The 282913-nt window shown below is 37.2% G+C and overlaps 5 protein-coding genes and 1 long non-coding RNA gene across 15 annotated transcripts; 1 reads left to right on the top strand and 5 right to left on the bottom strand.

The window, feature by feature from the left end:
• Window positions 1-7640: 7640 nt before the first annotated feature.
• Window positions 7641-16419, bottom strand: urm1 (ubiquitin related modifier 1). Its single transcript, XM_005799665.3, has 5 exons — window positions 16365-16419; window positions 14595-14665; window positions 10496-10577; window positions 8778-8826; window positions 7641-8238 (listed from the first exon to the last, which is right to left on the bottom strand). Exons 1-5 carry the CDS (start codon window positions 16397-16399, stop codon window positions 8170-8172), a joined length of 306 nt encoding a protein of 101 aa, XP_005799722.1. The 5' UTR covers window positions 16400-16419; the 3' UTR covers window positions 7641-8169.
• A 5087-nt stretch (window positions 16420-21506) lies between these two features.
• On the bottom strand, window positions 21507-78852 carry LOC102219480 (SH2 domain-containing protein 3C-like). 4 transcript variants are annotated; one of them, XM_014468991.2, is made up of 16 exons: window positions 78696-78852; window positions 76678-76941; window positions 76114-76585; window positions 72757-72796; window positions 34504-34632; window positions 31255-31404; window positions 30024-30301; window positions 29847-29924; window positions 28373-28500; window positions 27917-28280; window positions 26420-26549; window positions 26112-26227; window positions 25814-25985; window positions 25600-25711; window positions 25297-25503; window positions 21507-23445 (listed from the first exon to the last, which is right to left on the bottom strand). In XM_014468991.2, the coding sequence occupies exons 1-16, from the start codon at window positions 78712-78714 to the stop codon at window positions 23270-23272; spliced, it is 2835 nt and encodes a 944-aa protein (XP_014324477.1). In that variant the 5' UTR covers window positions 78715-78852; the 3' UTR covers window positions 21507-23269. The 4 variants fall into 4 exon arrangements, with proteins under 4 accessions (XP_014324477.1, XP_023194509.1, XP_023194510.1 ...); XM_023338741.1 differs by having other exon boundaries at window positions 76114-76582; XM_023338742.1 differs by lacking the exon at window positions 29847-29924.
• A 39230-nt stretch (window positions 78853-118082) lies between these two features.
• strbp (spermatid perinuclear RNA binding protein) lies at window positions 118083-202627 on the top strand. 6 transcript variants are annotated; one of them, XM_023337722.1, is made up of 19 exons: window positions 118083-118185; window positions 143451-143550; window positions 159594-159766; window positions 169410-169675; window positions 170371-170542; window positions 172398-172665; window positions 177697-177806; window positions 178484-178579; window positions 179390-179501; window positions 180964-181061; window positions 182497-182602; window positions 184180-184263; window positions 184750-184958; window positions 186651-186803; window positions 187079-187213; window positions 187717-187857; window positions 188432-188561; window positions 189958-190011; window positions 196337-202627. In XM_023337722.1, exons 3-19 carry the CDS (start codon window positions 159764-159766, stop codon window positions 196429-196431), a joined length of 2232 nt encoding a protein of 743 aa, XP_023193490.1. In that variant the 5' UTR covers window positions 118083-118185; window positions 143451-143550; window positions 159594-159763; the 3' UTR covers window positions 196432-202627. The 6 variants fall into 6 exon arrangements, with proteins under 6 accessions (XP_023193490.1, XP_023193492.1, XP_023193493.1 ...); XM_023337725.1 differs by lacking the exon at window positions 118083-118185 and adding an exon at window positions 120959-121100 and having other exon boundaries at window positions 170374-170542; XM_023337721.1 differs by lacking the exon at window positions 118083-118185 and adding an exon at window positions 120959-121100.
• Window positions 119066-122008, bottom strand: LOC111609408. The gene is made up of 3 exons (XR_002753113.1): window positions 121788-122008; window positions 121576-121708; window positions 119066-119229 (listed from the first exon to the last, which is right to left on the bottom strand). It is a non-coding gene; the product is annotated as an uncharacterized LOC111609408 (long non-coding RNA).
• A 7075-nt stretch (window positions 202628-209702) lies between the features above and the next one.
• rabgap1 (RAB GTPase activating protein 1) lies at window positions 209703-280805 on the bottom strand. 2 transcript variants are annotated; one of them, XM_005799667.2, is made up of 27 exons: window positions 280684-280805; window positions 272744-272979; window positions 270538-270567; window positions 269553-269808; window positions 268012-268225; window positions 267723-267897; window positions 261538-261698; window positions 260120-260230; window positions 258728-258794; window positions 258513-258615; window positions 258151-258320; window positions 256859-257027; window positions 256023-256116; window positions 254225-254375; window positions 236077-236190; window positions 233942-234016; window positions 232817-232942; window positions 232494-232637; window positions 231321-231362; window positions 230934-231062; window positions 227188-227280; window positions 226472-226582; window positions 226111-226215; window positions 224232-224315; window positions 218646-218717; window positions 215562-215762; window positions 209703-213081 (listed from the first exon to the last, which is right to left on the bottom strand). In XM_005799667.2, the coding sequence occupies exons 2-27, from the start codon at window positions 272894-272896 to the stop codon at window positions 212959-212961; spliced, it is 3273 nt and encodes a 1090-aa protein (XP_005799724.1). In that variant the 5' UTR covers window positions 272897-272979; window positions 280684-280805; the 3' UTR covers window positions 209703-212958. The 2 variants fall into 2 exon arrangements, with proteins under 2 accessions (XP_005799724.1, XP_005799725.1); XM_005799668.2 differs by lacking the exon at window positions 270538-270567.
• LOC102237166 (probable G-protein coupled receptor 21) lies at window positions 241904-247990 on the bottom strand. The gene has a single exon (XM_023338036.1). It carries the CDS (start codon window positions 247192-247194, stop codon window positions 245965-245967), a length of 1230 nt encoding a protein of 409 aa, XP_023193804.1. The 5' UTR covers window positions 247195-247990; the 3' UTR covers window positions 241904-245964.
• Window positions 280806-282913: the final 2108 nt, after the last annotated feature.

Here is a 282913-nt window from a genome sequence, read left to right as displayed (position 1 = left end):
AAACGTGTAAGCGTTTGTGCGCTCAGAGGTGAGAGTGAAAGCTCACCCTCTTGACTCCTTCCCGCCTCTGAAGAAGTCAAGAAAAAAGCAGAAGAGGGGGGGATTGGAGATGGAGGAGTTTGCTTTTCAGGGCTCAAAAAGGGGGTAAAAAAAGAGCAATGAATGAGTGACTGGCTGGATGAATGAGAGGCGGGCTGGAGCTGAGAGGAGCCCTGGCTGCGCGGAGCTTCAGAGGTTAACTCGGCGTCTTCAAGAGGGGATGAAAAGAGAAAGGGGGGGAAACGGATTGAGCTTTTTAAAGAGGAGGACCCCCTGCGCCTGCGGGGCGGGATCAGTCAGGATGATTTATTAGACAGAAGGGAGAGAAGGAGAGAGAGAGGAGAGATGCAGGAGGGGAAGGTGCCGTTTGCAAGCATCAAAAACCTGCAGCGCAGACGCAGCACTCAAAAAGTGCTGATATGCACGACATGCGGATGGGTCTGCTGGTTCAAATTTCAGCTTCCCGTGAAGTGGACACACTTAAGTTTACCGTTAAAAAACAATTTAGACGAGCTTATTGTATTTTACGTTGAAGACGTGGTGAGAAGAACTATTCTTTTTCTAGATTTTGCTTTATAATTATCTCATTTTCACTCTTTTAAAAATATTAAATATTTAGTTTTTCTTTGTATTTGAATTTAAGTTTGGTGCAAAGTATGACTTTCTTTTGTATTTACCAGACCAACTAAGAAAATGCAAAATAACAGGAGTTAAGTATTAAAAATATGGAGTGATTATAGTAATCAAGAAAGAATTTCATTATGAATCACATCAATGTCAACCAATCACTTAAATAAGTAAAGAAAAACACACAAATAAAAGCACTAGTGTTAATTCTAAAGATCTGAATAATTAGCTGAGTGCTTAAACAAATCAAAAATCAAACTAGTGCCATAAGTTTTCTCTTTGAGATTTAAAGAAGATTCTGAAAGCAGAGAGGGTAAAATAAAAAAAGAAGAGCGGCACTAAGTTTGATCTTCCATCTTGTGGTATGGAAAGAACCAGAAAAATGCTTTACTCTGGTCAATTAGTGTATTTAGGTTCTCAAAACTGTCATGTGTTTTCAGAACCACGAGGTCATTCAAATGTACTGACTGTCTGACATAAAAATTTGATGAACAAAAAAAAAAAAGAAAAACAATAGAAATAAATCATGAACAAATCCAAACAGGGTGATCCATGCTCCCTTCAGCCATGTTGATGAAGGTTTTTTGCTTTCTCCTTCTTCATTTAAGTCAGAACTCAGCAGCTCAGGTGGAGACAGATTTTCCGGGTTTGGAGTCATCATGACGTGTTAATCAACCAATAAAATGTGTAGTTTGGATAATGGTGGGAAATACGTAACTTACGTAAGTCAGTAATAAAAATAGATTTTTTAAATATTGTTTATATAAAAGATAATTTCACATATGAGAAACATTCAGCCAAACTTATTTTGAGCATAATATGCTTCTGTTGAGGTGGTAAAAACATTAATATTTTGATCCTTAATGGACGGGATAAGAGAAGGCGATTAGATCTAAAAGATTATCAAGGAAGTTTTTAGGTGACATGTTGACAACAGTTAAATTGAGGTCAAAGTCATATTTGTGTGCATCAGTAGCAGCAAAATAATTTTAATAATGAGAATAAATACAAACTACTTCTAGCTTGCCAACTGTACTTTTAAAAGTACACTGTTTTGAAAGTGTTCTTTCTCACGTTTATTATTTTAGTTAGGTGTTTTGTGCATCTTAAATATATTTATGTGGTATTTTCTTGCAAGATACTAAAGGAAAATGAATACATTTTATATACATTTGATTGATAATAAAGTAAAAATATATCATCTTATCTTTACAGTCTGTTGTGTGGATAAAAACAAGGTCCAAACAAAAATTTGTCTTTGTTACATTATGCAAAACTGTGGTAAATCCCACTTTCAGCCAGCTGACCAGCATAGGCAGGGCAGAGGCAGCACAACATTACTTTATGCTCCAATGTGGTCATTCCAGCACTAACTCTGACATCTTATTAAAATAACCTCAAACAGTGGGAATGGACCCAAAGTCCTCATATCATAACTTTTAAAAACATCTGCACACCTTGATATCAGTAACCAGCAGATAATTACATTTTAAGAAATCGTAGGGATTTTGCTAATTTATTTAAGTATTTTGTAGCTGTTAAAACTACATCCTTTCAACTTAAAAATGTAGATTAAAATCTACCCAAATATGACGGATTTTTTTTTTTTTTTTTTACATTAATCCTAATTATCAGTTGATATGGGATTTGTTTGATTTGTCTGTCAAACATTGATTCTTAGATTTAAATAATCAGACAAAGATATTTCTAAAACATTTAACTTAAGGCATGACTTTCGGAACCGTGAGGCAAACAGCAAGCCTCTTGTGTTCAAGCAGTTAGTTTCCTCAGACACATCCAAAAGCATGTCATCAACACAAATCTGAGAAGTTAAATGAAGAAACAAAAATGGCAAGTTTTTTTTATAACAAAAGGAGACTTAAAGCTAAGCCTTGGGGTGCAACTACATTAACTTTATTAAAATTCCTTCTCACTTATATATATATATGGTTAATCAGTGAATAAGTATCCTCAATGTGGCCCTATCACTCGTTTGTCACATGAGTATGTAATAATCCCCTCGTTTTGTGTCACTTTCCTCAGAGGCCTGCAGTAAACTGCCCTTTGAGGAGCAGAATGGTTGCGCATGGCGCTGAAGGCACCGCTTTATCTCCAAGTGCCTGGTTACGGCGTTGCACTAGTTTGGTCACACAAGTGAGCGGGGGCCAAAAGAGAAACATTCAACACGTCATGCAGCGCGGCCAGAGAGTAAACAGTGTCCGGATTGTAATCTCTTTTTAGGGAAGGAAAATGGGGCTGTTGTGTCTTTAAGAGGGGTTGCTGGTCCCTCATCGCAGCTGCCGGCGTGTGTGCGTGCGTCTGTGCGTGCGCGTTTGTGTGTGTGACACAGAGGACAGCGGAGATTCATTACTTAAGCAGTACAATGGACATTTATCACCCCGTGGTGTTATTCAAATTCAGTACCAAGCGAAGACCTTCTCCAGTCCTCTCTCCGCCTTCGCGTCGCAGCCGCAGCATTTAATGTTGGAGCAGGAGGTGCAGAGGGACGCGCATCCGCACAGTGTGTCTGTCAGCCAGAGCCCGTAAAGGATGGGTGGAGAGGAGGCAGGAGCGTCTGTCCGGAGAGTATGAAGCCTGCTGGCTCCGCAGCTTCTGACGAGAGGGGGGCGAGCGTTTGGACGGAGCACAGACATCCGAGGGGGAACGCACGACGTGGGAACAGAACCAAGGACGTGCCAGCAGGAACTAGAGCGCTTTCCATCTCTATTTTTTCCCCCTTTTGGTTTCAACAGTGGAGGAAAGGACCACAGCCGCCCGACGTCCCTCTATTCAAACAGGAGGGGGATTTTTTTTCAGTAATTTAACAGCCGTGGAAAACCATTGTGTTGCACCTTGAGGCACCAGAATTGAGGAGTTTTCCTCTTTTCTGCACACACGGATGCAGGAATTGCGTTTACTCTCTCCCTGCCGCTCTCTTGTTGGACAGATATTTTTTACTCTTTTTTTTAAGCAATTTCTCACGAGACTATAAAAAAACCCATAAAAAATATGTCATTTTGGTTAAAACTGCAGTGTCCATTCACCCATTTTAAAGGACTGCTAAGATAACTTTAAAACTAAACCGAAGCAGATATGACGCTTAGAAACACAGTTAAAAGCCTGAAATGACTCTTTACGGTGTTTTAAAAGTGATTTATTTCTTTTTGGGGGTTTTCAATGTTTGATGTGTTCAGAAAGAGAGTGGAAGTTGTACTACAGGTTGCCTCAGTGCTGTCACTGCAAATGCATCCTGCTGCAACAGCTCGGAGACGGAAATGTATGACAAAATGCTGAGCTTTTCTGGAGAAATTGCTCGTCTAAGAGGCAAAGCTGAGCAGAATTATAATAACAGCAATAATTTAGAAATAGAAAACAGCTTTCTGCGTCACACTGTTAGGGGGCATGAGGGCAGCGGCAGCAGGTGCACCCAGGGGCCCCAAAACGGCCCCACACGCATGCACTGTTGGTGTGAGTTATTATTATTATTATTATTATTGTTATTATTATTTTATTTTCTCCCACACCTTTTATCCTGTGGATAGAGAATATGCATAAAGAGTCTTTCGCGACTGATTGTCCAAACGCAATTCTTGAGTAAAAATCCCATTCAGCCCCAAGAATTGTGTATGGACATCTGTTGCTGCAGGCTCACATTCATCAACCGCTGCCTTCCAGGCCTCCACCATCACCGAGACAGCCAGCAGAAAGGCCTCTGAGCCTCTGTTTGTTTTGTAACTGTAGCTCTTGCAGGTAAGACACATATCTAAATCTGCATGTTATTCACTCAGAGGATATGAACGCGAGTCTGGGCCAATAAAGTGACGGAAAACCCTTTTCTGCCTCAGACTGTGTTTTCGGCGTGTTTGCCCGATTAGTATTTACACTTTGTCGAATATCTAATCAAGACTGTTTGTTTTAAAAGGTAAATATCGACTGGATGCATTGATGTATCGACTGGATTTGGCAAATATGGTTGCAGGCTCACGGTGAGGCCTGCATATTGCACGGAGGCGCACGCTGTTGGTGACATGAGCCAATCATCGGACACGAGCACAGAATGAGGGAAACAGTGGCAAACCATCTGATAAAAATTAAACTTAGTTATTGAAAAGTGTCATTTTACTTTAAAAAAATGCACCTTTGGGTATTTTCAAAAAAACGTGGATGTACCAACAGAATTTTATGACACGAATAAACGCTATGGGTCTTTAAATCGCATTTAGCAGCAGGGACCCTAAAGCTATTTTCTATGAAATGTGACGCATCTTATTAAATGTAAAGGTGCAATACTTTCTGTAAAAAAATAAAATAAAATAAGGAAAACATATAAACAATCCTGAACTGTTGTCTTATGATATTAAATATAACTAATAATTCACGTGGGACTTTTTTATGTCAATTTTTGACAGATGCTTCATTCTGAGGAGAAAAAGCAACTGAAAAACGTAATAACTGCAAATAGTCAAAAATAATGCTAAAATTTCCAGAACTTATTATTATTGTTGTTGAAAATGAAACATTTGCTAATTCTTTCAGAATTACTATAAGGAATTATAAAATGTCCTTTTTCAATATATGTTAATTTTTTGCTGTTACTTATAGACTAATTAATATACACAGACACACCAACTGTCGACTCTCTCTCTCTCTCTTACAGACACACACACACACACACACACACACACGCACACACACGCACACACACACACACACACACACACACACACACACACGGACAAATGCTTAGGCAATGTGTGTATTGTAGTAGGACATTAAACGCTAACCTCTTTTAATACCAGAGGATTAATGCACAATGTTTGATCTTATAGCAGTGCGCAAAATGCAGCGCAAGTTTGACAGTATATCTGAAGGACTTAAGTCTCGTTTATCAAAAATGAAGATGCTTTCGAAGATATAAGACTCGAAGACTTTCACTTCGTTTTTTAAAAGTAAATTAATGACTTCGTTTAAACCACAATTCAGTAGATCTGTATTTTTCAATTCGCAATTCGTTTTTAAATGCCTGTGCACCAAACCCAGTTTTCAAAAGTATTTGCACCTGGACATGAGAAATTCTCGCGATAGTTTGCTTAAGGGGAAATATTTTGGTTAGGATAAAAAAAAAAAAAAAAAACCCAACATAAGCAGGTGAAAAAGTGGACAGGTGATATTCTCTTAAACAGTACTACTCAAAGTCTCTCCAGCAGGAATGAAAAATTAAAATTTTTTAATTTCTAACAATTTTGATTTCAATGTTACTATAGAAAAGGTTTCACGGCTTTTCTTATGCCTGCAAAGATTTCTTTTCGCAGAAAAGGTTTTCATCATCTTTCCAGCCTAATCTTTAAATATGAAGCCTCACTCTTATTCGTCCTTGTTGTTTACTGTCTGTCTATTTACCTCAGACTGAGCTGTTTATTCTGCTGGTGTGAACTGGGCATGTCTTTATGATGCTGAGGGCAGGAAGGTCGACCATCATGTCTCCCGCTGAGCAGCCGGTGCGCAAGCTGTGACCTTAAATAATAATCCACTACTTCTGAATTTGCAAAACAACAATTTTTTTAAAAAAGGATAAAAAGTTGACGGAATAATCTGAATTAACCACAGAAAATGCAAGTATGTTAAATTCCTAAATATATATGTATTTTTTTTTCATAAACTAAACATCTATTTTAAACATCCTTTAAAATCTAGATTAAGAGCCAACAGACTCAGCGCACAGCTGCAGATACATGTGTGGGATCATTTCCCTCCACTTTGTAAGCGTGTCCCTCGCAGACAGCCTCGGTATATCCTGCAGCAGCTGACACAGTGCAACACTTTCTCCTCTCTAACCCCCTCACAGCCTCATTAGCATTTCCTTTCTGCTGCCCATTATAGGCCGGTTTCCCGTTGCAAATCGGACTCCACCACCGAGAAAAGGATTTTTAGGTCGCCTCGGGCGCTCAAGAGAGGGCAGCCCGGAGGCTAGACCTCGACCTCCCGCAGTGGTCCTGTAGTTCACACCACCTCACACACACCCTGTACGTCCATCCTCCACCTCCTCGCATGAATGGTCCATCCGAGTGTGGCTTTTAGCTAGGTAACAATCAGCCCCAAGTTGAGTCTAATCATCATAAAAGTGCGGCGGGATCACAGAGCTGCGCTTTAATCGATTTTATAAGCTATCAAATATGGAAAGGTGCGGTTGGATCTTAATTAGGAAAAACGTTTGGAGAGGCCTCTGTGAGCGGTGTGTTAATGAATTTAGAAAATAATGGGATATGTCTAGAAAAAAATTGCGTCAATTGAAATAATAGCAACTAGCAGTTAATATTTTAAAACAACTTTTACAAAAGATATTTTGTTAATGCAGAGAATCGAGACAAAATTACCTTTTGTGAACCTAATTGTTTGAAATGCATTACATAATAATCTATTGCAATTTATGTACGGAAATACCATTAATAGCAATAATGGTATAATAAACTAATATCAAAAATTAGAAATATTTATGCAAAAATTTGATTAAAATATTTGTTTCATTTTGTAATTTATCATAGGTTGAAAAAATTCTATTTGGAAATATACAATAAAATAAATTATTTAGCTGCAAACTGTATAAATGGATCACTACTAATTGCTTTTTCAATCTTATTAATTTTTTTGTTGTATTGTCAGATATTCCTGCTTTGAAATAAAAACTATTATTATTATTATTATTATTATTAATAATAATAATAATAATAATAATAATAATAATAATACAGTCAGTGTATGTGGGTGTGAATCTAGTCTCCTGCCACCTGTCAATGTGCCCTGGGCAAGGCACTACCCTCAACTTGCCTAGAGCAATCTGTGTATCAGTTTATGAAGGTGTGTATATTTGTGGTTCTGGTGTGAAGTGTTTTGAGAAGTCAGTGTGACTGAAAAAATGCCACATAAATTCAGTCTATCAACCATTTATTTTCAGTTTATTGGAAAACAATACATACATTTAAATGAAAAAAAATACATACATTTCAATGAAAGTAAGAAAAGAAAATTAAGAAAATGTGGGTACTTGCATGATGAATAACATACTGTAAGGCATAGCTGTAAAGAGGAAAACAGTTAACTAACATATCAACCAAATCTGTAATTATCTTAATTTTTTCTTCTCATGAGTTAAAAAATAATTAGATTATGTTTCCACATACTTAGGAGTTTCAGTGTCCAAGAGTTTAGTGATATATCTTTTTCAATTCTGGTCTTTATTGAAAACTCTGGGCTGGCTTTTTACCTGCCTTGTTTGATCAAAGACTTCCACACAATTCCAGGTTTTCAGAAGCCAACTCTGAAATTCCCCTCATTCCTGCTGCACAGTATCAGCTGTGCACTTCATGATGGCGTTGACGCGTCATCAGCGTCCAATAGGGAGAGTTGTTCTTTGCATGTGAGAACAGAAAGGGGAGTGAAGGGTGTAGAGGTCTGGAACTGTTATATATGTAGTATACACATCGTGATGTCTGTCCTTTTAGTTATTTATCCTCCGTGAAGCGTAGAAATAAATACAATGTTGTCTTGGTCTAAGAGTTGATAGTCCAGCTCCCCCTGATGTTTAAACACACAAAATATTCAATACTTATTGCAGGCAGAAAATGAGGGAGAAATAACTGTGCTTATTAATATGAATATATCTATTCCACCAGTGCTCCCAGTGGGGTTCAATCAATGACAAACTTCTCAATTTATTTACACCCTGAGCCGAGTGTTGTAATCAGATCAATTCATTTAAAACTGAGCCGTTCAGGCCACATGTGCATCTAAATATGTGTTCAGCTATGAGACCCCAAGGACAAGCTGCTTCCACATTTTATGAAGCCATAACTGACTGGGAGAAAACGAGCAAACTCAATTCTCTGCATCAGCAAATATGCAGGTTATCCCTCCCCCTCAAATTAAAAAGTCATAATTTTCCTCTGTTTTGAACGTACAGTTTAAGTTACACGATCTGAGATCATTTGATGATCAACAGACAATATGTTACACATGTCAGGCATCCTCCCGTAACTCCCCTCCCTCATACACAAAAGTACACACCTAAATCCACCCCACATCATTTGACAGTGAACGTGACTCCAAGGACTCACCATTAGCTCCCAGTCTGCATCATTGATAAGCACCAGGATCCCAGGCCTCCTGTGGGAAAACGCACCGCTTCAAGTCAAACGCTTGTCCCAAAAGTAACACACAGAAACGCAAAAAATACCTATAGTTACCCAAAACAACCGCCTCCAACCCCTGAGCAGGACCTCACATCAAAAATAGCTCACTGGAAATTGCTTCTGAAATTCACTCCAAGAATCTACTAAAAAAATATTAAACTAGATTGATTTCTGTGTCGGAAATATTTACCATTGAGTCCTTTCAATTTAAGCATCGCCAGTTCCACTTAGAAATAAAATATAACCAATGGATATCCCTGAAACAATATCATGTCTAAAATATTTTCTGCCTTTTTTTTAATTGCAGTGCAATATATAATAAGTGCAGGACAAGTCTTTGCTCTTTCAAGGTCACATTAGAGCTGTGTGAATTAAGAAACATGAACTCTTTTGTTTGTTTTTCTGATATTAATTCAATGAATATTTAAGAAGTCTCCTGTTTTTCTTAATCATTTTGTTGATTTCCATACAGCTAAATGCAAAACAAAGTGCTTTCCAGAGGTTCAAAACAACAAAACAGGCAGGCAGAATGTTATTACAACAGAAAATACTAAGCTAAATAATAAATAGACAACTATTTTAATATCATATGAAATGTAGAACAGTGGAATCAAAATAGCAATAAAGAGTGCAACAAAAAAAAAAATAGTGTAATTTACATAGAAAATGCATGCAAATCACTAAATAATAGACACAGAAATGTATGATGTATACAGAGAGTTTTCTGGAAATCATCGTTTATATTTATCTGGATTCTTTGTTATTTAATTAAACTGTAAATAGATATAATTAATTTTTCATACAGCATAACTTTGACCCAGCAGGCTGACGTAAAACGCTGGTTGATTCTGACATCGAAGAGGAGCAAATCATACAAATACGCTTTTTAAGAATTTTGTAAAAAAAAAATAAATAAAAGTGTGACTGGAAATCTGTAGTTTCATATAAATAAGTTGTAGAGGATTATATCTTATGACAGAGCTAAAAGCAAGCTCTTCCAAACAGATGTTTTTAAAAGAGTTAAAGTCATGTGCATGCTGAGATAATGCCGGAGGCATATACTGATGATGGCTCTCATAGTGTTCCTACCCACCACACAGATCGTCTCTGACGTCAGCAAGAAAGGGCAATGCAAGAGGAAAACAAACACACACACACTCACGCATATAAAAAACAAAACATGCAAAACAATCAAGGACAAAGCAAGAATTGCCAGTGTCCAACAAGACTTAAAATAGATCTAAATGATAGGGTTTTGGGTAAAAAAAAAAAGGAAAATGTATGCGGCCAACATGTCCAGCTTTAATCTAATCGGTGAGGTTTGTAGGTAGGCCAGCTTTTTCTCCATTCATTGGTTAGACGGTGCTATAAATAGTAGCGAACAAAGGCAGCTGTAAAAGTCAGCCAGTCCTATAGGACTGCAGAGAGCCCCACACACACCAGCACAACATGAGTGTGGCGTTATCACGCCACACACTGAGGCCTCCAACTTGAAACCAAATCACGCAGGAAAAAATGGTCTTAAACACAAACTCCTGCAACAAAATGTGTGTTTTTAACATAAGATTCCAGAAATTATGTTTTAGTGGAGAGTATTTAGGCTTCCAATGTCCGCAGATCAAGTGTATGTCAAGTGCACTCACACTGTGTCTCCCTGAACAAAGAGCTCAGGCCGTTCCTTCAGCAGGTTCCGTTGGATCCAAACCAGCAGCTGCTTCATGTCCCCTGAAAACCAGACACATATTTCCATCACACTCCCTCCAAAACATTTACCTTTAGCTGGTGTCTTCTAAAACTTCAACATTTCCTTTATCCCTAAGAACAAAAGCAAGATCCCAGCAGTGTGGCTGCAGAGAACAGATTTATGTCACACACACACAAACGCAACCCAAACACATGCAGACAACGCAGGTCGCAGGTCAGGGGTTGGAGGTCAAGGTGCATGGTTCCAGCCTCCCGGTCGATGTGACGCGACGGAGGCACCAGGTGGGGCAGGGGGTGCACGAATATCTGCGCCCATGTATGTATATTTATGAGTATAAGTAGAGGAGGGGGGGGATGCTAGTTGCAAGGGGGAAGGTTGTCTAGAATAAACTGTCAACAGCAGCACAAATATCATTTATTTTAAATGCAGAAGTCAAACCAATGATGAATGTAAATACTTAGAGGCTTAATGTTGAATTTAATGGGTTAAAATTCATAAAAAATTGTACATTAAAAAAAGCTGGAATTAATTTTTTAATTGACTATTTTTAAATAATTTCATGTTTCTTTCCTTGGAATTAAAAAAGAAATCAAATTTTCTCTTTGCTGAATTTTTGCTACATATTAAATGCAAGGCTTCTCCATTTAGCTTAATTATAAGCCACGCCTGCATTTTCTATTAGTCTGACCTCGTCAACAATCAGACTGACCTTGTCTCAACAATAGGCTGAACCTCACTCAGACTGAGCAATGGAAGCAGGGCTTAAAGGACAAATCCCCACTAAAAGAGCAACTGTGAATCCATGATGGTTACAGCAACCATTCCCTTTAACATTTAATGTGGTGTAGGAGTATTCAGATGTATTTTATAAGAGGAGGACAGATACTCAGACAAGCAAAGAAAACAACAACAATTTCCACAATCCTCAGATGGGTTTTGCCTGATAACTGTGTATTACTCTGCGACTCAAGTATCGCTCGTCCGCAGGTCTACAGTTGCAGGTAGCCGCACACACACACAGATTAAACTCAATTCAATCGCTGAACTTGACCGCTTCACGCAAAAGAACAGAGGAGACGAGGGGTTCAAACATGGAGAGAGGGAGCATAAATGAGGAGGAGTGGAATACAGCAGTAGGAGGAGGAGGACAGGGATTCAGGTGTGAGGAGCAGGTTGAAGCTGCAGCAGGAAGCTGTTAGTGAGGAGATGGAGAACAAGCAGAGATTACTTCATATTTAGACATTTTTTCATTAAATCATTTTAGGAAAATGCAAAAAAAATCTCGTTATTATATATATATATATACATATATATATATATATATATATATTTTTTTTTTTTTGTGTGAAACAAGGTTGAATCTACAAACAATCCTATGTTTAAAGATTTGTGTTATTCTAATGCAGATTTTACCCCAGACTCAGTGGGATTTGGGTTTTGTGTTTCTATATTTTTGTTGATTCAAAATAAAATATTGAACATATCAAATAAATCTTTGCTCTAAAAACCTACCTCTGTCTGTTCTCTGCAGCTTTAAGGACGACACACACGGCAGATTATTTGGGTTTCTAACCTCAGACTCAGATTAACTAAAGTGCCGTCTGACCAGTCAGAACTGCATGATAGTTTATAATGACTTCCATATAAATAAAAGAGACAATGTTTTGCAACCAATGCACACTCACACTTTCTCTCACACACATACACACACTCTCAGTAACGGGTGGTTACTGACCTGCAGTTCTACGGGGCTAAAAACAGAAGCAATCACTGTACCCATCATAACTCCTTCTTTGTGCCCTCTGCCTTTGACTATTAGGATTTCTCTCCACCATTACCTCTTATTCACTCTCTTCCATTTACCTTTTCATTTCATCTCTTACACACACACTACCCCTCCAGACATGAAAGTTCCCCTCTTATCTCGTTATCATTTGCCCTCTTTTTTTGCATTCTCTTTAAGGAAACACAGACAAACATATTATACTTGCACAATAAAAACAAAGTGTCTACAATCCGGTTAGCTTTTTTGTAAAATAAATATAAATTCCTCTAAAATGTCACATAGGTTTAATAACAGGCAGCTAAATGAAATAAAATAACAGCAAAAGTCTCAGCTTTGAACAATTTCAAATACACTTTGCAGTGCAGGTAGAGGAGAAGAGACGCAGATGATAGAGGAGAACATGCGTCACAAGATCCCAGTGCACCCTGGGATACAGCTGTGTAGAAGGGGAGGGGAGCGAAAAGGCGCCATTTTGATGTTTATTTAATACTAAAGCCTTTTCTTCTGCGAACGCGCTTTATTCAACTCCATTTTTCGCTTTTCCGTTTTAATGCGATTACGACCGTCATGTGAAGTGTGTGCAAGGGGGAAGGAGAGGAGAGGGGTTCCATCTATCTGCTGATGTAATGGGCAAAACTTTAAAAAAATTGGGGGGATCCTCTGGCTATAGGGGTTTTGTTGTGTGTGTGTGCAAACAAGAGGGGGGACGGGTCTTTCAGTTGAGGGTCATCAATCATTGGTCGGGGTCAAAAAAGAAATACGAAGGATTCAGAACCAATTATATCAACCTTCACTGCATCCCCCCTCTGTGCTCATATACACACACACACATACACACCCTCATATATATAGGTTACGGATATTTTCAGAGATCAGCGAGCCAACTCAGCCAGGTTGGATGTCTGCTCAAAACCACCAAGCTCAGGCAAAAAAAAAGTCAAAATGTTTACAATGCCTGCCTGAAAATGTAGGATTTGAGATACTATTATTGAAAAGAAACAAAGCTCCTGACAAACACACACAGAGACCTACAGGTCATCTGGTGGAGCAAGGTCAGACATTCCCTGTTCTGGTCAACTTTTGTCTCTGTGCTGTCGTGGTAACATCAGCACCCTGCATGAACAGCCATTGTTTAGCCAAAAAGCAGAGGCGTGTATTCCTCCTATTTGTCCTGAACACAGACAAAAATCGCTCAGTAGAAATTTTTATTATTGTTTTTTTGCCCCTTCTATGTCTTGTGAAAATTACAACATATATGTGTGAACTTGAGAGTTCATATGAAAATAAAATCTTATTTTAATGTTTCAAACACAAAGGTTTTTGCTTAACTGAGAACTAAATGATATTATTTGGTCTTTTGACAACATACACTGACTCTCAGTACTTGTATCATATGAATGTGTTTACATTTTTTCATGATATAAGAACAATCTTCAATGGGTTTTAATGGGATTTTATGGGATTAAATATTCTATGATAGTAAAATGGATTGAAAAAGATGCATTATTTTTCAATTTGCTTATTTTCTTTTCTTTTTTTGCAACTAAAATATGAAAATTGTGGTATGCAACGTAAAGGATCAGTCCCTTTACATCTGAAATACCCAGTAACCATGTATGTTCAATAGCTTTTTTATAAACAAGAGTACAAATTTTTTTATTTTTTAAGTTTCTCTGTGGTCAAGTTAGATTGACCCTTTTAGCTCTAATGCAAAACACTAGGTTTGGTGGAAAACATAACACTGCAAATCACCCTGAATGCACCACTCCCATAGTGAAACACATCATGCTGTGGAGATATCAAAGCTGGTTAGAGCTGATGGGAAGATGGATGGAGCTCATATATACTAGCTAAAAATCCTGTAAAAGACAGCTTTGAGACTGAGATGAAGGCTCTCCTTCAAGCAGGAAAATGAATCTAAACATACAGATACTATCGAATGATTCAACTCAAAGCTCACTATTTGAGCTTTGAGTTGTAGTATAAAGCTATTTAGGAAAACAGTGTAGCAATTACAACCCTGAAAAGTATCAACGGGCAACAAATCTCTAGCAGATGTGGAAGCAATATAGCTGCTTATTGCGACATAGAAAACAATTAATCACCACTGATTTGTTCTGATACACATGAAGTTGCATCGTAACACTAAGCAGGTGCACAGGAGGCCAGGTCAAAGCTAGGTTTATATATGAACTGGATGACTTATTTTTAGTTTTAACTGCTGTATTTTAAGGTGACAAGTGGTACTCACATGGTTCAGACTGGCTCGGTAGAGTCACATGATGTTCCTTGACACCATCAAAAAGTAGCTCTGCTCCTCCTCTAAATAAAAGAACCAGGAGTTAAATATTAAAAATAAAACTGAAATACACCAAAAACCTAATGACAAATTTCTCTGGAAGCTTAAATAACAAATAAGGACTAAACCAGGATTTTAATTACAGAAATGTTGCATAATGACAGACGATTATGGGGATTTCTGACTAGACAGTTATTCAGCAGAAAGTCACGCTCTATAAGTCGGGTAAGCCACAAAAGTTACTTGCAAAAGAAGCTCCTGGTTTACAGACTATTGGAAAGTTGAGTGGAAGAAAAATGTGTGATAAATAGGTGTACAAGGAGCAAGGATGGCTACAGCCTTGAGAAAAAGCCCATTCAAGTATTTTGGATTGGATTGCCAGTTACATAATCTTTTTTGGTTGTTGTTTCATTAATTGCAATCCGTAAAAGAAGTTTGTTGCTCTGTTCCTGGCTGCCATGTATAATCAGACAAAACTTAATTCTTGGCATGTTAAGCATCCAGTCAAAGTGAAACAGTGTTTTTCCAGTAATCAGTTGATAATCTTTGTTAGCTCCTGTCACTGTTCCAACAGACCCTTAATTCTTACCTTGCTCCAATGGAGACCCAGTGAATGATTGAAAAGTTTAAAAGCACTTGTAAGAGGAGACATCTCTGCATAATTTTATACAGAATGTTACCCTCTATAAGGAGGACATTGATGTGATTCATGAAACTGAGTCCTTTCTAAAAAGTGCTAACATTCATTACAAGGGTAAGTGGCTCAATGAAAACTTTTGTAATCATTGCTAGATGACCAACATACTAAAGTGAGCAACTATTGTACCATCCGCTGCCATTTATTCATATATTTTGTAATTTGATTCTGATGTTATAGATCAGCAAGCAATACAGCTTCATAAGAGATATTCCATACATTTTTAAATAAACTATTAATACAACGTTTAAAATATTTAATAAGGTTTCTATACCATTATGAATTTATATTGTCAACAAAACTCACATCTGCAGTTTAAAAGAAATAAAGTATCAAAATGTGTCAAAAGTCACAATTTTAAATCTTTTAAAACATATCCAAACAGTTTTCAAAGAAGAAAATGTTGCAACTTTATTATTTTCATATGACCGCATATTAAGTTGAGACTGTTATTTTCTTTAACTAATTCAGTCGTAATTCGTCGTAAAATTCCAGACTGAGTCAATTTTCTTCGAATTAAACAGACTTTTGACAGGTTGGCACTAACGTATGTTTTGTATTAAGGTTCTTTCCAGAATATAAATTCAACAACCTGAATGAATGGAGTTAAAACAGAGTTAAATCTCACAACTTTCGTTTAAATGAGGGTTTGTTTTGAGGTCTTTGTGGTGCTTTTTAGCAGCCTCTCAGTGCTGATGCTTCTCGGCAGGGCTCATTAAGCACAGTTATCAGCTCTGTTAACAGCTGACAGGCCGTATGTGCAGACTGGTCGGATTCGACTGAAATGCGGAGATCAGCTGACTTGCAAAATGTCCATGTAGGCAATAAAGTACATGTTCTGTTATGTTGTTGCTCTGAGAAAATGTATCTGCAAGGTGTCCGAACTGTTTTCTGCTCCGTTGACGCAATAAACAGCCAAAGGCAGTCAAGGTTTACGAGAATAATATATTCCGAGTGAACATATAAGTTTGTCAGTTTCAGAAAACTAAACACATACAATCGAGGAAAGTTTAAAATGTACCTACCCAAACTCCAGATGAACAGCAACGGGGGCTGCCATGTTGTCCGCACATGCAGGAAGTGACGGAAGGCGAAGGCGGAAGTAACGTATTCAGTCGCCGTTCTGTAACCATGGCTACTCTCAATTCGAAGGACATTTCATTTTCATTTTCTTTTCGAGTGAAATAAGGTATGGCTTTTTATTTTACCTGTTGAATATTAGATTCATGATATTCATTGTTATTCATCAAACATTTTATTCCCCTTTTCATTTAATCGTTTTTTTAAAAAAAGCGTTATGTATTTATGAAGATAATATAGAGCACAATCATTCCAATAATCTGTTCAGAATGTAGATAGGAGCTTCCGTTTTGTGTTTGTTTGCTTGTTTTTGTCTTTATTGCATTGAGATAAAGCTAAACAATAATCCTTACTGAAAATTACACAGGTGGCAGCATCATGTTGTGTGGCGTTAAAAGGACTGATGATCTTACAAAATAGATGCCATCATGACAAAAAGAACATTACTTTGAAATACTGAGTACACAGCTAAATAAATTGCAAAGTGACTCAAGTACAACAAAGTCAATGTTTCTTAATGGCTATCAGAAAATCCCAATTTCAAGCCCATAAAACATTTATGGACAGGACAGAGCTATAACGTGTCTAAGCAAAACTGCCTCTAAACTTGATTCAGTAACACCAGGTCTGTCGGGACAAATGGGCCAAAATTAAAAGCAAAAGCTTGTGGAGTAAACAGTAGGTGTTGCATTATAAAATGTGAAATTCTCCAGAGGATTGCTGATATATCATCACTTGTTATTATTTCATCAGTGGTTTGAAACCTGTGTTCCACTATGGAAGTGATTTGCATGGTTAGGAAATTTGGATGATTTCATGTCTAGTCCAGATTTTACTCACAAAAGTTTTTTTCTTTTTCAGCTTTGAGTTATCACCTTGGCAGAGCTTTCTAATTCCTGTCATGTCACACCCAAATGTCACAGCTCATGAGGTTCTTGTAGACTAATTTTAATGGGTCCATTTTCTTTTCTTTAATATGAAAAAAATATTAATAATTACAACAACTTAAGTCCATTGCTCCAGTGACAAAATCTTCTGATTTTGTAAAGTGAGCAGAAGTATGACGTAAAACAGTGAAACCACATCTGTCCGCTCAGTTCGTCTTGCCCTTCTTACGCACATTATCAATCATCCTGCAGACAGTTTGAACCTCCGAGTATCCCAGGGATGAAGCGGGAGTTGAGACGGGTGGGGGTGTTGATGGTCAGCAGTTTGAATTGCAAATCTGCTGCCTTCTGTTGGCGTCCACGCCATAGCAGGCCCCTTCCTCGTCTGTATTCATGTGTTAATGAGGAGCAAGCGCAGACAGATCAAGCTAGGCCTGGGGGGGTGAGAGAAGGGTGAGGAAGGCCCACTGACAGATGAGGCTGCAACGAAAGTTTTGGAAAATAATAATGACATAACCATTTTATTTTTGTTTCTGCTTGAACTGAGCTGAAATGAAAGTAAAGGGATACAACGCAGGATATTTATGGCTATAGGTTTCATAGATGTGGAGTGAATTGCCCCTGAATGAGCACACCATTGCTGCATGTCATGTCGCATTGGCTAAGCTGCTCTGAGGCTCATGCACAGCTGTAACGGAAGATGCTTTACATTTACATTTACTTTCTTTCATTGAAGTGATTCTTAAACCAAATTAGGAGACAGAACTTTAGTCTGTTGTTCCAAATTTATTTACCAGTTTTATTTCATGAAGTAGTTCAACCTTAAACTAAAAACAAGATGCTGTCATTTCACCAATTAAATCTCATCTTATTATCGGACAACACTTTTGGTAAAACCTGATAACCACAAAAACTAAAACTTAACAGCCTGGTAATGTACGTTTGCTGCTACGCTGCCTGCACCAGCTAAGGAGCAGCCAAGGTCACACATGATCAGATGACAATGACCAACATGGCAGATTAGCTATAGAAGGAGGTTTGAGGGGGGGATTGTGGGTGAATTGATTATAATTGGCTGGCATGCTCGGGAGATCTCTGGTCTGTTTCCATATGAAAAATAAAGAGCTGAAATTAACATGTACCATGATACCAAGCAGAGAGAATCCTCTTAGAGATTACATCCATAACATGTTACGCCTATGGAACTGTATAAAAAAGGGGAACAAAAGAAAAGGACAATATCTTATTGTCTGAGGAGTCCCATCATGCTTGATACTCTATTGTTGGTGAAACTTCTTTTCATCTTTCTTCTGGTATTGGTTAAATCCCTTAGTGCCGTTTTACAATGAGTTACACTGAATAAAATGTTGTCATGTTGCAGCCACAAACATTATTGGAATTTTACATGATAGAGCAACACAAAGTATTACAATGCTTTGTAAAATGAAGGAAATGATGCCTTTAAATTTCCTTTAGTAGAAATAGAGGAGAACTTCCAATCCAGTCTGCAGCTCCTTTGTAAGTATTATTGTCATGGTTTTAGCTTCATCCATTTTTCCATCAACTGATCAACTTTCTTCTCCCTAATGGCAGTGGTATTATGCTGCCACTGCCATGTTTCACTTTGGGTATGGTGTTTTCAAAATGAGTAAAAGTTTTAGGTTTCTTCCTTTGATGAAAATGTATTGAAACCTCAGAGATTACAAATAGAGACCAAGACTATTTAATTAAGCGTGCATTGAACAAATAGTCAATGCACTAAGTCCTTAAGTCTGAAGGACTCAAGGACTTAAGACTTAGGAACACAGGAAAGAAACAAAATGATTACACCTATGGCTTTGTGCATACAGGCCAAAATGTTGTGTTTTGATCTGATCAAACAAAAGCAACTTCTTATTTGGTGTGTCCTCGACATGCCTTTCTCTCTAAACCATGGCAATATTCTTGTCACTGTTGCATAGATGTCAGATTTGTGGAAGTTGTAAGTAATAACTGAGTTTTCCACAGCTATCCCAGCCTGAGCTTTGGATCTCTTGGCGGCTTCTCTGACTTCTGCTCCCTTTGCCAAACCTGCAGTTGAACCATACGCTTTTCATTTGGGATGATGAATTACAGAGTACGGTGTCAGATGTTTAAATTATAGGACATTGGTTTAGAAGTTACCCCTGTTTTAACTTCTCCACAACCTTGTCCCTGACCTATCCGCTCCGTGCCTTGATCTTCACAATTCTGATTGATTGTTATCTAATAAAACTGTGACAACCACATAACACAGCTGTGCTTATCCTGAAAACAACTTATATAAAACGTGAGAAATTTAAAAGGTATAAACAGTTTTGCTCTGCACCCTAGCAGATGGTGTAACGAAATTCAGCAGAAATTCTGCAATGACCATGATATAACACACCTCTGAACTCAAGTTAACAAATGCACACATTTATGCACAAATGCACAAGAGTACTCAGGGGCACACATGCATCTATATGCACTCAACACACACACACACTCCATCTGTCTATTCTCCCTCCCACTGCGTTGGCCATGGCTCTATCTGCAAAGCAATGTGAGGCTTCACAGAGCATGCATGCGCTCAATGCATTATTGCTTTCTTTGATACGTTTGTTTCATACACTTTGACCTTTCAAAACATGGACAGAGGATTAAGTCAAGTCCACATTTGGGCATAAACCAACTACAAAGCTAAAAGTCTGATTAGCAGCAAATAGTGCATCTACATCCACCTTAGAGGTGGATGTAGCTCCTGAGAGGAGACATCAACAAAGACTATTGCTGGTTACATGAAGGCTGTGAGGCTCGCTTTGAAAAGGGAATGTCGCCATCTTCTGGCCTGTATTGTGCATTGCACAAGACCGGGGCAAAAATAATTTCATTAACTTTTTGTCACAAAACATATAGAAATGTGTGCTAGAAAATATGTAGGAATGGATGACAAAAATAATAAGAAAAAGTTTTTGGCAACCCAATTGAACAGGAACCTAATATGTTTTTTTTTTTCTTTCAACAAAACATTCTGTTGTATCCTGAGGCAACCACGTTTTATTGTTTAAATAGTTGATTTTATTTGTTTTCTTTTCATTTTTATTATTTTACACCAACAAGACTGAATGTTTCATTTGTACACAAAACAATGAAAATAAATATTTATTGTATTTTCTGAGTTGAAGTAACCAGTGATAGAAACACAAAGCTCACCCAACATTGCACTGAATAATTACGTCCATTGCCTTAGCTGTGTAAAATCCAGCACCTATGCATGTATACTGCTTCACGCAGTTAATACATGTGTATGAAGACAGATGAGTGAATACTAGTGCAATCTAAAATTTTTGGTAGTTCATGGTTCACCCTCATCATGAAAAACACAATTTGAATCCATTTAAATCAGATGTATCTTCTGAATTTCATTATACCTGCCCATAGATTTAATTTCTTTAGAGATAAATGTCTCAGATGCAATTTTAAAAAAAGAAAAGATTTTGTTAAATAAAACACAGGGACCACTATGGTTGACCACATTAGTTAAACAATCCAGCAGCTCCCAACTGTTTTTTTTATAAATAATTTGTAAAATTACATAATCTGAAGAAATTATGATATTGCAACTATTTATGGTACTGCTCAAATAAACTGAGGAGTTGTTGTATTTGTCTTCTGTCTCTAGTCTTTAATCTCAAATATAGCTGTAAAAACACCCCTTTTATCAGCTATTAGCATTAGGTTTTAACTCTCATAATGGTCATGAAATAAGTGATTTCAGTAAAATAATTGGCGCCACAATTATCAGCCAGTATATCAAAATGGAAGACTGGCTGTTTCTAAAATTATGAGTGCTTATATATGCAAAGCATGCATTTATCTGACAGATGTTTTATACACCTTTACCATGTTAAGTAATGAGGACATAGACAGCAATGGACTACCTCAAAAATGTTTTCACCAAGATACTGTAAGATTTGTGACAACAAAATAACAGACACCAGTCAGACATCAGATTAGAATATGAAGGAAATGATTAGAATAACTGACTGTATTGATGTTTGCATTTTATTGTTTTTCTTAAAAGAATCAAACGCATCCACACAAGCATTTGTTTTATTTGAAAAAAAGTGAATTATTATGTACAGTACAAAAAAGAAAAAAAAAAAAAAACATGAGATCAGGCCTGAATCATTTCTTGACTTTTTTTTTTTTTTTTTGCTTACTTCATACAAATAAAAGCACTTCACATCAACATCATGTCAGTGAAACCTAAACCAGTAGGTATCATCTTGGTCACAAAACAAGCAAGATCTGTGTAATTTCTTCCTGCCTCTGTGTAATGTCTTTATTCATTTTTTCTTTTTTTTTGCTGACTAAAGTGCGCCCTCTCCTGTTGGAAGTGGCACATGGCACCAACTCTCCAGAATAGATCATGGATCCAACATCCACAGAAAAGTTCAAATGCACAACTGTGGGGGTAGACGGAACATTTTCAGGAAAAAGTTGATTTGATATCTCACATGATATCTCCAATTACCTATTTGAAAAGTAAAATCCCTTAAGTATCTTGAGAGTTCCCAGCTGAAACGATTGCATAGCTCTGAGAGACGCCGACAGCCTTCTCAGACCAGTTTACAGCAAAAATACTTGAAAATAAAACAGATGTTGTTCCAATTACTTTAGCTCTATTGTTGAAACATAAATTGAAAAACATACAGCCATCATTCAAGCTAAACATAAATTAAACATGACATACAGTTGCGTCTCTGTAAAATACAATATTATCTTAAGATTAATTTATTTTTGTAATTTTACTCAACAAGTGACATTGTATCATAATCCAGTGTTTGAGGGAAAGGTTAATCAGCAAAATCTGATTACCACCATAACATGTTGAGGATGAACTGTTATAACTGCGCATGTATCTAAAGCACTAAATGCATTTGGACCGCACAACTGCAGGAAAATTGCATCACCAAGTTCAAGGCAGCGTAAAAGTTTCCCCTAGGAGAAAATACCACATCTTACACAGATGAATGCTGCAGTTCGTGGGCCACATTGTTTTGTTCAGCAACCTTCTCAAGACACACTTTGCCCATCATTGTGTGCTTATTGAGAAACTATGATCTGAAAAGAAAGACTCACTCCAGTCACAGATTACATCCAACTCCAAAATCCCTGCAGCTTGTCTTCTTTTTTCTTATACATTTTCCTCCCACTAAACCTTTTCTTGCCATGTTTGGATCCAAAGTCTGTCACTTTTTGAACTGGATTACAAAAACAAATTAATTTATTTGCTGAGACGGACTTGCACTTTCTCTGCATTTATAATGCATGCCTGATACATTTTTAATAGGACTAGATGGGATTGCGTGATCCATATAAAATAAGGTCTTGTTAGCAGGGTTCCTTCGTAATTAGCACTGAGAGATTCATGAGTTTCACTTAGCAGTGGCCACAGTGTTTTGATATTATTTTAAAAAAACAAATAAATAAAACAGCAGAAACAAAAATGGAGGAGTAGGCTTATCGATGCACGCATACTCACAAAGACTAAACATCTCGAGAGCTATGTAAAACGTTACAGTTATCTTGGCTATAGTTTGTGACAGCAGTCGTAGGTTTGAGTTTTACTGGAGTGAAGCCAAATTTTGCAGCTTCACTTGGCCCTCAGAGCCCACCGTACACATGTTCCCATCGAACAGCTTTTCCCTCAGATTTAAATATTTTAGCAGGTTAGTCCACAGGGAGGTAGGTACACATGATTTTTTTTTTTCATTTCCACAGTGAGTGCCACACTTGTTCTAAGTAAAGAAATCTCCTCGTGCACTTTTAGCTGCCTCCTCATTCATTTCTGCTTCTTTCACATCATCATCCCCACTTCCGGCACAAAATAAAACCATACCACTGGGAGTGGTAAGTGCAACAAGTTGTTTTGGCGATCTGGAGTTTCTGGGCTGATGCTATAGCTCGCTGTGACGCACAGGAGGCTCCAGTTTGTGCGACAAAGCTGTGAGAACTTTGTCGAACTTCTCGTAGCGCTCCGACTGGTTGCCCTCAGACCCGCGGCTGCCCCACAGCAGACGCATCTGAAACTCAGTCTGGAAGACCTCGTGTATCTCGGCTCGCTCCTGGAGTCCTGAAAAGGAGAAGTGATAAGGGTATTCAATGAAGATTTCATTGTAACTATGGTATTTAAAGAGAAACAGAGCTAAACAGAAAGATACTCTTGATTGTTTTGTACAAAAATCAAAGTTCTGCATCAAAAGAAGCAGGGAAATAACAACCATAGGGAGAACAAACAAGGGAATTGATGCAGCTTTTTTAGTGAAAGCGCTCTGGGGAAGGACACCATTAAAATCTCCTTGTTGAGATGGTCACATAGGTTAATAATCTTTATAAATACAGAGGAAACATCTCAATTCTAATTTGTTTAAGGCCTAATTTAATAAGTAAAATTGCAAAAATTTGAAAAGGAAGCCTTGATAATTTGACATGCTTGATTAGGACAGAGGAAGTAATAAATTTTCCTGTGATCTTACAGATTTCTTCTGTTTATGCTTTTTTGTCACATCTAAATATTTTAGTTCAAACAAAATTTAACACCAAATATATTCAGAGTAAATACAAAAAGGCAGTTTTCCAACGGAGATTTCGTTTATTAAATTGAAAAAACACCCAAAGCCAGCCTTGTCGAATCACAATATCTCCATCACATTTAAGTCTAGACTTTGATAAAACCACTTCAAAATCTCCACTTTGCGTTCATGAGCAATTCAAAAACTTGCTCTGTATTATTGTTCTGTTGTGACCTAAAACATCTAGAGCCTAAAGCCATGAACTAGCGGTCAGACTTTCTTGGTTTTAGAGATAAATCAGATACAGTCTGACAAATATAAGTTGGCTCATTGGGTTCTTTTTGCTCAGCTGTGGTTTTCCCCTTTAAACACATGGAAGCGATTTTTGCCCAGTTTCTCTCTTGTTGTTGAATCACAAACACTGATTGATACCAGTGAGACCTGCTGTGTTTTAGATGTTATTCTGCGCTCTTGTATGACCTCGGAAATGAGTCATTTATAGGCTCAATGAGTTTGATAAACAAAATCAACATTTTAAAATGGTATTTTATGTATTTTTTCATTAATTCTGTCTGATATAAAACTGATGATCTGAACAAAGTGTGACAGTAAAAAGATAAGTGTGCATTTGATGCAAGAATGAGATGATACTCCAATAAAAGATTAATATACTTTAAGTAATTTTTCACATTTTTACAAGAGATGCCACTAATTACAAAAAATGCTGTCACTGAATTTGGATGAAACCTGTTTTTTGTGTCAAGCTTCTGAAAGAACATTTAGATGTATTTAGATGCAACTGACAGTATTTAAATCAACTGAATTCACTTAAAGTCTAATTTGCAAAAGGTTATATAGAGCTTGTGATGTCACAGTAATAACTTATATGCTAGTAATCTCCCACTTGTTAGATATATTTCACCAAAATGTGGCCAGTAAGGATAATTAACAACATGAATACTGACAATGATAAAAATAACAATAAACTTTTAAAGTCATAACCACCTACAAAAGAAAAATATTTCCAAACATAGCAAGGGTTTAAAGTTAAACATGTTAATGATTGGATTCACCCTCAATGATAAAAGGGTCACGGTGATCGATTGGTGGTTATAATACAAACTGTAGGTGTTGGCTAAAAGCTATTGACAGGCTGTTCAATAAGGCAGTAATGGCATCAAACACGAATCCAAAAGCACATTATTTGGATCAATGAACCAAACACAGTAACCATATGCATGGGGTCGATACACCAGATCATTGGTGCTGTGACCCAGCTTATTTACCTAAAGTGTTCAGAAAAATAAGCATCTAATTCACATAAAACCACAAGGCGGTTTCTTAGTTTTGACCACACAGTGATCATCACAGAGCTGCAATCAGTCTTCCTGAGGTTAACGTGGAAGTCTCACCCTGCAGCCTGGTCTCAGCAGTTGTTTTGTAGATGTCCCCGTGATGTGCAATGGTACGTGCAGCCTCTAGGTGGTGCATGACCACGTCCACGCCCGCCTCGGAGCTTTCCCAGGGTTCGAGCACCTCCCCGACGGCAGCGCCTCTCTCCAGTAGAGACAGGACTGGGAGGATGTGGGGGAAGGAGGTGCTGGACATGACACTGGACTCTGGACGAAAAAGACAGGGTTGGAGTTCAGTTGAGAAAATAAACATGAGATGATACTCATGTTAACTAACCAAACAGCTACTGGCTAGCAGCTCACCTTTGCCATCATTCATGTTTTTCAAGAATGGTTTGAGTTTCTTCTCGTACAGAATAGCGCCCTCTGTATGTCTCTGGCGTAAAGTCACCCATGTCTGTTCCAGGCGGGAAATCTGAAGCAAACGAATGACAAAAAGAAATCAAGACCATGCTGGACTTTCTGCCAAAATGAAATTCCTTGGTATCCTCACTAGTGATGGTGATAGATGACTGACCTGTGGCATCTCCAGGGCTCTCATCACAGCCGCAAAACCAAACATGTTTCCCAGGTTACTTTTCAATTCTGCTGCTAACTGGATGGTCTTATGGAGCAGGGCCGCTCTCTCCTCTGTACTTCCTGTACAGCCAAGGAGGTCCACGGCCATCATGATAGACATGGTGTAGAACCTGAAAAAATAAAAATAAGGTTCTAATGTAAAAAACAGAAGATTATGCCATGTTTCAAATACTTACACAACATTTCAAAACTGTTTCCGTTTAACTTTCTCCACATGTAAAGAAATGTATTTGTACCTCTCCAGCAGGTCAAGTCTCAGCTGATGCCCATGTGGTAAAGTCAATAACTCCAACCCTGAGGACACTCCCATCATCCTTTGCATCTCTGTTGTTACACCTAATATTCTAGCAACCTGAACCAGAGAAATAAATATACATATATTATAATATTTATGTTTTTTGTCATGCCAGCTGCAGTGAGCTTGTTTCTCTTTGCACCTATAATTACGCATGCAAGCTTGGGTCAGTATGTGTGTGTGTGTGTGTGTGTGTGCGTGTGTGCGTGTGTGTGTGTGTGTGCAAACTGCTTGTATGTGTACACATACCTTACAGTCGACGAGTGTGATGTGTTTAGCTGCGGTACTGGCATCGACTTCACCCAGCAGCTCTTTGACTCTCTTCAGGACTGACATCTCCAGAGGCTTATTTTCAGCAGGAAGTAGATTAGACTCATACCTGCAGAGGGAGTGTTTCAGAGATATAGGAAATAATGGACCATGACAGAACTCGGAGCAGTAAATGCTGCTGCAAAAATGTGGAGAAACGTAGGTTACACAATTTTCTGACCCATAAAGCTGTTCAGCTTTGAATGGATCCAGATTTTTACAGAGTTAATCTGTTCCAAATATATAAAAAAAATAGATCACTGAAAGATAAATTTTGAGTATTTTTTTTGGAAAATAGCTTTTGTCCGTACGGTATGCACTGAACCATTAAACTACAAGCTAAGACATGGTTTAGCAACAGAACCATCAATATTAAATGTCGCAAGTCTATTTGTCAAAACTTATTTTTAATATACAAATGCAGCCTTTTGAACATGTGTTCATACACATCTTTAAATGTCTTCCATGATAGTGTTTCAGGACATTTTTAGCATGACTGTAGTGACCACTAGATAAATGGAAATCTCAAAAATCTTGTCTGTTATAATCATTAAATGCACAAACACATACTCATGAGTATTGAAGCTGTCACTGAGTGAAGAAGAGGTTATATTACCAGTTCTACATATCGATCAAAGGTCACCTGAAATTTTTAAAAACACAACACTGCATGTTTGCATTGATTTCAGGAACAAGCTATGAACAATGATTCTCTCTTTTTATAAGCATTATAAAAAGAAAACACAAGCTTTGTCTTCTTAAGTATCTAGTAAGAATGTGTCATATAATTATATTAAGTAATGTGGAGAGAGGTTAGTTAGTCTTGGACTTTACTTCTTTATTCTAATGAAAATCAGTATTTATATGTAATAATCACCCATATACCCAGAGTGTTGCTCAGATTTTAGGGTAATTTAGCAGAGTTACAGACATGGAGGGTTGCTGCCTGCTCAATTGCTTTCATGTTTAGTTTTAAATGTATATAAAAATCTCTAAAAAAAAAAAATCTATAAAAAAGAGAAAAAAATCTTTTTCTCTTTTTTCTCTAAAAAAAAAAAATCTATAAAAAAGAGAAAAAAATTTAAGATAAATAACTGATAGTCTGACAAAAAAGATGTCAGCTGAAGAAACTATGTGACTAATTCACTTGTGCAAATATATGAGCTATTTTGTTCTTTGGCCATTATTTAAAACACAATCAGCACATATATATATATATATATATATATATATATATATATTTTTTTTTTTTTTTTTTTTTTAATTTAATTTAATTTTTTTTTGAAGAGATCTATTTTTGTACTATTTTTACAACAGAAAACACACATATTTGGTTGTTTTTCAAAGCCCACATTTGTTCATACTGAGTTCATCTTTTTAAGAAAGACAACATCTATAGATTTTGCCTGTTAACCCTAAACTTCCTCCTGGATGTACCTGGATGGTCTGAACAAGGAGGTCGACTCCACCAACGGGGCAACAGATGTCCCGTCTCCTTCTCTGCCTTCACCTTTCCTCAACTCTTCTACTCGCAGTCGCTCTACGTAGCTCTTAGTTGGGGGTTTGGGTGGCCCGCAGGGTCTGAGGTCACAGTAACTTCCAGCCGTCTCCAACGACTGCGATCGATAGGCGGAATGATGGGCAGGCGAGGAGTGTACCGACTGAGAAGTTTGCGTGGGATATTCAGTGGGAGCGCTGCCGTCCAAGGGGCTGAGCTGAGGGTCGCTGGAACGGCGCATCACGGGGGAGGGAGGAACGACAGCCAGGGCCCGTCCGCCTGAGTGGGCTCTCTGCCTGGTGACTGGATAAAAAGAGAGACGAGCCTTCAACTCTCTGCAGAAGGTGCCTGTGTAATGGCAATGTATTATTTATGTGTCGGAGTCTGTCACTTACCAGCACTATACGCAGGAGACAGCGGGGTTTCCCCGACAGGCGACAAGGGGCAGCGGTACTCCTGAATCTGGTCCATACTCATCGCACAATTGCGCATTGCGTCTTTGTGATGGTGAATGGTTGATGGGCTGCAAACGGCATTTTAAAGCTTGCGTTATATAATAGGAGCCATCTTGTTACGGATGTAAATATTCTTTCTTACAGGGTGAGGGAAGAAGGAATGATTTAGTTTGTGAAACGGTCACAATAAAACTGCATTTCTGTTATTTATGAACTACAACAAGGCAGAAGCAGACATGAATTTGATTTTAAAACAGGAGAAAATAATCAATATCTGGGATTCACCACCATTATAAGCAATACAATTTTTCTTTTTTACAAAAAATTTAAAAGTCTGGTTTGCATTTATTTTCAACCTCTTTTACTCTGATAGACCAAAATAAAATCAAGTGTAAACAAATGTCTTCTGAAGTGCCCAAGATCTCCTAAAAGCCATCCACCCTGAGAAGATGGAGCCAAGAGGCCAATTTTAACTCTGGAGGAGCTGCAGAGTTACACAGCTTAGACAAGAGCATCTGACAAAATGATAATTAGCACAAATGAACTCCACAAATCTAAAGTTCATGGAAGACTAGCAAGAATAAACCCATAATTACTCCTGCTTGTAGTTTCCCTCAGGCGATGTGTGGGACTCTGCAAACATGCAGAAGATGACATGACAGTCAGATGAGATCAAGGTCAAATCTTTTGGCTCACATGCCTTAGATCACCAAAACTGGACGTCATCCTAAGCATATCACCCGTAAAGCAAAACAATTGCTGCATCACACTGTGGTGATGCTTTACTGATCAGGATTGGTAGTAAGATGCTTGAAGAAAAATCGAGGATTAACATTTGAGACTCGGGAGAACCAAAGCAAACTCATGTGTTGGACCAGCATAGTCAAAGTCCAAAATTAATTTAGTCAATTTGTGTGGACCAAATGATGGTCCAGACAAGCTCTCCATCCAATCTGATTGAGTCAAAGTTCTTTTGAAAAGAAAATTGGGCAAAGATTTTAGTTTCTAGGTCATACAAAGCGTGCAGACATTTGCAGGTAAGGTGGTTTCAGAGTATTGTCTCATAGAGGCTTAAACCAAATGCACACTACACTTGTCACATAAGTTAGTAATAAATTTTAACCATGTTTTGTTTTTACTCCATTTCATAATTGGGCATTAAATATATTCTAAATAAAGTATTTTGAAGTTAAGGTTACAATGTCACAAAACTTTGGTATCTTGTCTGCTCCTCATTGGTAGATTCATCAAGTTTTAAACGGCTCCATGCCGTTTAAAACTTGCTTCACTGGGTGCAGAAGTGAACAGTTCTCATCACAAAGGGAAGTACTACAGGTGTCTGTGAAGTGAAGGGGCTCTAGGAGTGTGGAGGGAACCAGAGCAACACCATTGTTGTCACACACATAAACACAACCTGCATTCGGACACAGGCTCCGGCTCTGGCTCAGGTGGGGCCAACGGCGTCTCAACTGGACTGGGGCTGTCTGAATCACTGATTATGTATGCAACATAAAAAAATCAATAACATTTTTCACAAAGCTGCAAAAGAGAGAGGACTGTCAGAGAACATCGGCGTCCGCGCTCTCCTCACCTGTGAGGCATCATCTTTTCTGTCGTCAGCCCGTCCGTCATGGTGACACTTCGTCGCTTGATGTACGCCCCCCTCTGGCTGGACGGCGAGTAGGCAGAGCTGTGCTTGCTGTTGGACAGGGCGAAGGTCGCCTCCAAGTAGCGCAGAGGTAGAGTCCTGCTGACGGGACAGTAGATGTGGGCGCCGCTGGACTGCGAGACGGCTTTGCGTTGGCCCACGTAAAAGCGCACAAGCTCCTGAACAGAGTCGAAGCTGTCTGATTCCAACATGTACTGCACCTGAGGAAGACGAGGAAGGAAGGTTATGTTTTGAACGCTTGCTTAGAACATTTATTCTATTCTGTTCTATTATTTATGAAGTGAGTAAAATATCTGCAGTTTCTCTTGATCCCCCAATAAAAGCACTGGAATGATCTCATAGCTGGTAAAAACACATAAAAGAAAGAGTAAGCAGGATCGCAGCTGGTCAGCTTTGTACACCTGCACCATGTTAGCAGAGACAACAAGACAACGAACACAAAAATATCAAATGAAAAGTGAAATATTTATCGTCTTGGCAAAGAAAAACTTTCCAATTCAGCTTAAAATGCAGAACTCTTGTGTCGTTGCTAAAATAAGCAGTTAAACACGGTGAAGTTTGATAATTTAGGACAGACCTAACATGTGGCAGCCTGTTGCTAATGAAATAGTCACATAATATCAAAGTTGAACACAATGACTCACTGGGCAAACTCCCAACAGATGAGAACAAATGCATCATTAATGCTATTAGTTACAAGTGTAGTTTTCCTGATGAGCAACTTAAACCCAGGAGGTGGCAGACGTCTTTGATCTGGAGCTTCTGCTGAGTCTGACTGTGTCGAGTGTGCTGTGACCATAAAATAAGTGTTTGTTTTTCTTTTCTCTGGGTTCTGCACGGAACCACAAAGGCAGGTCCCTAAACTTCCTTCATTTTCAAACATTTCCATTCAAGTTGATTATATTGTCTGTATGCAGGAATAGAAATTCACTACAACTGGTTGCCATATACACCAGATCAGATTTTTACATCCTCATTGTCTCTTTAAACATTTTTCCCACTGATCTTTGCTTTTCAAAATGTAATAAAATTAAGAAAGATATCAAAGAAATTCTTATCATATTTTACGTAACAAAAAGTATCTCAGATTTTCACATTGACTGCTTTATATTTTCTTGCTCAAAGATAACTGCTCTAAGAGAAGTTGACGTACCTTGGTCTCATTTGATTTCACCAGAACTTTGCTGATCTTGAAGTGGAGCACCTCATTGTCCCATCGACAGGTCAAAACATAATCACCAATATTGGTCAGGGAGTCTCGCACAAGGAAATCACCGTTTCGCAAAACCAGAGACTCAGACACCTAAACGGGAGAAAAAGCCCAGTTAAGTAAAAAATAAAATAAAAAAAACTACAATGCAAATAGAAAAAGAGAAGCAAACTTGGCTACATTAGTTGTGGCATGTGTATGAACAATTTGTTTCTCACAATTTGAAAGATGAATAATTGAATTAGGAAATGTGTGGTTATTTATAACAGTTCCCAGGACTTAGTGCTGCTGAACAAACATTTGTCCCAGTGTTAAACAGATTTTTCACACTGATTCAGTTTTTATGATCCATTTAATACTCTACAACACCAATGAAGAGCCAATCTAGAAAACTAATGCTCCATTTAAGATCAACGAAACAGTGTCAAGCTGCACATATCATTGCCAACTAAAACAGCACTTGTGGAGAAAAAGAAATCCCAAATATCCGTTAATTAGATGTGTGGAAAAACAGGCACTAAAATCAGCCTGAGGAGTATGTCTTTTAAAGCAACCTGTAAGAAGGCTGCTTGTGAAGCAGATGGTAAAAAGCGTTAAATTCTTTAAACAAACCATGAAATATGCAGTGCAACAAAGCCAAAAGGAAAACAGTGTCACAGGCCAGCAGGAGGCAGCAAATACACAGATCAAAGGCCTCAAATTCATGCAAAGCTTTTATCTCCCCCAGTGCCAAATGTTATTCTGTAAAAAGGAGTAGGATTGTGTTATTAGAAATTCAAAAAATATGAAGGGAAAGCTATATGATTTCCTTAAAAGTGAGATATTTTAACTTTAAAACAATGGTTAGAGAATGAGGAACCTAATCAGGAGGGGTGGATGGGATTAAACTGATTAAAATAAACTCACTAAGTGCTATCTTGGTAACCTGGCCTGGGGTTTTCCCCAAAGTTTAAACTGGGGGAAATCCTTGAATATATGAATACTTTACGTAAATTAAAGGAGCAAAAACATGCAGATGGCACAAATTGATGTTTGTGTTTGAAAGAGAAGCAGGTTGATCAAGAGCCAGAGAGACGAAGAAGATGAAGATGAAGATGTACCCTCCACATGTGCACCCAAACTGTGTGTTTATGTGTATTTGTGTCTTTGTCACCAGCTGTGAAGCTCAACTGCGTACATCAGCAACATACGCAGCTGTCTGTTTGGCAGAGTCTCCCTCCTTCCAAACGCTAAAGCAATTGCTGCCGAGCTGCGACAGATGATGGGCTTCATTAATCAGTGTCGTTCTGTGAGTAAACCGCCTAAACTGCGCTTTCAAAGCCAGAGATGATGTCGGAGTAATCACTCTGCTAATACCATGTGATTACAGGCACAAGTGTATTCTGTGTAATATTTGTTCAATGTAAAAGAATTTCTATTCTTACACAAAAGTTGCTTATTTCTTTGGCTTGGATTTATGTGTGTGTAACCAGGACGAATTAATCTGGAGGTAGAGTTGCATCTGCTTTCATTTGTGTCTAACTACTATTCCTGTATTTGTTTTCTAGAAAATTGACCAACATTCAAAACTGTTGTAATTAAGATGACATTTTTAACAAAAAACATAATTAAGCCTTAAAATTTCCATATGACATGTTGGCTTTTATGCCTGTGAGCCTGTTAAAACTCTTAAAACATGACCTACACCCAGCTGGGAAGCCCATGGCAACGCCACTAAAATCAGTTAGTGTCTACTTATTTTCGTAATAAGATATTTTCAGCAACAGCAAGGTGTTTAAAATGAAATCAGAAGAATCAAAACTGTTCCTCCTATTTAGAAGGAAACAAAATAATTTTGAGCCATGGGTGTGATTAAGATGATAATATGCACTTTCAACCTTTTTTTATTCTCTTGACGGTTTTGCCAAAAATACAAAATGTAAAAGAAACTGAAAGCTGAAAAGCAGTAATTTCCAAACTCTTTGACCTCCAAAATATTTCAGAAATGGTTTTGTTAGGTGTGTGTTGTTTACAGTCACACCAATACAATTTTTTTCTCTGCCAAATTTCACACATAGTTTCACATATTTTCAGCTTCTGAACTCAGACGGTGTGAACAGATTTGTAAACAACCTTTTTTATTTTGACCTTCTTAATCTTCTGACACACTCTCAGATTTATCTGTGTACTTTGTGTAAAGTTCTGGATATGGACATATTGTTAAGAACATGTGGTCCTTGAACTGTAAAATTCAGCTTTAACACTCATTCATTAAATACATAATGTCTTTATATCATTCATTCATTTTCATTTGTGCTTTTTGCCCCCAATTTGCATCTAAATTCTGATTTGCTGTCTGCAAGGTCTTTCAGGTCCCTCCACAGTGACCTAGTGCTGCTAAGAAATTTTCATGCATACATAATCATAAAACCTCAGAGAAATAGGTGGCACACAGTCACAAAAAAGACAACCGGGAAAAGTAGAAAAATAAACTCTGAAGCTTTGGAAGTTTTTCTAAATCTGGAGGATGAAGGACATAGATGTCTGAAGTGCTTCTGCAGCAGTATAAATAATATTCAGTCCCACTCATAATAAATCCAACCAGGCAAATCCCAGATTTCAATCAGACAGTTGGCAAAGAAGAGTTGTCCACCACATTAATGATAGTTTAATATTTTTGGGTTTGGGGTTTTTGTGCATTGTACATCTATCTAAAGGTCTCAAATATGATTGCAATTATGTATTTTAGCATAAAAAAAACTTACAGTTTTAGGTGGTAAACAGGGTATTTTTATCTTTACAACAATTTAACACTAAAAAGCATTCTTTCTCCAAACTAAAAATGCATTTTGAGATTAGCCATATCTCCCCATTTATTGTACACAAAAAACACAGTCAGCTTTACTTGAGACTGTAATGCTCGTAGTTACCACCAAATTACTTAATTCATTCTTTTTTTAAACATCACAAGAGGAAAACTGATATTTAAAAAAAGCATATATGATGAATTATTTATGACTGAGCAAACCAAAAGCAAACCAAAAACTTTAGGTTTTAAGCTGCTAACTAAACCCACCCGTGAATTTTGTGAACCATTCTTTGGTAATGGAAGTTATGATTGTACTTGTGATTGAAAATTTTTATATTGCTGTTTTACTGTCTTTACTCTGTGCAGTCTGACCAACAATTAAAGAAACCCGACAGCACTAATACCTCTCTGGGTATGTGACCATGGTACCAGCCATGGCTCCGGATGTCAGCAGGGCTCAGCTTCAACTCCTCTTCCAGTTCTTTACGAAGTTTCTCCGGAGGAGACTCCAGCAGGTATTTCTCCTTTGAAAACTGTAACAAATGAGAGATAAAAAAAAATATGGCATCAGTCCAGGTGTAACTGGGCAGACAATACTTATATGGATGTAAATTTAAAAAGGCGATAAAATTTGTCAACAACTTTTTCCAAATGATAAAGACTGCAAAACAAGTATGCATAAAAATATAAATGAACTTTAAAAATGTAACAAAAAATAAGATTCACATGCAAACAGTTATAACAACAGTGATAACTGTTGTTTACAGCCACACCAACACATTTTTTATGTGGCATAGGTCTATGCAATACAAGTCATCACAAAACACAAACACCTGTGCCACAGAAGGCAGCACTGCAGGGAAGCATCACAATGTACAAAAGGATGCACACACCCACTTCTTCAAATCCACACAAAAAACAAAAATACCACAAACAATAAACTAAGAGAGAATCTGTTGAGGAACAATTTAATTGTTTGTTGTTCATACACACTGCAGGGACAGAATTTCACTCGTTAAGTCTTGGCCACTGAGAATGGCTTGGTGAAATTACCGGTCCAGTCATAAAAGCATAATACAGATACATAAAATTTTATTCCAGTGTAAGACGCACTGAGTAATTGGCACTTGACTGCAATTGGATGACTTTTAGCTTGATTCAGAAACTCAACAACACTGCCTTTTTCAATCAGTAAAAGGACCACATGTAAACCACTACCAAGCTGCTCTCACAAAAACTGTCTTCAACACAGAGTAAAAAAAGTTATCAGTATCAAGGATGTGTTTAAAATGAGACCAGACGAAGCACAGAGATGTAAGACATTAATCTCTATGACATGTCAGTCTGCCAGTCTAATTGCAAGAGAAGAGCAAGACATTGAACAGAAATAATACACTGAAAAAATACAGCAATGTTGATCTATTTAATCCTCTGGATCCTTCAATGTTCTAAAATTGACATTATTTTTGCAAATCTCATAGTTAAAGTAATACATGGCCACTTCAGCACTGCAAACTGTGCTAACTGCTCATATAAGATGCTATAAACAGTTTGCAACACATTTTTAGGATATTAGTAAAACCCTGCTTTACAGCAAATGCCCTCAGTGACATCACTTCTCAGTGATGTGGTCATATAAACACTTATTGCTCACAGTAAGAAAGCTGGACAGAAAATATTTTGAATGCTGTTTTTGTAGTATCAGTTCTTCAAGAGAAATCGTAATTTCCTGAAGCCTGCAGGTCAAAGCTTTACTAAAGCCAGACCTCAGAAATTGGCCAGAAAATTGTGACTGTTGCATCTCTTAATATGGCTCACAAATGATCACCAAAAGGAAAAACTGCTGCAAACACACACACAAAGGCCCCTCAGCTGTGTGAGTGTGAATCAGTAAAAGCTGCAAACGTTCAGCTCATTACACAATGTTTTTTTTTTTTTTTTTTTTGCAACCAACGCGCTTAAAGGCTCAGGAGGTAGAGCAGGTCATCCACTAATTGAAGGGTCGGCGGTTTGATCAGTAGCTTCTTCAGTCGACATGTCAAAGTGTTCTTAGGAAGAGCCTCAATTATACACAGCCAACTAGAGTGTGTACATGGCAGAAGGGGATTTCTATGGGCAGAACAGAGGCTTTGTATGTTAATGCTTTGCTAATCAATCAGAAAGGAAATGTCTGAATGCAGCTTATTTATAAAAACATTTTTCAGAATAACTGAAAACAGTTTACTTGGGTTAGAATTACATTTATATCCATGTTATTCATAATTCATTACCTTGCCTTCAATTTGCAATAAATCCCTTTTAATTCCTTCAAGTTCACCTAATCTGCTCTAGTGCTATTTGCATGAAGAAAAATGGGAACTCCCTAAATGGGACCCTGAAGCCACTGTAACGACTGATGGCTGTGGAAAGATTGAGTTCAGACGAGCAACCTAACATAATTAATGCACAAGGCAGGCACACACAAATATCTGTGTGCACACACACAAACTTTGACAGAAATCTGAGCCAGGATAAAAATCCACAAAGGAATAAAAAGTGAAAACAAAATCTTCATGACTGCCAGGATGAGGAGGAATGAGACTGGCGACCAGAATAAACAGTAAACAACCTTGTCGCTAGGGCTAATCTGTTCTTTTTTCCTAATATTTGCCCCAGTTATGTTCCTCTTTTTTCCCCCCAGACCTGGTGTTGTTCACTGACTCACTATCAAATACACACAGTTCACACAAACAGCTCCTCTACCAAATCCTGATAAAGTTACAGCAAGATTGTTGTCAGACTTTTCAGGGACAACACAAACATTATGAGTAAGGATGGGAAGCTGTAATGACCCTTTTATGTACAGCGTGTTTTTTGCACTGCTGCACAAGTGTCCGCGTGTGATACGAGACACAAACACACAATCTTATCACCTTCAGGTTGCTGAGAGGCAAAATTATTAACTTCCTCCTCTCCTCTCGCCCCTCTTCTCTCCCATAATCCTCTGGAGAGGATGGAGGAATATCACCACAGAGGCGAGGTCTCCCAGATTAGATTCAAGGTGTGTGTGAGTGGGTCTGTGTGAAGGTGAGAACAGGCCAATAAAAAACAGACGGGTCAAGTGTGCCGTTATTGCTTTTTCCCCATCTCTGTGGAAACCCAAGAGGTACCTGGAATGGAACTGATGCTCAACAGTGGAGTCAATGTGTGTGTGAGTGTGTGGGGGTGCACATATATGTCTATATGAAGGGTTATGAGGTAAATTGAACTGTCAACATGGCTCTATTTATGACAGGTTTCATGAAATAGGCTAACATTAAAGGGGAAACAGTGATGGAGACCAGCAAACAATAGACAATAAAAGGTGACACAACAGGCATCTGTATTCTAATATGTGAAGGCAACAAAACACTCACTAAATCCTTTAGAAAAAATACTGTAGTGCAGTTCAACATCTATGAGGTGTTGTTTCTACAACGGCACGGCTGGTACCCAAGTATTTGAAATGCTCGAGTGTTTTTCTTCACAACCTTTGACTTTACAGAATAAGGTTTTGGGTCAAGCAGGCTTAAAAGTTATTGACCTTTGAAAAGGTCCAGATTCAAAGGTTGGCTCGTGATATACCACATTTTTCTCTGCATCTGTACATTTAAATCTTCAAAGTTACATCTTCAGCTTGTGAATTTGATCTTTACCTGCAAATGTATCAATTTAGGTGCAAATTTATTCATTTTCTGGCAGATTTAGGTGTAAAGTAATCATGTTTTTGCTGTATAGAAGTAACATTTTCAAGTGGTCCGGCCAAAGCCCCAGATTGAATAACAGTGAAAATGTTCAGCAAATCCAAGAAGAGTTTGGAAATGCTGTCTTACTATCACTTGCTAAACATGTTCTTTAAACATGTTTAAAGAAAATGTAAATAAAATTTAAAAAGTGATCACCAGTTTGCAATATTTTAGTAAGTCATTTAATAAATGCCTGTATCATTACATTTTTTATGAAAAAGAAACATTTTAACTCAGTGAAAATGATTTTTAATCTAGATCTGGTAAGATCTGGAATAATTTTGAGCTAAACTTTAATATCAAAAGAAATATACAAGTTAGTATTGCTAATATTAGCTATTCTGGATCCTAGAAAGAACAGTAAGATACTTTCATCTGTTTTCCAATTTGCCATTTGATTGCACTCAATTTAGGTGTGTTATCACTCCCAGATCAGTTACTTTGAGACAAATTGGATCTGAAGTTGTAGGGAGAAGCAGAAGAAGATGATGATCAAGGACAGTTCTTAAATGCTGTGAAAGAGAGCAAAACATATCTTTTAGAAGAATATATTACCTCCTCGCAAAAGTGGAACAACGGGAATAAGTAGAGTGGGAGTCAGTGACAATGACTAATGTGATGTTTTTATTGCAGTTACAAAGATGGAGAGGATACCCTTTACTATCCTGACTGCTTAGTCTCAATTCTCAAGGTGCATGTACTTCCCTTTTTACTTTTAAGAGTAGATCTTCCTCTGCCACATTTATTAGATTGTTTTTACCATGTCCAAAGATTTACTTTTCAATAATTGTGTGTGGCAAGCTTTTGCCACACACAATTATTTTCAGTGTGTGGCAAAAGCTATTTTTAACTTTACCAAATGGTGGAAAAGAGCAACTGGTCATTATGGTTAAAAGTTGTGAAAACAAAACAGTGGGGTGGAAGATTTTTCACCCCTTCACTATTTCATTTATTTCAATTCTGGTCATTTCTGATTTGACAATTATGAACAAAAAAGAAGAACCATTAAAGACACATTTCACACCATAGCAACAGCTAAGGAAATTTTCTATAATTTATTAATAGTCTACTGTAATGAAATATTTCTTAAATAAACATGATTGTCAGAAGGTAATTTGATTTAATCAGGGACAATCTGTCATAAAAATAACCAAAACCAACAGGATCAGAGTAAATACAAAGTTTTTAGAAAATATTACACTTAAATTAGAATATTTGACATGCAAATACTGTTATGATTACTTGTCTCCACAATACATCAGTATATATATAAAAGCTCAAGGAACACCACAGACTTTTATGTACACTCTTATGGCTGTTATGTATATTTTGAACATGACCAGAAAAGCTTCAAAGTTGAATATTATGTCACTTTCAAACATAAATATTAAAGTTTTTATTGTCATTGCATGCAAGAGTTCACTCATTCACTGGCCTTTTCTTGTTGATGAGTTGCACCAGACAAGGGAATGAGCACAATTCATTAAGAGAATATGTAAGAGTTGCAAGAATAGATTCAGTAACACAATATCCCTAAAGCGCAGTTAGAAGTATCATGGTGAGACACAGAAAACGGTTAAATTAGGAGCAGACATGAAAACAGGCAAGAGGAAAACAGGCGTATGAGCACAGCAGGAACTCTCCTCTACAGAGACATGAATAAAGTCAACATAAAGACAAGACATCAAACATTCAGGAGGACACAGAGGCAGACAGACAGACAGACAACAGAAACTCATTAATGTAGACAGAGAGGCAGACATGGAGGAAGACAGGTAGCCCATTAGCAGATGAGAGGGAGTTTAGGCAATTTAGCAGCTGATGCAGGACTTTTTTTCCCTAGGGAGGGTGAATGGAGTGAAAGGGATTGGTGTGTGTGTGTGTGCGCACAATAATGTGTTTTGGTGTGCATCTTTTGATGCATCTCTATGTGTATGTGCATATCTGTGAGATCTACAAAGATAAATCTGGTATTTCTAGGGCACATGAGAGAAAACACCAACAGGTAACAACAAGCGACAACAGAGAGAGTCAGAAACTATGACAGGAGGTTTAGCAGGTCAGCACACGTGTGAAAATGAGTTAAAGATAACATAGTGTGATCCATCACCTAATTTACACCAACATTCACTTTAGACTACTGTTCTCACTGCAGGCCAATTACGCGGTTTCGTCTCAGGGCTTTTACACTTCCTCCAAGTGAAAATTGACATCACTATCACTCAAAATCATGAAGTAAAAAAAAAAAAAAAAAAACGGAACCACCTAAACAGAAAATAAATGAAAGGGATGATAATGGGGAGAAATTCAAAATATATGCACATATTTATGCATATATTACACAGCCTTCTTGATATGGTGTATGTGTGTCTTACTCTGGTTCTTTGAATTTGTTTTGTGTGTCTCTCTCAGAACTGATTATAAGCTCTGTCCAGTTTGCATACTCTCTGCCGGCACAAAATGAAATATTATAATTAGGAATGTCCAAATCCAGTTTGAAATATCAGGATCAAACTCGATCAAAGCATTTTTAAAGGTTAGTTCCAGGGTCTTTGAGAAGATCGCCACTGTCAATCAGCTGTTTACGTCAGCCAAAACGCATTTCTGCTTATAGAGAAATGAAAATATCAATAATAAGTACAAAATACAGAAGCTACTTACAAACCATTAAAGCTATTATTTCTGTCATAGATAATATACACTTCCACATATTAGCCTGACATGAATAACACTACATTTTTTTTAACTGAATAACTCTGGCCTACTGAGTAAGAACAGCAGCATGTGTTCCTGAGAGAACAGGGAACAAAGATTGGCTCTGCATTGTTATAGAAGAAAACCATTTCTGTATTAACAAAAATTATTTAAAAAATTGTTTATTTTCAAGTACTCTTTTAGGTTGTTGCATATGTAGTTTTAGGTTTTTTCTATTCTTGCAACAACAAGAAAAAAAAATTGACCTGATTTTACCTATCAACTCAGAGTATAAGTATCAGATATCTGTTATTTAATGTCTTTGATTATGTTTGTCAGCCCCCCAGTGAGACATGTTCATTATGTCTTAACACACCTACATAATGTAAGCAGTTATGTAGGTTGTTGTTGTTTTTTTTTAAGTTTTTTTACTTAAAAAAAAAACACAAGTACTTTTGTGTGCCTCTCTCAGAACTGCACTGTGGGAAGTACACATTATTCTGTCTAATTAGGGTTCTTCTCTAATAGAAATATTTTATTTTCTATGTCTCTCACACCAAAGGTTATCAATAAGTCATATCACAGCAGTGAGAAAACATGCTAACATTACCCTAGAATATTAAGAAACTATGACACAAGAAAACAATGCTAGCAAGAATGTCTCTTGAAAACTAACTACATGTGTCAAAGAAGGTATGTTAGCAGAAACAAATGAAAACGGTGTGTAACGTAGGTGACAACGTCAGAACATTACAAGAGTATTTTTAAAACTAGCTAACATTGCAGATCATGACTCCTTGCACAGAAACTCCGCTTGGGGCTAAACGTCTGTAGATGTGAAGAATTTGATGAACGTGATGTTAATTTTTTTGTTGTTTGAAAATATGAAAGATACATTTTACAAATTGCATAAACTAACTTTTTTGAGTTGAGTTGTTCAGATTTCTTTTAAAATAAAAAACCATAAAAACTTATGTTGCATTAAATGAAAATGCAACATAAGTTGCATTTCCATTTATTTATTTCTTCCCCTTGTATAGAAATGTAAGCAACAAAAAAATTATCCGTACTGCAGTGAGGAACTGTTTAAAGGCAAAGGATATAAGTAGGAATTATTGTTATTACCTTAAGTCACCTAAAGCATTTTGTGAGACTGTCTACTGTGCGGTGTGGAAATGAATGAAAGTATTGGACAGAGAAGCACTACAAAGTAATAGTTCAACAATATAATGACAGAAATGGTTTATTTCAAAACCATTTCGAAAGGTTTGCTCTGTTTGGTGACATTAATTTGAAAAATAAGTCTTGCATATGTACCCTGCGAAACAGTGCAGCAATTTATAAAATAAAGTAGTTTATTTCAAAATCTCAATGCAAGAGCAAAATAGCAAGAGAATAACAAAAGCCAGGCAAATCTTGGGTGTGAAGGCATGAGTAATAAATGAAATGGAAAGTGTTTGATGACAAATCTAAAAACCTGCAGTAAAGAAGGAAAGCACCTGGCATTTACAAGCGAGTATGGAAAGTAAAAAATAAGGAATGCATTCCAACAGGAACAGCACCAAACAAAGGAGAAGAATGCACTCCAAACAGACGGCTGCGCTCGGTTTTAAGCTCGCGTCAAAATGTTGGGTCTTTCTTCTTTGGCTGGCGTCAGAAGGCTGGGTCTTTCTTCTTTGGCTGGGGGGACAGCCTCTAACCCCGTTGTCAGGGTAACACTCTGAACCATGGTGGTGTTAGTGGTGGTGGGCTGTTCCCACCTCCTGCACACACACACACACACAAAATCTCAAACGGGCTTTAAGGCAAATGGTTCAGATTTCAGAGAACCTTCCTTCACGTTTATCTTTCTCCTTCTCATCACTTCACCCCTCTTCATCCAGATGTCTCCTTTTTTCTTCTGATGATAGGGTCACGGATTACTGGTAGAAAAAAACCGTGAATCCTCATATTTTTACATTGCAGCCACAAACACAGTGGCTGTACACCTTTATGAAGGTTTATGTTTACATCTATGTTAAAAATCACTCCTTTCCAGATAGTTGTAATCTCTGTGTTGTGGCCTCCAGTCTAATTTCTACTCTTAAATTCACGGCCATTGTCATAGCTGCACATCAAGTTACATGGTCAGTGTTTTATCCATTGAAGGGGATTGCCTGTAACATTAGATCTCTTTATTGTTCTTGGCAAGATGACATGCAGTGGGATGCAAAACAAATTCAGCTTTTATTGATGCAATTAAAGCAGCTTCTATCACACATTTAAGTGTAAATATGATAGAGTATGAGTTGAACCAGGTAACCTCAAAAGTGAGCCAAATAGCTAAACTACGACCTCTTTTGATAACAGAAGAGTGCGTAAAAATAAATGTAAGTGCGGCAAGCTCTCACTAGTCTTACCCCTTAAAACTCTTTCGTACGCGACATATTTCTTCTAAAAAAAAGAGGTATTGAATGCCACAGTCATCTTTAAGTCTTTACTGAACTTAAAAGAAAATAAAAATAACAAACAGATTCAAAACAAATAAAAAGTGACGGTCAAAAGACTGTGTTACTCTCAAGGTGCCAGACTTCTACAATGAGCAAGTACTTTCATCTTTCATAAACTAATTAGTCAATAACCAATCAAAAGGCACCATGTAATGAGCTTAAGCACAAAACAATTACAGATGCTTATCTTTTTCAAATAGCAGAGTAAAACATTAAACTCATGTAAACACAAAATGACATTTTGTATTAAGTTCTAAAAATGTATATATGGCTCCTACAATAAAGTTATGATAAAATGAAAATCTTTTTTTTTTTTTATCTATGCAGAGTTGTTGTTTTTTTCAAAACTAGCTGAATCATCTTTAAGTTTTTCTTAAAGTATTTCGTGCAAATATCTTTACGCAGTAAAATTCTGACATAAGGTTTTTATACTGTGAGAAGATCATGGTCTGATATCACATGAGCCGAGTTGCTAACACGGTCGCAGAGCATTTAAAAACCTCTGCACTTCCACCGGACCGATTTGGCAGTATTACCTGACCTACTGTCTCCCTACATCCACTGAGATGTGGAAGGACAGTCGGTCTTCTTCAGCCAGATACATAAAAGAACCAACATCACAACCGAGCAAATATTGGTGTTAAAATAATAATGAATAATATTGCTAAATAACAAAGTAAAACTATAATCTGACAATGTTAAGTGGTTCCTTTTTTTCTTTGTTTATGTAAAATGAGTTGGAGGGGTTTTCACAGAGCGTCCCCCACATTTTGAAGTAGTCTGTCAGCTGAGCAGATGCAGATTATAAAAAATTCATTGCTTCCCATGATCTCATGTGAAAACACTTCAGGAAAATGAAAATGTAACCAAACAAGAAAAGAGTGAAGTGATAATATAATCCGAACTGTTCAAAAACCCGGTAGATGCACACCAACCTTCATAGCCTTGTCACTAAACCTGGGATATGAAAAACTTAACATATGAGAAATAAAAAGGTACTCCACCCTGTTTGTCCATGTGAAGAAACTCTCATTATGATTGAGATATTCCTGGCACTGGAAAAGACAGATAAAAGTGACAGCTCATGAGTCATTTGATCACTGCATATCAGGAAGCAAACTGGTTTATTTGCGGGGAAGGAGTGAGGACTACTGGTACACACTCAAGAGTATGAGAGTGATAACAGTGACCTTCTGCTGTCATTAAGAATGAGCGTCTCCTTCATGTACGTTCACGCAGAGCATCCACCCCTGGAGGCAGCTGGATGCTGATGTATTATATCACTATATGCACACAAACACGCATATACAAAGCACTGCTGTAAGCTGTCAATCAGCCTGGTATCACTGAGACCCCCTGTACTGACTGACAGCTGGTGGACAGGATATGACATACACCCACACCCCCACTGAGACTGCAGGAAGCCCCTGTTTCAAAATTACATTAATCTCTTATAGTTCACCTTCGTTTGCCCCAGTCTGTCTAGTCAATGTATTCTAGAAGCCCTTAAAGGTAGAAAGCAACAGCAACAATGCAAGTCAACAAGGTGGTGGTGTAGGTGAGAGAAGGAGAAAAACTCTAGTAACAATAAACCTCCAACAATCAGAGGAAAGGGCACAAGCTACTGTGTAGTCTGACAGAAACAACCCCGGGGAAAAGAGTCTTCAATTCACAATCTTCTCTTTCTAAAGTTTAATTGCTGTGATATTTGCAAGTGAGCCTGAGCAATCAATATTCCTGTCAACTCCCTGTCTTTTCTCTAATCTAAACTCTAGTTTGAAACTATTATCCTCGAGATACTGACTGAAAATGGCTTTTCAGGATCTCTCTAGGTAGCAATAGCTTTAAAGTTCCAATATGAAAGTAGCAGATTTAGGTTTTCTTCAAACACAGAAGGAAAAGAAGTTGTTGCCTCTGGAGAGCTACTCTGGCTGGTCAATTTCAGTCCCTCCTTCTTTGTGTCCACCTCCTTCCTTATCACTACATATAAAGCCCGGGTTTGTCTCTTTGAATTTGACATGGAGCCTGAAGAACTTAAATATTTCATTGTTCTCCCAGGACCCAGCAGAGTGTTCTTGAGGAAGACACGACCAAGTGGACAGGCTTCATTCAAATTGCCTGATCAAATCATGCAAGTGCACATGCATCATGGGTAATCTGTCATTGCTGCTTCCAAGATCCTCAGTACCCAAAACCCATGCATGCTGCTACTACAGTCTCACCAAGGAAGGTTTGTGCTTATCATGTTCCATCACCAATAATAGGAATTGCACTGCATTGTTGAGATACTTCCGTAAACATCTCTAAGACTCTTTAGAGACTATTCTCCTTCTGACTGATTTTCAATGCCTTATGCCTTAGCAGAATAAAATGAAAATGTATCCTTTGTGTACCTGTTAACGTCACAGTACTTATGAAGTACTTATGTACTTATGAAGTTTGCTTAAAATAATGGTGAAATAATCATGATATTTTAGTAATTTATGTAATTTTTCAAGCAGGTTAAGTAATGATATATTTATTTACTCTAGCAATAAGTAAAAATTGTTAAGTAAGCAACAGCTTTGAAAGACAATATTGATGATAAAATCCAGGATTTCTGAAACTGATAAGTGAATGTTGGAATATTAAAGTTGAGAACCTTGGTCAGTCCTATAATTTATGTGTTTTATTTGCTTGAACCAGTGTATAATCACAATAGCGTAAAAAGTTCAGGAAAGAATAAATTCTATTCTATTCTTAAACTGTAAGGGTGTTGGGACAGGATTTTTTGCAGCTTTGAAAACCGAACCTCCTGAAAGCCTAAACAGATTTTCTCCTTTAAGAATGTTAACAGGGTCACATATTTTCTCTTCACTGAGTCAGATGCATTATAGGCTTAGTAACATAACTTAGACTCTGACCTGAATGGTGTTTTTATGGGGCCTTTCGTCAACACGGTCATCGTAAATATTTCCACTTTTAACAATGCCAAAACTCTTACATCTTAATTACATAGCAAAAAAAAAAGGAAACACAAGAAAACTGCATTTGACCAAGAGAACACATGAGCCTCTCTCCATATTCATCATTCAGGCTTTAATGTCTGATTTTGTTCAATGATTTACTTGTTCACCTGCTTTTGTTTTTTTCAGTTTTAAATCTTACTAAAGGTTTACTTCTCTTCCTTTTCTCTTCCTCCATCAGAAATCCACCAGCTGAGGAACATCTATCTACACTTTGATGAGAAAACCATTACTGAGAGTGAAACATAAGTGTGTGCATTATGGGTGTAGCTGTCATCATGGTAGAAGATGTATGATGACGATCCACTGCCTGAAGGGCTAAATGCCCTCTGTGTGCCTGCTTTGTATTAGTCTTATTTGTTTACAATCAGCATCATGCAGGCATCCACAATGCCTGACACTGTGGTGATTGAACTCTTTTCCTTTTGGGCTCATTTATTTTGGTGACTTTAAATCTGTTCAGTTTGCTCATGAGAGCAGATTCAGGCTCAGTGAGAAGGAAAATGGGAAGTTTTGGGGGCAGGGGGAGTTACAAAAACAGGAAAAAAAAAAAAATTGGTTCATAGAAACTTTTCATCAGACTCAGACACACAAAAAAAACATAGAAACATCGAAAGCTTTAATGAGGTTGGGCTTGTAATTATGACTGCTCTTATTTCCCTGGGCTCTGAGCCCATGGTCTATGTGCTAAGCAGGTCTATAGGCGCCACATCTCCTCTCTGTCGAACACACAAACACAACGTTGACGGAAGTAAACATAAATTTCCCCAAAGCCTCCGCACAGACACAGCTTCCTGTTTTAAACCAACACTACACAACAAGCAAATACACAAAGAGAAAGCCTGTGTGCAAACAAGATGGAGCACACACAAATACCTGCCAACAAGCAAGATGACGGTGTTTTTATTTTGCTGCACGCATATAGTTATTAAAAAAAAAAAGCATCAAGCATGCCCCGCATAAGATGCAGTGGATGATCAGAGGTTACACACATTTAATTAAATGTTACTCTGGATGAGATTAGACGATATCGTAAATCAGATTAGTCTAATACATCTGCTAATAACACATGGAGCCACACACATTGAGTTGTTATGATTGGAGAACGTGTTTGCAAATTAATAGGATTAACATGGTGGTCTTCACAAGTACTGGGACTTGTGGTAAAGATGTGTAAAAAGCTTTAAAAAAATAGTTAATTAATTACTTAATTGCACACTAAAAATACAAAATAAAAAAATCAAACCTTTACATTATATCACTTAAAGGAATTGCTCTTATTGTTTAGCATTTAGGCAAACAACAAAAGCTTGCAGCGATGGGGTACAGCTTTTTGGATGCAAAAATGGTCAAAGTGGTAAAACTGGTATAAAAGTTTGGGCATAATGAAAAGAATTCCTATAAATGTGAAAATGGACAAAATCTTTATTTTCTTTTATTTCCTTAAAATCATCATGAAAATAATCTGTACAAACTGCTTGTATTGAAAAAGAACAAGCATGTTATCAGACCTATTGGAAGAGCAGAAACATATCCAGATCATCACATAGATAAGGTTCAAAACACTCAAATTATCACACATCAACCGAGACAAGAGGGAGTATTTGCAAACAGCTTTAAAGACTGCTTATTGACGCCACACCTATTGATGCTGTTGCCATGGTTAGTCAATATTCTACATGCCCCAGCTGGTGTCTCCCTGAGGAAGAAAAATGTTTGGGTGTGTGCACGAGTGTGAGAAAGAGAGAGAGGTTAATGCGCCCTATGTGTGCATTGCTCCATCATGTGCAGTGAAGTGTACCGAAGAGGAAAACATAGCTGGTTGGAGGCAGTTATCATGGACTCCTATTGTATGATCTGTACATATAGTATTTTTCCTTGAGTCGTCAGTTTTTCTCATGGAGAAGTGGTTGGCCAAGTAAATCCCTGACTCTGAAACAATGCTCATTTAAGCAGCTACATTTAGAAAAGCAATGGACCAATAAGCAACATCATGCTGCCTAAAGATGGGAGAATTTTATGTTCAGATGAGATCAAAATTAAATATTCCCACCTAAATGCAAATCCCAATGGTGGTGGAAAACTAGCACTGCACATTAGCCTGAACACACCACCACTACTTTGAGAGATAGGGGTGGCAGCATCACGGTTTGGGAAAGCTTTTTCTTCCACAAGAACAAGGAAGACGGTTGAGGAATATGGTAATGTGGAAAGAGCTAAATACAGAGACAATCCTGGAATAAACAATGTTACATGGTGGAAAAACATTATGAAATGATTTCAATTAAAGCATGTTCAAGTCTCAGAATGCCCTAGTCAAAGTCTAAACCGAAATCTAATTGGTAATCTGTAGAATGACTTAAAAATTGATATTGAAAGATGCTCTTTGTCCAATTTGGTAAAGCTTGAGGTATTTTGGAGAAAAGAATGGGGAAGACTTATTTTTACATCTGCCACATTGGTAGAAACTAATGAAAAATATAATATTTAATATAAAAGGTGGTTGTATAAGTTTTGACTGGAAGAGGCCAAATCCAAATGGAAGTCACACTTTTCCAATTTTAATATGTAAAAAGGGATTTATATCCTGTTTTATTTTGCTATCACTTCATAATTATGCACTTTGTTGCGCTGGTCTATTATATACAAACCTAACAGAACAGGTACTATTTATTACACATTTGTTCTGTTACAAGTACAGCAATTACCGGTCATGTTCTCAGTTCTGGATACTTTCACCTCAAACCTTCGCCCTTTAATTTTCTTCAAACCCAGATTAAATATCTGGTTCCTTCGAATAGTGACGCATTTTCTTTAAATGCTGCCATTAAACTCTACGCTCAGCAAACGATGGAGCTTAGTGTACAACAACTGAAGAAACCAGGCGTGAAAAGGTACAATGCAATCTGCAAGGAGATTTGTCAACCTCATTCAAGTCAACCCCTTAGAATTGTGGGAGGTTTACTTATTACCTTAATTTGTAGTTATGGTAAAAAGACAGCACTCTACTAGTATGGTTGTGTGTATTTGCAGCACATGTGCCAATAAAACAAGATGGTAAACTTCTGTGTGGTAAAGTATAATTCACCGGTAGCAGGAACAACAGCAAAAACTTCAAACTGACTTTAAATTTTCTTAAACTCATATTCAGACCCAACTCATAGTTCTTAACCCCAGCCGACTCCCTCATCCATCTTTTCCAACTTGGCCAGAACTCTGAGTAATCAGAGAGAGATATCGAGAATGAAGGATTTGCTGTTCAATATATTTCTTCCTACTTCACTGTGCAGCTCATACTTCACCTCACCATCTCGTTGTGCTGCAATTTATAGACGGCTCAAAGTGTACACACAAGTCTGACTCATCCGCTGGCTTTCTTTGACATCACTGCTTTATTTTCCACCTCTCCTCTAGTCAGGTTCCTCCATCTACCATCCTTTAGGCAAACACTGCTGCCTTCTCCTGCCTCCTGAGAGGCTCGGCTTTGATCCTTTCCCTGAACCTGTCGGTTTTGTTTTTCCTACACATCTCTTTCTATGACACATACGGGAGAGAAAACAAGCTGAGGTAGGTCAGTGGTCCCATTTCCTCTCTCCGAAAAACATCTGGACCAGCATGTCTAAAATTTTCGTACCTCTCTTCAACTAATTCCTTAACTTTTTATCTAACTGTTATCTCCTTTCTCCCCCTATGTTCCATCCTTTCTATTTCCTGTCTCCTCACACTAACTCTGCATCCCTTCCCTCCCTCCAGCCCATCATCTCTCCACAGCACATCATATCATCCTTCTCTCTGGGTATCTTCCTTTTCCGATCCACTCAGCCAGGATGTTGGTGTGTAAACATCAGCGTGTGAATTTGTTTTGATATCATGCAACAGAAAGAAGCATCTTACTGTTCCATCAGCAAATAAGAAACGGGATGCAGAAGAGAATAAGTCAGAAAAGACAGAGCTGGTGTTCTCTGAAAATATCTCTACTCCTTCCATCTAACCTTTTACACAGCATGCATCTTAAATCTATTGCAGCTTACTTATAAAAAATGAAATGGTACAATTTTCTCCCTTTTTAAGTAGAGTGAAACTGATTTATAATGCAACATTCTTTTCAGACAAGCATGGTTGCCCATTTATCCGACGGTAACTGAATGTGTCTGCAGGGCTGTATCTGAGTTTGGCTTATGAGCTACTTTTCATTAGCATTTATGAATTACATCATTAGTGCTCTTTTGTTTTCCTTATCATTGTTATGAAAAATATCTAAACCAGAAGCATGACTGAAGTTGAACTAACCTGAGGCAGGTGAAGTAATATATCTGATGGTGTTCTCTTTTTTTGAAATGTTGTCATTTTATGCCAGATTTAACATATTCTAAACATTTCAGATTTTGTCTCACCAGTCTGCAGAATATTTTCCCAAAAGTCTTGTGGAATATAGTTGTTATTTTTTTTCTTCTTTGCAAATTAGAGCTGAGTCCTTGTGCTTTTTTTGGAACTCTCTGCTTTGAATGTGGCTCTTGTTTTTTTGTGATTGCAGGATGAGTTACTGATGCGCTCTTGTAGTTATTTTGGCAGGCCTGCTAATTCTGAGAAGGTTCACCAGGGATTCAAGGTTCCTTTATTTGTTGATAATGGGTCTATGTTTTGTTTTCTGGATTCCCAAAGAACCAGAATGACAGACATGTTTAAGAATTCCTAGAGATTGAGGCATATGTAGTTTCTGAGATCTTTAATGCTACTCTGTGTTAACAGACATGCTCTGTTTAAATTATTTCTTGACTCTGTGGCAGTAAACAAGCCAAGGAGATATTAATTTAGAAAAAACAACAAAAAAAACAGTAAAAGCCCTTCAGTAAAATCAACTAATTTGTTGCATTTGTCGCAAAGATATTCATTTCTAGGTGTACATGAAAATTTTAGTATTCTTCTATGAAACTGACAGTTTTAAGTGACCTTAAGTTTTAGATCTCCTCCACTCCATGTACAGAGTACTTTCTTGTTATCTTTAATTGAGAAAGAGTCTGGTAGTGTCTATGACAACTGGAACCAGCTGGTGTAACTCAAAGATGCTCTGGGGTAATTTATTCGCTCAGCTGGAAATTTACATCTAACCTTTAATTATTGCTTCAGATAAAAACTTGTGAAAGGTGAGGAAGAGGTTCTGTTTTCACCTTTAAAATAGAATCAATATAAAATATGACTACAGTATGTATAGTAAAAATTAAGTCTGGTCACATAAAATGTATTTTTCCTTAATTTTTTTTCTCCAGATTCTCCCCTGAAGCAGGTGCCACCCCATCTGCCTCTCTGGTTCAGGCCATTAATAGCCAATTTTCTGCCTATTGGGGGTAAAAGGTCATCACCTTGATGGATTGAAGGTCTCAGGACTTATCAATGTAACCCCACCACACACAAACACACATTTCTACGCTGAGGTTTGGACATGCAGTGAGGCATTAAAATGTGACATGTGCACACATATTGCATATACACACACACACATACATTTGTCATTTCCCATTTAACCAGAGCCATTACTGTCCACACCAGGGTCATCTATCTCAACAGTGACAGGTGTGAAGGGAAAACCACAAATTCGAAATGGCTTTCTCCAATGCAGTTAAAGAGGATGGGGACAAAAAGGGGAGGAAGCAGCAGCTGAGGGGCCCAGCAGTAGAAAACAAAATTAGGAAAGATGAGGGCTGGTGATGGGGGACAGTCGGTCATTATTTATTTACCAAATCTAACAACACTGATGATGTACTGCTGGGCTATTAATCATAAATATTTCTCTTTTGCATTTTATGATCCATCATCTTGTTAGATAAGAGCAGCTTCCAAGAAGAGGGGTAAAAAAATTGCTCAGCAAAAGTCAAAAGAGGAAATTCTTAGAGGCATCTACAATTCAGCTTCAATTTTCACTCTCTTCAGCACTTTTACTTTTTTTGTTTCACCGGTGGCCTTGGCCAAGAGCTGCATCCTTGTTACCAAGGATAGAGACACATATGGTGACACAGCATCTAATTAATCATTAATTAATCAATGAGTGACAGCAAAGGATTAATCATCTTTGTAAGTTGAAACTCTGCCAACATGCAAACAAACACTGCTGCAGCTTTTAATGATTAAGTCACCTTTTTATACTGTCTTTTTCCTTTGGTCACAATGTTTATGATGAAAAGCGCCTTCAGTTGGGAACTAAAGGATTAAGATTAACTTGAAACCTGAAACAAAGACCAAATGGGATCAAATGGTTTTAGAAAAGCAAACTGCTTCCAATTAACAGACACTTCATTTGGCATGTGCTGGACTTGAGAGATTTGTACTGCCATTAAAATGTAATACATATGTGATTTTGAATTCAAGGTGACTAATTTGCAGTTGTTTAAAAGAGGACATGCCTTGTTATCCAAGGTTCAGTCTGATAAGTGAGTAACTGAAAAAATATCTCAGTTTAATTTTTCTATCTGGGGAACTTTTCTTTGAATAAACAAACACAAACAAAGCCGTTAAAATGGCATTTTACATTTTACAGACTGTACATAAAGTACAAAAAGTAAGCCATCAGCTCATTTTGAAACTTAAATCTTAAATCGTCTTAATTAAGAGTAGAAATACTAATAAATATTGAACAACTGAGAGGCTCAAGACATTTAAAACAAAAGGGCAAAAGATTAAGGAAAAGTGAGAAAATAACAGACTTGGAGATTAATACATGCAAGCAAAAGAGGAGAATTATAAACAAGAATTATAAACACATAAAAGAGAGGAAACAGAGTGATGCTGATGGACAGTAAGAAAATCTTTGATCCCTTAGGTAGACGATGGATGCATATCAATCAGTTAAATCTCTCTGTGACAACACACACACACGCACGCAGACTGGCTTCCTCGTTAACCCGGCCAGCAGAAAGAAGCACACCCAACAGCTGAGCTGCTATTGGCCAGAAATGATGTCATCTCTTCCTGGAGGTTGAGCAGTGAGCCGTACAATTGGCTGGCTGAGAGACACAGTAGGAAAGTCCTGCTGAGGTATCAGTTCCATTCATACAGAAGCAGCAATGAAGCATGTTTTGTGTGTATGCAGGCGTGCGTGCGTGTGTGTGCGTGTGCTTGTATGTGCACGTGACCACTCCCCGCTGAGACATACAGAAGGAGCCATTAGGGCTGCGTCCATCATTCGGAGGTCCAGGCATTACCTGCTGGGATATTCCCTAATGGTCTCTCCTTCTGTCTCTCACACACACACACACACACACACGCACCCCCACCCCTCCGCACGCGCCCACACACACACAGGAATTTCACAACAGTGCACCCCTTCAGATGTGCACGCACACAGCTGATGGGGGGTTGGGAGATGGGTGTTGTCTCTTGGTTGTTACCAAGCTGTTGTCATGGCGATGCAGATGGAGCTTTTCCTGCAAGCCGGGACCCTCACTTTGCAACATACACACACATGCACACCCCCGCCAACACACACACTTTGCAACAAACCACAGCCTTTTTCATTAATGCTTGCCTTGGCACACCTTTTAGGAGATGCAGCTGCTTTCTAGGTGGAACAGGAAGTCGACTTTGTGGGGGGTGTCTGCGTGTGTGTGTCAAGGTGGGAGAGTGTAAACAGTCCCAGGAGAGCCACTAGACACATCCGCTAAGAGATGCTCATGAGAAATTAGCCTGTGGTCACCTGTTAGTGTGCTGCATGTTCACCCACATCCATCCATCCCGCATCTGCACGTTGTGTCTTCCACCTGCCTTCATTTTACCGGGGCTGCACCTTTAACCTCAGCTCAATGCTCCATATTTAGAGTATGATGTCAGATGTGACCCAGCTCTGCCTCGCTAACTCCGTCACTTCGATCGGAAATCTAAAATGAGCACCGCAGATACATACAGAACCAGATAATATCCTCTGAAAGCCACTTAACCAATCACAAGGATGTGCTTCTTCAAGTCTTGATATAGAAAATAAAAGTCTTGCAGGAGGAAGCTTTCTGCCTGTGCCTTGTCCATTACTCTCTTCTCTCTGGAAGCTTCTTTATTACACTCAGGAAACATAACGACAGCTATCTACCACTCAATCGACACAGAACCCCCATCTGTTTCTCTATGTTTAAACTAATCACTGTCACTAAAAGGCTGTCGCCATGTGCATGCATGAACTGCAGTGTCCAAGCTGCATGAATTCAGTTTTATTGGCAGAAGCATTAATCTTAGCTAATCTAATTTGAATGTAATTATGCGCAACAAAGCTATCACATTTCAGTCAATATGATCAGCTTAATCTCTAATCTGTGTCTGTATCTGATTCAAATAACGACTTCAGTCTGGTGTATTAAACACCACAAGATCTTATCAGAACCTTCACAAGAATGATAATCTAATTCAGTGTTTACATCTATGTGCTGAACTTATACCTGTATTTGAGCTGAAACCTTTTTAGAAATTGGTTAAAATCCTTTAAAATTAAGTAATAAATGTTCCATACATGCATACATGTAGCATGTTACAGGTCCTGTCCGCATACATGACAAAGTTTCAGTCCCAGGAGTAAAGTGGGTGTGGGAATGGGACAAAATTAAGCAAGCGTGTGCAAGTGTGTTCAATGCCATTTTCAGCTGCTCACTGCAAATCACCCTGAGAGGCTTTAACAGCCTCCGGGTCTTTTCATAAAGCAAAATGGTGCATTAAAAACCCCACAGAGGTCCACGGCCTTCAGTAACTCAAACACACTTACCCCAGTGGGATTTATTAGAATCTCAGGAATGCTGGCATGTTGAGAGGGGAAACATAAAACTGAGAAAAAGTCCCTGAAAAGATGGTCTTTGTCCCAAATTTTAATCCTTAAGAAGTAAGAGATGATTATCTATATATTCTGGGTTCAGAGCATCTGAACTTAACCCATAGTTTCATTAATAGCTTTTTTTCTCCATATCTATAGAAAGTACTCATTGTCCAACGCAGGGGTATCCGAAGTCGGTCCTCGAGGGCCGGCATCCTGCCTGTTTTAGTTCTCTCCCTGGTTTAACGCACCTGGATCAAATGATGGCTTGTTAGAAGGCCTATGAAGATCACTGACATGCTGAAAAGGTTGTTGGTATTACCAGGAAGAGAACTAAAACATGCAGGATGCCGGCCCTCGAGGACCGACTTTGGGCACTCCAACGCATCTATAAGTTTTTGGTTTTTGTTTGACTCCTTTCTCGTTCTCTTGATGCTCTGCCGTTCACAACAGAAGATTTCTTTTATATTAAAAGGGAGTGGTTCTTTCCCACTGTCCCCATATACATGTTTTGGTTTGATTAGAACTGTATTCTGCTGGAGTAATTAAGATTAGGTAAACTTTTGGAAGCGTTATGCAAAGTGCCTTGAGATTTGTTGTAAATTGGTGCTATGCAGATAAGCAGGATCAAAACAGAATTACCCCTTTTACATCTTAATTATATGGCAGGTGGTATTTTTTAGACTTTTGTCTTTTTGTATCATTTCAAGCAGGAGGACTAACATTGTGTTCAAACAATAAGCATCAGAAGCGTGACAGCCCAGCGCCCCATGCTGGAATGCCTATTTGTTTCATTTGGGAGAACTAAGCCTTTAAACTCGCCGGCAGCCTTATGTCCAATATCCTCTGTGTTCTGCGCAGATCTGGAGAGGTCAAAGATGAAGAGAGCAAACAATTGGCAACCTCCTGCTTCAAATCCCCACACCACGCCAAACTGGCTCTCAGCTGCGCCTCGCCCAGCATGTGTGAGCATGCTGCGTGTGTATGTGTGTGTGTAGGCATTCTGAATCCACGGCTGCGTAATTTCTTTAGAGGGAGCCTGGTGGAGAGACTTCAGAGGATTCTTTCTCACACACAGAGTTTGCAGTAGTTTGAGTCAGTTCTGAGAGTCTAGTGGCGAAACAGAGATCAGAGACAAATCCTATCATTCATGAGTCATCGTTAAAAGTTGTGAATGAATGTGGGACATAAAAAACAACCTAAGAGCTTTTTTTTAAACCAATTTTACTATGCTTTTTGTTTATTTGAATTATCTATGTATTTTGCCATAAGCCAAAATCCACACTATAAAACCAAGATTTAAAAATCTAATAGAATAATGTGGAACCCTGACACAGGCCACTGCAATAAACGTTCAAGAAATGTTGCCATCGGTAGATGATCTTGAGTCAAATCTCATCTCAAACTACCATGCATCAATGCTTTCTTGAATGTAATCTCTCCTGCACCAGCTTCCGTTTTAAGAGTCTAACCTGTGATTAAATGCACAGGAGCATTCACCACAGATTTATGTTCTTGTGTTCTTCTTGATAGAGCTTTCGTCTATCATGCAGAAGGGAGAAGATGATTACACGAAGCACTGAGCTGGAAAGCTCTGTGATCCTCGCCTGCAGCTAGAAGCCACAATATGAAGAGACCATTTTTGCATTTTCTCTTGTTTAAGTGGCAAGCGGGTGATGCATTTTGCTGGACTATCTGGTCTACCCTCAGATGACGCACTAAGGGATTTATTTAAACTCCTCATTTAACGCCATCTCCTCGCTGACCTAAAGACTAATCTCATTCAAAGCTGAGATTTCAATCTGTTCAATTCCCTTTGCAAACAAGTCAGAAGTTGCTTGTAAGAGACTCAGTGAGCCATACGTCAACATTATCTGCTAATTCCCATTTTATACATTAACAAATGAAAAACATATATTTGCCTTTTTAGAGTAACCTTTTCTTGTAGTAAATTGAAGCCAAAGACCCAATTACCTTTCAGTGGTTTAACTTCCAAAGTCAATATAAGGGGTTAAAAGGAGACTGAAAGCAAAATCTGAAAGAGACAAACAAGTGCTGCACAATGAATTACCAGTGGACTCGTTAGCATTCTCCTATATGGAACTCGATATTTCCTGTATTGGTTTCCAATAAAAACCTTCCAGCAAAAATGCATTAGATTTTTCCTTTAATATTCCATTGCATCATATTAGCATTTTCATCTTTATTATATCGACTCAGTAGACTGATTTGAGTGTGAAGAGGGCATGCCTGATAAAAGTTTGAAGACTTAGTTTAGTGAAGGAAACATCAAACCCTTTAATGTTTAACTCAGGAAATTATCAGAGAAGCACTTGGAGGTACTGTGTTTGAAACTGAAACCCAGAGGATTCATTTGGGGTTTCTTTATGCTTAACAATTGCTGGCTCTGTAAAAAGTACATCAGCTAGAGCTTTTAAGTGTTCAACCAGCCCATACTTCCAAGTATTGTCTATTGTCTATAGTATTGTCTATAAATGAATGTACTCCTTATGTGTGATTTATGTATTGTTCATCAGGATTTATGCAACTTTCAAGAAGTTTCTCTTAAGGCTTTTCAGCAGGTTTTTAAGACCTTTGTTATCAAATTAAAGCAAGTATTACGTAAAATAAAGTTTACCAAATAACTTAAACAACTGTATAAGCCATAAAATACATATAGCCTTGACAACTTAAGTTGTGTTTAAATGAGTAAAGTGCTCTTGCACAGGTTACATTTCTTCACTTCTGCCAGTATACAGTAAACCTAATCATTGCTACTAATAGCAGATTTTCATTAAATCTCCATTTTTAAGCCCGACCTACTCAAATATATTTTTTGTTCATGACAAAGGAACAAGCTCTGTATAACATAATACAAACATTGTTATTTTAATTACCTAGGCGTGAAATAAAGCAGTTTAAACATGTTTACAGTATAAAAAACATTAACATACTATTAAAAAAATTAAAATAGGGATCAGTTCCTTGTGACTGTCATGTGTTAAAATGGTTAAAATCAACTTATGGTATCTGTTCTTGAACAAAATTTGATACTTTCCAGACCAATACTGTCTAGCATTTGCACCAATCATGACTGATTTCTTTAGGAAGCAAAAACAAAAGTGAAGTTATACTGCTGTAAGCCCAAAACCTCACCAAGGAGAGATCAGTGTGGATGGCAAAGTAGAGCATCTGTTTTGGAAACAGAGAAGAAGTGAATTTTTTTGTCTCCTGCAAAGTGATTCTGTATACCGTATACCACATGAGCTCAGACTTCATTGTCAGAGCTGACTGGCAAGTGACATTGGTGTATACGGTTATTCAGGGGAACTTTGACTCAGTTTTGGAAACAAACTTTTATCACCAATGGAATGTGACAACAATGAAAGTTTTTCAAGTCAAAAGGAGAGTCTCACCAGCTCTGAACATTTTAATACAAAACTGAATGGAAGTGATGTTGGCATGAAAGGAGACTGTTTACAGAAAAGGTTTAAATATGTATGCAGCTTTGGGGAATTTCACTTTGTTCTTGCTTTCACAGAGTCAAAAACTAATAAATTCCTCAGGACAAGCCTTTTCTTTATGCATCACTTCTCATCGTCTGATCTTATATCAAATGGCAGTATTTGCATGAACAGGATCAAAGAAAATACCCATGATCCCAAAGGCATTGGGAAATGTGCGAAATTAAGCAAGTAAACAAAGAGGGGTTGACTCGGGAGGGGCACGTTTTTCCACGTTTTGTTTGACTTGACGCCGACTGGCTCACACTAATTTCAGGAAATCTTTGCTCGAAAGGGATCACAAAAGTTTAAATGTGTCAAAAACGTAACATAAAAAATCTGCTCAATTACAGAGGCTTAAACCAAGCACTCTCTTTAACTAATGCCAAAACAATAATCTCTGAAAATAGCCATTACAAACCAGTAAGTAACATTCTGGAGAATCAGACACAAGTCATTATAAATATATAAAACACACTCGTATACAGTCGACACACACACAAAACCCACAGACTTCTTGCTCCTCATTAGTGCCCAAACTATCACAGCGCTTTAATGAGAATATGGAGTCGGGAACAAGGCAATTTCTAGCATGCACGCGCAGACATACGCCCAGACAAACACACACACACACACACACACACACACACACACACACATGCATACACAGCTGCCCTTCACACTACGAGCCTGCAGGGTATGACAGGCGGGCACGCCAAAAGAGGATTTGCAGTGAAAAGCTTTGGGGAGGAGAGGGAGAGAGAGAGATAGGAGGAGTGGAGAAGAGGGGATTACATGGTGAATATTTCAGTACTAAAACATACCAATCGGTTTGGACTCCCCTTTCTGGCACGGACTGACACACACAAACAGCATTAGGATTGCCGTATCTCATACGGTCAACTACACACAGACGAGACAGTAAGTGGGGTGATGGGTAAAGCTAATTCCAAACACTAACCACCCCACCTCTGAGGGGTTCATCAGTCATTTGACATGACTGATGAACTGATGTACAGCCTACTGGGACAGAACTCAGGACCAAAACCAACTTAAATCTTGCTACTCTTTTAAAGTTTTATTTCAGCAAACATGCAAGCTGTGCGAATTGACGGCAAAGTTTTTTTGACCTCAAAACTAATAAATCTGAGGTAAACACAATGAAATACTTTAGAGATAATAAAAGAAATCCTATAGACAACCTAGAAACAGTGCAGAGTTTAATTTTGTGTTATTAAATTGTGAAGGAGGGATGGAAAAGATATACAGAAGAGATTTCAATGTAATAAAGTTCACCACTTCAATATGTAGGAAAGATTTATTACAGAGCATCTGGGGGGAAAAATAGCTTCATGCAATAAGGAATCCTTTAAGTTCCTATACATTGATCAAATTCAATGTTTATAGTTTTCCTTTTAAAAACCAATTAATTCATCAGTTCTTAGGTAAACTTTTTCAATAACCAAAATTGCTTAATAAATACATTAAGAGATGTCATTGTTTCTCCCAAAACACAACGGAAACCATCTTGTGGTTATGTTTAAGCCAACAAAGTTTCTTTAACTAAACTGCCACATTCAGGCATAAGAGCAACTAAGCTTAGACCTTTAGTAAACCAAAAAGTCACAAAACATACAGAAAACAAGCTAACGTTAGCATTGCCACTTTGGCAAACTGAAAAGTCTTTTACAAACCAAACGACAATTAGCTAAGTTTAGCATTATCACTTTAGCAAACAAAACTTTCACAAACAAAAGTCAAACATCAAACATCAATCAACTCATGCTATGGTGTAAGCTTCTAATAAGTCTCCCTGGAAAAAATCATATCCAAATGAACAATTTAACTGAGCCTTGCTAATCCAAAGCATGCATTTGAATGAAATAAGAATTCAAAATGACAAAAAACAGTTAGACTGTGATATAAAGCACCACACTATTCATCAGTCCTGTAAGCCTTCGCAAGCAGAAACCTGCATTACATTGCAAGGGACTGGATGGCAGAGGAGTGCCATGTTGCAAGGTTGGAGGTCACAGCAACATTCTAGATAAAGTGGGACTGCAGGAACGCCAAAGGACACAAGGACCGGCTGCTGGCTGGAATGACGACAGCCAAAAGCTGGTCAGGTCAGCAGGGAATCAGCCTCAAACACTGAGAGGCACAGAGATGGGAGGGGGAGGTAAAGGAAGGTAGATGCTATAGAGGGGGAAAACAAAAGATTAATTTAAAAAACAATCAAAGCAGAAGAGGCCATCATTCTGTGCGTGCCGATGCATTTTTTTTTTAATGCATTTGTGAATGTGTGTATGTGTCGGTGTCTGGGGGCTTCTTGAGAGGGACCCACTTACATGCTTGAAGCACTGCAGACACATTTGTTAAGCTGCATATTATTCTGCATGTGAACATATACAGGGTTTTGTGTGTTCACAGTCAGCACACTGCAGTCTAGACCAAGGGATCAAGTGTAATCTCTCCACTGATACAGCTGATGAACTTAGGTCATAGACCACTGTCACCATGTCAAAAGCATTTTTTCCAGAAAGCAACAGCAAAACAATGTGGCCTCCTTGTTGAATTCAAAAATTTGTCTTTTTAAAAATGAAGGTATTACAAGTGATTCTTGTGACATTTTAATTAATTTTTGGTCATTTCTTTTCTTTATCAACGTTGATCTGATTGGTACGATTGCCATGAGATGCTACAATGATTTGCCTTGAAAGATTTAAAAAAAAAAAAGAAAAGAAAAAGCTGTACATGGTTCTTTTTCACATCACTAATGGACATTCAAGCAGCAGGACCCAGCGGGGGCAAAAACAGACTGCAGTTGTTAATGATGCAGAGTGATGCTGAGTAATTACTCTCACTGTTACTCACCAGGTCAATATAAACCTTTCAGTTTTCAAAACGGAGATACACCTTTAGCATCTCATCTCAAGCAATTTTAATGGGCATTTTTCATATTTTGTGAATATATAATAGGATATTTCTGTGTGGTAATAATGTGGCATAGCCTAAACTGGTAAAAGTGGAAAAAAACATGAAATGAGTACTGCACTGCTTTAAGTGTTTCAAATTAGCTATACCAGAAATTAGAACAAAAACCTTCAACTTTCTATTTTATCTGCAGTTCACTTTCAAGCTGGAAGGAAACATTAAAGCACTGTGCCCAATAAAAATGCAAATCTAGCTGGATCATTTTGGGTCAATATGGAAAACCTGTCTGTGGTAACATAATACTGCTACAGAAATACACTGCAAACAAAGATGAAGACGTGACGCATACACTTGAAGATGATTGGAGTCAAGGTAATTGTGGTGTTGGACTAACTCTAGCCTCATATATTTAGTCTTTTTTATGGTTTGGGAGCAACACAGCAACATGTTGCCAACTACTCCAACAGATCTGAGTTTTTATCTGAACCAAGCCAGCACATAAACTTGGTGTGGAACTTTATTGACCAAAACATGGTACAGAACTCAAAAAGGAGCAGCCATAAATCAGTGTCAAACTTGTCCTCCACAGTCATACATCCAAATGGATGAAGCACCATTCCTCCTTCTTCCTTAAGATGACTTTACAGATGGCTAAATAAAATCCTTAGGAATCATTTCTTGGACATGCAAATTATAAACTTGTTACAATGGTTATTATGCTTACTGACATCGTGACAAGGCACTGCAAAACAAAAAAAAAGTGACAACACACAGGGGCAAAACTTTAACAATCCTGCAAAATACTGCTAAGCATTTAACTGAAACAAAATAAATGAATTCATTTAAAATCCCAGCAGTCAAGCAAATAAGGCAGTCCTATGTATAAGTTGCCGAACTGAAGTAAAATAAACAAAAACACAGTAAGAAGATTTTATATGAAGTACTCCTGACCAGGTACAGAGTAGTACTGTGATTGACTGTTGTTTCTTCCCTGGACAAAATCACTCAGCAACACATAGCTACAATAAATAATCTTTATCTCTTTTTTTTAGTTCTCACAGAAAGTACTTGTAGCTCCGTGCCCTGGGTTATTGATTGAGCTAATATTCACATTACCTTTCAGTAGTCCTGGTCGAGTGTTCATCAAAAATGCTGCTTGTCAAATCTTTTTCCTGCATAGAGCCATTGATTGCAGTCATTTACGACTGTACATGCGCTCTCTTCTTTCTTACAGAAAGTATTCCTGGCCAGGTGTTCATGTGTCTGGCTGTGTTTCTTTCTTTGAATCATTTAGGGATTTATTGCTGCCATTAGCTATGCATACACTCCGTGATGCACTTTACCATAGAAGTGCTCCTGGATCAGTGCTTATGTGTTTAGTTGTGTCTCTTTCTTGAACAGACTTATTGTCTCAATCTAATTGGCTGGGCCTCCTCACATATCAAAGTTGAATAGTAATAACTTTAACTGCATTGTGTTATAATTTGGACTGAATTGGACATTGATTTGATCTCAGTGCGACTATATGGGTTTGGGTTGTAGTGGAAGAAATCTAACAGAGATACGATTCATCCACTTTGACTGTCAATAAGAAATAAAGACTGTCTACTCCTATTTCACCACTTAAATAGAAGCAACAAAGTTAAAGCTTCTCCGTGTAGAAAGTGTTTGGGTTATATGGTTCCCTGCATTGTGCCCAACAGGCCTATTTAATTAGAATGAAAAGCCGAGTAAATATTAGTCTTTAGACAGCATCACACTATTTGTAAACACAACCAAGTTAGAGTGAATTAAAGCAATTTATTTTCCTATCCCAGAAACGCTCCCACTTAACTCTTAACTATTCAGTGACTTGTAATTAAATCCTGCCTCACACACACATAGCTCTACCGCAAGCACCCCTACAGAGGAACACCATGACAGATTTAATTAAAATAAGTTCAATAGTTTGAGTTTCTAAATAAAAGCAGACGTGTCAAAAAAGAAAAAGGGGAAAAAAAGTTGAAACAAGAGGCAGAAAACCCAGACAAAGACAGTGACAAAATGTTCTTAAACAAGGTGGAACATGTCAAAACCCAACATCAGAATTAATTATTTGCTCTGCAGAGCTTTCTATAATCTTTTTTGTTCAGAAAAGTAAGAAATGATGAGGAAGACAGAGAATATTTTAGATACAAACACAAAAACGCAGACAAAACAAGCCGAGGGTGTCATTTTCTCTTAGAATAAGGTCAGATATTTGGTTTCAAGCTTCAAGCCATATTTAGACCAAAGTAGAAGATGATACCATACACTCTCTACTGTGCCCTTCGGACACATTCTTTAACTCTCCTACAATAAATACTCATTCCTGTACTCCTTTCCCTCCCTCATACAAGCTCAAAACTCCCCCTGAAAAAAAAGCCCTCTCCTCCCTCAGCACCCCTCTCCAACTCTGTCCACACAGAGTTTTCACACAGTCCATCTGACACCCGTGTGCTGTGCAGAGTGTATGATATCATCAGTCTGCCAACTACAAGGCAGGCTGACATTACCGGCTGCCAGGACCGCAAAGGCAGCCAGGAGTAAGCCCAGGAAGACCAACCTAAGCACACACTCATGCATGTTCATGCAAATATGTTAAAAATAAGTCAACTTAAAGTGTGTGTGCAATCAGAGTGTACATATGTCTGATGGTGACATGCGCAAAAAGAAAAAAAAAAAAAAGCACTCACCTGCACCTGCATGAAGGATCCCCTGTAGAAGCAGCATGCTGCAGCTGACAGAGCACTCCACAGACTACACCTCTCCGTCATGTTGGGCTCACACCTTCCCACTCCAATCTCTTTAATTCTGCTTTTTTTTTTTCTTGGTTTACCTCACCTAGCCTTCTCCTTACTCCTGGAGTCCAGACCAACACCAACCTCAGAGCTTAAAAGCCTCTCTCACTCCTCTCCGCCTGCCTAACAGACCCTCAACATTCTGCCACCACTCGCAAACAAGAGCAGGCTGCAAGCTACACATCTAAAAAAGCTCCGGCTGCCAGTTCGCAACATCAGCCTTTCACCCACGAGCAGTGCTGAGGATGAGAGCGAGAGATGGTGCAGCTGCTGACATCCCTCCCTGCACACTCCTGCCCCGCACCGGCTTCTGCTTCAGCTCGCTTCTGCTTGCCTTCCTCTCTCTCTCTCTCTGCACTTGCTTCACGCCGCTGCTAGGGATTACCTCATTGCCTGCCCATGAAAGGGGTGTGGGTGGGGGGAGGGTGGACCAGAGGGAGAGGGATGGTGGGAGGGTGGTGTATGATGAGGGCTGGGTGGGGGGGAAGAATGCTTACAGGCTGAAGCTGAGAGGAGTGATGTTGAATTGCTGGGCAGAAACCCCACCCACCCCTACAATGACCCCCCACCCCACCACACCAACCCCTCTTCCCTTCAGCTCCCAGAGCGGCTGAGACAATGCTGACAAGCGGCAAGGGTATAAAAAGGGTAGGGAGGGAGAGAATGTGAGAAAAAGATTGGAGGAGAGGGAGAAAATTAAAAGATATGATGATGAATGAAGAAGATTGAGGAGAGGAACGGAGGACATGTGCAGCCTGCATTGTGCTACATTCATGGTCACACCTTCACATCGCATAGCCAGAGGTGTAGAGGTGTACTTCCTTTTGAAGAAATATACAAATATACAACAGCCAGAGTGGAGGAGGGTTGGAGGGGACTACAAAAAACTGAATTTTGTTTAAGTGTACCAAAGAAAAGCAAAGTTTTTCTGGATCACTGATGTCTCAGGACGTCCTCAGGTTTGACACTAGAAGTTGAGGATACAAGTAGACAACTGGGGTTGAGTCAATGATGCAAGTTTCAAGGTAATTTCTTGCAGGGGTTCCTATGCAGGTTTGACGCGAAAGTATTTGTGCCTTGTAATTGTGACGTTGAAGTCAGAGAGAAAAATCCTATAGAAGTTTGTGATTGCAATTTTTATTCAGTCTTTCACAGTTACACCTCTTTGCAGTAAAAAGATTTGGATCAGAAAGTTTGTAAAGGTTGGACAGACGCTGAGCATTGATAATCTGGCGTAGGCACACTTTAAAACCCAAATCCAGGCTAGAATCTCAGGAATTTCATTATTGAAATATCTAATGTTGTTAATGTAGTATGCTTAAAAGTTGCAGACTAAAAAAAAATTGTAAATAGTTAAAGCTCTCCATTTTCTGTCTTATTCAATAAAATATTGTGGACACATTACCATTGGCCAGAAAGGGTCAATTAGGGTCAATTAGCTTTAGTCAGTTTCCAAATACAATAAAAACACAGCAGGCTAAAATATATTATACTTCAAATCAGAATTTTATCTACATAGTTTTTAAAGCAGACTAAAAATAAATGTTATTTTAAATCCATGTCACTACTCTGAAAAGTTGACATAAGGAGACAGGAGATGGAGGGAATACAAAACTATGATTAGCACATGTTGTCAGCTTCACTGTGATTTGTTGGTTTTAGTAAACACTATACTGAAAGAACAACTTGATAGATCCTTAAAGTTATTCTAAAGCATTTTAATCAAGTCTGTGGGATATTTTCCTTGAGAAATAAAACTCATATTTTTAAATACATTGGCAATAAGATACAGTGATCATTTACATTGCAAAAGGTTTAGTTTTACACATTTAGGCCAACACTTGATTTTATAAAGGTAAATTTTATCCACTTAAAATGATGAAATAGCGAAACAACTGGAATAAAGTGACACAGACTCTGCTAAACAGCATTAAAGGGACAGTTTAAAGATTTTGAACGAAAGCCAGCTTTATTGTACAGGTGAGATGGAGGTAAAGGCGCCACCAGTGAGGAACATAAAAAGCATCCGTAGCCTTTTTCTACTTCAAAAATCCAGAACTATCTCTTTAGGTTCCCTTCTACATTTTACCAGACACACATATGCAGATAGTTTGGTTGTATCATAAACGCTACCTGTGTGTGCCTGTGCGTAGCTGAATATAATGATGTGTCTCTAAAAGGCCATGCCGGCTGCAGCTAGACAGCTCATTATGAGCTGGAAAGCAGAGGCAGGTGTTTCAAGCATAACAGGGTGTGATTTTTCACTGGCCAATTTCACACAGTAACACACACAGCAGCAGGGAGATGTCAGGTGGGGTGGGGCGCTGTCTCCGGAGGCCTCCTGAGTGACTTTGTTGAGGACGCTTCACCCTGGAAATACCAGCCAGGGAACCCTGACAGCATCCAAAATTCTGACACTGTACTTAATTGGGCCTGCGTCACTGCAGCAATGCAGAATGAAGGAGAGAGATGGAGCTAAGGAGAAAAGAAAGATCCTTTCCCTGGACCAGCACGTATACTCTGACCCCACTCTAAGCTGCTTGTTGAATCTATGCTAGTGGGCCAAAAGGAATAAAAACCAAAGGTCACAAATACAGAGCAACAAAACACAGGATGGATTCATTAACCACATCGTCTCCTCTTAATGTAATCTCAAATCATCCAGCAGTGGATTAGACAGATTACACAGTGGGGGACGCAAATAATCTCTCAGAGCCCTGCGCTCCTCTTGCTCTTGTTCGATAATACCACTACAAAACCTTTTTATGACACAGCCATGAGTATATTATGGTAGCTGTGGTGCGCTACACCCACACATACTGGTTGCACCAAATGTCTAAGAAAGCATTAAAAAGTTGTCTTGTAATCAGAGAGGTTTATTGCTATCTGTAAAAAGCAAAATAAAAGGCAGAAGTCAGTTATCTAGGAAAAAAATATTGCTTTGTAATATGCTATTAAACCCAGTACAAGCGGGCGTGAGAATGATGGGTGGATTGAGGACGGGTTTTAAAAATGGATAGTGAGAATGGGATGGTTGAAAAAAGATAAAATTAGGAGAACAAGAGGGATTAAATGGGAATAAAATGAGGTTGGAACAAAAGAATGAGGAGGATGAGTGAGACAAAGGGATTGTAAAAAAAATTGGTGATTGGATAAAAAGTGGTTAAAAATAAAGTGACAAGTATGAAAAAAAAAACTATGGAAGTATCATAAAGAAGGAATGAGCTGGATGGAGTTTATAAAACGGGCGCAGGGGTTGAGAATGAAAAAAGGTAGGTATGAGGATAGAAAGAGGGAAGAGTGAGGTGGAAAAGCACGGCGCGGGTGGGCCGGCTGAGGATTTGTTTGCTGAGTAATTAGAGATGTAACTGAGGTGTGGTTTGAACCTAAGGGAACACATCAGCTACAGCAAAACCTGAAGATCTGTTGTGGAAATTGTGATGAAATCTCAGACCTGCATTGCATTAAAGTTTATATTGTAACTGTGTTCAGTGCACCTTACTGAATCAACCTTTGCAGATGAAAATACACACATATTGTAGATGATATGAAAGAAAAGCTAATTGGATTCATTATTGTGCAAACCTCCCTAACTCCAAAGAGGGATGGACTTCTGTTCTTTTTCTCATTTGATGTTTTTCTTTATGAGTGACACCAGGCTCTATAATTTTAAAATCTGGTGACTTTGAAAACTGCATTAGATTGTTCACATTATTTAATATCAACAAATCCATTGTGAGTAATTGTAGGCTGTAAAAAAAATGGTATCCTTAACATAATCACTAACAGAGTTAAGAAGAGGAGGGAAAAAGTGATCACCCTACATTGTCTCCCAGTTGTGAACAGAGCCACCACATTCTGGGATTCAGAGGTGTGTGAATACTTTATATTCTGCCAATAACTCCAGCATCCTCAACTTCTTCAGATTTGCACCAGTGAAAGGTTCCTGCTCAGAAAGAGCACAACTTGTCATTGTTTCAAAGTGAAATGGTTTGTCAAGCCTTACACTTGTTTACGTGTCATTTCGCATCCTCAGATGAATCACAATGACACAGTTGCTGTGACGGGGGAGATGCGGCATTAAGCAAAGCAAGACTGAGTAAACTTTTCTTTAGAAAAAATATTTAAAAATGTATAATAATCCAAGAGTGCAATAAGATTTCTGGTGGATATGCTAGTTTTCAGACACAGCTGAGAGGATGTAAATTTTGAGTTCTGCTGGTGTGCAAAATTTATTAAAACCCTCATGTACCTTACTATAATTTACCCAAAATTCATTTTTCTGAGAGTTTATCCTGTCATACATTCATTGAGGTTGTTCTGTCTCTTTTGCACCATGACTTTCTCTCTTTCTCCGTCAAATCCAGTGTTTCTCCAGTCAGTCTTATCACAGCCTTCCTGCTCTCATCTCTCACCTTCTTATCCCTCTGATCAATAGCCTAACCTCCTCCTTCCAGCCTCTTCTCCTCTCTGATCCCTCTCCACACTCTTCTCCTCCGCCCTCCTGCTCTCCTCCGTGGCCATCCCTCCACCTCCCTCTCATTCCAGTCCTCTATCTCTTCATCTCTCCCCCTGCTTGGAGGCGGGCTTCAGTTAAATATTAATTAGTAAGCCTCATCCCGCAGGCTGATAGGGAGGACAATGGAGAATCCCTGCTTGTGCCTGTGAGCGTCTTACTACTGAAAGAGTGTGTCTGGATGTGTGGGAGATTGGCACGTGATAGAAAAGGTGTGAGTGGGAAGAGTGGAAAAATGTGTGTGTGAGAAAAAAAAAAGAGAGCTAGATAGACCGCGGGATAGAGATTATGTGTGCAAACACATCTGTAACTGTGTCAATGTGTGTGTTCATGCCCTAAAAACAAAGGCCATGCAGGCTGTGGGGGGGTTAAAAGGGTGCAGTTAATGATCTGTGTGTATGTGCCTCTCTGTGATTGGTGTATCTGATCATCAGGGTGGACCTTAACCACCTTCTGGTTAATCCGCATTAAACCTCAGATATGTGTGTCAAAGCCTGTTCGTAACACCAGACTGCTGCAACACAGAGGAAACTCAAACACTTTGTCTCCACAGATATTTAAAAAAAAAACATGATTTAGGCATAAAATTGTGCAATTTAAATTCAGCTGTCTTGCTATAATCACATTAAAATGTCTAAACCTTTAACCGATATGTTGCTGTGGCAACGAGGCACATTTTTAGTGTGAATAAAGCAGCATATAAGAGAGATGAATGTGGCATCATTCCTGGCTTTGTGTGCTGATTTGTGGCATGCTGACCTTGAAGAGGTGGACAAAATATGCGAAAGGAGGGGAGTATGAATTTGAGGCCTAGCTGAGACTTTTAAAAGGTAGGACTTTGGCAGTGTGGTAATTTTAGAAGTTGTTCATACATGCCTGACACTGGGTTATGTAGTTAGTTATAAAACCTTATAAGTTAGGTAATAAGGCAAGTTTATTGGTGTAGCACCAAACAGGCACAAAACAGTTCAAAGATATTAAAAGAAAATTAAAGGAAAGACATTGTAATCACAGAATGCAATGCTTAAAATGGGATCTCATTATACCATTGCATAAAAATAAACTTTCCTTTAACAAAGGAAAAAAATCACTCCAAAACTTTCTGGACATTACAGCCTATACTTGCAACAACCACATCACCAAGTTGTGACAGTCAAAATGAATTTTTAAAATTGCTGACCGTGTTTCCTGTCTTTAAATCTTGCTGTTCATGTCACCGAAGTTATACAGTATAGTCGGGTGCCTACGTGGGTCTGGATTTGACATGGAGATAATTGAGGTCAATGAGTCTGTATCTGCTGAGCTTTGCTGGAGAAGAACTGTAAATTTAAAAGAGCTCATCAAATCGCCAGCGGTAATCTGACTCTTAAATGGAGAAGCATTCTCCATAGATGAGGTAGAGCTTAAAAAAGTTGTTCACGTTACAGGAGAGAGTAGCACACACAAGATTTCCTGATTAATAGAGGGCTATTATATTTTTATCACTTTTGCTGATATAAATCTAATAAATAATGAAAATTCACACAGCATAGAGATGTATAGTTAAGATGCCCACCAAAATAACTGTAACTGATATCAAAGATATCCAGACCTTTCTAAAAATGTTCATTTCTTTTAAAGTGGGTGCCGCACTGATTCAGTCTACAGTAGCAGGAGCACACATAATACATGCAATCTCCCCAAAGGGTGCTGCTTTGATTTAATTGAGCACCTCTCAGACGCATACAGATCTTTGAAATTTAAAACCATTCGCATAATCAAACATTCAGCAACACACTGATCCACAGCTGAACCCCCTCACACACACCCCCACACGCACCCGCACACACACGCACACACAACGTGCACACAATATTTTTTCCCGAGCAGCAACGAGAGTCCCAGACATATGTTAATAAACCTCATATAAACCAACCAGTTCCACCTCCCCCCCTTTGGCCCCATCCCGTTGTTGTTAAACTGAACCGCTGAACAAAGCAGGAGACAAAGCAAGGCTGAGTCGCAGGCAAAAATAGACGCACGTTATTGTAAAACAGTTCACATGAACGTCACATAAAGTAATAAGACACTGAGATTGAGCTAATTAGTACCACAGTGTAGGACTACACTTGTGACTTCACAAGTGTTTACTACCCACAAAGCATTTAAAGATGCTTTTTACTTTGCTTAAATTAGTCACAAAACCAGCAGAACCAGTTTCTTTGGCTCATAAAAACCCGGCAAAAATGTTAAGTGATAAAACTGAGAAGTAGGCAGTGAATACTTTTGGGTTTTTTTTTTATTTTACCCAAGAATTAATTTTTTTTTTTTTTATTATCCAATACGTAATATTTGTTCAGTGTTGTCCAATTTTTACTGTTAGTGTTTGTGTGTATATACATGTGTGTGACTGAGCACATGTGGAAAACTGAGTCGCTGGGCTGGTCTCTCCCTTTTTAACAGGGTTCGCTGAGGCCGACTCCTGATTTAAACATCAGCTGTCATAAATGTTTCAGAGAGGTGGAAGTAGAAGGGGACATTGCTGGCAGCTTTTAGGGAGGTGGGCGGGTGGGTGGTGGGCGAGGCTGCTATGGTGACAATCTGGGTGACAAATCATGCAGGATTGGTGTTTATAATGAACATAAAATATTAGGTCTGCGAGAGTTGAAAGAAGCGCAAAGCTCTTTTTTATTTTGTATGCATGCAGTTTATAAAGTTTAAAAGAGCACACATGGTGTAATAATTTGACTGCAGTATTATAGATGTCAGAGTTAATGTGAGAGACATGCACCACCCAACACATCCAGTCACATCGCTGGTGAAAATGTGTCAACATAAATTCATATATTACTGCATACAGAATATTCTGGAAAAACGTGGAAAAATCCAACTCATAATTTGATTCAGTGTAAAATAAAAAAATAAATTAAAATGTTATTATGTAATTGTTCAATTTGAGCTTTTCAAAATGAATCATGTATGTATCAATGTTAATATTTAGTAGTATATGTCTTGCTGTGGCACAGAGGTCCATTATTCTTCTCCAAACTTCAAACTGGGAAAGCCAAGACAGCTTACTATTTAAGTGGATCTTGACATGTCACAGGCTCACAAACAGCAGAGCTGCTCTCTAAAATGTCCATATCTGCAGTCTGAGCAACAATTCAAAAATTTACAACAACTGGAACTGTGACAAAAGAAGGCTGGATAAAGACACTAACAGGAGTGTAAGAGAGTTGCCACAAAAGACATAAAATAAAACAGTAAGGTCCTTGTAAAAGAGCATCAGTATAGCTTAAAACAATATTTGAGGAGTATTTGAGTATATATGCGACATATTTAGAAAATTTTGGCACAACTGTTGAGTCCAAATGTGCAAAAATTTTCTTTTAATTTCTATTTGGTCTTTAACTATAACTGTTGTTTGTCTCAAATAATAAGAGTAACCTGAAGAAGAGAAGAGTTGGGAAGATGTTTATCTACAGTCAATTTGTTGAGTCTGAGACTTTTGTTTTACAAAGACGGAATACAGGTCAGGGTCACAGGAGAAGGCTTTTATCACCTCACCGGTGATGTGTAATCAATACAAAAACTGCTCCTCAAGCACCCACTTCCTCTCTGTCTCTTTCTTCTCCCATCCTTTCTAATTTAGCTTCATCCTTCATCTCTCAGGGTCCACTTTTGATCTTACTCCTGAAGAGTTTGTTTGTGTACGTGGTGCATTAAACCTAACTATGTCCAAGGTCAAAAACAGACTCATAAATATGGAGCTCTCAGCTCGAGAGGATGTCGCCACCTGCTGGAGGAAGCGTGCGCTGCTTATAAATGTAGAGTGCTGACATTGCCATTAAAAATTCAATTAGCTAAATGGCCGCTTAAATTAGGCTAAATCCAGAGTGAGTTTGCTGAAATGAGCAGAACAGAGGACAGATTGAAGGCTGATACCAACATCTCAGCACTTGCATAACATTTTTAATTTAATAATGTCGAGGAGGGGATGTGTTTCCAGCTGTACAGTGCAAAATAAAGCAAATGCAACAAAACACCGATGCCAACACCAAAAAAAGACAGATGAAAGCTAAAACGTGTTTTATGTGACAATTCTAGACGCAACATCCAAAGAAATATTTAGCCTAGGAGGAATAAAAATGGAAAGACATCTAAAGACTGACCTGAACTTGATCTGCCTGGATTTCTGCCGGCTTCATGAGGCTGGAAAAGGAGAATGAAAAGAAGTGAATATGTAGAAGAAAAAGAGAGATGAAAGAAGGGAGATGTTCGGCAATGTAACAAGAGGAAAAAAGGCTATCTAAATTGTGTATACCTGTGCTTTGATACTCACCCTCTTTCTTTTGTGTTTGATGTGCTTGTCTAACAGGTGCACATTACCACAGACATACAAGCTTCTTTTTTTTAAAAAAAAGAAAAAAGAGAGAGTCTGTATTCCCATGGATGTCTACTGCAGGCTTTCAAGTGCTTAAAATGTGGATGCTGCTCAGCCTCATGAAAAAAAACATAACAAACCCTGCTGCGCTTCAAGGGTTTCTGAGTGTGGACTCTCAAGTCTGGTAGCAAGCACATAACACGAGCTTGTGATGGATCCCGATCATGTGTCAAAAAGCATTGGAAGTCCGTCTGTGGTTACTGCAGCGCAGCTTTGCAATGTGGAGCCAGAGCAAGCGCAGGGGGCAATTATACTCTCAGGCAAGTTTTAAGATCAATTGGTGCAAGTCCCAGTTGAGAGATACGTCTCAGAAGGCCAGGAGTTAAGCAGTGTTACACACAACCAGAGGGAGAGGTCAGATCAAAAGGTCCATTTATGGCAGTGGGAGAGGGGATGGTGATAGTTTCCACACCGCCTTACAAAGCTCCCACTGTTATCTTCAGAAATTAGCTTTTTTTTTTCTGTTTTTGTGCAGATAACATCAGCATCTCTCTATAAGGATTGAGCTAAAATAATTATTGTCAGTGAGTACAGATATGTAGACGCATAACTGCGTCCATTTCACATAAAGTAGTTTAAAGAGAATTTCTGGCTTGTTGATTGACCTATAGTGGGAAAGAAATTAGAAAAATTATTGCTAAAGTTGTCACTGCACACTGTGCATACGGCATTTCCAAAAGTTAAAGATTAAATCTAAAAAATTACAACAAGAGCAAACATTTTGATAATTTTAATAATTCAAATTCTGGTACGTTGACTAAAAATGGATGTGTGAAAATATCCATGTGCGGAAGCCAAATGTTTTTAATATAAAAGCAATAAAGTGAACACATAAATAGCGTGACTAGAGACCAGAGAAACTAAAGACTAGCAGAAAACTTTTTTCAAACACGGGGCCTCTAAAGACCCAGTCTTTGAAGCCGCACAGAAAATGAAGTATGGTTCTTATATATACATATATACCTACACTCCATTTTGTTTTGCATATGCATGGATTTCCCTTATACTTGCCTGAGCTGAGAATTTGGGACCATTTTAAATTAGTCAGAAGAACAGCGTACATTTTTGAGCTCTATAAAACAAGTAATGTGAAAAGTTTTTTAACAATTAAATTGTGGTACACATACAGAACAAATAAAAGTTTAGCGTTTTGTTAAAGAAACCGAATGAAACCAGGTACAGGGAGGGACAGCTGAACCATTGTTCAATTTTATCTCATACCACACATGTCAATCTGATATCAGTTTAAAATAGTGAAACACAAAAAAACTTCTTAAGGCTAAAGAATAAACCTCACATTTGTCAGATGAGCTGATTTTCACAGAAACACACTGGCGGCACGCCATTTCTATTTTCTTCTTTTTCCAACTACCAAAAGAAGCAAGAGATACTGTCAGGCAGCTGAGAAGGGAAAAGATGCAAAGAGCTACACAGAGCAAAGGCAGTTGGAGAGACGGACAGACAGAGTGGTGATTTGGGGTTGAGCTGACATACTGTAGGAGGGAGAGCTGTTGAATGAGCCTGATGTACAGAGCTTTATTTCCCACGGTAACTGAGCTGAACTAATGGGCAGCCAGACACTCTCTGCTCACACATGGGAGTCTTTACATGGCAGCACATATACAGCCTGTGCTTTTAAACAAGCACACGCCCTCATGGCACTAATGAAACCTAATATGTGCCCTCTGCGTTTATGCAGGAGATCCTACGGGTTCTGTCTTTCACATGTCCAGGGATGACGGTGCAGGGAATACAAGCTGCCTGGGTGAAGGTGCCCTGGGCACATATAGAGGTTTAATTTCTCCCTTAAACTCCCAAAGATCCAAAGTTATTAATAAATCAGCTGCCCCCGTGAGAAACATACACAATAAGCCCAAAGAACACTAATTTCCCAGGATCTTTTGTGTGTAAGAGCAAATCAATGCTAAATGAGAAATCATCCAACCAGCAGCCGACCGGCAGCCTTCCAGACACATTTGATCAATAAAAGCAATCAATATTGGTTGCTGCCTTAAAAAGCAGAGGAATGAATCCAAGTATCTTCTCACTTTACATGCATCATTTAAAAGAAGACTATGTTTGCAGTGTAACATGTATCGCTTTGTGTATGTGCATAGCAGTCAAACTAAGATGACAGTTCTGCCTACCACAGGGTTGAAGAACCCTGCTTTCTTTACCAGTGCTGGTAAAATCTGACACATGCTCACCAAAACGCTGAATATCATTCACTTTGGGCTTTTCAGGATACCTTTTCAAATGATCTCTCTTTATAGTAGAAGGATAAAAAAACACATGCAGCTGAAATTTGAAAAGAAGATTTGCCGCGCAAGTATAAATTTATTGTAGATTTTATGATCCAAGATGGTTGAAACTTGCGCTTAATTGGTGTTGCAAGCGGACAACTAACAGGCTAACCTGAAATCTAAACTAGTGGATCACTGAAATGAGTTCTGCCGTATAAACATTTTTGTTCCAATGCAACTATTTGAAAGACATTTAGCCAAATACTAGTGGGAGTGTACGTATACAGTATACAGTATGTGACCAAGTATTTATATTTTAATTCTGTGTGCATCATTCCCTCATTGTACCATAGATTATGTAAAAGGGACAGACAGAGTGGTCCATTTATTTGATGGGTTGTGAATAAGACTGTCATGACACCGTCATAAACATGACATAACACCTGTCACGATCATGAGTAAGTCTTTATGAATATTTATGACTGCTGTCATAAAGGGTCATTTGGTAAATCATGACACTTTTAATACAAAGTTGACATTATTCAAAATGTCTTTGTTATGACAATTTGACATTAACCAAGAAATCGTGATCTGGCATAAATTTGTTCTAAAAGTATTACTGATTAAACTGTAGCTTTAATAACACAAACCTACACAATTTTTAAAGTTTAATCAGTAATACTTTAAAAACAAATTTATGTCAGTGTCAATTGTCAATTAAAAAAAACATTGTTCTCATCAAACTAAAAAGATGAATAAAAGGAAACATGATTCAATAATAATCATAATTGTACACAAATGTTTTTTGCACAATCAAAGAAAACTAGAAGACAGAAACTCACCAGTAAATGTCGTTTCCTTCATCCATCTCTGCTTTCTGTTCATCCTCCTTTAGCTCTAATCCATCACTTTCTATAGTTCCTTCTCTTTCTTGACTAACAGGAGTCTCTTCAGGGTTCAACACTTTCTTCTCCTCCAACTGATGTACTACATCTGAACCACCAGGTGGTAGCACTTCCTCACTGGCGGTATTGTTTCCAGAATGGATGATTTGGTTGACTGTGGGATCTTCTACAGGTTCAGACTGCGTCTTGGAATCAGTTGAAGTAACATCTGGGACATTTTCTGCACCCTCAGCTGAAGGGACTTCTTTCAACCCGGTGTCCGCAGCGACTTCTGCTTTCACCTCAGATGTCTTGGACAAGGAAACTATAAGTGTCTGTGAAACCTCTTTCTTGTCTCCTGCTGGTCTCTGACTTTGACTTCTGTTGATGCTGCTCTTCTCTTTAGTCTTTTTACTGCTGCTGGAGACTGCTGTAGCGAGATGGGTTATTAGAAACTCTCTGTTTCAGAAAATAGTAAAAAAAATCATTTGCAATAATTTGTTGGACATCACTCCTGCTCACCTTTGCTGCTTTTGTCCCTCTTTCTCATCAGCAGCCGAGGCAGCGTGCCCATGTGTGTGTAGTCCTCACTGGAGCGGACGTAGCTGGCGGTGCGAGGACGCATTGCCCCCAGATCGTCCAGTGTTGTCTCAACAACTGCGCTCAACTTAGCTGAGGCAGCACATTCACCATCATCTCCAGTCTTTGACTTGGAGGCCTTTGAGTCCGATTTGTCAGTGGAACGACGAAAAGAGATGTTGGTTAGGCTGCCAAACCATTTGAAACCTTAAATGGGAACAGTTTGAGAGCATGCATTGGTGAGATGGGTCTGACAGCTCTGCAACATTTTGAATATTACAGAAATTATATCAATTCAAAATGATACTTTGGAGATTCCCTTTTTTTAACTTTTTTTTTTTTTTTACACATAATTCATTTCATTTATAGGAAACTAATAAGTATTTACATAATTTAACATTGCATATCATCTCCTAAAATAACTGAAAAACAGAAGCGACAATGAAAGAGAAGTGGAACAGACCCACCCAAGATTGCCCACAATGTGGCCATCAAACTTTGCATCTCAATAAACTGTGTAAAAGATTCTGAAAATAATAACCCTGCAAGGGACAAAGCAGTTTGCTGTAATTTATAAACTCAAATTATTAATTTTAAAATGCCAAATTTGCAACAAATGAGCCATCTCTGCATTTAACAATTTACTGTATGTAGATATTGTGAATTCAAATATTATGTTTGTTGTTCATTTACGTAAAGGAAACGGCAAACCTACGAATCCTTCGAGGTGCAGATTTCAAAACCTAAAACCTGTAATATCTATTCTTTTGGGGGTTAAGATCTAAATCTAGGGACAAAACTCATGTAACAAGTTTAATATTGTTTATCTGCATGTCCAGTCCAGATACAATTTTTTTATCTTATTTGACAATTTCCAATTATTTCTAAATTACAAAATTGTTTCATTATTACCACTTTTAACACATAGCTCCCACAAGGCCAGACTGGAAGAAGTTACCCTTGAAATATGCCATGTTGGTCGGCAACAACATTACTTGGGGTTACCGGTGCTTAAATTTGTTTTTTGTTACTTTTCTGCTCTTTGAGAGTTTAGAATCTAGCAGCAGCACATCGTATAAAAATAGTCAACAAGTCATTTGTGTTTACTGAGAGTCATACAGTGAGGAGGATGACAATATGATTGGCACTGACGATGAGAATGGACCACGTATAGTTGCATTTTAAGTCCATAAAGTTAATCCGTGTCAACACCCGCACACACACATGCACAACCCTACACCTAAGAACGCCTTTAGAAAGACCTGTTAGCCCAACAGTAATGCTTTTGGAAGGAAGCCCGAGTACCCAGAGGAAACCCACACAGAAAAAATATGCAAACTCCATGCTGAAGGACCACAAGCCAGAATTCAAACCCAGAACCTTCTCACTGCAAGGCAACAGTGCTACCTACAACTGTGCAGCCCAAAGATCAATATAATGTACACTGTGTTCCAAATTATTATGCAAATTGGATTTAAGTGTCATAAAGATTAAATTTTTTGTTGTGCTATCAAATTTATAAATGGTATTGTGTGTCAGGGCTCGTTGAATCACTATAATTAATTTCAAAGAGCAGGGTTGATTAGTTTGTCTGATGAGCTCAATTAAAGGAAATCTTTCATCTTTAGAATCTTTAAAAACTTTAAAATCCAAAGTTTCTTTCATTCTTCATTTGAAGAATGAAGGAAACGTTGTATTTGCATTATTCTGTGAATACTTGACTCCCTCTGAGTCATAGCAGGTTTCACTAAGGGAATTTTTTTTGTCCGTCTTTTGCCACCATTAGTTTTTTCCACACCAGTATGAGTTTGAAGCTCTACATAGTTGATATGCTTTTTAAAATGAAACACTTTTGGTATGCCTCATAACTAAGACATTGCAAAACTGGATGATGGAGCAACATATGTAAAAATAGCCACAAATATTAACAACAAGTTCACACACGCACGGATGATACTCACTAAATTTCCGTAAGCTCATGGTGGCACCCGGCTGCAGTTGAGTGACAGATGGATCAGCTGCAGCAAAGCAGAGGAGAAGATGAACGGCAGCTTTTTCTCAAACAAGAAGAAGAGCGGAGGCATTTATCAGATAAGGGTGAGCCGCTGCTCACACTCTGCTTGCAAGAAAACAAAACAGAGATGTGCAGCAGGGGCAGGGCAGACCATAACTTCCTGTGAAAAGACTGCAAACACCAAAGTGAAGAGGAAATGAAGAGCCCCAAAATGACAAGGCACGAGGCTGAAAGACACTGATAAAAAAAAGACATTTACAAAGGTTTCCTTGTGGATGTTAATACAAAAGTGCAATGGAATTGAAACAAATCATTTTCCATTTTCCACAGCATCTTTAATTTTTCATCTGTAGTTTACATATAGAGCTAATTGTACTTATTTGTACTTAATTGTGCTTTGTAATTTGTTGAGATTCATCCCTGCTCAAAGTATATGCATATATGCAATTTCACTCGATTCCATTCTCGCTTCACAGCCCAGTCTGTACCATTCACTTGGATTTCTCCGGTACAATTTCTGCTGGCCAATCAGCGAACATAAAGAGAAGTTATCTAGTTTTAGCAATGGCAGCAGAGGAAGTGAACGAAGCCGTTCAGTCTGTGTCGGCCATGCTTCCAAATATTGAATCAACATAACAGTCGCCTCGTTCAGCTCGGCACTTCTCTCTTCGCCGTGGAGGACGCTTGTTTGAAGCACAGGCAATTTCCGATAAACTTCATAGTCCTGAACTGGTGCATTACATATGTCACAGACAAACGTTAGCGACTGGGTATCATTTCAAACTTCAACAGAGTCAACGCCTGCAGAAAGCAATAATTTCTCAATATCTGAGAGCCCAAACCCACAGAATGAAGCAAATGGTGCAGAACCAGGAGCTGGATTTTATCGGGCTAGGTTTTCCAGCAACCTAGTAGTTGTTCATTTCCTTTTTCTTATTCCAGGTATTATCTTTAGAGGGTGGGGTGACTGGGCTGCTGGGTGGATGGAAAGGCAAGAGCAGCTGCTTCATATAGAAAGGTGAGTTCTCACAGGAAGGATCTCTGTTGGAGGGATGTATTCTTGAAGATGAATAAGAGACTTCCACAGCTGCACAGGGGAGAACTTCAGAGCAGTTCAAATGGAATCTAAATACGGATATATGCAAGAGGTTAACAGCAGGTAAAATGGCTCAATGGTTCTTAACACCAAGTTTAGTTTCTCAAGAGGTTTCACTGGGAGGCTTAATAACAGACAACCAAGTACTGAAGTCAAGGAGAACTGCTTCCACAACGCCCCGCCAGGTAAATCCACTAAAGGGCTTCAGCTGTCAGTGGTCACCAGAATGACCTTCATAGAGGAGAGCTGCTGCATTAGAGAAAATAAAAGAAAAACAACAAAAATAGGGGGAAAATCCAAATTCATTGTCATCTGATGATTACTATAAATTCGTCATCATTGCATACCGCAGGGGTAAGTAAAGCTGGGCCAGGTAGATTGCCAAGTTATTTACTGGTGTAGATGTTGCTGTTTATGAATTTGAAAACAACTGAGTTTTAGTTTTTGTTGTTACCCAAAAGGAGCATAGTTATAGCTAGCTGCAAATATAAGTATAAAAAGAGCTTGACATTCTGTGCCAAACAGAAAGTGGCTATGAACCTATCTTGCCACATACTGTATCTCTTACGTAATGAGTCTGGCTGAAGTACTGTAACACCCATTTATTAAGTTAGCACTAAAATGAAGAACCATGAGAGGTGATAAAGCCTCTGCTGCAGATAGATCACAATCAGCATTATTTTTTTTACATTTCTTCTTCAGGAAATTTAGCAAAAATAATGCCTAATTTTTTTGTAAACCATAAAGAGTTACTGTAGATTATTTTTCCAGTGAGATTCTTTAAAACTGTCTCTTTTTTTTTCAGGAAAATATCTATGCTTTCATGTGAAATGACATTGTTTGAGCCTGTCAGTTGTTTTAATTTTCCAGATTAGCTCACAGCCACCAGTCTGCTACTGCACCAAAAACAGGTTAAACTGATTATAACTTCACAGAACCTCACTCCAAAAAAGTTCTAAAATCTTTAATATTTAACAATTACCACAACACCTGGAAGGCTCATATTTATTGTACAGATTTTCTATGTGTCAAATTCAGGTTCAGCACAGGAGTGGTGCTATTCACGGGGACGCTACTGCAGAAGTTAAACACTCAATAGCTCCACATAGGAACAGACTGATAAAACATCCTGCATCAATGCATATAGTACATGTGTGTTTCTTCTAATAATTTCAATTCCACAATTGTTAGCAAAAGTTTTAGAAAGGAGAAAATGTAAGTTTAGGAACCGTTCACATCGTGCATTGACAGTAAATACATGTCACCTGGTTATTGCTCTAGTAGCTGTTTACATGCTACCCAAATGTTGTGTCTTTCAGTGTGAGATAATTATAGCAGTGGAGAATTAATCTCATTTTCAGTTTTGCAGCTAAACACCAACATAGATTAGTAGACCATAAAGGTGTTAATCCCAGATACGTGCATGTCAAATCAAGACCAACATTTGCAACTTACCAGACCTTTCGTCAGGATTTCTGAAGGTATCAATTATGTTGTTTGCATTCTCATCAATTTCTTTTACAGTTCTTGTACAGCACTATGACATCATGTTGTGTAGTGTGCAGTTGGAAAATCAAAGATCAAACTGATCAACCAAAATACCGAAGAAGACATGTTAATACAAAAAAATGTATAGTAAATTAGCAGCATCCACTACGTTTTGGGGGTCAGTGCTAGGAAAAGTATGATCAACTAATATTTCTTTAAGAAGAAATTTAAAATTTTAGTTTTGATTATCTCAGTCATGAAATGGTTAAACAAGCTGGAGAGGTATATATTTTTAGACATGAGTCATTGCTGAGGTGTGAATATTCACTTTGTGTGTGCTGATACACCACAAAGAAAGAAACGTGAGGTGCAACATGTTCACTATTCAATTTGTAATGCATAGGCCTATATATATTTGCATGTTTTATAAGTTTGTATAGTAAATTCAGAAATGTTCTCATAAAATCTAACTAAAGCACTTCTGCTGTTTCATACATATAGGTTATGGCAACCAATTCAGAGTATATTTGTATACGTAGACTTCAGTCTGACTAATATTTTTTCACTTCCTGTTTGCCAGCTGCGCTAGGCTTTAGCAAAAATGCCGCTTTCCTTCCTGTCAGCACTGAACCACAGCAGTGTTGAAGGAGTTTGAACTGTGAAAATGTAGATCAGTGTGATATGCTTCATGCAACAGATCAGAAATATCTAAACAGATTTTTTAGCTAAAAATAGCATGGGAAAATGAAACGTGCATCCTGTATGTGATGTAGGTGCAACTGTAACCAATTGTCACTTTGTCAGCAAAATTAAATGTCAACTTCTGCTTCATAAAATAGTTAAATATTTTCATGTCTAAAATTATAATGCTGAAGTAATCCACAAAAAACAGTCAGTAACTGGGGTTAGTTATTCTGAACAAAACTGCAGACAGGTGGCAAAAAAAAGGGCTTTGGGTGTACTTTGTGTCAAACTGCATTTCAAAAGAAGGATATTAAAAAATGAAAAACTGCAAAGCAGCTTCGATCAATCTCAAAAATACCAACTGTTTTAAAATTCAAGTCTTGCATAATTCTTGTCTAATCCAAACAGACTAATCATGAAAGGGTGGTGAAGCAAATCAGACAAACTTTACAAGACTTTTTACATAATGCAGAGCAACATCAACTGTGTCACAGGCAGTCAAGATGTAGATGAAATATAACTTACAGGGGCTGTATTATATATTTTCCAGACATATTGTGCCATTTTATAATGCAGTGAAGTAACTATATTACCTCCAGTTGTTATGAAAGTGCTGTATATACCAAACATAACTTAAAATAAAAATGACCCTGATATAAAAGGGTAGAGGGTAACATTTTGTACACTCATCAATGCGGTGGCCCAGATTGATTAATGAAAAACAAATGTCATAATATAACAACAAAAGCCGCAGCAGAGATTATTAGTAAAAGCGAGCAAAATATATATTTATAAAATGAAGACAGGACTTTTCACAAAGTCAAACTTGCCTTACTCAACCACCCCATTAAGCCAACAGAATGAAGGCACCATCATTTTGTTTTTTCCTTCAACTCAAGGACGACAATAATCAGGATCAACAAACATACGTCTGCAGAAAAATCTGCTGTTATTCTAAAAAAAAAAAATCTCAGGATCTCATATGTTTGATGATGAAATCTTTTTCTTGACTGTGTGTAGCTAAACCAAAACTTCAAACAGAAACAAGAACATGTGACAACTGACCTCAGCTCTGCAGTGGCTGGAGATGAAGGCAAGAGAAATGGGTTATAGCGACACGCGCACACACACATACAGACCCTAAAGGAGTAACATGTTTCATTTTTCCTTTGTGTCCCTCCCTTGTTTTTCACAGAAGTAATTTGTCAGGCTTGATGGCTGTGTGATGTCTGCGTGTGTGTGTGTGTGTGTGTGTGTGTGTGCGTGTGTGTGTGTGTGTGTGTGTGTGCGTGTGTGCGTGTGTGTGTGTGTGTGTGTGTGTGTGTGTGTGTGTGTGTGTGTGTGTGTGTGTGTGTGTGTGTGTGTGTGTGTGTGTGTGTGTGTGGGTGCACCTGAGCCTGTGTGTGATACCTTAATTTGACCTTGATGAAAAACAAGCCTTCAATAATTCAGGTCTCTGTTTCCCCATACGCTGTCAAAAATCAGTCACACCGACACAAATCGCACTGATACACTACAGAGTTACACACTGAAGCCTTATTAAAACAATATCAAAAGCACTTACTGTAGGTCTCTGCAATTTTATGCTATATCTTGTTCTTTAAATTTATTTTCACAGCGTAGTGGTTCACTTAGTATTTTTCCGATAGTTTCTCCACGACAGGATTTAGAAACTTTTTACACCTTGCCACAGATTTTCATTTGGATTTAGCGCTGGAATTTTTCAGTTGCATTTTAACTCAAACCTATTTTAATCTTTGTTGCTCTAGCAGTATGTTTAAGTTCATTGTCCTACTGGAGGGTGAATGTCTCAGTCTTAAGTCTTTTGCAGCCTGTAACAGTTTTTCTTCCAAGAATGTCTTGAACAAGTTGCCTTCTAGATAATTATTGATGCATTACGATTTTTAGTGAGGATTCTCTTATTCTCAGTTATTTGCTGGGATTATTCAGTCAAGAGTGAAAACTGTAATCATTTCTTCTGCTATTCCATCCAAACTTTCAGTACCGGTAATTACATTTTTTTTTTTTTAAAGTTAGCTGCTGCATAGTTCCTCTACACCACCTTTAATGAATTAGAAATATAATCCAAACTGACTTCAACAATGTATTCTTTATATCCTGTTTAAAGCAGTGGGCGTTTCATTTGTAAAAAGATCTGATCTGATGTGGTGTGATATGATATGATTATTATTTCAAGAGGACTGTCTTTATTAGAAAATGATTGGAGTTTGCCGCTGTCTTCTCTCTTTAGGATAATCAGCCACAACCACCGTCACAATAATGTACAAGCAGACATTCTTGCATTTTAATTTGTTGCTGGTGGAAAAGAATTGTCTCTTTTCATCAAGGAAAACTATTTTTCCCCTATTGATAAAAATACAAAAGTAAAAAAAAAAAAAAAAAAACTTCAGCATTCAGTACAGATAGTTTGTATCCCTGCTGTCCTGTGGCTGAAGGTTCAGCAGCCTCAAATGCAGAACAACCAAATTCCACAAAAGCCTCATCCCTCAAGCATTAAGACTATTAAACTCCCACTAATCTTTTTATTGGACATTTATATTGATGCATTTTATTATTTATTCATCTATATATTTCATTATTTTTCTTGTCATTATTGCAGCCTTGCAACAAAATTTCGCTCAATATGAACATTTTAAAGTTGAATGACAATCAAGTCTGTCTTTGTCTAAAAGTGCAAAAGAGAGTTCTTTTTAACAATATATATGCTTTTATGTAAAAGTTAAATGAAAAGTGGTGACATTATTTAAACTACACATACTTTGTGAAGCTTTTACTTTGTGAGACTGAATGTGAAATGCATTCAGCTGGTATAAAGTCAAAGGTCATGATTACAGTGTTTCAGATTGAGCCATCGTATCGGTGCAGCCTCTATTTGTCCCAACACAACAGGATGTAGGAGCTGAATTATTGAATCCTTGTTTGTCATCAAGGTGAAGTTAAAGTGTAACACACACACACATGCCCCTTTTCCTCATTACACACAAAACCTTTGCATCCTTTGCTCTATTTTAATAGAGCCTTAATAGGGTTGATCTCTAAGAACGTTTTATTTTTTGCATTTTTATAAATCAAATTCTTTTCAGTCCAAAGAACAAGAAAGCTGTGTATCAGAATAGTCTAAATATACCAAAAAAAGATAAACCATGGATACTGTAGTCACTAAATAGTTTGACACTTTACCCAGGAGTGAAGTAGGCCGTTGTTTAAACGTTAAATTGTGCTGGATTATTTTTTCTTATAGATTATCAGAAGATCACAACTCATCTTCCCATCTTTTTTTTAAATTTCGATATCAGAATACTCTCCATATTTCTGACAGTTTGTTGCCAAACTGAACGTGTGTGAGGGCTTTAATTTAATTGAATGTGATCTGTTATGGCAGCCTGCACAGTGATGCAGCTGTTGCCCTGCAGCAAGAAAGTCCTGGGTTTAAATCCCAGCTATAGTCTTTGTGTGAAGTCTTTATAATCTCCCTCTGCATGGTTCTCAGTGGTTTAACCCACAATCCAACATGCATGTTTTGTTATTTGGCCACTCTAAAATTAGGCGAGTTTGTGCACCCCTAGTTTTCTGTCTCCCGAAAATGAACAACCAGTTCCCCTTATACATTGACTGCTGGCAAGAGGTGACAAACCACCTACACTTCTGCAAAGATTGTTAAATATTTTTAGCTTAATAAACCTGAGTTGTAACAATTAATGGTATCATCAATTGTAAGAATCTTTGTTACGCCACATTTTACTAATGTTTGATAAGATTCTAATGAGACGTGAGCCATTTTAAGATGCATGAACAATACATTATTTATTGTTTGAAAAATAAGATCTTGAAATGATGACGAATTGAAGTTTTTAAACTCTAAAACATTTTTACTTGATGTGAGCAGCCAAGTATGAAAAATTTATGTAGATTTGTCTGAGTATGTAATAAGGTTTTCTAGACTGCAGGGGGCGCCAAAGACAGTAGAAAAACCATTCTGCTGTTTTGGAACAATTGACACTAAATGTACTACGGAGTTGTGATGCACTGCGCTGGCCATATGCATAAGATCTGAAACATATATATCTTCAAAATTTTCTGTCCCTCAAATAGTAGATCTAGTCTGAATCTTCTTTATAAAATTTATTGCAGATCTATGGTTTATTTTTTGTTTACTATTGTTAAATTGTTAAGTAAATAGAAATTAAATAATAAAATCCTATGTAGCTTTTCAACTGGAAATAGATCAACATTATAATTAGGTAATAGCTCATCAATTATTTGGCAACTTACAAGTTTAGCTCTTCATATTGAATAAAAAAAAAATTATGCTCATTGTTTGATTCATCAAAAAGAATTACTCTGACTCCATGTCTGGTTTTATTTCATACAAATATGGTTTTTATATATTAAAGTGTATTAAACTGGTGAAAGATGCAGGCTTGAAGCACACTTACTATTTTTGAATATTTTGCATGAAGCCAAGAAGAAACAAGGCATATACTGTATAGCTATAGATTACTGCAACACATACATTATAGAAAAAAACTATTTCAAACATAAAGACCAGAATTCACACAATTTTGGTTTATGCTAAATGTTTTTCCAATCCTTTACCAAAATCTCCCTCCATCCACCACAGTAATAACTGTGGCTTAAAGACGTTCTCATAGAGTGACAGTAGTAATGTAGAGTGTAATTTAGTCACTGTCATCTAAATGAAAAGAGAGCAAGCATTGACACATCTGATATGCTTAATTACCCAACAATCTGCTGTTGGTTTACTGCTGTTATCTTCTACAGAGAAGTCAAGAGGCCATTCCGGCGTGTGGGGGTGTGTGTGGGGGTGTGTGTGTGAGTGTGTCCTGTGTCTCTAACTCCTTAATCAGTCTGGCAGTCCGGCAAGATTAAGAGAATCCATCTGCACCAGGCGCCGCACATGCAGCAACGCTGTCCCAAGGTGTTACAGCTTTTAACACTTTTAGTAGAAAGAGCTTTTATCTTACACTGTCAGGATAACTCAAAGTACATTAATTAAAGGTTCTCTGTGATACATGGGATACATAAACACATAAGATAAACTACATTTTTAAAAAAATCAAATCGTGGTAAAACTTTATCATGGGATAAATCCATAAGGTTCTTAAATGACTAAAGGGGAAAGTCAGAAATGTTGAAACAACACCTTATTTACTTTTGTTGGTTACATGTTAAATTGACTTTGTACATTTACATTAAAACATTTCAGCTCTGTATTTTTTGTCTTGGCTCCTGACCAAGTTTACCAGAGCAGCTGAGGATTAAGCTCTTACTGGCACTTGAGCAGCATGGAGGGTTTCACTTTCCTGATCTTCTTGGCTTTGTGCAGTAGCAGTTCTTTGACATCTGACTGCACCCGTGGTTAAGCTCCTTCTTCTATTCATATTCTATAAGTTCACAAACCAAATAGTTAATTTACCAATCAATGTTTACTAAAATGCAATATCACACAATAAACATGATCTAAGCTTTTTGATTATGCGGTATCACGGATTGATAGCATCTTCTCTAACGGAAGAGCATAAACACTAAAAAACAACCTTCAAGACCACCATGTTAATCATTGTTGGTCGTAACAACGATTAAAGAGCATTAGCTTTAGCCCTTTCCTGTCATCTTCTAATTTAAATTACAGTTTTATATGAAAGTAAAGAACAATTGATTATTTGAATGGAAGACTCCTTAGTGTTTAACTAGATTGATCAAATAAATTCTAATACATACCATGTTTTTATTTATTTTTCCTTTTGAAAAAAATCTAAGTTGGTATTAAGCACTAAGTATCTTTATGTGCTTATTTAATTTCTATTTGGGATCAATGACAAACCTTTGAACTGAATTAAATTGGGATTATTTTGGCAGAAAATGGCTGACTTTAACAGAAACACAAACAGAGAGTTGATACCATACCACTCATATTAATAATGCATAATTTCACGCTAATTTTCTTAGCCTGCAGAAAATGCCCATGTGTCCCATTTAATAATTTCTCAGACAAAGCTGTTTACAGAATCCAAAAAAAGGTCTCAAGCTCTCCGTTCCCCTGCATGCATTTACACTCCCTGAATTACTCTGGAGTAGAGGAGAAATAAGGATGAAGAGCAACAAGAAGGCAGTGAGTTTTTATTGTCTTTGCAAGTATGATTAGAGCTAATCAGAACTGAACACTAAAAACAAGATAAAGTCAGGGGGACACAAGCGAGGCCACAAGTTACAGCTTGACCTGAACAAGAAAGCCTGTCAAGGTCGCTTCCCACTGTATCATGAAATATTGATCATTTATTTGCACAGATGTAAGGTATAACAAGGAACTACAGTAGGCAAACTCTCATAACTCTACACTCCATTTGTGGTTTCATTCAACATATGCGTTTAGGTTGGCAGTACCAGGTAAACAATTTGGGTTTTTTTCCTGGTTTAATGGGGCAGTGACTGGCTAAGCACTGTGAGATTTGAGCCAATCAGAGGAGACCATATTTGTAGCAAGTCAGTAAGAAACTTCAATGTCTTGCTCAGATTCCTTCTCTATCCGGCACATTAGTAATGTAGGCCGTAAGAGAATTTCAGGCATGGATAAGATTTTAAGGCATTGGAAAAAATGTGATAAAAGTTAACAGTGATGTAAATTATGCCATAAAGGTTTTTGTGGTGCATGAATCCCAGCAGATGCGCAGCAGCTACAGGTGGATAACACTCCCACTCTCTGAGAGCCGCTAAAGATCATTAACACCTTTTCTCTTATAGCCACAGGAAGCTTGATTGAGGCTGCTATGGTAATATTAAGTTTTCAATGTTTATGCTTTTCTGATTCAGTAGAGGAGGCTTAATTTTTCTTCCAATTTATTTGCAAACGATTGCATGTGAACGGTCTGCACACATGTTCAAATGTATGCATAGCAGCAGTAAATGATTTTCATTCCATGACGTTTTACTTGAAATTGTCAATGGGTCTTTTACATAGATTAGATTAATAAGACAGACAGACATCCAACATACATACACACACATTGATGTGTGTACTGATTAATTCTCTCTGACTATCATTGATGCCCACACTCCAGTCCGATAGGTGGCGGTAAATGCACCTTAAATTGGTTTGCCATCCGCCAAATAAAACACAAAAGAAGAAGGTGGTGGAACTCAATGCATTACCCCAGACTTTTTTTTTAGGCACTTTTACCGTCTAAACCAACACTGAGGCAAAGACGCCAAGGCAAGAAAATTCTCCAACGAGTCCTACATCGGGTCTTTAGGGTTATTTGCGGTAAACAACAGAGAAATTAACATTAAAGCCCAAGTCTGTATAGCCAGAGGAAGAAGGAACACTCCCATCCAAGTCGTGTTGTGAACGCATTTTGCACGTGCAAAGCAGGTGAGTAATGACTTAAATAAAACTGGCTTGTGAAAATCTGCCTTAGAAATTGGATGTTTACTACCAGTTACCTTCCTGCAGACGAACATGTGTTTGTTTCCCTGGATCACAGTTTCATTCAACTGGACATGAGGTCGGCTGCAGGCCTTGATCCATTTGCTGCATTATTCCAGACTCCGTTTGGGTTTTGGAAATGTAATGAATTGCAAGTTCCCCGCTGACAACGTTGGACCATGATTTCCTATTATTTTCCTCAAAATCTATGACTGCAGCACATTAGCAATGACGAGCCCCGGTAATGTTAGCGGTGTTAATTTCGTCCAGGCAAGGGGCGTGTCCTCCAAATTGCGACCTCTGATTGGTCAGTTGCTGACAAAGAATGATTGACAGGTGGTGTCTTGTCAAAAACATGACACCACTTGCTGTTGTGTTAGTGCCAGGTCACAAAAAGCATCACAGTATCACCAACTTTTTGAATGTTTTTTTTTTCCATTTAATCTTTTCTGTGTGCGTGTTCTTTTTTAATACATATGTTAATTATTTTATTGTCCTTGCTGTGCAGCACTCTGGGGCAACTTGTTTGCCTGTCAGTCCACACAACATCTTCCCAAAGTCTGGGTGCATGCCAAAAGGTGTTTTTGGGAGACATGATGAGACACACCTTTGTATTGTTTTTGGTAATCAATAGTTTTGGCCAACATTATTTAATGAATCATGGACATTTCACTAATGCAAGGAATCCCTGGTGCGTTCTAGATGTGTCTTAATGTTTTCTTCTGACTGCCTGAATGAACAGCTCATGTGCTTTTTCATTTTGGTTTATGTTGTCACGTTAACTACTGATATGATAATTCACGATTGATATAGTACTTTGAACATATCTGTTGTTCCACCCAGCAGAATAGGCATCTTTTATTTTTTAGCTTGAAATATGTCAAACCAGGAAAGTGGGCCACAGTTCTCGACTCATTGCATAGTGAAGAGGTCATAAAAGAATATACAAGAACTTTTATTTATTCCTTCTTCTCTCTGACAGTGGCTAACTTTGACAAGATTCAAATTTTATTCATTTCTTGCACCTTCCGGTGCATCTTTGCATTTTTGAATGCTTTTTCCAATGTCAAATGAACAGTAATCATGCCATGAGGCAGCACTGGGAGAGTTAAATTATGTGCTCTGTCCCTGTTTTGAAATTCATGAAATGTGTCAGAAGGCGGCAATGCACATTTGCATAATTCTCTGTTAATGTTTTTCTATCTGCATATTCGATGATGTGAGCAAATCTACAGTGGGAATCTTGTTACTGTGAAGTCTCTAATTTGAAAGAAAATAAAAGGCCAAGAAACCTGCATATTCCTGTAAAAGTGCACAAGAGGCCAGTTTTTCTGCACCCACTTTTTTTTGCGAATGATAAATAATTGATATGCTATAATATGAAGCTGCAGCATATTTTTTTGTTTTCTACTCCCTATTTTATTGCGCTTCACAGTGCATTTTGTTTTCATGACTTTCTCTGTGCTTTTTTTAATCTTCCATCAGTTTTCTGGCAGACCTGGATGCTCACTGCGCTTTGACCGCAGCACTCTGGGTCACGGTTTATGCCCACACACGCACCGACACACAAACACACTTGCATACATAAAAAATGCACGTGAAATCACATTGTTCCACCTTGAGTGTCCTTCTCCAACGCTGACGGAGAGGGGGGTGACAACAAGAGAGCGGCCGAGGCAGATGGGGGAGGTGCAAAGTCATCAATTATTTATGGTTGAAATCCAATAAGAGGAAGCAGTTTAGATAGGGTCGAGTATACTGACAGATATACAGACTCTCTGTTTGGCGCAGATTAAAAATAACATAGTTAAGACAAAGCCAAAATAATAAGATCCTATTGGGATTGTTTTTAACTTCTCTTTAGTTGGACTTTAAGAAATACTCATTTAATTTTTTGAAGCTGGATTTTAAAAACAAATGACGTCGTCTTGATGTATTTAAATGTAAAGAAGCTTTGCACAAAATTTTGTTGATACAAAATTGGGAATGGATGTCGCATGATTGTCTGAGACACACAGGTCATTTCTGTTTGCTTAATAAGTAGTCTGCTGTTCATATTTGCATACTAATTTGAATTCGAAGCTCCTCATTAGGAAAATGTCCGTGTCTGCTTATTTGTGGATGTTATTAAAGTCTTAAACATCTTGAGTAAATTAATGGAATTTCCATCAGTTCAAGTTGGCGCTTTTAGCAGTATGTTGACAGAAGACAGTCTTAGACATCCTGCAGTCCTTTTTCTCTTAGTTCATCCTCCGTCACAACAGCATAAACTTTTACTGCTCAGTTTAATACAGGAATTTGTGAGTCATTGGAAAATCTATTTTACAGCATATATTAAGTTGTCTTTTCTCTTTTATACAGAGGCAATGGCTCAAAGAGTGATTATGTCTGTAATGTGGTCAATATTACCAGGTAAAATAGAATTTAATATTGTGGTGTAGCTACTATATATTATTGCGATATAAAGTAAACCAGTCACTTTTATTTCTCCATTAATGAAGCAAGCTAACTATTAATCTTATGTGAACTTTTTTTTTTTTTTTTCCGTTGAACAATGAATTGTTATCAAAAACAGAAGACTTGAAACTCTCTTGTCCTGGAGTGGAACGCTGGCAGCTTGTTCCAGTATGTTCTGCGCCATCTCTTGAGTCTGGTAAATATTGGCACGATGTCCTTTTCGTCAGCCCTGGGAATCATTTCACAGAAGAATAGTCACAGTTTTATAGCTTTTTAAGCACAGGCATTGTGGGTGCAGGCAGTGCTTGGGCTAATATGAATAGGAACAGGAATGAAAAAAACATCTATTTTTTTCCAGAATGGCAGGAACAAAGTATAAATAAATAAAAAACAGAGTTTCATCAAGCAATAGGGCAAAAGCAGGTAATCAGGCAGGCCCAACACGGCACATTTTTGTTCGAGCTCAACAGGACTCCAGCTTGTCAGCAAGAAAAAGTGTCCTTCTTCTAGAGTTCAATGTCACGTCAGCAAGAGCCCATCAAATCGGCATGTGTGCTGTAGTGGAAGACAACTCTGGGTTAGCAGTTATTAAAATGGGAGACTTTTAACAAAGAGAATCAGGGAAACAAAACTTCAATCTGGAGAGACTCAGACGGAGATAAGAAAACAATTAGAAGAGTTTATTGACAAACAGAATTTAAAGTCTTTGGCGCTCGGGCCCCGGCTGGGGATAACGGTTATCGCAGCGTTAGCGATAGGCTTCAGATGAGCATCCCCGATGCTGTTAGGAACGTCATCCCCCAGGGCCCGGCACTGGTGGTGGAGGTTGAAGAAGGGTGCGGGCCTCAGGATCCGCACCCGAATGGAGGAGAAGGGGTGGTGGTGGTGGGTTGAGCTCGGCTGGAGAGCGAAGGACACCATGAATGAAGGTCCTTATCAGCTGGGACTTGGTCGATGATTGGACGTGACGTGGCTTGGTCCGGCGTTGATAGGTCGACGATTGTGGGCAGGTCGCTTCAATTAACTGGTCCCGGTGGGGATAAAAGAGTCTTCCAGTTTGAATTTGCGCCTAGGCTTCATTTCAATGTGACAAAATATCACGTTTATACATGAAATATGTCATGGCAATGAAATATTAAGACTCAAAAGATTTAAAAAGTTCAGAATCAGTTCAGAACATCATCATTAAAGCATTGGCATAACTTACCATGTAATTAAAGCTTCAGCCTGTTTTAAAAGGAATGATTGCACATTATAAATGTGTCTGCTAAAAGGAAAATTGTCTTTTCTTACTCTGAGTCTGGAGAAATCAAAGTTATTCTGTTGCAAAACACAATATATAACAGGTAACACAGTGCTTGACTTGAAAATATGATCTTGTCTCCAGATGCAGTTGGTGCTTTTAGTGCAGTGCAGGTCAAAATTGAAGAATGGAGGGGATCAGGCATTATCTGTGCCAGTCCCAAGACTCTGGAGCAACATGGTGACTTGATATTTGTATTGTAGAGTCCCTACAGTCTTTTAATCCTGCCTGAAAACTCACTTTTCTGCTTCAAGTGCAGATTGAGTCCCATTAGGACTTTTATGGAGTAGTGCCTATTTGTTAGCACCATTTTTAGGTGGTATTCAATTTTTTTTTATTATTGAGTTTACTTCATTTTATTTATTTATTTTTTTTTTCAGCCCTTCAGAGGTGGACTTCAAACATCGTCCTGCTTTACAGTACAAGTTCACCTGTACTTAAGATGATTCTCCTTCAAGATCTCCTGGTAAAGAGCAACATTCATGGTAAGATTCTTTATTTATTTTGCTCAAGCAGCAAAGCTGCCACGGATCATCACACTGGTAGTTTTTTGTTTTTTTTAAATGCTATGTTAAATTAACACTGTTCTGTTGTCTCTTCACCTGTGGATCCAAAAAGCATCCACAGATGTTATTCCCCATACTCACAAAACCATAGTAACTAGAGTGGTCACATTGCTTTACTGTTGAAGTATCAACACACTCTACACATTCTAAAACAATGTAAAAATGTATGTTTCAAGTTAGAAGTCTGAAGGTTTGATGAATAAAAATGAAGTTGTTTTCTCAGCACAGGCAAGTGATACAATGGTTAAAATTTTGATGAAGTTAAAATCTTATTAAAAACAAACAAATAAAAAAAAACACTTCATTTCAGACTGGAGCAGAGAGAGGTGATTTTTACAACTGGGTTTACAACCGATATTTGTGGATAAAGATAGGCACATTGACTTCATATAGATCAGCCAAATTAAAAATCATTTAAGTTTTAAATAGTCAAATTTGGTATGATCCCCCCAAACCCTCTCTTGCTATCATGTTGCTGAATAGTATGGAATTGATTAAAGCATCAATAAAACAAACTCAATCTTTCAATTAAGCTTCTAGTTGAAATACAAGCTTCTGTCTTGGGTTATATTTGCACGTCTGACTCCAGAGGACTCGGTGCCTCGCCAGTCATGAACTTCACTGTACATCATTGACTTAGTGGATAGGAACTAATATGAAGTGCAGTTTAAAAATTCGAAATTAAAGGAGCACTTAAACCCATTCAAGTCATTTTAATTTCATATATCTTTAATTATTTAGGTCCATTAAGCTTAAAAGCAAATTCCAATAACGTATACTATCTTATACATTCCCTTTTGACTGCTAGCTGGTAATGACTCACAGGAAGTCATAGTTTATTCTAAAGCAATTTAAAAAAGGATCACAGTGCTGCAATGGTTCTTTGATCCAGATTCAGTGACATTCTCTCCTGGAAACCCCACAAAGACTTCAGAGAGAAAGAAGTTGACGGGGGTGTTTAGCTTTTCGACTCCTTAAGAGCAGCTTACAGGTCCACAGCCAGTCATCATCCGAAACGACTGAAGTTAACATTTTGACCTCTAAGTCTGGTGTTTATAATTTATTTCATATTCATAACAGTGACAATGCTAATCAGTATTTATTTAATAGTAGCTTACCTGGGAAAACTCACTTCTGGCTGTCAACAATTTGTGATGAACAGCTGCAGAATAGTAGATGAAAAACAATCCTGTGTGCTGATGTAGCAAAGAATCTCAGCCACAACAAAATCCCAGAGGTATATAGTTACATTACATTTGTCCTTTTACTTGTCCTTAGTGTTATTATGGACTTATGTTCACTATTTCTTGAGCTACAGGTTCAAACGGACATTTTTCTAACTATGGTAATGCTAACTTAGTTCGTTAGTAGGTGTAGATAATGAATAATAAATTCTTTATTGATATATTTTGTGTCTAAGTTTAGAATAAAAAACAATTCACATTGAAAGTGCTTAACCCAATTGCATCCATTTATATTTTTGACACAAGTGCTGAATATATTGTGTGTTTAAGTGGCAGATCATAGAATCAAATATAACTAATACCACATCAGACTGAAACTGATGTGATTACACAAAATATTAAAGTGACATTTTAAGACATCAACCTTGAAGGTATAGGTTGGTCAAAAATGGGTCTTCCAAATGCACATAACATACAGCCAAATTATACCCCAGAACCAGAACCAAACGAGGAGAAGCAGCTTTCAGCATCTATGAACCACAAATTTGGAACAAACTTCCAGAAAACTGTAAAACAGCTGAAACACTGACTTCTTTTAAATCTCCACTAAAAACCCACCTGTTTAGAATTGTATTTGAAATGTAATCAATTACAAATTTATTGATGGAACTTGACTTAATGATTGATTCTATATTGCATTGTGTTTCTGTGTTTGTAATGATGTAAAGCACTTTGAAATGCCTTGCTGCTGAAATGTGCTATACAAATAAAATTTGATTGATTGATTGATTATGTACAAAGTGGTTTAAGAACAACCAAGGTCAATATTCAACAGTGAGAAAATAGAGGTCCAGTGTTTTGTAAATATTTGTCTGGAACTACATATGTGTACATTATATAGTCGAATATGTAACTCTTGACAAATATAACAAAGATTATTGTAAACTTTTCTTCTTTGCTTTTTGTCCTGGATTTAAAGCCAGAAACACTGTCAAGGACAGCAGGTCGTGGTGCACGGCTGAGCCAGATGACACCCAAACCCATTTTTCATAAGTCACCCAATGTGCAGTAAAACAGTCACAGTGGTTGGACACAGAGCCTGAGAGAAAAACACAGTTTTCTGTGCACTATTACCTGACCTCTAATCTTCTTTCTTGAGAGAGAAAGAGAGAAACAGACAATACAAGAAAATGAATCAATTTCTATGATATTTTGCTCTAATGATGTCCAAGTCCACTGAAACACCCCAAGCAGTTTATTGTATGTATTCAATGTTTATTGTACACACTTGGAAAATCTGAATATTTTAAAACCAATTTCATGCTTTGGAATAAACCTAATGATGAGAAAGCATCCTGGAAGAAGTATCTGAATAATTCACTTGAGTAAAAAGACTTATGCAACACTTGATTTTAAGCAAGTCTTTTCATAAAAAATTTAAATGGATTGGTGAATGTAACATTTTTCACAAGGATTGGATGAAAAAAGAAATAGTGTTATACTGTCATTTCCAGTGTGCTCATTTTGAGACTTCAAAACAAATGTACTACTTTATACCACTTCTATTTGAAGCATATTTTTATTTGTGCTCTGTAGTACAGTCAGATAATATAATGCTGTATTAAAATGAAAGTTAAATCTATTTGCCTTCAATTCATTTTCTGTTTTCAATTTAGTATCTCCCATTAATTTTACCTGCACGTTTTTGAAGTAAAGACACTAAAGTGGATGAATTAAAATTATGTGTTTTACCTGCATTGTCATTTTTTTAATATATTTTCAACATTTGACCCAGGCAGGCAAATATATATTTATCACTGATTGTTGTGGATTGCAGTAAAATTGTACTGCCATTCTGCAGCTCTGTGGGCAGATCTCAAGAAGAAAGAAGGGCCTCAGGTGTTTGTGGATCCTTCATTTCTTCTGCTTTCATCCGTTTCCCCTCAACACTTCCTTCTTCCTTCACTGCTCCCTTTGTTCTCTTAAACCCATATTTTTTCCAGCAGTACAGTTTCGTTTCCGAATGTTGTTTTGTTTTTTGTGTTGTTTTTTTTTTTACCTGCCAGCTTATCCTAACCTCTAGTTTTATAAACATGCACCTAAAATTAGACTGACGGTGACGTTATGTTCTCGAAATGCCTCACAGCAACAAACATCAACAAAATATTCAGACAGGATTTGTGATTAGAATTATTTCCATGCAGATCCATGGGTTTTCATATATAAATACAGTTTTTCTAAGCTGCAGCATAAAGTGAAAGCTATGGCTCCTTTTTCATTTAACATCTCTATTTGCCAATAAGACTGCAGTTCAGATCTTTGTGGGGGAATATACTCCCACTTTCTTTTTTCTCATTGCAACTTGCATCTCATAGTTTTGCAAACTTCTTAGTTCCTTTTCACTCTCTTGAGGAATATTAGTAAGTGTTATCCAACAGCCAAAACAACCCGCAGTCTATAATATTGAGTAATAGAGCACCCGCTCCTTCCTAACCCACTCCTTTATATCTATTACTGTTTATTGCACTGCGACACGACAGTCTTACAAGAGAAATCCCAGTGAGTCTTCACTGACTGATAGGCCAGCCTGCAACAACAAACAATGAAAACAAAATGACAAATAAGAAGAAGAAACATCTAGACCACAAATATAAAACTGAAATTAAATGTTACATGGCTGTACCAGCTATGACAAAAACTGCTTTAATATGATTCTGTCAAGTTAAGTCCAAATTTTTGATTGTAAATAAATCATTTCCACAATTTCTTGCATAAACCCATATTTTTTCCATATTGAAAAAGATATGGTGTGTATATATATATATATATATATATATATATATATATATATACAGTGTATATATATAATGTATGTGTATACACGTGTGTGTGTGTATATATCAAACCAAACGTCATGCAAGTTCATAAAGTGAGCAACAAATAAGATTCACATCACAGTTTAGAAAAATGAGAGCTCAAGGCTGATTTTTAATCATAATAATTATTTGCTTTTATCATTATCCTGACATAAAACTTTTTAACATAGTGATAACTAAAACAAGTGTTTAGGGATTTTTTTTTTTTTACATGCTCATGCTTCTTTTCTCTAAGCACAATAGATTATTAATTTTACTATCTTGACATAGAAAATTACTTTTATATGCAGACTTCAATCAATGAAATGCTTTTAAAAGTTTTCCTGGAATGATCCCCAGATAAAAGAGTTTTCTTCTCCTCTACAGATTAAAGGTATTAGCATGATAACTATGTCATTATGATAACACTAATACTTAAGGAGTAATTAATGACAAATGTCAGCAGTAGTAATGTAACTCTCAGAAGAATATTGCTGAATTAGATACAGATATAGTCACTGACAGAGATTATTCTGCCCTCTCTGAACATTTCTGAACATTATTACATAGCCAGCAGTTGTCCAGAGTCTGAAATGAGCTTGATTGGGATTTGAGCCAGACAACAGTGAGAAGGGAGTGTGAAGCAAGTACCACCAGATCATTCTGAAAGGTGAAACATAAAGAACATTTGACTTGCATGTGATGGGAAGAGCACTGCTTAGCCATTCTTTATTGCAAGACCAAGAATGTATCATCATTTGTCTGCAGATTTAAAAAAAAAAAAAAAAAAACTCTTGGAAATATGAGAGTATTGGATGTTTGATAAAAAAAACTTGGTAAAATAAAAAAAAAAGTCTTATGTTGGTCTTACATCCAACTATACCCTACATTACTGTTTCTGGAAACTTGATTTTTGCAGTTCACTTGAAGCAGAAAAAGCTTTTTAATAGAGTTAAACTGAATTTCTTCACTTCTCTTTTTGTGAGCTTTTACATTTTATTTTATTTCTGACTGAGTTAGATCATTTTAGCAAGCTTAGCATACTTTGAAAGTTGTTCTACTTTATTATCTCAAAATAACAAATATATATTCTATTCATAAAGGGTTATCACAGTAAGTGTTTGACAAAAGCAAAAGTTTTCATTCACAATGACAGAAACCAGAAAGGTTTGACTTTTGAAATTTGGACAATGAACTGATTCAAGCTAAAAATGTTACATCACACAGTGTCTATCATGGATCATCACATTATTGATCTAAATTATCCCCATGAATTGTAGCAGTGACACTGAATGATGAAACTTGGAGTAACACAAGAAATATCTGTTTTCCTATCATCATTATCTCATGATCTCAAGGATTCAAAGATTGCAGGCTGAATAAAGCATGCCTTTATCTCAAGAAACTGATAAGGCAAATATTTAATTTTAAGGAAATCACATCAAACCTAATTATTTTAGGCTATTCTTGTCCTTCATAAGAAATGATAAAATAAGACATGTACAAAAAAGGACTTAACTGTGTAGACAAAAATAACAACATTCAAGGTCACTTCTAAAACTCACTTTTTCCCAAAATTGTAAATGAACGTACAATGTATTTTACTGACACAGACTAATGTTAATGATTATTGATCAGGGTCTTAGCAAAAAAGATAAACAAATAATAAACCTTTTTATTCATCTATCAGCATTTAAAATGACATTTACATCATAATGAATACATCTATAATAAACCAAAAAGTACTTTTTTTGTGTGAATGTGTTTCTTGGTCAGAGTTGATATTAACTCTGTATATTCTATGTATATTCTCCCTGTGTTTCTTTCTCATAGCAAGTACTCAGCTCTTTTTGTCTGGCTGCGTCTCTTTGGTGGGTGGAGCCTTTAACCAAGTCATTGCTGCCATTATCTGTGTACTCTTTCTGACTTGTTGCAGATATTCTGTATTTAATTGTGTCTCTTTCATATTCCTAGTACACCTTGAATAACATTTTCTGAGTCTTTTTCTTAAATGAAACCAGTGACAGAACCTTTTGTTTCGGTGTTGTTTTGCTTTTCCTCTTTGTCTTTCTCAAAGAAAGTACCTCTGGCTCAACGTCTGTGTGTTTCGCTGTGTCACTTTCCTGGATATACACTCTTACTGTTTTTCCCTCTCAACTTTCAGCCATGCAGTCACAGCAGATTGCCCCTTTTGCCAAACGTTTCTTCTGCCTGTTAAAAAGAAGTAGTTCTTTTCATCTTTTCATGTTCTTTCACAATCAGGGATTGCTGAAAACTCAATGACTCAATAAAATAATTTGAGTTTTCTTGAATAGATAGATTTTTGCAACCTGCTATGAATATAGCAATGAGATCTGATGGAATAATAATTTGACTTAAGTTTGACTACATTCAACTACATCTGAATGATTCTTTTGTTAGATTGGAATAGAATTAACTGGTTTGATTCCATATAACTGGAACAAATTGTTTTGATTGTTTTGTCAAGTGCTTCATGATGACACTTAGTTGCAAAACTGAACGGCATTGGCCAACAATGTAACTTCATGTGCACTTGAGTATTGGATCGCAGCTGTCACTGAATTCACAAAGAAAAAAGGGGATTCTCCAAGTTACCACATTTGTCATTCTAAAGCACACTTGAATGAAATGCTTGCATGAATAACATTTTATGCTTAACATTCGGAGTTTGAAATAAAATGGTTTGACCCAAATAACTGAAACAGATCACTTTACGAAGGCTAAATCTTGTCTTTAGGCTTTATATAGAAATCAAGAACATGTAGTTATCATGGTGAAGGTTAGGCTGAGTGTTTGGGGATTGCCTTGTGTGTGAAGGAGTCTGTAAGAAGAACAAATATGTGTGAGTGAGGATCCTCTGACATTTCCAGAAGGATCATCATTTATAAGAAGATTAATACCAGCCACCTGTCCAGCTGCCTTTCCCTTTTCTCCCAAGTTTGTCACTGTTTGAGAAACACATGGGTGTTTTGTTGTTTTCATGCAACACAGAAGAACCCAAATAGAGCTCTGAAACCATAAACAAGAGAAATTATTGTGACATAATGTGACATTCATAATAATAAACGGAGTGAGCTATTATTTAGCATATTCAGTAGGACAGCAGTTGCAAAAAGATAACCACAGAGACATTTCTTAGGTGTAATTCCACATGCTGTTCCTGAATGCAAAAGATGCAGACTGCTTTTTTCCAATGTAAAGCGATGAAGTGGTTGGTGGGGAGACAGTAATTCAGAAATATGATCTGGGTCTCAGCCATAAAGTGATTTAACATCAGTGTTATGTGCAAAACCATAAATCTGGGACCCAACTGGCTGCAAGTTTAAGATAATTGCAAGGTCCCAGAATAAGTAGCTTTACATTGATTTTTGGTAAAATACTTCTGCAGTTTTCTGGTCCATTGGGACTCTAAGAACAAAGATAATATAAAATAGCTCTGATGCAGGCGTCTAAAAATAGCAGCAATAGGAAAGTAAAACCTTATTGCAATTGAAACAGTGTGTACCTTGATTTTCTTTATGTATGAAGAACACTAGAACAGTGCTTTTCCAACAGAACAAGAGAAACTGTTCGGGTTCAAACTTTGATCTATTTAAAGTAATAGCAGCACCCAATATTTCATTGCCGATCACCAAACAATTTCTGACAATATTGTTTGCTACATAGCTTATTATGGCTGGAAAAAAACATCAAACCTATTGTAGGCTACAGGTTATTTTGCTTTGCTTTGCTTTTTGAAAACAAAAAGTGAAATATTTCAACATTGTCCTACATTGAGGCTACCGATCTTATAATCACTAAGACAATAACAAAAAATTTTAGACATAAACACTGCAGTATGTAGCATTGATTTTCAATATTTGTTAAAATTGTCAGTTTTCCTGTAACGATACGTTGTTTTTCCACCATTAGAACATTGAACAGTGCACGCACGTGCATGATTGACAGTGCTAAGATTTTCTTGGGGCCGTGTCTTGCATGATTTAGATGTGCACTCCTGATACAAAACCTCTGATTCAGATGGTTTAATCATCTCTTCATTCAAATTCTGTAGCAGCCATCAATCACTGATTCATTGAAATTAAAAGTGTTCTCCCAAGAAACCCTTAGGAAGGATAACACTTACTAATAGCATCCACCATCCCTGATTTAAGACGCATTCATTTTTCTGCAGATTAGTTTTAAGTAAAGTCCTACATTCTGCCATTACACAGCCATTTCTGGTCAAACCAACAACGCTTAAACTAGCAATTCTCTTGTTTTTGCACAATCACTAATAAACAAATTCACAGACAGTGCTTTTTTGTTTCCCTGTTACTGCAATACTGGTCCAGGTTCCTTCAACAACAGTTTGAAGGATCCTGTTGCATATTGTGTTAGAAATAATGCAGTTTGAATCAATAGTTTATCTCAAATATAAGTTTGGGTTCTGCTACCCAATGACAGTGCATTCCTCTTAGTCATTAAATGTTCCCATGCACATTTCATTTACTGTGTTTTTTTTGTTTTGTATTTTTAACTGAAGCTTCCAATACTGATAATAAAGAGACAGATGTGTTTTCCAGGAGTTAATGCAGATTTTAGTGTTGGTGTTAGTTAAGTCAATGTAAAAAAAAATGTGTTCTTCAGTGAATTTCTTAAAAAAAAAAAAAATACATCTATTGTGCATTCCTTTTGAAACAATATGTATAGTAAACATAATCTGAAGTACTGTGTATTGCAGTGCATTCTCCAGAAAAAGTTCTACATTCTGTTAATAAAGTTAAATAGCTAACTAATTTTAAGATGTGCTAATTTCACAGTGGTAATAGTATATAATTTACAATGCACCTCAGGCTGCTTCCCAGTAATTGGCAATGAGTAAATAATTCCATAGCAAGTCTTCATACCGGCAAGTTTTTTTTTCTTTAACTCTCTCCGTACACATAGTAAATCTATTTGTGCAAAACAATCTAAAGGCCTTTTCAGATGAAATTTACAGTTTCTGTACTCTTATTTGCTAAATATTTTTTGGTTTTTTCCTGAATGAATGACCTCATCCCTGCCAAATCTCTCCATGGAAAGCTCTTCCTACCAGTGGATCCCAACCCAATTAGTGTGAAAGCATTGATTTCAGTCTATGACGCAGGCTGTCCCCTGTGCTACCCCATTCCTTCAGGCTATAGATCAATACAAACAATCACTGATTACTTGCATATAATGAGCAAGAATTTACTTGTGGCTTCAAGCAGAAGCCGTTAAACAGTGATATGTAACATCTTCTATATTTCAGTTGGATTTTTTAAATATTATTTCATGAATCCGGTGTCAAGCCCTTCCTAAAGAAAAAGTACAAACATTTTGGACCAGACATATTAAAGAAATGCTTGTCTTAGATATCTGTTATTGTGGGTTTTACTGTTGCACAAAGAGTTGATAAAAGAAATTATTCATCTTTTACATTTTAATATTGAAATGAATTCTTATGAATTATGGCTCCACTGCTCACTGGGACCTTCAGTAGTTCGGATATGAATCTGTAATCAACACCATCAGTATGTGTGCAACAATAATTTTGCTAAGGTCTTGAAAGAGCTCATTGGTTTTGACCATCATCAGATATTATGTGACAAGCTCCTTTCTACAAGCTATCATTTAGGACTTACACAGTTGATATACATTTGCCTGATAGATGTCAGACTGTGCATTTTTGCATTTTTTTCCTGTGATTCAATTTTACTACTGATAACTGGAATTGAATTATTTGCATGTGTAGACTAACATCCGGTGAGAATTTAGTCAGAAATGTATCTTATTTTAAAACTGATAATCTTTTCAATCCTTATTCTACACCATAAATATACACAAAGTTTTACCACATATACCCATATATTAACTAAAAAGTGTTCAGTTAAAATATGACTAATGAGCAGAAACAGAATGTAAAGGGGGAAATATTGTTTTACAGCACTACAAATCCATGTTTATGTGGGTTTACATGTTATAATTTTATTAAAATCGTTTTTATTGTCTGTCATCGCTTTCTTCACATAAGTACTTATTAATATTCACAACTCACTCCACCAAAAGTTTTGCCTAAATTGTAAAAGCTGTTGCTGACTTAAACTCTTACGTCTCACAGTTAAATCCAATTTCTTACTTTTATCCCTGCTTCCAAACTTAAATCATCCTTTTGATCTTTCATTTGAAGATACAAAGAATGGTTTGAATTTTCCAAAACATGACTCTTCTTTAAGAAGTCAACATGCCATCGATTGTTAAAGTTTCTTTTTAACTAAACAGATGCAAGATGTTTTCTTGGGGATTTTATATCCTCTTTAATGAAAAGGATATGCAACAAAAATTTGCCATGACAAAAGCAACACTATTTTATAATAGAAAAAAGGAGCATATCATTTGGAAAAGAGACAGAGTCTGAAGAGCATTGGACTGAGGAAAAGGGAGACATAATGAGAAAGAGAGATCAAAAATCTTGAGGGATTTGAAAAGAAGAAAGAATAATATCTCTGTGGGAAAGAAATCTGTGCCCAAAAATCACACACAGACAGGAGAAATACATTTATGTGCACAATGAATAATAAAATAAAGTAAACAGATGAAGCGGAAGAAAGGGTTAAATGCACAAGAGCGGGAAAGGAATATGAAATGTGGCAGTGACAGATTTCTGAGAGTCTGGAAGAAAAACCTAGCAGGTGTGAATGGAGCTTCAGTCTGCAGATCAAAGAGCAGATGCCCTCACACACACACACACACACACACACACACGCACACAAAAAACACTTTTCCTCACAGACCATCTATCTTGAAGGCAAATTAATCATGTAAGCCCCATATGGCCACAGAACCACTCTTTTTTTAAAGACTTTTTGGAACTAGTGGCCTTCATTGAACATTAAATGGACAGGAAGTAAGATGGAAAGACATTCAACAAAAGGCCTTGGACCGGCAATCAAACCCAAAACAAACCATGTCAAGGACTAAAGCCTTTGCACATGGTGTTCTACCAACTGAGCAACCTTGCGCTTCACTTTATTTTGAGTTTTTTGTAATTCTTAATTTTCTTTTGTAAATTTTTATTATGATTTAACAATGTTTCATTGCTTTAAGCCTTGACTGTAAAGTAGCCCTCATTTGTCAGGATCAGTGGTGGGTAGAGTATCAAACAATTGTACTCAAGTAAGACCAGCACTGCTTCAAAATGTTTACTCAAGCAAAAATAAACGTTTCCTTCCAAGAAGTGATTCAAGTATGTGTGAAAAAAGTAGTTGGTAAAAAGGCTACTCAAGTACCGAATCAGAACATTGGATTTATGATTTAAAAATCAGTAGGACTAAAAGTATAAATGTGCAAAATTTGGGATTTTAAAAACTAAAATTAAAAAAGGAATACAAATAAATAACATTATTACAAAATAAATTAAGGCACAAGAAACTGTTTTCTATTTTTTTAATAAAAGGCTTACTTTAATACAGCTGGTAATGTAGATATTCATATTATAACAAGATAATATATTTACACTAGCAAAACATTCTGTTTACTGCATCTTTTTCAGCCTCACAAGCAAGTCAAGAGGAATGGATGGATGGATGGATGGATGGATGGATGGATGGATGGATGGATGGATGGATGGATTTGAGCTCTCGGAGTTTTGGAAGGAACAGTCGTAGTTAAATTCTTACAGACAACATAGAAATAAAATGGTGAGAAGAAAGAACTAATGAAAAAAATCTTTTGAGTTCAGAGTAAAAGTTAATTTAATTTTGCTTTCAGATCAATGACAAATTTTCATCATCTTCCTCCTCTATTAACAACACCCTCGTGGCTTATTAACTTTGAGTACTGCAGCAGTTAAGCTGCAATGTTTCATCAGACCATGGACCTTGCAACACTCTAATTGGTCAGCAAGTGAACCCCTAATAAACTTTTACAGTGATGTAATATTGCATCTCACACATTACTTAGAAATAAAGAATGCCCCATAGGTTAAATGGAACAAGTGGACTTCTCCACTACCGCTGATAATCAGTTTCAGTCTGCTATACTGGGAAAACTGTCTGGTACGTCACTGCAAAAACACAAAAACATGAAATGGACAGTTTCTAATATAAATATCTTAATACACTTAAAATAAGACAAAACTAATTACAAGTAACTTTTCAGCAAGATATAGGAGCTTGTTTTAAGTCAATAATTCCTTAATATTGATGAAAAAGTATTTGTTCCATCAGCACATTATTTCACTTGTAAGATGGGAAAAATTTTTATTCTAAGTGAAATAGTCTGCCTATGGACCAAATGGTTTCATAGAGTTTAAGGAATTATTGACCTGAAACAATCTCCTATAGCTTCCTGAAATGTTACTTGTGAGTTAGTTTTGTCTTATTTAAAGTGCTCTAAGATATTTGCACTAGAAAGTAGACCCAATATTACTTGGTAAGATTTTGTGTTTTTGGAGTGTATTTCTTGCAGCAATGGGTCAATGCATGTGCACACACATCCAAATATTCTCTTATATGGGTCATGTGAACCTTAAGATTTATATGGAAAACATACATTTTTCACTTGTTTGCAAAAGACACATTATACACTCACATTTAATTTAATAACAGTTGAAGCAGCTTTTCCCAACAAGGGTAATTCACAGTGGGGTGTGAGCCATTTTAGGTGTGACTATAGCACCACATGTCGAGCTTTATATTTAGGAATCATTCACCCGCTCAAATGTCAGAGGTTCGCTTTTCAACTTTCCCGAAAACTGTTCTGAAAACATTCATTTTTCACAGCTTAATTATTCATGAAACACAAGCCGACAAACAAAGTTGTTAACTGACAGTTTGAAACAGTTTGAGAAGTGTCGCAAACTTGACTTATCAAAGAAATATTCCTCTGAAAGATGTACATTATTTCTACAGTTTTCTTCTATTTATAAACTGACAAAGATAATTTTTTATGTTCTTAAAAGCTGATGAGAAAAATATCTTGATTTGTTGTTGCTGTATGATCTGTTTCCTCTTTAGTCTATTTGATTTATTTCCACTTTCATTGGCTGTTATGAGACGCGTGATATAACTCAAAACAATAAATACACAAAAATCTTAACTTTAAAAACACTTGTGTGTGTGTAACATTACAGCCCCTGTGATTCATGGATTATGCTCATTAGCACAAAGATATATTTGTTTGTCTGTGCTTATTATTGTCTCAAAATGATGAGACAGCTGCCTCTCTAAAACTGAACTGCAGTTAACACCTTTAAATCCAATGTTAAATTGTTTCTTAAATAAAAGGCCTGCAATGCAATAAAAGTGGATTAGTCCCACAACTGTCCATGATGCAATGAGAATTCAGAGGCTGAATCATAATCATTAGGGAGCTGGATGAGCAAAATTTTTATGCTAATGTTTTTAGCAAAGTGAGTTGAGGGCAGACAGAGAAATTTAATGTCTTTTAACGGAACGGGGGGAGGAGGAGAGGAAGCGCATGTCTCATGAAGTCATGCCAGTTATAGAGAACTTCATGAATCCCGGAGGACATTGTTCTCAATACTCAACTTTAAAATACACATTTAAACAATTTATCAAGCATCATGCCAAATCTGATTGTAAACTGAGAATCAACTGAAATAAGAGATTAAATAATACAAGATATGTGGCTTGGAATACAATTTTATTATACACAGGACAAGATGAAGCTTTATCCATCTGTGTGTCTACTAATCTATCAGCTATATCTATCTTTTCCATCTTTGAAGTAATAGGTGAACATATAGGAACTTACATGGGAGAAAATCCCAAGGGATGGAGGGAGAGGAATCACATGTATTAATGCAAACATGGGAGAAGATGAAAGGAGAGTGATGATGTGGGGGAAGGAGGGAATAAGCAGGTGGTTGCTATCAGTGGATTGAAGAGATGGGCTACAAGCTAAACAGTCTGCATATTTGTCCTTATGCCAGAGCTGAAAATGACAAAATAGAAATCAATACTGTGATCAGAACGAATGTTTGGTGTTCCACCTCTGCGTCTGTCCTACTCTGTCTCCCCTCTTACCGTGTCAAACCCATAGCTGATTTTGAGGGGTAAAGTCATTGATGGACAACCCAAAACACCTCTCAGAGACAAACCGTATCCATGGTGGATTCTCCACACTCAGAGTCTCAGACTTTGAAGTGTGTTCCAGATTACGCTGTCAGGCCTCAGGACTTTACTGCTGTCAAGTCATTAAGGACATTTTTACTCCATTCTCCATCCTCTGTATGAGTTCGCACATTTGCAGACTGGCTTGATAAACCTGTGGATACATAGAGTGGTTAGCTAATGTTTTAATTCCCCTAGAACGTTTTGACTATTTTCTTAGAAAGTAAGACAAACCAAACACAGACGGTTTAAGACTTTTAAAATGTTTAATGTTTTCCATTAATTTAGGCTTTACAAAGTGTATAGTACACACTGCTTCGATATAGCATAAAAGCTTCAGAGGGTATGAAAACACTTTTCCTTTTCTGACACTGATGAAGCTTCAAAATGGCATACGCTGTTCCGTTCCTTCTTTTTATACCATCTAAGCTCTCATGAACCCACAATCAGGCGCTACAGCTGTGACATCAGTGAAGTCAATCTGGTTTAGTGATGAGGGCCTGAGGGTGGAGATTAGGCCTCTGACACTTCAGGCTGGTTAATAAAAGCCTGGTACACCAGTCATTACAGCAGGAATGGCTGGTTTCACACTTTTACATCATCAAGACAATAGTCTGCTCTCTTTGCGGCTGTACAGTTTGACCTCTGAAATCTCTCCAGTCTCTGTGTTTCATTATCAGTATGTATGCATATAAAAGCAGATTTTCTGTGTCCTTTCAAAATTTCTGCCCTTTCATAGTTTTTGTTTTATGGTAAAGACAGCAGTTTTACAACAAAATGCTGTTACATGAATGGCAAAATAGTGTATGTTTTCTTATGGAAGTAAATTTTTCCCTAGAAGTATTACCTTCTCTATTAGGTTTGCAGAATGAGATTTTTACTGTTGTGTTTTTCTCTGTGTGTTTTGATCTAGCAGGATAATGGAAAACAAAGAGCATATCAACATTTCTGATGGGTATTCATGTCATTCTGTCACAGGAGTTAGACAGAAGCTCAGAACAAGGCTGACAGCATTGAGCTGCACAAAGCACCGTGCTCTTTGTGTCCTTGTCATTCAGGTATTACTCATCTTGCAGAAACCTCTTTAAATATTTACCTTAACCCTTTAACAACCACACCAAGAAAAAAACCTGTGAAAATTTTTTTCTTTGCATTTCTTTTACCCTAGGGTGACTCATATACACAATCAAAAAAAATTTTTCCAACAGACCCTGTGGTTTTTAAAATATTGATCTCTACCAAACAGTTGAGATGTCACTTGATGGTTTAAGTATATGATGTAATAAAAATACCAAGTACAGTAGATAAATTAAAATAAAATGCTAATTTATAAAGAAATAACCAACAAAAAATGTCTGGGGCATTGGATACAGTTTATTTCTGTCAAAATGCCACAAAACACTGGTTTTAATTTCAACCAAGGAAAATATTGCGTCGAACAAGGGAATATTGCATTTTTAATCTTCCCATCTTGACTGTATCTGTATTAAAGTGCAACAGCACAAAATTCTCACATTCAATCCACTTCTGATTATAGGTAACAGTGCAAAATATTCATTTTTACATTCAAAAAGGAAAAGAAAATACTGCAGAACAATAGAAACATTTGTTGCTTTTATATCTCAGCACACCTTTTCTGTTTTGGTGCAACAGCATGTATTTTGGGACACAAGTGTCACGTATCTGGAGGATTGACTGAACTAGTGTTACTTGTTTTCATTTAAACTTTGAAAAAACATGGCAAACACAGAAAAAACATTACCAAACATATTAAAACATCACATTTCCAACCTTATCTGTTTGCAAAACAGCATTCTTTTTGTGCATTAGATGCACTTTACCTCTGGTGATATAACTTAAAGCATTCCTGGTTTGCATTCAAACACAGGAAGACATTACATTTCTCACATTTCCACCTGGACACTCCTTTTGGACACAGACTACATTTCCCTCATAAATGAATGTATCGCCGTAACAGCTGGAATCTCCTCCTTGGCATGATGTCAGTGATCAGGTCGAAGCGTGATTCACGGTGCCAGTAGTCCTCCAGTGATGGGAAATTGAAAACACCCATAAAAAGAAGGATCACTAGGAAATGCTCTATCTTTTCAGGACTAGTCTTGATTGGATCCCCCAACTCTTGAGCAGAGTACAAATTGGTGTGATGTGCGATATATTCAATCATCTCATCAGTGAAGAGCATTTTGAAATACTGGAAGGGTGAGGGCACAGCTTCAAGGGGTTCAAATCTTGAATTAAGAACCTGGAACTCATCTATGTCTTCCTGCTTCCAGATTCTTCTTGTGCTTTTGTTGGGGCCTGGGGTGTAACTTGGGTCGGCGTTGTCATTTGGCTGCTCCAAGGGAACAGTTTTTAGTGTGTGTTTCCCTTTCCGGCTCCTTTTACGAGGTGGCTGTGTAGAAGATCTGCTTTTTCAGGGAGCCTCCTCTTCATCCAGGGATTCAGAAGAGCTGTCTCCAGTATCATCTGCTTGTGTGGGCTGATAATCAGGATCGTCTACTTGGTCATCATCACTTAGATGACAATCAGATTCTTAAGGATTTTCTGGTACAAGGGCGAGAAGAGTGCGTGGCTTTGCACCATAGAAGGATTTAGTGTCCCTCTAGTGGTGATTGAAAAGTTAAAATTAGTTAGTAGTTGTGAAAATTATGATTTCCCCACATTTATTCTAAAATTTTACCATATTTGCTAATATCAACTCAGAAAGTCACAAAAATTATTTTGTAAGATAATGATGTTATAATTATTCTTAGTGTATAACACTGTAATAACACATTGTTTCATATTTACACCAATAGATGACAATTACTTTTGATTTTATAGCAAAAAAATTAAATGTTAACTACATTAGCTTAATTTGCAACATTTACCATAAAGTGACAAATCAACCGTTTGGTCAAGCATATTTTAAAAAAATTATTAGACCTTTAATTTAGCTTTTTAGGTGGTATCAAGTAACATAATTCTGTTTAGTAAGGTCTATAACACTATTATATGCCAGAAACCTATTTCTACCTTTCAAAGTTTTACCACAACCAGTCGATATTTGTGACAGATTTTTGTGTTTCTGACTTCCTGGTTGGAGAGGGGAAGAAGAAGAATACTATTTAAAGAAACAGTGCCCTCCAGTGGATTTCTTTAGCATATCGTACCTCAACCAAGCGGCAGAGATGGCTCAATCAGGTTAAGCTAAGTTAGGCACTCCTCATATTGAGATATAGAGACTCAAAATGTGCTAAATCATATGGTCGAGTAGGCAGTTAAAGGGTTAAGCGGATTTGTCGTCTTAAGAGGAGAGGAAATCACATTGTTACATTAGGAAACACATTTCAAAATAACAACGTAGGGTAGCATGTTGTTCTGGGGAATGTAACATCTAATATGTTAAGGTAAGGGTACGATTTGAGAACGCCATCAAGAAAGTAATGCACTTCAGTCTAAAGTCATTAAGACACAACAAGCCAAGCTCATGTCTCTTTTGTTATTTAATAGCTGAAGGCTTTGGGGAGTCCAAAACAGGTTGGTTTCATTTTACCATCACCTGTCACTGATAACAGATGATCACACCTACACTTCCACGCTCTTTCTGTGGATGCTGTATCATTTTATGGCCTAATAAGAATCTTTTTTGATCTTACACTTGGGCTTTTTCAGATGAATGAAAATGTTTTCTTCATCAGAACTAGGAATGGGCACAGCATGAGAATCTCATGGTGTAATAACCTTGAGTAAAATCTCATAACGCAAACATTTAAACATGATTTAATTGCTTTTAAAACAAAAAAGCAATACTACAATAGCATTAAGTATTACACACTTAATGTTGTCTGACACTTATTCACAGTATTTATTTTAATTATTGAGAATGCATCTGAAAGTATTGACAGTCTATTGTTTCATCTGCTTGTGACAATGTCATCTTACAAGCAAATAAATGATATGACAATGTGACCATGTTGATTTACAAATAAATCAAACCAAATGGTACATTCGTCAGAGGTCAATAAGTTGGTGCTAAATGAAAATAGCACCAACTTATTGGTGCTATTTTGTAGAGTTTCAAAGCTCTTTTAAAGAAATGTACACGGTGGAATACTAAAGCAAAAACAATTTTTAATGTTTACCAATTTACCACAAAGCAAAAAATAGAATAAACAACTGTTGAAATTAATAGAAGAGTTTATATAAATATTTAGTAGAATGTTAGTTTTTCTGATACTAGTGTCCTTTATTTGCAGAGGATCAGACAAGAAATGAGTAGGAAGAGAAGGGAGGAAGACGTGCAAAAAAGGTTAGTAGGGAATTGAACCCCAAACTGCTGTGTTGAGAATTAACAGCCTCTGAACATAGGGCAGCCATCCTACATCTACAGCACAAACCGCCTCAATTCTACTTTTTAAATACATTTTGATGCCGCCCATGGGTACAGGTGGAAAATCAACCACAGCTTCTGCCCTCTCATGGCCCGCCCACGTTGCTGCCTATATCAGGATGTGAGGAACATGCTGCCAATGGAGACACATCCAACTTGGTTAGAACTGAACCAGGCATTAACTGGTTATTGACACTGGAGGAGGGGCTAATGAGCAGTTTCCAGGAGGTAAGTGATCTCCATACTGACGCTAGGGATCAGGATACAAAAAACTGGAGTCCAGACCTCCGACATCAACGATGAATCCAGTTTCTGTCATAGGTGACAATAGAGGTGAGAGTCAGGACTACAGGAAGCAAAGAACTCAAAAAGATTAACACTGAGCAAAATGATCTGGTGATTGTCGACTGTCTTTCAGCTCCTGTTGATGAGCATTAATGAGTCTCATCTGAGAAACCCACATCTGCTGGAGACAAGATGGAAGAAGCACTGAAACAACCTGTACATAGATTTGTGGGTATTACCACCATGGTTTAAAATTGGTTTTTAAACCAAAGTCAATCTCAAGATCCTCACAAATCCACCACATTTACACTGTGGATAGATGGACGTGTTTATGTGTGAAGCAACTTCTCAGTCTCTTATCCGAGGCTTAACAACAAGTAGCCCTTCCAAAGTAAACACATTTATGATCTCAGAGGAAATCAATCTTCTTTACACAATACCAGTATTGTGGAGGTGTCGTGTCATCATCTGCTCATTTGGCATGATACTAATTTGACAGCTTTTGTCCTCACCTTCCACGCAACGGAAAAAAAGACCACAGGAAAAACGTATTGTTGTTCACAGAGCTTCCAAAACATAATTTTCTGTCAACTGTAGTAACAAAGGTACACAGTGTGGGCTGGGTACATTTCTCTCCTAATCTATAGTCCACTGCAGAAGCCCATCCATCACTCTCCAACGAAAGAGATGTCCTCCACTCCAGAGACGGCTGCTCAGCCACAGTGCTACAACAACACATGGGCCTCTGCCTCAGTCAGTTTGAGTCCATATAGAAATGGGTTGGATGGCTCAGTTGTTTGTTTATATTGAGACCATGTTGAACATTAACTATGTTAGATTTATTTAATTTTAAGTAGTCAGTGCTGTGTGAGGGAGTTTCTGGATACAGAGTGCCTCACAAACTTGTTCCCACCCTAAAACATTTTTAGATTTTGCTGCAAATTTTAATGTCTATAATTAGTTTGTTTTTTTTATATGATCGTTCATATTGAATGATTGTAAAACAGGAAGGAAAAGAGCACACAGTTTTGTTCAATGTTTTTTCAAATAGAAATTTGAAAAATGTACACAACCCCCTTTACTCTGACAACTTTAAATACAATCCTGTGCAACAAATTGCTTTCAGAAGTAACCTATTGCATAAATATGATCCACCGCTGTCAGTGAGATGACTATAGACTATTAGTTGTGCCATGATGCAAAGGTGGCAGGAAGAAAATTATTTTTGGAAAGAAAAAAAAAAGTCATAATAAATTTCATGTGCCATTTGCCACCAGCTATGTAAGGGACACAACAAATATTGGGCAGACAATGGCTATGAAACCAAACACTGCATATCAGAGGGGTAAAATACTGTAGTTTCCCAGACAGAATGGGAGACTTGACAGGTATGGCTACAATGCTGGTTTAAAGCTAATTTATTGGTTAGAATCAGACAGAAATAAATCTAATTGGGAATCAGTCTCAAGATTTAAAAATTGGTCCTTAATGACACTAAGCATTCTGTCTAATTGAACCTGATCTGTTTTGCAAATTAAAAATGAGTAAAAATTTCACCGCATAAGTCAATAGCTGACAGACTCTCACTTTAAAAGACTTTCAGTTGTAACTGCAGCAAAAGGCGATCCTATAAAGTATTTATTCAGAGGGGCTGAAGACAGGTATTGTAATAAAAGTATTTTCTTTTTGCTACACGAACACTAACATGTCAGTCTATCACATAAAATCAAAAGTAATATGAATAAATCTCTACATTTATTCAGAGTTACAAACGCTTGGTTGAGTGTGGTTGTCAGATTAGCATTTGTTGAACTCTTCCTGGCAGCTCTGACTGTGTAACCACAGGCAGAGCAGTCGGTGTGCATCCATGTGTGCGAGTCCACCTTGCTCGTATGTTCGACCCACACTGGCTCCGCCATCTGCTACCCGTCCGAGCTCGGACCAACCCAGCAAGACTCCTCACGCACACACAAATCCCAGGGTCCTGGTTGCGGTGGCACAGCCAGGTGGCATCATACCAAGTGACCAACGGTTGATGCCCTCATGCTGCATCCTCTGCTGCACCGTCCACCAACAGGAAGTCCCTCTCCATCATCCTGCATTCTGTTTTGATGTGCACGACGGCCTGATTAGCGATGGGAAATAGTGTCTGTTCGTCTGCCCTCCCGTCTGTTTCTCTGTGCCATTTGGCCTGATTCCCCACTTTGGAGGGGAGAGCATGAGACATGATCCTCACTAAGATCAGCAGCTCATATGTGTGTGTGCGTGGTGTGTGTTTTTTTTTTTTTTTTTTTTTAGAAAGCGGCTCTTGAACAACTCCTTGGAGGCGGGTGTCAGATGGCAGGCGTTTGTGTTGGTGCATGGTGGGGGGATGAAGAGATGATGGATAAAGGTTAGAATAGAAGGAAACAGAAGGAGGGAACGTTGGTCTATTCTCTGCTCTTTAGCTTTTGTTCTCAAAAACAGTAACCCCCCCCAGGCTCCTGTCGCCAAAAAACCAAGGGTTATCCTTCAGTCAGGATTAAAAAAAAACCTTGTGAAGAAGAGATCAGTTATGATGTAAAATGTGGCATACGTTTGAGTTTTGTGGCTTCAATTTTGTAAATGTGTTTGAGATTTATATGTACGCTAGCAGGAATATTTTCTGTAGGTTTTCTGCCAGGTTTCTTACACTCAATCCAAATGGTGCCCTAAAAAACCTAATGTGCTTTTAATTCAGGCCAATACTGTGTTAGGGGAAAAACACGGAGCCTCAATGCCAATAGCCAGGAGGCCATTTCAGCGTCTAATCAGCAAGGACCAATTAAAAACAAGGATTTAAAATAAAAACACATACAAAAAAATCCTGGCTCCCCACACTGAATCTCTTTTTTTGTCCTACTTAAATATTTAATCTCAATAAAAACAATCTAAGATAGCCTCAGTAAATACAAAATGTAGTTTTCAAATCATGATTTTATTTACTTACAGACAAAAGCTATCCAAACCCACTGAGCCTAGGGTGAAAAAAATGTTTACTTCCAAACCTAAACACTTTGACCACCCTTAGCGACAATTTGCTCTCAGGTGTTTGCTTTTGCTGCACTCTTTTCTGTGTGACTGTTTTAGTTTTGCCACATTAGAGAGTTTTCAGACACGAATGGCCTGTTTAAGGTCATGCCACAGCATCTTTATAGGGCTTAAGGCCGACCTTTGACTAGACCACTCCAAAACCTTCATTTTTTTTCATTCTGATCCATTTAGAGATGGACCTGCCACTTTGGATCATTGTTCTGCTGCACAAGGTAATTGTGCTTCAGCTTAAGGCCATGACCTGACAGAGAGCAGAGGTCACGGTTCCATCAATTACAATGAGTTGATCTGAAACAGCAGACAGGCCAGTAATCACGCTGCCACCTCCATGTTTGAATGTAGCTGGATGACCTTTTTTGTGGTCAATTTTACGTTAGATTAATAGGACGCACTCCTTCCAAAAACTACCACTTTTGACTCCTCAGTTGGAATAAAATTTTCCTGGAAGGGGAATATGTTTACTCTTTGAGCAGCAGTTATTTTGGCCTTGAAACTCTCTAATAACTTGAAACTCCTGGGTAGGTTCACCGCTGCTCCATGTTTTCTTCATTTATGAATAATTATTCTAACTATAACCTTAGAAATAGCTTTTGAATGTCCTTAGGACAGATGTAACAAATAAATAATGTGTCCCATCTTGAATACCTTTAAATAAACATGATGTGATGTTGTTTGATATCTTTTAGCTTGCTTCATGTTGTCAATCAGTTTGCATTTAACTCATTTCTGGTCGTTATCAGGCCTCCGTGTGGCTACTAAAATTGAACTGAAGTAGTTATTCACCATTAATTCATGATGAAAAAATGGGGACATTACATTTTTCTATATTAGTTTGGATAGCATTTTCCCCCTAAAAATAGTCAAAATTTAAAAATTTGCTGTTATGTTCATCTGATATTTACTTTTGCTTAATCTGATAATGTCAACTGACAAAAAAAACCCCAAAGTAGAGCAAATTTTTAAGGGCACTGCAGGGTTATGTTTTATATTTGATTTAATTTAATCAGTCAGAAAAGTGTTTGATGCACAACAAACTTTTATTTATTTATTTTTTTTAAATAACTCAATACTTAAGGACAAACATAGATGAGGAATTCTGAAAGGGAATCAAATATCATTAAATGTTCCAGGAAAAGGAAAAAAAGGTTTTATGGCTTTCTGATTGTTGTGAGCTAGTTGAGTACAGCAGCATCTGCAACCCACATGAAATCTAAAAATACTCCTGCACCATTGACTGCTCTATGCCGTAGCCTCTGCAGGTAAATGAAAAACTGTGTGCACATGGTATATTGGAGTGTGCATGCTAAACTGGAGATGAGGTATGGTCTGTATTCGCTGGGCTGCTCCAGGCTGGTATGCAACCTTCAAGCCTAAATGTGCAGGAATGTTGCAATACATTACCCATATGTGTAAGTAGACTTTTGCACTGCACTCTGAGATTTAAAAAAATATATATACTGGTCCACTAGACTTGGGCAGCTTCTTTCCCTTCATGTCTGTGTTGCTGTTGCATGTTGCTGTAGACCGTAAGTTAATGCCTGGGTTTGTAAATCTGATAATGGCAGCACTCTATTGAAATGACATTCAAAGAGGGCAGGGATAATCTGTCAGTCATGCTACTAACAGATGTGGAACAGATGTAGCCTACACTTAGCTAATATCATTATTGTGATGTTTTACTTTTATGTTTATAATAGCTTGTGATCTGGAATATCAACAAACCAAACAGGCAAGTAGGGGATTTTTTTTCATATGGGCTTTCTGCCCAAGACAGCATGGCAGAGGGGGAATAATAACAAAAATTTATGTTAAAAAAATCTATCTATCTATCTATCTATCTATCTATCTATCTATCTATCTATCTATCTATCTATCTATCTATCTATCTATCTATCTATCCCACCCTTCAAAGTGTGCCCCCCTTTTTATTGCCACCCTGGACAGTTGCTCATATAACCCTTATCAAAACCCTCCACTGATCTATCTATCTTAGTCTATTTTTCAGCTTCTGTTAAATTAAATAATAAAGAATTTTTTTTTTTCCAAACTGCAATTTCTTTGGGAGATGGAGATTAAGGCTCCCACCCCAATGGCAGACCCACAACTACATTTATGCATGAGGAAAAACTCAAATTTTCGGTGTTGCAATTGGTATTTAGCCGAAAAAGGTATGACCCGTTTTATCCTGGAAGTTTGAGAGATTCACACACCGAGTGGCCATCCCATCCCCGCGTCGCTGTAGCGCACAGGTGCGGGGCAGTCACCTACAGCTCGCGCCGCTCCGCCAATTACAAGCAGCGAGCGCGGCCACGTGAACAAATCCCGTCGTCTAAATTGAGCGGAGAGCAGCAGCTCGGAGTGAGCGGCATCCCTGGAAGCAACACGGAGTGGGAAGTGATATCAGCAGGCTGATCGGGAGCAGCAGTGCGCAGGTAAATTGCTTTCTTCCTCTCCATCTCTCCCTGGGTTTGTCCTCTGAAGCTGTATTATAAAGAGCCGTTCGGCGGCGGGATCTGGGACAGGATATGTCCAGTGCAGGATTGAATTTGTTGCCGCTTGTAGATGGGTGATTCTCTCCTCCGATCCGCGGACAGGACAAACAGCATCATCGGCTGGCTGCTGGATCTGCACTGAAACTGCCCCCCCTTCCTGCTCCACACCATGCACTACCTCCCTCCCCCTTGTGTCTTTGCAGGCACATGGCTATTGATAGTTGACAGAAGCCTCCTAATCCCTGGCTGATCTAGGCTGACCCGTCGCAGGCATTTTCGACAGCAGGAATGTTGACTGAACTTAATTTGGTCCCGAGGTTTGTTCTAATTGGTGACGCCCTCTTTAGATCGATGCCGAGCACCGGAGGGGATTATTTTATGCTGCATGCAGCCAGGCAGGCAAGCAGAGGCAAGCTTTTATTGCTGAATTATTTATAACACTGTCTGGGAGAGCGTAATGATTCTGCTCGATAAAGAGGGGACACTTTTTGCTTTGTAATCATGATTTGCTCAGTTTGTGATTAATTGTATTGCTCTTACAAAGAGGTCCCAATAGCATGAATAATTGACTAATTGCCATTCAGCACAGGCTCTGTATTTATTCTTTATGTCTCTGCAGTTTCTGTATTTGACAACAGAACATTTCATCACCCTGTAAGTTTAGTTAAATGATTGATTTTAATTTGATTTAAAATGACTGTTGTCAAATTGATCTCATATTTAGCTCATATAAATGACTCAATGTCTCGTTCTCTTGTTGTCTATAATCCGACATTTTAAAACGTTCAGAAATAAGATGTCATCGCTCCATCGTACCTTGTTATCCATCTTTGATCCTTTCCCCATTAAGTAAATGCAGCACTTTTTTTGCACTTGCCATTTTCAGCCCGTCTCCACCGGAATGAGTCGACCTCGTTCGCGCCTGCGCAATCCCGCCATTCATCTCAAGGGAAATTCTCCCTCTCTTTTGCTTTCTGTTGTCTCCTGCAAGACAGGAGAGATCGGCAAAGCGGCGGTATGGCAGGCGGTTGTAGAATTTAATGAAGCAACGGTCCTGTCACAAATTCAACTTTTTGACATCAACATTTTCAGTCAGTCACTGGTACTTTAGTGTTATTCTGCATACGCTATGATGGCAGACATTTTCTTTTATTGTCGCTAATAATAACAATAAAACAAAATGAACACATCCTAAGTAGATTCAAAACGATTTTCTGGAATAGTATCGAGAAACAGCAAAACATGTTTTCTGAACTTTTCTCTTCATGGAAGTATGGAAAAGCTTGTATTTTACATATCTATATGTCCACAATGGTTCTCATTTTCTTTGCCAATGTTTTGTGTTGGCAGTGGTCAGCGTGTTGCTTGTCACCCAATGAGATTGGCTTCACCTCCAGCCACTATCCTGACCAGGATTAAATAGAAAACATACAGATCTCATATCTTGTATCCCTTTCTTTGAATATTTGAAACAGTGTTGCAGTTCCTTGCAATTGCCGTTAAACCAATTCATCTGTACTCCAAATGCAAATAGTTAAGAGATGCTACATAAATATCTGGAATTCCTCTTTGTCATATTTCTGATTCTGTGTTATGTGTCTAACCAGATACAGTTCTTCATTCCGGTTGTCTTGGTGTGAAATGAAAACTTACCGACATTTACAGGAGGTAGACAAAAAAATGTTTCACGGTTACATGAATAGCAACTATGAAAATAATCTAGCATGGCAGTGTGGCAAGAACTATTTAAACAAAAAGACAAGAAATTTTTACCTTGACATCCCATAAGACAGGTATAAATTTACCAACACAAAGATTTTGTCAAAGGATGTTAACATTATTTTTGCCACACTGGCTGCAGTGCTAAGCAAAAGGAGTCGCCAGTTTGAAAATAACATGGCATCACAGTCGATGAAGATTACCACAAACTCATTTTATCTTTCATATAAATGGACAAGAATTTCCCAACACAAAGATTTTGGGTTGAATCTATTCCTGGAGCCTGTCCAGACAGATGAATGTCTTACCTCTGGTGATAGTGGACTCTTTTGCTTTTTTGGAAAAATATTTTGAATTAGCCTGTGTATGAATGGTGCTAAATAAAAGTGTTTTGCCTTTCCTCTGGAGGCACAGCTGCCTCCAAATCAGTCTAAGATTTGTTTCTAATTAAAATGTGTCATTTTTGATGCTTTGATGCAGCATGTTCTCTTTAATCCATCTCCAGACTAGTTACTTTTTAATAGTCTACTAGAGCTTACATTTTTTTTTAGAACATAAAAATGTGACATTTTAAGACTTTTAATGTCCCCTCTATGCAGAAATATTACTAAGAAACCACAACTAATTGGTCTCTTGTATTAATTTCATTTTTTATTTTTTTAAGTTTCACTTCAATAGAAAATTATAAATTAAGATGTAGCACTTTTAGCTCCAGTTGTATTGCGATAGGATGCCAGTTTGGATCTGCAAGATCAGGGGTTTGCAACCTGCAGCTCCAGAGGCACAAGTGGCTTACTTACATCTTTGGCCGATAAAATCCCCCAAAAATCACTGGCCTCACCTTGGCTCCCGTGAAAAATTTGGTCTAGAACCTCTACTGTCGCCTAGTGACGCCCCCTCGCGGTATAAATGAGGGATGTAGCCTTTTTTAGAGCTGGTGAAAATTATATAATCACTCGTCTTGCCATATTAACCGAACTCGCTTTCGCTGCTGGTTGTCAAGGCGCTGTTAGTGTCAGACTTGTCCTCGTTGGAACTGGACTGCTCTGTTATTTGTCGGGCTAAGCTTTTTTTCCCTTTCATTACTCAGTTGGATTTGTTCCGTGTTGGACTCCCAACAACTATCTGCCAGTTCAGTAAGTTACCGTTTTCTTTCTGGACTTTTCCCCCTTATTTTCTGTCTACACGCGCTTCTCGCTCGGAGAGAAAACACAGCTGTAAGTGCTGGGAATGTGCAATTTAGTTTACCACCGGCTTCTATCTGGTAAATGTATGGAAAACCATCGAGAATTATTTATTTATTTTTATTTTATTGGGTTTGCTTTCGCTCGTCTGTGCCAATGTAAAAAGAGGATCTATAAGTGAAAATATGAACTTTCCCCAACCTTCATATTGTAAAAGCATTTTCAGTAACTGTTTGCTTGTGTTTTTGTGATTCAACTAATAACGTAAGTATCGGTTGCAGGTGTTTGGCCACTTCCGCACTGTACCCCACTGCGAGATATCTCGGCTCTTTGTTCGCCTCTATATTCTATTGAGATGTTTGAAACACCTGCCAGCCGAGGTGGCACACACACACACACACACACACACAAAAAAGTTATCAGTCACCTTTGTTCTGTTTTTTAATCTCGTCAGGACGTCGCTTTAGGGAACTAAAAGTAATTTCCTGAGGCTCTGAGGTTAAACCATTTCCCCACGCAGCAGCTGCAGCAGAAGTATACCCGCAGAGTTTTTAGCGTGCCTGAAAAGAAGAAATGAAATGATGAAACGCTCAGCTGCACCCGCTCCTTCTCGCTGAACCAGCTTGTTTGCATACTTACACCTGAGATGTAATTGTAGTTCCTTTTATTCCTCCAACAATTGAGGCGGGAATCATAACAAGCCTATCCACTAGTTAACCTCCCAGCTTTAGCGTAATGAGATCTTTCCTGCTTGATGTTTACAGTATGTGGCTGGCAACAGTTTGCTGCTGTTCTGATTCACTGGCTAATTAATGGAGCTGCTATCTGCTGTGCTCCAGCAGTCTGTGCTGGTTTATCAGGTCCTGGTCCCTGGTGATCTCCCAGCCTGACTAATGGCCCTGTTGCCTTTGGGTTATTTTTGTTTGCTCCACCCAGTTCCATGTGCTTGAGATGATCCAACAAACACACATGCACACGACATACCTGCTCTAGTTGGGATAGTAATGTGGGGTGTCTTTGTTTGTTGAATAAGTCCAGTTCCTGCTTCCCTTGCCCAGTTAGAGCTGATTTATGGAGTAGAAACGGGGCGTTAGGGTGTTGCTTGTTGCAGCCATATAATGCTTCTCTTGTATTGCATACAGTGGAGTTTGTCAGTGCGTTTTGAGAGAGGAAGACATGGAGTGAGGCTGTTCATATTCAGACTTTACCTTGGTGTGAAAGATCTAGACTGAAGATGCACCATCTATCAAGGATAGAAATTGGATACATTTCTCTTTTATCTCTTTTTTTAATGTCTTTTATCTAGGGGCAGGTCAAATATAGATAGATTTGAATCTCTATTCCTTTTCATTTAAAGCATCAAAACTAAGACCCTCCTCTGTTTTCAGTCTGTAAATGAATCAACCAACAGCATGTAGTTTTCAATTTTACTAAATATGATAAAGATAACATAAAGATCAGGAACCAATTCTTTGAAGCATATATGGAGATTTTTGGGTTTTTTTTGCATTACTCAGGATCTTTATCAAAGAATATACAGCACATTTTTTATTTCATCCACTCTAAAAAAAATATAGCTTATAGGTCAGACCTATAAAAAAATAAACAGATATTTGTAATGGCCAGCAAAAGCCTGGGTGCATCTTGAATCCAAACTCCGGGATCTTATTAGAGATAAAGTTTCCTGCATCGACTCTTCCTCATTGCTCAAAAGTATGAGGATATGGAGACCTTTTATTTTATGTTTTGTCTGTCTTCCTGGATTATTATTTTTCCTAAGTTCTGGTGCCGGTGTGTGACATTTTTTTGAAAAAACACTTTTTTTTGGTTTATGTTTATTTTTTCATAAATTTTTTTATAAAATTGCTTCCTTTTTTGTTTGTTTTAAATTATTTTTATTTGTTTTAAATTAGTGTTATCATGATGATGATCGTGTCACTTTGGATATGTTAAGCACCTTCCACATATAGTAGCATGGCTAATAAAGAACTACAAAAGCCTTCCTTTTTTTCTTTTGCAGTAGTTTTTTCTTCCAAAATACTGCAACAAAGGATTCATTTTTTAAGTGTCTTTTCTTCTGTACACATCTTTACAAGCGTGTTACAGGAACTGCTACCTTTAACAGATTCCCTGTGTATATTACAGGCTGTTTTCCAGGCTTCCACATGTTAAATGTTGAGCCTTTGGTGTTTGATATTCCTGGTATAAATCAGGTGATTCAGGCAAGAGTTTGCACTGGTCGCCTCAGTGGATTTAGACATGGGTTTAATTTCCACTAATGGAACTTACTTGTGCCTGCACCCAGATTAAGGACAAACAAAGCCATTATGGATCCTGGATGGAAAACCCAGATACATTTTGCCCTAATATCATCTTATCACGTAGAATCACCATTCCGGTTAAGATCAAGTAATTCCACTAACATGAGCACGGATATATATATATATATATATATATATATATATATATATACAGTATATGTGTGTGTGTGTGTGTGTATTTTTTCTTTTTTTTTTGTTTGGACTTGTTGTTTTCCTTTGTCTGCTTGGTACAGGTCTTTCTTTATGTAAACCCTCCAATGTCTGCTTTTTGTCTGGGGTTCTGCTGATGTTTATATTATGTTCCCTATTCAAATTGTTTAGAGTCTCAGTAACAGACACAGGATGTCTCTTTCTTCTTGCACTGCCCAGCAGCATGTGAGTTCTGGTATCTATCGGTGAAACATGAGTCTTCCCACCATGTCTCAGATTTGAGCTTACAGCAGCACATTTGGAATTATGTCAGCTAGGGAAATGTAGCTTTAATCCAATTGGCTAAAGCTTTAGCAAAAGCATTCCTTATTGGGGGACATGGATGCTGGCTGCCAAGGTTTCTGTAAGCACAACAGGGAGTTGGGAGTCCCACTGGTGCTGTGCTGAAGGAGTGACTGTGCAAAGGGGCAGCAGGCAACAGAGAGTGCCACTGTTTTGAATGTTCCTCCTCCTTACACTGTAATAAAGGACCCATCTGCACTCTGCTGATTCAGATCCATCCTGCTGACCATATCTATCTCTGCTGTTGATCTTGCACACATGCAAATACACATGCAAACACCCACTCTCCCCTGCATGCCATCTGCAGGAACAGGAATGGCTTTCATCATGTTTGAGGAAACATCTTCGCAACTGGCAAAGGAACAAAGCCACCAAAACAGGAATATTGACCGGGTGTGCATGTGTGTGTGTGTTGAGTGTGAGAGCTACAAAAGGAGAAGAAATGGAGATTGTCCTGCCAACTGCCTCTAAAGCCATTCCTGTTTCCTTTCACCTCTGTGTGGAATCCAGGAAGAGGTCGGAGTGACAGAGACACAAGATCCAAGGCAGGGAGAGAAACAAAGTGAGACAGTTTGGACAGAAAGACAGGACAGGAGAGATGGCCTTGTAAGGCTCAGATATTTAGCATGAAACTGAACCTGAAATGAACTATGAAAGAACTGGTTTGCCAGGTTTGCGGTATCTAGATGATCTGGAGCATTAAAAGGTAAATTGCTAGCTATGTGGGCATGCTAAGGGTCTATATCCTTAAAATTTATTAGGGGAGTGTTACAAGTGCTCCTATTAACTGATAACCTAGCTTAGTAAATGATGTTTTATAAGAGTTATTATCAGCAGTTTGATTTGCAACCGTAGGCTTAATTGACCTTGTGAAAAATTATTAGTACATACTTCATTTATGGGAGAAATGCTTTTGTCTGAATTTTCAAAACAGTTGGTGAAAAACAAATCAGAACAAAATGTATTTATCCTCAACGGACATTGTATCGTCTCACAGATATTTTTTTATCAATAGTTTTGTGACTATTTTTTTAGCAATATGAATACAGCAATCCCAAAAAATGTCTGGTACTGATTTTACTGTTTCTTTTATCTAAGGAGGATGGTAAATAAAGGAGAAAAAAATCATGTGCTACAGACTCTTAAGTAATTGTTTTTAAGCCAAAAGAAATAAAATTAACTATACATCAAACCAAAAATCTCCAAGCTTTACCTGATTTTTATTAAACTTAAAAAGTGCATTAAAGTGCATTCTGCCAATAGTGCGTCAAGCAGCATGTCATCTTCCCAGGCAGCATTTTCTTTTAAATACTTCTCATATTCTCTACAAAAAATATCAATAGGTGAATTTTATACAAAATAATTGCAAACTACATTCTAGAGAAAAATTCCTGAATAAATGAATCTACAAATAGTGAACCACAAATCGGTTGGGGTCCATATTATTTGACCAACAAATCCCTGATCAGAGCCTCTGTTAGATTAGTTGTTTGTTACATTGCTAATTCTTAACCTAGTTTTTACTCATAAGTCTATGATCGTTTTGCTGAAGGAATTAAAATGAAAAGAAAATAAATTAGTTCACTTGAATTTTAACATGCATGTTTGTTTGTTTTTTTAGATTTACCAGTACTTAGAAATTGACTGGTAACCAAATGGTTAATACCATTTCTATGTCCCAAAATTCATTCATTTTGAATCAGTAGTCTCGCCATACATAGAGACAGCGATAACAAGAACACTCTTCAGTATAAGAGCTCTTATTGGGAAAAGACTTAAATGTATACTGTATAGATAGTATTTGTATGAGTCATATATTACATGTTGCCAGTATTTGAAATTGGTGTTGAAGTACTCATGGTAAGTGATTTTTTACATCTGTACTTAGTGGCTGTTTAACTTACATTATCACTGGTTTTCAAGATGACATGTGATGTGATATTGGAAGGAGTCCTGCAGATTGTCAGAATATAGCTTAGCAAATAGCCCTCTCCAAACTACTGACTGTTTAAGAAGTAAACTTAATTCTTATTTGATGTTGCATCATAATGACAATGTTCCTCAGCATTCTACCCAACACTGTCATATGCTCTCCTGGCCAAAACCCAACAGACCATATGACAGTAGCCCGTTTCCACACAGATCCAAGCTGTTGTTTATTTCCATTTTGTTTCCTCTCCTTCTCCCTCTCTCTTCAACATGCACACGTTCATCTCCATGCATTCTCGCATTCACATGCACGAAGTAACTCTCCCCTGTCCCCTCCTCATCTCATGTCCCATGCAGCTCTGCTTACTGTATCAAAAAGAGCTTAGATCAGGGAAACTGTAGCTTACCCTCATTCACAGTTCCAGGAAGATCAAGCTATTAATTTAAACCAGGTAGACCATATTGGGAGTAGGAAGGGATAGTTGCCAGTTTAGTTCTAGTACCTTAGTTCAACTATGTGTCTAAGAGGGAAGCAACAGAGGATAAAATAAACTAAAAATCTGTATATGCAGCAATAGTCACAGAAAAAATACTGCTAATATTTCTTCTGATGTACTAATTATACCTTTCCTGACCAATTTCTAGTTCACCATGTAAATACAGATAGTAGATCTAATTCTGATGTTCTCTGTTTATTTTCAAAGAACTACAGGACAAAAAAATCTAAACCAAAATGTGCTGCTGATTCTTTCGAAAGAGGTTTTTGAAACTAGCAGAAAAAGCATAGCTCCTGTCTCATTTCTATTTAACTAAAAAAGTCCATCAAAATGTATCCTGAGGCCTTTACAGAGTGATCATGGTGTAGGTTCTTAGTTTTGGTGTATTTAATAAATGGGAAGGAGAGGGAGAAGTATTATTTAAATGAATGATTATTGAATAAGTTACTTTGACAAAGCTTGTTACATTAAATAGTTTGATTTTACTGCTACGCAGGACACAATCATTTTACTTAAATACACTGATATATTGCTTCTCTATGAATGTAATATTTAAAAAATGGTAATATCAGTCACAACTCTACTTTTAGCATTTGGGTTTTGCTGGCATCTTTATAGTGTTTACTGTTGCCACAATAAATCAATAATTATACGAGTTGTTGCTACTAATAAATAAGCTAATCTTCGTGGTTTTAGTCAGCTCGTGTGGCTGGAAGCTGTATTTTCCCCCATAATGACCCACTGACTGGGGTTAGCAGATTAAGCGTTGCTTTCATTTTACGCAGAGGCAGATCACCCTATAATTGGTTATGGAGATTATCGGGGAGATGTTGGTGAGAGTTCTGATGTGGGTGTTTATAAAAGGGGATTTATGGAACTCTGGCAAGCTGAATGACATGCCAGAATCAAGATTAAAACTTCATACATGTAAGATCACACCTGCTTTTTGTTAATGTAGTAAAAGGATTCATTGCTCGTACTTCCTATTTATTCACAGACGCGTGCAAAGCCTGCAAAGTTTATCTGGTGCAAGATCTGCTGTGTGTGGCCACTTTGTAACTTTATGGATGCACAGATATTTCTGTAGCATATAGATTTGAGAATGTGATGTCTGCTTCATGTCTACTGAGCTGGATTCAGGCGTATATGGGGAGCTTGCTGGGAGATCACGTATGAATAGCAGAGGATGCAGCAGAGCAGCGAACTCTTTCTGACACACTTATACGTGCTGGAGAGCAGACGACAGCACTTGCTGTGAAACGCCACCATATTTCCTCTGAGATCTTTTCATCTTCTCACTCCAGCACACTCATCATCAGTCTGTGTGACTAGTGCATGCACAGCTACCTTTCAGTCGGCTGCCTGTGTGCATGTGTGTGTAGCTGGAAATCTGGAGAGGAAGAGGACTGTGTTTTGTCAGCAAGAATCTATACGTTGTTCTTACTTTTTATTAATGAGCTGTCTCACTGCATCTTTCTTCTATCCATCTAAGATATAATGTGTGAAAATCCAGCTTTGCATTACTAGAGGCTTTTGAGATAAGGATAGATTTTTTGTTTTTTGCATTGTGGTATTAAAAACATATATGACAGTGCTAAAGGCTAAATAAACAGATTAAATGCTACATCAATGGTGAATTTCTGTGTGCCTTTTTCTACACGAACAATTGTTATTGTGTGCAACCTAGATAAAAGTACATTACAGTGGACCTCAGTACTTGCAGGGGTTAGGAACCACAACTACTCGTGAATAGCTCATTTCCACAAATACTTGAGACCTTTGCTAAGACCACTTATAGCTATCTGTGTTAGTACTCTAATCACTAAATATACCTAAATAGATATTAATAAACACAGTGTATACTTAATACATCTGCAGAGACCAACATCTACAGCCGTCCCTATTTTTAATCAAAGAAGGTACAGCCTTTTAGATTGACTGCTTTGCAAATGCCAGTGAATAGTTTGTCAAATAACATTGCACCTCGACATTTCTTTCAAATATACAGTATATATATATATATATATATATAAAGACAAAAATCAAATGCAACAACAGTCTTTGTGGCCAAATGAAAAAAAAATTGTTTAATTAGACGTTCTCAAAAAATGTACTGAAATGCATATTATAACTCTAATCTGTCATTTGCTGTTGCTTTTGAAGTGATCATTTCTAATGGGCTGAGCGCCCTTTCAGCTGATGTTGATACATGACTTGTTGCAGTGTGGATAGTGACCCATTCTTATTAGTCTCAGTTGGTATCTTTTTAAAACCTTATGCTTTCCGATACACATTTCATACTGAAACACATTAACCTCTGGGACAAAGAATCTTTCTCCTTCCTGGATACCAATGTACACCTCTCATATCAGAAACTTAGTTTATAATCAGTTTGGTAACAACTCTTCTAAATAAGGCACCTGGAACATGATGCTATGTTACCACTTAGGCAAGTTTTTCTGCAAATAAACATGAGCCTCTGTGACACTGTCAGGATAACATACTTGCTTTCTTAGACTTGGTCTACCTACACTGGCTTGTACATGGAGAGAGTGTGGGTTTCAGGTCAGCATCCTCCTTCACAAAGGCACTCCAAGGTTGGAGACCCAGCTTTTTAAGAAGGCTGAACGGTTTGCCATCTTCCCTGCAGCAATCCAGAGTCATCCTGTCATGATGTTGATAAAACAGGCTGACAGAAAAAGACTCCCTCACCTTCTGTTTTCCAGTCACTACGTGGAATGAAAAGCAAAGCCTAACCGAGTCAAAAATACAAACTGTTCTTAAGCTCGAAAGTGATAAAAACCAAAAGGTTCCCAAGAGACTTTTTAAATGTTTTTAAAATGTTTTACAAAAACATTTAATATAAAGTAGTTTATACATAATGAGCTGCAAAGTTGTCTAGAACTTGTTTGATGCTTGTGGACCAAGCATCTGCCTAAATGAAATGGATTTAATGAATTTCTAACACTTTTAACAAAATTGGTTGTCGAGGGTAAGCTCTATTACACAGTTGTGGTTAAATATACTGATCACTGAGGAGGCCTATGGCATAGCAGTAGAAGTAGAAGCAGTAGAGATAGAAAGGTGGCCATAGCACTGGCCACCTTTCTATCTCTATATGTTTCTGGTCTAATTGAAAGACAACTACCACAAAGTCCTGTTTATCTTCTAAATGTACTGAATACAAGTATTTGCATAGCTGTTGTTTTCTTGTAAAATATCAGTCCCATAACCACTGTTGGTGACACTGGCCCAATTTAACAATTGGCAGTAACTGGGGGGAAATGTTTTGAGGGCCCAAAAGTAGGAGTTTTCTGCTTTTAATGAAATTATGTTTTTCGACTTCAGCATATTGCAAGTTCATATTACTGTGAGGCATCTTATTCCATTAAATTTTTATGTAAAAACTCCAAAATAGAAAAAAGCATGAGACTTTTTTGGCCTAGGGGGAAAATACCCGGTTCACAATATTAAGCAATTTTTGTCACAACATGTGAAGGAGTAAAACCCAAAAGCAGGGAAAGGGCAGGGGCCAGGCAGGTAAAAAATAATTATAATTTTACATAAAAGGAGATTCAAAAACTAAAGTCTTGGAGGAATTCATAACACTAATTAGGGAGAAGACCATAAGCAAACAGGAAAACATTAAGCAAACGTGGATAAAACTCAAACCTAAGCAGAAGATGTGTTTTCAAAACAAAACAGAAATACAGAGAATATACACAACTGAAGACTGTATTGAAATACTAAGGCACAAACAGAAGCACAAGGAATCTAAAACTAAAGAATGGCCTGATCATGTAAAGGATGATGCCTGAAACAAAAATAATAGCAGCAATCTGCAGCAGCATGTGGGGATGGGAGAACACTCAATTTCAATTCAGATTATTTATATTGTGCCAATTCACAACAAATGTCATCTCAAGGCACTTTACAAAAATGTCATTTCAATTTAGTAACCTATAAGCATAACTACAATAATAGCTCAGGACACTCTGTTACTCTTTGTTTCATACAACTGGAGAAACCTTTGGTTTTCTGTCTTTTATATCCATTAAAATTACTATATACCGTTGATTTGGTTTGACAGTATTTTAAAACAACATTTTCTAACTTTTTGCACCCATTTAAATGGATAAAGCTGCCTATGCCTAATTATGCCAGAAAGAAGAAGAGCAAATCATAAGACCTCTTCAAACTGGAATTTTTTTGTGGTTGTTGTTTTTGATGCATTTTAAATAATTTGAATTTCTAACTATGCAAACTGCCCCCGCGCTGTTCTTTTTCAAAGATCATTTTTGGAAAAACTATAGAAACCGTGAAGATTATGTGTTCTTAACAACCCTTAGTATTTTTTACACATAGTTGAAACTTGTCTTCCGAGGGCCTCAATGTTAAAGTGACTGTGTTTTAGAGGCCCCCATCCTCTTAAATCAGACTCTGCTGTGACTGGTCAGCTGCAGCTTTATGAGCTGCTCGTAAGTTTCTGTAAACTGTTGTATTTCTGCCTAGTTGCTGTTTCCTCTTTCTCAGAAGCTTGGGACTGATCTTTCAAAAAGTAGAACAATGTACTTATTTTGTGGATTGTTGGGTGTTTGCTCCCTGTTTGGCTACAAATATCTGCAAAGTTTACAAAATTTCTGTGCAAACAAAACTAGTTTTGGTTCCTTATCTGATATTGGACAAGTAGACTTTAAGTAGGGCTAATAGCAGCAGTTGGTTTAATAAAAGCAATCCTTAAAATCAGCAATGTGGTTCAGTTTAGGTCAGTGGTAAGTTTCAGTATGAACTAGGTTATGTTGGGTTTGGTCTCACTCTCAGATCCACTTTCTGACTTCAGAGATAAACAAAACGCCACCACTCCTATTTCTTGGTTCACTTTTTTGTCTGCATCAGTTTATACTGAAAGTTTTTGAAATATTCACCACTACACTACTTCTTTGAGTAAGTTCTGGTTGAAGTAAAAATCAGTAGTGTTCACAATCCATTTTTCTTTTTGCGTTTTCTGCATATTTGCTCTGCATAACAGTTAGTCGGCTTGGAGTTGATAGCCAAAATCTTTTTCTGCCACTGAAGGCAGCCCAGAACCACTAGTGGTGCTTGTACAGCAGCTGAAGACATTTAACTCGTTCAGCTTTGGTGTGTATAGGGCCTCCTCCTTGACAAATGAGACATATGAGATTCATATTCTATTTATTGAATATGAATATATATTACACTAAAAGCCCATCTCTAGGTATTTAAATATATTGAATAAATCTGTCCAATGGCCTGAATATCACTGAGGTCTAAAAAGTATTTGTGCACAATTTCAGCAGCATAACTTTTGAATGACGCATTCAATATTAACATTCTTGCAGCGTTTTATATCACAGAAACGAGGAGGAAAGTACAGGAAATTAATTCTTGGTTCACAATAAACAGGAAAAACAAATCATGTTTTATGACAAAGGTTTTATCTGGAAGGGATCCCAATTCACACAAGGTCATTTATTGATTATGGAAGATGTAGACAGCAGTTGGGTTATTACCATGGGTTTAATTAATATGCTTCCTGCTTTAATCCCTGATCTCTGTCTGAAAAATACAGACAGGGAACGACAATCTTTTCCAGCTGTGGATAGTTCCTGTGACCTAATGATACGTTTCAATATTGATCTTTGATGTCTGAATGGAGTTGTCATCAGTTGTTGCATTGCTTTTGGCACTTGCTCATACAGGATCATTCATACTGTTTTACAGGAAACCTTAAAGGACGAGAAATTGGATATAAGAAAAAATTATACCAAAATCACTGCTTAATACATTTTTATTTTACTTTGTTAACCTAGTGCCAACACATGTCTGTGCTTTACAGGCAAATTTTTGTGTTGGATCTGTGTGCTGTTGTTGAATCTGTATTCAACACATTTTCTCTGTTCAACAAATAAACATCTCTGCTTCTGTCAGTCAGTGTTAGGTAGTCAGGTTCCTATCGGTTCTACTCCCGGGGCAAAGCTGTTTTTTGTAAACTGTCCTGTCATATCAGTACTCAGAGCTGCTATCTCAAACTGAACAGCTTTCAAGCCATGTACATCTAATTCTGCCTCGTGTGAGACATCGCTCTCATAAATGTGTCTGTGTAATGTGTGGATCTAAACATTACTCTGTGCACATCAGATTTGAGGGGTTTGTTATAAACTGTATATTTGTTATTCAATGAAAGATTTTTCTCCAAGGCCAAAGTTTCTCTAGAGAATAAAATTTTAAATTTACTACTGCATAGTCAGCCATAAACTAACTTTATTGCTTCATACGTTTGGACTTTCAACTTTGCAGCTCCTTGGTTTTGAACAATGCCCAGCTTTGTTTTGTTCAGAAATCTATATCAGCTACTTAGTCAGTTGTTGCAGATTTTTCTTTTGCCCATAATCTTACAATGGAAAATAGCTGAAAATTAGCCAATTGCATAAAATAAAGTTATAATATAGATACATTCTGTAAAATATTAAGCAAGGAACAGTTCCCTTTTTTGCTCACGTTTGCAAAATGAAGTTGGTAGCTATAGTTTGCTCCCACTTTTTATCTTGCTGTCAAAGAGCTACTGTTGCAACACTGAAAACCACAGCATGATTTGGACAGTGTTATGTTATGTATTAATTTGAACTGATCAGACTTAGTCTTTGTGGCCTGTTTCAAAAGGCTGTAAAGCACCATTACAACATTATGTCTCAGTTTGGATTATTTTCTGTCTCTCTTAAAAGTAGATACACCAACATCTTGCTTAATTCATGTAAATCTGCCTGTTTTTCTTGTATTTTTTTACAACCTCTAATCCAGCAGGTGGCTAAAGTGTAAAGAATCTTAGAGGTGTGCTGCTGCGTCCCACTTATGCTGTGGTCAGCTCATGCTATTTCTGTTGCCGCCAGTGAGCCAGCTGAGATCAACCCTGCCCATTTTGGACAGGCACATCAGGTTAATCCATTCAAGTCTTGAGTTCCTAATTATTTTAAGCACTGAACTCATTTTAAATAAATTTAGCTTTGTCAAGTCTAATGTATTAATTATATAAGCAAGATTCCCCAAAAGTAGAATTTAGCATCTGCCTTTTTTGGCGTTGTTACTGTTGCAACAACAAAAATCTTTAATCATTCTAGTTTTAGGTATCTCCCATACACACATTTTGCTCTTATCAATGTGTAATAGTCTGATTAAGTCACTAAAATCCTTAGCATGCTTATTGCATTCTTCATCTCTGAAGATTTAATTAAACCTCTGAAGTGCTGAACAACACACATAGTTTGGTTTGTGAGTTACTCTTCTACCTTCAGATGTAGCCAGGGCACCAGTGAAAAATCTGAATCACACAGCACACCATGCAGTATTTGTTGTTGTTTTTTTTCCACTTTAGAAAATATAAAAAAGAAAGCTTAAAAGTGTATTTTGGTTTGAAGTAAATCTCAAGTTTTAAATGTTTCATAAAGCAACTCAAACAGTGTTTTTAGTGCTGTCATGCAAGCAAATAATCTGTAATCCTTCAAAAGAATTCCCTAATGTAATTAAATATTTAAAAGGACTTTAGATGTTATCATGCTTATATTTGGTAAATCTACATCCAAGTAGTCCAAAGAGAACGACGTCTGAAAGTGATGCTGTATTTAACCTTCAGTGCTGCGGCATCCAAAGTTGTTTTGGTGTATTTCAACGCATACAGTTGTATTTCATATAGTATTAATGGGAATAATTAGTAATTAAAATTACGGAGAGGTTTAATAATCTAATTTGTATTCACTTAATAATAAAAGGGCAGAGAGCAGTTGAAATGCTCGCCGTTAAAATCTTAGCTGTCCCACAGCAAAAGGCAACGTTTATGAAGCAGGACAGAAATATTTTGTGTTTTACGTCCACATAATTAACTGAAACAGCACTGAACTGCTACAAGCCCAATTTTCAATAAGTCATGTGAAAACAGATTGAAATGCTTATCCTAGCACTGCAGTAACTCGCTTACTATTACAACATTGTCAGCAATAGCAAGACATGAACATGGTGTTTATTTAACACTGTGGCTCTATGTGTCAAGTTGGATACATGTTTAGAAATAAAAGGCTTCGATGTAGAGAAAAAAAACCCTGTTGAGAAAAACAGATGCTACAATATCCAGAACGTCATTGCTGAGTGACTTGAGTAGAACAGAAACATATGAGTGCAAACTATGTAATGATGAAATGTGGTTTTATTTCCAGCTCTTTAAATTCATTGGACCTTCCAGGATGTACATGGCATTGATTTTTGGACTTAGATCAGTGTGGGGGGGATCTTGACCGGGACATTTGTAATTATGACATTAGAAGACTGATAAACTCAGACAATATTTTGTAAGTTCAAAGTATTCCCATGAGTGTATCATCAAACTTCAACTTTAACATTATTGAAAAAGTTATTTAAGTTTACACACTGAGTTTTGTGCTTTTTCTTTTTTTTAACTATGCAGTGGATACTTTGGAGTTTGTGATTTAATAGCATCAAGGGTAAAAGTAGAAGGTGTTAAACAACATGGGAGGATGTAAATGAAGGAGTGCAAAATTGTTGGTGATGGAGGAAAGAACAGCCTATTAGTAGAATGAGTAGTTAGATTCAATTGTTATGCAAATGTGTGAAATGGAAGCATGAAAGAGATACTCCTCATCCTGAACAGCTTTTAGTGAGGAGGCACTGACTTCTGTCTCAGACTGATACAGAAGGCTGAATCAATGCGATACCTCTCCTTCTTGCCTCCCTTTCAGTGGGAATTTTCTGACCTAGATAGCTCCTCCACCACGCAACACAGCAAGAAAGCAGCAGCAGAGTTATTTTTACACATTACCAGGAGACAATAGTTTGTCCTCTGATCGTCCTCCCAACATATGTATGCTTCATTCCACTGCTCCTTCATCCTAATGATTGCCATCCCTTTGTGTTTTATCATCTTTTCAATGTTTCTCAATTCTATATTTAGCTTCTTTTTGTTTGATTTTGCCTTTTCCTTCAGGAATTTAAAGATCAATCAGCTACCCGCTGAGTTTGATGCAGAGCACAGCCCAGATTGTTTAATACTGAAACAGGAATTTGAGGAGAATCTTAAATAAATGTTGTCTGAAAAAAAAAGAAAATCAGAGGGAGTCATTTTAAGTCAAGTTCAAAGTCCTTCATCCAAACTTTAAGCCAAGTCTGTGGCAGATTAAAAATTAATATTTAACATCTATTTTTCCCTAAACATCCAACATATAAAAAGCACCACTGTTTGTTTAAAAAAAACAAACAAGGCATAAATATATGTATATAAGTTCAAAAGAAGATGGTAGAAATAGGTTACTGAATTTTTTTGAATGGATAAAATGGCACATAATTTTATTTTGATGAACAGCTTTTAATGATGTAGTTAATGCCTGTTATTCCTAATGTTCAAGTTGTTCTCCCCTTTGCTCTATGTGGCTCGTTGTTTAAGATGAAGAAGCTTTTGTTCTTCTTACTTTGGTTTAGATTTGCAAGAATCTTGTGGAACCATTTAGGAAATCCATAAATAAATATTTCCACAGCATTTTGCAAATGACAAAGTAAAGTGAAGATTGATATAATGGGTAAATTAGAAAGAAATGTGAGTTTATGAAATAAAACTAGATAACAAAATGTGCTTTTATTTTGAAAACTGAATGTGCTTTATTTATAACACTAGCTTTACAGTCAGAGAATTAAGATATTGGAGGTTTGTTTAACTTCATTTTGAGATGATTCAATGTCACTTGTTGCAAAGTTCATGTTAAGGAATCTTGTGTGCGGTCATTATGATGCTACACTGGTCAACAATTCAGATATGGAGCAGTTCTGTCAGAGGTTCGGTCAGTGGCTGATTTACTGTAAATGCTTGCCTTATTGTATTTACAGTAAATCATATATAATTGAAGTAAACATTACAGGGATGTATGGGGTTTGACTAAAATGAATATAGACAGAAATCACCCTTTAAGAATGAAATCAAGCACTAACGCAGGGTTTGAAAAAGAGATTTAATTGCTATAACCCTAAGTTACTTCTTTTCATTTTCTTTAGGGATTCTGTTATGCCCTTAAAAAAACCTTCACAGTTCACGGTGTGCTTTACCTTTCTTGTCCTCCTCTCCAGAGAGTTCAGGGACTGAGTGTAGACAGGTCATCTATCTGCCCCCTAATGATGATGGATGGCAGCACTACAAAGAGCTAGAAAGAAACATATAGTTATGTTAGGAATAAAAATGAATTAACAAAATAAGGGAAGATTGTGTTGTATGTTTTTTTTTCCCAACACTTGTCCAGATGGTGGACGTTTTAGTGTCATGTTGAATTTCAAGTGTTTATATCATTCCTGTCATCAGCTGAATGACAAACACACACCGTGACACACATCTGCAAGGTGCCATCTGGTGTAGTGCACACTTTTGAACACACTTCTGCACCAAGGGCACATTCAGCTGCATCCTGACTTTGCTGACCTGCAGGTCTGCAGGAGCTGGTGAAGTTGAGTACAGTCTCTCTCTGGGATTCTTGCACTCATATTTACCCACACTATTATTTTCTCGCTGTAGCCTTGGACTCATGGCACATTCATGCTGTTCTGTTTTTATTTAAGACCGGGCTGCAATATAATAGGAAAACATCCAGATGCAGTGTTATTATTGAATGTGTCATTGATGATACTGGCTTTATTTCCATTATCATAATGTTCTTTTCAAACATTGTGAGCCGTAGCATCACAGTCGCTGCTGTGATGTTCAGGGCATGAACGTCTATGTACCCTGTCACAATAACAAATTTTGCTGGACAATAAAGTGTCCCAGAGGTGAATGCGATAAATGGCACCATCATTTTGAGACCATTTTCAAGTAATATGACCATAATGCAAGTACACCCTCTCAAAGACCAATAACCTTTAAGTTCATATAACATTTAAAACTGGAACCTTTTAAATATCCAAAACAAATAAACAAAACAACTGAAATAACTAATAAAATGGATTCTGAAGTCTTGCAAACATAGATTCTTTCAACAAGGTTTAGTTGAAACCACCGACTGGTAGGTTGGTGGTAGGTAGCAACCTGCAACTGGTAGCTACCAATCCTTGGTAGAAAGAGAGACTCAAGAAAAACAATCAATCATTCAAATGGAAATTATCATGCTTGCTTTAATTTCTTATGTTATTGATTTATTGCTTATTGCAACAGGTTTAAGTCAATTCAATTAGCAAAACATGTTGATGTTTACGATGCATTAGAACTTTTAGAACCTGCCAGTTATTACATCTAAGAAGTTCTTTGTTATTTTATTGTGATGACTATCACTGTGATTTATTTCTTATGTTGGTCTAATTTTAGATGTACTTCCAACTGTCCAAAATCTTTCTATTTAATTAATGTTTAATTTATTCAGGGTTGAATGGTAATCTGCTAATCACGTTGTGAATATAGAATATTTTAAAGGAAAAAGTGAGAGCAGCCATAAAAGGAATTATGGAGTCATGTGTGCTTGTCTTCTTTAATCCTAATTTAAGCTCAACCACAAAAAATAATGCCTTCCAGTAAATAACACCATTTGTGGACTTCAAGTGGTGAGAATAATAAGCATTCTCTCATGATTTTATATAGTCATTACACACAAAGTAATATAATTCAATTGTAATGGTTACCTTCTTTTAATTTTGGTGATAATGGCTTAATAAATTCAAATCTATAAATTATTTCTCGTTATTTTAGTATTATATTTAAGGAAATGCATTTTTAACCCAGACATGCCAGCCTATTGATTTGCTATCAAGCATTGAATGCTTGCTTCATAATCCTCTTTTATTACTTCTGCTTGTTCATATTTTTCCACTATATTTTTTTACCCATTTAACTTTACATTGGTATGCTCAGATGCAGCTCTCTGTGAGTAGTCGGTCTCATTAGCAATTCTTTTTCTTAGTCGTTTGACTGGATAAATGCTAAGGCTATACCATTACATTTCTGTATCACATTTTATAAATCATTAGTCTGGTAGCATTCAGATGTTTGGATACACTTAAAATATCACTCTATATTTTACAAGTTTCACTTTTTTGACTAAAATAAAATACATTTTCAGTATTTAGATTTATTGTGATGCACATGCATAGCAGTGAAGAGTGGTTGTATATTTAAATAGGAGACAACTTGTCTTGACTTATTTAAGAAGTTAATCTGATCACATGTGGCATAACGCAACATGTATTTTCAACAAGCTCTCCACATAACTCATCTCTTTGCTCTCACACCTTTCTGTCTGAGACCTTTACTTGGAGAGTGGCTGTAAGCCTGATGGAAAGTGTTGAGACCCTTTTCTGGTAGGTTCATCATACAGTGCACCCACTCATACGCACCCATACACACACCTTGACACAGTGGTAAAGTCTCACCATTCCCAAAGTACAGACAAGAAGGCTGTCTGTAACTATGACAACCCAGAAAGAGGGGAAGTGATTGGGTAAGACTGAGTTGTAAAGAACTACTGTTAAACGCTGCTGTATGAAGCCCAGAGCAACTGTTATTCTTTGTCATTGTGGTGTTCATGTCCATTCACGTTGGTTGTGTGGGTGAGAAAAAGGCAAAGACAACAGTTTTCCTTATATTCCCTCCCTTCTTACTGATTTCTTTACGTTCTGTTTGAGCTCATTGGCGGACTCATTCAGCACAGTAGCTCTCTGTGGCAGCTGAGCCTGGAAAAAGACTGAATCCCAACCAATGGTTGCAAACACTTTTGTGGCTAATTGAATGAAAAGAAACACTCACAGGGGAGATACAAACCGGCTGCACAGTGGAGGTGATATCAAATAGACCAGATAATAGCCTCGCGTAATCGCATAACTGGTTGTAACGTTCCTTTCGGTCCTTAGAGGGGATGTAGTTTTGACTAGATTTTATCACACCTATAAAATCTGTTTAACTTTATGTCAAAGCTATAATTTTTTTTCCTTAAATACCCATTGATCTAAAGTCAGTATAACTGTATTTTTTTTTTCTGAGTACATTGATTCATGGTGGCTACTGGGTTTGTGAGTCAATGAGGTCTGTTACTGTTATTCTCTTAGTTTGTTCATTCAAGTCTAATGATTATGATCCCCTCATTTTTGTCTGTTTGAGCTGAAGCTGTTGTACCTACTAAAAGGAAAGAGGAAGAAAAAAGCTTCCTGCTTCACAACAATGCAGAACAGGTTCAGTGAAGAACCTTCCTGGCACTGTCTGGCTGGCTTTCTTTATCTCTGCTTTCTTATCAATTACTGTTCTTCTAACCTTATCTCAAGTCTTACATTTCTTTACTGTTAAACCACAATACAATAGCATTACCTTGTCTGTCATCTGACACAACTCAACTATGTTGCTTGTTAAAAAATAAATGCAAAACATTCACCTGCTCATTGACCTTTCTTTTTTCTGCATACTATTTTATCCCGACTCTGCTCCATTATTTTGGACCAACTTGTTATACGAGTTGTAGAATTAAGGACAAGGATCCACAACTGGGCTTTTCTGCTTTTTATTTGTTTAATATGGTTCACATGGACGTGAAACAAAATGTTCATGGTTTGTTTCACACTGAAACAAAACATGCACAAACACACACCAATCTGTAAAATGTGCAATCAATTTAGGAAATTGTTTTCTGTATTTTGCAGTGAATTTAAATGAAATGAAAAGCATCAGATATTAGGATTAGGATTACATGAAGCAGAAAGGTTTTAGGTTTGTTATCCAAAAACATAGAAGTAAATTAAATGGATCATATTTTTTTTATGAAAGAGGTTAGAAAATGTAGTATGTAAAAGCATCTTAAAGATTTTCAGATTAAATTTCACACACACTGTTTACTAATTAGATAACATTTGAAGGCAGTTGCTTGCACTGCCTTCTAAATTTCTTACATCTTGTTAGATGTAAGGAAGGCCACCACTGTCACAATCACTGCTATTTTATATTGATTAATGACATAAAATCCCAATAAAATATTCAGAAGTTTGTGGTTGTAATGTAAAAATGTAGAAAACGTTAATGGGGTGTGGATACTTTTTGACCGCCAGCATTCTCTCTTTCATTTCACGTTGTGTCTTTTTTTAGGAGCGTTCCTCTCTGCTCATGTGGCAGTTACTGGCACTGGCAATCTGTGACTAACAAGTTAAATATCTTATTGGCTGTGTTTTATTTACAGAGTTGTGTTTCTCTACCACCTGCTGGAGCATAAAACAATGTCTGTCTTTATGCTTCATTTTACCGTTGAATCTCAGTGTGACGCCCAGAATCTTCTCGTTATCTTTAATGCTTTCCAAAAGCGAGGCGATAGATTGGTAAATTATAAACAAGATGTTATATTCTTCATTTCAGAGGCTCTGTCTGTCATTGAAAATCATCTGGAAATACTACAGTATGTGTTTTCTTTAACGCCTCGTGAGGTGCTCTCATGCTGTCAAATAAAAGTAAAACCTGTATGGTGTAATACTTTTTATGTTTTGTTTTCTGAACAAGACATAATAAAACTATAATATATCAGGGAGAAGAAAGGAAGAACATCCATTTATTTATTTAAAATTTTCTGCTTTCTTTGCTAGATACAAAGAGGTATTGGTATCTTCTCATTGTGTATTTGAGGTGTGCAAAGCTAGGTGAGAATTATGTAAATGTATTCAAGTTGATGCTAAGAAGTAAAAGAAGAAACTTCTGAGCAAATTATTTTCAGAGAGTTTTTGGAGACAAATGTCTGTTTTTGGCTGTGCGTTTAAGTTATTATAAATTAGGTGCTGAAAATGGAAGCAAAGAGGGGAAATATTTATTTATTTGATTAAAATAAATGTTTTGACTAAATATCTTTCACCACTCAAATTGTGCCATTTATCATACGAAACATAGCCACTAGCTAAACGAACAACAACTTCAAAGAAATGGTTAGACTGATTAAACCTGAACTGAGTAATTCTTTACCAAATAGAGTTATTAAAACACAGTCTGGGATTTTGAAAAACACATAATAGCTATGAAACTTATTTTTAAATCCTTGAATTTTGGATCTCTTTAAACCAAATCCTTTTAAACTGCAGTAATTAGAGAAGTTAAACCTGCATTGAATCACACCACTTACTGTTTCTTTTAAACGAAGCATATATTTGTGAAACCTTTATTTCATTTGTGAAAAATTTTAGTAGATCATTTTTTCCCTACATTTGTTAAACTCTTGCCACATTCTCTGTTAAAAAAAATTGTATTTAATGTTAAAGCAGTACATTATTTTTGCACCTACAGAACCGTTTCTCTGTGGATCTTTCAAAACGTCAATATGATCCCAACTCCTTTCTTGTTTGCATGTGTGCACATGTGAACACTTAAACAGACATGAAACCAGCTTATCTTGTATGACTGCCACATCCATTTCACCAACCAACACCCGTCTGAGTAATACCCTTTTATCCGAGGTGTGACGGTTTTGCAAACATCTCACGGTAAATAGTTTGCGTTAGTCTGATTTTTCTCCCTTTTTTTTCTGGCTGGGAGATTGTTCTCAGATTTGCAGTAAGGCGTGCCAACCTCTAGTTCGTTGTATCTGGTTTGTCAGGTTCATCTCTGTCAGGTGAAGGCAGACATGACCTGGCACATGGTGTTAAAGAGGTTGTGAGGCATTGATTAGTCTATATGATTTTATTACCTGAGTTATTAAAGCCTGTGCTGCACCAATCAACATGGATAGCCTAATGTTTTCAGTTGTCTAGCTGCAGTGTTCACTGGTTCTAATAATTTATAAAGACAGAAAGCCAGGACTACAGTTCATGAAATGCCTTCCTCTCTACAAGATGTTTTTGTATTAACTGAGTATTTGAGGCGTACTCTGGGCTTGAATTACAAAAATCGATCGGCATAACAAACCAGAGTTCTAGAAAATGGTGGTGGTACTTGGTAACAATCAAGATTGGACATTTCAAACTAGCAGTGTCCTGAAATCAATTAGTGAACATGTTCAAGCGTCAAAATATGGTAAAATGTTGGAGTATTTTTTATCTCACAGTAAATACCTTTTTAGAAAAAATATAAGGGTTAGGGAATTACAAAAAATAAATGGTTGTTGTGAAGAATAACTAACTCAAACTTAAATTAGTGATGAACAGATATGAAAATTTGGGGTAATACCAATATGTTAAAAAATGACTTCAGGTACCAACGTTATTGCCAACATATCATGCGTCCCTATGTGATGGTAATGCGGCTGAGTTGTTTACCTGATTAATTCATGACCAATTAAAGTAAGCACTTTTTGTGCCTCGCATAGGTTTGTTTAGAAGGGGTCAGCACTAAATTATGCAAACATTAGAAGGTGAATAACCAAATAAGCAACTTTTCCCAAGGTCAAGGACATCTTGGAGGAATAAAGACAGTCATTGTATGTTTTTGCCTTCTTAGCAACGTTCACAAAAATGCTAAACGCCTCAGAAAAGTGCGAGATGTGCTAGTTCATACTGTATTGCATCGTGCCCCACCCCTACCTGTTACTGAGGACTTCCAATCAACTGACACAAAGACAGCTTTTGTGCATCATAGATTAAAATTTTTTAAAAATTGTTTGGTTTTTATTTGTGGGTTAATTCAAGGGACTGATTTTGTCTTTAGAGGCAGAGGTTAATCTAAACAATAAAAATTGGGATTATTGATTAAAAAAATCATGATTACTCCAGTTCCTATTCTCCCATAGCTCCTTAAATTCTTCTCCATTCTTCTCCACCAAATTATTTCAATGATATCAGTAGTTTTGTGCTACCGTTTGTTCTGAAGTTGGATGGAAAAAGAGAAAAGTAATATGATCCATCATGCTGTTTTAATATGCAGTTGCTAAAATACCTTTTGGAGGTTTTACTTTTTAATCTGACTATCTGTGATTATTTGTGTCACGGTTTACCCCTCACACACCTACACTTTGTTTCTACACAATCTTGAGTCTTCTCATTTTTATTGATCTAAATTAAGTTATAGTTTTAGGTATTTAATTCTAAATTAATGAGGATTTGAACATGTGTGTTTTCAGGATCACACGAGGTAACCCTGCCCGTCTTCACATAGTGACTTCACTCTGACTGACGGGCTGATAGACACAACAAGTGACCCGATTAAAAAGTCATAGGAAGGTGAGTTAAATGCATGCTAGAACCCCTTCTTGTCTTTCTTTTTATGTAAGCTATATTTGACGTTGCACCTCGCTTTGTAGTTGCCACGAAGATTTGCAAATACTCCAGTGTAGTGAGTAATCATTTATGGTGCAGCCCAATTAGCTGGAAAACAAAAGAATCCCTATAAGCAGGTTGGTCCCCATCCAAGCTGAGACAACGATACAGAGGTTTGTTTGCGTTCATGCAAGTGGCTTCATTTATCTTGTGGGTTCAGTCAGCACTCTGGGTTTGTGTTGTAAGAGCAAAGATTATCACTTTCATTTGTGGTTCGACACGTTTAACGTGTTTAACTGTGCCCGTTTTCTTTTCAATGACGTTACAAAACAAGGAAGCATTTATTTTTGTTTTTTGTTGAGCAACTTGGCGGCTGATGATTGGACATTTCTAATAAAGTACAGGGAAAAAAGTACATATTTTTATCTGTTTTAATATAAGAACAGGTTTCACAATTTCTTGTGAATCCTTTTGTTAGTCTATGTCCAAAGTGTATTAGTGTAAGGTTGTACTTGAGATCCTAAGCTATTGATCTGTATATTCCCTAAATGATGAATGGAGTTTGCCATTAAAGCTTAAATGCATTAAATAATTGTGAAGTGGAAGTAAAGGGATAGCTCTAGCTCAGTCAGACCGAGCTAAGCAGACTAATGCAATAAACTGCTGTTCACCGCTTGTGAACAGCAGTTTTCTTGCTGTAGATTCTTATTTGGATAGAGGTCTGGACTTTGACTGGGTAAAGCATAAGTGCTTTTCTCCATTGTAGTGCTGCCATGTTTCCTCCAGGTTTGCACTGTATTTTGCTCCACACGTCTAACCTATAGGGGAGTTAAACTGCAGTCCTCAAGGGCAGGTGTCCTGCAACATTTTGATGGGGCCAACACAACCGAATCACAAAATGTAATCGTCTCTTCATGCACTCAAGTTGTAAGAAGTTCTGCTAATTATGTAATTAAAGTGTCTAAAAGTTGAAGGTTCCGGCCTTCTGGGACTGAAGTTTGACACCTGTAACTTTGACTACCCTCCCCGTCCCTGTTAAGCAGAATACTGCCACCACTACATTCTGCACGTAGATCAAAAATTTTAATTTCAGTCTTATTTGGCCAGATTGCCTTCTTCTTACTGTTTGCTGTGTCTTGTAAATTACTTTTGGGAAAACTTCTTCTGGCTTTCTTTTAACAATCTTGCCACTCCTCATCCATAAAGGCTGAATGACTGCCCTGTCAGCATTTTTCCACTTGAGCTGTACATATTTGCAGCTCCATGCAGCTTTTATTGCCTACAGTTGACCACACAACAGCATTGCATTTTTTAATTAGGTGACTCCTTGCACTGGATTGTATTTAATGGTATCAAATTAAGGGGGTAAGAAAGGGACAGAGTAAAAATACACTCCACACTTCACATTTTCACTTATAAAGCTATTTTAACACCCGACTGTCGAGTCATACACTACCGGGTGTTGTTCTATCACCCACAATTCAAATTAAATGCATAAAAGTCAGTGGTTGTGAGAAAATGTTAGGGCTCTTAAACCTCTATTAGCAGAATCAATGACTTTTGTCAGTCTGAATGGATGCATTTTGCTCATGTTTGTAATATACTGGCAAACACTAATCTTTATAATCCTGTTAAACAGTCTAACACTGTTTTGTTTCCCTGCTGAGGTAGCACTGCAGCGTGCCGTTTTCACGCAGCGGTGAGGCAAAATACGACACTGACACCTTATCCTGTAGCGATCCAGGTCAATTACACACTTTGGCGTAGCAGTGAGGTGGCCTTTCAGGAGTACATAATCAACTGTGGTTTATATTTACAGTATTTAACATCAGATGCCGCATGCTTCTTCCTGCCTGCTTTACTGTGGTCGTCTGTTTTACATCTCACACACCAAAACAAACCCTTCCTCGCTCATATGTGGCCTTGTCAGTTTTATAGGTCTTTCGCTAAATGTACTTTATTAATTTGCACAGATTTTTTATCACAGTTGGCTGGGGATTGTGGTTCTCGCAGTTAGAGAGTTCACTCACTGCTTTGGTAAACTGCCTGCTTATGTATGTAAAGTAGTTTTTATGCAGCTCACCCCAGTGGCCTTCTCCGCTATCAGTGTTTGGTGTCTGTATGTGTGTGTGTGGCGGTTTTAGTGCATCACTGGTGAGCCTAACAATATGCTCCACTGCTCTTCTCCACAGAGCTCTTCACTCAGCCATGGCTGCTTTTGCTTCATGTGGGAGGAGATTTTTGGATGTTTTGATTGTGTTAATTTGCTCAGTTACGTTTGTTTTGGTGTCATTCACAGGTTCAACAATAAATCTGGGAATAATTTATCAGGCTAAAATACTAGAGTGCTCCTGGAATTTGATCCATCATATGTCATAATTTATCATTTGATAAAGATGGGGTGATGGAAATAATACAAGGGTCATGGGGTGTATCGCTGGATCTCTATTGCTTGATTACCCCCATTTGTTTCCTGTCACTACCTAAAAACACCTAAGAGGCTGTTACAGGCCAAAAAGGAACAATAATATATTTATATTGGGCTTAACCTCTGTGAATATTGTAATATGGGTTGTTGTTCTTATAAATATTCAGATGTGGATTATTATTATTATTTAGCACATGTACAAAACATGGAACTTAAATATAAAAAACACCTCAAATTTTGTTGCCCATCTACCATTACTTATAAATAGCACTATCTCATCCCTATCCTCTGCAATATGACCACCTATTATTCCTTTTTTTATTTCATTGCCATGTCATTGGCACCCTCTTATACAACAAAAAAATATATATATACTTCTATTTGTCATCCCTGTGGACTTTAATTTGGCCACCTCTTCATCCCAGTAAAGTTTTGTATTGCTTTAAACTGGTTTGAAAAAGCCAAACAATATTTTCCGGTTATTTCACATACCTTACATTCTGGTCTCATTGTCGGGGTAATGGTTTCACTTTTTAAATTACAGAAACTGACTTGCAAAAATACTATTTCACGCACAAACACTCTCCGTGGAGATGAATTGCTCCTGAATCACCCATTCTCCTGTTTTTTTCATTTCTCCGTCTTTCCTGACATTTCTATCATCTGTTGCCTCTACCACCATCACATATGCTTCCAGTTTTCTCTGCTTCTTATATCTTGCTTGACGCTCTTTCACCTCGTGTTTGTCTATCTTCCTGTGTTCATCTTCCTTCTTTTCTTCCCATGTGTCATTCCTTTACTCTTTCTTGCTCCTTCAGCCGCAGTGTCCTTGAGGAAGCAGTGACTTTGCTGGTGAGCGCAGCCGAGCACATCACTCTCTCTTCTTTCTTAAACGCCTTGCTCGGTGACACTCACTCAACATGCTGAATATACCCATACTTATGCGTGTCTGTCGTTAAAGCCATGGCAGTTCTGTCAAGCAGAACCACCCTTACAAGTATTTTCCTTTGTTCTCAATGAATAATTCATCCTGTGCCATTTGCATGCAATAAAGCAAATATTGACAAAGCTGCAGCAGAGAAAAACTGAGATCGGTGTCTCCAACATTTAGCACAGGTTCTGCCCACACACTGTTTAGACAAGCAGATACCTGAAAGGAAAGTAAAGTGACTTAAAGTGAATCTTCACAGATTTTTGGCGTCAGGTCTCCTCTACGTAAGATAAAACCTGATCAATTAATAAATATGAGTTTATTCACCCAAATAATTAAGACACATATTGGATTTAACACACAAGTTCAATTACTTTTGCCTAAGGCTTGTCATTGAGTTTGTACAAATTGCTTTCGGGTGATTGACTGTAGTTGGGCCACCAGCATGGAAATGTGATCCCGGTGTGTCCCGCTCTTCATTAGCAGTGCCCTCCACTAATCTTGGATCTAGAAAGCCCATTGTGACAGTTTTCCGTGGCTTTTGAAATATAGATGGAGTCTGATTGTCTGGTTGTAAGATGAGCCATGATAGTCTCTTGACGCTGTTTGTTCCCTGTTGGCCTCTGTTTCCATTAGAATGTGTGTTTGGTTTATCCTACCACCTTATGTGTTTTCAGCTGGGGATCGGGTATCTTCTCTGCAGTGCTATATATGGCAGATGCGCGTTCGTAGTCGCATCCTAAATGCCGCTTTTTTTTCTTATGCATGTACACTGAGCCCTTTCTTAGTCAGAGTTTTTAATTAGCTGTGTTAGCCATATAAGGTTTTTTTTTACATACATTAACACACTTTAACATTTTATTACAGTATCTCATTGTCTCCATCTCGTCTCTTTATCTCTGTTTTTACCCCTCTCTCTTTTTCTCTCTTGCTTCCTTATGTTTGTCCCACATTCAGCTGAAAAAGGATCCAGTAACCATGGTGATCATTCCCAAAGGAAAAAGTTGAGGACAAATCTTTTTCACACTCACTTTCCATCCTTTCTGTCAGGCATTGTTACAATCTGGTGCTTCCCTCCAAGCTCAAATTAGAAAGCAGAAAATATGAAGTTTTTAACTCGCATGTTGTTTTTTGTAGTTTGTGTTTATATTGCTGGTGTTTGCATGTGTGAGAAGTGCTGTCTAGGAATGGGCCACTTTAAAGTTGACATGGTATGATAACGTTTAGTAAAGGTATTGTGGTGTCACTGTTTTTTACTCTGACATAGTATAATTGCTTTCATAGAGCTATTATTTTACTGCTGCAAAACATAAAATCTAATCTATAGCATTTATTTGTTGCTATTTTGATTTTAATGGCTTGCGTAAATGTAGACTGAAACACTGAACTGGTGACGCTGGTGTCAGCTGCTTAACAGATGTGTCACTTGTAGTTCAAATGAAGTTTTAAAGCAGTGTTACCTTTCATGAGAGGGATTATTTGTGGTGCTCCTTTAGTTTGCTTAGCACAACCCTCCAAATGAGGGAAACAATCAGCCTTTAAAACATTGATATACATTTTACTCTTCCAACATTTCAAATGAGACTTGCATTTTCAAGCTCATCAAAATATCTCTTTTTGGTTCAAGTGGCAAATATTGGTGAGATTTTAGGTTTTTTGTTAAATTTGTAAACATGTATGATCAAAACTTTCCAGGAAAGTAGAGTATTTGCTGTTTGAAGACGCTGAATACACCAGTCCAAGCTTTTGCAACAATGTGGGAAATGAAACTTCATAAATGCAGAAAGATCATCGGCATAGCAGCAGATTTAGGAATGTTATTTGTTCAGTGCTGTGACATTTATGTGACACTTGTGAAAATTTTATAGCAGTAGTGTCGCATAATGTCTCCAAGGTGTGACGGTCATGTCAGAAACTCTTCATGAACATCCTGGCTTAGCAGAAAATTACATGATATTTGCTACAATATAGCACATATACAAAGGTAGTCCTGGAACATGATTTGATTAAAGTTGGCTATATTGAAATGTTCTTGAAAAACAAAACTGAAATTTAATTTTCAGCTGCTTCTTTAGAGTATCTTATGTGTTTATAATATCTCTTACTAGAATAATTGTTCACTGCATAGCAGCTCGTGCTTTTGTTCATTTCCTGGAGCATACATTTCTGAAAGAAAACTCTGGATGAAATATTTGTATGTTGACAAGATGCAAGCTGTAAAATAAATCCAAAGTATTTATTCTGAACTTCATGGTTATTTCAAACTGTTACGTGTTTGTAACTGACGTACCTATGACAACCAAGAATGGAGTAACCCAGTCATACAACATTTCCAATCGATTTGAATAGAAGGTTTGCAGAGTGATTGTACTGTTACAGTGATAAATGATCAAGTCCAGGTGATCTGTTCTGGGTTGTCATTGATTTTTTCCCCAGAGGTCTGATAACTATTTTACTCCAACAGAGGCCTGTTTATTTCTAAGCAATTCAATATTATTTAACTGCTGCTGCAATAAAACAGATTTTTATTGTTGCCAGTCCTGATTTATTTTAATTTTTAAATGCATAATAAAACAAATGCGTATTAAATTGCTAGTTTATTCTTGTTGATAACCTTTACTTTCCAAAGGAAAAAAAAACAACTTTAAAAGCTTGGAACTATGAGGAATTAACCATTAGATTTATTTAAGAGACCTTTGGGCAAAATTTGGACTTTAATGGATTAAGGAAAATTAAAGTTGTAGGTGTATATAACTTTGATAATTTATCATTTAGCAATTTTAATTGGTGTTCATTTTCCTGTGGCTCATTAAAATTTGTTTTAATATTAATTCCAAAATTGTTGCAAGCTCATTGCCCCCAGCCACCCTTTTCTCTTCCTGTTTCCTTATCTTCCTTCATTTGTTTTGAATCTTGCAGTGTTTCTTCCTTAAACTGCTTCAGCTTCTGCTGTGGAGTATTTTGTCGAATTTATTCTGTTTCCTCTGTGTGTTTTACACATGTTCCTATTATTTTTTGCCCTTATGCTTCAGCATTCTTAACAAATACATAACCATATCTGTTGGGTTTACAGTTTTCACTCTTCTACATAATGAAAAGTGAAATTTTTTCCGTCTCAGGTTTTCGGTTCATGCTGACAATATTCCCACCTTGTTTTTAAACTCCCTTACACCTCCTCTATCCACATCAAATTCTATCGTTTTCTCTCCTCCCCCTTTTTCCTTCCGTTTTCTCTCATGTCCTTCGTCTTTTCCACTAAGCCAGAGAGAGACAGGAAGGAAGTATGTAATGACACCACCTTAATCGAGCACATTGTTCAAGCTGACCTGAAATGAATGGAGTCTCAGATCAGCTAATGTTAAACCACGGCAGGTTAAATCGCAGGGTGTTAAGGAACATGATGTGGAGCAGCTTACGCTTCAAGAACACCATCATCCTGAGTTTTCTGTATAAACATTTTTATTTTATCTTTTTATAGAGGAAAGAGCAGATGGTTCTTTATGCTTTTACTTGTAGATATATATTTCTGATGTTTGTAACGCAGGGTTTTAACTTAAACAGGTGTAAAAAAAACTTGGTTTGTTTTCACAATATGCATATTTCTTGAAATTGATAGCTTTCTGGATTTATTTTCTCATCTTAGAGATCCAGAACCTCTCCAGAGATTTTTTATTTTCTGTTGGTTTTTCCCCAGTAAAAAGAGAGTCATGACTTGTCAGCAGTTTCACAGAAATGTCAAAAAAGCCATACCTGAAACAGGCAATTTAAAACATAGTCCAAACTTTATATAAAAAAAAATGTCTTTGATTTTCAGTTTGCTGAGGTATTTTCCATTAAAATGCAACTCAACTTCTTCAGCAAACCAAATTCCACATTTTATGCATACATCTTAGAGTTGTGATGGTTAGCAAAACTCCACTCAGTTGACTACAGGCAATCCACAAGAAGTTTGATATTCATCAGTGTTTTTAACTCCAATTCTTTTTTCAGAGGGGTTTATTGGTAAGTAGAAGTGCAGAAATAACCCTGAGCAATATGTGTAGGACACTGCAGAGGTTTCCTGATAATTCAGGAACAAAAAATAATATCTTAAATTGAAGTGGTTCAATATGAGAACTAGGGACAGGTGGGAACAGCTAGACATGATTTTCAAGTACAAATATAAAACCGACCAGAAGCTGCAAAACAACCACAGCATCCATTGCAGGTTCCAGGAATGATCGCCAAGAAGACAGACTGATGATAGGTCTGCTCTAACCAGTTGGCCACACCATACGTGCACATGAAGCATAATCCATGATATTTTATTAATAATGGCAGAAAGAGTCAGGCAATGAGAAAAATAGAAAATATTAAAATGCAGGACCTGATTCTACTCAAGCTGAAAGCTGCTAAAAGTTACTAATCCAACATATTGTTTACTGAAGCAAAGAAATTGCCCAGAAACTCTGGTCTTTCTCTCGGCCACTGTTGTTTACAGTTATTCCAGCAGTCTACATGCAGTCTTTATGACTCATCTATAATCACATATTCTTTATTTTAAATTGGCTTCCTTTAAACTTTTATTGAAATCCTGTTTTGGATTTTTTTTCTGTAAGGTTGTCTTTTTATAACCACTGTACAGGAAGTCTACTTTTGGTAATATTCTTAAAGTATTTTAAACATGTAAATAAGCATCAGTAAATAATATACCCTGTGCAAAAATATATGAACATCCTGATTTCATAATATTATCTAAAGCAGCTGGCCGGCCATCAGTCATTTTACTCAACTGTATATTTATCCATCCTACATACAGTATGTGGTTTTTGCAGGGTCATTATTTATTTAAAACTTGATTATTGTAGTAATATTTTCCATTTGCTTTTTTTTTTTTTTTATTTGCTAAAGAGGATAGAACAGGTTGGATATTTGAGTCTGAAACAGGAGATTTTGATTTGAAAGATGCATACAGACATTGTTTTTATCCACACATAAATGATAATGGATATATACAGTAGTTTTTGAACTATATATATTTTTAAATCTTGTCAATCTTTAAATTCCACCACCTGCCATGTCACTGGTTTTCTTAATTAAATAATAGAGGCTGGGGCAGGATCATACACACCACCAAGTCGTTAAAAAGCTTTATGCATGTGTGCTCACTGACCTGCCTTTGTGTATTGGAGCCCATTAGGGAATTAGACCACATCTGGACAACCCTAGCTCTCATAACATGCACCCAACAAATAACATACAGCTAACATGTCATTATTGAGATCAACCTTTGACCTAAATTTGGCTTGAATAATCCCGTTTCATCTTTTTCTGATATATTTTGGTTATTGACCTTACATAATCTTTGAAGCTCATATCCAGCTTAGCTTGTTGATTTGCCACTCATTTTCAAATTCATAGACATTACTTTTTCCAGTACCATTTACTGATTACAAATTTAATTGTACAAGCAGAAATGCAGAACAGCCCGAGTAGACATGCGTATACAAGCGCACCAACAACAAATGGGTTGGGGTGTGACAGCTTTTTAGTGTTTGCAAACAGGAGTTGAGCAGGACAGAGCCCTTCAAGGAGGATTAGGCTGCTAAGTGTCATCGGAGGAGACAAGTAGGCCAAAGACCACTAAGATGTCACTTACACTGCAGCAGCCACTGTTGGCGTGTCTCTGCATGAAAGCACCTCGGTCTTTACAACTGGTGGAAAGTGGAAGTGTGAGGGAATATATATTTGCTGAAGAACAAAGGAGACTGTCTTCACAGTGAACAAACACACACACAATGTATGCAATATACGTTGTAGAGCTACTGCACAGCCCTGACAGGACCATCTGTTCCTGCTGAAATCAGCACAGCAGGATCCTACTAGCGCACACACAGTTGTAGCATGCTTCAGCTTTGGCATAGTGATAGTCTATTTATTCCCCATACTGACGCAGGACAGTACTCACACTGCTGAAATGAGTAATATGATGTGGATGGAGGACTAAATACTGCCAGATAGATAGATAGATAGATACAAAGTGCTCCGTCCATTTAAATAATTGATCATGGGGTGTTACACTGCCCTGTAAGTGTTATCTATTTTCCCTCCCAGAAGCAACATCAGCGTTTTCTCTGCCTTCTCATCAATACTCTGTTCTATGACCTCTCCTGGCCTGCACCTAAATCTGGTCAATATACAATATACAATTTCAGTAAAATCAAGCTTAAAAAACAAAGAAACATACAGCTCCAGTCAAATGCTTACATGCACTGATCATATTCATGAAAGGAATATTAATTTTAGCCTTTTAACGATTGTTTTTTTCCAGTATGATCACAAATGACTGCAGTGATATTATAACAAACAAAATTGAGTGTGCAGTTTGGATTCAGACATTTACGCATTTATCGGATATATGTTCATACATTCCCACTAATATTTGGGTTGACGCTCATGAATGAGCAGTTTGCGACTGTTAAAAGTTTATTGCATCAAGTGTTTAACTTTGTAGCAATCTCTCATTCTGTGCATGCATGTGGTGACAGTGGAAAGCAAAACCTGTTTCATAACAAGAAGAACCTAGCTCCATGTGAGCAACCAGAAGCACCAGTTGAGGAATACTTTGTATGTTGATTAAATAAATAAAAAAATAGAGTTAAAGGCATTAGTATCTCAGAATCTTAGAGGTTTCATGTGGACGAGAAACGCAGCTGTACTGATAAATCTGAGCCAGCAGTAAAATGTATTTGGAAAAAATTGTTTTTTGTCCTACTAAACCAGTTTGACCATTTGACTCCTGATAAAATACTCAGTTTTGTCCAAGTTTCATCCATCAAGCTAAAATGAGCAAAACAATAAAGTAAATACAATAGAATTAGTCACTTGTGGTCTAATATAAATATTTTTTGTTTTTTGCATATTGCATTAAAGCCTTGCCACATTTTTCAGCGTAAAGTACCACGAAATAAGCAAACTTGGTTATTTTTATGATATTTGAAAGTAAATGCTGAGTGGACAAATAAGTGAGGATGGAAGGAAAGTGCCACCCTCACACTAACATGTCACTCCACTCCAATCAAATGTGTAAGCAGATCATTAAAATCAAATCTGTAAGAGCATAAATGTTGTTCACACCATCAAGCAATTTTTACTAAACCTGTTGGAATCAAACTCAGCCAAGCTTTCTACTTCAGCAGTGCTTTGAAATTGTTGCGTTCCATTTTATTGCTCTAATTCCTGGTGGTGATTGAATGCTGGAGTTGGCAGTTGGCCCACTCAGTAATTGCGTTTAATATTTGGTTGTAGGGAGATGGTAATGGTGAAAGATGCTACAAATTGGTGTAAATTCTATTTAATGAATGCATACTTCCTCTGTTTTCCAGTGAAATTAAGCTTAGAAATGACAGGAAATGTCTTTGCTGTGAGCGTAGGACATACCGGTGATATCTGTATGTCCTTTGTCCTGATATCATTCCAGGCCACGCTGAGCCTGCTGCATAGTCCTGCATTAATGAGACATAATGCAGATAATATCCACAGCGTGTTGCTCCCTAAATATCATGTCTGTTATGCACAGTACATGTGACAAAAGTACGAACACAAACACCTTTGAGGTTTTTGCTGTTCTTGTGTGTAAATTCAATTTATAAAGGTCAAATCTGTGTAAAGGTTTAGCTACATTTCTACGATGTTGTTTCACGCCAAGTTTTTTCTTCTGGTCTTTTCTTATCAGCAGAGGAAGGAAGTATAATGATATACTTTATTTAGAGATAATGGACATTTTTATCAGACAAGAAATCGTGTTTGCTCTAGAAAGGAAAAAAGTCATTATAAGAAGGGAATCTCCCTTTAGCCTAAGGCTTAAATTACTTGTTGTGGTACTATTTATCAGTTTGGACATTTGGATGCTGAACATTTGGTTGAACAAGACGAATAGCTGTGCATTCAGAAGTAAAACTTTGAATTTTTAGTTTAGCTTAGCTCGGTTATCGTCTAAATTAGCAGATTGATTTTAAACAATCGAGAACAGCAGAGGAAACTCCCATGATTGTCTATGTTTCAAAATGCACGAGGTTTTCTCCAGCTGTCCTTAATGAGTCTTGATCATGTTGGGTTTTGCCTCCTCTGCTTTCACCGTGTATCTTCCTGTAAGCAGCTGTCTGTGTTTTGACCACTTTTCTCTTCATTTGTCTCCGCCTCTCTCCGCCGATTTATTGAGCAAACAGACGTCTGTCGGCTAGCACCTGTTAAAGCAGGCCACGCTTCGTCACAACAGAGGCAGTGAGAGGGATCTGTATCTGAGACGTGATTCTGCATCCATTCTGCTGATGTAGCTCGCTAACTAGAATGAAGAGATTTGTATGTTCTGGTATTTTTAATTACCGCAGACCTTTGCAGGTCTTTGCAGATGTTTTCACAGATTATTACTTTCATGCACACATGAAAGGAATAAAATATCTTAATATACGACCCAGGGTACTTAAGCCACCCTGGGCATTTACAGGAGCTGACACGTTTATTCACTTAAAAAGTAAAACAATCTCAAATAAAAAATTTATTAGAGATTTGTGGAGTATCTCCCATCTCTCAGTTGGAGATGCTCAACAATTCATCAATCCATGTGTTATTTATACCAACTTCTCCATGCAGGGTTGCAGGGGACTGGTGCCAATCTTCAGGGGTCAAAATACACCCTGGACAGTTTCCCAGCTTATCAATTAAATGAAACAAAATCATGGGGAAATGCATTTTGCTTTTTTGCTTTTCATGGTATATTGGAGAATTTAACAACTAAATTTGCATTAATTAGAGACTTTATTTGGTCTGATTTCTGTTACAGATGAAACCCTAAAGAGTCATTTTACATTTACAGCTTTAACTCTATTCTATTTAAAATAAACAACATGCATTTTTCACCTCTCAAAATTTTAAAGAAAACCTACGACTTGCTATTATGCAAGAAATTGTTAGGTCAGCCATTTTTCCAATATACGTACATGAGCCTTTAGTAGCCATTATGACATTATTAATCAGTGATTATTCACACTGGGCTCAGACACTATGTCACAATGTGTGTATATGTGACGGAGAGCAGCAGGTTTCTAAGAGCTCTGCAGTTAAACTAGGTCTTACCATAATGTCAAAATAAAGAAAAAATGTTTGAGTTTAGGCATTTTAAACTGTTTTTCAGCTTCTTCATTTAACAACTGTTGGCAGTTGTTGGCATTTAACAATTGTTGGCACTAATTGTGCCAACAATTACTAACCGTTGGCACAATTAGTAATTATTGCCATTTGTATAATTACCTGTACACATAATCATGTGTGTATTCCTTGAAGAAATTTATTTTTACTTTACCTGTGAGATTTCCAAGAGATTGCTAACATTTTGCAATGAGGGATATAAAAACAAAATAAACTAGAGAATCTTTGCTTTAAAACATTTTCATTCCCTGTTAAATCCTGTGTAAAAGTGGCAGCTTGAGAGAATAGCCAATCTGCAAAGGTGGAAAATAGTTTCTTCCTTTTTAGAAGCTACATAATATGTAAAGTACTTACAAATATATGCATGAGAGAAATTTACAAATGAAAAATAAATTCTAAAAACAAACAGACTTCCCTTCACCTTCATTAATATTTATGCTCTGCTAACTCTAATTAGCACAGTATCTTTGCTTCTTCTGTCTTCTGCCACTCCGTCTCCACCGCTGTTCATCTTGTCTGACGGTTATCAGATAAGAAAGGTGTAAATTGCTTCCCACAGCTTCTTCAGCAAATTCTCCAGCTCTTTTTGTCATTCTTACTTTCTTTATTTCCCCTTTCAAAATGTTCCCTTTCTCGTGCCCAACCAGGTAAGGAACTACACAGCACAGGTGTGCGGTTTTCTTCATTCATGGAGCGCCTGTGGAAATCGATGTGATAATTGGGGGATGTCATGGAGTTAATGTGTGGTTTTGGTTTCTCCGTGCAGGCCTGGATGTGTGTGTTCATGCTAATTTCCACAAACTATCTCTGGTGTTAATGAGACAGGTTTTCAGCCAGATTTTTCCCCTCTTTTCTCCTCCACTTCTCAGGAGAATAGCTCACAATCACACTTTAATGACCAGCCAGCACGGTGGAAATGAAAGCGAAATAGGAAATGGGAGCACTGTGGTGTTGTGTGGAAAAAATATAATTATTGATCAGCTTTAGTCCAAGGTAGACAAAATCGCCACAGGATATACAGTATTAACAAACAGGTTGTAAAGTTTGCACAGCCAGCATGAAACCACGGATTTGAGAAGCTGGTCTCGATAATTTCCCAAGGGGGTGATGAAGAAGATCTGCAGACTGTAGGCCACATGCTGTTTATTCATGAGAGAGCTTCATTCAGGGTTTGATTTAATAAACATTTGGTCCCCATATTGTGTAATATATATATATATATATATATATATATATATATATATATATTCCAATAAAAAATGCGAGGTATTTATCCTTCTTGTACACGAGATTCTAATTTCAGAAAAAGGAGAAGGAAAGCACTGTCAGACTGTGATGAAATTGTTGTTTATCCCTGAATTGTTCTGATAATGAAAATCAAATGGGGGGCTTTCACACTGCTATTATGCCTCTTGGCAGAGCATTTGTGTTTGTGTGCTCGCACTATAATCATGTGCATGCAGTCTTAAAGTGGCCAAGTCATGTTGGAGGAGAGCTTACCCGCCTCCAGCAATAAGCGCTGGCTCTGAGGTAACTGCCACAATGCGAGTGCTGGGACACAGGCTCTGCCACTGCCAGGTGTGTTGAGGAGGTAATTGTCATTGTGGCCGGCCCAAGGCCAACAGCTTAAAGACAGAGAGCTGAGGAGAAAATGAGGAGCAGCTTCTGCTCGAGTCTGTTTGCCTGAGGGGTTAGCTCAATATCTGTGTTGTTGCTTATCCGATTCCACTCTGTCCCCCACTTTGTACTTGTCTGATTGTTTAGCGCTCCTCTTGCTTTTCCTGTTCTTTCTGTCCTGGTGGCAGCAGTCTGTGATCATTTACAGTTCTGTCTGCTCCTCTGCTTTGCCTAAGCTTTTCAAAATTTTAATTTCTTTTTCCTTTCATCTCAGGCTTTTTGTATCACAAAGTTTAATCATCAAGCAGAGCTCTTGTTGGAAAGACAATTATATGAATGTTTAAATGAAATAAATATTTCCTAGTAGTATCATGTAATTCATTGTTTATGAGGGAACTCAATAAAATTAAAAAGATCATTTCTTTGTGAACAAAAATCAAAGGTTGAATTCATCTCGGTGGTCTTTGAAAGAATGTTAGAGTATTTTTCTCCTGCTTTCACCATTATATAGCTTTTTTTGTTCTTATATGTTATTCTTTGAACTTAATATGAAACAAATGATATGAAAAAACAAGAGCTTTTTTGTGAGAACACTATTATTTAAAACAAAATAAAATTAGGCTCAGTGAATGCCATCTGTTGAATTTCCAAAATAAAAGTGATAGAAGTTCATTAATTGTTTTGTTTTGTTGTTGTGGCTCTAACTGGACATAAAAAGAAAATCAGTGGCCGCAAACATAAAGTGGTTTCAACAAACGTTCCACAAATGTGAAAAGGAATCATAAATTCAATTTCTGTTCATTTTGCAGCTGTATTATTGACCTATAGGGAGGGTTTGTTGGGCTCAAGAGTGTAAGCCAGTGAATGAAAACAAGCACATGTTTGTTTAACATCCCCCTCCATCACAGCATTGCCAGCCCATGAATTATGAATAAGGGCCTGTGAGGCTCTTTGCATGTATTTTCCCTATGTGTGTCTACATCTATCTGCTCGTGAACTTATCCGTTAGTCTGTCAGTTCCTTCTCTGTTTCATGTATCCATTGTACTTTTACACACCTTGGAAAAGTTTACATGTTGAATTTGTCCATATTTTTCTCACATTTCTCACAAGAACCACAAAGTTCAATGTGGATTATTGGAATTTGAATAAACTAGATTAACACAAGGTACAGATTATTTATGAAGTTAGAAAAAAAACATTCTTTTTTTTTTTTTTACTAATAAAAAGTGTTGCATGCATTTATTTTTAACCTGCTTTCGCTCTGATAGCCCTAAGTAAAAGCCTGTGAAATCAGACCTATTAGTAAAGAGATGTCTGTGTATTCAGGAGATCAAGTGATTACACAGATATAATGTTTAGCCTACTAACCGTTTTTGGGACAATGTATAATAGACTAACGGCTGCAACATGATGTTGGCAGCATCCTGCGTTGAGGATAATTCTTCACAGCAAGAACGGAAAAGCTGCTCAAAGTCCATAAATTAATTTAGCTATTTATCCAATCTGGCTGAAGTTGAGCTTTTTTGTCAAAAAGAAGAAGCAAAATAGTATTTGGGTATGCAAACCTGATGAAGATTTAATTGCAAATGTAATTGAAGGTGGTTCCACAAAGCATTGACAAAGGTATCTGCCATTTTTAGATTATTGTTGGCAAAACGTTTTTGAAAACCATGTGTCCTTTTCCATTCAGTCTGTGGTGTTAAAATGTGAACAACTTCAAGGAATTTGAATAACTGTTGTTTATATGTTGCACATTAAATAACTTCGTAATGTAGTGTTTAGTAAGTTGTTGTATTATTGATCAAACCTTTCTTATTTTCTCTTTCTGCTGTTCATTCTTTAGAAACCATTGTTCTAGAGTGGCCAGAGTGAGAGACGAGCACATGAGGAGCAGAAGCGTCTCGCCATCAACATCCTGACGAGTAACCTTGCTTCTGCACCCCACCACACGCCCTCCAACTCCAGAAGTGGGCGTCAGCAGGAAGGAAACAAGTGACCACTCCTCCTGCAGGCATGGTAATGCACTGATTGTTTTGTAGGTGCTGGGGATTTCTTCGTGGGGGGTGTGGATTATCCACAGTGGAGAAATCACTTCTCTCGAATAGAGGCCGTGAGTTCGATCTGATAAGTTGTTACACACATCGCTAACAGATAGTGTAAGTCCTGGCTGAGAAATAGATGTGTGATAAAGGCTTGTTCAGGGCAGATAGGGGAGGAGAGCTCATACATCAGTGAGAATAGAGTAGATGTTGAGAGGCTCTGCAATAAGAAAAGAGAATGAGTTATGAGCATTTAGAAAATGAAGAAATGCAACAAAATAGATGAGATGAAGGTAAAAAGAGGCAGAAAATAAAACCATTTACAGCATCCTTCAAAATAATATAAATTCTTATAAATGTTTTTAACAGCAGTAGCATAATATTACATTATAAATGTAGAAGATCCAACCTTTAATTTGGGAACAATTGTAGCAGTATCATCTCTGGCACCATAATGAGCTCAAACATATGGTCTAATCAACTCAGAAATGGTTAACCTAATACAAAACTAACATTCTTCATAGCAGCCTCTGTACCCTGACCTAAATCCAGTGCATAAAAGTGGACCCAGGAAATTGTGCAAAGTAGATTTGTCAAAGATCCCTCTTATTCTATGCTCCAACTTTGTGAAATGCTGCCAGGAAATATGTAGCTAAGATTCAGCAAAAATACAAAACCAGCCTTTTCCGTTTAAATCATTTACATGAACGTGTCAAAAACAAAAAACTACCAAGAACACAGTAATGGAGAAGACTGCTGATATAAAAATTGTCTAAAAGTTTCCCCAAGTTGAAAAATCTACATAAAGCTGTTCTTAAAAAATCTGGTTTTATGCAGATTGCTGTATCTAAGTATTCCTATGGAGTGTTGAGTGAGATAGCAAAAGCTGCATGAGCAAAGATGATTACCAAAGCTACTTAAAGACTAAGAGACAAAAAACAACGATTTCAGGAACTACTTCAAGAGTCGCCTCACAAAGGCGTAGCCAGAATTTCAGTTACAAATTTTGCTTTTGCCAGATGAAGCTTCAGAAGTTCCTTGTCTGAAAAAGGACTGGATTAATCCTCAGTGGCCTAAAGTCATCTCTTTTTCTGTTGAAAATAAATGCAGCAAACATAAATATTCTACTTTCTTCTATACTAAAGGAAACTTATTCCACTGCAATTAAATAGGATTTTATTTTAATGCATTGGTAATGCATTTATTTAATAATATCTCATTAGCATGGGATGCAAGTAGTGTTGAAGGTTCTTTATGTATGGCTGTTTTTCATAGAGCCAAGCCGTTTTCTCGTGACCTTTTGAATTTTCTCTTTAATATTAGTATCACTGCATAATTAATATTTCTAGATTTAATTAATGTGCTCTGTCTTGCTAATATACTCCTGACATTTAGTGAGTAAATATTATTGCTTAATAATAGCTCTTTTGTCTCCATATTTTGCAGGTTTAGAAAGAGCAAAGAAATGTAACAACAAATTTTTTAATTATGTTAGAAAAGGTGTAAGATGCCTGTTACAGGAGCACAGAGATACTGTTCAAAGGAACTTCAGCACTGGGTGGAGAGGACGGCTCAGAGGATCAAAGAGAGCTGAGGAAAGAGAAAATGACGAGGGGAAGCAAATAAGACCATAAAACATAAATGATAGAATAATATGAAAATAACGGTAAAAAGGAACGTTGAAAGCAAAAGGGGATGTGCAAAGTGGAGGGGAGGGGAGGAGTGGAGAAGGAGCGTTAGGAGCAGAAAGGTTGAGGTAAAACGTGTGCGGGACGGAGGATTGATTAATGGTCTTGGCTTGTGACAGTGGAAGTTCCTTTCCCATGGGGGGTGGGCTGAGCAGAAGATGAATTATTAAAAAATAGAACAAGAAAAGGGAGGAGGAGAAATTGGTACAAAAAGTGAATAAGTGGAAGAGTCGTTTGTTTGAGAGGCAGAGGAAAGAAGAAAAACGGGGAGGAGAGGAGAAAAATGCATTTTGAGAAGAAAACAAGATGTTACTGGTGGTGCTGAGGTTGGACATTGCACAAAGGGAAAACATAGCTGAGCTCATAAATAACCAAGGGTAATGAGACCAGTGCATGCCCCATGCTGCAAACTCAGTACTGTGATTACTCCTGACTTAGGGCAATGCAGCAATTGCTGACCTTGGCAGTCGCGTCAAAATGCAAGCCAAACAACAGAGCAAACAACTGTTTTCATTGATGTTTCTATAGAAGTTCAATAACTACACTTGCCTACATTTTGTTTGTAAGTGTACACTGTTCTTTCTGTCTGATTGTTTGACCATGTGGTCACATTACTGGTGACAGCCTACATTCTAGACAAGTTATCCCAAATCCTTAGAAAAATGGGATTTTGTATTTCGCGTGAGACACCTCGGCACCAGATTGGTGCAGTTGTTAGCCCAGTTGCCTTGCAGCAGATGATCATAGGTTTGATTCCTGTGCCACCAAAGCACAACTTATTTTTTCTGTTGAAAAGAAGAGAAGACACCAAGTTAAATTAGATGGTCTCTCTACTTTCCATTTCACTTTTCTATTCAGCACCAGTTTTAGAAAAAAAAAAGCCAGCCTTAAAAAAGAAACATAAAATGAATGCTTAGTGTACTAATAATAGATCACAGAGTAGGGATTAGCCATTAATTTTTCATTTCTAAGTTTCGTATTTACAATACACCCTCTTTGAAAGCTTACTGGCTTCTGGTTTGCAGTTCCCAAACTTCTGAAACAGCTTTTCAGATCTCACTGCTGCACTGAGTTAAGTAGAAACCATTTAATAAACCACCTGGAGTTTCTCCAGACATTTCTTTAAACCAAAGCTTCATGCTCAATGCAGCTGAGCAAAAGCACATGAAACGTGTTATGAATTGTTGTGAATTGTATAGAAATGACTTATCAAGTATGATGCTAAATTAATATCCAGTTCTAGTCTGAAATGCTTGGTTTCTCCCAAAGGTAAATTAAATGTTAGTCAAGCAGTTTCAAAGCAGTTGAAATTTTCCACCATCATGTTGCCAAAATTAGTTTTTGGCATGCAGAAATTGCATGCATAACACTCAAAATATAATATTTCATCACAGTGGAGGATGTGATTTAATATATTCCGCAACTCTAAACAAAATTTAAATAATAGTATTTAGTTGTTAGCCGTGATGTAACTAAAAATATGTTATGTTGTTTTAGCTGAAGCTGAACTAATGCTTCCTTTCTGCTGTATTAAAGCCAAATAGACCATGTAATGGATTGCAGTGTTAAAACTGTGATACCATGGAATTGTCGTATTTTTATTGTGTTATTTTATTGTTAGTGTTCCACTCCAAATAAGTATTTACCAGAATTGACTGCTGGTACACTGCTTTCAGCAGTTTACTTCAATAACCTGTATTACAGGAATTAGAGTAACTTTTGTAACATTTTGCCTTTAAGTAAGTATGAAATGTTTTAAATCTTTACATTTTGGGGGGGTAGATCTATAAATCCTAAGCCAAGAGATTTGTTACTGTAGTGTATTTGTGTTTTTCTGTGTCACTGTTATTTATGTCCATTTTATGTTCCTCGAGAATTTAACAATGTATATTTTATTTAAAGGTCAGTATATTTAAATAAAATGAATATTTCACTCCATCTTGTATATGATTGGGGTAAATGAAGGTTCTTTTAGCTGGTTTTTAGCAACTAGGTCATAAAGTGTTATAGAGCGCCTATAAACCATGTTTCTGCATTACCAGGAGGAAAGTACAGAAACACACACACATACGCACGCACGCAAACTAAATTAGTAGAAATTAGGCAGTGGGTTGATGTTTTGGAGGCTGATTTATGGGCTTGACAGATTCTAACAGAATTTCTATGAAAATCGTTCTTGTCTAAACAATACAGTCTGGGAATACTGATGCAGTATGCATGCAGCATAACTGTTCCAGTATATGGCTTTGCTGTAGCTCATTTCCCCCCCATGCTTTCAGGGCAGCTGATAGACTTGGTGCTAATGGTATTTCTGATATTTCGATGAATCCATGCGTGGGGTTTTATTTATATATTTTGATGCATGTGTACCCTGCTATCTTGCGTATGTGATGTTCTGCATGTCTGGTAATTTGAGAGACAGCTAGTGCGAGTGCACACAATAAAGCAGGATGGTGGAGTGTGGCGAGGCCGCCCTGCCAAGCAGAGTGCAGATAAATCACAGGATGAATTTTTAATGCAATCCCCCTGAGGCTGCTGGATATTGCAGTGAAGGCACTGAGTTGTTGCTTTTTTCCCCCCTTCTGTCTTGCTTGTTCCGTCTCTCAAGGACTATTTTGAGATTTTTTGAAGTTTCTTTGTCTTTCACATGGTTGCCTTTTGTTCTAAATAGGTGTGACATCTTCCCCAAACAGCACTTCTGAAATGTTTTTTTGCGTGGTATTTATAGGTGATGACTGTTTTTCTGGATATTAGTTTCACTGTGAAGGCTTGTGCTGTCAACTTTTGAACAAACCTTTTTTTTTTTTTTTTTTTTACTTCAGCTTCCCAAAAATAATAAAAGTTATTTATCTATCTCTGCAGTTTTGACACCTTTCTGCCTTCATCTTCTTCTATTTATTTTTGTGCTTTTAACACATTTAAGAGACTTTTATCACCTCCACTTCCTAAATACAGAGACACACACGTGCACAAAAATGTTCATAGGTTCTGATTAAAAAGTTAAAGGATGTTCAGGGCAGCTCACATGACCACATGAATGAGGACTACACTTTCTATCACAGCTGATATTGCTCTAGTAAGCCTTGTCCTTGGCATTGGGTCACGTAATTTATAGCAGATGGCTGCAGAGACAGGAGGAGTTTGGAGGAGACAGGCAGCAGAGGAACGGAAATTCGTGGATCCTGCTCCATTTAGTTGTGAAGTAGCTGCTCCTACTCTCTTCAGTGAAAGAGAGTGTCACCATTTCAATTAGGATCGGTGTGGACTGATGTGCTTTTACTGCAGGGCGTTAAGGACAGATGTGGAGCTTATGGACAGAAGTGATGACCGTGACTGATCATATCATGTTTTTTATATCTATATTCCCCTGTAACCATCCTGTATGGTTTGTGTATATTGAATCTTTCTCAGATTTTTATCCTGATATTCTATGTATTTTCTTGCATTAGAGTGTTTACACATTAGTGCACACTGTAAGTTGTAAATGCTGTGTAATGTGGTTATGTAACACGGTCCTGCCAGCTGGTAGGTTCCAGTGGAGCATGAAATGGAGTGTAATTGGCAAGTGTGTGGTCTAAAAGCACCAGTGACATGTGAAGGTGTACAGTGTGTGGAAAAAATGTCCTCCTCTTTATAGATTTCTTTTTTCCTTAGGTATTTCATATTACCAAATACATTATAATATGCAGTTTTCAAATAATAATTTCATATTTAAAGAGTGGGCTGGGAGTAGATATACAGGCTTACCTGTGCCTGTGTGAAGATACATTGCTCCCCTTCTTAAATTATGAATTAACCACATTTTTCTGTTTAAACATCATTAGCAACCCTGGGCTACATTCATGCCTGACCTGTAGATTCAAGAAACCCACTAAAAAAACTTTCCTGACAACATGTAAGCAAACAGATTTAAACAAACAACACATTATAGCTTGGGTTAAATAAATTAATGAACAAACATCAAATAGTAATCGAAATCTGTGAGTCAAGGAACAGTTAAAGCACCAATTTTTAAAGATGAATGTGTCCATGAATCATTATCTACAAATGGAGATAACATGAAACGGTGGTGAATCTGTCCAGGTGTGACTGGCCTACCACAATTTACTTAAGTATATTGACGGGTCTTCCAGGAGGTAAAGAAGAACCTAGCTCAACATCTACAATACTGGATTGGTTAAAGTTAAGGGGGTGATGATTTAATAAGAACAAGTCAAAAACACAGATTTGGGTGTGAGTATTTGAGTATTTAATTTGGATTATTTACCCCAAAGTAAATGATGCTCACTCATCTAAATGAGATGAGTTAAAATAAAGTGTGAACTTTACAACGACTCTTGAGGTTGTCACAGGAACACTGGATCATAACCTCTGATTTATCTTTCATGCTTAATTTGTCTGCTTTCATTCACCCGTTTGTAAGCGAATATGCTGTACAGGTAACTTCTGTCTTTAAGACTGTTGTCAGCCGAGAACAACATAACCATGAGTGCCTAGAATAACCTCTGAGTCTATGTTTGAAGGCCCATCACATCTATGCTTCCTCGTCCTAATGTCAGCAGTGTTATCTCTACAGACACTGGCTCGCAGGGTCGATTCTTGTCAGCGAGTCCCACTTAACTGTGTTGATTTACGTGGTCATCACAACAGCTGGCCAACAACGGCCCCCGCAGTCAAGGAACGCAGCTTTACATACATAAATTTGCTGGCACCCTCCTTCCTCTTAGTTTGGTTTATGGTTGCAGAAGCTCCCATTAGCCACAGCTCATAAAATTTGCTACGACCGCTCTGTTAAACACAGCTTTGAGAAGACACACAAGTACAAGATAAACCCAATGTGGTAAGAAAATGTTGGATGAGCGCTCAGATTGATGTGTTACTCCTGAGTAATGTCATTGTAAAATCAAGTTCATATACTGTACGTGTCAGTGCATGAGAGGCGTTTTGATATTTCTTAACTTATTTCTTCATTAAAAAAAGTTTCCCCACCAAGATGATTAAACAGGACACTACTTAAAACTCATGTCATATTTTAACATAGGGGTATCTTAATGGTATCTTAATTCACCTCATGTCTCTCCTGTTATTGGCTGCATAGTTTCAAAGAATCTGAATTGAACCTTTGTGCAAACTCTCTCAAATGTTTCCAACAACACTCTACATCCTGAACCACACAGACTGTGAGGCTGCAATTATTGTGCTGCGCTTGTTCTCCACGCTGTTAATGGCTTTATCTCAGTCACTTCAGTGAAAGAGAGTGTCACCGTTTCAATTAGGATCGGTGTGGAGTGTGCGTGGTTTTTCTTTTGTGTGCATGTCCTTATGCTGTGGGTATGTGGACGTGATTATTTAGTCCAGAGGAGTTGCCGCCATTTAGGAATGTAGATCTCAGGGTGACGCTTTAGTTTTAGGATTTATAAAGAAAGCTTTTTGTTCATCTTCGAGAATTCACAGTTGAGTATGTGAGCGCGTAAAGGTCCTTGGATTTTAAGTAGATTGATAATAGCCCTCAGGCTACACCACTTTGAAAAGGTCATCTCTCCTTTTTGTGTGTGTGTGTTGCTTATGAGCACTGACGTGTTGGTCTCTTTGAGTTCATGTGTGTGTTGGAGAGAATAAAGGGAAATGTGGGGCTTTGAGATAAGCAGGTCTACTCTGCAGCTTGGTAGGAGCGCCATCCTCACACTTAACTGTGCACCTCACACTTAGCAGGAATATTGGTATTGTCTACTATTTAAAACAAAAATGAATCTCTCTGAAAATTTTGATTTTATTTCTATTGTAGACGACGGGCATATTTCTGAAAACAAATAGACAAAGAGAATCAAAACGGAAAGAAGAATACTTATTGGTGTATAGATTATAAATTATGCAACTCCTTACATGTTTTGTTGTGTATTCAATGAAAACCAAACAAATAAATTTTGAGTTCACCTGAAAATGTATATTGATTTTACCGGTAGGAGTTTCTGAAAGCACTAAAATGCCATTGTGAAAGATAAAAGTTGTGAATGATCACCTGCGAGACTGATTCTGGTGATGCTCCTGCGGTGGAGCCTTTTGTGTTTCATTGTAATTATTATTTTTGGAATATGTTTGCTTTTCTTTTTAAAATTCTTACCACAGACAAGCTGTGTTATTGTATGTGTTCCTTTATCAACGAGAGTAGTTTTGTATCCACTGAATGTTCTCTCTTTTTCTTATGAGCAGATATAAAAATCTGCTTTTGTCAGGATAAATGAAGCACATTTGTAGCCTGAAATGGTTTTTATATTGCACATGAAATGTGCTGGAATTGCAAGCCTTAACAAAATAGGTTTTACTTCAATTGTCTATAGTTACTATTATCCAGTTGAAAATTATCAGTCCCTTTCTGTAAAGATTAAGGCAAAGAAGTGATCAAACCTCATAGTCTTGGAGAGATAAAGATAAATCTTCCAAATACCAGTGAAAACAGCAACTATTGGAATAATTTGCTTGCTCTAAAGCCAATAAAGATTCTTTAGTTAATTATTGAGAAAGGTTTGAATAATATTTGACGTAACATTTACAATAAAATGTGACTGGAAACTTTTTGTTTTTAAATTGTGTCTCATTTTACATTCTTTTATTATCTTTTATGAGATGCTCATTTTATTTACTGTAAGAAATCAACTTTTTGGTTAATATAAAAACATTTTACATCGAAATCTGTCAGGGTATAACTGTGTCTTTATTGTATCAACTCACTGGCAGTGGATCAATGGACTCATCACTAGTGTTTTTATTAAAGATATTTTCTCTATGGCACCAAGCTTTGAGATGTGAAGGCAGAAGGGATGAAAACAAGCCAACGTTTACCACGGTGTTTTTTATGTAAATCCATATGTAGATCCAGAGCTCTGTCTGAATGCTATTTACTGCAATATGCAAAAAACTAAATACACCGTTGCACCCGCTGCTCTACTTTATTCATCTCTTTACTTTCCCTTTCATCTTTGTGCCTCCTACTTCACAACCATTTTTGTTCCTATCCGTTTATAAAGACTCTGTACTGTTCCCATTTCCCGTTCCTGGTGTTATCCATTCTCCTCCTCCTCTGCTCCCATGGCAAGCTCCCTCTTTTTTCTGTCATTAACTCTCCCTGAGAAACCCTCATTTGATGTTTCGCACCTGGTGTCTTCCATCAGTGCTTCCCTTTCATATACTTCCTGAAGAGTAAGAAGGAGCAAATCAGAAAGACTGAGGGGCTGACATGAATTCCCAAGGCCAAAATGTCTGATTGAGTTAGGAAAGAACGGACAGGGTATGAGTATGGGGATAGGATTGACTTCTAATGGCTTTTTGTGCTTACGTCTCTGGGTTGGTGAGCTCTCACAGACTTCTTATTCACACTGTATGCTGTGTCAGCAACAAGAAATGCTCCTGCAGTTTTCATTCTTAACCATAAGGCTGAAACAATTAATCGGAATAATTGGATTAATCGTGATGAATCGATTATTGAAATAATCGCCAATTAATTTAGTAATTGATTAATCATTAACTACACTATGCAAACACAAACAAAGATCAATTCCTGAAAAAACAACATATTCAGAGCAGTACTTAAGGTAAAACTCTATAAAATATATCTACATTTTGCTTTTAAGATGAAAACACCTTTGTCAATATGATTTACCTGAAACTCATCTGGTGTGTAGTTTTAGCTTCACTTGGTTCAAAATCACTAAAGAAGTGCTATATTACAGCATTTTAGGAAATAAAATGTTTATTTTTAAAAAATTATGGAATTCACATTGTTCAATGTATTTCTAATATTGTATTTTTAAAACGTTGCTGTCTTCTTTGAGGAAATTGTTTTCTTTCATTACAAACAGGTTTTCATTTTATGTAGTTTTCTTTCTATTTTTTCCTATCGGAATGACTAAGGAAGTTGTTTGTCCTCATTTTCAGAGGTCCTTCCGTTCCTTCAGCAACGATGACCGCCATGTCATGGCAAAGCACTCCACCATCTACCCCTCCTCGCAGGAGCTGGAAGCCGTTCAGACGCTGGTGTCCACCGTCGAGTGCGCGCTCAAACAGGTCGCCGATTGGATGGAGCAGAGCAGCGGCGACGCCCCTAACAGCAACTTCGACAGCCAACCAGCAGACAGCACAGAGGAGGACGATCCTGGTGAGGAGCCCAGAGAAGAAGCCGAGGAATCCAATGAGGGATACAGGTAAACGGAAAATACACCTATTATACAACTAAGATTTATTATTAGTTTTAGAACCACAGAAACTGTTTATATCAGTAATGTAAAAAAAAGATGCTGACTAACATTTTCATCTCTAGATGCTTACTTTTATGATATGCCTCTATTGCAAAATCACTAATATTCTTTCATGTCTTTTGATTTTGGTGTGCCATCTGCAACATCATCAGTGGCCCCCAGATAGCCATGTTTAAGCAACCTTCTTTAAATGCTCCTGGAGTCGGTGTTTCAGCAAAGGGAAATAACTCTACAGCTTTTTAGTGTCTTGTCAGGCAGAGTCTTCATGGTTGAATATCTTCATGAATCGTTTTTTTAGAAATGGTTCGCTAGTTCTCATTACAGTGCTGAATTGCTCTGTCTGATCTGATTTTGTCGTATTAACTGCAGCACTGTATTTTAATAATTTAATCAGGCTGCCTGTAAGCTGATTATTATGTCAAGGAAACAAGGTTTGACACGTTTTTTGAACAAAGCTGTTTACAAAGAGCATGGCTTTTAATTGTCAGACAGCAAAAAATAATAACTTTCTGCAGAATATATTATTTAATATTATGAACATTTACAGCTTTGATTTTTATTAAAGAAAGACCTGTTTACGTTACTCTAATTGTTGTGTTTCAACTTGCAGTGTATGATCGTTTTTACATTTATTTGTAAAGCAGAGAGTCTGGCGGTGGTGGCATGCTCTGTGGAGTGATGAGGGTCGGTCTGGTGGCCAAAGGACTCCTGATCAAAGGCGACATGGACCTGGAACTGGTGCTGATGTGCAGAGACAAACCCACACAGACACTGCTGGACACTGTCTGTCACAATTTACCCACACAGATTCAGGTTAGAGATGCACTCTGACCCTTTCATACACACAAGCAAGCATGCCAGTACTGCTGGCACTGGTATTTTTTTTCCCTACAGCTGGTCCAAAATTTTCTTTTGACATGCACACATTAGAATTTAATCTAATTCTCCTTTTGAATGTGAACAAAAAACAGTAAAGGTTTTTGTAAAGAATTTCTTACTGGAAGAATTTAAGCAAGCTGAACAGGCTTCCAGATTTTTTTTGTACTTTTCTGTCTCTGTTTGCCAGCGTTCACTGTGCTGCGAGCAGAAAAGCTCTGTGGGTGTTGGTGTGAGCATAAGTAGGCACGACGCAGCAATATCGTCAAGTGTGAAGTTGAGAGGTGTCATGTCCATGTGTCACATTTCCTCATTAACAAGTCATGGCTCTGAAGTGAAGCTCCTGACAATTATCCAGGGATAAACTCACACAGGGACACAACAAGCTAGCCCAGCAAAGCTCTTATTTTTAAAAATTCCTTCTGCCTTCTCAAAGAACGTCTTCTTTTAAAAATGGAAGAGGAAGTATAGTTTAAAAAACTCAAATTATCCACAATGCAAATAGTGCTTTAACTTAATTATTCTTGTCGGATTAAACTTAACATTCAGCAAAGATCCTGTTTACAAGTAGATTATGTCATTTATTAGGGTTTGCCTATAAGACATATGGGAAAACTCTTCATTTTCAACAGGGCTATGTATAAATAAACTCTGCCTACTAAGTTCACTATTATCTCCTGAGAGTGGGACAAGTCACATTTTTCTCTCCTGTGGATGTGTGGAAACAGGCAAGAAGTCTCATATCTGAGATTTTGATTTTCTCCTCAGAGCCAAATGGCCACTTGTGAGTCATTGCTCACTTTGACACTGGCTGTAACACTCAGAAAAAACACTTGTTTTACTCACAGAAAGATTTACAATGAAAACTGCAGGTTTGCTTTAACTCCATGATGTAAACAAGAACCTAATCCCTTTGGTATTACTGATGTTTTTGGTGATTTTCCACCTGATATTTAAAGTATTATAAACATGTGACATCACAATCACAAATGCCAGTCTATTCTATTGTAATTTTATTAAATAGAATAGTAGTGTATGAAAGTTATCCCTCAAATCCTTTATGTTTTGGAAATTTTCCTGGCTCTACACTGCTGGTTCAGTACCAGGCCTTATTCAAGTGTTCAAACCAGCTGAGTTGGATCATTGAAATCTTTAAGAAGCATGCAGAACGTTAATCCTTGAGGACCAAACCTGCTGGACACCACTCTGATAGAACAACACATAGTAGTACTGCATAACTGTGAAACGGAAGGAAAGTGATATGTGGTTCACCCTTTACTTTTCCGTCTCTGAATAAAATCTAGCAGTTTCTTTCCAAAGTTCTCTAATTAGTAAACAGAGTCCACCTGCTGCGATTTAATCTTAGCAGTTTTTTTTTTCATGAAATATAAACAAACAGTCTCATGGAGACCAAACAACTTTTCAGCAAAACAATCATGTAGGAAAACTAACACTGCATTTCACTCTACGTTGATGAAACACGGTGCTGTGATAGCATCATTCATTGTCGATGCTTTTCCTCTGCAAGGTCAAAGAAGCGTCCAGATAATGCACTACTTTGTGCTGGTCTGGCCAATGGTGGACAAGTGAAATGCACTGATGTTTGCGATTACAAATCTGGGACAAAGGTGGAAAGTCGGTGTTTCTTTCCTGTTATACTTTTTGTTTTGTTTATTTTATCACGAGCATCAACTGAAAGCTTTAGCCGAGCCGGATACATTTTGCGTCAGCTTTTATTCATCTTGTGCCCTTGGCCCTCAACCATTTGTTTTTGTCTATTAACCCACTGCAGAAGCTGACGGAGGAGAAGTACGAGGTCTCAAGCTCTTTGCCTGAGGCAGCCATCCTGGTACAAACTACAACAGATCCAAAGCTTAAGCTGAAGATCACCCTCACCTCACCCGCCATGAGGGACGATGAAGATCTCGAGGAGGAGGAAGAGGAGGAAGAAGGGCAAGGGGAGGAAGAGGAGCTGGAGAATGGGGAGGATGGAGAAGAGGTGGTGGAGCTGGCAGAGGCAGAGGTTGTAGAGGAGGAGCAGGAACAGGAAAATGGTGAAGGTACGAACCCTGAATTGGGAAGGTATTAATTTTTATTATTTGCTAAGACTGTCCTCCCGTACTCACACAATTTTTTTTCTGTGCTAAATGTGCGTCTTGTGAAACCTAATTGTTTTTGTTCTTAAACAAGAGTTTTGAACTCATTAACTGATGATGACACAAGACAAGACAGGAACAGGCAGGAGTGAGTTGAGGATCTAAAACTGCAAAAGCGTTCATAAAAATCATTATTGAAAAACACATTTTTGTAGTGATTACTTAAATCTGAACACAGATGTTTTAAGTTATTACTTTATTAAGATAAAAAATATATTATTATTGTTTTGATTAATTTAAGCAATAGTGTTGCACACAAGAACTTGACACAAAAAATATGATCAAAAATGTGAGAAACCAGATACAAATTGTATGGTTGCAGTCAAAACAACAAAATATAAAACTGCCAATCTAAGATGTTCTAATAAGACAAGCATGCTTTAGATTAAAAAAAACATCCTTAAGTGTTTTGGGAGTTGTTTACATAAGCTTACCACTTTCTTTCTTGTTATTTGCAAGGTCAATAGGTGTGCAAAATAAAGGTCAGCATATTAATCTTATTAATTTGCCTACAACTTCAGAAAACACTGATTGCAAGTTCTAGTTGCAGACCTCTCTAACTTCCTTCTGACAAGTGAAGAATATCCTAGTGAAAACGTTAACCCAGCGCTCTGTCAGTTTAGTGTTGGCCCAGTTGTCTTGTGTGCTGACCTTAGACCTGCTTTTCCAAGCAAGTCTGACTGTCCTGCAGGGTGTTCAGATAAAATGTAGCTATTGACTGAGTTTTAAAGGAAAACTTCAAGAGTGGAAAAAGAAATAAACCAGCACCGGACTCCTGAGAGAGAAACACCAAGCTTTTAAAAAATATATTACAAACAAATTAAGGTTGAGTTGAAATTCAGAAGGCATGTCTGAGTTATCTCGCTGAGGACTCATCTTGTGTTTGGTGCTCCAACAACCTGTTTTCATGGCTAGCAGAGGCTGGTTATAATTAGTCTTGGTTAGCTGAGGAAAGCAAGGCCAGCAGGCCAGTGAAATCAATAACCGAGAAGCAGCAGCATCAAGCTCGCCCATCCATCGCGTGGCTCCTGTCCAACAAGACATTTGGCTCTCACAGAGGGATGAGAGATAGCGCGAAGGTTAGTTGTACATCATTCCCAGGCCTCAACAAGATGGAGAGAACAGCTCACATTTCCCCCACACACACAAACACACGGTCATATTTTGCAGCTGATAAATAAACATGCCCGTCTTACTGGATCTAATCTCTTAGATTTATAAAGAGCATATTTTAAGTTGACTGGGCCTAATATTTTCTCCCATTATTAAGTTGTGTTCATGGTAAAAGCTATATATAAAAAAGACACATATTCAGGGATGATGATCATATTAAACATAAGTGAAACTATAACCGTCAAATGTAGATGTTATTTTCATGCTGTTTTTATGGTGTATGGAGGTAATAATGTATACATAATTTAATATATCAAGCTGATGCACGTTTATTACCTAACTTTAGATTTGGATTTAAAGTAATACTACTCAGTGCATCTCGGGTAGTAAACATTTTAATGTTTTTAATAATGGAATTCAAAAAGTGACATGTATACATTGCACAAAGATTCTGTTACTTCTGATTATGATAGCTTATAGCTGGTATAAACCCTAAAATCAGATTTTCAGAAAATCACACTACATTCAACTAAACAAATGAGATAATAATACAACTACGTCATCACATGCTGACGTCAACTAGAGAGTAAGCCTTAAGAGATCATTGCTAAAGAAACTAACTGTTCAAAGTTCTGTATGCAAGCATACTGAGGGAAAATTAAGTGGAAGAAACCAGAGGTATCATCTGGTTCATCAGACGCGTCTGAAAAAGAACACGGCTGTGGTTTAGTGGTCCATAGTCTTTTATTCTCAGATGAAAGTGCATTTGCAAGTGAATTTTATTTGAAAATCAGTCAGAGAATCCTTTTTGCTTGACATCCAGTGTGAAGTTTCCACAGTCTGTGATGATTGTGAGTGTCATGTCATCTGCTGCTGTTGGTCTACTAAGTACATCCATCTGCCAGAAGATTGTAGACTAATCCATGCTCTCATCTGCTGACAAGCCGTTGAAGATACTGATTTAATTTTCCAGCAGGACTTAGCACCTGCCCACCTCTACAAGTAGCGATACCTGGCTCATTGACCACAATATCACTGTGCTTGATTGGCCAGCAAATTAGCCTGATTCAAACCCCACAGAGAATCTATGAAGTGTTGTCAAGAGGAAGATCAGACATCAGATCCAACAATGCGGGCGACCTAAAGGCCCTCGGCTGACCGCCTCAGTGCCATGCCACATTGATAATTCATGCAAAAAGATCCCAGAGCAAGAGTTTATGCTCTAAAAAACTTTGTTTTATTGGTTTTTCATTTATTGTCAAACTTAAGCGGAAATAAACACTTTTGGAAAAGCATTTATATCAATTTAACTTTTTTGAATGGAATTGCTGGAAGAAATTAACATTTCAGCAGTCAAATTTATTGACATGCACCTTTTATAGCTGTGTTGTTCATTAATATTTGGTTGAAAATAACTCCTGTGTGCACACTTACATCTTTTTGTGCAGTCTTTGTGATCAGTTGTTCAGCACGGCCACAGAGGCAGGAGGGACAGAAAATTAGCTGAGACACGACAGGGAAGGGAAGGATTTTTTTTTTTAATGAGACTGAGGGCTTCAGAAACACTGTGGGTGATAATGATAAAAGAGGTAGCAGCCTACAGAGAGTTTGTAAGAACTGTGGGAGGACAAGCCTCAGCAGAAAGATTATAATGATCCACTAGCAGTGGCCGAAGAGTCCCAGTTGCAGCTGGGACCAATCTGACAGACCGCAAGATGCACACTGTCTGCTTTAAACAGAAAAAGAGCTAAACTGCATTTCAGGGAAAATGTCAGAAAGATGTTCTGATGCTGCTTTGCTTTGGGTCTATTTAAATGTTCCAGTCTGGTGAGGAGGGAGGGGGGAATTCTTTAAGGGCTGGGGAAATATTTACAGACCGATCTCAATGAGGATTTTTTTTTTTTTACTTCCACAATAAGCCATCCATGTAACCTCAATCACTCATACACAGCTGCGTTTGATTCAACCTGCCTTCACAAATATCTTGCAAAATTCTGTAGAAGCTCGAGCCTGGTGTGTAAGGTAGCATGAATCAAACGCACCCATATAAAAGTATTACTGTACAGAAGAATGCTTGTCTTCTACCGGCCACGCTGCTCTGACCAAACCCTGCCTTGATCCCTCCTGTATTGTGCTCGTCTCAAATCAGCTCAAACAACCTTAGATTTATTTCTCTCGTTTTTTGTTGTTTTTTTTCAGCTCTACTTTAGGAGCGCTTGATTTTCTGTTTGGCGGGAGGGGTCTTTGTTTGGCCATATTTTTCTGTTGTCCAAAGCTGCAAAATCAAGTGCGCCTTAAGTAATGTAACAATAAAAACAAACACAAGCTCTTATTTTGACTCCTGCCTGATGCAGACTGGATCAAAATTCCTTGTAAATACATGAAGGAGACATTGATTTACCTTGCTGGGCACAATGAGGTGACTAAGCCTCTACAGTGCCAACTACAGGGTAAGTCAACTCTCCTTGGGTATTTGTTTTGGTGTATGTCTGTAGGGAGCTCTCCCTCCCGCAAAGTTGCTTCTTTTTCTGTGACAATGATTGAGCCCCTTTTTAATTATTTATTAAAAACATTACGAGCATAAAATAATAAACATTTTTATGCTCAAACATCCACATCATTTGGTAGAACTAAATTAAAAAAATCAAAACAGTTCTCTAAATTATTTTAAAGAAATGCCCTTTAAAGGGGCAGTTCTGGATCTTTCTCTGTGAAAAGAATTGAAGTAGTAAATAATCTCACCTTACCTTTCGTAGCTTTATGAAGTATGTTCTGTTTAGTGAGCTAGAAGCTAATGGCTACTCTGAGCAAGACCAAGATCGCAATGTATGGGTTTCAATGGTAAAATTGTTGGTAGTAGACCCTCAAGTAATAGTGGGGTTCCCCTCTAATAACACAAAAGTAACAATAGAGATTTATAAAACAGTATTTGTGCGTAGTTTTAAGTCTTTGTGTTTGGACATTTATTAGATGGTAATTGGTCACTTTCGAAAAAGGCCTTTGCCTTCTAATCTCCAAAACCAAAATATTCCCAGAAAAGGCTGCGTGTGGCAACAGGTGGATTGATTTCGAACGCATTTCCAACTAGTTTGAAAAATATGTTATTTCCAGCAAATTATAGACAAAATAATAACTAGACATTTCTTACAACTTAGGTGTAAAGAAAAGTTTACAGTTAAATTATTTACAAGTTCAAAAAATGGTAAAAAAAAAAAGCCTCCCATCATCACACTGGACATTTGACAAACAAAAAAACATCTCCACCGTGGCTTTCAGAGTATTCTTAATCTATTAGATTAATGGTAGAGTCTAAAAGTAATCATAATTCCAAACACAAGAATTACAGATTTTGGTTTCAGACTAACTTAAGTAACTGCCTGAAGAAAAAGCAAAACTGATGAACTTTAAAATAAACGGTCAGAACAGCCCTGCTCAGACTAGCCGTTAGTTTCAGCCAGCATCGTCCTTTCTGGATTTATACTGAAAGATCCCATGATAGTTAATCACTACAGGTAAAATATTCACTGACTATAACCTCACTTCAAAAATCCTGAGTTGATCCCTTGAAGATCTTTCACACAGATCCAAGAACTGTCCAGAGAAGGAGCAATTTCTACAAGGAGAGTTCAACTTTATGGCATGAAAGGCACCCTGTATGTACAAAAAAAATGTCCATGCACGTGTGTGTGTATGCACTTTCATGCACTCTTTCAAGCATGTCTGGGTACATTCACACACATGCAACCTTCAAACACACACACTCAGCCATGATGTGTGTGTGTTTTACGTTCTCTATATCGGGTTGTTGTTGTTTCGTGGCAGTGTTGGGTGCTGCTGCGCACACAGTGGAGGCTGAGGAGGAGGGGGAGGTGCTGGATAGACACAGATGTCTGTTGGCCCTGGCAGCGCTGCGACACGCCAAATGGTTTCAGGTCGGCACCCACTCACTTCCTGTCTTCGTGCCCGATGCTTATTGTAGCCTGACGATTCACCCAGGGAGGATATACTTACTGCCTGCTCACTTTTCTGTGCTTATTGTTGTCACTCAGTATAATAGAAGGAGGCATCTACACTTTATTAGCACAAATTTATATTTATTTGTTATAACAAATTAAGATTTACATTTGAGTTAAAGTTTGTCTTGTATTTGTTGTCAAATACTTCCGGCTACACGTTAGCTGAAAAAGGGTGTTCGTACAGAAAAATCGTAAGGCTACAAAAGCAATACTTTATACTTGTTTTTGTTTCTTTTTGGCTATTGTGTGAACCTGCCTGATTTGTACAGTATGTCAGAGCTTCCTTTTATATTTTTCTCCCATACCGTTCCCCATCTATTCTCCAACTCACCTTACTGACTCTAAAAGCGGAAAAGTTGGCATAATGACATGGATCAAACCATCATAAAAACAGAACGGTTTTTAGCTGAGTATATGCAGAATTGCACAAACAGTTACAATTAACTGTTTGTTAATAGCGATATTTGTCTGCAAAATTATCTCTACCCTCATGCAAAATGTGTTCCCTTTTTTCCCCACTCTGATTTTATTTTATTTTTTCCCCGCTGTCATGCCTTCCTCCATTTTTCCCTCTTCTTCCTATAAATTCTCAGGCTCGAGTGAACGGACTTAAGTCCTGTGTTATCGTTCTCAGGATACTAAGAGACATGTGCAATAGACACCCCATTTGGGAACCTCTCAAAGGATGGGTGAGTCTTTTTACTCTTTATCTCGGAGTGTTAATTGCATGAAATGAGGAGACAGTGTTCTGCTTTGTTGAACAGAGGGATCTTTTTATTGTTCTTAAATATTTATACTCCACATTTTAAATAAGTCACAAACCAAGGACCTGAGTAAATTACATTACAGGTTGCAATAATAACTTAGGTCAAGAACTCAAAATTATTACATATTTATTCAGCATAACTGAACATTTTGTAATTTGCTTTTTTTTATGTTGTATATTTGCCTGTTGTATTTTTTCTTTATTCTTACAGCCTCGATAAAACAAGTAGCTCTTTAATTTCGTTACATGATAGAAATATTAGATATTTAATTCAATGATGCTGAGAAATTAACAGTTTCACTTTCAGTCTGGTAAATATGTAAAAAAAAACATTAAAGTGTCTCTTTATTTCCCAGTAAAATAACCGCATACAGAAACATTTAGAAAAATATTTGCTTAATGTTCAATTTAATTTTGTCAAACTGAGAAAAAAGTCCCAAGTTAATATTTGTATTTTTCTGCATGTCTTTCCTCCTCCTCTTTCTACTTTTTTTCTGCTTGATCTACTGCCTGTTTTTTTAAAATTTATATGGAATCTTTTTTTTCTTAATGGGCAACAGAACACACCTTATCCAAAAGGAGAGGTGGAAAATAAGCTTGTTTATATCTAAAGTCAGAGCAAAAAAAATCTAAATCAACTGGAACATTTTGGCATGTTTTGTAGAAGATTAATTTAGCTCACCCTGGACGTCTTACTGTTTTGTTTTGTTTTTTCACATATTTTCATTTGCAGCCATTAGAGCTCATATGCGAGAAGGCCATCGCCACTTGCAACAGACCTCTTGGAGCAGGAGAAGCGCTGCGTCGAGTCATGGAGTGTCTGGCGTCAGGCATACTGCTCCCAGGTATGAAACCAAAGTTTTAAGAGTCAACCCATGAGCCTGCTTCTCCACTTGCTAATACCTGGCATTGCTGCTGAACAGAGCAAATGGATGTCTTCAGTTTGGATAGATGAGCCAAACTGAGCCAGTATGAGATACTTTGGCTCATTTCAAAGCTGCAAAGGTCGAAACATTGCCAGCGACCTTGCAGAGCACAGCTGCCTGAGAAGGTTGTCATGAGGAGAGCATTCTAATTAGGCACAGCTTTTCAAGATGTTATTTGTCCTTGTAGGAGTTGCCTTTCATAAACCTAAGCTTGTTTTTATTTAATTTGACTAAATTTATGGACCTTGAAAGGTAAATTAAGGTGTAAAAACATCTGCTGCAAGAACTATATCTACCTGATTTCAGCTGTGTTTTCTGATTCATTCTGTGAGAAGCTTAATTGATAACAAAGTATCAAAAAATAAAATATAACACATTTTATTGTCAGTCAGTAAAGAGAAATATGCAATTTACTATTTGCTCTTTATTGGCTCTGCCAATGTTTGTCAGGTTGGCAGCAACCTTTTTTCTTTTCCTTCATTTTTTGTTATTTAAGAATCAGCCAAGCTCAGTTCTGATCCAATCTCTGATGTTTTCTGGTACATCTTGAATGACTTTTACAGGCTTTTCTGGGATGTACTTGCAAATACCATAGCAGCATAATTGAAATATATTTTTTTTATCCATTACAATCTTATTTTCTTCTTTCTTGGTAACAGATATCTTATATGGGGTAAAATCTGGAAGTAAGGAAATTGACTTTCATTTTCCAAGTCTCAATAAGTCTGCAAAAAATGAAAACAGAGCATAGAAAAAAAAAGGTTTGAGTTCTTGGACTTTATTTATTCAATTCTTTAAAGGATCTTGAGAAAAATAGAAGGCCTTTTTAGAATAAGGGATAATATTTATATCCAGTTTTTTACATTACAACCAGAGTGTTTGTCCAACTAGATAAACTAAAACTCATTCAAAAATCAAATGAGGAAATTGTATCACTCTTATGGCCTTTAGACACAGGACACAATATTTCTTACCTGCACTTAGTTTAGAAAACAAGAAAAGGATTGCAATTCCCTTTTGTGAATTAAGGTATTACTGTTCACAACTGATCTGTAATAAAGCATTACAGATTTTTACGGATCTAAATTTACCCCCTAATAAACAGTGATAGCTCTTTATCAAACTTCCAAACTGGACTGTCATATCTCATATTTGGACAAAAAGAAGTGAAAGAGTGTCTAAAAACCTGGAAAACTGATTCTGAAAAGTGGAACAACTTGAATGAATCCTAGTTAACGTCTGCAGTAGAAAGAACTACATCAGATATTTAAAAGAAAGTTGATCAAAATGTAAGTCAAAGCAGCTTGTGGTACACTATCAAATGATTAAAAGACTGTTTCTTTTTCATCTAGATCTGTGTATCTTCTTCCTTTTTCTTTAGGTGGTCCAGGTTTACATGACCCATGTGAGAAAGAGCCTACAGACACTCTTGCCGACATGACAGACCAGGAGGCCGAGGCCATCACCTACGGCGCGCAGGTACGCTCACACAAACCACAACTTACTAACAGCATTGTTATCCTTTAGCCATACTGGCCCTAAGTTCTTATACTCTGGGAATAAGAAAGCAACGCGACAATTACCAGACGGGCAGACCTCAGTGTCACCCCAAGTATATGCTATGGATGCACACACACCCATGCTCACCCCCACACAAATATAACTGGGCCTGTGTGGTGCTGCATTTTAAAGATTGGTGTGGGAAACTGTTGGCATTGCAAGCCATAAATCCATCTCCGACACCCCGAGGACAGTGGGGGTGTGCATGTGTGTGTGGGGGCACGGCTTTCTTCACACACACGCTCGACTGAGCAGGGCAGCCTCTGAGCCGCATGGCTTAGTGAATCCTGCCGTCCATTTCCTTTGAAGGCAGCCAGAACGAGGCTGGAATGTCAATGGGGATAATTGTGTGGAGGCAGATACAAGAGCAGATAGGAGTAAGGGAGCTGTTCTGTCAATGAGCCACACCAGGCTTCATGAATATCTGACACGTCCTGCCTCCTTGATGATTTTAATTAACCTGATCCGCTGCATGCAGTTTGATCATCTTTTGCTACATATGTGAAAACATGGATATTTATTTGCAGAATGCACGTCTGCCAATTTCAAAATTTTTTAAAAAGGATAGTTATTCATAAGTACCAACTTGGTGATTGAATCATTTCCGGCTCTTATATTTATGGTGTTTGATGTCTAAATAAAATCAGAATAAGTGGCAGAGAACTGCTTTCCTGGCACACAAAAGGAGTAAAGCTCAAAATTATTCACACCTCCTTTTTTCAATCAACCAGTTCATCTCTGGTCTCCGGAGGGGCAATAAAATAATGAAAAGGTTGCATCATTTTTTAAAGTTTTGTTTATATTTTAACTAAAAATAATAATAATAATGGAACATTTATACTCTCCAAAAAAATCAATGGAAGAGCCTTTTTTTGTAATTACAGCAATAAAATATCTTGTCTTTATGAAAGCAGGCATTGTGAACTAAGTGACTGAAATGGGTTTCAAGGAAGGATGGATGGGTAGATGTCTAAAGGAATGAACAGATGATTGATTGATTGATTGATTGATTGATTGATTGATTGATTGATTGATTGATTGATTGATTGATTGATTGATTGATTGATTATACATCTAAGCTGGATGTTACAGCTATCTGGCTTAGTATATTTTTCCAAAGTTTTCTTTATTTGGGTTTTAAACGTAATTTTCTGATAGAAAGAAGCACTTGGAGCGGAAATGTTACAATAAATAATTAGGACACACACACTAAACCGGTGGATTACTTGACTAATTGTGCAGTTTATGAACTCTAAACTATGTTTTACAGTGAAATGTGTTTTAATTAGATCTGATCCATTTTCACAGCTCCTCCCACCCACCCCTTATGTCTGCTGTGTTTTGCATTCGACAGCATGCTCTCAGACTCATGGCATTTGGACAGATCTACAAGGTGTTAGAGATGGAGCCTCTTCCCTCAAATAAACCATCACAGAAATATCCTTGGTCTGATAAAGAAGGTGTGTACCCATCAAGCCTGCTTGCCTACCTGCCTGCTCTGCTTTTCTCCTTTTTTTCACCCCATATGTCTCTGGCCTTCATCCACACATCCTGTCTTCAAAGTTTTTGCCAAAGCACATAGATTTTTTTTTCTCTGTCCCTTTCTTAGTATGTCTTTCAGTGTTTATTGGTTTGACTTTTTTATTATTTAGAAGTCTTACTGCACCGTGATCCAGTATATTGGGTCAGCCCATGTTATGTCAAATGTTTTCACCTTAGACACGAGTCTTTTACTCGTACTGGATGGGTTTGTAAGCACAACCACTGGTACAGCATCAATAAAGCTGATAAATGAAGCAACACAGAACTATTGAACTTTCTGTTTTGTGACCTCCACCTTCTTCTGGCCTGAGTTGATGAAATTGCTTCTCAATACCTTGTAAAAGTATTCAAATCTCTTTTTTGCTAATTCAGTGTGCCAAGCTTCAATATATTAATAAATCAGCACAAAGTGTTTCATCCTTGTCTGGAGAAAAGAAAAGACTAAATAGTTTTTAATTTCCTTTCAGAATAAAAATAATTATTGCCTGAATCTGTATTGTCCCCTTCTCTTTACCAGTTGGCCTTTAAGCTCTTAGTGGTTGCCATGGCTACCCACATTTATCTTGCTGCTTTAAAATTAGCTAACATGCTGTCAGTGTACTATGACTGTTTATCTCAATGTGGTAAAATAAGTTATGCTACCAAATTGCCGTTAGTGAATGAGATGCGTCTTAACAGCACATACGCATCACATGCAGATGAGCAGATAAATGACCAGAGAAAATATCCCAAACGTCAGACAAGCTAAATTTAAAACATATTGATCAAGGTAAGATCATCATCTCTCAATGAGATATGTTGTCTCTAAATGAGACAAACATGGATGTTTTTGCCGTGGAATTGGACTGAGCTGGAGCTGTTCAGCAAAAGAGAATGAGCCGAAAATCCAGTCTGGTAGATGTTCCTATGATGTGTAATGCAATGCAATGGAAACCATGTGCCGTTTGCCTTTCACTTCATATTTACCTTCTACTTTGCTGGTCTACCAAGTAAACCCCTAATAAAAAAAATCTGATGTTTTGTAATAATTCACAGTATGACGTTATAAATATTTGTATGCTGAAATAGCAGCAGCTGTGCAGGAATGCTTCTTCTGCTCCTGCTCTTATCAGAGGAAAACTCACAGAAATTTCAGAAGATATTGAACTGGCCCATTTCCAAAACGATTCTAATGGAAAATCGACTGTGAGGCTTTTGATATCTCATGTTGCTGACATGGAAAATTGCCGAGGCATTTACAGATTAAGGTGAAAGTGGCAGAAGGGCTTGTAGTGCATGTCTTCCTCATTGTTTGACTGTTTTCTGGGCCACCTGTCGGTTCTGTTTATCTTATCTGCGAGTTTATCCACCTCGTTCTTGGCTCGCTATTTATTTTTTCGTGACATTGCCTCCCTGTCTTGCTGTCACGCCTTTGTACCTTTGTATATACAGTCTCAAAGCAAGTGTTTGTGATCGATTTTTAGTTTGCACTGCTTGTGTGTCCTCCACCTTTTAGGTTTAGGGCTAAAGAGGCCATATGAAGATGGAACGATGGATGACAAGGACCTCATTAAGAAGATGAAGAGGAACCTTAGAAAAGGTGAGGCAGTGAACACTGCATTATGATCAATTGTTTTAGTCAATTATATTTAGGAGTATTTGAAATGATCAGATCTTTTTAACAAACGTTTAATGCACAATAAAATGTTTAAAATTAAGAAATGTTTTGTTTCACAGAAAAGTCTCACTTCTCTTTGGAACGTCTTTATTTCCTTCCACCTTTTTGTTCTCCTCTCCCTCCCTGGAGGCAAATCAATAGTATTGATTGCTAACATTTTAGCTTGACTCCCAATCATCCTTCACTCTTTCTTGCAACAGTGAGACGATACAGTGATCTAATGAGGAGTTGAAAAATGAAGTCATCTGTAATAATAATACAAACTGCTGGCTAGAGTGAAATGCATTAAAGAATATGATTTATTAGTACATTTCTGAATATTTGAAGTTGGTCTAATTGCTGCAGCTTGACAGACCACTATTAAATCGCCTTTTTAATGTGGAAATCTTCTATCTGTAATTGCTGCAGTCCTCGACAGTAAAGCCATAGACTCCAACCAGCCAATGAACGCCCTGATGCGCTTGAACCAGATCCGACCCGGGCTGCAGTACCGCCTGCTGTCCCAGTCGGGGCCAGTCCACGCTCCTGTCTTCACCATGTCTGTGGATGTGGACGGAACCGTCTATGAAGCGTCCGGCTCCTCCAAGAAGACAGCCAAGCTCCATGTTGCTGTCAAGGTGAGGTGGAAAATGCAGGAAGCGATGCGAAGAGAGGATAATGGGCAGCTAAGCTGTCTGACAGATACCCACTGATGGAAATGTAAAATAATCATTGCCTGGTTTTGATATCGATCACTCAAGGAGGGTGAAAAAAAGTTTTCTGTTTGTTTGCATCAGCAGTAAATGATAGCCAGCTGTGAATGATGTAACTACTGAAAGAAGATGTGGCTTTAATACCTAAAGGCACTGAAGTGATTATCTAATTACTAGCTTCTGTTAAATTAAAGGGCTACTTCAGTTTTTAATAAATCTGCATTTGTTCAAATCTAACATATTGTTGTCTGATCAGTCCTGAACTGGACAGAAACTCACTAATGGAGATTAATCAAAACCTTTACACAGTTGTATAGTTTTGTCGATTGCTTCAAAAGCGCACATTTTAAAGGCTGAATGTTGTAAGTTTGGGTAACAGTAGCACTTTTCACTCTGTACTCAGTAAAAATATTTTTCTGAACCACCTGCCACCCAACAGAGGCTTTCCTCTGGATTTTCATTCCTAATTGGTTAGTTTAAATGCATCTAGGTTTGTACAGAAGCAAGAGTTTCCAGCCATTTTTAATAAAGTTTCTTTAAACTTTTTTCATAAATACATACTGATACCATCTGTTTTTACTACAAGTTATTATAGCCTGGGAATCTCAAGATACCCAATACATGGTTTTGTTTGAACCTCTCTACCAGCCCTTCTTACAGAAAGAAGTCAAAATGCACGACTGCCTGATTGATTTTTGAGGCTGTTTAGAAAGAGAAGGCGTCTGGTTTTCAGTTTAATTATCAAATGTAGTTAGAAATTTTAACGATCAGATCAGAGTCTTTTTATTTCCAGTATGTTTATTATGATGCATTTTTCACTGTTAAGCCAATGATGAATTATTAATGCTCCAGTTTCTTCTTCTTTTCCCATGACTTTTAGCTGTAATTATTTTTAGGAAGGCTGATTGGGAAGGAGAAACATTTTTTATTCTTAAACATAAAGGATTAGGACGGTATGAAACATGTACATATCGGCCTATAACAATTGAATAGAAATGTGTATAAATGGCATTAGCAGCTATAACACCTTTATTTATTAACAAAGATGTTAGTGTTAATGTTTGTGTGAGAAATAATGGGTGTGGGCAAATCCTTGTAATCCTAAAGTGCTTGTGAACAAAAAGGCTCTCCAGTCCTCAGAGCTGGGATAATCCGCCATCCACTCACTTCCCATAAGGCTCTTTCTCTCTGTCTTTTCACCTTTTTCTATTCTCCTTCTCACTCGGTGCTTTTCTTTTTGGGGCTTCGTCTTTTTCATCTCTTATTCCATCTCACTGCCACCCAGTCACAAAAGTGACTGACTCAGCAGCTTTGACACAATCACCAACTGCAAGCAGATCCTCTTTTTCTCTTTCTTCTATCTTCTCTCTCTTCTATACTTTGTTGTTCTTTTGGGCATTAAAAGCAGGAAGGCTATATGACTCCATACAGCTTTTGCATTGTTTCTATAGTAATCTGCTGCTACACTGGAGTGTTTTTCACTCTGTTGGAAGGATAAAATTGGTATTATGGAAATCCTATTTCCTTTCTGCACTATAAGGCTCTTTAAGTTTTGATAAAATAAATTTGCTACAGATTTTTTTTCATTGTCTTTATTTTTGTTTTTTCCCACCTAAGGTTCTCCAGGCGATGGGCTACCCGACAGGTTTCGACTCGGATCTGGACCCCATGAGCTCAGATGAGAAGTCTGACAGCGAGGGGAAGAGTGAGACATCCTCACACTCTAGCAATAACCCAACACACTCCTCAGATGGTTCCAACACGCTGGAGGTGAGGATTTTGAAAATGGACTTTCCACTCAGTTCAAATGCAATTTTTTCTCAGATTAAAAAGTGAAAAACATTGACTGAAATACAGCATTGCAAATGCGGAAAAAAAAACATTGCGGTTTCTGTACTGTTGTTAGATCTTCTCTGTTGTGCTCCGCTCACTTCTTAGCGACTTCCTTCGCATGTTACACTCCATCTCCCAGGTCTGCTGTTAGCGGTGTTTTTGAACAAAGCCTTAAAGTCAGTTCATATTAATTTATTCTTTTCACCACCAAGGTGCGAACTCAGGGTCCCATCCTGACGGCAAGTGGGAAGAATCCTGTAATGGAGCTGAACGAGAAGCGACGAGGCCTCAAATACGAGCTGATCTCTGAGAGTGGAGGCAGCCACGACAAACGCTTTGTGATGGAGGTGAGAACGTATGGATGAAAACATCTGCGGACGTGCTTTTGTCATCTATGTACTCCCACGGTGAAGGAAGACTCACAAAGGTTGCAGAAACACACAATCAGATGCAGCCTGATCAGCCAGCACACAGAATCAGTCGGTCTGGTTCCTGAGGCGGGTCCGTTCTCTGCGGGGCAGGTTGTTTTCCAACACGCCTGGCTGCTCCATCACTCTGCTGATTGATTAGCAGGTCTACTTGACAGTGGGGCATCACTAAACAAGCTGTCCACTCAGCGATTCTCACTGGCTGAGTCACTGGTGACAAATAAACACACACACAGTTTAGTCACTTTTATTTAGCCATTTTTAATGGATGTAACAAAAAAGAAAATAATTGATTTCAACAGAGTAAGACTCTCTCAAAAATTACTAGAATGCAGTGCTTCTTTTATGTGAAAGTAATCGTTAAACATTTCTCCACCTGAGATTCTGAGGATTCTCTCGGTGTGTGTGTTTTTCTACGTTAGGTGGAGGTCGATGGGCAGAAGTTTCGCGGGGCTGGCCCCAACAAAAAAGTAGCAAAGGCCAGCGCTGCTTTGGCAGCCCTGGAAAAACTCTTCTCCGGTCCCAACGCAGCTGCAAACAAGAAGAAAAAGATCCTGCCTCCGGTAATGAGACACGCAATTCACTGCATGCCAGACACTGAGGGCGACCTGTTCAATCTGAAGCAACCACATAACAGCCAGGCCATTCTTTCTGCGTAAGCTTTGAAAGTCAGAAATGGTGAGATGTAAACAAGACAAGACAATTTGTCCATGCTGTTCAGCCAGCTGGAATCAATAAAATGGTTTGATGTGTTTTCACAAGTTAAGCCAATCAATACTGCCTTGTTTTCACATCTCTTTAAACCTGTATGCTGCTTTAAAGTGCCCTTTTGAAACAAAACCACAAACTTCAAAGTATTTTTTGGGATTTTATATGATAGACAAAAACAAATGGTGCGTAATTGTCAAATTATGTTTTGTTAAAAAATTTTGTGATCTATGTATCCATTCTTTCCACTCCAAAATTATTCACTATATTATGTTGATGCGTCACAATAAAGTAATAAAGATAGCATATAACGAGGCAACTGCAAAAAAGATCAAGGGGTTTTAACGTTTTTCAAGGCACTGAATGTCAACAGAAGCACAAGGTTTTCAAGGTTGATCTGGTGTCACACTCACACATGTTGATGTTTAGACTAAAGGAGCGCTGGCGGCGGCGGCAGCAGCCTCGGCAGTAGCAGCACAGGTAGCAAGAGGAAGAGGAAGAGCGGCGCTGGCAAGAGGAGCCTTCGTCAGTGCTGCTGCACCTGGATACGTCACACCGGGTAAGGGAGGAACGGGAGAAAATAGTGACGCAAACCAGTTCAAGATGTTACTTCAAAGTTTCTGGATTTTTCTGCCTCAGTTAGTTGTCATTGAATAATAATTTAGAAATTTGTTCTATTTTTTTTTTTATTTGATCCTTATTTTAATATTGGAATTCATATTCAGAAAATTATCTACTATTTTTTCTTACATTTGGTGCACAAGTTTGTTTAGATATGGGAGTTAGTTTTAGTTTTCTTTAACTGTTTTTTTATATATATACTTCCTCTGGCTTTTAGGCTGCTTACTTATTCCTCTGTAAAAAAAAAAAAAAAAACAGAACAAATCAAACCTTGATTCAATTAGTTATAATAGAAAAATCACGGACATTTCCTCATTTCCCTCAGTAATCTGAAGCAGGGGCCAATCACCATGTTGAGTAGCTACGGGACATTTTTCTGCGCATTTATTTGGTTATAACCAGTATTTTCTGTTTTTATCCTGCCTCTAAACCTCTTCATGATTTTGCATAGTTTGTCATGTTTATGTTGTTTATTAAGACTTACAAAATTCACTCAGGTACAGTCATGGCCAAAAGGTTTGAGACTGAAATATCTTGGTTTATGTTAACTTCACTGCTCCAGTTTTTATAGGTTTGTAGGTCAGATGAAAAACAGTTTATGTTTTAACTCACGCTGATGAAGTATGTATTGAGGACTACATAGCTGGCTTAACTAGAAGGACAGAATTGATATTAAAAGTGACATTCTTCTTTTGTGAGCTATGGCTAATTTCAGGAAAATCAAAGCAAGCACTTTGTTGCTATTAAAATGCATCCCAACCAGTTATTTATTGAATCATCATGAGACCACTGGCTGTACCCATCAAAACTCCTGGAAGCGCCAGAACCATTAATGATAAGGTTTCCACCAGGGCAGAGCTTGCTCAGAAAGGCAGCAGGAAAGTGCAGTAGTTTCTGAATGCTCACTGAAACTTGCATTCTGCTGGATTGCAGTGTCGAGGCCTGGGGTAGTTATTTTCGCTAAAGAAAACCCTTCAGGGATTTGGGAGATCTGTAGAACCCGGTGTCATGTAGACAGTGAAGCATTCTGAGACCATTCAGATGTGGGGTACAATAAAATAACTCTTACCTTATAAATATTTCAATGTATTTTTCAATGAAAGCCTCTAAAAAGTCATTAGAATTGTAATTAGAATTGACCAATATACCATCTGAACAAACAGATCTAACTCTGCAGCAGTGAACTTTGTAAAAAAAAAAAAAAAGAAAAACATCTGCCAGTCCTACAACTTTTGGCCACGTCTGTAGAGTTCATAACTGAACCTGGTAGGAGACTTAGCTTGGACTCAAACCAGCACAGGATTGAATTAGACCCTGTAACCTCTCCTCAACAGGCTTCGGCACACCGTACGGCTACAGCCCGGCTGCAGCAGCTGCCCCTGCATACGGTACGTGCTTCATCTTGCCTCTTTTCTCCTCTCTCTCCCCCCATGTGTAACCTCCATCTAACCACATCTGGGTAGAGTAATGAGAGCAGCACTGGATGCTGCATCTGCCAACTAAACTCTTTAACCCTTCTTACATCAGATTATTTCCATTTCTTAAATGTAGTTCTACTGTAACTTGATGTGGGTTTTTAAGCTTACCTTCATTAATATGCAGAACTTAATTCCTTCGCTTTTCCTGCCATGGATATGTTTGTGCTATTAATGACTCTCCTGCTCCACATTTCTATTGTCTAAAACTTTATTTACTCTCCTTTGCACTCACGTTTCTTTAATGACAACAGAAAATGGCAGACAGCAGCTTTGTACACCTGCCACATCTAACACAATAACTGGATGCACAGTCTGCACTATCCTCCTCTTTCTTACTAAGATTAGCCGATCACAGGAAGTTTGCCGCTGCATCGCAGCTCCTTTTCATGTCTTTTTTTCCTTACTGCTGGTCACTTAGATCTTCTCAAATTCAAACATTTAGAGACTAGTTTTTTTAATTCCACATTGACCTTCACCATCATTAGTTCTCTCCATCTGTGCCCTTGATTAACACGGTCGTATTTACCTCAACAGACTCAGCCTTGTTCAGGTTGTGTACACTCGTATAGCATTCAGAGGCCTCTCTGGGCTTTTTACAGGCGTGCCTGTCAAAGGGCTCTATGTGCTAAGAGAAGCTGGACTGAGGCCTCTAGCAGGCATTTAGTACACTCCCTTGAGAATCGAGCAGCCCTGAACATGAAGCAATGCTCAGTTTTTTTTGTGTTTGTACTAGGTGGAGTGAGGGCTCGTGTGGCAGGAGTATCATTTCCCTGGAATTTGCAGTTTGTGCAGGTTATTGCGACAGCTGAGTCTGTATTTATTGGCGTACTTGTGTGGCACATGCTGCCTAAATGCTGTTCAGTGTTTTACTTTTATCAACAAAAAAAAATTTAATGCAAAGATAATAAACAGGGGAATAAATACAAATATAATATTGGATCATCTTCTCTGAATTCTGTGTGCATTTCATGGACTACAACTGCTGAAACTGTGTAAAGCTCCAGGAAGCTTTTATAAGGTGTAAAGTCATGTAAACAAATAAAGTTTATATCTTTGGGAGCTACTACTATAAACAGAAGGAACTGTGTGATGAAATGTTTCTATTTGGATATAATGCAGTTTTTTTCACATTACTGGTTGGTGTTTATGTTTTTGTTTTATACTCCTCTTTATTTTTTTTTTACTAAATAAAAAAATCGACCAACAAAAAGTCTTACAGACATAATTTAAGATATTAATAACGGGCATTAGTCACAAAGATTTTTATCACAAATTAGAATGAAAAACTCTTCCTTTGTTCTCACTGTTTTCAGCCTTTGCTTTGCAGCTTTGGAGTTTTTAGATCAAACTAACTCTGAACACAGAATGTGAAGTGTCTCCTATTAATGCTGGTTTTCACTACATGACAGTGCAAACTCTTCAGCTCTCCTTCACATCAGTCTTTTGCTCTTTTTTTTTGTCTTTTTCTGTCATTTTTCCTCCTTTTTACAAAGTTTTTTGTTTGTTCATTGCAATGTTGTTGAGATCTGTAGACGTGGGTTCATCTTACAAATAGTCTGGGCTAACAATACCAATTCAAACCGCAGGGTTTTAAGCTCAGCTTCTGTTTTAACTGGTAAATAATCTCAATAAAGAACTGAAATCTATCTAAACTAGGATTGGACTGATAAAATAAAAACACTCTGCAAAATATTTTTTTTCCTTGGAAGATTTTTGTCTTGAAGAAATAGAAATGTACTGAAGAAACTCTTCAGTACGTTTCTATTTTAAATTTAAACTTTATCCAATCAGTGTACATGCTGATTGGATGTTTTTTTTAGTGTAGATGCTATTCAGTAAAGACTCACAGTAAATCGTTTTCAAGGTAAAAATTTAGAAAAAACACGTAGAAGGTGTTTTTTGTTGGGGGTTTTCAAAGGAAGACGTTTTTTAAGCTGTAAGAGTATGAGGGAGAACAGGACTTTAGGAGATAACAGGAAGGCTAAACAGTAGTACAGCAATGTTGTTTAGTTTCATCATTTCAATTTTTTTAAACCATACTTCATATGGAACTTGCTGTAATTATAATTGGTAACAGCTTTCGCAATGCTAGCTATGCTATTTGCTAATATTAGCTCAAAAAGGTGAACTCAGCAAACATTTAATGTTTGTTTTAAAAACGTGTAAAACTGTTTGAGGGTAATTCCTCTTTCACAGATGGTTCAAATTCACCTCTCTTCCTAATATGAATTATTAGTGACCAGAAGGCTAGAAAAAAGTTAGGATGCTGCACTTTTATCTACTTAGATAATCGTTTTTAAATGAAAAAGGAACCAACAAAAATTGGTATTGGCAGTTGAAAACTTTAAATATGAAATTTAAATCTGCATCACTGTCAGATTAAATACCAGATCTAGCTCAATGTCATAACAATTGAACATCCTTTTGGAGTTTAATATTGTCTTTTGTGCTCAATACAGTAGAAACCATGACACGTGTCCCTTACAACATTTACATCTAAACACAACTGAGTGACAGCACACAGCAACAAGTGGGGAATAGGAATCAAATCTCTGCGCTACATTAAATGAGGCTAATGTCTTTTTAAAAATTACTCAGAGTTGTTTACGTCTCTCTTTGTGATTTTTTTGTAAGTCACCATGTTTCAGATCTCAACAATAGAAGCCGTAAAATTAAACGGTTTAACAAAATATATTTTTTCACATACAGTATATCTAAAAGTCCATTGTGTTCCTTTTCTTCCACTTATCTCCCCTCGTCTTCGTTCTTGGCTCGTTTAACCACTAATGAGCTCTGTCACCTTGTGCACAAACTTTCCTGCCTGCTTTCACACCCTAACACCCCTTCCATCTGGGAGGACTGCCTGTGAGCTGCCAGGTGTTTGTTGAACATACTCACAGCATAGTGTGTGCTACAGTGAGCATAGAGACTCTTGTTTTTTTTGTTTTTTTTGTTGCCCAGCACTCATGCAGAGCTATGCTCTTCTCATGTCTCCTCTCTAGGTTTGCCCAAGAGAATGCTTCTGTTGCCTGTCATGAAAGTGCCCGCCTACCCCGTCCCTCACTACCAGTTCTTTTAGTACAGGAGACACACATACCAAATACAGCAAGCTTTTTTTTTTCTTTTTAGAAGGGAAATTCAGTCTGTTTGGCTTTTTGTATTTGCTTTTGTTTTGTTGTTCTTTTTTACTCCCTCTATTACGGGATTTGGATAAAAATGAGCTGAAAATTTGTATAAGAGTTGGTTTTTTTTGTTTGTTTTTTTTCTTACTGTTTAAAAACTTTTTAAACTTAAAATCTACAGGTTCTTAAATGTTAAAAAAAAACTTGAAGGATTTGTACTGTGAATTGTTACCTCAGTCTTTGAGTCTAAAGTATATATAAATGCCTGTATGAGCTTTTTATTATTTTGTTAAGTCTTTACTAAGGGGAGGATATCCTTTCACAACACATTTAGTCACATTTTCTGTGTATAAAGGAAGTAAGAATGTGAGCTGTGTGAAGGATGTATAAGAGTGTATCTAAGATGCTGAAAATGTAATAAAGTTAAGCTCAAATTAAGCTGAACAGTTCCTGTTCTGTATCTGATCTGAAGGCTTTCAGCTGATGGAGGCTCAACGCATTTGATTCATGTTCCTTACAGCAGTTTTACTTCACAATAAGAGAGGAATCACCAATTTTTTTTTGCAAGTTTTGCACCTCAAAGCATTTGAATAAGCACCTATAAATTCCAGTCTCATTCTTTTACTCACATCTAATGTCAATCTTTTCTTGTAAATCAGCTCTGCTCGATACATCCTTTTGACCTGCAGCTCATAGATCTTGGGAGAAAAAGGTCTGAAGACAATTGATGAATTCGCTGTGCTCTTGGGAGATCTTCTGTCTTGCCCTCATCTGCTCAACCTCATCTCTGTTTCCCAAGCTTTTATTTGATGGAATGAAAAAAAAAATTTTTTTGCTGCTTTTTGTTGTTTTTGTTTTAAGTCACTTACATTGTTTATGTTGCATTTTCTGCACAGAGTCAGGAATCTGTTTATAAAGCTTAGACATTTTTTCTTTCATTTTTGACATGAAAACATCTGAACTTAATGTAAATCACAAAACAAATGCAGGACAAAGAGCCACGCTTCACAATCAGTTTTCCTGTTTCTGATTATTGGTGTCTCCTTTCTGTAAATGTTTATCGTTGGACTGATATCAGGTCGTCTTTAACGAGAAGTGAACTCACTGTAAGATTACTTAACTTTAAAAGTAAATTTAAATCGCAGCCATAAGTCAGCGCCAGTCAAGACACAGTTATGTTGGCTCTTCACCATGTCTGGTTCGTCCAGCCAGCGAGGGATAACACACCCCACACACCTCTTCTCGATGACGTCTCCATGACTACAGCTGAAGCATGACCAGCGGATGAAGATTCGGTGTTTTGTCCAATGGTTGGTTGAGCTCCATGAGGTTATGAATAGTTGTTTTCATCTGAATTGTCCTTTCAATCTACATGGTTGAAGATATTTTTACTTCTGTTTCTTGTGCTGTGAGGTTTGTGTTTTTTTTTGTATTTATGTTGAAGTTCAGAAAACAGAAGAATTTGTTCATGTCTTTTCCATCTTGTTTAAAACACAAGCCTCAAAATATTCAGATTTTCTTTCACTTCCTACTTGAGTTTCCATGTTGCAAAACAGAAGAAAATGTTTAATATTAACATAAATATCAGGGTTCCGACACAGCATGGCAGAGTTTGACTTCAGTTTTTCTCAGGTCTGGATAAGAGTCTGGACTTTCTTCCATGTCTTGATGTCTACATTTTGTGTAGACATCCACTGTTTGGTCTTTCCTTGTGTATTTCTGCCCTTCCTTGCTCTCATACTTCTTTCCTTCATGGTGCCCTTACTTTCTATTCTGCCCTTTTCTTGCTTTCATTTTTTCCTGGTGTCCTCTCTTACTTTCTTTTCTACTTATGTTTTCTTTCCATTCTGCACTGTTTCTAATTCCTCCTCTGTTCCTTTCTTCAGTTTTTTCTTGCTTTCTTCTCTTGCTTTCTATTCTCGTTTTCATCCATTTTGTTATTGTTTTTAATTTTACTGTATGAATACTTGAATTCAGAACAAATTCAGTAAGTTCATCTAATATTTATTATACTCTCCTAATAATGAGCACACAAGATGGAAGTATTCGAGATTTATTAGGGGCAAAAAATAAAATACCATAAAAAATACATTTATATAATATTCATAATTATTGAGACTTGCAAAAAGGATTTTTATTTTATTTTTTAAAGTTTCTAATAGTTAAGAGTCTAGTTGAGTACAATCCTGTATGAAACCCTAACTGCAAAAGTTTAACTCAAACATTTTTTACAGGGTTTTGGAAGCATGTGGCATTTTATGATGAGCAGTTCATCCTGTGCTTGTATTCAGACCTTTTTGAGGACTAATGAAATAACCCCTGCTCCATGTTTGTTTCAGTTGCTCTTCCCATTTTAAGATCACAATTTAGAAAATTTTACAAATGCACACAACAGGCCAAAACAAAAAATTAACAATTCTATTAATCTTTTTAATATGATCCCATTCATGAAGTCAACAAAAGCAAGCATAAATCTGTGATGATTTACTCACATCAGCATGCTGAATGCTTAATGTGGCTTGCACAACAGACACACTGTCTTTTGGTTAATTCCACTAATAATCACTATTGGGCTCACTTGGACTGCATATAGAACCTGGAACCTTGTATAAATTATCACCTGTGAAGCAGCTCTTCACAGATGATACACAAATGTTATATATGTGGCAAGACAGAAATATGGTTTATTTTATATTTTTTACAATTCGATCGACAAAAGCATATTATAAAATATACAGACAAAAATGATGAGATAATAAAGTAGCATAGATATTTAAGGTGGGTGCAAAACAAAAGGGTTTCATTCTTCCACCTAATTTTCAAGTTTTCTTGGGTGTGGGGTTTGTGGGGTTTTAATATGTGTTTACTGACGTCAAGAAGAAAAATTTCCATTTTTCCTTATTTTTTGGTATATGATCATTGCAAATGTAGCTGATTGGTTTTACAAAATAGAGTACAGAGTATTTTGAAGAATAAATACGAGTCATTTTTTTTGCTAAATAAAATGGCTGAATGAACAGTCATTAGCTGAAGTACATTAGTCTTTAAGGGAAGTGTTTAGTCTTGCTCTAATCAGCACATCTCCTCTCTGTCTCTGCTCTTCATCACTGCAGGTGGTCTGTTCATTGACAATCCTTTCTACCAGCCGCGTACCATCGCTCCTTTTATCATTCACCTCGGTCCGCAGGATCTCTTCTCTGACTTCTAAAGGCAGGAAGCTGTTGGACGCCACTCATCACACTTTTTTTTCTGTCTCTGCCCACTGGACACCTGGCTGCACACTCGTCCACCTGTTTGTTTGTCTGTCGGTCTGAACGAGGTCGCCTTTTACTCCGTCCAGGCCGATGGAACGATTGGCTCACAGACTTGGAGCAGTTTTCGGTTCGGTCAGAGAAACGGTCCTACCTGCTGACAAGAGAGCCGCTGCTTTTCTTTTCTCTCTCCACCCAGATTATCCTCCTCAGAGGAGAGCAAAATTTACGCAAAGCAATACTCGGATTTTACGAGAAACGTGCAAGAGTAGGCTGAACTTTGGTCTTTTCGTATAGCAATACACCTGAACTCGTCTCTAAGCTACTTGAGAAGATGTGAATGTCCCACGGAGGTTTTACTCAACACAGCATTGCAATAGCTGATTCTGATTGTATATTCGGTGTACGTGTGTGTGTGTATGTGTGATTATAACATGACTATATACACATATACCTATGGTGTATTTCTATAACGATGTGTTGATGAAAATAACATTAATATATAATGATGTACTTATGTAAATACTCTATAAAGTCTAATAATTGTTATAAAATATTTTAGAATTATAAAGTGAAATGTAACTGTAATATCACAGCATAGCTTTTCTTCCAGTTTTATATACACTGAGCAATTGAAGCTAGTTCTAGAAAATGCATTATCTTTGGTATTCCTATTAATCCGTGCTAGTAGAATATTAATGCTTCCTACTTTCCTTACTCCTTTTCTCTGTCTTTGATGTCTGTCTGAGCCTTTCTGAGCACGCTCTCTGCCGCCTGTGGTGTGTTTAGACGGCCCCCAGACAAGAGGCGTACCCTGCTGTACACACAACTCAAAAAAAAAAAAAAGAACACACACACACTTTTTGCCTGTCAGAAAGCACATTTTATAGTCTCACTGCTGGCAGGGAACACCGTTGTTATGAGCACTCTTTGAATGTGCGTTTAATGTATGCGTTTGCTCTAATGTCCGCTCTCTTCCCCTCTGCCATTCATGGACACACAACCATCAACCAACAGAACAATCGTGAGCTCAGTCTCGTTCGCCTTATAGGGTCCAAAAGCACAGCTGGCTTCTCACACACTCCTAAGTTATCATCTTTGCAGCTCTTCCCTGTTGGCTGGCGGCGAGGCAGCAAAAGCTTAACTGCACATACAGCACAAGCTACTGGCAGACCTAATTACAGATATAGAAAAGAGGAACTATTCAATGAGAACCGCAGGCAGCATTTGGCCATTTTTGTGTGCTGTAACGTTTTGCTGAAGCTTTGATTAAAGATTCAAGTCCAATTCAATCTGTTCTAAACTTGTGTTGCCTTACGTTTACATGTGGGCATTGAAATAGTGTTTGGTTTTTACTATCAAAAAGAAAAATCATTGAGGAAACTGTTAAAACCTTTTGTGAATTTGGTCTAATTTGCAGATTTTTCTGAGGTGGGGTTCTGTGGAGTTATCAGTAGTCAGTATGTGTCCAGGCAGCAGAAACTAATGGTAGAAACAGGGAGCGGTTTCTTATTAAGACCAACTTTAGGATGTTTCCTCTGCTTTACTTTGGCATGATTTAAACAGGTATGATATGCTCTACATGGTTTTCAGCATAGGTTACATGCATGAGTCACAATGGGTAGGCCATTTGACTTTAGTTGAATCTTGGTCAGGACGTCACTTTGGGAAGTTTGCATGTTTTTCCAGCCTCCACTGATACAGTAGTCCAAAACTGTATGTTTGGTTCATTGGCAACTCTAACTTAGGTGCATGTGTGCATGTTTGAATGACCTGTTGCTCTCTGTTCTGGCTTTTTCGCAAACTGTTGACTTATGTATGGGATATTTTGCCTCTTACCTGCTGAATGTAAAAGGCAAGTGGTGGGAAAGGCTTGAGTTGTTTATGATTGGCGAAACCAGTCATAAACAATATTCTTTAAATCTGTTGTTAACTTCACTTTCCAGTGAGAATTCCCCATATCCAGCAATTGTTTTGTCTGCTTTCTTCCTCAAGTAGTATATTGACTACTAATAGCTATTTCACAGAACCCTAATTGGACACCAAAGCTGTCGTATTCAGATCCATTTTTTATTTTTGTTTTTTTATTTAAGTAAAGGTTGCGGTACAGTCCCTGCATATTCAGTTGCGTTTTGTTAGTAACCTAGTGTCTGAGGGGACTTGAATGAACATGCATTTATAGTTCCTGCAGAACACAAAGTTCAATTAAAAAAAAATACATTATTTCGGTTGTTATTTTATGCTAAACTAGAATCAGCAAGAGTCTGTGATCGTCTCCTCTTGGGAAGTTAGTGGCGTTTACGTCTTTCGCAGAACTCTTCACCCGCATTGTTTCTTCTTTCCATCCTTTAAAAGAAACCAGGTGTCAGTCAGCAAAGGGAAAAATCGAAGGGAATGTGCTTCAGATGGCTTTGATTCTCCTGTTACTCACTCTGAACTGGGCACCGCTTTGATTTGTGGAGCTTAAATTAATCAGGAATGACATCTGAGAAGAAGTCGATAAGCTTTGAAAGTTAATTTTTCAAAACAATAAGTCAAGTCCTTATTGTTAAAGCTGGATTCTTCTAAAGTGCATCATCACGCAGATCCCGACTCCTGAAGAGAAAGCATGATCCGTTGACTACTAATATTGATTAATTGTATAGCTAATATTTGAGATAATCGTATCCAAAGGTCTGATTTAGACTGTAGTTCTGCTTTGCTCCTGTGGCGACTTTACATGCATGCTGTAACACTTGGTTGTGTTAAAACAGACCTTCCCTGTCAGCTGAGTTTTTCTGCCTCCTCTCTCTGCCCCTGTGCTCTCTCCCCAGATGGCCCTCATTAATAAGGCAGACAGTCATACCTCAGTGAGCAACCTTTTCATTTCCCCTCAGACCGAACAGACACGTAGGAGGAGTCACCCTGACTGCTGACCCCATCCTCTCGCCGCGCCCGGCTGTACGGCCGCGCGCAGAGGACAGGCAGCGGAGCGAGAGCTCAGACAAACATGGCCGACCTGGAAGTGGCACAGGTGGTCCAGAGGGGGAAGGTCCAGAACCAGGCGCATCCGCAGTCAAAGAGGCGTTAATACGCTGCAGCAGGCAGAGGTCCCAATGTGTGTCGCTTGTTAAGAGCGGAGTAATGGTGAAATATGTGGAACAGTAAAACTGGGTTACAGTCTGCAGGGCTGTGCAAAAGTCTTGAGTCATTCATCATTCATTTCGTTTAGCCTCCATGGAGTAAGAGTTCTTTTAAGCATTGTTTTTGTCTTGAAGCAATGTCTCATCAGACATGATGAAGTTCTTTATTTGGACTTTGGCTGCTTTGTGCACAACAAAGACAAAATTGATCATGCAATAAACAGATCGTAAACTTAAAGGATGCTGTGTTCTGTCAACACATAGTTTAGCCAAGACCCAACTTTAAATGTGATCTCCACACAGAAGTTCTCAAATCTTTCATAAGGTTTTCAATTGTAATCATTTTCCTAACCATTTTAAATGAGAGATACAGGAGGACTTGGAGTAATTTGTTGTGGTGTCAGTTTGCAAAAAGACAAAATAAATCCTATTGTATTTAGCAGTGCATTATTTGAAGGTTGCAGTTTGATTCTTATCAGGAATTTCATATATCAAAGTTTTGAGTTGATAAGGGTAACAGCAACTCAGAAAGTAGATTTCCTATCAATCCCAACTACAGTGAAAGTACAAAATGTCATTAGTTTGTTTTGCTAACAGCTTGTTTAATGATTTTCTAACTTGGAACGATAACATGGTTGAGTTTGATTTGTTATTCCCAGATGGAGGTTCTAGCTGTAGATGCCAGTAGAACACGTCAGTCACCACCGACACGTCATCCGTTTCTTTTGAGAAACGGTTTAGTGCTGCTTCTGGGGACTCATGATTAATGAATCTCATTCGCTGTTGGTGCTTATTTGGTTTCAGGTCACAGTTAATTTGTATTTAATTTCCTAATAGGTAGCACAAACAGGAGTACAACTAAAGGTTCCAAAGTGAGCTAGTGTGGATAGAAAATGAGTGAAATAGCAGCTAAAGTCCAAAGAGAAACTTTGAAAGATCTTCAAAATATGCTGAGCAAGGTCACTTTGAAATGCTGCGGGATCGTTTCAAACTTGAGGCAAAAGAAAAAACAGTTTTTCAAAGTCTTGAGCCCTGTTTTGCATTATCAATTGCATTTGCATTATAGGTTGATTAAATATTATGATATTATATATTGTGATGTGACTCATTCACATGGTTTCCCAGACAAAAAAATTAATAAATCAAAGCAAATATGCATAGCAATCATGTAGAAAAATAATATTTTCAATGATCCACTGATATTAGTACTGATATTTTTCTTGGCAGGTGTGTGTAATCATGCAACCAACAAAAGCTGTGATACAAGAAAATGACTAATCTCCATTATTTGAAACAGATTCGGACTCCTCATGTTAGACAGAGTTATGTGTGAAGTGCTGGTCCTGTTTCGTCAGCTGAAGTGATGGTTTTCCGAACATTTTAGTCATCTTTCAACAGATATTCTAAAAAAGCACAAATTGCACATGAGCAATACACCTGCACATTGTACTCAGGGCCACCTGACAGACACACACACACACACACACACACACGCACACACACACACACACACAGAGAGAGAGACAGACGTATGCAAACAGACAAACACACCCAAGCACACTTGTAATCAAATGTAAATATGTCGGCTTTTAAAAACCAAGCACACATACATGATGTGATATCCTCTCTGCTTTGTTGATTATATATGTGTGTGTGCAGTGTGAGTCACACGTGGTTGAACCTTGTTTGTTCTTGAGGATTTGAGCCATGTTTAGCTGAGAAAACACATCTCCCACCTGCTCCGTTTATTATCATGGTGCTTTATGAGGGGTTGTCTGTAGCACTGTACATAATAGCTCTCTGCTGGGAGGGGAGAGGGAGGAGTTCTGGCTTCCCAACAACACACACAAAAGGTTTTAGATGCTGCGAAATGTTCAGTAGTTTAATTGTCGGGAGGGACTTTTCTTTTAGCTTTTGCTTGGAGCTCATTTATTTGTAATCTTTGGTAAAACTGTTTATTTTTTTTCCTCTAGGACAGGTTTAATCCAGACACCAAAGACTTCCAAAGGTTTTGTTGCGTAAATCTGACCAATATGTAAGTCTCCTAGGAGTCATATGCACAGTTTGGAGGTGTGCGCGCACCACGTTTGACGCACAAAAAGGCCTGAACATTGTGCGGTATGAGCCAACGGAGAATCTTAAACACCTTTTTGTAAGAAAAATCTCCCATACTTAACCTCTGAAAGCAAGCGGTTTGCTGCATTAAAATAGAAGAAGCATTTTGAAGATCCGTCCGACTCTCCCATCTCATGTGTCGATGAATGTAGCAAAGCAAGCTGACTGACTGCTGAACTCATGGTTTACCCCGAGTGTGTGTAGGTGCATCTGTGTCAGAGGACGATGGCGTGGCTGGTTCGCACATATGCACACAATACTGCAGTCCCAATGAGCATGTCGTTGCATACTTTCTGGTCCGCTGATTGTTGAAGCTCCTCCTGATAAAAATGATCAAAACATTTCTGTTGGGAATGTACACTGTTGCTGTAGTGATTGTCATGTAGAATGTATTTACTCATAGGAAGAGTAAACTTGCTTTCTTTGTAAAGAAGCATATATACAGAATATATATGGTTGAATACACACACATATATATATATACATAAATATATATAAACATCTATATATCTTTTGAGCTGCCTGTGTGTGAGGGTTACTTTGGGCGCATCTACCCTGTTAAGATTCATATTTCTTTCCAGATTTGATTTGATTTTGTTGTTTCCATTAATGCCGTTTTGACAAATGTAGTGTCTTACGAGTGTTCAGGTTTGTTTGTTTTTTCTGTGTAAATATAATTTTTATTTTGTTTTTTGTTTTTTTACAAAAAGGGGTTTTAAAAAAGACTGTTTTACGATGCTGCCTATAATTTAACAAAGTGATCTGTTCACAGAATCTATTAATTCATCAAATTTGTGACATGTGTTGAGGTTGTGGTGAACAGAAGCCGCTGATGATGGAGAATGAGGTTCGTTTGTCACTGTTGCTGACATGAAATATGCTTGACAAACTGAAAATAAACTTGGGAAGTACTGAATCTCTTGTCTTCTGCAGATTTTGTTTAAGACATCATCGTCTTCCTAAACAGTAAGATGGCTGTACTGTATCAGATTGTCTATACTTGCTTATAATTGTTTAAACTGATTATTGTGGAACATTTAGGCATCTGGGAATTGCACCAAAGAATGCGCAATACTTGTCCATGATCCTCTTTCCGATAGCTTGCCTGATTCCTTATGATTTCCTCATGCTTTTACACAAAAAACAATGTGTTTGATGTGTTACCTTTACAGCTGTTCCTCGATTTAACTCAAAATGAACCTTAACCTGTCAACTTCTTACATTACATGACATCAAAATATTAAAAGGCAAAGTAATCTTTTAATGCCTGAATTTGAAGAAAATCAATGTCTTTGTATTTAGCAAAAAGAAAACCTTGTTGTAATCCTTACTGGTCTGATAACTTGTCAGACATTTAGAAAGACATATTCAAATGTCCAGGCTCGACTATTTTGAACTGGAGAATTAGCTGAGGGTCGTTCCAAAGTGTAAAACTGAGGTTACTGTTGTTTGTTTATGTGTCATGTATTAATACACTTTTATTATGGACCCAAAAATATTCACCCTCATTACTAATGCGACACCCTGACAATGACACCTGACCCTCACTGTGTGATTATGAGTTAAGGATATGGGCAATAATTGGCACGTCTCTGTAAGAGCTTCAGCAAACGGTGGTTTAGTGATTCGATCTGTCAGTCTTCCTCAGCACAGAGCTGCTGATGGGAGAGTCTCCGGTGAGTATCCAGTGACATCTCCAGCATTCAACACCATCAGCACACAGCCACAGCTGCCAATCATCCTGCCCTGTGCGCGCACACGTGCGTGTCGGGTTTTATGGAGAAGCAACAACAGAGAGGATGGAGGTACAGGAGTTTGTCTGAGGGGAAGGAAACAAGATGGATGGGAGGAAACCTGAGCTTGCCAGATGATGACACGTAGCCTGTCAGATGAAACCCTGCTCAGTGCGGGAGATTGGGTCAAATGGGGCGAACTTGTGGGAGGATTATCTATTTAAAGGTGTCAAGTCATGCCTTAAGTGTTGCTTCTTATTGTCTGCTTGTCTCTTAGGAGCTACAAAATGTGGGATTCAAGCTGTGGATAAAAATGAGCAGGAGAACACCGACTTTTGGAAACCACTTCGTCAGGCTTGGAGAAATATGATAATTACAAAAAAATTAATACTGAAGCAGACATATTACAATAGATTTTTCTCACAAGCTGTCTGTAGCTTCTTCCTGCTCAGGTTACATTCTCTAATCTTGCAGTTATGCACACTTAATGTGGGAAGCTAATCAGACACCGTATACTGGAGGCATCTGCTCCTCTCTGCAGCGTCCCGGGCTGCAGGGCTATAAATGACCGTGGACTGCTGACAACTTTTTTAGAGATGGCCTGGATTGTGTTTCAGCCAGAGACAAGAAACCCTGGGGAGGTCTTAAATCATATCGCAAAGACACAACTCGTCCCAGCCCCGTCACCTGACATCAGATCTTGTTTACATCTTTTAACAAGGCTCACAAATGGATAAAGATGAACTAATATCCAAAAATACAGCAGTGAGCGAGCACTGGGAGCATGGGATATTTGTTTCAACACCAGAAAGGATCATTTATCCATTGGTTGTATAACTGAAGGTTTTTATTATCACATTTTAACTCCATCAGTTAAACAGGATATGCATTGGATGTTCCTTCACACCTGCACCTAATTTCCTATTGCTACACCTGCTGATGTCTCTTTCCAAACCCAGTTCCCTAAAATGTCTGTGATGCTTCTTGTTTCCTTTTCTGTGTGCACACTGGTAGATTCAAGTAAAATTCAAGCACTTTCCAAGCATTTTCAAGGTAAGTTTGCAAACTTTTCCAGCACCATGCTTTGGAGATAAAAAAATAATGCAAATGAACTGGGGGAAAAACAGCTTCAATTCACTATTATATGACATTATTTATTAATTTTGTAAATTTTTTGTGGTAGTATTCTACATTTTACAGCAGGGAAAAGGTAAATTATAATATAGCTAAACTTTATGTTTTGCGATGCCCGTACACCTGATTGGACCAAGAATAAAACTAACCAATTTAACAACAAATCCCCCAATTTCTATAACTTTAACATATGAAATACAAGCTAACCTTCATTTCAAGTACACAGATCAATAAGTCATAAATCCATTAGGTAAATGACCTTCCTGATCAAATTAAATGCTTAAACATACAATATACAAAAAAAAATCTCTAAAACCTCGCTTAGTTTTTTTTTTTGCATTTAGCAAATAACAATTTTGGCAATTTTAGCTTCCCTAAAGCAAGAGACGTCTAGTATGATTTGACTTCAGACAGTGAGAAAATTGTGGAAGTTTTTTTTTTTTTTTTTTTTTACTAGGTGAATGAAGATATCTGGTTTCAACTGTAACAAACGTTTTCCAAATTTAGACATTTAATCAAACGTTACATTGCACTTTGACGAAACTGTGCAGTTTGAATATCAAGCACTTTCCAAACCTTGAAAACACCTAATTAAAATTCAGTCATTTTTATGGATTTCAATTCCCTGTATGAAACCTGTTCGTTGTATATGAGCCCATTCACGCTACACGCAGTCTTAAAAGCCCAGCCTTCTTTCTGTTTGCTGCTCAACATTTAGATTCACATTTATTAAGCTTGTGTCTGCAAGCTTCAGGGTTTAAAGTGCGGATAACATCTGTCTCCAATGTGTACTTTGTTTCTGGGGATTTTACACAGAGGAGAAAAGAGATCAGAGTCACAGAGATTTGAAGGGTCAGAACCTTGTCAGAACCAATCAAAGGTTAAGACAAGGATGTATAATTTCTCCTAGGCGAACACACACAGTTGTTATTTGCAGCGATTGTGATAAAGTAATTGGCCGCAGCAAACGGCTGTGAAATTTTAATGTAACTGTGTCTGTTTCCTGAACAGAATGCTCTGTTTTGTTCATACTTGGAAATGAGAGAGGAGAGGCGAGTTTAATGAGGCTGAACACTGTAATCCTTTGAACATTACAGAAGTCAGAGCTGAAGAAATAAGGGAGATTAAACCATGTCTAACGCACTCATATCTACGGAATATCAGCTTGTAACTGGACAACTTTCCTAAACCTTCTATGAAACATTTTATCTTCTGGTACAAAGAAATAATTTTTTAGTTCTTTTCTTACTCCAACATCTCAGGGTTTTTTTTTCAATAGACTCAATTTATTTGACACTTTTCTGGCCGTCTTGACCACATTAAAAATGTTCCTCTTGCAAATTTATATTTACAGATTAGTTGGCAATATCAACAAGTGTCAACGGAGGAAGCTATACCCACAATAGATTCTCTTTCTAATAATCTTAAGTCGCCTTATTTTAAAAAGCACAAACTTTATACAGGATTATCAAGTGAAATCAGGTGTGTTGGAGCAGGTAGCCACCCAATCATCATTACCATACATAAATAAATAAGTAAATATGCTTCTAACTTTCTTAGTGTGTAGTAGAATGACACACTATGCTGAACATGCTTTCTGCTTTCACTTAAATTCGATGTTTGTCAAAAGACTGAAGACATTTTTTATGAGGCGTCTCTCTGCCTGTAGATAATTTCTAGACTGGAGATAATTTAATGCCAGTGAGTTGAGAAACATTTCATCAAGAAGAGGGAATGTGTAGTTTTTACGACATTTAATGGAAATATCCAGAAAGTCACAAATATGAAACTGAGAAAGAAGTTGGCAATAACAAAACAAAAGTCTGAGGTCTTAACTTATACGTGTTGCAACAGCGATGAGGATTTGGACAAACAAAACATTAGGTTGAACACGACAACGTTATCATGAAAGAAAAAGTGAAATAGTTATTTTTGTGAAGCGATAATCAGTGAAAGCCTTTCATTAAACTGCTAAAAGACTTACTCGTGATATATTGTACACAAATATTTGAATCACTAACATTTGAATCATTAATATTTGAATCATTAACAATAAATCTTTGTCAGGTTTACTGAGCATTAAGTCCAAATATTTTCAAGACTCTCATCTCCCATAGATGATGCTTTGATGCCTTGTGTTTTGGCATCAAGAGCAAAAACACAAGGTGGTTTTGAACTTGTGATAATAATGTGTACCAATTAAAAATGATGTAAAAATGAATTTCTGACTGTTTATACAGTTTGTGTTTTCATGTTGGGGTCAGATGTATTCTCAAGGGTAGAAAGCTGTAAAAAAATAAAAATAAAAATAAAATAAGATGTACGTACTGCACATGATGGTGAACCTATGAGACACAGAAACTGCTATAATCATTTGTTACAATTCAGATTCTGTGAGAGCAGATGGCCGTTCTGTAGATGGTCAGTAGAAAACATTTTTGATTTACTAAGCAATAGTTGGATAAAAGAGAATAGCTGTTTTTAATTGTTTATACACAGAAAAATAGGACTGAAAAATTTAACTGTAATCCATCTGTGGACCACAGCAGCTTTTTCACAATAAAGCAGCTCCATCCTTTCCGACTTAATATTAACTCAGTCAATCATCTTATACCTGTAAGTATGCTCACAGCACATTTATCTGGATATGTTTGAGCTTTCCATGCCCCAAATCAGAATAATCACAAAAAGCAGATGGATGCTTTCTTTGCATCAGGAGAGGCGACAAACACTGCTGCACGTTATGAACATTTCCTTCCTTCCTTTGGTGTTCTCAGAAAACTTGGCCACACAATGTTCTGGCTTTTTTCCAAAACACTAGAAAGCAAACAGAAAAGCCTTTTTTCAGGTTGCTAATGAAAACAAAAATCCCACATGATTGCATCAGAACTTCTAAAAGAGCAGGTTTTACATCTTGCAGTCCCATTTTCCCTATCCATATTTAATAAATTGAAATAATACTAAAAGGTTTTCTAAGTTTAGTTTATTTATTTCAGTAAATCAATTCACTAAGTGAAACATTTCATTCAGATGAATTTCAAACCTTTCTTTATGATAATTTTGTCGACTACAGCTAAAGAAAACAGATTGGAATATTATATCAAACCAATTTAAACAAAAAACTGTTTAATGCAGAAATGTGGGCTAATTGAAAAGTATGCTTAATGCCTGCTTAAAGATTTTTTTTTTTTTAATCAAAAGATACTTCTAATCTGAGTCTCATTGGGACACTTATTTATTGAACATGACTGTCCATTATATTAATGTTGTGGTAAAAATGGTGGGTTGCAGGCAGAGACCACAGATTAAATGTTACCACAGGTTCAAGTTACAGGAAAACAAATAATAAATAAATTTGTAGGGAAATAAGTTGAAAAAAATATGAAGACAACACTGCAAAAACACAAAATCTTGCCAAATGCAAAGTATTTTTGGTCTAGTTTCTAGTATTAATTCTTGACTACACTTAAAGAAAGGCTAATAACTTACAAGACAGATCAAGTGTGTTAAGATATTTGCACTAAAAAGTAGACCTTGGTAAGATTTTGTGCTTTTCCAGACGAATTCATTTTATTTTTTACTAAGTCCTGTAGAGTTTCATATTTTCCCTCATCCAAACAGACATCCCTGCTGACTGACCCAAGCAGCATCACACGACCTTCTCCTCCAATATTTCACCTTTGCATTGTGTGTTGTTGCTGCCTTCAGGTCGTATTTATAGCTCCGTAACGCAGCGGGGCAGAAAGAGGAGGGGGAGAGTGTGACAAGTTGCATAATGCTGACGCTCATTACCTTCAGCTCCTGCTGGTGGCGGCAGACGAAGAGCCAGAGTCCCAACAGCCGTCATCAGTGGAGGTGAGAATTTCATGGGCCTCGTAATCCATGTTTAAAACTCCTGCCACCACAACCGGCATGTTTTTTGGGGGGTTTTGTTTTGTATTTTTTCTTTAAGTCTACTAAGGGACCGACCAAGCAGAAAATAGTTCACCCTGACACGGATAACAACGCTGCCATATGTTATGAGGCACCTTCTCTCAGGGGGGAGATGAGCAGTAGAACAAGAACCAAATTGAGAACAAGATTTACATCCAGGTCTAGTGTCTGACAGATTGAGGTTGTTTTCACAAGACATAATTAGATTTATTTTCGCATTTAGATTTCTGGAGAATTTCAGAGCGGTGACTGGGAATTCTCATTATGAGACCAGAATTGGGCTCTTGTCTTTTTTTCTTTAGTTTCTCCTGTTGGTGAGGAACGGAGCGACTGTCTTCCACTGATGCTCACATTACACATAAAACTGTTTTTATGCTAAATAGCATCACAATATTTTCATCTCATTAAAAGTAATTCAGGTAATGCTTAGATCCTTTTAGGGAAAATGGGTTTAGCAAATCACCAATCATGTTTTATAAAAAAAAAAAAAGTGTACACTGTTACATTTGATGACACTTATTTAAGTGTATGTGGGGTTTGAAAGAAAAGAAAAGAAACAAGAACGTCCTGAATTCAAATCCGGGTTGGGACCTTCATCATGTACAAAGCCTGCTAGTTGTTGTGCATCCAAATTAATGAATTCACAAAGCAAAAAAAAAAAAAGACAATTTTTTTTTCCCAAGCAAAACCAACTCCAGTGGGTTATGCAGAGGACGGAAATTATAAACATCAAACCTAAAATCAAATCTGTACATCTTGTACCCAATTACAGTGAGCATGCCAGTGCTGACGCTAATGGCTACTACAGGAAGTTAGAAAAGCAACAATTAGGACTTCTGTTTCCATGGTTGTGGGATTTCATGATCCACTTATTTTCATGCATGAGGGAAACCAAAAATGTTTGATGGTTTTCAACTAGTGTTGCTTTGGACATTGCTTGGATCCCTAGGTGATAACACAGTCAGAGTAGGTTTTCAAGGGTGTTAAAATCATATGCTTCAAACATATTTATATGATGCAAAATATCCCATTATGTTTCATTACAGACTCATTTTGTTTAGCTGGACCTTTTTCTCTCAACTTTGTGTCCATAAAGAAATAGCTATAAAAAAAAAAAAAAAAAAAAAAAAATATATATATATATATATATATATATATATATATATATATATATAAAGAATGAGTCAGGTGTCCTTGTGTTCATATCTTTATATTTAAATTCATGGAGTATACACAATGCAGTCTACTCTATTACAATTTCCACACGTTGATAATGTTGGTTGACAGAGCTATGTTTTGGCATTTAGTTATCCAAACAGCAGTGTGACTGAGAAGCTTGGAGCAAAAAGGAAAAAATTACAAAAAAGAACAAAAAACATACAGAAATACAAAAACTTTGTAGATTCAACTGTATCACAGCAGCAGGTAGGTGAGTACAGGTAGGCAACATTAGTTATAGTTAGAGTAGAAAAACCATAAACAAAAAAATTCAATAGTGATGCTTTTAATGTTTATTTACAGCCCAGTGCCTTAAGGTGGATCCTCCTCTATGTCATTTCTTCTTCTTCTTCTTCTTCTAATATCACAACCGGATTCCAGCTGATTGGACTTCACTTTTCAAGTTAAGACGCAGGTTACAGAAATGGTTCGTTCCATTCAGGCTAAGAAAAAGGTTCAGTCTCAGCAGGATTTGAAACCGCATTATCATTGAGCCTCTGCTCCTCCGTCAGCGAAGTATTAAATCACACAGAGGCTTCTTCTGGCCCCTTATGCCCTGTGGACAAATATAGAGCTTTTTGACCTGACCTCTGACCTCTCCTGACACGGCTCTGCTGCTCTGCTCCTGGTGGTGCGATTCCCCTCACACTGCGGCTACACCTCTGCTTGCTGACAGGTGTCTCACATTCACAGCAGTCTGTGGTCAGAATAACATCTTCAGAGCTTAAATATCTTTAGCAACTTGTAACATTCACTGAGACCCAAATTTATTTGAGAATGTTTTTGAAGAACTTTGCTCCACTGAAGCTAATAAAAATAATTATTTTAATATTCTTCCTGTTGAAATATAGGTTGTAGCTGTTTTTGTAGGCTCATCGTGATATGACGCTTGAACCAGAAAAAAAATTCTTACATGCTAAAGATGCCAAATTACTTGCTTGAGTTTTATTCGATCAGTATTGCTGCTGCTTTGCTAGTTTTGGTGACTTAAATGCTTTCTCTATCCATACCCAGCAGATCTGAATCATCTGCATCTTAAATAATTGAGACATCTGCTACATATTTGTTAATTTCAATAGACAATTGGGTCGAGCCTGGAACCAGGTCAATTCGACCTTCTATGGCGCCAGATTTCCTCATTGAAAAACAACTATAAAGAGTATTTCCGCTCTTACATTGGTAGGTTTATATCTTAACTCTATGAATTACATGCATTTATGGAGCCAGTCAGAAGTTTACAGACATGGATTGGCAAGACTTTTAGGCCCTTAAGAATCTATTTGAACATGTTTTTTTGTTTTGGTTTCCCCGAGTAGAATGATTATACCACAAACAAAATTTATAACAACAAGAGTTGGGTACAGAAGTTTGAATTTAATTTTCTAAATGTCCCTTATGTTATAGAGAGACAACCACCTTTCAGCATAATTCTGGATTGTTTGTTTGACCAGTCTTCTTGGCTCAGTAGAGCTTAGGATGAAAAAGGTTCCTTGAAGCAAGACAAAGATTGAGCTATTTAACTAAAGTTACAGGAAGATTTTTCTTTTAAACCTAAGGACTCTCCATTAAATGTCAAATATGGTAATGGAAGCATTGATGCTAAATCTCTTCTACAACTTGTGAACTGGAAAAAGTAGGACTACTTCCCAAAATTGTAGGTGTTCCAACAATTATACCAAACACACACAAAAACTAACTTTAGAATGGAGCGCCAGGTAACAGAAAAACACATCAATTTAATGAACTATATCAACTTTGCCAAGAAGAGTTGCAAAATGCTCAGAATTATGCCAAAAATTTTATTGGTTGATATAAAAATCTGTTGGGACAATAAAGCTATTATTGGGGTTTTTTTATAAGTATGTATTTAAGCATGCATGTATAATTTTGATCCTGTGTGGATTAGATAAACTCCACATTTATTTCAAAATTGTGCACCCACTTCTTGTTTTAAAGTTATTAGTCCATCAAAAAAAACAAAATTTCGTTCTAATGCATCATTAAAAACCCAAACTCTGTTCAAAATTAATGTCTACAATCAGCAAATGTAACATTCTGTTAACTTCTATACAAGTTAAGTTACATAGAAGTAAACAAAAACATCTGATTATTCTGTGTTGGGCAGAATGAAATGGGATTGATGGTGAGTTTAAAGGCCGTAGGAATTATAAATCTGTCCGTTCTGACAATTGGAATTTCAATTACTCAAACTCAGCAAACCATATGAGTAATAAAATGTATTATTTGTTTGATTCTGAGCTTCTTTTTTTTCAAGGTTTCTTCATAGTGGAAGATCTAAACCAAACAAAACTTACGTGTGTATTTTAATTCGAGGAGATTCAAGCTGCAGTCGCTTCTCACAACAACTCCTTTTAGTTTCCATAAATTACATATTTATAACCACCTCTGTTATCAACCTTCAGATCAAGGCCTTGTCAGCAAACTTCTCTTCACCAGTTTTTCTGTACACGTTTGAACATTAAAGGACACGAGACAACCTGACATGCATGCACACACTCATAACTTTAGTGCTTTTCTTTCCGCTGTCCTTCCACAAACACTCAAACAGTTCACACACACACACGCTAATTATTCAGGCTTTCCAACCTTTTTTTCTCCTCAGTCTCACAGTCATAAACAAATACACATTACAGTCAGACGCTACATTAGCACATACGCCAACAGAAAGAACTGTTCAACGAAAATTAGAAAAAACTCAGTCCTTTAAAGGCGTCTACAAGCACTCGTACCTAAAACAAACCAAAACAAAGAAAAAGAAAATATACAGGGGCTTGTTTTGTGCCAGTAGTTTAGAAGAAAGGGAGAGCAAAGATACAGTCCTGATGTCATTGCTTCCTCCACTGTGGAGATTTTTGTTTCAGCAGTACGCAGACAATCCTCAATGAAGCATCTCTCCTCCTGTGACTGGTGGAAGCGCGTGGTCTCTGTCAGGGGGGGGGAGGCGGTTATCGCTGCACTGCTCGCATGGATGTTAAAAGGTTTCGATTGGGAGAGTTACTTCAGGAAATAAAAAGAGCATCTTTGATATGAGGAAACAATTAACACAGTCAGTCATAGAGGAGATCCTCTGCTTTTTAACGGTTAATGTTAACGTTATGGCCGTGTGCGTTACGTTTTTGGGGGAGGAGGGGTCTGAAGGTAGCGGGACGAGTCACACCGAGCTCCAGACGTGGTCTTGTTAAAACGCGACGGATGGCAGGTCGTTGGGTTAAGTGGTCTCTTTGCCCTGGGTGCCGGTGACCGTCTTGATGGAGCTGAGCGTTCGGTTGAACCAGGTCTTTTTGGCCGCCTGAACCTCATTGAGAGCCAGACCCAAATGGTGCTCCAGGTCCTGTTCGGAAAGGAAAAATATACATAACGCTACAAAGTGCTTCTTTGCTAAAACAGCACTGTAAAAATACAAACTCTAAGAAAGTATTTTTGGTCTAGGAAACGTCTTAGTACCCTTGAAATAAGACAAAACTAACTTGCAAGTAACTTTTCAGCAAGAAATAGGAACTTATTTTGAGTAAATAATTCCTTAATATTGACAGTAGAAGTTTGCCGTTTATATTAAAACTACATTTTTTAAGCTTGGCTTGGAAGGTTCAACAAAGGATGTTGGCAGCAGAATTATGAACAGATTGAAGTTTATAGGAGATTTTTTTGGTAAACCATATAAAAAATGATTGAAGTTATAGAGCCCAGATGCAACAGTTCTGGATTTGCATTTGCTTTAAAATGATAAGTGGGGCATAAAGTATTTGGAACTAACCTGCTATGACATAAAAATCACAGATGGCTAAATAGTGCAGCTGTCATTTCTATTTATGCAACGCAGCCATGCTACACTTTTCAGTTAAGAGTTTGTAAGAAATCTTTTCTGACTGAGAACCTGAAAATCTCGACTTCCAAATTCAGATGAAATGAATTCCAAATGACAGAAACCGTGGCTTTATTAGTGCTGAACCATCAATCAATAATAATATATGTCACAATTGACATGTGATCAATATCAATAGATCACACATCTGATAGAATATGCCATACAAAGAATATTGACTGAACTCTGATCCAGAACAGCACAGCATTCTGGGGGATGTAGGCAGAGTAAAGATTTTAGCTGCTCAACCTCAATAGATAATAAACAAGGTGGATGGCATCAACTGACTTGCCTCACTCTTTGGTTACCTAGAAACAATTTTTGGGGGGTAGCTTGTGGTTACCTAGTAAGTTGAGTAACTTGTGCATTAGCAGTCAAAGGTTTTGCCACCGTGTCTCACAGCTGCTTAAAAATAAACGACAGCATGAGTGAAAACAGTGGATAAAACTGGAAAGGTCATGCCACTAGTTCAGCAAAAAAAAATTTTTAAATCAATAATTATAAATACTGACTGATATGAAAAGCTTATATCATGATACACTGTTCAGCCTTATCGTTCAGGCCTGGCTTTATGTTTAGAGCTGCTGTCCTGCTGGATTTAGTTTTAGTTCGAGGCGTCGGGGTAATAGAGACAATACAACTTCCAGCCACAACTTAAAGATTTTTATTCATCCATCCATCCATTTTCTGTTCACCCTTGTCCCTAATGGGGCCGGGAGGGTTGCTGGTGCCCATCTCCAGCTACGTTCCGGGCAAGAGGCGGGGTACACCCTGGACAGGTCGCCAGTCTGTCGCAGGGCAACACAGAGACATACAGGACAAACAACCATGCACACGCACACTCACACCTAGGGAGAATTTAGAGAAACCAATTGACCTGACAGTCATGTTTTTGGACTGTGGGAGGAAGCCGGAGTACCCGGAGAGAACCCACGCATGCACAGGGAGAACATGCAAACTCCATGCAGAAAGACCCTGGCCGGGAATCGAACCCAGGACCTTCTTGCTGCAAGGCAACAGTGCTACCAACTGCGCCACTGTGCAGCCCATTTAAATCATGTTTCATTTTTATTCCACCTTATGGTTATGTACTACTTTCTGTCGATCGTCCACATAAGATCCCAACAAATACTGAAAAACCTTCCCTTTTAAAGTGATGAGCTTCTTGTCTTTTTCCTCAGACCTAACATCTTTTAAAGCCCAAAGTTTCAAACGGATCGAGTAAAAGTTAAACTGATTGTGCCCTAAAATCAAGAACGCTTTAATCATTTAAAGCTGACTCATGTACAAAACTTCACGCTATAACCATTTTTCAGCCTCTAAAGCTCCTTCAGATGCTGGTGATCACATTATTGTCTTCATTTCCTTAAACCAGATCCAATCAGATCCACATTTTCTTCTTCCTTTAATCATATCGGTTTAATAGAAAACTCTCCTCCTTGATTTAATGACCCTCTCCTGCACCAGGCTGATAAAGGCACACAGAACGGGATCATGGCCTTTTAATTAATTGCTACGCGGTTGACACACAGAGGCAGATAAAGGCAGGTAGCTCAGATATACGGAAATGAATATGCAGTAACAACCCTGATATAAGAGGTAATTAAACACCATCCACATGTCAAAGCCAGCTGTAACCTCCTAATAGAATCATCTTGAACATCTTATTAAAAGCTGTCAAAACGTGTCTTGCTGCCAGAAAGACAACTACCGTCCAAACTGTGACACATCTGTTTAAATGTTTTCTTCAATGGCAATTAGAGGAGTCGTGCTGGTGGGATTCAGAGCTGGAGATTTAATTTAAGCTGGGGCAACCAAACTTCTCCAACTTGTTTGGAGATGGTGTACGGAAATAACACAAATACCACCAGTAAGTCTTTTTTATTGCTCTGTGACCACATGTGTACAGCCAGTTATATTTGGGGCCCACGCTGTGTGTGTTGCCATACCTGGATTTTACACTCGGCCTCCACCAGCTGCAGCTTGGTCTGGGCCAGCTCCAGCTCCATCTCCCTCAGCTGGTTCTTCAGACCCTCCTTCTCCTCGTCGGTCTCCTCCGTCCCGTCGGCGGGCGCCGTGGTTACCGCAGCTCGCACACGACCCTCTTTGTTGAAAAGACTGCTGCACTTCTCACAGCCTTCAACCTTGGACTGCAGGGGGGAGAGAGAAATAAAATAAAACCGTTAAGAGGGTGGAAATAACTCCAGCTATTTTCAATTTCTGTGTTTACATTCAAATGCAGAGCTCAACATTAGTGTGTGCCACAATATTTGCGTCTCTTAGCTAAGTGAGTCTTTCAGAAATGAGAATTTCATTACAACATTACAGCATTAAACTTGGCTTGATATGATTAAAATGCAGAGCAATTATAGATAAGCCCTAATGAAGCAGCAAAGCGTTAGGCTGGAATTGCTCCTCAAGTATCAGTGGTAAGCTTTGTTACAGTCTTATTACAAATTCTCATTAATGTACACTTATATATTATTAACTGAATATATATACCTGTTCAATTGCTTATTAGCACAAACTGTGAATTAGACAAACACAAAGCATCTATCTATACATGCTAAGGCTAAACCTGAGCATCATAATCAGAAAAAGAGGCATTAATAAGATTTCAAACTAAGAGAGGCCATTCATTGTATCATTTATTGTGAATTGTGAAGATTTTCTTATAAGAATTTTGATTTATCGTCATGATAAATTCTGAAATTTGCAACTTATCACTTTTATCGTAATCACAATTTTAAGTCCCTTTAACGCAGTCCTTGCAATAAAACAAATCCAGGCTAAAATTCACACAGACTCTTCTTGTGACTTTTTCCAGCTTAATAATGCACAATGTCACTAAAGCTCAGTCCTCCATGTGGGCGACTGACAAAATAACAAGTTTGTGTCCAAAGGATGTCTGACAAATGTTTACAAGACCTTCTTGATTCTATGCACTTACAAATGCAAAACCTAGGTGTACCTAATAAAGTGGCAGGTTAGGGCATATGTAAAGGAGAAAACAAAAATAAAGGATGAAAAAACCCATTTTGTCCTTGGTGATATAAACTTTTTTCGGGAGATGTTGGGCAACCTTCACAGAGCTTTCTGCCAATATGGCCGTCCTCCCAGCGACAGTTTGAGCTAAAAGTCATAGAGCCGTGTGTGTGAGTGCTGGAAGTCAGGTGTCTGGCTAAGACTGCTTGGCCAAATTCCACATTCTTTCCAAAAAAGCTTTGATTTCACTGCCAGGGAACACAAAGAGATGGCAGCACACATCTCCACATACCTGCCAAGTCAAGAGTGAAAGAGAAAAACGGTCGTGTCCCTTTCAGCTTCTTCGGGTTTACTCAGACGAAGGAGCTTGATACTGTCACTCTTTCAGGGGTGAAGGAGCCAAATAAACTCCAGCAGCCCTGCTCCTGAATTCAAAAATATTTTCTGAGGCAAACATCTGACTGTGTAAATACTTAAAGGCTTCCGAATCTCTAAGGCGGCTTATGCACTGAGCTCAATGAACTTCTGTGTTTTCTGGGTCTTAACTGTGTCAAGAATCATCAGTAGAGTTGCACCCAGTAAACACACATTTCAACATGGCTGCTCATTGTTGGTGGTCTGTAGTTAATCTGATCATTCAAAAAGAAGTAAATGAAATGTATTCTCATCTTGTGGATTAATTATGCGAAAACGCAAACCTACAGTATTGTACCGCCATTGAATAAGCAGTTAGTCAAACCTGTGTTTTTGTCATAAATCCACGCATAGCAGACAACCTGGCACAAACGCAACTTCAAATTGTATGTTTAGGCACTTAGTGACTAGCAGTCAGTTTCAAAGACATCATTTGTACAAATTTCTTTTGTTCCATCAATGAAAAAGTGACAGGCATAAAAAGGGAGAGGAATTAGCCTGAAAGTTGGCAGATCTTTGCACAGTGTGCGGTGTGTTCTTAAAAACTGATGGAAAACAGATTTCAACTACAGGACAAATAAAGAAGCAATGGATATAAAAAAAATTATAGCTGATCTAAAGTAGATGAATGTTACCTGGGTGTTATATCTTTAAAAAAACAAAAAAAACCCAGAAAAGACCTGCAAAAGGAGGTGAGGGATGAGTCATCCTTTTAGCTGACGATCTACTTTGTGCTCAGTTTTAGGCAAATAGCTCTTGGGAATCACCCAAGTTTTTCTAACAAGGGAGGGAGGGCACAGTGTAGAAACAAACAAGGAAAGAAAGGAAGGCAATATATGATAAAGAAAGGAATGAAGCACTCAAATAGGACATAATAAAGGCAATAAAGAAAGAACTGGGAAAGAGGAAAGGAACAGAGGAAGGATATATGCAAGGAAGGAAGGTAGGACAGAATTAATAAATGAAAGGAGGAAGTAAATAAGTTAGGAAGGAGGAACACAAAGAAAGGAAGGAAAGAGGGATGGAAGACATGAGTAATGAGAACGGACAAAATTAAGAAGCAATGGGAGAAGAAAAAGGAGGCACAAACAATGCTCTAAAATGGAAGGACATAAAAGATGGGGGAAAGAATGAAGAACAAAAGGAAAGAAAGAAAGATCCAATCCAAGACAATTGAGTACGAGATACAATCTGGAAATACAAATATTTTTCATACTTTTCGTAAAACAAAACAAAACAAAACAAACTAATTCTACAATTTTCTGGACAGTGTTGGAGCCCTGACCTTAATAATTTTATTTTGTTTACGACATGAAACGAACAACAATTAGCAAAATGTATGCGTTAGTAGATATTTTGTTACATTTAGACACAACAGAGGTTTATCCTTGAAAGACTCACTAATTAGAATTATGTGGCTTAACAAACATTCCTGTGGAAAAGGCCTGGTAGAAAAACCACACTGAATATCAGTGGGGAAAAAAAAGGCATCAAAATCCAGCAGTGGTCTTAAGAACAGCTGCTTAAGACCACTTATGTATATTTAATAAAAAACTCTTAATGCAGAAGAGGACTAACCAAGCATGTGCTCAATGATGTTGTTTTATATATATATTTATATAAATATAACTCACTCTGATTTTCTCCAGTTCTCCTCTAGTGGCCGTCTGTTGTTTCTCCAGTCGTTCGCTGAGCTGAGAGCAGATCTATAGGAAACACAAACAGCTCAGTTAAACCGACAGTGTTTGTTCTGGTCAAGCTATTTCTTCTGTCTGAATAAGTTAGTTGAATTTCTCATGTCTTATCTTTAGTGGACCACTGCTTCCTGCAAAACAAGGCACAGAGCTGAAAGATCTATCCAAACTAAGGTGATGTATTACGACGGTGGACCTTTTTGTTGTAGCAACAACAGAGGATTATCAAGAACTACCTCAGCATGCTATCCTTTTTCCACTGATACTGGAGGGAGTATTGCACTTTCAAAATTTCTGTGCCAAAAAATAAAATAGTAGTTAAAACAACTATTTCACAAATCGTTTCTTTGACTGGTTACTACAATAGTCACTGGGTCACATAATATAGTGGAAAAAACAGCTGATAGAGACACTGTACTCAAGAGTTAGTTACCCAGAGCTAAAAAAACAAATGCATTCCTTTATAACACATAATGGCATACAGTACAACGTACAACAGTTCATCAAAAGATTAGAATGAATGAGTAAGCATACAACACTCTTATCTCACCAGGCTAAGAAGTAGCAAACTGTAGATTCCAGTTACAGTGAGGTGAGTTTTGTGTTTCTTGTGAGCCGATTTGTTACTAAACAAAATTTCCAGATGATGACTTGCAGATTATTGCTTTGAGTACCATCTGGTGTTTGTCTTTCTTTTTTTTTATCTCTGTTTGTCTCTTAGCAATATAGCCTGTGAAGTCTCTCCTTTGAGCTTTGGATCACTTTGTTGGGTCAACAGATTCTGGTTTACCAGCAGGTCTGGTTTGCAGGATATTGACCTGCGAGTTAGCAGGTTGTGCTTTACTTCTGATACTTTATATTAGTCTCTCCATATTCCAGCTTTCTGCACTTTCTGCAGATTCTCAATCTCTCTAACCTGTTTCCAATCTTTTCTCGTCATTTGAACGGTTATCCTCCCTTCAGCTCAAATCTGGACCATTTTATCTTTGGGTTTTTTCGTCCCTGTATGAGTAGTTCAGGCTTGCATCGTGCTTTCTTTTGTTTTCCCCTATCGCTCCTGTTCAAAGCTGTTTTTTGGTGCTTTAGATGTTTTCTATAATTAGTGGATGGGCAGAGAGCGACATGTTGAGGAGAACAATGTGTTCTAATGGGATTTAAAGCCGGTGTAGAACGGGGTACTTGTCAGTTTAAAGGCACGGACTGTCGTGGCTGTACCATCTGCGACCAAGCTGTCCAGGATTATTTCACTCATTAAAATTCTGGATGAACAGGGTAGTATGCTTTATTTTTATCATGCGATGGATATATTTTCTTCCACAGCTGTGTCACACCAACATTAGATTTGTTGTACTTGTCTTCTATGTGCAGCTAAACTAATTGTTCTTTCCAGAACTTTGTTTACTTTTTACCTCATCTCTTCCATATAATTGATCTCATACATGAAGGAGCATGAAGTTCCTTTTCATTAAGTTAAGCATCTGTGAAGCATGTATAGCTTTATAGTACAGATACTGGGAGAACACAGTATTTAGCTACATTAGGTTGAGTTACAGGATGAACTTTTTTCTGTCAAAATGTAATGCCTTTCCATAGGTAGGAAGGTTGGAAGGATGGAGGGATAAAATGAAAGGATGAAAGAATGGATGGATGAATGCACAGATGAATGGATATGTGGATGGATGAATAGATGCATAAATAGATTAAGCTTTTAGAAAGTAAAGGGAATATATACTGGAAATACAAATATTTTAATTTTAAGCATGGTTTTCTCTTGTTGTTTATCTTTTCTCTCTCTGTCAAGAACTGTAAAACACTTCTAGACTTTTAAAAACTGTGTACAACCCCTGCTTATCATATGTTTAGTGTTATACATAAAAGTTGTAACTACCAGCAGATAAAATACCTGATCAGAAAATTGAACCATCCTTCAGACAAGGCTGTGGCCTCATTTAACTATGAGAATGAAATTAAATGTAATGATAACAGAATCCTGGGCACATACACCCCTACATGGATTCCCTGACACCTCTCCCATATAAGAGCCTACAATGAACCACTTGATGCTGTTTTTAGCTCCACCAATACGAGACATTTTTCTGTCCTCTTGTGCTGGAGGGCCAATTAGCACACAAAGCTGTTTTGGCTCCAATCCTACAAAAAAAAAACCTGGCAACTACAGGCAGGGAACAAGGAAAGTACTATTTGAAGAATAATTTGAGTTATCTGGGTTGGAAAACAATGCAGGTTATTTTGGGACATTCCTCAACTTGTCAATCCCAGCAGACTGAAGCCTGCTGTCTTCCTTCTGCTCTCTCTCCTTCAGCACACTCTTCATTTTCTCTCTCCTCCATCTCTCAACCCCTTTTTCCTTCCTGTCATAAAGCAGACTATTTTTGACAAGGCCCCATTTTCACAGTTAGCTCTGCTCAGCACAGCTCTGAGCCGCACACACTTCCAATCTGAGCCTGCTTTCACACACTCCACACATACAAACGCCGTCTCTTCTATGACTGCTCTCTTTTGTCAATCTGAGATTGCCGCCGTTATTTTTAGACTTAGGTGAAAATAAGGTCTGATTCTGAATTAGTCTTTCTTCTATTTTTGTGTGCCTTCACAGGGTAGGCCAGAAAAAATAGATGGTTGCATAAGATCCATGTGCTGATGGTAATAGCACTTGATTTGGACAAGTTTATATTTGAATATTAAGTGACGGATTCAGGCAGATGAGACTTAAAATATGCTTACATCTGGGTCCAGCTGAGGACTGGTTATATCCAAAAATATAGGTGTGTTTTTACTTCACAAGTGTGATAAATGAACACAACTTGACTACTGTTACAAAGTATCATGTTTTAAAAATATTTATAGGTCTGTTACTGAGAGTTTATGTCCAGTCTAGATGTCCAACTCTGGTAGCTTATAGAAGAAGGTGCTCTGGTCTGATCAGACCAAAATTTATTATTTTTATTGTCTTGCATCAAATTGTGGTTCTATAATATATTTTTTTCAGGGAGGCTTAACATAAATATAAGCCCCATTTTTTGCCAAACCTTTTCACAATATTATTTGTGGTCTATCTGGTGTGTTCTTTGGTCTTTTTCTTCAACAATATTTTCTAACAAAAATTATGGTGCCTTTACAGAGTAACTCCAGCTATTCTCAGACTAAATCACAGTAATGGTACACTTAACTTACTAATACGTCAGAATAAAAGGTAACTACTACAAATGAAGGTCACAATTTTAGATTTTAATTTGTAAATATTTTGCAAACTGCATATTTTTTCTTCCCCTTCTCAATTCTGCCCTACTTTGTTTGTCTATGACCTAAAATTCTGATAAAGAGCCGAAGTCAGTGGTTGCAAAATGACAAAAGTGAAAAGGATCATGGGTTTGCATACATTTACAGTGTAGGTCAAAAAAAGTCAAGCCAACAACAACCTATTTAAAGAAAAAAAAAAGAATTATATTGAAGGAAAAATCTTTTTTTTTTCCTTCAGTAGTGCTCTTGTACCAAAAGTTACAAGAGCACTAAAGCTAATAAATTATGGTTTAAACTAACAAAAACTATGATAAATGTAGCCAGGATGGATTTTTAACGCAACTTGAATGAAGTATGAAAGAAAATCTTAATGATTATGACTCGCTGGCCTGGTTTTAATACAAAAACATGGCAACAAGAAACAAGTGGAGCTTTGTGTTGAAAATCTTTTCTTCTCATTATTGTTGTGCTTCTGAGATTTAACTGAGGTGAAAAAGAGCCAAGCAGTCATACACAGACTTATTGCTATATGAAAACTGCCAAATGCTGGCAGCTTCTGCTCTCTAGCTATTTCGTTTTGTGCTGGTAAACATTATGAGTTATTCCTCTTGGGTCGCTGTCAATCTTTAGTCGAGTTCAGCTTGAAGCCGTTTGATATTTAAATGCATGTGTTTTTCTGGCTCCTTGGCACGTTGACAAAGTGACACCATATATCAAATCATATTGCAGGACAGTTTGCTGAGAATAATTCAACTATGAATTCTGCAAAATTTGTGATATGGCGCCTGAAGACAACAGAAGCAGATTGCCCTGCAAGATTCTTATTTGAATCAGAAGTTAAGCAGACTTATAACAGTCAAAACAGTGAAATTATTTTTAAATCAGTGAGCTGCTAGAAAACTCAAGTCGAAAGAAAAGCATGCATTAGGAATTGCCATGTTAGAGCTAAGAGCTACATGTTGAAAAGGGCAGTGAAATTTAACATACCCGTGCGCAATTATGCCTTTGAAAACTGATGGTGAAAGCAATACTGCCACCTGAGGCCACATTGGATTATTACATCTATGGAATTTCTTCTGCAAATAAACCAAGATGTTGATTTTACTGCTGGTTGAGGTAAACTGTATTTCAGGATGTTTGTTGAGTAAATATATTTTTAAAAAGCAAACCATTTTTAAGAGCTGTACTTTTTTTAGATTATTGCAAAAAATATGACTTCCTAGAATTGCTTTCTTTTTAGGATGTCCTACCTTATAAAGATTTTAACACATTCCAGTCTCTTCATGCACTTCTTTCAAGAAGTTAGACTTCTTTGTCTTTTGTATCCTTTATTTTGTTGTTCAGGTTTATCTTAACATCTTGAACACAACACTGCAGCTACATATATTTGTACAGTTTTCCATTATAAAAAGCCATTTTATATTGACAATAATCTGTCGCTATGTTTAAGGCTGTTTTCACACCTGATAGTCTGGTAGACTCACTTTGAGAGACCAACATTGCAACACTTGTTCCACTTTCAGCTAGTGCGGTTTGCTTTTTCACGGCACTGATCAAATGAACCAAAGACTTTGAAAAGCTTGTTCCCCTCCTTGCCTGTGGTGGCGCTGCACCAAGAACTACTGAAGGGAAACAACATGAAAACCTCTGAAGAAGACAGTGGGCACAACTTTCTTCTTCACGAAATCTAAGCAGAAATTAGAATTATATTTTGGCAGATTTAGGATAAGTCATTTCTCCAAAGAGTAATGACTTGCGCTGGCGCGTTTCTTTTTGTTGTATTTACCCAGAATGTCATAGTATGGTATAGTTTGCTTCCTGCTTTTGGGCTCTGCTTGCATTCCCAATACACACATATGCATTCGAACTGTGCCAGATTGCACTTCAGCCCAGCCGAGACCTATGTTTGCAGGTGGACCAGAGTTTCCATTTTTGGTCCGCATCAGAGTTCAGTTGAGCATCGACACCTCTCCAAACGAACCAAATTCCCAGAAATCAAACTAAAGTTTGATTAAAGCAAACTAGACAGAACTGGTGTGAATTCTGACATTAATCAAAAAATATTTTATGGCCAAGTATTCAAAGCACATTTCAAGGAAGCCTGAGCAAAAGCAGGGCGACAGTTTACAGTTTCACTTCCCTAATAACTCTTCAAGTCCCCTGTGACAAGAGACACACTCTAGTAATGATGTAAAAAGGGGGTTTTCTACAAATACTCTGACCTTCATTTGCACTCAAAAAATACTTAAGGTTAATAGCTTGTACCTGTTTATATTCTCCAATAATAGAACCGTTCTTCTTTATCTCTGACTCCGACTTATCAAGCTCCCTTCGGCACATTTCTTTCAGCTGGAGAGACAAAAAAAAACACAAACAGACATAATTAGGTGGCTATAGATGGCAAAAATATACAAAACAAACCGATTCAGAGGCCAAGGAGAACATATGACTACCAAAAAATGTAAATAAAATGCAGAAAAGTACTGACATAGTGTAGGATGGTGCCCTAAACACAACCTTCACTCTAGTACATAAATCACTGAGTGTATCACCTGCAGACTCAACAAGACACAAGACATTTGGAGGACAGGCACAGAGGGCTGCAGGTCGAACCGTTCCTCACTGAACCAGAGAAAATATACATCAAACACTGACAGCTTTCATATGAAGTGATCGTCTGTAGTAGTAACTATATACGTAGAATTGACAACTTTTAAAGAAAACAATGAAGATGGACGCACAGAGAATGAACAATAATATAGAAATTCAGATCTTGGGAAAAGTTTTTCTTTTTCAATAATGAATGAGGCAAATGACTGAATACGTTCTGCAGGGATTAGGCGAATAATATACATAAAGGCTAACATGGAAAAATGGACTGACAAATATAAAATATAGTTTTAATTTAAAAGAAAACTGTAATGATTTGTATAACTGAGGTGAACAACCTCAGAATGACTGAAGGATAAACTGTTTGCTTTAAAAATCAACTGATGTTATTTATAGTGCTGATTACAACCTGCAGAGTCTTGACTCTCTCAATAATTTATTCATAAATAACATTTCCCACCATTCACCTTCTAATTTTGACATTAGGAGATAATGCCAGAAGATTTAGTTGTGTTTGTTTTCTAAGATCTAAAAAAATTAAGAGGAGAAAAAAAGTATTTACACTTCCAGTTTCTCTTCTTTTGCTCCCTATTAAACCCAGCATAGAATATAGACATATTCTTCTTGCATAAAAAGTTCTGACTCAAAAGGCACCGTCTTATTTTTAAGATCTTAGTGCCTCATATGTTCCCACTGACTGACCATTTTTAGTCTTGGGAATTTTGCTGGAGTTAGTTTTACATATTCTCTGTTTTGTTCCCCATAGAAAGCCCCACTGGCTCAGTATTTTCTGTGTTATTTTATTAGGTTTGTGAACCAAACACATCTAAAAGTATCAGCACACCGGCCCTCGAGAGTTGAAGTTTTGGCATCTCTGCCACACAAAGCATTCCTGGTTCAGTCATTCTTGAGTCACAGAACGCAATGAAGGTGTTTGAGTGTGACACAAACTTTTACATGACGGGAACGTGCGGGAAAAAAACAAATGCATGAGATATACAAAATTAAATAGTCCAGTTTAGACCAAATTTAAGGCATGCGATTAACATATTAAAGGCCAACTTACTTTTCAAAATTAATTTACGACATTTTAAGGCTGGCATTTCAGACACAGGAGCTTAAGACTTTTTAAGGACTCTAAGTTTTAAAATTAATTTCACTGTACAATGTCATAATTTGGATAAAATTACACTAGCTTTTTATGATTGCATTGTATGGAAGTCACTAGATTTATTTTTATAACTGGATAGCAATCGGATCAATGTCTGGTGCCTATCTCCAGTAGTCATTGGTCAAGAGGCAGACCATAACACCGAACAAGCATGCACACACACCTGTACTTAAGGACAATTTAGAGACTGTTATAAACTTGTAATAAATAAATAAACTCAATTAACCTGCCTTAATTCCTTCATCAGAGAAATGGCATTATGTGTGCATAAAGCGCTGAAATACTTCAAGTGCCATTTAAACTCTTCACAGGTTTTCTCAAACAAAAGCTCAAGGAAGAAAAGCCTTGCAGTTTTGCTCTCACCTGTGCGGACTCTTCCTCCAGCCGTCTCTTCTCGTCTTCAGATTCAATCAGCTTCTGTTTGGTCAGCAGTAACTCTTTATTCAGGGCATCTGCCTTTTCTTCAGCCTGACACAAACATAAACATACAAGACAAGACAAAAAGAGACCACGAGGTTGAAAAGATAGTTGAAAGTTTGGCTTGTCCTACTTTCCTTTTTACCTGCTCTATTTTAAAGGTAGGTCAGCAAATACCTTGTGCATAAATCTGTGCAGGTTTTAAGACAAAAAATAACAGCAAAACCTGTTCTGTGACTCTGCCACAAATTTATTACCTCTGCTAAATGGAACACATCCCATCACACACATTTTTCTGTTGGCTTACATTGTCCAGATCTTTCCGAAGAGCTATCTTGCTGCTCACTAGCTCATGTGCCAAGTCGTCGTTCTCCTGCTCCAAACGCATGTTGGCCTCTTGCAAACGGCGATTCTCCCGCTGGACACAGGAAGAGAGGGAGAAAAGAGAACAAGAAAAAAACAGAAGTAAATATGAGGAAAAAAAGATAAACGATGAAAACACCAAGGAGTAGAAAAGTGAAACAGAAGAGAACAGACAGAGAAGGGAAGAGCCATTAGAAAAAGAGGAAGAAAAAGTCAAGAGATAGCAGAACAGGGAAAACAAGTAAATCATAAAGAAGCGTCATATGAATGTGTAATCTACTGCTCCTGGGTCAGTTTTTTTAGAGAACTATAAAGTTTACTGAGGTTGAAATATAGTGAAAGAGGACACTGCACTGTTTAAAACATAACTTGCTTGTATATCATTAACAACCGACTGAAAACTGAAAGTTGACATAAAGCTAGCAAGAAGATGCAACTGAGAGGGAAAACTAAAAACTTAAAAAGAGCGAGAGCATTATGTTTTGTATTTTAGCTGATTCTTTCTCCCTCATTTAATTATTTTGGGATTGTAGTCCATATTTACCACTGCTTTGTGTCTGCAATTTTTATTCTGTAGGTCAAATGTTTTGATACTATAGGAGACAACATTGATGGTTTATTCCTGGATAAATGGTTCATGCCTTCGGTGTGTATTTCTACCTCATATCTCTCAATGGGGGCTTCTTGTTGCTCCTGCTGCTCCCGTATGGTGTGGTACTCCTTCTCAAATTTCTTCAGCTTCTTCTGACTTATCTATATTTTTAAGCAGAAAGAGACAGAAAAACAAACACTTAGCAACTGAACACACTGAAGAAGAAAGAATATTCATTCATCCAGCTAACTTGATGGGAATGAGGAGGAAGCCACTGTGGTTAACTATGAAAACCAGTAGATTTAAGGAAGGAGTTTTGAGCTACTTTTGAAATGAAAAGCAGCTGAAATGCTGGGTAATACGAGACTCACTGATTAAGTGCCTGGTGGCCTAAATCAGACAATTTTTAAATTTTAAGTCTGCAATCGGATGTTCGGAAACTCAAAAACTAAATCATATCAGCGAATATGTCATAAATGGCTGTCATGTCGAACTAACAGCACGTCTGTCCTTCAGAAAGGAAAGATAGAAGTCAAAGAAACTTTCACTTTCTGTAGGTATTTAAAAGACAAGTAATAGCAAGAACTCAAATGTTCTGGGACATAATGAATGTTTTTTCTATTTACGCATTTTATCTTGCATCTTTTTTTATGTTTGTGCTACATGCCTCCTGTAATTAATTTAATTTTACACTAACTTTTAAAAATTAAAAGCCAACCTTAAGGTCAGACATTAGTAAACACTGCATTTTATAATACAATTCACTTTCAAGCTCAAATTTGAAGTATATAAAAACATTTTTATAAAAGAAATATTTCAGTGTATCAAGCTTTTTTATTATTAACAAACCTGATGAATGTAGTGGATGTTTCCTACTGAGGTGTTTGAGGACAGAGCATTGAGAAAACAGTGTGATAAATACTAAAACATAATTTAATGAAGCCTTGAGGCAGATAATTTGCCTCAAGGAATTTTAAGAATCAAAATCCTTGAATCACTCAATGACTTGTGACAGTCCTAGTTTAGTTACAGTGACGGTGCACAGACAAAGATCTGTGTTAATTCTGAGTAATTATTTTCATAAACCTGCCAACAGATGAAATCTCCCTGAACTGAACAGAAACTAAACACACAAAAAGCTATACACATGTAAATATTCAGCACAAGTTAGGCGCAGCAAGCCTTAGCCCATGATGTCAAGGTAAAGTTAACTGGAGCTTAAACTTTGAAACAAATGAAGTAAGACTGAAAATGTGGGATGTTATTTATAGGAAAGTGCTCCAATAGCACCTGAGGTTACTGTTAAACAGCAGTGTGTGCTGATAATGAGATCTCAGAAGACAAGCAAAAGCTGAATCAACAGAAAGACTGCGGAAACAAAGGAACAGTGTGCTGCAGAAGGAGGGTGAAAAAGTTCATACCTAGGGCTGTTGTTTTTTCAGGCAGTATTGTTTCATTTAGGTTGGTAAAACATGTGAAACAATAGTTTTGTCCAAGATTAAAGCAGAAAATCTGATCAGGGTTTTTGTTTTTGTCACTTTCTCTAATACCTTACTAAAACCAACATTGCATTGCATATACAGTGCAGCTTGAAGCTGTTATAATTTACTATGTTCATATGAATAAACATCCCTTGTTATCTTACAGTTTATCACAGGCTTTGTCCAATCTACAGTATTATTTTTTGAGGGGGTTGAAGTGTTCATCTTTTCTTTACTGTGTTTTTTGTTTCCAGTGACATTCAGCGACTTATCCAAAATCAGACTTGGAAGCACCTGTTCATTAGAAGTGTTTTTGTTGAATGACCCACTGCCTGTTGTTCCTGCTTAGAACAAATAAAATATATATATTTTTATAATACTGATCAGAACTAATCTACATATCTATAGAGAGGTATAAATATTTATATCTTCTGGGCAATTTGCATACTGCAGATTTACAGATGTAAAGGCCACCAGACATGAGGAATGAATTGGAAGGAATCCCAAGAGACAATAAAAACTGAAATGAAACTCATTTTCACTTTTCTTTTTGTTTTACTAGTTATGCTTTATAAATGCATTTGCCCTGAAAAATATGCAAGTGACCATGCTCTGACTGAAATAAACAGCTACCATCATTCAACCCAGTTCTCATTCTAATTTACACTTGGGTCTATATGTAAATTTGATTTCATTTGTTCAGCAAAATATATTAAGGTTTGTTATTTTTTATAAATTATTGGAGGTTCATTTTTGTTGCTGACTTTCAGTTTGATTTCAAGGGGAATTCCTGCGTCTCCACATCCTACTTAAAGCATTAAAATAATTATTTCAACATCGTTTCTACTGCAAAAAATTGTTTTTGCAGAGTAAACAATGTTGCAGTTCATTACCTGAAAATATAACAAGAGAGTAACTCATTCCTATATCCACATTTTCTGACCTGCATGCTAATCATGTGCATGACTTATTTAGGTGAAAACCTTGTGAAGGACAAGGTCGGTGCTCTTTAATACTGTTTTTGTTCAAGCAGAATTACTAACAATTCTCAGTTTAAAACTTAAAAAGAGGAAGGAGTCAAAAAGTCACTTTCTGCAAGAAATTACAGTTTAGCAGACATATCAAATATTACCATGGTCAACAAACCTGCATATATTAATGATTTGTTCACAGATTTATTGACCTTTTTTATTCAAGTCAAAACAATTCTATTTTGTTTTTTTTAATAGTAATACTTCACAGCTCTCAAAATGACTTAAGGCTTGCAGTGATATGAAGCTGATATCATTTATTAAGCCTGTTTTCAAAACCTGCATCTATATAAAGAAGTGTTAAATCTTCCAAAAATTTGATTTCTCAAAAGGTTGACAGCACCTTTGGTAGTTAAATTTTTTTATGTAGTTCTTGTCCAATAGGTCATTTGGAAGAATGGCTGCTACCCCCGCGACCTGACCGGGTTAGGGGTTAGGGTTAGCCGGTTAACCCTAACCCTAACCCTATCCCTAACACCAAGAAGTGATTCAGTCAAAAGGCATAAACATTCAGTAAGGTAAACAATAATCCACCTATTTAGTCCCACTGTAGTGACATCCAGTTCTCAGATTACCTCAAACCACAATGGAGGACAAAGGTAAATGTATCCAACAACTTGACACACTGTGCAAAGACCTACATCAGTGTGTTTAATAAAAATGACAACTTACATTTACCAAACCTATATAACATCTAGTTTGGAAGCAATAGAATTTGTAAATATTTGATTTTATCAAGCGTTTCTTCCCATATCAGAGTCTTCTTGAGCTCATCTTGATTTATTTTCAGAATTGATGCCTTCATAATGGATACTGGAGCATCTTCAGAGTTGCACAGCTGCTTTGGTTAGGTATGATCTACTTCCTCTGCTGGAAGAGCTTTGGAACGTGGTTCCTCTACTGCCCACCTGCCCATCTCAAGAGCAGGAAGTTAAAATCTTTCTTGGAGTTGGCTTCCTTACAGAGTTTGTGGAGAGAAATGTTCCTGTCCAAAGTTACCTTCAAAGTCAGATCCTCTAAACTGGGCCAGACTGCTCAAATCAGGTCAGGAAACAGGTGTGAGTGTTTAAGGGAGGGACGCGTGTTTGGTGTGTTTCTTGCTTTTATGTTAGTCATGACAAAGCTCAACAGTGTCCCCTTGTGGTATTTGAGAAGCATTGCTGGATTTCACAGGTTTTGTACAATGAAACTAAACATTTTAAACATATATGAAGGTTAAAAAATAAAATAAGAGTACAGTTAGCACTTTAAATAATCTATACTTGATCTGCACCATAAGCCACTTTGGTCATTTAAACTCACCTTCATGCTACAAGCTAGCTCCATCAGTTTCTTGGCATTTTCTTCAGAGCGGTACCTTTTTGGGACGGGGACACGAAAGAATTTGAGAGCGCCCTCGAAGTCTGTCTGCAGTAGATCGTCTTTTGAAGTCTGAGGAAAAAGACGTGATGTTTAATGAAACAGAGACTTCAAATACCAAATTGAAAACTGCTACTAGACTTTTGTGTGCTCTGAGAAGTAGATGAAATTAAACTTTGGAGACAAATCTTTAACAAAAAGTATGTTCACTCCATCCACAACAGCACACAATATTGACTTTTCCCTAAAACTTGGCTACTCTGTTATAACTTTTTTTGTTTATGCTTGCATACTTTACTATTGATGAAATTTTTGTTTGTTGATTCTTACCTTCAAAAGGGCCAGGGCTACATTGAAGATCACACTAATACCCTGAAAAAAAAAATCAAGATTTAGTTGGTCTGAAAGAGTTGATGAAATTATTAATTGATTAAAAGTGCACAAGAACAAAATGTTTTCTTTAATTAAAAAAATTGTTGGGAACAACTGATTTGGTGTTGAATTTTTGGAAATGTAAAAGTTTCCTTTTAATTCACTTTAAGTTCTATTGGAACTTAAATGGAGCTGCTGTATTAGGACAAGCACAATTACATATATATTTTTTAAGCAGATTGTACTCAGAAGCAGATTTTCTGCATTCATCTAATATTTCCTAGTTCTATAGCCTACTGAAGCATCACACCATCATCAAATTACACCTGTAATTTACAGCTTTTGATTTTACAAACTAATGATGAAACAATGCATCTGGGATCAAATTTACTTCTGTGGGTGTGTTCACTTCAATTTTATATTAAAAAATAATAAAAAAAAATTGATTAGGATTACAGTAATCTCTTCATCTAGTCAAAAAGCTAGATGACTAGCGTTTTGCATGTTTCAGCATTTTGACAATTTATCTTTAATGATGAGCTCCAAATCTTGAAATGGTATGAATGATTTTGAGCTTAACTGTGTAATGTAAGAAGAAACACGAGCCGCACTTAACATGTTTTTCCTAGCCGTCCGCTTGATAAAAGTTGTATGAGTAGCAGAAAAAATGTCATGTCAGGCATGACAGGGTAAGTCACTGTGAAACAAAGTTTTACTACATTGAAAAATGCAATAATATTTTTTAAAACTTTCATTCTGCATCTTGTAAAAACAGTTTACTGATAATTAAAGCAGCAAATTATCAGTAAACTGTTAATGTGTGACAATTGGTGTGGCACAAATTGTCACACCAAAATGTGTTGCTGTCAGTGCTGTCAGATCTTTTTGTCCATTCACTGATTGAAAAAAAGATCTGATTTTTGCATGTGTGTCTAGCCGATCCCTTCAGGTTTTTAAAACTTTTTATGCTGACTATAAATGAGAAAGTGTCATTGCTGTTAAGTAAATCAATATAATCTGGCCTATGGCTGCAGTGTTTCTCTTTCTAGCTACAATAATCCTGCAAGACCAATGCAGTTTCTCCTAACATCTCTGAACTGCTATTGCTATGGAGTTTCTGTGGATACCCACCTCACACAATAGCAGGTCAATTATATGGAAGACCATGTAAAGAGGAAACTTGGCTGTGAAGAGAGTCAGGAACCACTGGGAAGCGTACATATGAGCCTCCAGACCCACATTCAGAAAATGGTTGTATAGATCTGGTATGTACTCCTGATGAAGACCAAAGAAAACAGAAACAGACAGACAGAAGAGAGGAACAGCATTAAACAGAGGATGGAGATGACAGCAATAAAAAATTTAATATAAAGCTCAAGGGAGTAAATGTCATCAAAAACAGTCATAAGATTGTGGGAAACACAGCCCGAGATATGCAAATGTGATGCACGAACCTGCATGAGTCTTTCAAGCTGGAAGAACTTGCAGTGCAGATCTTCAAAGTTCTGTTTGAACAGGTCCCTGAGCCCGTAATCAAACATGATCTTCACCAGAACACTGAAAGCTTGCTCCTCTGGCATCTAAAGAAAACACAAGACCCAGTTATGAATGTCTAATACCTTTGAATTTTCAAAGTACAAATAAAACATTTCACTGTGAATTAATGGCTTCTGCAGTAGTCAGCCTTTATTGAACCTCCAAAAACTACAGACCAAGGTTCCAACATATTTTCAAGTTAAAAAAATAAAGTAAAATTTTCCAAACTCCACTATGCACGGTTCCCAGAGATGTATCTTCATTTCAAAATAAAAATTACTGACTGTATTTATGGTACATATTTACATAGTGGTGAGGATTTTATATGGAACGTCCAGAAACAAAAAACTACAAAGAAAAAAGAATACAAGGGCAGAAGGTAGGTAGGATACAAGTAAGGGAAGAAAGGAAGGACACAGTAGCACCGATGGTAGGAAGTAGGACACAAAGGAAATACACAAGGACAAAGAAGGTAGGACATAAAGAGGGAAGGGAAGCCAACACAAGGAAGAAAAGAAGGTAACAAAGAATTAGTGCAGGAGGTAAACAAGTATGGATAGACAGGGGTTGGACACAAAGATGGAAGGAATAGGGGCAGGAATAGGATAGGGAATAAAGTAAAAAATATATAAAATTTCAAAAAATATATCTTTATTTTTTACACTTTTTAAGACCGGAAAAATAATAAAATGAAAATTCCAAACTTCAAGTATGTGATGAATGAATGGACAAATACAACTTTTATTAAATAAGAAGTAAAGTCTGGACATTTGTTTTCCTCATAACTTTTAATCCAATCCTGCAAAATACTCCCACAAGGGGGCAGTGCTTTCCTGTTTCTGCATTCCACTAAAAATAAGGTGCAAACCACAATGAGTAGGCAGAAAACGCTGAATATGTTTGTACAAATAAAAATATTGTTAAAAATTAGATCTAACTTATGTAGTGTCAAAAGTATATATAATATTTTGTATATAAAATATTGCTTGACGATGTCTGCTGTTTCTCCGGATTGTCTGGATTGTGCTGCTGTGTCAACTCACGTGCAGCAGCAGCACTGCAGCCAGGAAGGATTGTCCCTGGCAGTAGCCAATCTCCTGATCATAAACAGAATAAGCCTGGACATCATGCAAGACAAAGATGTATAGTTAGCAAAGGCTTTTCAAAGTGAAATAAAAACAACTTCACAAGTTGAAACTAAAAAAAAAAAAGAGTAAATAATTTACACGAGTCTATTTGTATCAGATCTGACTTTGGAGAAACACGAATGTAAAGAAAAAATGTAAATTCAAATCATGTACTGCAAGTTATTCTAAACATGTCAAAATTGTTCATTATAGAAGTTCTTTAAATTAAACACAAAAATATTGATTTCAAAAGATGCTGCCTGACTACAATATCAGTAAAATCAAATACTTAAAATAACAAATAATGCTAATTAACATTCAAAATATAAAACTCAACCTTGTTATTTAATGACAATGAAGTCAAGTAATAAGGGATGGATGATTCATGATGTCTGGATACAGTTAAATAGACTCACAGAAGATGTTTAGGAGAAATTTTAATATTTATTCAAGCTGAGAATGAGATACGAGAGAATTGGGGAGTAATGGGCTGTAGTGGCCTACTGAACTAGTAACACAAATAATGAGCAAAAGTCAAAAAATATAAAATGTGAATCAATCCAAACACAGCAAAGGCAGAAACCCGTGAATTATTCAAATGCACCTCAGGAGCTGCTTGTCTGAGAGTAAATGAATGCCCTCACTAGAGCTATGCATAATGAATGACATTAAACTGAAAAGTGTAAAAAGGCTGCAGTCAGTTTACTCGAGTAGTATTACAGAACTACAGCGCTGCTGTGAAATAGTATTTGCTCTCTTACAGATATCTTTTGCTTTCTTGTCATGCTTAATTGTTTCAGATCATTGAACAAACTGCATGTCTTCACCACGAAGCACATTTTTATAATAAAGGCCTAATTGATGATAGGGTTAACTGATAAGAATAACTCAGTTAAATACGGCGACAATGTCAAGTTGCAAGATGTTCATGTGCTCCTCCACATAGACTAACTGTACTTTGACTCTAGTTTCATGTGTTCAAAGAGAAGCTCATTTAGATTTCCCAGACTTCATGAACTCGATGAACTGCTCAGTCTGAATCAAACAGAAGTAATTAATACAGGACATTAACAATTCTCACTACTGATCTGCAAACCTGTTTGAAGTGTTTTCATTCCCATTTTAGTTACAAGCACAACTTTCACTTTAAGAAAATGTTATGGTTTGGTCATTTTTTTTACTATTTACTCTTTTTGTTAAGCATTTTGTCAATTTGAATATGGATTCTACATATTTTACTGTCAATTTCTTTTAAAGAGGTCATCTGTAGTAGCAACGTATTATTGGTGATGTTGTTTAGAAAACAATCTCACAAATGCATTTTGTTACTATTGTTTTTTTATCTTTATCATTACCATATAATTAGTCCAGACACATGAAAAGGTCCACAGTAGAAATAAAACAAAAACATATGAAGGATTGGCGATATTTGGATTATATGAGTTATTACATCTGATTTCCCTTTGGGATAAATAAAGAGTTTTTGAATTGAACTGAATTAAATTTCTGAACATGATTTTTTTTTGCCAACTTCAAAAATGTAATCAAGCTTCAAAGGTTAAAAATATATTTAACATTTCAGTGTGAGATTATAAATATTTTATGGCTTTTAATGCATATTTATCAAAGCTGGAAATACATGTGGTTGGTGTGGTGCTCATGTGCATTCTCTAAGTTCAAACAGAAACTCACCCCTATGTCTGGATTTTGTTTGAAATATAGAATAAAATGTTCTTATTCTTTACCTGAAAAGTGCAAAATATGTCTGATTGCATCAGCATCTTCCTTAGATAGTAATTCCCAGAATTAGGAAGAAATTGACACATCAGGTTTTTGTTTATTTTAGTGCAACTGCAGTTAGAATGAGTCAAAAAGGAGAAGCGTGAGCTTCCGATGTGTTTTTGCAGATGTGTTAATAAACAGTTTACACCTCATTTGGCGTGCAGCTGCTGCAGCAGCTTTGTTCACTACATGATGCCAGTTTTATGACGGAGAATAGTTTGTGCTGCATTAACAACCTCTATGTGTGTCGGCGTGTACTGGAGCCCCACCTTGCAGATTTTGTAGAGCGAGTCTTGCCCGTCTCCTCCAGTGTCTTTGAAATAGTCATGAGCGGGGAATGTCCTGTTAATGTCTCTGGTGATTGCACTGTCCTGAGGAGATTCCTAGCAGAGAGAGAGAGACAAAAAGAGAAATGCTACAATGTAAAAGGGAGTTAGAAAGAATGTAGCAAAGACAACAACAACAAAAAAAGAGGAGATGATTATTGATGATTGTTATTTATTATCAGCCACATTTGTAAAAACGTCTTCCTGGACACAGCTGTTGTAAGTGATCTTCAACATGCAGGGGCCCCACGCATTGTTAAGAAACGTGAAGTAGGAGGAAATACTGGCAGCACAGAGTGTTCTCCTCCACCGCACAGACCGCTTCATGTTTCTTTGCAAGCCTGCTCATCCCACTTCTAATTTTATTCAGCTTTATTGCATCAAAAGTAATTTTATTGTTGCAAAGGTGGTGACACAATCCACCGGATGCAAGACGGAAAAAACTCGGAAGTTCTCACAACTTAACGGTGACTGGGGTTTTATAAAGTGTTACTAAAATGGCACGTTATCAACGACAAACCACAAAGCTAACTTACTTCATGTCACTATGACTCCGCTTCAAATGAAATCTCTGATACAATGACCTGTTTCACAGTGATTAAAAGGCCTTCTGATAACTAACAGACAGACTGAAGTATAACTTCCTGACTGATACTGAACTGGTTTGTTTTTAAAGGCCAAACTTGCAACACTGACAATCTCAGTTGTAATAATAGCTGATGTGGTAAGATGTGAATATAACTTGATAGTTCTTCCTTTCAGTTTGGCAGCATGATTCATTGAGGAATAAACTGTGTTTTGGTGTGTTGTTTTGACAGACATGAGATCTGATTTAGGCATTATGGAGGAACTGAAATCAGGTTTCAAATGAGTGGAGAGCACTACATTTTGAGCTAAATGCCTATGACACGCCCTTATTACAACATTTTGAACTAATTATTATATATATTTTTTAAAGCAGAACAATGAGATCAGCAGTTTTTCTGCAGCACACCAAATGAAAGTTTAAAGCAAATAATCTGGCAGATATTGAGCAGCTTTAGTAAAATACCACCAATAAAGTTATAATCAAGTTACAATAAAAGGGAAAGGTTACTAAAGTGCTCATTTTGGGACTAAAACACAATAAAATAGTTATTACAATAATTTGAAACAAAGTACCCAGGACCAACTCCTTCTACCCTGAAATAACCTTAATTGCTAAAAAAAAAAAAAAAATGAAGGGAGGGAGGAAACTGATGTTGGCAGAATTTTTCAACACCACGATATACTAACAAAACGATAGATTTCATCTGGAGCCAGTTTGAACACAAGCCTGGGGAAACCTGTGCCTCATATCTATTTGAAGTGATGAAAGACCACCACAGAGTAAGAACCACACTCAAATCAGTAAGCACTCCTTAAGAACTGGGTTTGCTTTTCAAAGATTAATGATGTCTCATTTTGTTATCGATTACCAACACATTAGGAAAAAATTACCTTTGAATAAGTAATGTTACCAAAAGACAATTTTATTAGGAAATAATAATGTTTAAAGACCTCTTTGTGCATAATTTGAGATGAGATTTAAAATCTATATGTAGTTAGTAGTTTATGCAATGTAGTCTTATTATTTAGAGGTTAATTCAATGGCCAGCTTTGAGGAAAAGCTACTAGTGATGGCACAATTTTCAGTTTAACCAGTTTTGACTGATGATTAGGTTGGAAAATTTAGAACCGTATCTTTTTCTCATCAGTGAAGACATCATACCCGCCTAACTACTGTTGTGGGAAAATAATTAGCAAGCACTGCTAAGGTGAAAATCACTGAGTCAGGTTTATTAATACCCTGCACAGAAAATGAGAGCTTGGAAAGGATACACTGCTGAACAGGTCAAAGTGTGAAGCTTCAACAGGAGGCAGGCAGCACATCAGTTTAATAGGAAGAGTAGAAAGGGGAAAAAATCACAAACACTGAAGGGAGAATGAGACTCTGGATCATTCCTCTACTGAAGGTTGACCTTCAGCAGAGCTGAAGGTGAAAAACCTGCCTCAGACAAGTTCCCTCTGGGAATGTTTATAAACATAAAAGAAAAAATAACATAACCATCAGATGAAAAAATATGCCTCAACATTACTCAAGCCTTCAGGACATTTTGTCAAACTAGTGAAGGGGCGAATTGGCCCAGTGCAGACTTCAGTAGATACCAACAACTCTAATTGGGAAATTATTACTGTTCATCATTATTGTGAGATTTTTTTATTTATTTTTATTTATTTTTGTTATGACCATTGGGACTTGATTACCAGTAACTGCAGTTAGTGTGAGCTCTTTAGCAATAAGATTGGAATATTTGAAGTGTTAAGTGTTCTGAAGTGTGGACACTAGTGTTCTATTTTCTCTTTTAAAACTTAGTATAATAAAGTGGTAAAACGAGCAACTAAGGATTGGGTCCAAGACTGCAAAAAAATAAAAATAAAAAAAATCTTAGGACTTGATACTACAAACCTGATTAGCAAAGGAATCTTAAAAGATCCTGATATCTCTTTTTCCAGAGGAATTGAAATAAATGGTCCAGTGTGAGGGGCATATTAAACTTGACTGCAGTTTCCTAGTAAAAGATAACAATCCATGTTTAGACAAGCAGCCACTTAGCCATACTTATCTGAAGTGGTGAGAGAATGAACAAAGACCTCTGACTTAATGGTCAATTAGCTTCCCCTCTGTCCGTCTGTCTGTTCTGTTGAAGAGCAACTTCTAATGACTGTTGCGTGAGAGGCGAAGAGCAAACATATCCAGAGTGTCATGCTACTGTGCAGAAGCTAGAAATGGCACAAAAATAGGTGTGCATTCAGTAAAAAGGTCATTAGGGTCATATTTTGGATCATATTACAGCAAACCTAACCCTCAAGCACTTAGTAATCATCACTGATACTAGTTTTTCCTGTTATTTGTTGAAGCAGAAACTGGAATCCAGGAAAGAAAATAAGTGTTTAGAAAATCCTACATGGTTAATACAGAAAAAGATGTGTTGTTAAGGCTGAAGAATTCTGCTTTGCATCTATAGAACATTGCCAACAGTCTCAGCATGTATGGATAATTTGCTTAATGTTTTATTTTTAATTCTATAAATAGGGTAAATAAGATGCTGAGTTTATAGCTCCTGCAGATGCAGAATTTTCTGGACGTAAAATATGAAATTAAAACACAAATAATGTCCAGTGGGCAATTAGATCCCATTGAGCTGTGTGCTCAAAAAAGATGAATAAAATTTGCCTGCTTATAACCAAGTAGAGATATAAAGCTTTGACTAAAATGTAAATTTAACAGAATTCAAATGTCAATGTCCTAATTATTAATTTACATTACAAAGAAGTACATAAGAAAGTGAGAATTATCATAAAAACCTGAGCTATAGATGTTTTTAACTGATTGCCTTTTTTAAAAAAATCCAACAAACCTTTTCCTGTGAGTGTATGCAGCATATATCTGTACCAGTTGCTTCATTATCACTTACATTTTGTTTTCCTCATTAACTACCTTATCTAAGTGTAAAGCATTCTGAGCTTACCAGCATAAAGCCTTAAAAGAGAAGACATTATTAGTGTGTTAGAAAGAGTGACAATTATATGAAAAATATTACTGCTACCAATAATACTACTAATAGTAGGTAGATTGTAAAGGAGAATTTATAACTGTGTTACATTTGCACACAACAATCACAAAAATATCAATACTGTTATATATGTATTAGGCAGCAACACATAACTTTACCTCAGTGTGTATTTTGAACTTACATTGTTTTTATTTTGACAAAGCAATTTGAGATGTCTTTATCTCTTAAGAATGTCAGCATATTTCTAAAATGCCAAATGGGCTTAAAGTGAAACAAGCATTGAAGCTATGCTAGCCAAACGTCTATGTACAGCTGCTTAGATCGACTTTCAGCATTTTTGTTCTCCCATCTCATAAAGATCTCAGTGACTAAGCTGAAAAAGCTCATCAGTGATAATGATATTATGACAACGGAGAAAAAAAAGAAGAGTGAGGAAAATGCTGTTATTGTGCTCGTAATATTGAAATTACATCCATTCTAAATATTGTCCTAATGTTGTTATGACATTAGGACAATCTCACATCCCACAGGAGTGCTAATAGATTGAAAGGCTGTTGGAATACAGTAAGGAGTCATGCTTAAGACACCAGTTGGAGATGAGATTTGTGAAATGGACATTTGTTCTGCAGGAAGTAGCCATTTGAAATCAATTACACTTTGAGCATAAAGGGATGAACGTGGTTCACTTAGTACCAATTCAGTACCATTTCAATGCCAGCGAATCAAAGTGGTTAAAGTCCATCAGGAAAATATCCACAACACCATTGCGCCACCAACAAATAATAAAATAGATCCATGTTTTCATATTTTTATACCAAATTCTGGACAAGCAACTGAATGTTGCCAATGAAGTTGAAACTCACTGGACCATGACTTATTTTCCCAATCAGCTACTGTCCCATGCGAACAAGTGTAGATAATAAAGTGGCTGATGATTATATATCCAAATGTTTGTGCATTTATGTATGCATTGTTAAGTTGTAATTATCTTTTTAAATGCTTGAAAGTTCTTTGAACGCGATATTAAACATTAAAACAGGAACTGAAATTTACCAAGAAAATAACCAGATAATAACCAAATAATCATTTCTTACTTGTGGAGAGCTTTTAAAACATTTTCTTTTCTGACTACATTTATTATGCATAAAAATAGTTAAAAAAGTGATAGATGTAATACACAATAAGCAGCTGGTTTGATAACAAGGAAGTACACCCATAAAAGCTAATCAACCCCATGACCCAGATGCTGTTATAGAAAAGAGACTAACAAAATGGGAAACAAGAAAACTTCCAAGCAAGTGAAGTCCTGGAACAAAACATGGTGTTCTAGCAAAATTACTACCTCTTCAACAGAAGTCAGCCATAAATAGGAAACTGTAGCCTTTGCATTTAATTGCGTGTCAAAAAGAAGGAAAATAAAAATCACAGAGTTGAGCTTCTATGAGAACGCTGAGCAGCAAGAACTCCTTTGTTTATGTCCTCGATTTTCTCTGACTCGACACAAAAGCCGACATGTCATTTTGTTTTCCTTTCTCTGCTCCTAAAGAACCCTGCTGAGACATCAAAATGGCATGGCATGACATTTATCAGGCTTGCTACAAGCTGAGGATCTAAAACCTAAATAACCCTGAGTGCAAGGTTTTTACTTCTTTATGAGAAAACCTTTGAATTAAAGACAAATTTGTAATGGTCCTAGCATCACTTTTACTGCCATAAGGGTTGATTACTTATCCTTTACACAATAATCTGTCATCAGCAGATGGCTAAAGCTTAGCACTAGTAGCCTGATGAAATTTTAATGGTTTAGCTTATGCCCTTCATTTTGTGGTATTTGGAGGAAGCTACCCTGCTGCCCCAATAAAACACATCTAAAAGAGAAAGTCAAACCATATGTGCTTTTATATTTTGTTCTTTTCTTCCCCTGCAGTTGGTGGGAATTTACTACTTATTTATCTAGAAAACGCAGTAAAAAAACAAAAAACAATGGAACAAATGTCATGAATTACTCAGCTCCCAACTAGATAAGCTGGCAACTATTTGCTTTTATCTCAAGATAGAAAAAATGACAAGATGTTCTGCTTATTTACTTACTCTGACACTTGTCTGCATTTAAAAATGGGCTGCATTCAAACATTCGACTGAATCTTTTCAAAATAATTTGAGAACACTTCGATAAAATCATATTTATTTGTTTAGCACAGACAAACAACGTCTATTATTTACAAAACCATATCGCATACAGGGCGTCACGTAATCAGAAGTCTCACTCACATTCATCAACAGCATAAATAAACATGTTTTGACTTTTAAATATTAACCCAACATTCACAGTCTAGATAAAAGCAGATATCTCTCCAAAAACGTAATAACAAATTGAACACCCCTTGTGTTTGAAATATGCCATGTTTTGTCTGTGTTTAACAAGATGATTTTGAAGTCTCAAACTTACAAGGTCTCATTGTACACAGAATTTACTATAGGCAGAAAAAAAATCAACAAGGTGAATCTCCTGTCTGGAATGTTAAATTGGCAGTCTGTTCTTGTCTGTTGAGAAATAGTAATTTGTATATTTTAACCATTTATCTTTTTATAAGTTTGAATTTGAGATTATTGTGTGGCTCTTTAGACAACAATGGTTTAGTTCTGCAGAAATACACAAAAAGACCATTCAATACCTGAAAAAAATTCTGCAGATTTAAACTTTAATATTACTTGTTGTTGTTGACCCAAGCTGCTCCATTTGGACTCATTTCCACAACAGATAAAAAGTTTAGGTCCTCTCAGTCCAAGTACTGCTAATCCACTTAAAACGGTTTGCCAACTCTGGAATATGCCAGAAGAGGTAAAAAAAAAAATAATAATGCAGCAAGTGCAATTCTGCTGGATAAGGTGCAACCACCTCCAGCATTTTTAGTTACAATTAAAAACAAAATAATTTAATTAACCTAAGTATTCTGGAAATACAACAGAGGCATTGTTTAAGCAAGTCAGTCCTGTTTGAATTGGTTTGATTATAATGCAGAAGTATAAAATTTGTTTAAAAAATGACTTGGTTCAATCATATGGTTATTGTTCTTACTACTTTTTTGCATCATGAGCTCTCCAAGCTCTAAATATGCTTAATTTTTGAGGGCATGGAAATTTCCTCCCAGCCACCAATGCCATTCCCGTGAGAACATGTAGGTTGATTGTTTTCCCCACAGGAAGAAGGGAATGAGTGTATGTGACCAATGGAGAGCACATTTAGGCATCATGGATTGTCTTCAAACATCTATTGTTTTAAAGAGACTGTAAAATAAGCGGCTATTGTACCAAATCTTTCCAAACTAAAATGGTACAAAATGACTACGTTTGAAGCAGAAACACCACAAAACCTACACTTCAATAGGAAAAAACATAAGACCAAACTAGTTGTTTATGTAGGCGGCACAAAGTTTTTTACTTCTGAGAACAAACTGAGCTAGGTAATAAAAAAAAAAAAATCAACTATACAAATGTTCTCTGATAAACATTCAATCTGATATTTTCTGGAAAAAACTAAGATAGTAGCACAAACTGGTACAGGTGTACTATTTTTGGAATGCTTTACAAATAAAACCACTAATTATTTCAGACATCTAACAGGTGCAACAAATGAGACCAATAGAAACCAAAAAACATTAAACAGTCAGAGTCTAGCCAATGGTCGAGTCAGTGCCTATCTGCACACATTCGTTGTCTCCATTGTGCTTCAATCACACAGAAACACGAGTTCAAGACAGAAAATAAACAGTTTGATGGGTTCATCTACATGATTTTTTTTTCTGAAGTTGAAGCAAATAATAAAAAAAAAGTGACAACTGCTTTGAATACCTGAAGCAACATTAACACTTTAACTTCTTTAACTACCAAAGGAGTAAAACTAAAGTTTGCCTCTGGAGCGGAATCATTTAAAAACAGTCTCATGCCTTTTATTTTAGCCCTCACTTAATGTTAAAGAAAACCACTTTTCCCCAACAGTTGACTTATTGTTTCTAGTTTTTAAATAAAGGCAACTTTATATCACAATATGCTCGGAAACAGTCTCAGACATGCACACAAGGCATCACTGACGTAACACAGTGCAGTAGACAGTGGATAACATTTTTGTGTAAAATCACTCATATTGTATTCTTAGGGACAAAATTGGACCTTCTTTGGCACATTACTGCAGACGAGATATAAAGCTAAGGAATGTTTACTTTAACGAACAAGAGTCTTGAAAGCTCAAAACACATAACTTGACAAGTGGAAATGAACAATTAAGCTCATTTAAATGTTTTTTTTCCTGCAATTTCTTTATACTAATGTACAGAAAAGACAGTACTAACATGCACACAAATCTTCAAGTCTCACACAAATCTTCAAGTCTCACACAAATCTTCGAGTGGTTTTGCATCATATAGGTCCATATTTTCTTGAGATGTTTGCTCTCTTCCTAATCAAATATGGTACATGTGTCTAAAAGTAGATACATGCTAATTTAAAAACAAAAAATGTAGCATTCAAATTTGGTTTTTCAATTAACTGCAAATATTTAATTGAGGATTGGCTTTAAATACAAAACTTAAAGTAAACCACAGATTGTAATAACATATGGATGTAACTTGATAGAAAATATAGCCTTATTCTTAATGCATTTGTCTTTTTCTGTTCAGACCTACAAAATACTTTTTTACAGTCAGTGTTGGAACCCTGCTATATCTCTGAATAAAAGAAATCGGTAAGTTTAACCCCCAAACAATTTGCAAAGAGGATATGGTAAAAAATATGTTTTCTTTGTTTTGCAAACATATTATAATGCATAAGCAAATTAAGGTGCAACAGAACAGGTAAAAAAATGCTAATTTCATGGGAGAAGTGCCACAATCAAATAAATAAGTAATTAAACACAGATGCATGCTTAATTAAACCGGAAACTAACTGCTAAAATAAACACATGTAACAAATATATTAATTACAATTTTCATTTGATATGAAAATTGTAAATTTAAATAAATTTTATATGTAAGTATGTAATACTTACATATAAAATAAAAAATCATAGTGACTGTGATATAGTCAGTCATAAAATAGTCACTGGAGATCATTAAGAACATTGGATTGAATTAATGCACAACAAACTACTGACCAATCACTATGTTTCAGAATTAGCCACCACTCAATGACATTATGTCTTTAAGGGTTAAAAATTGAATAAATAAATGAATAAATAATGAAATATTTAGAATTAGAATTTTCTTCAGTAATTGATTATTTAATGAAAACATTTTATTATTTAGTTTTAGAACTATTTCACTGTTTGATTTTAACATTGTGGACTGTAGCATAAAACCTAAAGGAATTACACAAATATTGGAATACTATTTAGAGATTTTGACAATATCATCAATTGAAATGTCAAATAACTAATTAAAGAATGATTTTATTTTATTAATGACTTATATTTTTGATTGTGACTCTTTTAGCATCAATACTACTGAACCCTACATTTGATTTTTGGCAGTTGAGCAGTCGTATACCAAAGCTAGGTCCTTTTAACAAATAACAGGTACACAGTGCAAACCCACATTTTCAACAGACATTTTAACAACATCAATAAATAACATTTATTTAAAGATCCGTTTGACTCTGCTTGCTCTTTACAGACAGTCTCATTAAATCACATCAGCTCCTTGAACTGATTGGACTGACATCTTTTTTTTCTTTTTCAAGTGGAATACAACAAATTGTGTTCACAGCGAATATCACGTTGCTCCAAACAAAGCTCGTAAAACTTTTCATGAGAACTTTCTGCTTCTATCATCATTTGGTTGTTTGGACAAAATCAAGGATTCAGTTCCAAAAACAGCATCAGCAGATAAACATTATGTCCAACATTTAAAGAATTTACTCCCACTGAGAGGACATAGAGACCTTCTTCTTGTTCATACCAGAACACTCCATCTGCCAGCCTCCTGTCCATATGAACTTGTGTTCACATCATCAAACGAAACACCTTGAAAGGCTAATATGGACTCTTTTTCTTTTCAAATTACAATGCTTTTCATTTTTATTCTCTGCCTTTGCTGGCTTGTCAAGGGAGAGTCAGAAAAAGCACAATCAGAAGGATACCTTCTTCCATCTCTTAAAAGCAGATTTTAAAAGATTTGAAGAGCCAAAACTTCATTTTAGCTCCAATAACATTTTAGCATCTGTGTTTTTCTATCCATTTGAACTACACATGACATGTTGTGCCAACTCTGATGTCTCCATTGTCATATCCATACCACTGCTTTGTGCATCCCTTTTCGACCGAGCCAACAAACGCCTTTTTGGTTTTCCCAACTCCAAAGCCATCACCTCCGCGCCGCAGGCAGAAGGAGCAGAGGCGTTTCAGGCCCTTTCTAAATGCTGAGTTGGAAAGGCTGTAGATGAGACAGTTGCAGAAGCTGTTGCTGATAGCCAACCATGTCGTAAGAAACGAGGCTGCAGGGTGGTGGTATATTCCTCCGCTCTCCAACAGGAAGTACAGGATGTAGGGCAACCAGAGGATGTAGAACACACTAGTTATGCGAAACAATACCATAGCGTATCGCTTGTCAGGGTAAGTAGACTGCTGATACTGAGGCTGGTGGTGCTGGGTCTTCTGCGATTGGGACATTTGGGGAAGCTGCTCTTGCTCTACCGTGGTGCAATCTTTCATGACTGCTCCACCAGTCAGTCCAGGACCCTGCTGTTGTTGTGGTCTGTAGCGAGCATGGCGCTCGCTGATCTCCCGAGTGTGCTGTCTGCAGATCTTAAAGATGTTGGCGTATGTAAAGCAGATTGTGAGAGCAGCTGGAGCGTAGAGCAGAGCAACGATGAAGGTTGTGAAAGCCGGACTAGTCCTCCACTCGACTGCACACCACTCGACCACGTCTCCATGATAGCCAGGCTTCCCCCACCCAAGAAAAGATGGGAGGAACACCAAAGCAGAGTAGAACCATATCAGAGCGATGCAGCAGCGCACTCGACAAGGAGTGACCAGAGATGAATAAGTCAGAGGCCGTGTGATGGCGATGTAGCGGTCTACGCTCACGCATGCGAGGGACACCATTGAAACGGATTTCAAAACTGAAACCATGTACCCAAACACCTGGCAGGTCAGTTTGGGATCCAATCCCTGCAGATGGTGAAGCAGAGACAGGGAGGGGAAGAGGCAGCTGACTCCCACTAAAAGATCTGCATATGCCATAGTCTGGATAAAAGCACTGGTGGTGTGCTGGCTGAGCAAAGGGGCACAGTGAAACACAAATATCACCACCAAATTGCCACAGATAATAAGGATAGTGAGGAGGAGGATGACAGATACCTCAAGAAGGCATGTGCTAAAAATTTGGGAATAGCCAATTTCAAGTAAGCAGAAGGGAGCGGATAAATTTGAGTCCAGCGAGCTTTGGTTCAGGGAATCCAGGGAGGAATTCATGATCTCAGGCAGTAAAACACATAAGGGGGCCCTTAAAGGGAACAATAAATCCAAAAAGCCACTATTAGGCCTGGTAGCCCGGCTGTATTTATCAGCAGTTTGGTTTCAGTCCAAACAAAGACCCTTATGCCCCATTTCAAACACAGGAAGGATTGAAAGGGCAGATAAAGGTGTCAGAAAGTTCCCTGGTGTTGTCCTCAGAGCTGGCACGGTTACAGTACTAATAAGGTAAAAATCTTCGTCTGGAGGTTCCCAGGTAAAGGCACAGAGGAAGAAAACTGCCAGGAATGTGACTCTTATGAATATTTTGATGTCCTCAATCAAAATAATGTCAGATGCAAATCCAGAAATCTCAGACTGTAGCTCAATTTGTAGTCCATCAGGTCATTGATAAAGCCTCCAGAGAAAAGTCATTGTTTAAAGAACTGCATATTGTGGGAATGATTAAGCATAATCTGCTTCTTATTCTGTCCTTCAAACCACTTTCCCACTTTTCTGGCTCTTCTTGTCCTCTTCTTTTACCAGGCTTCCATCTGCACTTATTTGAGCGTCAGCTTCTCTTTGGTCCTTCACTGTAAGATCCCAGCAGAATACTTTACGCTGATACAAAGTCAGCAGAGTGTAGTGTTACAGACATCAAAAACCAGTCTTCACAGAGGTGGAGTAAAACACACCCGTAGATTTATTTCCCGCCTTAAGAGCAGCAACTTCGTCTGGTGTTGAAATGTTAAAGGCAGGCATACCGATGCTGGGAGAACCCCTCTGTGTTCATTTGTCCTGCTCTGCCGCCTCTCTCACACTCTGTCTCCCTCCTTCTGCCTCTGTCTACAGAAACAGCAGCACTGAAGCCCCTCCCAGTCTCAGTGCCTCCAACCAATCATCATCCACAAAAACACGAGACTGTTTCCTTCCCCCAACCTCTCACATTTACTTTTTTTTTTTTTAATGTGCAAATTTATCTAATAATCACGGCGAGATTGAATCAGTCTCATGCCGCCAAAATTAGTAACAATCATGCAGTTTGGAATTTGGAAAATCATCACTTAGGTTTAAGGGAGAAATAGCAGGAATTTTATCTGTGTGAATGCTGCTGATATTTTTAAATTTATCTCATCAAGGACAAACATAACTTTTGAAACATCAGTATTCAATAAAGTCTTTTTCATGTGCACCAAGGCCAGTTGCTAGAATGAAATAGTACACTTTAAGCATAGTTTAAAATTTAAAATCAAAGAGTAAAGGTAATTGTCTTTCAAGTTTTTCCCCAAAATCCCAATGCTCCAACAACTCTAGCATAGTGTTGAGCTTTTGATAATTATGATATACTTCAAATGTGGGCAAATGTATCTGCATGACAGAGCACGGTTGTAATACAAAAATATTGCCTCCAAAGTGTCTTCTGCAATTACAATATAGCACATAATGTTGCAATGACAATTGGAATTCAATACATACGGCAAGACTGCTTGTTAGTAATATACATGGCCAGTTGGATAGCCTTTCAATGTCATTTAAATACCTGATCCAAAAAGGGAAATACAGTAAAGAATATTGGGAGTAATTGCAATTGATATTATCATCACAATATTCAACAATACAATGGTAATAGTAGTTTAATGATGTATATGCATAGTTCAAGTACAAAACAAAAGCAAAAGTTTGGCATCTTTATATTTGCCCAAAAAGAAAATCTGAGAATGCTATTTTAAGCATCAGGGGCTTTTTTGCAGACTCAAAAACAACAAAATCCTCTCAAGTTGAATAATGTTGTGTTTGGGATAGTGTTCTGTAACAAAGGGCAAAATGCTTCAGGCATTCTGCTGAGAACTCATGATTGCAAGTGCAACATCATGTGGTAATGACATGCTCAAACAATAAGGAATTATAAGAATTTAATGTGAATGCATTATAGTTCAAAAGATGCGGTCATAATGTTACACTAATAATAATAGCCCTTAGAACACAAAGTTGTTTGCCATAAAAATTAAAAAAACAACAAAATGGTGCACAGTCACATAAAGAGAACTATAAAAACAACATAATCTGTAGCAAGACTGAAGCCACTAAAGCGACTCATAGAAACAGTGATATTTTCGTGGATTTACAGAAGCAAATAAGAAATTCTATTAGCTTCATCATTCCAGAGTCCAGTAATTCTATAAATTTGCTTTAATCTGAAACCAACAAGGTTACATTTTAAAAGATGGAACACAAAAGAAACACAAAAATAGTGGGAGTAAAACAGAAAGATGTATCGACCAGCTTTTTCTGGTCAATAATAATTTACTTTTTTCTTTGAGGTTGGCCCTACTAACCTCTGACTTTAACTGATGGTATGTGATAGGTTTATTTTAATTCCTATCTAGCAAAGATTCAGCATGTTTTTCCCTTCAGAGAAATATGTGATACAGCTTGTTTACTGAACAACAACTTGGACAAAAGATTCAAGTATTTAAGAAATTATTCTCATTTATGTGTCAGACCATATTTGTCTAACCCTAGTTTGTTTTATTAAGATATATTTTAAAGTGTATTCAGTTTTAACATATTTAAGAGACTTTTTTTCTTTTTGTATTAAACAACCAAATAACAATCAGACATGACCCAGGTAAAATCAGCCTGTTCCAATCTGTGACAAATTCATCTGTACATGTGCTCAGGAAAATAGTATCTAGAGAAAAAGTAAGATCAAGGCAAGCTTTTAAAATTACTCTAATGTATCAATTTGTCTCTGATTTTATGGAAGATCCTGCTCCTGTCAAAAATAAACCCCACCAACAGAGAATAATCTAATTATTTCCTCCCACCTTTCTCAACACTGTCAACAGCAGGGTTTTTTTTAATTACATGGGCATATCTGCAGCTTTGCCTAGAGTCTAATGAACATTTGTGAGCATAATTGCTCACACTATTCTAGCTCACATGATGGCAGATTACACTGAATTACTCAAAATCCGAAATTAGCAAATTCAGCGGGTAGTAATTACTGTCAGATTTAGCACAGCACTTTTGTGTCCCATCCTCGATGACTTTCTGAAGACTGCAGAATTTGCCTCGTGCAAGGAAATTTCGGGCAGCGTGATGGAGGCTCAGACACACCCCCACAGTCTTGAACACACACATGCACACCCCCACAACTGCACCTTTCTCCCCAACAATCCAGACACTCTCCCCCTGCTTTCACGCACCTCCTCAGTGCACTACACGAGGAGCTAAAAATAGATGACAGTAGGACTAAAGGGCTGGAAAAAGGGAAGGAATGGGGGGGAGATGAGGATGAGAGTCAAAACAAGCAACCTATCAAAGAGGAGGACTTGCAGAAGTTTGGGACAAAAATAACAGTGATAAGCAAAGAGTCGTGAAGCAGAGGGGAAAAGTAAATATGACGTGTCCCTTTGTCACCGAGTCAAGTATAAGTCAGCCCTGGTAACTGTGTGAACTATGCTATCACAGGTAGAAGACACACAGTTACTTTAACCAACCGTGCAGCGCAACCGCTGTAAAGAACAAATCCAATTTATGCATAAATAAGCACAAATAATCAGTAATCTGATCACACACAGTGAGTGGCTTTTCATTACTGCTAAAGTTAGGTTAATGAGCAAAACACTGTTGTCCAGGTAACTTGCTCACTATTAAGCAAATAAGGCAGCTGTTACTCATGCAACCAAGATTTTACCACCAAACAACTGTGCAATTAATTATTGCACACACCTAATGTGCATTAATAAAAGATGTAGCCTGTAGTCATACATGGAGATGAATTAAAATGTCAACATAGGACCCTGCACAAATTAAGCTGAGAAACTGTGTGGCTTAACTCTCTTCATTCCAAACTAGCTTTGCTTTATTTCATGTTGGAAACCTTTTTTTTTTTCTAAAAAACCTGAATTTATTTAATTTGATCAGTCTGTGTGCACAGTGCAGATGATTTCTGTATTATAGATAGCATAAGATTGCTGGTATTTGGCTGAATACGAAAGTTGGATGAAACATAATAAAAAACAATAACAGTGCAATATAACATCATGCTCAACTAGTGATACATAAAGTAAAAATCCAAATTATACTTTAATTTGAACCAACAGAAAAATTCTACTGTTTCTACTCAACTACTATATAGCTATATTCGACATAAAATTAGTTAAGCACCATTTTATTCCCAGCTACTTTCTCATAATCTCCACCAGAACTCTTAAAAAGATTTTACTTTAATTCTTTAATATACTAGCTTTGTTAACTTAATACCTGAAATAAATAAACTTTGTCAATGATTTTACATTTTTTTGTTTTTTAAATGCATCTGCGATAGTTATGACCCATTAAAAACAAGACACACTGTAGCACAGACTGCTGCAGGATATCCTTTCTACCCTCAGCCCTCATCACCAATAATTCCTTGAATGGTTACATTTAATTTCCCTTTTCTTTTGGAATAAATAAAGTACTTCTAAACTGAATCAAAACTTGCACATTTTTAAAGCAAACCTGACTAACTGCATCATCTTGAAAGCTGAAATTAGAAATACCTTCTGAAAAGTAAGCAGAGCAAAAATGAGGACCAACAATAAAAGCAGCTGTTAGAAATTGGTAAAACACTGCCTTTGTGTACAGAACTTGGAAAAAATGCTTTATTTATTCAGTGCTGATAGCAACAACAACATTATACAGGTTAACTTTTCAGCACACTTTTAACCATATATGTTACTTTCCACTTTAGTTTATTCTTAATACAGTAAATGAACAAACGCTGACCAGATCATATAATCACTGCTGAACTCTGTACCAAAGTGCTCGAATCAGTTCCAGAATGAACTGCGGGAGTTTGGGAAAGTAGAACATGAGGCGCACAAAAGAAAAGCAGCTGCTTGGACATTTTCTAAACTTTTCTGTTATCTTCTTTCAAAGCAGGAAACACAAATCCTAGTGAATGCGTCTCCTGGCTGATAGTATCTTGAATGCTTAAGAGCTTCTGTAATAAATTCCTGTCCAGCCTTCTGTCCAATGGATATTTACTGTTATTGATGTCAAAATTAAAGTCAAGATTCTATCCGTACCATTCATGCCAAGGGGATAATTACATTATTTCTGTACTTTTAGCTGAATAAAACTCTAATACAATTGACTTTCCCTACTGATCCATATTCATCTAAGAATTAACAGATATCAAGAACATGAGAACATGAGGTTTCATGTACAGACAGTGATAAGAAAAGATCTTTAGACCAATTGAAGTAAAGGAAATGAGAAAGCAGAAAGGCCAACATGTTACCTCCTGGGAGCCAGTTTGCTGTTAGGGAGGTTGCTTTTACATAAGAACAATAACCACAAAACAATGATTTTAACCAAGGAGGTAACGATCTAAGATCAGATCGCATCCAAACCAATTACAGAGTAGCACAAGCTGAAATGCCAGTTTTCTATCAGACTGGAATTTAAACACTAAATGCCATTACATTGCAGATACACATACATATCTGAACCATAATACTAAAATATTTCAAACAAAATATTAGTCAAACTGTATTCAAGTGTTTCAATTTTAAGGTTTTAACCTTATTCTTGACACTTGCAGGCAAAACACATAATTTATCTTTTAATGTGCTTCCTTGATTTAATAGAAAAGGGGAAAAAATCAGACTCAATATTCTACTTAAAAAAGAAACATTCAAATTGATAAACATATCTACCATCATCTAAAAGTAAAGTTAAATAAAATTTAATAGACAACTGTAACAGTGTCTCTATGGCTGTGAATGATATTGTGCAGAGGTCAACTGTGGGTTTACCAATGCCATGACAATTTTGTCATGGAGTGTGAGAGAGGCAGCAGTGTAGCTTCATCAATTTTTTAGATTTATGTTCATTAATGTAGTTAATGCAAAAAAGAATTATCACTCTTATTACTGAGTTTGAGTAATAAACTCAAACTCTTACCTAAACACTGGTTTAGGTCAGAATCTATTTTCCTGGCTTATGAAAATCAACACACATCTCCTTGAATAACATGTTGTTTGTCTTTCCCATAATTTAATTTCCAAACCACAAATAAAAAAAGCTAATTTACCCATTATCTATACCATGCATCCACACACTCATACCTAAAATAAATTTAGGTGTTTAGTTAACCTGTTATGTTTTTGACTGTGGGAAGCCACAGTACCGGCAGAGAACCCATGCAACCAAGGGGAAAAACTTGAAAAAACAAACTTAAAGAAAGGCTTCTTTTAAAGTTACATTATAGGACATGTTTAAATTGTTAGTTAATGTGCCACATTTTTTTCTTCATAATAAATAAGTGTAGTTTTTGTTCTATTTAAAGTACAAAAAAGTATCATTTGAATTTTCACTGAACAATTAAAAAAGCCATTTTCTATTTAGGAACAAAGGCATAAGGCTTGAATAACACCGTTATCTGATAGCCTTATCTAGAGAGAACCGGCTGTGATCATCACAAGTTTAAAAGCACATGTGAGACAAAAATCTTATGAAACATGGCCACTGGTGATCCTCCAAGGTGCGCTCCCAAAGAAGTACAAATAAATTTGGACGGTTGCTACAGAGAACCACAGTAACAATGTTCTAAAAGAGAAACACAGCAAAAAAAACAAACCTGCCTTAGTTAAACAAAAAATGTGCTGGAAGTCAAAGGACAAAGCTCTGACTCATGTGGCTCCAACTTGGCTACCAGGTGTTTTAAAAGCAAACTAGTTCTTTTTCAGAACCAATTAAGAACCACCATTAGGGTCAAACCTGGAGGAAAAACCGTAAAATATTCTTTCTGCTCTATTTAGTCAACTGCATATATTTCAACATGTACTTCATGTCATTTCAATCCTCAATAGATTTTAGATGTATAGAGCAATGTCTTAACACAAAACCGTAGCAAAATTTAGCTTTCTAGAATGTAATCACAATCACAAGTTTGAACTGATACTAAGGAGATGCGTTTTATAATGGTTTCTACACAAAAAGGCACCACAAATATAGATTTGTCCCAATCATTAGAAATTCTTCTGTATGGTCTTACCTTTGTGATGAGAGTTCGGTATTCCTCTACCAGGTGGTCGTTGTTGTGGCAGCCTGCCAGAAGCTGCCACACCTCCCCACGGAGTGCCTCAGGGATGCCGCTCCGCACCAAAGCTGGCAGCTGCCTTGGACGCACAGATAGGTTCATGTGCCTGGATGGGTTAGAGGCAAACAGAAGCATAATTTAACGTTTAATCACCACACCCTATGCGTTTCCTATTTTACCCGTGTTGTCATTTTAGTACAGTTTGGCAAAAAACTATAAAAATTGCTGCTGTTGGTGTTTTCCATAGTCATCAAGAGTTGAGTTGTATGAGACCAAGATTAGAGAATGAGGGCTCCTTATTTAACCTAAGACGAATAAAAAAATGATTTACATGCTGCTCCCACATTCCACAAGAGGAAGAAATCTCCCCTAGATAAAAACTGTATTATTATACAATAAAATACAATTAATCTAGTTTTAGTTTAACTTATATGTGTAATTTATCTACCCTTTCGGGATAACCGTACTCCATTTCACCACAGGCAGTTTTTGGCAACAGCAGTAAAATAGAGTAAAAAGCAAAAAGTCATGAAATACAAAATTTTATGTTACGTTGGTTTTTTTTTTAACACATTTAAGCTTTCTATGCACTTAGAAGCCACTTTTTAAAGTCTAACCTGTCAGAATAAACGGCTGATATATTTGGCCAGAGAAATAGTGCTGTGACAAAAGCATTAATTCACCTCACCTATTTCTGGGTTTTTTGCCACACTTACATGTTTCAGATGAAAAACATTTTCTGACTATTAAGGGAAAATATCTGTCAAACAAGAATAGTCTACTAAAAAAGTAACTTCTCGTTATTCTGTACTGTTATTCTGTTACCACCAATAGCGGCACAAGAAGTTATTTGGTTTAAGGGGTAAACACTTGTTTACATAGAACCAGGTTGATCTGGATAGTTTATTTACGCCTCAATAGATGAAATCACCATTTAAAAAGTCATTTTACATGTTTTCAGCTTATGCTTATAGGTTTTTTTGATGATCTAAAACAATTAAGTGTGGCAAACAAAGCAAAAACAGAAATTAGTAAAGAAGCAAATGCTCACTCTCTAATAATGTTCTTACTTTTACCCATCTTTTATAATTTATTTAAATGTATTTACAGTTTTTATGTGCTTATTTGTTCCAAGGGTCATGTTGCATAACTCCATGGTATTTTCTGCAGACACAGCGAAGGTGATTTCTATTTGAGCGTGCCCATGCATGTGATGCAATCACTGCCAGGTTTGGTCCTCAGGGAACAACAACTTTAAAGGTCTTTTTGTGATTTGCTGGAGTGCTTTGACCTCACATTGCATGAACAGTCTCTTTATTTACTCACACAAAAAAACGTGACCAAAAGGGTTAGCGCGATATCTTATGATTCCTTTTCTTGTATTTGAGAAGAAACAAAAAACCAAAAACCTACAGAGTATCATGATTTCTTTTGCTGCCCTTAAAAGATATACATCTACATTCATAATAATAAATAATAAATAAGAAATATAACTTACCTTTTCTTCAAAACGAGAACTGTCAGTATGAAATTAAATGCTTTTATTGAGTTACATCTAGTTAAACCGTGTGTTTTTTACAGAGTTGATCACAAGTTTCTTGTTAAAATTATGGTAAGTGGTGAGGGAAACCATCCTAATAAGCTGTAATAAGCAAGTGATGACCTTTAGAATAGATGCAACCCGATCTGGATGTATTCAATGCACCAACATCCAGAGTCAAGGAACAAAATTAGTAGGGGAACAAATCCGCACCATTTGGACAACAAGTCTCCCCAGGTTTCAAGGATCTTCTCTGCACACTCCTTTGAAACGTCACCAGACCCACTGAGTAATGGCTCATCGTTATCTGGACACAAAGCAAGGCAAACAGGAAGCAAAATCCTTGGTTAGCCATTCAGCACACTCTTGCTTTACTAGTGCATGTCAAATGAGAAGAACATAAACAAGATGGTGAGATAATTAGTCCGAAAAAGGTGTTTTATTTTCACCAAATAAACAGAATCTACAATAAAAAGAATCTGATGTAATGACAGAATTTTCTCCATGAGGATCAATAAAGCAACATTGTGCATAGTATTATTATTTTTATGGCTACAGTTTATGTAAAAAGCAAGTGATGGAAAAGAAAAAAAAAAAAAAACACCATAAAGTCACAGCTGTGCCAACAGGTAAAAGATTAACCCATCTACAACAAATTATGTAATTTTGCAACCTTTGTCAACTCTTACAGTCAATCAAAAATCCCTGACTAAAACATGTCTGCTGGTTATGTACCCAGGATGAAACAGAACAAACAGTTCTGTAAGAAAAAGTGCACAATTTCAGCTCCACTAGACTACACGGCTAAATTTGGTGCTTCCCCACAGGAACAGATTTTCATTCTTATGTGAAGTTCTGCATAAATCAGATAACAAATGCTTAAATAACCCATTTAAATTGTGTGATGTAAGTTTTATTAATTTCAAGAGGCTCCACAGCACCACTATTTATTATTTCTGGGGTCTGGACAGTCTCCAGTGTTCATGTGTAAACTAATTTATAGCTCCCTCTTGTTTTGAGTTGGCTGTAGCAGAAAGACGGTTGATTACCTTCCTCTTCATCATCCTCCGGCGGCGAAGGAGCCATGGTCCCGGGTCCAGATGGGAGGATGCTTGGACTAGCTGTGGTTTTCCTCTTCTCTCTCTCCGTTTCACTTTCCAAACTCACCACCTCATAAAGTGTGTCAGAGGAAGGACTCTTTCGTTCTTTTCGCTCCATCTGAAAAGAGAAGACGTCTGATAAACTGAGGGAAAGCATAATGAGTTACAGTAAGGGGGCTTGTTTCTGTTTTACAACTTTGTAACGTGTCTCGGGGAGTACTGAGTCAGTGAAGTATGTTGTTCACTAATGTTCTCTAGCAAATCTCCTAACCCTTCATACAACAGCTGGACTTGCATTGATATACAAAAAATGTTAACACTCTAATTATCTGGCAAGATAACTTGTGCTCAACACAACTTTTCCAGTAGCTCATATTTAAAACCAATGCATCAGAATTATTGAAGTGCGTTTCTGGCAACAGCAGCTGTTATCTTATCCGCAGTAGACTACTTACATGGTCTTTATTTGACATGAATAACAATAAATTAGTTCTGGGATCTGTAGCTAACGGCTAGTCAGAAAGGAACCAAAGAGGACTTCCATCTTCTCAATTTGTGCAAACTCTATTTTGTGAGCCTGTGTGTTTAATTATTTACACAACAAATGGAGGTAAAAAGTGGCACACCACCATTGATCTTCCTGTCAGAAATATGCTGAAAATTAAGAGTATTGATTCTAAAAATGTAGAGAAATTAATGGAATGAAAAAAAAGATTTTAAGCTGTACTTTTTTTTCTTTCTTTAAATTCACTGGTCTTGCTTCCTCTCTAATCAGCCATACTGTAATCAAGTAATCAGTATTTCTATCAACTGAAGCTATATGAAGCTTACTTATCATCATTTGAAAAATGAAAAACTACCCTATTAGAAATGGCTGCATAAAGGCCATCCTGGTAACTTGCTTATGACTGTGACAATTAAAATACTATATGGTTTAAGCCACAAAAAATATATATATTTTCCTTTGTTTTTCAGTTTTAAATAACATCAAATTCTTCATGCAATAGATTGTTGTTAATAATCATATCAGTGGATTTTTACTAAAATAAATCAGTTAAGTCAGCTTAGCTCAGTTTGGTCAGAACAACTTTAATAAAAAGTAACATACATACACTAATGTTCATAAAAAATTATCTGTACGAAAATTTTAAAAAAGTCAAAAAAGGTGTCAAAGTGACCATTTGAAACCCACTTTACAAGAACAATGTTGTCAGAGCCGATGTCTGGTTATAGAAACAAACCTGTCGTAGTTTAAGGTAGAAGGTCTCAGTGTAGCTACGCTTGCTAAAGGGCCAGAACAGCCTGTCGTTTGGGGAACACACTCGCACCCTCGTCTCCAGCAAAAAACGGACCGGTTCCTCCACCTCTGTAATCACCAGATCTACTGCAGTCGTCATGTACATAAATTTATCTGAAAAATTTTTAAAAAGATGAAATATCACACACTCCAACCGGCGAGAAGTTGTCTATTCACATGTTTCACAAACTGGAATAGAAATATAACTGAATTATCAACTGAGTACACAACAAATATAAACCTTGTTATAAGTTTGAGAACAATTAAATCTTATCTAAACCTTGAGAGTGCATTTTTGGCTCTTACCTTTGGGCGTTTCCTCATTCACAGCCTGAAACTGAGGCGTGTTGGGGTTCCAGCTTCCTGTGATGATGTAAGACTTCCCATCTGAGCTCTTTCCCATTGACTCCTGTTGGGCACACAAGTTGGAGCACGTTGGCAAATACACACAGAAACACAACACATACAATACACAAGCAAACAATAAATAAATAAATAAATTTAAAAAAATAGTCACCCACCAAGTCCAGCAGGTGCATGTCGCTGTTCTTCACATTTCTCCCCGGGCTGAGCAGGAGTCCAAAACACCTGGACAATAACAAACACGCATGTGCGGATGGGAGATAGAGAAGGGTGATATGATTAGGATTACATAAGGAAAAAAATTAGAAAAAAAGAAACAAGGCAGAGGGGAAACCAGGCGTAAAATAATAACTCTTTCTATATAGAATGAAAGTTTTGATACATTACATAAATGAGGAGAAATATTTTCCTGAACGGATGGTCTAACACAGTCCAGACCATGTTGAAGACTAAACACATTCTTTCAGTCCTCACTTTCTCTGACATTATGAAACAATAACAACTCAAGCAGAAAATGGAAATCTGCTGGGAATGCTGAAATTTAACAGATTTATTAAAGCTTGAAAAATGAGAGGCTATGAGTAAGAGTGGGCTAAACCACAGCTGCCCTGGGCTTCTTAAACCACAACGCAGAGACATGAAGATGTTCTGAATTAATCAACTACAACTTAGAGATTGCTTTCTTATTAACATCTGGTTCAGGATCAAGCAGGAGTCGGACCAAAAAGAGGAACATCCTCCTTTTTGGCAAACTATTCCTTTTGACTTCACTACACTTTTGCAGAACTTCCTTAATTTGGACACTCCTATGACCTGGCTTAAAAGATTTACCTGAATCTCGCTGACATGGTAACATTTATAAAAACGGAAAGGATAACAATCAGTTTAACATTTAGTCGATCACGAGATTAAATTTTTATGTAACTCTCCCAGGGGTGTTGTGCAGCTCAATACTCCTTATTTTTGCTCACTCCGAACAAAGAGAGTATAGCAGCTGCAGTTAAGGAACTATTTGAAAACAATAGCTGTCCCCACTGAGTCACAGGGCTCCAGAGAGTCTCTGTAATACTGCCATTCCTTATTTACTTTTCTCAGTCAAACATTATGGGAAAATGTGAGGGCCTCAAATGAGAAAGGAAGAGTAAAGGGAATCGTAATGTTTCATGTTACATTACAATGATTCCTATACATATACACCTTCCAACATTTTTTCACATTTTGTTAGTTATAAACATATATGTCAGTGTATTTTGTTGGGATTTTATGTGATAAACAGAAATTTGCCACTATGTTGCAGAAAAATAATGAGCACGACCCAGAAGACAGTGAAACATGGTGGTGGCAGCATCATGCTAATTAAAATGAAATATTTTGAAAGCCATACATTATTTTTTCTTTACTTGATAATTCTGCACAAATTATGCAAAAAATGCAGATACATTCCATAAACACCAAACAATGTGAAAAAAGGCTTATGATCACTCTAGCAAGACACTGCATATAGCTACTACATGTGCATCTAACTGTGGATGTTTGGTGGAGTGTTTTACCTCTCAATTGCTAGTTCCTTGTTGGAGGTCTGCTGAATGTAAATTACAATCTTCTTGTCCAGTCCAGCACGAAGCTTGAAGCTCTGTTTGTCCTTGTCTTTTGCAACAGCACTGAAAATGGATGAAAAAGAAAATTCATTCTTATAAAAGTATGACATATATTTAATTTTCTTAAATATTATGTTTAAAGAAACAAGTCGGATGTTAAATGTGAAACTGAAAAACAGGACAGGTTGACGGAACTTACACGTTTATAAAAAGGGGTCAAGTTTAGAATAGAGACGTTAAATCAAAATCAAATTACACCATAAGCCACATTCGAACAGCCTCTGCTCATTGTCCTGCACAGTTTGTGGATCTGGATCAGCACCAGGTTTTTTGACAGAAACAGTAATCAACATTCTCCAAGCCCCACTGACATAAATTTCTGCGGAAATACCAAGGAAAATCTAAAGTTGAGTCAGCCAAGTTGAAACAATATCAATCACTTTGAAATATATGACAAGTATTTCAATAATGTTGTGAATTCCAGGATGTAGTCCGATAACCAAAGCATGCCTCCTTTTGAATAATATCTCATAGAAATCTATTGACCAGAAGTTTTCAAACTGCGTCCCAATTTAACTTAATAAGAAAATCTCTACCTCTTTAAGACTGAAAAGCCTGTTAGCAACACTATGCTTCAGATAAGTTTTGCAGTTTCCACACAGCATTGTATATCACATTAAATAATTTACACAAGAAAAAAACTCATAACACAGAAAAATTACCCTACATTCAAACGTCCTGTTTGAAGGACACTAATAATAATGAACTCAAAGCTAATGAGGAGGAAATGTGGAGCCTAAAAATAATTCTGTATTTTTTTTGTTTTGTTTTTTTGTGTGATTCAATCATGTAGAGCGAGCTTTCTCGCAAACACACGGACGTGACTCAGTATTACAGAAAAACAAAAATTAAATTAAAAATAGGTCAAAGATGTGATGAATGTAGATGTAGCAAAGGCAGGAACTTTCTGTTTTCCTTTCTTATCTGCATCACTAGGAAGAGCCTGTGTGTATGTTTCTCATTTCTCTCAACAGCTATTCTTCTATTCATTTTGAATCCAACACAAAGTGAAGGAATTACAAGATTTTTCCCATTTATACATCAAAGCATGTGTCTCTAATTTTTATCTAGTTTCTAAAAAGTAAATCAGTGTACATGTTGTCCGTTGACACCTTCAAAGCCTGAACATGCTGGATTTGCTTTTTTTAACAGATTTAGAAGGTAGAAAATTGATTTTTTTTTCCCCATTATTTGAGCAGTCGATCGAGAGAATAAAAAAAAAATGATTATGAGCTTCACCCAATTAACCGGTACATCTCTAAATTACATTCTGTGCAAGTACAAATCAAGAATCTTGAATGTGAATTTACCTGAAAGTACCCTTGCCATCATCTTCCCTGATTTCCAGACTAACTGTGAAGGTGAACAAGTCGCTGTCAGGGGTGAGTGGGGCATTCTGCTGAGATGACAGTAGTGCCTTCTTAGCTGACCTCCGGAAGGCTGTGGCAAAGCTGTACAGTATCCGGCTCACCTGGAAGCAGAGGCGAACAACATGCAATCAGCCACTAACAAAATAAATACTTGAGGGAAAAGGAATACAATCTAATACAATACATTTCTGACATACAATTTATTCAAAGTCTCTGTATCAATAAGATTTATTTATAATATCTGTCAGAGGTGCTTGTAAAGTCATTAAGAAACTACAGCTCAGTTTTTCTTTTGCAGGTTTAAAAAAGAAAGAAAAAACATGTTTTAATTTTCATCATAGCTTGTTAGAGAACCCAGTATCTGGGGACTCATGCATAAAGCCTGATTGCGCACAAAAAATGTGCGGCGCCATATGTTATGCACAAGTCGGCATGTATAAAAATGTACTTTGTGTCAAAGTTTGCGTAGATATACGCACACTTTTTCGCTGCCGTTAAAATGAGCGGCAGCCACGCAAACCTTTTCTGTGGACAATATCAAACTACAAAGCGTCAAAACTCACCTAAATACACTAAAATCTGACTACATTCAGTGTTATTTAGACCAAGAAGCATCGAACCTTGCTTTAGGTTTTTTTTATGATTTTAATTTTTTATTGTTTAAACTGAACCGCATTTATCCTCAGACAATAACCTAGCACACCCACAAAATAAAGAAAGCAAAAATAAAAGGATGCAAAAACCTCACTAGAATGTAAAAAATACATTTCATTAATTTTGGTCTCATACAGATGTAATGCAGTGTTCTGTGCGAAATGCATTTATGGGGTAATTTCATTCTCATAAAAAATAAAAATAAAACATGGTTGGATCAGCAGATTAACTCCAAACAGGTTTGATTATTTTTAAGGTGATGGAGGTTTGTAGACAATCACACGTATTTACGTAGCTGCATAAAGGTGAGCCACTAACTGTGGAGCGCTTTGTTTCTGATGGAGAACATCGCTAATGGAAGTATTCAGAGGGAGCGATTGATCACATTGATCTGCTGGGGAATGTTGATGATGGTTTATTAGTGTTAGATTAATCCAGACTAATTATCCTGGAGCTCTAAGCAGAACTTATAGAAGGAGTCGTGTGGTACCGGTACCGGTCCAGATGCAGTCATCCTTCGGTGGAGCTGCCAGCTTTGTGAATGCACCTTTCTGGACAGAAAGTATATCTACTCTTTAAATGTACAACTTATGCACATGATTCCACTACTTAATAAACGTCCATTTTACCCACTCAAATGACTCTGTCTTAAAATCCTGACTGAACGCTCTGCTCCTCAAACAGGCATTTGCACGATCTCTTTGTTTACTTTTTATTATTATTATTTGGATTTTTTTTCTTTCTTTAAAATGTATTATTTTTATTTTTGTGAGGTTACCTTATGTTCACTGAAAGCACCTTTTAAATAATATATATAATTACTATTATTATAAATACTTATACGGCTACAAACAAGGACATTGCCATGGTTATTGCTTCCCGTGGTGGCAGACTTCCAGGTATTTATACTAATTTACATATGTAATAATGGAGGGGACAGGGCGGACCAGCAGCTGCGCTCTATTTCCCGCAAATTTGAATGTACAAAGGAAAGGTGCGCGGCCTCGTGCGTGCGCACAGCTTTATACATCTGAATTTTTTTGTGCGTCGCACTTTTCTAAATTTTTCCCTACACCAAGTTTTAGTGTGAAAACTGCGCACTCTTTTCTGCATGAGGCCCCTGGTGTCTATGCTTGCACTAGATTTACCCAAAGCAGAAAGACGGTAAAGGATCATAGCAACATTCACCTCCATCATTCCATGTTTTTCTGAAATCATGCGGCCCTGTTTTACAGCTTAAAAGTGTTATTTGACAGTAAAATATTCTTAAAAATATTACACAGTTCAAAATAAAGTGTGACTTGAGTTGGTGACAGCAAGAATTATAAATAAAGAGAGTGCTTGAGCTTTTTACAATGTGGTTATTAAATGGCCTATGCATATACAGCACTGAAGCTACACTAGGGGGGTAAACAAAATAAGAACTGAGCTTACGTAAGTTGTCATAAGACCATCTACTTTCCATGGAAAAGTAACTATGCTTATGAATGGAGTAATGTGTTGCATGTGTTTGTCTAGCTCAAGGGTGTGCGTGTGTCGATTTAGCCTATCCGGTGGCTCTGAATGACTTCGACTAAAATTGAAAATGAAAATTTAATTGAACACATTTTATACAAAATTAAGAGAAGAAAGGCTTGTTTTAGTAGTTAATGTGAAAACATGCCAAGTGGTTAGCTTTTTTGTTTCCTTTTAAGTCACTAGGCTGTAAAGTACATGCTTTATTATTTAACCCTCCAGTGGTTGTAGCGTGATGCTCAGGAGGAACAAGGCAAAAGTCACAATCAGACAGCGGTGAAGCGGGGGTGCTGGGGAAGGATTGCTCTGTCAGACCATCAATTCCTGAAACCATTCAAAATAAAAACCTGTAAAAGCACACGTGGGGTCAGTGAGACCCGCCAGACCGTGCACTTGTGGGGTCCAAGTGACCTTATCTCTTACGATTGCAGGAGGGTTGAAAGCACTAAATCATCTCCAAGTATAAAAATAACATAGCCTCACTCTTTTCAAAATGTTTTATTTTCTTTGTCATAGGAGTTTAACATACTGTGCAGCCCTAGTTGAAAGGATAAGTAACAAGCAAAAGCGGATGCACGATATGTTGAAGCTAACATTGGTATCGGCTGATGTCGGTATGTTTCCCTCGTCTTGTCAATTGTTTCTGGAGGGGAAGTTGAGGAGGTTGGTCGTTTAACATCATTTTTGGAGAAGAATTAGCCGGTTGAGGTATGGCCCCTTAACACTAAACAGACAAGTCTGGATTACGAGAAGCAGCAGAATGGGTTCTGGTAAATCTCCAAAATTAAAGCTGGGTACAGGTAGAGCCTGCCAAGAAGGAAGTGATAATTTAGTCACATTCTCTAAATGTACCTTTCCCCCAGTGAGTCCTTTGACTTAAGATTATTACAGACAGATGTGTCTGTGTTAAAGAAGACCCCTCTATAACAGCTTGAGGCTCACTTTAAAGCACTTTTTGATCCTTTCTAAAAGTGGTAAACAACAAAGCTTTTGAGAACAGGGAGATGATGTGGGGCAACTGCTGTTATCAATGAATAACAAGACCTTTTTTCTTTATTTAGACCTGAGAATAAGGCAGTGTTTGTTTTGTCCCGGGTAAAGAGGAAGAACATTAGGGGACTGTTTAGGGGCTATTTCATAAGGCACCAAATGAGAATGGAAGTGAGCGTTGGAGGGGGGTTAAGAAAGCTAAATGGAGGGAGTCTTACCCATGTGTTGATAGAAAGAATAACATTTAACACAATAGAAGTGTTGTTCCCTGCTCAGCTTAATGTTCAAGTAACTGTTTCCAGATTTTATTGTTTTCAGATGGATTTCTTCTTCTACAGCTTGAAGGAGCTTTTCCAGCACACTCATTGTAAATGTATGTAGTCTGACATATACCAGCTGGACATTTACCAATTCTCATATACCCCCCACCCCAACTGAAAAAAATAAAAATAAAAAAAGAACTTGATTCCACTAAATAAAGTCTCTTCTCTTCTCTCTCTTTTTTTTTTTTACATTTCTAATTTAGGAAGCCAAGCCCAACAAAAACTAACGTGAGATTTAAACAAAGAGCTAACACAGAAAGGGTTTGCCTCTATGATGTTTCCATAAGTTTTACACCAGGAATGTTTTGGAAAGGAAAAAAACAAAATAAAAGACATTTCAGATCAGTCAAGGTTTTGACACATTTTAGATGTCGACATTATAAACTTTTCCAGATTTACTTTCCTGAGTTTTCAAACCCTCAAAAGCCATTTTGAAGGAAAAATAAAGTAGTGATAGGAATTTAAAGCACATTAAATCAGCAAAACCAGAAAGTGGATGAATGGGAGTAGTGCAGGGTTGATGGAAAAAGAAATGACTGAGTGGATAGACAAATGGATTGATTAAAAGACAGGTGCATAAATGGATGGATGGACAGATAGACTGACAGAGGAATAGACTGATGGATGAAGGTTGGATAGAAAAATTGGATGGATGACAGATGAATGAAAACATAAATACATGAATGGATACAACATTTAGAAAGTAGGAAATACAAATATTTTCTCCACACTCAATTTTATCTACTTTCCAGACCTAGAAGGTATGTTAAAATTTAAGACTGTGCAGAAATCTTGCTCTTTGCAAAACTTTGCAGTTTGACCTGGTGAAGAGCTGTTAAAAAAATGGAAAGATTCTTTTTTTTTTCCATACTAAAAAACTTGCTAAGTTTAAGAAATTTTAAACATTTTAAAGTCTACAGTCCATACAGGAAATATCAGACAAATTACCATTGAACTGTAAACGTTTTAGCGTTCCATTAATTGGAGGAAGCAATCTCAATAAGTATACTTAGAGATATTTAAATACTAGAATAAGTTTAAACTATTTTTCTAAAACAAACTCGTGAAACTGAACAGATGTGTTCTGCAAAGCCTAATAAACACATCTATGCTGACAACCAGCAACAGCGAGCTGAGTAAGAGAAATTGCTGGGTGTGAGACACAGTGGGGCTCTCCATCAGGAAACCAGCAATTATTGGAAACAAGTTAAAGGGCCTGAGTTCACAAAGGAGGTGGTGTAAGAACAGGGGAGTAGAATGCTTCATGCATGCACAGTGAGAAAATACAATTTTTTTTCTGAGCTCAGAAAATGTTTTAAACAGAAGAGAAGAGTGTGTAGCTCAGGACTTGGGTGAGAGGAATGAAAAATAAAGGTGGGGCAAAATTAAAACTGAAAACGTGAAGAAAATGGGAGAACTGGGCCACAGAGAATTCAAGTTACTTCAAAAAAATAAATAAATTGTTACAGAGAAATATCCTTGTTTGAATGTGTGAGTGTGAATTTGACTGTGCTAGTACTCTTTAAGTGCTATGGTGTGAGCATATCTATTCTTGGTTGGTGTCTGAGGCTCTGGACAATGGGATGAAGTGGGACTATTAAAGCAGTGTCTGTCTGAAGGCTCTTAGTTACACTGAGTGCTTTCATGTGGGAGGAATCAGGTCACTGAACACAGCAGCTGTACTTTAACCCAATTTTTCAGTAAATCAGTTCCCTCTTATCAAATCTGTGGAGCCTTTTACATACCTGTAATGTCAATTCCTTTAATTTTGAAAACGCGTTTTTGCAAAATCGCATTTGCAAACACAATTTTTGTGTTTATCTCAATGGCATGATGGCATAAATATTTCACTGATCTATTAGATTTCAATTCTGTTGCATGTACGGCATGCACTTTTCGGTCATGTGCAATTTTCTCCTGTTACTTACAATCTATGCATTATTTTTTGAAAGTTGTTCCTGGTTCTGTGATTCTATGTTTGGCTAAGTGTTCATGAAGATTTTTATTTTATTTTATTTTTTTACCCCTCCAGGGGGTCTTTTGTTGGTTCTAGTGTCCCTTATATGATAGTAGGCTGACAGGAAACGGGGAAGGATAGGGGGGAAGACATGCGGCAAATATTGTCGGGTCCGGGAGTCGAACCCGCAACGGCCGCATCGAGGACTCAATGCCTCCAAATATGGGTCGCGCTATCCACTACGCCACCACGGCACGCCCCATTCATGAAGATTTTTATGCATTAACTGTGTTACTGTGTTTGGAAGAAAGTGCCCATATGGGGGGAACTATTTGTTGTTCATTCCAAAGAAGCCACATTTGTGTGAAGCCACAATTCTTTCCTGGAGCAAGTTAGACCTACCTTTTTAAATAATGTTTATTTCCATGATGAAGCTATTAACAGGACCTACTCTGTCTTTTCCAAATGAGAATCTAGCTTAAGTTATTTTTTTCTGTCTCATTCCTGTCCTCCCAATTGAATTTTTTACACTGGACAGCAGCTGGAACATTTTATTTTTTAAAGTGCTCTCAGATGACATTTGTTGTGAATCGGTGCTACATAAAATCAAATAAACTTACCTTACCTTGGCAGCAATGTCTGAGATCCAGTTTGTATGTTTAATAAAGTATAAACAGAATTCTTACCGCCTCTCGGATTTGGCAGCGGAACACGTGAATCCTGAAGATCTCTGCGTTGTGGTGGCTCTCAGTGAAGGCGAAGCAGTCGCTCTCTGGCGTGCCATCATGGCCTCGGACACAGAACAGGATCTTATAAATGGGGTAATTGGCAATTTCTGTGTTGTTGTGGGGGTCCAACAACCTGTTAAAACAAGAAATATGATTTTTTTAAGTGTTCTGTTCAGTTTCTTATGTCCCATATGTACAAGATATTGTGTTTAAATAAGTGCTTGCTCAACCTTTTTGTTGTACCAACCTGACAGTGCCTTCAGACACGCCTGGCACTGAAAGTGTGACATCCAGTGGGAGTTGGCACTGCCCTCGGAGAATGCTCATCATCCGAAGGGCCTCCACTTCACTTCGGGGGGCGTTGACGGAGGCACACCCCAGATATGTTAGCTGGCTGAACACAACGCTGTCCTCGTCTGGAATTGGACTGCAAGGGCTTCCCTCTGATGACGATTCATCTGCTGCAGAGCACGGGAGTAAAAAAGCAAGGAAAGGAGAGACTACATTTACTTTAAGGCTGAAACAGTTAGTCGGATTAATCGTGCTGAAGCAGTTATTGAAATAATAGTCAACTTATTGAGTAATCATTTAATCGTTAACTAGAGTTGCGTAGATCTGCTGGTGGATGCATATGTGGGTGAATAAACATGTGTGCCACTCTCCAGCACTTCTCAGAAGGAGAAAGAAATCTGGTACAACCAGCAGCACCCTGAACTCAGGTAATATAAGGAATCCACCAACCATTTGGCTGGTTTTTGCAACAGAGCTGAGAAAGCAGCATTTCAAAGGCAAACTGATCAAATTCAGGGGAAAAGGACTTAATTAGGACTACCGGTAAGCCTTTCACTGGTCTCAGCTGAAAATGTAGTCTGGCTTTGCTTTTGTATTTGAGTAAGAGAAATGTAGAATTTATTGAAGGAACAATTTGCATTGCTGGGTTTTAAAGTTTGGCTTCATTGAATGTATATCTAAAATTCAATTAATGTAAAAACTATGTTCTGAAAGACAAACGAGTTTAAATCTAATTTAGAAAAATGTTTGACTTCATGTATTTGTTTGGTTTAATCAAACAAAGGATTCAAGGATTCAATCCTTGAGTCCTTGAATAAAAAAATAAAAATAAATAAATCCATTTGGTTAAAATTGTGAAATAAATTCATGTCTAAAGTTAATGATGGAATGATAACTAATATAAATTGTTACATTTAAACTAAAAATCTCTAAAATGTATGTTTGAAATTTTTGTGTGTTTTGTAGGTTTTTCACCTCTTCATTGTTCACTGGTGTAAATAAAATTGAGTGAGTGAAATCCTGATGTCTCATCAAGTCCTTTTTCAAGTGTATGAAGCCATGAAGTTATAGAACACTTGAGAACTAGAGTATACAGACTCCAGTTAACTCTAAAAAGGCTAACTGCTGAAAGAACAATAAATTGAGAGAAGTAATTAAGCCCAAACTGTACAAAATTCTGTATTTAATTAAAAAAAAAATCCTACTTTGGAAGCAAATAAGTTCTATCCAGAACTCTTCAAGTGGCATAGATTTAGCTAAAGAAATGCTATGTTATTGCATTTTAAAGAATAAAAATGTTTATTTTCTTATTCAGAAAAGGAATTGAATTATTTGCTTATTTCTGTTTTTAATGTATCTCTAATTTTGCTTAAATAAGCTTACATGGGTAATGTCTTCATTTTTATCCAATGAATCGATTAATCAATTACTAAAATAATCTTTCATTGCAGCCCTACTTTCCTTGTTTAAGACTGAAACAATGCCATCCTTCCTCACCTCTGTAAGACCTCTCATTCAGCTCGCTCTCCTGGGCCGTCTGAACAGGGAGCACCATCTCCAGCTTGGGTGGAGGTGAACTTAATGGGTCAGTGCCTGCCGGTACGGGGGACGTCACATTAGGAAGAACCCCATGGTCACTCGGGCCAAGGCTACTCATCACTTCCGATCCGAGCCCAGCGCCTGCCACTGACGGGTCCATGAGGACGTCCTCCAATTCCTTCTGGAGCTGCTGCTCACTCCCATTCCCCACAATCTGATGCACGCACATCAAAATAAGACAGAAATATAGGGGCGAAAAATATTGCAAGTTAATATCCAGAAAAAAAACAAAAAGACCTGCGCAGCAATCGCCCTGAGAGATGGAAGCCAACAGCAAGCGCATCCCAACCGCTTCCCAACAGCTTACACCAATTTCACAATTCAGTTTGAGTGATTGTAATCTTCTTTATAAAAAAATCATGTTTTGCTTAGTGATGGTTTTAAAGTTATATTTTCATCAGTTTTCATTTAATATTAGTGATTAGTAGAAGGTCAGTATAGGGTGTATAACATCTCCATATGGAGGGCAGAGTGAAATAAGACAAACTGCACCGGAGGCTTTTTGTACTGACCGAGATCAGTGACTTATTGCACTGTTATTGGAAGGCAAACTCAATTAAGATAATATCTAAGCCATTTTCTAATACTGTTTCACTCAAATGTCTATTTCCAGCTGAATGGATGCTACACAAATAGTTTATTACATCACTTATTTGCAGGTATAGCTGCGAGCTCGGGCAGGTAGCTTAATACTATCAGTGTATACCATCATTAACAGCCAAATATTACAAAGTTGCCGCACAATAATAAGTGAAACAAATACAGGAAGCTAGAATAATCACAGACAGGATCACCACTAAATCACATCACAGAGATAAAGCAAAAGAAAGCAAAAGAAATTGCTCTCAGAGGAAAAGAAAATAAGCAGGAGAAGAGGACTGACCTTAAAGCTGACCCCTTCCTCTGAAATCACCTGCATAACAAACAACAAGTTTAGACACACTGGCTCTTCTCCTGACTAGATGGGCTGGCTGGGGGGCAAATGTGCAAGAAAATATGTCGCCAAAAAAAGAAGAAAAACAAAACATGATATCAGAATGAGTGGGGCTCAATGGATGGAGTGATTTCTTTCTACAAGGTGAGGAAAGTGAACGGGTGCCGGTCGGGCGCTGCTTTTCATATATCTGACAGCAAGCTGAGGATGCCAAGAAAGTCTCAGGAAAGCTTCACTGACTGCTGATCAAATCAGCTAAAAGGGAAAGCGTTATATCCACAAGCATTATGAAGCAGCAGAAATACCAATGATCTGCAAATAGATGTGCAACTCCATACTAATCTGGCACCATCTACTGGTAAAACAAAGGAAGTAGGAGTGAATAAAACCTAGGAAAGAGTATAAAGACACAAGCAAACCACGTAGTCCAAAATCAAAGTGAAAATGCAAAACTGAACCAATAACCAGTCTCAAAATCCATGATCGTCTAGAATAAATGATGAATAGCAAATAACTAAATTGTAACAAGGCAAAGGTTTGTTTACCACAACACAGTTCATTAAAGCATAATTTTATTAGAGCCAGCTGACTGACAGAAGGTGCCGGTCATTTTGCAAAGAATAATCTGGGGAAAGATTAGTCTTTCATTGTCTAACAAGCTGTAAGCTTCTAATGTATATAATTAACCAGAGATAACAAGGTTTAGGAGTGTGTTAATAAGAAAATGTGAAAGTAAATTACTCAGATCTAAATTTATGAGAAAAGTGTAGAATGAGAATAAAAAAGCAACACAAGAAATGGTTAGTCATATGAATGCAATCTAAACTATACATGAGAAAAGATGAAAAGATTTACAGGCAAGTGATGTATCAATTAATCCTTACAAATGGTGACCCCTCAATCTGCAAATAAATTAATAAAACTTAATATAAATCAGCTTTGCTCTCACATTAGAGAACGCTGACATGTTGCTATTAAGCCAGTAGGACAAATTTTGATGTTATTGCAAAGTGCCTTTCAATAGTATTCATACTCCTTGACTGTTTTGTCATGTTACAACCAAAACCTTCAACACAAACTAGTGCAATGCTGTAAATTTGGACCAAAGTAATAGTATAAAATCTGAAAATGTGACATGCATTTTGAATTCAACCCCCATATACATTTAAAAATAATATAGTGGCCACAACTATCATGTCATTAATAAGTAGAGACCAGCTGTGTACAGTTTAATAAAAACATGTTCAATCAAAGTTGGAAACATGTTCATGGCAGTATCATGAGCTTTTCTTCAGCAAAAACAGGACAGCCAGTGATAGGAAGTTAGATCAACTTAAATACAAGAAAACCTGCAAGAGGCCAGACAGTGGTTCACTTTTCAGCAGGACAAAATACTAAAAATACAGACAGAGCAACAGTTATATGGTTTCGAACAAAGCATATTAAGGTGTGAGAATGGCCCTGTCAAAGTAGAGACCTAAATCCGACTAGGAATTATATTTTTCAATTTGATTGGGCTTAATTCATTTTGCAAAAAGAAAGGGTAAAAATGTCCGTCTCTGCATGTATAAAACAGGTAGATTTAAACTGAAGATACTTGCAGCTGTAATTGCAGCAAGACAACACAAGGCAACACATTAAAATTACTTAAAAGTAACTGTATGACTGTGTGTGTGTGTGCCAGTGATTATGCGTGTACGTGAGTGTGTTTGTGTGATTAGAAAGCAATTTGTAGCATTAGATTTTCTGTTTTATTTTATTATTGTTTTGTATATTCAATTTTATAATGTGTCAAGGGACTGCAGATGCAAATTAGCTTATACTACTATCTGGTACAGCCCATCTAATGGTGACATTTATGTTTAAACTGTACATTTTAAACTTTACAAATAAAGTTTATTATTATTGTTATTATTTTAGAAATGTGAAATTTACAATTATGCACTACTTATTTCTGGTCCGTCACATAAAATCACTGCAAAATACATTGAGGTTTGTGGCTGTAATTCAAGAAAATCTGAAAAGAGTATTTGAGGTATGAATACTTTTACAAAGCACGCTATGTTTCCAACTTTCTGGAAGTCCCAACCTTCTGCCACCCCCTCGAAAAAGATATGGTACTGGCCCTTGGTCCTTCCACACCACCCATCCTTACCTTCAGTCCTGTCTTTTCGTCATCACTACCATTATTCGTGGATGAAGGTGTCTCGTCCCCCAGTCGGGACACGAGGACAAAGTCCTCACTGTTGAGAGTGGAGACTGAGTCTGAAGATACGCTAATCTTCCCCACAGAGCCCTTGTCATCCATGGCTGCCACTTTTAATTTCGACCCTGCTGCTCATGAATGGAAGACAGGAGGAGGAGGTGTAGGGAGATGATGAGCAAAATCACCTAGAAAAGCAAAAAAATGATAAAATTCATGATGATAGCAGTCATGAAGGAGATGAAAGCCTTTTTTGGTCAAGCAGAAACTTGACCCAAACTCTAAAAATGAGGAAGAATCTGATTTATTTTTAAATGTTGTTTTGAGCAGCTGAAGGAAAACAAAACCAGTAAAACATAAATTAAAAGTGAAGTTCAGTTTAACTGTTAGTGATAAACAATTGAAAATAAAAACGTACCAAGCAGAACGTTTTTTTCTTCTCCTTAGTAATGTGTATTTTAGTAGAACAAATAAGATGAATGCTTAATTGCTTGCTGCAAAGTAAAAGTCGGGCTGACCCAAATGTAAGTAAGGAATTAAATAAAAAGCCACTCTGCTATGAACACCTAATCACTGTCAGTATTTCCCCTTAAAATAAAGGTTATGTTCACTGGCAGTCACAGTTGTTAAATACAAGAATATGAAGCCAAGAAGAAGGTGCCAGTGCGTGCACCAGGAAGAATGGTTTAAAAGAAAGTTCTGGAAGTGACTACTTCCTGGTTCTCCCTTTGCTTTTCTATTTTCTCTGGATTTCCCTTACTTTATGTATGAACCTCCCTTTCTACTAAAACCACTTCTAACAGCAAAACAAAAAAGGAGAAAATTTCACACCAGTTAACATTTTCTATCACTCCAGATATGATTGTCACATATTACTGAAAAAAAAAAACTCTAAAACTTTGTTAATTTCTTTTTGTATTTGCTTTTACAGTGATGTGCTGCCAAAAATGTTATCAACATCAACTAAACACGGCAAACTTACAGCTATAACTTTACATCTGAACAAATAGCAACAAGTGCTGTTCAGAGGCTCCTGGGTGATAACTTTTACTCCCCTTCTATTGCAGAAACACAACGATTCATAATACAATACCCGATATGACCCAACTGAGAAACTTGTTACTGGTCCTACAGTCTCTCTCACATGTGAACCTCACACAAACACACTTGTGCTTGATCCCTTCTCTGTTTATAATGACCATTATTCCTACACATCCCAATTCTCTCGTGTGCTACTGCTAATCACCCACCATAGGCTGGTTATCTGTATCTGTTTTGCAGCATTCAAGCCCTACTGATAAGTGCCTATCAGTTCTTTTTGCATGTTTCCACTGATATTTTAACAATTTACCTTTGATGATGAGATCCAAGTGCTTGAGGCTAGAAGGCCTTGATGCCATTACCCTAAACTTTAAATCCCTTCACAGAGTTTGTGTCAGACTCAAGTCAGAACTTCCAAAATAAGTATTATTTCTACTCAAAAGAAGAATGCAATACATCAATGTAAAATTACTTAACAGGAAACACAGAGATGTTTTCTAAAATTAACCTTGTATAAATGTATTTCTTTATTTTTTATAGAAAGCATTGATTTTTTTTTTTTTTGTTTGTTTAATTAGCCAACATTATATTCCTGACAGCTTATATAAACACAATCCGCTGTGTATGACTGATTGGAAAGGTGAGCTAGCTGTGCAGCTGTACGAAGTGTTAACACAAAACATTATAGACATTTATTAGGAAGATCATGAAGATTGTCAGAGGATGCTGACAGCAAATCACTTCCATACTCCACCACCACTGTAACACTGTTTCCAAATGTTCTGTTTTCAATGTGAGGGTTTTAAGTCAGAGAAAGGAGGATTTAGTCTGATTGTATTTAACTGAAATCTCCTCTACTCTCCTGGTTTGCTGTTCTGCTACAATAGATGGTAACTGGGATATAAGCTTATTATTTAAATTATTTTTATTTAAAATCATGCAAATTTTGATGCTTCCGAAGATACATGTAGAAGACAACAATAGGTTAATTTTAACAGGTGGGCATTTATTGTATCGTATTCATTATCATATATCATGATTTCTTATGATAAGAGTTTTGATTGATTGTTGTCACAATAAATTCCAATTAACAATGCTTATAACTCTCCAAAACTGTCTGTATTGTGGGGATTGTTTTACCATTTTCTCCACTGTTTGTTCAATGAGAACATAAATAAATATAAATACATTTAAAAATATGATTTAAATGCAGTTACTCTGTGCAGCCTAGTGATACGAATCATATCTTTATGTGCCTAGTGTCCTAAAGAAGCATATTCCAAATTTTTTTCAAGAGCAGTGTTGTGGAGCTGTGATTGCTGTCATGCAGTCACAACCATACCTAAAGTTACCTAAAAAAACAGTAAGAATAGTTATTATTGTAGTTTTGATCATTCTCACAATAGTACCACAAAATACTGACTAAACTTAAAAGTCCATATTGCTCACCTCGAGTTCATTTACGTATCAAAAAGCAAGAAAAGACTAGAAACCACATGATGGGAAAGGAAAACAAAAACAGCTGTGTCATGACCATTAACGAGTGCTCACACACACAGGAACACATCTGTATGGATGCACACACAATCTAACACTGTCTATTTAACTGCCAGCTCTGACACTTACAATGGCCGCCTTGTCACCCTGTCTTCCTCCTTGGCCTCAGCAACAGATCTCTGCCTGCTCCTGCCAAGCCATGCTGTTCTTTAGCAGTGCCTTGTTGCAACTTCAGGGACAAAACAATTATTCCTCATAAGAGACGCTGGCATTTTTATAACTGAACATCATAAAAAAGGCCTACAATTTACAGTAGTTGCAAGCTGTATCATCCAGCACATCTCTATTATTTTTTCATGTCAATTAAAAAAGCTGAATGGTGATGAAACTTAGTATATTTTTTATCTCAAAAACATCTGAAATCAAAATTATAACATTTTATAATGCACTAAGACACTAGTTATTTTTTTCTTTTTACTTTTTAATCAAGCAGCTGAGGTTATATGTCTAAACTAAATTATTGTGTTTGAATAATAATAAAAAATCTGCAACAAAAAGAAAAACCTCTTCTAGACTGACTCCTTTTTTGTTATCAGTGAGTGTCTATATATGTTCATAGATGTATAATAATAGTGCTTTAGAGCAGTCAGGTCTGCATTTTTTTAGGACTACAACCCTAAATTATTCAATTAGAATCAGTTTCATCCAATTTTATTAGCATACAAATGATTCTGCAGCCTGCAAGTGATCTGCAATGGCTTGATGTGAAAATATTATTTTTACCAATAAAGACTAACAAAAAGGGCCTTTCTATAGATAATGGTAGTCAAACAGAAACAACATATCTCCGTAAATTGTATGATTGATGTCAAAGCAAGTGTAAAGATGTGGACTGGAAACTGGAAATCAACTGTGCCTGTTTGCATTTTGTTTTGCTTTGCTCACTCGCCCTCCCCAGCTGAACAGTCTGTTCTGGGCTGCCAGATGGGTCCTATGTGCACCTCAGGAGAGGGAGCACCACACAGAGCAACAGAGAGCATTTAGAGCTGTCCCTTTCAAACTGTCCTCAACTCTCTACTAGAGATTCAATAGGAAGCAAAGGAATGTAAGGTGAATCTGAACCACTAATAAATTTGAGTTTAGATTTCAGACATCCTGAGGATCCAATAGCTATCCCACTTCAGAGCCAAAAGGGAAAAATGCTCCTCCTGTACTGCTGAACAGACTCCCTGACTTCAACAAACCCCTTCACTGTGAAAGACCAAGCATCAGACATGTTGTTTTTTTTGTTGTTTTTTTTACAAACGCTTCATTAGCAGTGATGTGTTACAACTTCTTTAGAAAGAGCAGAGCTCTGGAAACTTGACACTTTGCTGTAAATGTTCAAGCAGTTATATTCATCATAATGGTAATAACTAATAATAAGCAAACCTTGTTGAAAATACTAAGAAATCTTTTTTGAATTGAAATTCTAAATAGATCTCTTTGATGTACCTTTGGACAGATTCGTGAAAACAGATGATAGCAATGGTAAATTCATAACATGATACAGCATTTGTTTTATTCTAGGCACTTGTATGGCAGGGTATGTTTTAATTATAATTAGAGATGTTCAGATCAACTAACCAAAGAATTGAATAGGAATTTTCCTTTAATCATTTTTGACCACTAATTAGCTTGTCCAATACTGAAAAATCTCATTTTTCCTATTCCTTAAGTCCATCAAAAATAACCACTGTATATCATTTTTGGTTAATATATGCATTAACAAACCACATGCATATAGGTGTATTTCGAGATCAGACATATGCCATCATAAATTTATCAGGGTAATCTTATATTTTATGTATTTTCTGTTGGATTTAAATTATTACCACTATTGAAGAACCTGGAGAACTTTTGTAGAATCTATTACTCACAGGTTTTACAGAAGAAGTAAAAATTGGAATCAGTGTCCTTTAGAAAAAGCCTAATTGATGAATATCTGATTTTACCAAACAGAAGAAATCCAAATAATCCCTAAAATACTCAAAAGAGCTGCAATTTTCAGAGCAGCGTAAGAAAGGCTAAAGCATTCCTGGAAAAGAAAATCAATAAAGACCTTTGTGAAGGACACAAGTGTCAAGTGTTAAAACCAAGAGATAGGAGGAAGCCATCCAAGACGCTCCAAAGATAAAATAATGGAATGAAGACGAAAATGTAAACAGTTATCATACGCAGGGCTTAAATTATTCAAAGTGCTAAACAAAAAATGTTGCATTTATTTTTAGTAGGGGTTTTATTACCATTTTCTAATTTAGAAACTTTATAGATGAGCTATGAAAAAGATAGAAATCATACAACCTTGTACTAATATAGTAGTAAATACATCAAAGTTATTGCTACAACTCAAATTAATATAAGAATAAAATAAATGTATACAGGGTTTCCCCCAGTGTGTTATGAGTCTGGCAGGCCACCAGCCTTTACCTGGGCCCCCACCAGGCTAAACATAGCTTATTTATTTCATTTTTTAAGACTTTATAGTCGGCATTCAAGCATTAATCTTCTAAAAACACATAATCATCAAGTGATATTTAAAAATTGGACCTAGCGCCCCCACCACCAGGCTTAGCAAGTTTCCTGGTATAAATACAATTGTTAAACTCTACACAGAGTTCTGCAAACATTTTATGAGATCAGGAGTCTGATGTGTAATTTCACAAAAACAATTCAGGCACAACGTTTAAAATCTAACTAAGCAAAGTTAATTTTCTGTTTAACTTGCAGGTTACAAGACTGCCAGAACTTATCCTGTGATCCCAACTATAGTTATTTTCCCATCTGCCTGTATTCAGTCTTTTTCATGCAACAACGTATTTGTTTCTATCCACCACACTTGTTTTCATCTAACCCACTAACCTACTGTAAATGACACTGTCTCTTTTAAAAATATAAATAAGCAATACAAATGGTCAACAGTTTATCTAATATGTAAGCATTTCTTAATTCTCTGCCATTTCATGGAATTACTTGAAGAAGTTACACAATCTGTTTTTAAATGAGATTTTACTACGGTAGATCACCAAGGTGTTGCAACAGTTGGGAAAGAATGTTGCAACGTGTCTTTTTTTTTTATGTTTTACTCCGTATAAAGTGTGATACAGCCATAAACTTTGCTTCCCACACTTTTGTAGCTGAGGCTTAGAAGCATCACATTCTGGAATTACATCCCTCAGGGCAACTTGAACGTCTTTACTGCAGCCTGCAACAGCAGCGACTATTATTCTCTGCGGGGAAATCTGCTACAAGCTTAATGGCCTTTGCATTCAGAACTGGAACCAGGTGACGCCAAGCGCACTGAGGCTGCAGACAAGAACAAGGACTGTCATCATGGCTGCCTTCCAAGATGCTGGAGCTGGAGCGTGTCCAACGGATGTTAGGCTGGTGCAGAGACAGCTAAGTACACAGCTTTGTTATTCAATTGTGACAAAGTACTTTGCAATTAAAACTCTTGCAACAGAGAGGAGCAGTAATTATGTATTAAGTTAGAGAGTGTGTTCTAGGTCTCTGTGAAACACTGACTGTTGATGGCAGTAATATTTACAAGGAAACAAATTGGTGATTTGTTATTTCAGTGGTTTTGTGAACGCATCATCAGCTACAAAAGTATATAACATCTGACTTGAAGGATTTAGACCACAAAAAGCTGACTAATATTATTTTTTTTCTTATGACTCTGTTGTGCAATCACACAACTGTTCAACTAATATTGAGTCTTTCTGATCAGTGAATGCAGCATACCTGAGCAACACCAGGTCACAATGATGACAACACACATAGGTGTGAAAATTGTAACTGCGGCAACAAAAAAAACTCAGCTATTGTCAACATCTGCGAGGTGTTCAATATAACATCAGAGGAAACATAAAAATTGTCAGATGTTTCTGTTTCTCTACAGAGGCAATTCAGCAGTTCATTCAGGCTACAAATATAAGTGAGTTAGACTTCAGCAGAGAGCAAGCTGAAGATATTGCAGCAAACATGTTCTGTTGTAGCATTTTGAAGAGTCCAAAATGATCTATCAGTAAAACTAGTATCAATACATATTGGAAAACCTTAGGAATCTAACAGTGAACATAATTAGTTAACTTTAAGGGAACACACAAGAGAGCTGCTGGCATTAATGTGAGCTGTACAAATGGTGAGATACAGGTCAAAATAGGATTTCTAATTATTTAGTAATAATTAGCCAATTCATTGAAATAGAAACAAATTCCTATTCAACTCCAGAGCTGTCCAACACCAACTGCTCTCCTGATGATGCAATGATATCATCTCTGCTCTTGATAACAAATAACTACTTACCTCCCATCAGAAGGGTTGATTAACACTCCTTTTTTATCGCAATAAAGCAATGCCTTTAACAATTATAAATAAGAAAATCTTTATTTAAAGTGGATTTTCCTTCCACTCAACTTTCCAATAATAAGACTGGATAAGGCACTTTTAAATCTACCTTTGCAGTGATCAATTCTTCCCCATGATTGTGTAACATAACATTTCTATATATGTTTTTTTTAATCGTAAATTCAAACTTTCTGGCAACACAAAATTTTGGTGTGTTTTATTAGAGTATGTTGTAGAATAGAATAAAAACTATTCACTCTTCTGCTTAAGTCTATATTGAAATCAGAGAAGTTTCATTCAAGGCATTGTTAGCAGTCACATATAAAACATATAACTATCTTAAGTAACTGTAAAAATGCAATAAGAATCTAAGTAAAGACCATAAAATAACTGATTTATTTTTTATTTTAATTTTATTTATTTTTTGATATTCTCTGTGCAATATCCAGCAGATATATTGAGAGGTAATTAATACAAGCAAGAAAACATCATAGAGTCTTTAACCTGAAACCCTTCTAAACAGTCATCTGAACAAAAACCAAACAGTTTCTGTTGGATAATGTTGGGTGAGCCTCGCCTCCTATGATGTTAACTTATCGCTTCAGTTTGTTAGCCATCACCAATCTGCTTAACGTTAGCCAAGATAGCAAAAATCGACTTCAAGTAACTCAAACGTTTCATTACACATTTACCATTTGGGCACGCTATCTCGTCACCGCTACGTAAGTAATGTAAACTGCTACGTTCAAGTGTTTGCAAGTATTTCCTGAATTAACCCAGCTGACTTGCTGGCGTTGGCCACAGCCTCACAGGCCATTGCTGTATTATGGCTGCTGAGCTAACGCCTGTTAGCAATGCTACCCAGGCAGTTCGCACCAACAAACAGGCGCTTATCCTCAAAACGAATGTGACAGTCACTTCCGGCTTTGAAAATATTAAGCATGTGCAAACGCAAACCCGCTTACCTTTAAGTCCACGGGTTTTTTATTCCAATAGCGTTTGACACGGCATTGCACTTTCTCGGGAACATCGGCAGCGAGCAGCATCCAGGAGAGCTGTAAACACAAGCCCAACCAACCCGCTGACACCTACACTGCGCATGCGCATACTGGCGCTCCTCGATCCTGTACCCAGAGTGCTGCTGAGCCAAGTGAGGTGAGGCGTTGGCCTCGATGACCTGGGGATAGATGCTCCTTGGTCAAAAGAAAGAATGTCACCTTCAGCTCAAGCCTTTTGTCAAGTCGGGGTATGTTGCAGTTCAACTCTTTAGCAGGAAAAATTTGTTTACTAGAAAAATTAATTTCAAGATATGAAACTGGTGATATAAAGATAAACACCGAATTCAAATTCCAAAAACTTTATTAATCCCAAATTAAACTAAATGTTGTTGTAACTCATGTTGTAGAATTTTCTTCAGTTTCTGATTAAGAGGATGCTCAGGGTTGTAATTTCTCTTTAATGAAGAATCCTTCTTTGAGCTGTCACCTTCAAAGGTAGTTCCAGTAGATCTTGACAACTTTGACAACCTATGTGCATGTGCTGTAGTAAAAAAAAAAACAACAGAAAAATCAAGCATTATCCAGGGGGACATCACTTGGAACTCAATAAATTTTAATTTTGTTAGCTGCATTGCACCTCTCCATGTAGCTGTTTAAACTATGATCTCTCTTACAGCTGTCTACAGGTAGGTAAAATATTGAAAAGCTCATAGAATCCCAGTCTTATCTTTTTAAAATACATCAATTTAATAAGTGACTTACACCAAAGTCATTTTATATTTTATATTACATTTATTTTTTTTATTTCAGGAAATGTATTTATTTATTTTTTTCAGTTACATTTTCAGAAAAAAACAATTCACCAAAAGTGAATCATTTTTGGTGAATTGTAGTTTGTCCTCACAAGTAAATTACCTCGTTGAACCTGCGGTATTATCAAAGAATTGCTAAAAATGAAATGAGTAGCGTGAAAAAAATCACATTTGATTGTGAAGAAAACAATTTATTTACAATATAGTTCTGCTGTCAAAGTGAAAGACTCTGTTTTTGCCCTGTCACCAAATCACAGCGCAGTCTAGTGTGGACACACCCACTGTTCACCTTGAGTTGTGGTCTTGCTGGCCATTCCTGTCCAGGCGGTAAGGAAATTGTTGTTTAGTGACACATGGATGAAGTTTAATGCAGTACAACATTCTTGAACATTTTAACATAAAAAAAAAAAATCAAACTCAAGTAAAGAAGAGAAAACTACTTTCAGCATGCAGTTTTAAAGAATCTATTTTTCAACACTTTTAGAATTTCCTCTATGAGCTGGTTTGTTACTAAGTGGCAAGATATCAAAAATAAAATACTTTCATTCAGGTGCCCATCAACTGAAATGTCGAATCCAAACGCTTGTTGCTAATGACTAAGACATCTAGGTTTGAGTCACAGTTAAAAACCTTACAATTAAAATGAAAAGTCTTGATTAAATGCACTTCATTTTTCTATACAGACTGGGAAGAATGAGGGTAAAACACAACTTCACTCAGGTGATAAAAAGTGTTTACTCTTTTCTTTCAAAAAAATCTTTTGTACTTCTTTGTAGACCTTTGTTGAATTGGCCTTGAACTGGAATCATTGTGTTACTTCACTTTTCCTGTTGCGTGTGTTTTGCCAGATCCGTGTCAGGTGACTTACATGCACAACTCTGGTCCACACACTCTTCCTTCAGAAGCTCTTGTGTTCTTCTGAGTATTTTTTTTTCTGCTCTGTCAGTATATCTGTCTTTTTTCCTCTTCTGTATGAAACCAGAGGTTTATGATTTTATTTATTTATTTTGTATTAAGCTTATCTTGCATAACAATGAGTTTTAAAAACCTATAAGTTATCTTTTTAATTCCTACCAAGAAAAAATCATGCAAACATACACTTAAGAAAACTCATTGATAACTGCTAATGTGCAAAACTGTTTAAGGATGAAAAGAACACACTGTATTACAAACACACAGAAACGTTTCACAGCTCTCAGTTTATTAAAGCATGCAGTTTCATATACTTTAATGTTCCTTATTATAACACTCAGTGCAACACAGGAGTGGTTTCCTGCTCAGCCAGTCTCTAGGTCAGTGCAATACTCCTGAACAAGCCAGAAAAACAGAGAAAATAATCAGTCAGTAAAACAATACACAGACTGCTTCATCAATTATTAATAGCA

Source organism: Xiphophorus maculatus, chromosome 8 (assembly GCF_002775205.1).
Source record: "Xiphophorus maculatus strain JP 163 A chromosome 8, X_maculatus-5.0-male, whole genome shotgun sequence".
NCBI classification, from domain to species: Eukaryota; Metazoa; Chordata; class Actinopteri; order Cyprinodontiformes; family Poeciliidae; genus Xiphophorus; species Xiphophorus maculatus.
This window is presented reverse-complemented; position numbering and strand designations above follow the sequence as displayed.

Coding starts and splice junctions, on each gene's coding strand:
- LOC102219480 (XM_014468991.2), bottom strand. Junction 28,281..28,372: donor GTCTCCTGCGTATAGTGCTG/GTAAGTGACAGA, acceptor CTTTTTATCCAG/TCACCAGGCAGAGAGCCCAC. Junction 25,712..25,813: donor GAGCCCTGGAGATGCCACAG/GTCAGTCATCTA, acceptor CGTTTGCTTCAG/ATTTCCCGCCTGGAACAGAC.
- strbp (XM_023337722.1), top strand. Junction 178,580..179,389: donor GGGAACCTCTCAAAGGATGG/GTGAGTCTTTTT, acceptor TTTCATTTGCAG/CCATTAGAGCTCATATGCGA. Junction 179,502..180,963: donor GTCAGGCATACTGCTCCCAG/GTATGAAACCAA, acceptor CTTTTTCTTTAG/GTGGTCCAGGTTTACATGAC.
- LOC102237166 (XM_023338036.1), bottom strand. CDS start 247,194: ATGAATTCCTCCCTGGATTCCCTGAACCAAAGCTCGCTGGACTCAAAT.
- urm1 (XM_005799665.3), bottom strand. CDS start 16,399: ATGGCAGCCCCCGTTGCTGTTCATCTGGAGTTTGG. Junction 10,578..14,594: donor ACCGAGCCAGTCTGAACCAT/GTGAGTACCACT, acceptor TCTGGTTTTCAG/GGGACATGAAGCAGCTGCTG. Junction 8,827..10,495: donor TTTGTTCAGGGAGACACAGT/GTGAGTGCACTT, acceptor GTTTTCCCACAG/GAGGCCTGGGATCCTGGTGC.
- rabgap1 (XM_005799667.2), bottom strand. CDS start 272,896: ATGGATGACAAGGGCTCTGTGGGGAAGATTAGCGTATCTTCAGACTCA. Junction 261,699..267,722: donor GCTGCCAAATCCGAGAGGCG/GTAAGAATTCTG, acceptor CTCTGCTTCCAG/GTGAGCCGGATACTGTACAG. Junction 258,616..258,727: donor ACATGCACCTGCTGGACTTG/GTGGGTGACTAT, acceptor TGTGCCCAACAG/GAGTCAATGGGAAAGAGCTC.